This window comes from Haliotis cracherodii, unplaced genomic scaffold (genome assembly GCF_022045235.1).
Source record: "Haliotis cracherodii isolate W230 unplaced genomic scaffold, xgHalCrac1.p SCAF_17, whole genome shotgun sequence".
Classification (NCBI taxonomy): domain Eukaryota; kingdom Metazoa; phylum Mollusca; class Gastropoda; order Lepetellida; family Haliotidae; genus Haliotis; species Haliotis cracherodii.
Window position 1 is genome coordinate 1,154,295 of NW_027266272.1, and position 288,358 is coordinate 1,442,652.

General features: G+C 40.6%; 2 protein-coding genes and 1 pseudogene across 3 annotated transcripts; 2 read left to right on the top strand and 1 right to left on the bottom strand.

The window, feature by feature from the left end:
• Positions 1-26,140: 26,140 nt before the first annotated feature.
• Positions 26,141-26,566, bottom strand: LOC139465098 (uncharacterized). The gene has a single exon (XM_071246791.1). It carries the CDS (start codon positions 26,564-26,566, stop codon positions 26,141-26,143), a length of 426 nt encoding a protein of 141 aa, XP_071102892.1.
• Positions 26,567-62,708: 36,142 nt separating this feature from the next.
• On the top strand, positions 62,709-179,118 carry LOC139464214 (probable G-protein coupled receptor 139). Of its 2 annotated transcripts, XM_071245737.1 has the most exons (3): positions 62,709-62,893; positions 136,732-136,786; positions 177,208-179,118. In XM_071245737.1, exon 3 carries the CDS (start codon positions 177,382-177,384, stop codon positions 178,507-178,509), a length of 1,128 nt encoding a protein of 375 aa, XP_071101838.1. In that variant the 5' UTR covers positions 62,709-62,893; positions 136,732-136,786; positions 177,208-177,381; the 3' UTR covers positions 178,510-179,118. The 2 variants fall into 2 exon arrangements, with proteins under 2 accessions (XP_071101838.1, XP_071101840.1); XM_071245739.1 differs by lacking the exon at positions 136,732-136,786.
• A 63,078-nt stretch (positions 179,119-242,196) lies between these two features.
• On the top strand, positions 242,197-244,426 carry LOC139465099 (uncharacterized; annotated as a pseudogene).
• The last annotated feature ends 43,932 nt before the right edge of the window (positions 244,427-288,358 follow it).

Consider the following 288,358-nt stretch of genomic DNA (forward strand, 5'->3'; position numbering starts at 1 on the left):
ACCCCAAGTCTGCATGTATCAATACTCATACCTGCCACATCCTCAACCACTTAACTTACTCACACAATCATCTGACAACATGTTCCCCAACCCTCGTATCACAACGCATGCACGCATGCACGCACGCACACACACACACACACACACACACACACACACACACACACACACACACACACACACACACACACACACACACACACACACACACACAGACATCACATTCTTCTTTCCCCACCATTATGTCTACGTCAGCCATCATGGATCCATGCGCATGCTTTCATACATAATCCATCCTCCCACCATTCCCCAACATCCATCGAACTATAACTATATCAGCCCTCATGTATCGGTATTCGTGCTTTCATAAATACATACACACCCCTACCATTCCCCTACATCCATCGCAGTATAACTATGACTATACCGCACTTATGTTCACATTGCATTGCATATGCATCGAATTACACGTTTAAAATATCGTAAATATTTTACAACATGTACATATTATATATCAGCAAACAGAGATTATTATAACGCAATAGATTTCATCCGTCAAAACATCACAGAAAGAGGGGCAGCCTGGAATTTTACAATGGCATCTGAATGCACTAAGACGTTCAACTGGTCAGGAGGTGAGAGTTGCGGAAGATTACGGTAAACTTCAGTTACAGATCTCCATTACGAATATCTAAAGTATGAATAAAGATCACAGCTTGCTATGACGTGTACTTCATGCCTGCAGAAATAGCAATGTCCTTAGCTCTAAATTGTATGTCTAAATGCTTATGTAGACAAAGACCAAAATGTATATAGGCATGACCATATTATATTCTACGCAAATATCACCACATTTAAAAACAAAGCTAGATTGAGTCTTTGAAGGGCATTAAGAACTGATACACACAAGGAAAAATATTTATGGATGTCAACGGAGGAACACTGCGTTTCGGAATATATACTTTCTCCTTCATCAGGTGCATATTATTAAATGCTATGAGGCAGAGAACATATATTTGTACCTGTAAGAACAACAAAAGTAAAAAGATAGCAAAGAAGGGAACGCAACAAGGGAAGCCAACAGATAACTGGCATGGCGCTGATTACCCCGCCTCCCGTTTGCCCATTGTCCATTTCCCATTACCAATCATTCATAAGTTAAGTTTTGGCTTTAATTTGTTCATTGATAATCAACCATCAACGTCTATTATCTCCACCCTAAAATATGTAGTTTACTGAGAAAGTGGTATCCAAATATAATGTTTGTTACTGTTGACCACTTTCTTAAAGACATTGTTGGTTCAAAGCTTTCGGTCATAGAAGCCGTGCCATCTTTCTCTTGTCAGAGGAGTACACAAAGTATACGTCATCTGGACTAACATTTTTGGTTCGGTGGCTGGGTTAGATCGCCAACTTTGTGTTCTGGCGATTGGGTGCCTCTCACAGTGTGGGTTCAAATCCCGGACGGGACTCAACCCATAAAGTACGAGAATCTGTACTTAACTCAGAAAGTGTTATCCCAATTATAACATTTGTTGTCAAGAAAACACAATAAATGTATATTCGGCTTTGGATGGGTAATGATATCACAGACATATACGGATATTGATGATGACTTGGAGGAGCTTCGTAACGCACGTCTTCTCAATTCAGGGATTGGTAAATCCAAATATGTGCGTGCGTGCGTGCGTGCGTGCGTGCGTGCGTGCGTGCGTGCGTAAATGTGGGCCTGTTGGGTGTTACATAAAACATTCATCTTGAGCGGGATGGTAGTTCGAGTTGGATTAGCATGTTAACTATATGATCTTCTTTAGGCAGAGAATGCCGCGCATGAATGTATTGATGAAATTCCTATAGCTAGGTACATTGGGCCTTTTCGTCCCCAGGAATACCCACAATGGAGACTTCAATGGGGATAGGGTGTACACAATGTGCTACCTGGTAGATTGTGTGTCATCAGACCGGACAACGTTGGTCTTTGACTGATTGTGGCGTAAAACACACTTATTCATTTACTTATATCGGAAATTGAATGTTCATCTTAATTGTTATTGTTGAACATGTAATATATTTTTAAAGAAATAAAACAGTGACATAATAACTACAACTTTATGTGAGCGCGAGTAGCTTTTTTGGAATGAGATGAATAAGTCTTATAAAGTTGTAAGCTTCTTCACAACCGTGTAACTATGAATTGACTTTATTGGGTAATCAAAAAAGAGATAGGACCTAAAATAGCCAAATTTCATACGATTTCACTTGTCCACCATCTCTTGATGCAAGGCGAAAACATTTCAGCGCGTTTGAAGCCACTGAGAATGCCCCCTGCAGAGTTGAACGAACATTCTGCGGTGGCGCGGCTGAGTTGACCAGAGGCTATCAGCAGTATTTATTTAGGTCAGTTGTTTGTGTGTGTGTGTTTGTGTGTGTGTGTGTGTGTGTGTGTGTGTGTGTGTTTGTGTGTGTGTGTGTGTGTGTGTGTGGTGTGCGTGCGTGCGTGCGTGCGTGTGTGCGTGTTTGCGTGCGTGCGTGCGTGTGGAGGGGGGGGGAGGCGTATTGGGGGAGGGGGGGGGGGGCGTGGGGGGGAGATTGGGGGGATAGATGATAGATTTAGCAACAAGTAAGGTCATCTTGAATGGAGGGTATTCGCAGATGGATTAGCATATGAACTATGATTCTCTTTAGGCAGAAAATGAGGATCCACGATGTTGGACCTGGTAGAAGTGTGTTATCAAACCTCACAGCATTGGTTTTTTGACTGACTGTAGCGTCAAAACAACCTCATTCATTTACTTGAACTGAATGTTCACCTTAATTGTTATGGATAGTCACGGAGCCATGATCCAGAGTACAGGGTGTCATTAGAGAGAAATAAACTCAGTAATAATAGGATTACCAGAAAAACGGGGTTTTACACAGAAGCCAATAAACTTCGCTCATTAACACCAGAGTGAGTCAGTACAAGATTGAAAACTGCCCCATAATTATGTATTACATGCTTGTCGGGTATTGCTACATATCTATGTGAAAACAAAGTTATTAAAATAAAGAGCAAAACTGATGAAAGTTAACAATAAACGTGTATACGTGTTATATCGTCACTGCAAAAATAATGATTGTTTGTCTTTAGTATTAACATTCAAATACGTTATATCTGTATTAGCGATATTGTCTTTGTTCCACCGGTGAGTCAGCGTTAGCCGTACTATCTCGTAGTATAATTGTATTTCTGAAGACATCACGATACAGTTTTTACAATGCATCACGTCTGCACTAGCGCTTGATAACAGCCTTGTGTTTGGGTGTTTCAGTGGTTTAAATCGCTGCTCTTGATAGTGTTGATTAAACTTTGATACTATGAACAATATAATGTTATGTGAGAGGTTGACTTTAGAACGGTAACATACTAATAGTATATAGGATGACATAAACAGAACAATGAGAAGTTCGTCCAGATTAGTGTATAGGCAACATTTAATAATTAAAATAATTGCATTCAACAACTCCCCTTTTAAGTCCATTTTCCTGACTTATAAGTAAATGCAAGAACAATCGGCCGGAATACAATGTAAAGTTCTTCAACAACTCATCTTGGAATCTCCCATATCACTGGGGATCTTCTTCAATTTAAATGGAGTTACTCGTTACGATTCCGAACCTTCACGTGACTGTGTTTATGAACCATTGTCAAATAGTGGTGACATTAAATCTAGGAAACAATACGCGAAATCGCGCATGCACAGAACGGAAAATTTGGTCAAGGCATTAAGTAATCCGCATGCGCAGAACGATTGATTTCAGTACTTCCGCTAAGCGCTTCGAGTGCAGCGTCAAACGCGGGCCTGTAATCTAACACGCGGGGACTGACCAATGAAATCTGAGAAGTAGAAATACCGGTAGACGCTGTTGCTTGATTGACAATGTCAATCAAGAAAGGGAGGAGCTTAACGCTATCGTTCTCTCCCAGTAAATTCCGATGTCAAATAACGACGTTATTTGGACGGAAAAACGATGGTTTGAAAACGTCCAAATAACGTCGTTTTTCCGTCCAATGACCATATACAGAAAAAAACGACGTTTTCGTGTTTGCAGTGTAAGGGGAATGAACTTCTGGGCAGTGGTGTGTGTATTCATTTGAGGACTGATCATCACATATCAAGGTGTAGTTCGTTTGGGATTGCTTGAGACAGAATATTACTTCTGTTACATTAATACAATATTTTCAAGGAAGTCCAATATCAAATTATTAAACTGAAGCCTGCAGAATTATAATCATATTCCAAAAATATCGTGGGCGATGAGTAAAATTAAACTTTGAGTCAAATACTATGTTGATAACTGATATAACTGCCTTATATGTTATGTGTTAAATATATTCATGAATGTACAGGTATAGGAACATAACAAAATAGACGCAGCATAAACCAGTGAAATCCTATAAGAAAACAGCAGATAAAGTTCACGGAGAAGAATATTTTGCTCTAAGGTGTATGCAATCAGGAAACACATTTTACTTCTGCTTAAAGTTGCCTGTACCTGTTTTGCTGGGTTTAACTCAGAAAAACATAGAACAACAAGGTAATAATAAAAAAAAAATCCCTGGTATTAAGAAGAATATTTTCCAACGATAAATCATCAAAAGTCATATTTTAAATATGTGAAATTCATAAGGACCCAAACGTGGTCAAGATTTGTAGCGATTTTTAATTAACCTGTCAATCCAAATATAACTTAAATGATTAAAAAACCTGCACAATGTAATTACCCTGAATGTGCCATGTCTCCATTTACCAGACCCGCCGTAAATGTCATCCAAGATCACGATACAGTCAGCCTAAGAAAATAACGGAAAATAAAAAGGTAATTCGATATCGAGGACATTTCTTTCGAAGTGTTTTCAGGACAAAAAGTTACAATTGACAGTTACCCTTGGGCTTTCCGTGACAGAAAGCATTTCTAAGACGACCAAAATGGTTTTTAGTCACTTAGGCACATCGCAGATACTGAAGAAGGCAATAGGAAGAGGAGACTGCGGTCCACATGCTCTACCCCATGGCGTCGTAATACGATGACATGAATCTGTACTCTGCATTCATTCACAGTTTTGTCTGGTCTGGAGTTGATGTGCTGCGTTAAACAACATTTGATCACTCACGTGACGCTCTCTCTCTCTCCTTATGACCCCATCGCCGCTGTTTCCATCCCTTTATGAATCAGCGGCAGTACCATTAATGACAGAAACGTTTAGGCGAGTTTCTTTGATATTGGTAAGGTTTAAAGCTCCCGGGTTTTCAGAGAACATGCTCTTTCAAGTTTAAACCTGTTTTTTCTTTCAAGTTTAAACCTGTTTTTGTACCAAAAGAAACATAGCCAATTAAATACTGCTAAGGGTACTGATGACTGCGCCCGCTAATCATTACCACCTGAAGAGTAACGACTTCCCGACGGCACCATGAACCAGCAACACCCCGTCAGGGGTTTTATATTAGATTTTATAATATTCTTATTACATTATGTTTTGCATTCAACAGAGTAGCCGAGCATAATGGAGGAGTTGCTCTAAAGTTGGGATCGAAAGGAATTGACAATAGGAAATGGATTGGGACACCAGAAAGAGCTTGAATGGTTCCATGAACCATGATATCATCTCACACTGGGGTTGCTTTGTTCATTGTGGTTGTCATACGGATAATAGTGTGTTATTGTTTCATTGAGGAAATAAACTAGATACGGGCTTTTCTTGTTGTGTACACCCTCCTTTAATTACAGCAACAGTTTGCAGTTAAATCAGAGAACTTTCAACTGGTACGGGTGAGTGGCTGTGCCCCCAAATAAGGAACAAAATAAAAACTGTCGCGAGGTTGATGGCTACTATGAGCATAATATCAATGATATCAAACACATAGTGAGTGAGTTAAAAATTAACGTCGCATCGGCATTATTTCGGCCATGTAGCGACGATCCATAACATGTGTAGAGAGTGTCTGCCAGGTGATCAGTGGTAACATCAAAATAGCCACAATGTCAACCATTCAGCCCCATTTATGCGAGTTCGGTCCAGATTACGAAGATACGTTCAGCTTGATGTGTCGCATTAGATACCTGATAATAACCATATTTAAACCAAACAATCAAACATGCTTCATGGACCGGGGTAACAATGATGCACCAGTAGCATGATATCCAGTATGGAAAAGAGCAATGCAAATGGACTGTGATTAACATTAATTACACTTCGTTTTCAAAGCAGAACCGTTGAACAGAATTTAATGGTCGCGTTTGAGCACAAGAAAAGAAAGTAGATGGATTAACGTCGTAGGTGAATTCAGGAACAAACACGCGTGTGTTGGAGACTACTACACGAGGTGTGACCCATTGAAAGGCCTAAGCTGTTAAATATAACTTACACTGATGAATCGTCGTGTGTGAAACTCAAGATCGCGATTCAAGTCAAGTCAGTGAGTGAGTATGAGTTTACACCGCTTTTAGCAATATTCCAGCAATAACCCGGGGGGTTCAAGTCAAGTCAAGTGTATTCCTTTGGCCATCGACCCAAACACATTGCACACACCAGGACGTATTCCCTGAGAGCATGATGGTCATGAATTACATGACTTGTAGGTACAGAAATACAGTTACGTTGGACAACACACAACAGATCCAACCATGTCACACTTCTCAGTACATGTGTAAGTTAACCAACTTATATACTAAACAAAATGAGATAGGGATCATTAATATTTTGGAGGATATCTTTTTTTCGTGAAAACTGAGCACACAATTTCATGAAACACATCCCTAAAATATTTATGGCTAAATGAAACGTGTATGTGTTATTCTGAACGGGGCCTGTTAAATATTAATTTAGTCAAGATTAATGTGTCTGAACACACTGTGTCTTTAAAGGTATTAATATAATTTCGTACCGCTTAAGGCCGATGTTATTTTCGACGCATTTAGGTGTTGGCGTCTTAATCTATTTGCTTCACAAATATGTTGCAAACGTATCCACAACCACAATATTATCTATTTATGTATCTCCTTATAGTTAATGTTATTAGATTTTAACTGGAACGACACGTTAATATGGCAGCTGTACCCTTAATAGAAACTCCATCGGCAAGTAGTCTTAATGTCTTAATGGAAATCTCAACCGCTGGATATACGTCATAATCTAACAAAACTTGTTTCCAGATCACGAAAAATGTAAGTATGGCATCTGATACACATGTATGTGTTATCAGCTTGTCATTTTGAAGACTGCCTCAACCTTACCTTAAAAGATATTAACCTTTTTTATAAACCCACACATGTAGGAAATGCTGATCACGTATTCTTTCTCAGCTAGTATAATGTGAAATCTGTTTAATTATAAGTAAGCTTGAAAGGAACTTGCTACCATGGGGGTACATCGCGTATTAATAGACGGAAACCCTAACAAAGCTGGGACATGGCGTGTATTACCAAAAAAATATGACGATTAGAAAAAAGAATTAATCCAATTTGGCATTCGTGTTTGCGCAAACACGTTCACGCTTTTCGATTTCTATTCAAAGCTTCTTTGAAAAATGAAAATAGGTTCAGATGTTTCCTTGATGTCCAATTGCAGTTGAAGTTGAAGATTATGGAATTTATACAGCAACGTGCATGCACGTGTGTGTGAGAGTCGGGGGTGGGGGTGGGGTGATGGTGTGGGTGTGGTGTGGGTGTGGGGGTGGAGTGGGGTGTGGGATGGGGGCGGGGGGGGGGGGGGATGTGTAGGGGGCTGCTTGTTCTAGTCCAGACTAGTAAAGGATGGACAACATCGCAAAAACACAACCACGTGAGAGCCTGGCGCCAAACCACACCACCGGGCTTGCACATCACCTGCTATGAAAACGTTGTGTTTTCATTTGCATGACAGCACAATCTTACATCAAGTGAACAGTGAAAACATGCCCTGACTGCCGGAAGCTTTAGCCAGGTATTTCAACGTAGCACCAAACACCGTTACAAGACTGTGGAACCGTTATCAGAGACACGGGACAACACGCGACCATCCCAGATCCGGACAACCACGTGTCACTATGAGAGCACATGACAGATTTACACGGCTACGTCACCTACGTGAAAGAACCACCACGGCCACCTCTACAACTACGTCAATACCAGGATTACGTTGGATATTGGCTCAGACAGTGACAGACCGCCTACGTGGTCTAGTGGTTTAGCGTCTACCAGGAGAGCGGAGAGCGGAAGGTCCGGCTGCGTCATTCTAAAAGACCTTAAATATGGTACTTGTTGTTACCCTGTCTGGCGCTCGGCATTAAGGGGCTAAAATAAGGACTGGTCGGCTTTGAGTCAGTATACTGTGTGGGTATATATACAGAGTGGGGTATTCATGTCAAACTGCGACATGGTATCTCAGTGTGCTGGCACTATAAATCGGCATCAGTCCGGACTAGTACAAGAAGCCACAAACACACACGTGCGTGCACGTTGCCATATATGCGCATTATTCTTGGACGTAACGTTAAACCCTTTTTCACCTCACCTCACCGGACAGTGACCAACCGTTTACTCGCTGAAGGTATTCGCGCTAGACAACCAGTTGGAGGAGATATTTTTGCCGGACCCATTGTACCCATGTTGGGAATCGAACCCGGGTCGTTGACGTGACGAGCGAACGCTTTAACCACTAGGCTACCCGACCTCCCCGTATACAGGAAGTGGACAGATGTGGTGGTGATAGTGTGATGACGAGGACAGCCATCTCCTATACTGGTAGAACAGATTAGCACAAGTTCTGGTGAATTTTACACCGATGAGATTCTTCCCATTATGCAACAAGCGAACGTCATTTTCCAACAAGACACAACCCGACCTCACACGACAAGACTGACAACAGACTTTTTCAGGATTCCCAACATCCAGGTCCTGCCAGGACTCCGATTTCAACCCAATTTAACATTTATGGGATGCACTGGATCAACGGCTGTGAGCGCGTCAGCGACAACCACAGAACTTCCGACAGTTGTCACAAACACTGCAATCATTGTTGGTGAACGCTTCCCTAGGCTACAATTCGGGATCTGATTGCTTCCGTTGGACGACGATGCCAGTCAGTTTTGGATTCTAAAGGTGGTCATGCATACAAGATATTGAGAACAGACCACCTACACCTATAAAATCTACTGTTCCATGTGTGTCAAACAGAACCGGCGTCAATGGCAATGATGTGTGCCAATTGTGAACAATCGATTACCATATGTTGATTATTCATATGATATATAAAATATACATCTCAAAATCTCTTTCGCGTTTCCTTTTTAATATACTATATTTGACTAAAGAATAGAAACAGGGGTTTCGAACATTTCGATCTTGAAAAACACTTAATGCCAGGGCATATGGAGGACGGGGAAGCTATCCCTTGAACGAAGGGGGCGGTCGGGTAGCCTAGTGGTTAAAGCGTTCGCTCGTCACGCCGAAGACCCGGGTTCGATTCCCGACATGGGTACAATCTATGAAGCCCATTTCTGGTGTCCCCCGCCGTGATATTGCTGGAATATTGCTAAAAGCGGCGTAAAACCATACTCACTCACTCACTCACTCACTCACTTGAACGAAGGTAGAGGACTTATTTAAGTATTTTATACTATCGATGCTTGTGCTACATGCTATTCAACTACACTGTGCTAGGACGTGAATGTTCAAATATGCCTACATATACACCAGTACTGCAAGAATGCACTACCTTTACCATTTAATATAATTGGATATTATACGTATCTAAATTTAACTTAAACCAAAGACAAGCCTAAAAATTTGTACTTTAGACATAATCATATGTAAATCATTGAGTTGATTAATTTTCGGTTACTGCTTCATACAGGCATTTCTGAAAGAATATACGAACAATTCACAGTTTTCCATGGCAATCAGTATGTAAAGTGAACAATTCTTTCATTTTGTAAAACCTGAGGCAAATCATTTTTCGAGATTTTTTCGGAAGAATTGGAAAAGATCCAAGTATTTTTCTTTAAGGTGGAAATATAATTGCTATAAACCAGGAATCGGTCTTTTCAGGGATACCACAGTGCTTTCGACGAGTAATTACACGAATTATCTTGGCAGGTTCATCAATGACATTTTTCACTGTGGATTGTGTCAGAGGGTGCATGTCGCCTCCAAATGGCGACGATCGATGTTCATCTGTCAATTACTCGCTTGTCTGGTTCAGACTCGATTATTTACAGAAACTTGCCGAGTACAGCGCTAAGCAACAAACACGTACAAACGGTTTCAGGAGGTGAACAGGCCGTTTGCTGTTACGTGTTATTCGATTATCAAGACCTTGTGAAGCCTCTTGTGACCATGTCTGGTTAGAGACAAGAACACGATTCTACAGCGGTGTAGGCGGGTTAGATGGGGTTTTTGTTTTCATTTTTCCTTGCATGTCCACAACTGTGTAACAAAACAAACCTGCTACAAGAACATTTCTATTTACTTACAAGCAGCAGAATCTCTGCACTTGTACACAACTGGAGTAATATAGAATTAACAGATCGTTTTTAGTTTTATCAACATCAGTAAATGGTCTACTGGATTGTCAAGACTCGATTGTCTACATGCCGCCGATGTACGGCAGGAGTTAGGCTGTGTGGCGTCAGGCTGCACACACTTATATCTATAAGCACATTGTGTCAGTGGCCGGTGCTGTGCGGCATGAGTTCGGCTGTGTGACGCCAGGCTGCACTCACTTATATCTATAGGAACATTGTGTCAGTGGCCGGTGCTGTGCGGCAGGAGTACTGCTGTGTGACGCCAGGCTGCACACACTTATATCTATAGGCACATTGTGTCAGTGGCCGGTGCTGTGCGGCATGAGTTCGGCTGTGTGACGCCAGGCTGCACTCGCTTATATCTATAGGCACATTGTGTCAGTGGCCGGTGCTGTGCGGCAGGAGTACTGCTGTGTGACGCCAGGCTGCACACACTTATATCTATAGGCACATTGTGTCAGTGGCCGGTGCTGTGCGGCAGGAGTACTGCTGTGTGACGCCAGGCTGCACACACTTATATCTATAGGCACATTGTGTCAGTGGCCGGTGCTGTGCGGCAGGAGTACTGCTGTGTGACGCCAGGCTGCACACACTTATATCTATAGGCACATTGCGTCAGTGGCCGGTGCTGTGCGGCAGGAGTTCGGCTGTGCGGCGCCAGGCTGCACACACTTATATCTATAGGCACATTGTGTCAGTGGCCGGTGTTGTGCGGCATGAGTTCGGCTGTGTGACGCCAGGCTGCACACACTTATATCTATAAGCACATTGTGTCAGTGGCCGGTGCTGTGCGGCATGAGTTCGGCTGTGTGACGCCAGGCTGCACACACTTATATCTATAGGAACATTGTGTCAGTGGCCGGTGCTGTGCGGCATGAGTTCGGCTGTGTGACGCCAGGCTGCACACACTTATATCTATAGGCACATTGTGTCAGTGGCCGGTGCTGTGCGGCATGAGTTCGGCTGTGTGACGCCAGGCTGCACACACTTATATCTATAAGCACATTGTGTCAGTGGCCGGTGCTGTGCGGCATGAGTTCGGCTGTGTGACGCCAGGCTGCACACACTTATATCTATAGGCACATTGTGTCAGTGGCCGGTGCTGTGCGGCATGAGTTCGGCTGTGTGACGCCAGGCTGCACACACTTATATCTATAGGCACATTGTGTCAGTGGCCGGTGCTGTGCGGCATGAGTTCGGCTGTGTGACGCCAGGCTGCACACACTTATATCTATAGGCACATTGTGTCAGTGGCCGGTGCTGTGCGGCAGGAGTACTGCTGTGTGACGTCAGGCTGCACACACTTATATCTATAAGCACATTGTGTCAGTGGCCGGTGTTGTGCGGCAGGACACCCTATTTGTCCTACCATCCAGTTATTAGACAGTTATGGGGGATGGGTGGTGGAGGAGGCAAGATCACATCATGCGCTTACCATTAGCCCAGATGTGTGTGCAGCAAAGTTTGTATGTCCCTCGCAGTGCTCGAATATTGCTTAAAGCGAGGTGAAGCCAAACTTACTCCATGTGTGTGGCCTAATCAAATGACACATCTGATCGAATCAGTATCACATATTAATAACCAATAACCCCACGAATTTCAGACATATCAAAGTTTGAATAAGTATTGTGTCAAACCATGATGTCATGCACCAATACTCGTGGAGAGAACACCCACCGTTGACCTTGTAAATATTCCAGATTCTGTCCATTTACATGTTGTGAATTAAAATTTAACGTCGCATCGGCATTATTTCAGCCACATAGCCACGAGAACAATTTGAAATATATACAAGTGACTCATGAATACAAAGTTCTATTCAAAAACAACAGCTAGTATGTTCAACACTTCCTTGGCAAAATAATACTATTTACAACTGTTTAAAACACGGGCCATAGCCACCTTTAACCAAAGCGTGACCACCTCGCTGGGGATCGTGGGGACTTACAGTACCCCTGCTTCCTGCGCGATGCCCCTGCAGGATGTACTTCATCACTTTAGCTTTTGGTGGTTATACACAATACTAGCCTCTGATAAAACATACTCAGCAATGCGTTGACTTCATAGTTACATCGATTATGATAGGAATTACGTGTCACACAGAGGGACATCATTTTACGGTACTTTAACCTCCTGGGCAGAGCCTTCAATAATCTCTGTTGCTAAAAGCATTACACCAAATTTAAAACAAGAAATCAGTCATTACCATACATATTAAAAGCAATCTCTTTCAAGTACATTGTAGCTTATAATCAGATGCCCACTCACACGGGAGAAAAGATCTTTCAGATTTACTGTTTGCTATAATGTGAATCCCTTGCAATTGCAAAGTCCACACAGCCAAGCAAAATATGCTTGAAGGTGAACTTTTTCATCACAAGGGATACACTAACAGTAAGAGGTTCGTCCTCATCAGGGGCGGTCGGGTAGCCTAGTGGTTAAAGCGTTCGCTCGTCACGCCGAAGACCCGGGTTCGATTCACGACATGGGTACAATGTGTGAAGCCCATTTCTGGTGTCCTCCGCCTTGATATTGCTGGAATATTGCTAAAAGCGGCGTAAAATCAAACTCACTCACTCACTCGTCCTCATCTTCTTTACGCAGGTATTCGTGGGAACACTGACTGTGGCCAAGACGACATCTTGACTGACAACCCAATTACTGTAGGTATGACCGATTGTTGGTGTAAATTCCTGACGTTTATTGATTCCTACCTGGGTGTCCCACCTTTTCTGCATTAGATCCCGAGCATAACTCTTGATGGTTGGTTTGCAATAACTTTACGGGATAAGGAGTAGACATAACTGTTTATCAAAAGCTGCATTAGCAACAGCATCGGCTTTTGAGTTACCTGCCTTGCTTATATGAGTATATTGCAAAACTCCAGCAGTATCACGGCGGGGGACACCAGAAATAGGCTTCACATATTGTACCCATGTCGGGAATCGAACCTGGGTCTTCGGCGTGACGATCAAACGCTTTAACCACAAGGCTACCCGACCACGATGTGACATTGACTAGTAGAAAGATCATTCTAAAGTTACAAAAGGACAAGGCTTATAGGGTGATTCGAGGACACACTTGTAAATGCCTAAAGGCCAGACAATGAATCTGATAAGATGATAACATGTTTACAATTGTTTTGTTGTTTGATAATGTCAAAGCTGTGAATATAGCGTTGGCCACAGTAGTAAAGATCTGGGATTCTTGAGGGAACAGTTTTGGATCCAATGATGGTAGCGCTTGCAACTTTGCCACCATATCAGGTCCATCTCAGAGATAACAGAGAGTAATGTTACCGCATAAAGTCAAGCCAATATATAAAGTGAGAGTAATGTTACCGCATATAGTCAAGCCGACATATAAAGTGAGATTAATGTTACCGCATATAGTCAAGCCGACATATAAAGAGAGAGTAATGTTACCGCATATAGTCAAGCCGACATATAAAGTGTGAGTAATGTTACCGCATATAGCCAAGCCGACATATAAAGTGAGAGTAATGTTACCGCTTATAGTCAAGCCGACATATAAAGTGAGGTGAGGTGAAGCGAAATTGGGTCTAAAGTCGCGTTTAAGCTTTTTTGCACTTATATAGCGACGTGAGATACCATGTCGCAGTTTAACATGAATACCCCACTCAGACACAGCGTACTGACACCCAGCCGACCAGTCCTTAATGCCGAGCGCCAGACAGGGCAACAACAAGTACCATCTTTTAACATCTTTTGGTATGACGCGGCCGGGGATTGAACCCCCGACCTTCCGCTCTACGGGCTGACACTCAGAATTCAAAATGGCCAGCAATCTGCCATATGCTATATCTGGCAGAATCATTATCCTTTCACAAATCTCTCTTCAGTTTTACATTACTGGGACATAAAATAGATCACGTCATCTCATCCAGAGCTTGGACTGCTGGTCATTCTGAAGTGGCCCCGCCTTGCCGCGCCTTCATTATAGTAAAGCCATAGTTCTAGCCGTTCTATTAAGATGTTCAAATGCTCTAGACACGCACGAGTATATTGATAACCTCCTTCGACATTGATTGTTTTCATATTCTGACACGTGTGTAAAAAGCGACAAAACCCATTTTCTGCAAGTATAGTGTATGATTCCGACTATATCATACGCATGTTTTGTGTTAATTATCATTTCAACTAGGGATGATACAAGGTAATATTTTACATTGCTATAACAAATTTAGCAACAGTAAATATGAAATTAGGATGAAGTACAAAGTGATGAAAAATCACAGTCAAAATCACAGTCAAGAGAATTCTGTTTCTAGTTTTTGTACCGACCTTCACTGCTACTCGTCCAACTAAACTGTTCGCTATGAATATGCATCTATTCACGGTGATTTCATTCACAGATAAATAAAACTACAACGACAGAGAATAACCAGTCTGGATTATCAACCGACAGAGTTTCGACAGAATTCAAAAGGCAAAGTTGCGCATAAATTTTAATGAATGTATCACTGAAAATAGGCGATGACAGAAATCTTTTGGAAATACAACATGGCTACAAAACAACACTATTCCTTTATGTGCCGAAAGTTAATATATTTCTGGGTCATATTTGTTACTTTTCACCTTTGATGTCTATTTTCAATTTGTGATTAGTGTTGCTGTATTAATAATGCTCATCACTGTGCACGTCAGGCACATCGAACTGAACTGGAGGCGTTGGACTCAAGTGTAAGCAGTACTCTACACCAACACAGACTATACTCAATGCAAAGTATGCATACATACTACCCCATCATACTTCTAGAGAAAGAGAAAAACCTAAATCAACCCAAAATCAAAGGAAATGACGAAATATAGACATCGTTCACTCGTTATTATAGACAGTGGTGACGCTAGGTTTGTGTAAAACTCGATAACACCTTGAGCACTAGTAATGCTACATTCCTTTGACGTAAGTAGTGTTTCACCACAGGCGTTTTACGAACCTATGCATATGGCTATTGTAGTATTGCTTTGTAGTACGCAAACGTGGTTGAGGCGAATGTTTTTTTGTTCGTTTGTTTGTTTGTCGATTAACGCAGCACTCTTGAGGCGAATAAGGACATAAGCTCACAATCACTATTTTCAATGCAATTTGTGCCAAAGGATACATCGTTCAAATGTCAACAAGGAACTTTTTATGAAAATTATTAAAATGATGTTCAAAAATATTATTTTGTATCAAGGCACTTTATTCATATTCTGATAATGGTATGGTTTGATTCTGGCATTGTTGCCGCATCTGCATGGATATTCCACACACCATCACCATAGCTTTCTCTGTTTAGCTTTTAGTGTATGTGTTATAACACTAGTCAAGGAAGACAAAACAGGTGTACCCTACATGAACTGGCCTATCAGTCTCAAAGCATGATTAATGAACTGCTAAAAGATGTTTTTCGAAGGAAGAAAAATAATGTTGTCCTATTTTTCTGTTTCAGATAAATGAGAACTGTCTTATCCCTTCAGAAAAAAATCATCGTTTCTGACAACACCAAACTGTTTTAATTGAGAGGAAAGGGTCGCGGTGAGTGGGCCGGATGTGATGCGGTTTGCCCAAAGAAAGGGTAATGATCATGATATTAAAATCAACTTCTGTCACAGCATGATGGCCATAAGAATGATATTTTTGCAACTGATATATATTTGTTGTAAACAATATATTACTCGTGGCTTTCCAGAATGTGTGCTTTCACCTTGGGATTTCCTCTCACATCAAGCTGACACACCGTGATTTATCTGAACAACTATTCAAAGCGGAGTTCTAAAAACTCTATCTATCACCTGTAGGGCTGTGGTAAAACAATTAGGGTGGGGAAATACACTATAGTGTTAGGTATATTACCTGACTCAGCTGTGATTGAAACCTACTTTGGGGATGAAGATGGAGTAAACTTATTAATAACATTTTCAACTTACTTACGCTTTCAATGCAACGTCTAGGCACATAGGCTTGTACCTTTATGAAGCATGTGAATCAAGAAGGATAATCCATGTCTCAATTTCATTGTCTTCACTGACACAACTTATACAATACAGCTTAAGTGAGTGAGTGAGTATAGTTTCACGCTGCTCTTACTAATATTCCAATATTAATATCACGGGGGGAGACATCAGACATTGTGCTCACAAATTGTATCCATATGGGGAACGAACCCGGGGCTTTGGCGTGACGACCGAACGCTTCAACCACTAGGCTACCCACTATTCCAAATGAGCTTAACGATTACTTAAGATCATAACAACACAGTGTCAATCTTGGGGACACAAACACGGTCCAGTCATGGTGGTTTGAGTTTGACAATTGTACAGGTGTTGAATCCAACCCGTGTCTTCGGCGTGACCAGTTGGGCTGAGCAAAGGGTCTTCATCTTCCGAGGCCGCTACGTACAACTCTGTATTTTCAACATTGACGTATTTCTCGCAGTAATAGGCATAATGTTAATGATAAAACTGTCTGCTCGGATTCCATATTTCATTCAGGGGTTCCCTGCTTCAGGAGTGAAAGAATTATGTCTCAACACCGAGGGAATCAGTCTGACTGAATTCTACAAAGGTCTGTCGATCTTGCCTGTTAAGGGAATTGTATTCCAACGCCAACAAATCCTTTAAAAGCCTTGTTACCGTATTACCGGGGAAAGAGATCTCAGACTGTGAAAACGTAGGCACGGGAATGAGATAAGAAGAACTAGCCGAAACTGTAGTGTACTTCAGGGCCGTCTAATTGCTCTCTTCCGCTGAACAGGTCGAAAGACATCATCAGGTCATTTGCTATGAGGTGAATCACATGCAATCTATTCTTCTTGCGAGAAAACTGCATGAAATGTGAATAAAAGCTACAGGTACAGACATGGCAGGTAGACGGGGCAGTTCTCTCCGAGTCTCAACCATATATAATCTGAGACTGACTCCTGCTGGCTGTTTCGGGAAGATTTGCAGACTAATAAACTAATGTGAGGAATGACCAACATAGAAACCGGGAACGTACAAGCTGTCACATGTTATTTGCAAAACATTTAGTTCGAATTAGCTTTGTCTGGTCTTGATATAACTATCTGCGCTAATTTGTACATTGTCTACAAGGACGGGAGAACCGTCGAACAAATGGAGTGCTGCTGAGAGCGGCGTTTAGCAACAAACCCATTACTTTTTCAATGGAAACTGTGTGCGTGGCGTCACTTATTTACACTGATCCATTCATATAATATTCATTATCATTTTTCTCTTTGGAATATATCGCGGTATATATTTGACACTACTTTTTCTCTGACGTTGACGCTGTGCTTTGAAAATATTATTGCTCGGTTTCTTTTCTGAGACTGTTTGTCCAGTGACGGAAATGCTTCTGACAAATATCACCACTCGGCAATATAGCTGTTGTTTATACAGTTTTCATTCTGGACCAGACAAAACATTGATTGATATCATGAGCAACACCCCGTGCATGTTGTGCAATGGTATGTATGTTATGCAATGGTATGTATGTTATGCAATGGTATGTATGTTATGCAATGGTATGTATGTTGTGCAATGGTATGTATGTTGTGTAATGGTTTGTATGTTGTGCAATGGTATGTATGTTGTGTTATGGTATGTATGTTGTGTAGTGGTATGATTGTTGTGCAATGGTATGTATGTGATGTAATGGTATGTACGTTGTGTAATGGTATGCATGTTAAGCAATGTGATTTGTTAATATTGTGTTGTGTATATAATGGTGTGTGTATTTTTAAATATGTAGTGTATTGCGATGTCATTTGTTTCTCCCCTATCAGGGCTTGATCTTCAATCGCCAGCAGTGGTTTATTTGCAGTGGTTTATTTTTTTTCACCCAATCTGATTGGCTGGCTGAGAGTGGAGAGTTGTGTCATCGTGGTTTGTTTGGTTGGCTAAAATAATTGACGGCACTATTTTCGGATCGGGGATACCCGAGGTCGTTTAGTACAGGAAATCCCCAGCTGGCAAAACATTACCGAAGTGACAATGTTTCCATCTCCGAAAGTTGGTGACCGAGAGAAAGTTTGTGGGGGAAGAAGGGGTGTGATATGTGGAGATATATCAGAGAATTTCGGCTTCCAAATGTAGCAGATTCAGTTGCAGAATGAGAAGACGGTAACCGAAGCGAGATACCCCATCGATATTACGGGACCAGGTGAGCTACTCCGGTACATTCTTTACTGGGCGTTTTTGAAGGTTAATAAGAAAGCTAATGAAACAGTTAATTAATTCATGTAAAAATACCGATGAAATAGTGAAACAAACCATATCGGTTTTTTTTGTTTTTTTTAAAAAAACTATCAACAACGTAAGAAATGTCACGTCATAACGAAGTGTTGATCTAGAGCCGATCGATCAAAAACATATTTCAAAGTTATAATAAAATAATCGAGACTTAAATTCACATTTTAAGAAAATAAACACTCAGATAATTTGGATCTAAAGCAATACTCAATTTTAATGCAGGAAACGACCAATCTTTGCCGGACGGACCGTACATCTCACGACCAAGATGTTTTGCAACCACAGCAGTTGTTTCCCCTTTCAAAGCGTGGAGTTCATCAAGATCAATATAATTAATGTGTTTTGGCCTATAATTATTTGGTGTTTTTTAAACATGAATACTTCAATTATTTTAACATACTATCTCAGGACAATTAAGAAACTCATTATGAAAAAATAACATTACCCCGTTTAAAGTTGAATGTATTTAGTCACACCTAAATCTATAAAAACTCAAGAAAGTAATATATATATTTATATATTCTCTTAACTATTTTGATTTCTTATAGGGAACAGACAAAATGATGAAGATAAAGATGATGGGCACCAATCAACCTTATTAGGTATTTTTTTCAAAAACAATATTCTTTTATTTCAACAATGATGTACATTCATGCATCTTAAAATATATTAATATAGGATGAAATAATCTCAAAATTAATTTCATATTATTAGTTTTAGGTGGCAACTCAATATCACAGTTAATTATTTTCAGAATTAACAGACAATACAGAGTATTAAGACATGTAGAATTAGGTTTGTCTCAAGTATATTCTTTAAACCAAAGATTTATTATTTACCATGTTTACTGAAAAAAACACTTCTTTAATAATGCAATTGTTATATTATCATAGCAGACAAAGAGCCCCAATATGCATAGCTAGCTTAATTTTAATGATAATTATTTAGCATTTCTTGGGATGATAAACTGGACATATGACAAAATAAGAAATGTATTTTTATTTATTATTCTCCCATTACAAGGTTTACAGTGGTTTATTTTTTCACATAATCTAATTGGCTGCCTGGGAGTGGAAAGCTGTGTCGCTATTTTAATCAGAGGCCTCAAATTATTCTAATGTGTAAATTTTTCAGAACATGGTAAGTAAAGAAAAACTCAAATTTATGGGTGATGAAGAAATGACCAACAAGAGGTCCTCTTAAAACATTTTACCATAAACCTCATTTCATTACATTAAGCAATGTCTAATTTTAATTTTAATACTTTTTACAAAAAAATCACATATGAACAGGTCACTAAAATATTTATTTATTATTACGTCTCGTTTTCATGAAGCTAAAAAGAAGAAAATGTTAAATTTAAATCACCTATTATCAGTAAGTCTTAACTTCTAATCTGATCAAATAACAAAAGAATAAAGTTTGGAGGTAACTGTTGCAGTAAAATAACAATGTAAAATTACAAGGGTATTTAAATGCAAATAGTTGTCAGAACTACTGAAACGATAATTTATTGTTTACATATCTCCTATGCATTTATGTGTCACACACAATAAATTATTGTGCTTGTCAAATTCACATTGTTTCTTGTCATTCACAAATATGGGGAAATTAAATGACTGATTTAGTAACATTTTTGGTGTCATGATGTTAAATATTATGTTAAAAAAAAATAGTCCATTGAAAAAGTTTGCTTGTTTTTTTAATAAAAAAACATGTGCTTACCATGTTCAGGAACAAAAAGAAAAAAGAAAAAAGATGACATGAAATAATCATCATTTTGCATATCAAATTATTCACTGTAAAATTAGTTTTAAAGAGGAAAATTCGTCCAAAAATATTACAATCCATTGATGGATTTGAGAAGATTTAATCAGCTGATCAGTTGCCTGAGTTGGTATTTATAGAATCTTGCCTGATCAGTCCTGCTGACAGTTCCTTGGGCCCTTGTTTTTCGTTAACAATAGTTCCCAATATTTAAGACAATTTTTAATTTCCCTTTAATTGGGTTAATAACATTTGTTTCCCGCGAACAAATAAACGAATAATGTATTTACATACACTAAAAAGTTGGGCCTATTTAGTGTTGCGCATTGAGAACGATAGTCACGGCGAGACGAATGCAAATAAAGTTATGGGCCGAGTAATCCAAAACCATCAACAAATATCAAATCACATTACTAATTCTGAAAACGTTACTCCCATCAGCTTTTAATAGTTAACAAACAACATAACATGAATGCTAACCAGTGGCTTGCCTGTCACGGAAAACTCGTGTGAGTTGTCTTCGCTAGAACCTTTTTACCTGTTTATGGTGCAGTTGTCTCACTGAGCATATTCGAAAACGAGGCTGGGGTGAATCCCGAGTGGTTACTAAACACGGGAAATCTTCAACTACAAGCTCGACTTTTTATGGCGTTTTGTAATGGGAGAAACAGGATTAACCACTGTGTCGGGTGTTACCGAAACATCTACACACTCGGCAAAGCCTCGTTCTAATCGTGACAGATTAATCACTCGTGTGTAGATGTTTCGGTAACAACCGAACACAGTGGTTAATCCTCTATATATTGTACAGTGTGTTGTGTTGTGTTGTGTTGTATACTGGGATGCGTATTGTCTTGTCATGTTTGTTGTGTATTGCATTGTATGTTGTATATTTGTTTTAAATAAACGACTCCATTTTATGAACAGGGAAGTTAGGTTAGGTATTCTCACAAACTTCACGTCGATTATCTGCACCTGTTCTCCCAATACTGATTGTCTTATCTCTTCCAATTTTGGGTGCGATCGTTCGGCCATTGCGTTATTCTACGTAGCCCAGCTACATATATGAAGAACGACTCACTCTAGACACATCCCTCTAAAAATAACGTTGTTCAATACACGACGTCATCAAGTTGCGCGCGCATGTTCGAATCGCCAGACACAACGTCATGATACAACACAGTTTCATCGTGAAATAAACCACGCTTCGTTCCTCATTGTTCTTTGCGATTTATCGCGTAGCTATATCTTAAATTGTGCCATAGGCCGTGTGGTGTGTGATGTGCGCCTGTGTTGTGTACTTCCGTGTTGTGTTTTGTGTTGTGTTTTGCACTGGTTTGCCATGACTGTGCTGTGTGTAGTGTGCCGTGTGCGGTGTGGTGTATGCTGTGTGTTGTGTGCCGTGTGCGGTGTGGTGTATGCTGTGTGTTGTGTGCCGTGTGGTGTATGCTGTGTGTTGTGTGCCGTGTGCGGTGTGTTGTATGCTGTGTGTAGTGTGCGGTGTGGTGTATGCTGTGTGTTGTGTGCCGTGTGCGGTGTGGTGTATGCTGTGTGTTGTGTGCCGTGTGCGGTGTGGTGTATGCTGTATGCTGTGTGCCGTGTGCGGTATGGTGTATGCTGTGTGTTGTGTGCCGTGTGCGGTGTGGTGTATGCTGTGTGTTGTGTGCCGTGTGGTGTATGCTGTGTGTTGTGTGCCGTGTGCGGTGTGTTGTATGCTGTGTGTAGTGTGCGGTGTGGTGTATGCTGTGTGTTGTGTGCCGTGTGCGGTGTGTTGTCTGTTGTGTGCCGTGTGCGGTGTGGTGTATGCTGTGTGTTGTGTGCCGTGTGCGGTGTGGTGTATGCTGTGTGTTGTGTGCCGTGTGCGGTGTGGTGTATGCTGTGTGTTGTGTGCCGTGTGCGGTATGGTGTATGCTGTGTGTTGTGTGCCGTGTGCGGTATGGTGTATGCTGTGTGTTGTGTGCCGTGTGCGGTATGGTGTATGCTGTGTGCTGTGTGCCGTGTGCGGTGTGGTGTATGCTGTGTGCTGTGTGCCGTGTGCGGTATGGTGTATGCTGTGTGCTGTGTGCCGTGTGCGGTATGGTGTATGCTGTGTGCTGTGTGCCGTGTGCGGTATGGTGTATGCTGTGTGTTGTTTGCCGTGTGCGGTAAGGTGCATGCTGTGTGTTGTGTGCCGTGTGGTGTGTGTTGTGTCTTGTGTGCCGTGTGCGGTATGGTGTATGCTGTGTGCCGTGTGCGGTATGGTGCATGCTGTGTGTTGTGTGCCGTGTGGTGTGTGTTGTGTCTTGTGTGCCGTGTGCGGTATGGTGTATGCTGTGTGCTGTGTGCCGTGTGCGGTATGGTGTATGCTGTGTGCCGTGTGCCGTGTGCGGTATGGTGCATGCTGTGTGTTGTGTGCCGTGTGCGGTGTGGTGTATGCTGTGTGTTGTGTGCCGTGTGCGGTATGGTGTATGCTGTGTGCTGTGTGCCGTGTGCGGTGTGGTGTATGCTGTGTGTTGTGTGCCGTGTGCGGTATGGTGTATGCTGTGTGTTGTGTTCCGTGTGCGGTGTGGTGTATGCTGTGTGCTGTGTGCCGTGTGCGGTATGGTGTATGCTGTGTGCTGTGTGCCGTGTGCGGTATGGTGTATGCTGTGTGTTGTGTGCCGTGTGCGGTATGGTGTATGCTGTGTGCCGTGTGCCGTGTGCGGTATGGTGCATGCTGTGTGTTGTGTGCCGTGTGCGGTGTGGTGTATGCTGTGTGTTGTGTGCCGTGTGCGGTATGGTGTATGCTGTGTGCTGTGTGCCGTGTGCGGTGTGGTGTATGCTGTGTGTTGTGTGCCGTGTGCGGTATGGTGTATGCTGTGTGTTGTGTGCCGTGTGCGGTGTGGTGTATGCTGTGTGCTGTGTGCCGTGTGCGGTATGGTGTATGCTGTGTGCTGTGTGCCGTGTGCGGTATGGTGTATGCTGTGTGTTGTGTGCCGTGTGCGGTGTGGTGTATGCTGAGCGCCTTGTGAAGAGACCAACACGCCCAATGTGTGAAGACAAGAAATGTTGGTCAGGCTCGCTGACTTGATTGATGCTTGTCATCGTATCCCAATTGTGTGGATCAACGTTCATTGGATTGTTTGGTCAAACCTCAAATATTGACAGACCGCTGTTACATAGCCGGAATATTACTGATTGCGGCGTTAAACAACAACAAACAAAACAATACATGTTTGATACATGCCGTTAGCAGAGAATTATGAAATCGCATCGATGGCATTCATACCTGTCTTCACATCGAAACGCAAGTGACATGTGTCGTCGCTAACAATAGCAACGTACAAAACTGTAATGGTCTTTCTTTGGTAACCTATAACACTGACAAGATAATCGCCAGATGGGGACAACAGGTGCACACATTAACGGTTAATCCACCATGTCATAGCTTTATCTGGATTAACATTCGGATCGTCTCTCAAAGTCACCTTGAGAATCAACGAGAGGATGTGTTTTCCATTGAATATGCTGAAATGTCACTATAGGATATTCGTCAACAATAAATAAAAAGGCAACAGAATAATTTAAACATATATTTGAGTCTTCCTATCCCATGATAATTAAAGGCTTACACAATCTTGAATGTTTAAATAACTGATGCCATGGAAAAGTAATAAACATTGCATTAGATAATTATGGATTTTGGTTTCTGTATTTCAATATGATTGTGTATGTCACCTTGTGTGCCCAGATACATTTCTTATGACTGAACGTAATCAAAGGATAAATTAATAAATGGCTGTTTGATGTGTAAAAAGGCACTTAACACAAGACTGGCTCATTTAGATGGCACTAAATTATCACTGAATCGTTCTTTGAGACTTGGTAATTCATTGACTCTTGCTTCATTTCTTGACATTGGCTTATTATTTGACATTGCCTCATACCTCGACACTAACTTCCACCGTACCTGTCAGTTTCTCAGGATCTGGAATTGTCCCATTACATGACATTGTCCCCTTACTTGGCATTGTCCCCTTACTTGGCATTGTCCCCTTACTTGGCATTGTCTCATTACATGGCATTGTCCCATTACTCGCCACTGTCCCATTACATGGCATTGTCCCATTACTTGGCATTGTCCCCTTACTTGGCATTGTCCCATTACATGGCATTGTCCCATTACTTGGCACTGTCCCATTACAAAGCATTGTCCCATTACTTGGCATTGTCCCATTACTTGGCATTGTCCCATTACATGGCATTGTCCCCTTACTTGGCATTGTCCCATTACATGGCATTGTTCCCTTACTTGGCACTGTCCCATTACAAAGCATTGTCCCATTACTTGGCATTGTCCCATTACTTGGCAATGTCCCATTACTTGGCACTGTCCCATTACATGGCACTGTCCCCTTACTTGCCACTGTCCTATTACTTGGCATTGTCCCATTACTTGACATTCTCCTATTACTTGGCACTGTCCCATTACTTGGCACTGTCCCCTTACTTGGCATTGTCCCATTACCTGGCATTGTCCCCTTACTTGGCATTGTCCCATTACATGGCATTGTCCCATTTCTTGGCACTGTCCCATTACATGGCATTGTCCCATTACTTGGCATTGTCCCATTACTTGGCACTGTCCCATTACATGGCACTGTCCCATTACTTGCCACTGTCCTATTACTTGGCATTGTCTCATTACTTGACATTGTCCTATTACTTGGCACTGTCCCATTACTTTGACCTGTCCCATTACTTGGCACTGTCTCATTACTTGGCATTGTCCCATTACTTGGCACTGTCCCATTACAAAGCATTGTCCCATTACTTGGCATTGTCCAATTACTTGGCAATGTCCCATTACTTGGCACTGTCCCATTACATGGCACTGTCCCCTTACTTGCCACTGTCCTATTACTTGGCATTGTCCCATTACTTGACATTGTCCTATTACTTGGCATTGTCCCATTACTTTGACCTGTCCCATTACTTGGCACTGTCCCCTTACTTGGCATTGTCCCATTACATGGCATTGTCCCCTTACTTGGCACTGTCCCATTACATGGCATTGTCCCCTTACTTGGCATTGTCCCATTACATGGCATTGTCCCATTTCTTGGCACTGTCCCATTACATGGCATTGTCCCATTACTTGGCATTGTCCCCTTACTTGGCATTGTCCCATTACTTGGCACTGTCCCATTACATGGCACTGTCCCATTACTTGCCACTGTCCTATTACTTGGCATTGTCTCATTACTTGACATTGTCCTATTACTTGGCACTGTCCCATAACTTGGACCTGTCCCATTACTTGGCACTGTCTCATTACTTGGCATTGTCCCATTACTTGGCACTGTCCCATTACTAGGCATTGTCCCATTACTTGCCACTGTCCCTTTACTTGGCACTTTCTCATTACTTCAGATGGCTCTGTTACTTGACACTGCCCACCTATTTGGCTTGTTACTTGGCACTGTTCCGCTACTGGCCACTATCTCATTACTTAACACTGGCACCTTACTTGCTTCTCTCTTATTACTTGACATCGTCTCAATACGAGACACAGTCTCATTGTTTGTCACCGTTCCATGACTTGTCACTGTCCCTCTACGTGACTCTCTCATTACTTGACGCCATCGCATTACCTGAGACAGTTTCATTACTTGACGCCATCGCATTACCTGAGACAGTCTCATTACTTGACGCCATCGCATTACCTGAGACAGTCTCATTACTTGACGCCATCGCATTACCTGATACAGTCTCCTTACTTGACGCCATCGCATTACCTGAGACAGTCTCCTGAATTGACGCCATCGCATTACCTGAGACAGTCTGGTTACTTGACGCCATCGCATTACCTGAGACAGTCTCGTTACTTGACGCCATCGCATTACCTGAGACAGTCTGGTTACTTGACGCCATCGCATTACCTGAGACAGTCTCGTTACTTGACGCCATTGCATTACCTGAGACAGTCTCGTTACTTGACGCCATCGCATTACCTGAGACAGTTTCGTTACTTGACGCCATCGCATTACCTGAGACAGTCTCATTACTTGAAACTGTCTAATTTTGTGCCACCGTCAAATTACTTGTCACTCTCATTACTTGCAACTGTATGATTACTTGACCCTGTATCATTACGTTACGCAGCCCCGCTACCTGGAACCATAAACTTACTTGTCAACGGAACTTTCAATCAACGTGATGACTCCATATATCGGGAAGGGAACATTACAACCCCATCAGATCCATATGTTGAGAAGATGCTTAAAAATACATCACACCAAACCAATCCCAGGAATGTGGTATTCACAGACAACTTGTTGTGCAGGCATCAGTAGTGGTGTGAAAACAGCTTTGCTTTGATACATGTTACATCAAATAACACTGTATTGGTTTCCGACGTGGTCTAAATATTTGTCATAATAAATAATGGCTTTCATCGATATGATGGCACACCTCGACAGTAACTATCACTAACTGACCTTTACTTCACAGTATTTTTATGGTAACATGTGTCCTTGTCCTGAGATCACCACTGTCTGGCGGCAAGTCGATCAACAACTAATAGCAGACCAAAGCTGACCTCTTCAACATGTCAAGGGTGTATCAGATATCCGCTCATACTTTAATCTGCATGCAGCATTGATGGTGTAAGAAATGAGTATTGCATGTCAAATAAGACCATTAATGGTTGCGGACGTATTTAAACACCGTTCCAGACGTGGAAGACACATCCTAGAGATATGCCAAACATTTTTTTCTCGATTTCGCGGCTGAACATATTCATGAACAGGAGAACCTTTTAAGTCAAATCTAATCCTATTGCCAGAACTATTGTGTGCCTGTGCCCTTTCTGGAAAGTGCTGTCTCTAGCGTAAACAAATCATCTACGGGTGTTAATCATGACTGGTTGATTAATTAATTATGTTCAGAGGACAGAAGTAATTATGTATGCGTGAAATGTATGCGTGAGTGAGTGAATTAGGCTTTACGCATCTTTGAACAGTGCTTTAGAAAACAACTACGGTGGAAAATTACTGATCTGCGACGGTTTACACACTAATACAGAAAAATACTTGATGAAGAAGAGATAAGAAATTATAGGTTCCATTAATAGGCTTTAAGGAAGCCTTCAACATATTGATTATGCAAAATAAATTATGGTACAGTTTGCAATGTTATGGCTTGGATGAAAATTTGTTATTACCACTGAGAGCCATTTACTTTTCTAATAATTCACTATGATGGAAATGTATAATATTTGATACACATGTATTTACCAATTCTCCTTTGTGGTTCGGAAGTGTGTGGTTACCGGCGGTATGAACAATGAGAACGAGTTCATCTTTTGGCAAGTAAAGGTATTTTAAAGGTGGGGAATAAGACATATCAAAAGCAATGTGGACAAAGACTTTGTTAAGTGCTTTTTCAATTCATTAGTCACATTAGTGCAACCGAAATATGCATGCATATTCATCAAAATCATCTGGGCAGGTTACAGACAGCGTGTGCAAAATCCAGCAGCCAGACTTAATACACATGTCGAATGCGCTGCCACGGAAGTAAAAGCGACAAATTCCTTTCCTTATTCATAAGACATGTCTGCCAAAAGCAGAATCGATTGCACAATTCCACCAAAGCACGAGCACGCGCCAATGAACCACCATCAAATAGTTATGACACCAGGTGTTCGCGAAAAGATGAGAGTATCTTGTCTCAATGGCGGCAGCGGCCACAACCATTTCAAAAGCAAGTCATTTGGTCACCTGAAACAAAAGAAGAGAACATATGGTACAAGTCAAAATAGGGAAGTAAATCGGACATGGTTTTTGTCACTGGTGCGTCAAATTTGGATATGTCCTCCGCATGTCTACCATAAAACGTTTTGAAAGCTTTGCTGAGGCCTTGAATGTTGTAACCTTGATCAAGCAGCCTTTGGGCAAGCATCATATGAAATCTTGGTAGAAAGAGCAGCCCGATTGTATCTCAAAAGTTGTGAATGGAGACACCAAGGCATCCCTCTTGTCATACAGTCTTGTCGAAAGTGTTTTGTTCTCAAATAGCTGCATTGGTTACCAGTGAGACAGAATCGTGTCCAAGCTGCTGGGATTTCTCTACAAATTACTCCAGTATACCTACAATAACTCACCGTAGGTTTTAGCAACCTGACCGTGCTTTACGATCTGAATGCCGAAAAAACAGATGGTGGTGCCACCAGCATGAACAACAACGTATGGAGATACGAGGGCTAGTCCAAAAGTTCAAAGCCTGACAAACTTTCAGTTAACATAGTGAACTAGTCAATGTAGTACATTGTTTGAGTAGGTCTTTGCAAGTGAATTTAGTCTGTTGATGCCGTTTATATATTAATGACAACCAGTTGAACGTGATTGGGATGCAAATTAACACGGAAATGGAAAAGAACGAGTACTGCATGAGCAATCATCAAGTCTTTGACTCTAGAGTAAGACTAGGAGAACAAGCCTTGATGATTACCCTAGGTCTTGAACAAGAAGACAACTATGATGAAGCACCAGATGAATTAGAATTCATTGTTTAACGGCAATATGTATTCATCGCATTATAACAGTGGTGAAATAACTTCCTACGTTAACTGAAGAAGGAGTCATGCCTTTTGCGTTTCAGTTACGAATCAAATCGACCCGATATATGCCACATGTACTCGTTATTTTGACAATACAGTAGGTCATCCAACAAATTTGAATATTATATCCAAAGACGTCCATGTCAGAGGCGATGTTTAAGATCACGGTGATTTGCATGAAACACATGACCGGTTTGGAGAGTTCCTGTAGATTTTTAATTGTAATTTTTGTAATTTTCTGGATAATTATCCTGTTCTATTCTATGTACGTCAATTCCAGTAGATCTGTAGGCGTTATTTATAGGTTGCATTCAGGCAGATCCTGATACAGATGCCTTATCACTTCAAAGGCTTCAGGATAAAGTCATGTGAGATTAAATTTCCTGCGAATATTAATTACGTTATCAGAACCAATGTGGTTCTTCCTCAACGTAATCTTTAAGCTGTCACAGAGAACATGCTTGGATCTGTTGACAACAAATTTCCGAAGACAAGCATAGATGACTTGGTGGTTCATTGTAGCAGTTCTGTACGAAATGTATCTTCTTTCTTATAACAAAATACTTGTGAATTACGTCTCAACATGACTACCCATCTGTTGTGTATATGACATTTACAAACCTAAAACGTGTGACAGAGATCTGTGCACAAAGTTATTTGTGTGTGGGTAAGTGAATCAATGTTCTTTTTGTAGTTGTTTAGAGCTTAGAGCTGCGAGGATTAATGATTTCTGAGCCTCACATAGGAGGCATTGTATAATAAACTACTCAAAAAAAGTTCACCAGGCTCTTTCATATTAAGATAGTTAATGTGTCATGCCTTGACAGGTTACCTGGCGTAATATGAAAGAATCCTTTGAATATAATAGTAAAATATTTTGTTGTGGACATTGAATGATGTCATACAGGTTTGTCCACAAACTTGCGTGACAAGCCAGCGACAAGCCAATATAGTAAGCAGGCGTCTGTTACCTTTGGAAAATGGATAAACTTGAGTGGACTTTGGCAGAGAACAAAAATTTCTATGTCGCCTCAAGAGTTGGGCAGAAGTGTTTGAACGTGGCAGACTTATTCCATGTTCACATAGTTACAAACAGCTTAATGTTATACAGAGGCAACAGAGATCAGTGTTTTGTTTTCTTTGTCATACGCAATAGGGGCTACTTACAATATCCATACGTGAAGTAACACTCTGTAACTAGACCGGAAAATCCAGTGATAGATAATGTGAGCATCGATCCACACCGTCGGGGTAAACTGATACGCAATCAATCAATTAAGTCGCCCTTTTCGACCAGCATATATTTCTGGGAACCTATTTCAACTCGAAATCCACGCGGGGGACAACCCTACTTGATGTCTGTCACGCGGAGGTCAAATCCGAAATTGCACTAGGATGGATTTATTATTCCGTTTGTTGATTTATGATGAGGACAGGATAAATCACGCCGGAAAAATAAAAACAATAGTGAGAGATAATCTAGGCTGGCTGATTTTGTATAATTGTACCAATGACTGCATGGATGTTTGCTCAAAGGCCTGTGTTAACCAAGTCAGCAGCCTCCTGCTGCGTGGTGTTAACCGTATGTCAGTCCCATTTCATTCAAAGCATTTTACAATTCTCCGTGGTTTTAATCGTAGTGTATATGTTGGGTTTAATTGTTTGGCTTAACTGACTAACTGACACTGGCCAGTAGCCTAGTAGTGTAAATCCTGCTGGGGTAACATTTTGGAAGCGGATGTTCCGTCAGTCCCCGTGTTCTCTAGTATGGTGAGCTTACTTTGGTTGCTCGTGATCTATAGCCCATTTTCAAAATGTATTGTTATAAAATCTTAATCTATGTTCACATTCTAATTCAAATCTATATCTGTGAGAGTCTGTTTTTTTTACTGTCCTTTGTCGACAGGTGTCATTGTCTTAATTTATGTAAATCTAACTTGTTTTAGTCACGATATGGCTGAAATACTGTCGATGTGATTATAAATCTTACCTCTCCGTGGCGTGAACTAACAGTCGCTGGCCTCCTGTTTGGTACGAGCTGTTCAGATGCGTCATTCCTCCCGATGAGCCATGCAAGCGTGTCCTCTAGACTACATCCAAGTCTAGTTTCCACCCTTGTAATTAAAATCCTACTTTTCTGTGCTCAAATATGAGTGGACCTGTTTCCAAATCGATAGTCCAACAAGTGAACGTTTTACAAATCGCCATGCGATGGCATGGTCGATGGCACGTGGTCCTGTGCAGAGATGAGTTGTTAAGTTAAGGGGCCTCAGTCGCGGAGAATAGTTGGATTGTTGAGCGCGTTCAGCAGCTTGACTCCTGAGAGTTTCTAGGGCTTCGGTCCTGCCCCACACTGAAGCACATGTAGCACATGTGGCGTCACCTATGGCAAGGAACTTTGTCCACATTATGCCTCTGTTCGTCAAGACATAACATCAGGCAGTTTGGGTTTTATGCTGCCCAGGGAGCTGAGGCATTAACCGGGGTATGAGGTTAGAGGTTTGAGCAGGCTCCTTGTTACGTATTAGTATTAGTATTATTATTTCCAGATTAAAATAATAATAATGCAACAAAGATGGTTTAAGTTATCCTGGCACAGTCAGGCTGGTAAAGCTTATCATCAGCCCAGGGCCCTTGCACCCTCTACACGCAGCCCAGACAGCGAATGGGACTTCTCCCAGGAAGCGCTGCCTTGTCAAACACACCCAGAACTTTTCGGAGAATGTGAAGACTCCCCAACACTGCAGCCTTCTGCATTACCCATATTGTCAGAAGGGCTGTATTCCTGGTAGCAAACCCGAGTACTCTCCTAATGACAGTCATCAGATTGGGAGGTACCAAACCTAAGGCACCGAGAACAATGGGGAGCCGGACAACTTGGTGGTACGTGGGATGCAGGCGTGACATTTCGAAAGCGAGGTCCGCATATTTGCCATTTTTTCCTCAATCTTGTCAATCACATTAGTGTCAAAAGGGAAAGAAAATGCAACAATATAAATAACTTTATTGGATATATCAAAAAGGACAAGATCAGGTTTGTTGACCTGGATACGTGGGAGGCTGTATACGGGCCTATTCCAAAGGATTTTGTATTTAAAATTTTCCATGACGCCCTCTGCATATTCTGGTCGTACCATGGATGGACCCCTGTGTCAAAGTCACAAACATTGCGAAGACGGTAACAAAATGATCGAGACACTCCATCATGTCGCTAAAGATACTGTGTTTATGCCAAAGCTGGGCATCCACTGACAATGTGTTGGGCAGTCTCATTAAATTCATTGCATATTCTACCTTTAATATTTACATTTTGATGCAAGATCACACATTGACGGTTTCGAGTGGGAAGTGACTGGTCCTGAGCAGCAAACAGAAAGCCCTCTGTTTCACTTTTCAGGTCAGCCGACTTTATCCAAGCGAAGGACTCTGCAGGGTTGCTGTATCTCTCAACACACTGCACATAAACTCGATGCAGTGGTCGTTCAGATAGCCTCTCCTTGAAAAACTGAGTCTGGGTCGTTATGATATGATACATCGCTTGGGTGACACTAATTTCTGTACCGTCCAGCAGTACAGAACCATCAACAAAGTCAACACTGACATTGAGAGATTATGTCCCACATCCTTGGCTCGTTTAAGAAAATTGAGAAATGCCTTGTTTTCATCATGAATCTTGATTATTATTATTATTATTATTATTATTATTATTATTATTATAATTGCATTTACCATCGCTGGTCGAATTTGGGCTGATATTAATAGAAAAATTAAGCTAATACAAATATTTTCGAAATGGCTCAAAATTTTAAAATCAACTAGCAGAAGTACTCTTATATAGTTGAGTGCGAACTTCATTGTTCTTTAACTCAAATGACTGAACGCTTATCTCAGAGACTGGGATGCAGTTCTTTTTATTGACGACTCCCGCTGTGCGTTCATGTTCTACCATGTGCAATGCCACTAGTCTGTATGCCCCTGAAGAAGAAACAGGTATAGTTACTATGGTAATCTGTCATTTTGTTTTTCGGGGTGGGATGAATTCTCAAATCTGTTCGTCGTCTGCTGTGGTGGTCATCTTTGTAAGGCCTTTCCAAATAAAAAACAGCAATCTGATCGCTGGATATCGCGTTTTCATTACAAGGGACACGGCTCGTGTTCCCCATGTGGTGGCGCCACGATTGAGCAAAGAAAAGTAGGTTTGAAATGGCGAATATAGAAATTAGGCTTTGATATAGACGAGTGGACACTCTTACCTCGGGAAGATGAGTATGAAATGTCATCCTCAAACAAACACGCTTAAGATGATCGAACTCTTAATGGTAGACATGTCCTGCTTTCTTCTGAAATAATGGTCCATTAACGTATCCACTCTATGCCTGGTGTTTAAATCACGTCATCTACCAGCGCCATTACCAAGCTTAATTTGACGAAAACACGTGCTACACTGTGCAAAAATGAAACGTAACTTTTCTAATTCATGATGGACTTGGAAAAAAGCTGCTTTGCAATCAAGTGTGTCAAAAAGATTATATTCTCAAATTGCTTCTGTTTTCTTGAAAAGCTCAGACATGTGAGCATTTGCATATAGATGAATAGATCGGTCAATAGTTCCTCAACTGTATCTGAAGCAGCTATTGTTTCGGGAATGTGGTAAACATTTGTACCTTTACTTAAAGCTGGTAGATTCATGGAACCAATATATCACATCTTTTCCAAATGTTTGTGATGCTCATGGTAAATCGGCTGTCTCTCGGGGGAAATAATATCAGAAAGGTGATGTTGTATTGTGAATTTCAAGTTCTTTAATTTAAAGGCGTTTTATAGTCATAACTATTTATTGTGACTGTAGCTGCGTTCGCATCACTCATCTCATGGGCACTTCCCTGCTCGTGTATAAGCAGGACCTAATGTTTCGGGTCTCCGAATAGCATAAGATCAAGAAATAGCAACTTTACAGAATATGAATTAATGTGAAAGTGTACAGCTTGTTACATTACGGAGAAGCGTTTGATCTGATTTGTATACACTTAAGACCATTGTAGGTTTAAGGGCACAACATACGTGTGGTAGTTTAGTTCGCGACAGAGTACATGGAATTGGCACACTTCGTGGGAGAAAAGCCGCACATGACGCAACTCTTGTGTGTTTACGTCTTTCTGAAACCCAAACACATTGTTGACATACCCGGGACTAAAATTGAATGCAATCTAGAATTGAAAGCAAATATGCGTCTTAAACTACGGACCTGTGTCTGTTATAAGTTTGCATGTACACGTCAATTAAGGGCTATTTACCTTACTCACGAAATAGTATGGAAATTAAATCGTTAGCATGAGCTTGTACAGGGATATTGGCGTCAGTTTGTACAGGGATAATGGCGTCAGTTTGTACGGGGATATTGACAAAAGTTTGTATAGGGATATCGGCAAAAGTTTGTACAGGAAAGGTGGCATCAGTCTGTACAGGGATATTGGCAACAATTTGTACAGGAATATTGGCGAAAGTTTGTACATGAATACTGGCAAATGTTTGTACAGGAATATTGGCATCAGTTGGTGCAGGGGTATTGACATCAGTTTGTACAGGGATATTGGCATCAGTTTGTACGGGAATATTGGCGAAAGTTTGTACAGGAATATTGGCGAAGGTTTGTACAGGAATATTGACATCCGTTTGTACAGGGATATTGACATCAGTTTGTACAGGGATGTTGACGTCAGTGTGTACAGGTATATTGACATCAGTTTGTACAGGAGTATTGACATCAGTTTGTACAGGGGTATTAACATCAGTTTGTACAGGGATATTGACATCAGTTTGTACAGGAGTATTAACATCAGTTTGTTCAGGGGTATTAACACCAGTTTGTACAGGGATATTGACATCAGTTTGTACAGGGGTATTAACATCAGTTTGTACAGGGATGTTGACTTTAGTTTGTACAGTAGCATTGGCTTCAGTTTGGTACGATTTTTGTTCGGTGAACATATATACGTTACATATACGTTAGAGATATATAAATGTCTCTGTCTTAAAATGACAACCAGCAAGACACATCGATTTCGTGCAGTGAATGTCTTATAAAAAAAGGTTAGTAAAATGTCACTTTTAGCAAGACTCTAGACATTTCCAGGAGGGCTCAAGAAATGGACTTTGTATATATTAGCCACAAAGCGAATGGAGCTTGAGTTCTCGACGTGATGAGTCATTGCATCAACCGCTGTAATATCCGATTGTCATCATAGACAAGGCAATTTATTAGAGTCTTTCCTACGTCAGTTTTCAAATTTCCGCGACTTGCATTCTTTATACATGACTTTAACAGTTTATTGCTTATCCGCGTGAAATGATTTGCAGCAGGATACTTCCTAGTGTCACTCTTTGTATGAGACATAAACTTGGCAGTTTATCCAGATCGACGCACAATGCCTTTGTGACAAAAGTAGTGTCGCTATTCATATTCGGCAGACTGTGAAAATGGCACATACATCGACACGACTATCACGTTTCTGATCATGAGTCAGAGATTCCTAGAAACGACAAATGCTAGCCTATTGGCTTTGTTCATTCGCAGGATCAGAATTACTTATAACACGATCATGCCATCATTTCCAGTTATTGTTATGCGTCATCAATTAATAGTTCTAAGTTTATGGCTCCGTGTTCCTCATCGCTTCACTGACATTTTCCTGCCGAATGATACTACCAAAACATTCACGCTGACCGACTTATTAAAGAACTTCATGATTTCAAAATTCTAAGGAAGAGAATTTATGGATGTCAACTTCTTTATTATGAGGAACACAACGTTTCGGAGTATATGTTTACTCCTTCATCAGGTTTCACCCGAAACGCTGTGTTCCTCATAATAAAGAAGTTGACATCCATAGTTGACATTATCTTCCTTGTCTGTATCACTTCTAAATGCCTTTCAAAGACTTGATTCAAACTGCCAGTTGAAAAAATAACATAATAAATGCAATGTCTTTCTGGAGACGTAAACAAATGCCAAAGTGCATAACTTCAACTCATCGTTTGTTTTAAATACGTAAGGATAAGATATATGGAAGAACAACAATTAGGAACGATGTTTCGGTGTAGGTTCTAACACCGTTATCAAGCAAATGAAACGAACACTTGCTTGAAAACGGTGTTAGAACCTACACCGAAACGTCGCTCCTAATTGTAATAAAGAAGTTGTTCATCCATATATCTTATCCTTAAGTAGTACTCCAACTTCTAAATGCCTCTCAAAGAAGTTTGTTTTATAGTTTATGTTTCATGGTCATTACGTTTCTGGTATTAATAACGCTTCATGATCAAGAGAGAGAAAGATGGCTTGAGTTAAGTTTACAAATGAAATCAGCTGCCACAAGAAGATTGATTTAGGTTTAAGCATACGTTGCTTTGTTTGACAGCTCAATTACTGCTCGTGTCGAGTGTCAGTGAGCCCTGCTTTAATTGTCCGCTTTATTTCCGACACCGCTCACATAATTAGTGACCCATTTATTTTGCTGTCTTGTGATCTAATGGTACACTCTTTCCATGTATTGACTTGATTTGTGTTATCTCGTATGTGTTTGCTTCCTTATTCGTGTGTTTTAAGTGTTTTTGTGACTATGATTTTCAAACATTAGGGGAATGTGTATGTACACTCAGACATTTCTCATGCACTTATGCCACCTTAATAACTGCATATAGCTTGTTGTAAATCTGTAACGATACCGTTGGATAGCTTATGTTCAGCGCTTTATTCTGATTGATTCTTACGTCTTCCGTGTGGATATAGTAGTTAGTTTGCTTTTTGAGTCTTTCCCATGTTAAGAAACACGCTTTGGCTGTCAACGCCCCTGCTCACCGTGCACATGCAGTGCATAAGAGTAGTAGTACATTTATTCTTGCATAAAATATATAAAATGTCACACAACATTAAGTAGGTATTCTATTACATACCATCCATATCCAGGAAATAATGAATAGCATAGATAATTTGAAGAACAATAAATCGCCAGGAATTGACAAAATGCTACCGGAATTAACACTTTGCAGTTATCATAATAACACTTGTTTTTAATCATATTTTACAGAGTGGGAATTTCCCCGAATTATGGACGGTTGGCATAATTGTCCCCATCCATAAACATGGTGATATTAACAATATCAATAACTACCGAGGTATAGCACTTTTAAGCGTTTTTAGTAAATTGTTCATATACATTATAAATAAAAGATTACAAAATTGGGCAGATATAATGGGGAAAATTAGTGAAGCACAAGCTGGTTTTCGACAGGGATATTCTACCATCGTTAATATTTTTATACTACAGAGTCTAATAGAGAAATGTCTTAGTAAAAGAGGTGGAAATTTTTATGTAGGACAAATCTATGGACACTGTTAGAATCGCACGGAACTAGCTTGAAAAGGAGTAATCTTTTGAGAAGTATATACACAAATGTCAAAGCCTGCGTGAGAAATAATAACGAACTGTCAGAGAGTTTTACTTTTGATTTAGGTGTTAGACAAGGCTGTATAATGAGTCCCTTTCTATTTTCCTTTTTCATTAATGAATTAGCTACTCAAATACAAGAAAATTGATCCCATGGTATACAGTTACATCCAGATCTTACGGAATTATTTCTGTTGCTGGTCGCAGATGATGTCACACATTTCTCCACGACAGTGATTGGTTTGCAAAGGTAAATTAATGAACTTGAAAAATCTTGTAAAGAATCAAACTTAGTTGTGAATAGAGAAAAAACAAAAGTTATAGTCTTTAAAAATGGGGGGAAACTAGCATCAACTGAAAAATGGTTTCACGATGGAGAAATTTTGGAAACCACATCTTCCTATAAATATCTTGGTGTTTATTTCCCAAATCAACTTTCATGGCATTTTCACGTCAATCAAGCTGCTATACAAGCTAAAAGGTTTTGGACTGGTATATCTAGACAGTCTCCATTTCTAAGCGACATCTCATTTAGATCATATTTTAATTTTTTTGTTACAAAGATAATTCCAATACTACACTATGGTGCTGAAATCTGGGGTATAAAAATTCATGATAAAATTGAAAATTAAAGTACATTTGCTTGTTTGCAAGAAATATTTAAGAGTTAAAAATAGTACCTCCAGCATAATGGTATATGGAGAAACGGGACGATATCCGCTGTATATTCAATCCTACTTAAAAGTTATTAGATACTGGCTTCGCTTGATAAACATGACTAATGATAGAAACCATGGAAGTGCCATGATATGTTAAAACAGTACTGGAAAACGAAATTGGGTAACAAACGTAAAAGAATTATTATTTATTACGGGTTTTAATTATGTGTGGTATAATCAGTGTGTAAAATCAGAACCACTCTTTTTAATGTCCTTCACCAAGAGACTAAAAGATATGTATTTGCAAAAATGGTTAGAATTAATGTCCAAATCAAATTAATGTTTATATCATAGAATCATGAAAAGTAATATTGAAATTGAGGCGTACCTCTGGAAACTTGAGTTTAAACAATTTAGAATTGCACTAGTACGATTTACTTTTTCCTCTCACAACCTGTATATAGAGACTGGTAGATATAATCACACTGATGGAAGAGACAGAATATGCACAACGGGTAACACAAATTCAATTGAAGATGAGTTTCACTTTCTCCTGTTATGTCAAGCTTACAAGCATTTACGTGATAAATATTTGCCATCGTTCTACTCTGTACACCCGAATGTCCATAAGTTTGTAGATCTCTTAACTTCATCTAATGATACTATCTTATGTAACCTGTCAACATATGTTTATCACGCGATCATATAGAAACGGAATTGTTAGTTAACAACCACGTCACCTACATGTAAATACGCATTTTACTATAGGCCTGCGGCCTTTTAAATACTGAATAAAACTGATTGATTGAACATCCATATCTTATTGTTGTAAACAAACTACATGTTTTACTTAGATTCTTAAATATACATTCTATTGATGAGTACAGTGCATTCAGAGAGAAAGAGGGTTGATTTGACCTTCAAATTCCAATTTTGTTGTCGGACATTGTTTTAATAGTAACGGTAAACATTATATTCATGAAATAGACTATTTACTGATCCGTCAGTCATTATATAGTGAAATACCCAAACAGTCATCCTCGATCGCTACTACAACCTTCTAGTTCAAACAACATCATTCCCCTATTGAACTTGAACTGATGTAATTGCTTGAAAACTCAATACTGAATGCCGTTAAACACGCCACGTTCCTCTTTATTGGTGTTGAGTACTTATCACGATGTATTGGAAGAGGTAATTGGATTTACTGTTGTCTTCAGATGAAATGTGCGGTGTAAGCCTCTGCTTCAGTGTTATATAGTTGTCTTCCCTGGGGATAATGACAGTGATGTGACCAGCATCAGTTCGGAGATTACTCATTGTTTTTCAGAACCGTTCTTTGTGAGTGCGTGAGTGAGTGAGTATGGTGCTACGCTTCTTTTAGCAATATATCAGCAATAACTGCCTTCTAAATCTGCCCCATGTGGTTGTATACTTGGATTGACAGGATGGCAGTGCAGGGGATAAGGTGCCAAAGATGACAGGATGGCACTGCAGGGGATAAGGTGCCAAATATTACAGGGTTGCTGTCATCCGAAAGGTGTTCAGTTCGCATGGGACTTGAAGTACATTGAAAGATCGAAGAAGGGTGTAGAGTAGTTGTATATCGTACTTGAAATTGTATTTGTTGAAAGGTGGTAAAATGATAAACCCAAAACATCTCATATCAACCCTTCTCAAGGGGCATCTAAATGACAGACTGCTTGACTCATATGTTGCCTTTGTCAACAGTACAAGACGAAGTCTTTCAACGCCACGAATCAAGAACAGTACAGGGCAGTGTGGTTACAGCACGATTGCACAAATGTGTCATATGTGCATGCTTTGAATACAGACAAACGCTATACACGTATACAGTTGTTTCCCTTACAAAATACAGATGGATTAGATATATGTTCTACCTTAAGTCACATATACGACTTTCGAAGCATCATTAACCCGTCACCCTATTCCTTGGACAATAGAAACGAGTTGTAAATATGATTTAAAAACAACTCGTTTCTTATAATTACTTTCGATCAAACTGTCTTCGGGAATTAAATTTAATGCTAAAGTGCTTGTAAATTTAAAATAAAGTTTGCCTTTCCCGCCAGGGGAGACTAGATATTAGATTATAGTATAGGCTCGGGCAGAAATATACATATCCATGTGACAATTGTCTCTCCATTTAAACTGTATGGTTATGTGAGTAATGTAGTTATCTAATACATTTTAACACAGACAATGAGTGAGACACACACACACACACACACACACACACACACACACACACACACACACACACACACACACACACACACACACACACACACAAACAAACACACAAACACACACACACACACAAACACACACACATACATAATTTTGACAAAACTATATTTAAGATATACATAAAATCCTACAAAGATAGTTGATTTACCATACGTTATAGATAATCATAGTAATGCATTTCATATTGTTATCAACGTTAACTATGTGGCCACACTAATTATGTCTCTCCATATGTGTAGTTTACACAAGTACACTTATCAACTGTGGTAACGCCACAGCGATGGGGGCAGTGGGGAAGCCTTGTGGTTAAAGCGTTCGTTCGCCAAGCCGAAGACCAGTTCGATTCCCCACATGGGTACAATGTGTGAAGCCCATTTCTGGTGTCCCCCGCCGTGATATTGCTTGATTATTGTTAAACGTGACGTGAAACCATTCTAACTCACTCACAGCGGTGTTTATCAGATTACTATATGAAAGTACATATACTTGTAGATTTGCACAAGACAAGAGACACAATTCCTGTTAAACATACATCAAAAGTCCAAAAGAACATTTACGGACAACAGTATGACACACTATAACATCATATACTACCGAAAATAAGTGATAGAACACCCACAATTATAAGATTATATATTTGCAAAACAATCAACAAGCTTTTGTTTTTTTTATGTTCAAAATATGTTGATGCTGATGATTTTACTTATGTAATTTATACTAAAGTGTATGACTCCTTGGTTCAGCCTATTATGCAACATGGTGCTTCCATCTGGGAGTTGTATGAACATAAAAATTAAACACTCTGCAAAAACAAAACATGTAATTTTTTCCTCGGCCTTAGACATAATGCGTCAAATGTTGCCGCCAGGGGAGACATGGGTTGGAAATTACGTGTCACTAAGCAACGCATAGAAGTATTTCGTTTATTCTTCCGCCTTAACAGTATGAAATTACAAGATTACCCCGTGTCATTCATGCTTGGTCAAGTAAAAGAGGGCGCTCATGGGAAAAGAGGGTTTACAAGCTAGCTAGAAACTTAAACGTCGTCGACTTGATCGATGTCCATTCGATGACACGTGGCCAATTCACTATCATTAAGCAAAAATTATTTCTTTCAAGTGAATGAAACTGCTTGGTTTTCAGAGCTGTGGAATGATGCTAATAACCCTAATGGTAATAAGCTGAGGACCTATAGATTGTTTAAGAAGGATCTAGCGCCTGTGCCATATGTCTTATCAAATTATATCCATAGAAATACCAGAAAATATTTGGCACTTTAACGCAGTGGCAACCTCCCCTTTAACATTGAAAAAATGAGGTACAGTCGTCCCCCTGTCCCCCTTCAGGATATAACTTGCCCTTTTTGTTCTAACTCAGTAAAGACTGAGGTCCACTTTTTAATTGATTGTAACAAATATGATGATTTACGTTATGATGTAATGGATGCTATGCGTGAATGTATGCCAGATTTCTTAAACTTATCTTCAACCGAGAAATGTATTACATTACTCAGATGTGAACACGGGTGTTATACTATTTGTAAGTTAAGTGATGTTCCAAAGGCGCCTGACACTCACTTAATTCTGTGTGCGCTTTTCTACATGTATGTTATTATGCTTGCGAATGGTAGTATACTATTCCAAAAAAAGAAACGCATAGGTGTTTCTGAATTTTAAAAAATTCCTCTGATCAAAGAATATGTCAACTGAATCGATAAAATATGTTATAAATCTGTTTATAGGAGACTTCTATGCACATCTGTTTTTAAAAAAAAACATCAAAACGCAAAACGTTGTGTTTGATAAGACGTTTTACAAATTTCTGAAAACACATCACCAAAACGAAACCAAACTCATTTTGCACGTGCAAATTGGGCCATGAGTTGCATGCTGTATCTGTCTATAAAATGCCATGTCGCATTCGAAATGTGAAATCACTTTTGAAGAGTTTAACGACGGAATCATTATGCCACGTCTAGACGCTGCGACTCGCCATTGGAAGACTAGGGGCTGGTGAGTCGCAATCTTCAGTTGCAAGACGTCTAAATGTAAGCCAGAGTACGATTTCTCGACTCGCAACACGCTACAAAGTTACGAGTACCACAAACGACCGTCCACGCACCGGAAGACCTCGAGTCACCACAGCAGCTCAGGATCGCTACATCCGGGTCCTCCATTTACGTGATCGTACTGTTACAGATGAGTGCACAGCGGCCAGGGTGCCTGGACTTCGAAGGATATCGGGGCAAACAGTACGGAACAGACTGAGAGAGGTTGCACTGAGAGCCCGGAGACCCTACTTCGGGAACATGTTACGACGTCAGCATCGCGTGCAATGTCTCCGCTGGTGCAATAACATGTCGGCCTGGAACTTATGAAACTGGAGGCGCATATGGTTCAGCCTTGAATCTAGGTTTCTTCTACAGAGACGGGATGGACGAAACAGAGTTTACAGACGGGTCCAGGAACGTTATGCTCCTAACTGTGTACGTCAAGTGGACAGATTCGGTGGAGGAAGTGTCATGATGTGGGCGGCGATATCCTACACCAACCGTACTAATCTTATCCATGTCCAAGGAAACCTGACGGCTGTGTGCTGTAGGGACAATATTCTTCAGCAACACCTCCTCCCAGTCATTGACGTCCGACGGGAGTTATTCCAGCAAGACAACGCCAGGCCACATACAGCACGTGTCACCATGGAGTATCTGGCAAATAACATTCATGTGCTCCCCTGGCCATCTCGTTCCCCGGATCTCAACCCCATAGAACATCTTTGGGATTGACGTTATACATTTGCTTTTATGTCTAGTGTCTCGTATGCCATACCTGGTCAGATGTTATATTTTATTGTTCGTGTACGTGTTTTAGTATGAAGTGTATATAACATGTGAAACTATAATAAACATTATTCTCTCTATATATAAATGTGTCGTTCCTGGGCCGACACTAGACAGTAATGTAAACTACACTGTGGATGAGGAATAACAATGGGGATTAACGTCTTATAGGTAAAGGCAATTACGTGTTTCAATGAAAACAAAACTTTTATTAAATACCTTCATAACGAAGTTTCGTCTTGTCCTTCCAACTTCTATCATTCATGTTCTTCCAAATTCCAAATGCCAATCAAAGACACAAGTGATTCTAGACATTACTTATCATGGCAATTTGCCTTTGGTAAACAGTTATGAGGTATGCTCCAGAAACGATCGTCCCTATCCTTATATACATGGAAACGCAATATGAAAAAAACCCGAAAACTCCCTTAACAGTCAAAGGTGCCAGTCCAGTGCATGTCTAATGTGTGTATAAAGTTTAATGAAGATATATTGAATGGTGTATAGGGTAAGTACATGAAAGGTGATGGGCGTACATTGTCCGTTTCTATATCACCTACAGAAATCAGTTTGGGCGGAGTTTATTCCTACATTTTACATTGGATTGCTAAATGTCGATTGCATAGCTTTAGTAGACACATGAAGGAGTGATTTCACAATAGTGAGACAGCGCGCGAGGTGATCTGGACGGCTCTTTTAACAATATTCAAACTACATCCAGCAACTACCATACATGCCAGTTATGGTTATGATAGAATGAAGTCGGTTTCTCTTTTCTATCATATTTGCAATATATAAATAAGGAATGGTCCGATTCTTTCTGCCATGTCCGTTTTGCTGTGTGTGGTTCCATTGTCAACAGTAGGGAGATTCGGCATAACTTTAAATGTACCCGCCAAGTGGGAGCTTAAAACTGCCCGTCTCCCAATCTCCCCGCTCTCTGTGGTTAGCCTTGCTCCAAGGCTGTACTGAAGGAAAGGTCCATGGATGTATAGTAGTTCTATAATTTTAAAAAGCAAGTCTAGATAAGAGCAATCATCAATTCGTGCTTGTTGGGAGTTCTGAAAACTCTGCACTGCGATATTTTATTCCATAATAAAAGTTAGCGAATGTGTCATTGTCGAGTGAACGTGAACTACTTGATGGTTGTGTTTAAAACGTACATTGTTTCTTAATCAATTATTGGATTAATACGGATCGGAATTGGTCCCTAGCAAACTTAAACTAATAGTGCGAGGCAATTCATGTTGAATGCATGTGTTTGTTGGCGTGTCAACGTGCTCTGAAGTAGTGACTCATTGTTCTTATAACGGGAATATTGGTGAATTGCGGCGTTAAACAGCAAACACACACTCAAACTGGAGAGCTGCAGCCATTTCAAATAGAGGCCCTGTACGTATGTCGTTCAAACCAGCTCACTCACTCTGTTTTGAATATTTAGTGCAATATACTAGTATATATTAACCAGCTGTGAGTTGATATATCAGATTTCCACAAGAAATCGAATAAGGAGGATAAAGGACCCCCCACTGGGTAGGTTCTTGTTCACTTAGGAATTTCATTCGCCATGTTAGCTGATATAACCAAAGGCAAGCTGCGATGACGGGTCGTGGCTCCGGTCGATCGAAGGGCCAAAATGGACTTATTGTGATATAAGCGCACTGACTGACGGGAACGTTTTTCCGTGAACACAACAAAACGCTGGCCCACAAGTAAATGATGGCAAATATATATCTTCTCTTGGAATGCCATTAAAACTATATATTTGGTATGAACTTGTATCCATTCTGACTACATGATTCAGTGAATTAAATAACTCATATTTAAATTGCTTTTGAATCAAACATGGATAGACCAACCAGGAAAGATATCGATGGAACCTGTTCAATTCCCTGCACGATAGAATATAGTGTTTGATAATAATTAGTGAGTGATCATGTACATATCCATTGCAGTAATGTATATACAAGTTTTGATTATAATAAATAAACGATAGTGTTAACTATGATATACCCTATTGAATCAAAATTGGATCCCAAAACAATGCTTTGATTTCAGGGCCAAAACTGAGGCAATCTTGACTTGCCAAATCATTCTTGACTTGAGTTGGAGTCCTTTTCATATTTATTCTCTTGGGTCTGGGAGACACACAAAGCTGTGAGTATCGCATGGAGAATTGACCAGTAGAGAGAATCCGTCTGGGTCAAATTGGGCCTTTGTAATCGGTATCCTCCCATTAGTTTCGCGTCCCATTTGTCACACGCCTTAAAAAACATAGGTCATGGCGGAAGGCACTGAGTGGACCACTTCATGTTACCTAAATATAAGAATAGAGTGATCCAAGAAAAGTAGAAAAGTAATCTTGTACTTTATGTATATACATGTATAACACTAAAAAAAAGTAAACTTGTACTTTATTTATGTGTTTATACACACAATGGCATTAACATGTTATACAAAACATTCTTTATTTGCACTGGTAACAGCACTGATTAATTAATTGAATTGATTGTCTCTGAATAGTCTTTGTGTACTCCAACCCTGCATTGAAGCCTGCAGCAAAGTTGGGGAAGAACACGTTCCCTGCACACAAACATAGGCATATTTTGATAAATGAAACATCTTCCTGTGCATAAACTGGATCCCAAATGTCTGCTTCGCTTGCATAAACCGTTCCAGATAACAATACTCTCTGTCAATGCGTTCAACATATACATACATTTCATACATGACATATTGACATGGTCCCAGCTGGCAAACAAGAGTTCTAAGAGCTTACTGTTTCGGCATCACTTCATCTATTCACCTGAGGCAACAGCTTCTTTTTGTAAAGAACTGCGTCATCACTGATTTTCAGTGATCCCTTAATATATTGTTTACCCTTATTGTCAACATTACGGCAAAAGGAAAATCGAACTTACCCTTATTGTCAACATTACGGCAAATGGAAAATCGAACTTGGATAATCTCTAGCATTGATGTTTCACATTTCTATGGTTTTTCAATGAGTATTGGTTGATAACAACATCTGGTGTCACATGACACCAAATAATATGTGTATGCCTGAAGTAAATAATATTATATTCAGGAAACAATAGTTTGAATTAGTTACTCGAACAGACTAAATGTTTATATTTCTTTGTAAAATAACACTTGTTTCAACACACAAGTAATGTTAAACAAACTCACGTTTGTGTTTACCGTTATACTGGCTCATGTAACCGTTGTATACACGTAGAATATATAAATGTTGTGTACAGCCATGTGTGGAACTGAATATTGAAATACGGAACGTGTTCATGAGGCGAGACATTTCAAAACAATATATAATCAAGGGGTTGGAGATCCTCTTTGATTGACTACAAAATACAGTTTTTACACGTGCACATACTTTAGCTACATCATAAATTATATATATTTCATATTATCACATTATTTTGTTATCTTTAAATACCCACATCTAAAATCAATCAACATCCCAGAAATACAATTGTCGTAGTTAAAATTATTAATCTACTCAATGGAATACAAACGGAGCCCAGAACAATGCTTGATTTCAGTACCAGAACGTAGGCGATCTAGACTTGTCAAATTATTCTTTACTTGGAGTCCGTTTAAAATTTATTCTCTGAGATCTGGGGACGGATAGAGTAACACGTAGTCAATGAAACCATTTCTTCAAAATATACATTTTTATTCGAAAGAACCTTTCCCCTTCTGCTGTTTTGGAATCAACTAAACTAGACTTGGTTAGTATGATCTAGACTTGCCTAGGATATTAGTAAAACAGAATACCTGAATAACAGTCATGAAGCAGGACTAGGGGACAGACCACAGTGTGAGTATGCATGGAGAACTGACGGAATCCCGCTAGGGTCAACCTGGGCCAGTGCAATCAGATATGTTGCTAGGTCTCGAGTTTTGACTTTTGGCATAATAGAACAAGCTAGGGCACAGTGGTGTAATAAAAGGGTTATATTTCTTTCGGGATTGTTAATGTAGAGATTAAAGCATTACCAACGCACAATTCGTCTGTTTTAAAAAGAAAATGTGTTATTGTGATTTGATATTCATAATAATGCTACGCTACACAATGGCGACACACAATTGTACCAGCACCATGAATATTACTTGCTTGTACTCGAGGTACATTGATCGCTTTGAAGTTGAAACATGTATCTCAATTATAATTTAGTAGGTTTAGAAATATACACTTCCGACATTTCTCGTTTTAATTTTCTCTGGGAAATAGTGACAGTAGTGACAGTAGTGACTGGCATCTGGTGGGTGCAAACAGCCTTCGAGTCACGGTCTCAGATGGCTCGATTAGCTTAGCCCTAAATATTTAGATGGCAAACAGCCCTTTGCTTGCTAGTCTGTCTCACAGTCCTTCCACACTGCCCTTACTGTAATGGTTTAGTCTTACAGCTTGGGATGGGGGGGGGGGGGGGGGTGTGTGGGCTGGGGGTGGACAAGACCTATCAGTGAGTGAGTGAGTGAGTTGGGTTTAACGCCGCTTTTAACAGTATTCCAGTTATATCGCGGCGTGTCTGCTCGGTGAAACCCACGAGCACAGGTATGGTGCTGACAAACCTGTGGGAAATTAATCTTGCATATTATTTTGCATGTATATATAACTTCAAACTAATAACTTTGGTTGCAGTTTGTGGACCCAGCTGGGTAATTCTATCATAACCGTTACTCGAATGTATGGTAGTTGTTGGATGCAATTGGAATAAATTAATAGAGCATTCCAAATCACCCCACACGCTGTCTCACTATTGCGAAATCACTCCTTCATGTATCTTCTAAAGCTAATGTGACATTTAGCAATCCAATGTAAGATATAGGAATAAACTCCACATGTATAAAATACATTGAAACATAATTCAAACGTTATATGGTGAATCAAACCACAGATCGTTCTTCATTGTTCTTTACGATTTATCGCCCAGCTATCTTATATAAAGGAATGTTTGTTTGGTTTGTGTTTGCCGCACACAGCAATATTCAAGCTATATGACAGCGGCCTGTAAATAATCGAGTCATGACCAGACAATCCAGTGATTGATATCATGAGCATTAATCCACGCAATTGGGATCGATGACATGCATCAACCAAGTCAGCGAACCTGACCAACCGATCCCGTTAGTCGTCTCTTACGACAAGCATAGTCGGCTTTTACGGCAAGCATGGGTTGCTGAAGACCTATTCTATCCCGGATCCGCATGTCGTTCCATAAGTGTCGGGTCGAGGCCTTGATTATTTTTGTTACGTGTGAGGGTGGTGGGGTCGATGGGTGGGGTCTGCGCTCTCACTATGCTATGTTTCGTTTTCAGCTTAGTCACGAGTGTTGTCTTTAGAAGAGCGGCTGATACAATACACTCATTATTCAGTTGGATCTTGACTTCAGAAAAATATGTACATGTATGTTCATTATTATCGTTATGGTTACTCTTCGTCGACAAACATGCCTTCTATGTTGACGTCCTGGGAATGAACCTTATTGGCTGGACACACTGTATATCTTGTTAACATTAGTTGTAACAGCCTGCAAGTGTTAATATATTTCAATTGATCTGTAATATTTCGTTGCGTAGTTATTCATTGCATTTGGAAGATAATGATTTATCATTCACGAGATTGTATGAAATTCCAAATATCTATTTCAAAGTATATGTATTTCTTATTCTTTGACCTTTTCTTAGTCTGAACGTTTTCTAATGATTTTAGCTAAAGTTAATGCAAATGTGGTACACCAGTATCTAATATGTAAGGGAAATATTCAATAATCGAATTTGACATTACGATTTTAACTTTTTTTTTTCTTGACTTGACAATTTACCTTAAAACAGAACTGTGAGGGATAATATGTAGTATTCTGTTTCACTGCCATCTGACTATTTGTCATACAATTTGCCTCCCTGCCTCTATTTGCAAGGAATATCAGACACTAATTATCGGCATATGGTCTCTGGCAATATGTACCAACGGCCACCACCTACAAAGATAAGTCGTGAGAGCCAGCAAGTTATTCGGTTGCAGTTTACAAATATTTGTTGACGTATTCGTTGGTTATATTTGACCACGAAACGGGAAGTACGTGTGGCTGTTCTTCTACAGTCTCTATTCTAATAATTTTACAGGATGCGACAGTTGCGTTGTCGTGGATCAATTGGGTACTGGAAACAGTCCGCGAAGTCGCCTGAGCGTAGAATGGCAAGTTGAAAACAATCTGCGTAGAACTCTACTGGTAGAATTCATTGCTTCCACTAGGAGCCACGTGCACAGCGCCAAACACAGACCCTTTATCTAACACGCGAGACAATGTCAATTAAGCAAAGGGAGGAGCTTAATTAAATCGGTCTCTCGCAGTAAATTCTGATGTCAAATAAAGACAGATTAAAGAGGTAAAACGATTGTTAGAAAGCGTAAACAAAACGTCGTTTGTTTGGTGCAATGTCCATATACGGGAAAAAAGACGCTTGCGTGTTTGCAGTGACTATTTCTTAAAATTCCCGATATGTTGTTAGCTGTTCAGTTTTATTTAAACCCTGAAATGCATGACATTGGTCAGAACATTTACCGCAATGATAAGCGGGAGAGAGTGCCACAGTACCGGTCTTCACAAGCGGCTGGAATAGGTAACTGCACTCATTTACTGTGGAAAGACATTTGTAAGGTAATCGCATAGTGGTAAAAAACTTGGTGTAAGATGTAAAACGAAATGAATTGAAACAAATATAGTTCATATTGTTTTAAACATGCCTGTGTCGTTTAAACATTTTGGGAATATATTATATTGTAAATTAATATTACGAACACAAAGTTTGCCGCCGTATTGATGCATTGCATCGAAGGTTTCTTGTTTTGATATACATGTACTGTACGTGTACGGGGCCTGGTTTTGTGTCTTCCGCAGTCATAGTGCAGATTCGCCCGTCATGCCGAAGTCCCGGGTTCGATTCCCCTATATGGGTACAATGTGTGAAGCCCATTTCTGGTGTCCCCCGCCATGATATTGCTGAAATATTGCTAAAAACGGTGTGAAACTATACTCACTCACATTGCAGAAGCGGCGTAATACCATACACATGAACCCACTGAGTGATATTTTCACCATTTTCACAACCACTGACATAACATTGTTGTGTAACTTATGCTTTTAGAATGTGAACGCCGCTTCCTCTACACACACAAGTGGCATGAAATCTCTTGCTTATGTTCACATTTTATATGGTGTTTGAGGTTCTGGTATTATATATAGTTAAAGCAGCATACTGAGTTCATCCACACAGTTTTCATTTATAACCCGTTCATCATGTCATCATCTCGGGATATAAGTGATACTCAATTTACGGGTAACGACTGTACAGTAATGAAATAGCCGATAGTTTTTAATCTTATCAGAAAATGAGGTTACAAGTGTGAAACTTGCATTGACATTACATCTAAACTACTTCCCGTATATTTTCACGCGACGTCGATATAGAGACGGAGTCCAGCTAAACTGTTTGCCGGTCGTGACGTCACATAAACGAGATGAGCTTTGAAAATGGAGGCCTGTGCGTACCGACTCCCAGCTTGGCGCAAGTTCACGACGCGCATAGAGAGTCGGGAATCAGCTTAGAGAAAAAACAAATCTCTAAACTGGTTCCAGTCTCTGTATGCGCGTTGTCAACTTGAGATATTGTGGTACGAAGAGACGTTGCTCAACGTATTAAGATCTCAAGCTCTCCCTTGTTCCTAAACGTTAAAGTTACACTCTTCAACTTGTTTTCTATTAAGCCACGCATACTTTGACTATTGTAATGACCGCATCTCTGGATTTCGTGATCTGTAATCATCCAAATATATATTAATAAATACCTATTGACAATGACTGCGAAAGAAGCACTTTTCTATAAACATTAGTTTCCACGTTAATACGGCTGTCAAGTCGTCTGTTTCAGTCACATGTGGTTATTGTAATTTGACTAATCAGAATCGAGTAATTTAGACATTCATGATAGAAAGAACATAAACGACCATTTGTGGTATATTCGTACATGTGGTATCTTATATGGCAAAAGATATTATTATTTTATGTTATACCGAGAGAGTTACATACGTGTATGTATTGTTTTGACTGGTGATTCATTCATTATTATTATTTACTGATTAAAATAAACAAAATGCAGCAAAGAGGATTTGGGTGATCCTGGCACAGTCAGGCTGGTTAAGCTCATCATCAGCTCGGGGCCCTTGCCCCCTCTACACGCAGCCCAGACAGCGAATGGGACTTCTCCCAGGAAGCGCTGCCTAGTCAAAATCACCCAGAACCTTTCGGAGAATGTGAAGACTCACCAACACTGCAGCCTTCTGCATTACCCAGATTGTCAGAAGGGCTGTATTCCTGGCAGCAAATACGGGTACTCTCCCAATGACAGTCAACAGATTGGGAGGTACCAAACCTAAGGGACCGAGAACAATGGGGAGTCGGACAACGTGGTTCTTGTGATGCAAGCGTAACATTTCGAAAGCGAGGTCCGCATATTTGCCATGTTTTTCCTCAATCTTGTCAATCATATTAGTGTCAAAGGGGACATAAAATTCAATGATATAAATAATTTCATTGGATTTATCAAAAAGGACAAGATCAGGTTTGTTTGCCTGGATACCTCTGAGGCTGTAAATGGGCCTATTCCAAAGAATTTTGTATTTATCATTTTCCATGACGCCCTCAACATATTCCGGGTCGTACCATGGGTGGACCTCTGTGTCAAAACCACAAGCATGGCGAAGACGGTAATAAAATGATCGAGCTACACCATCATGTCGTTTAAGACACTGTGTTTGTGCCAAAGCTGGGCATCCACTGACAATATATTCGTTACATAATCTACATTTCATATTTACATTTTGATGCAAAATTACACATTAGCGGTTTCGAGTGGAAAGTGACTATTCCGCCGATTGTTGCGACAAAAACAACTTAATTATGAGTAGACCGATGCTGTTCAAATTGTCGGTATGTATGTAGACTGTTGAGCACCAGAAACCACAAAAAACCAAGCTCATAGGCCCAATGACAAAGGGCAGATCATTCAGTAACCATTCACTTTTAAAGACATGTTTTGCCCTGTTGTTCCGCAACTTCTTGTCATGTTTGTTGTTTCCGGTGCTGGACATTTCATGTTATTTGTTTCAAGATTTTACTTAGATTGGGGTACATGTCTTCCAAATCCTACCCCCCTGAACCTGCAAAATCAAATGTTTCCAAACTTTCTGAGAATTGTCTCCATACATAACATATGACTCAAATGAAGTTAAACACCCGTTTTTATTCATGTGAGTATACATGTAGTTAATCTGGCATGGTTAGGTAATTCAAGATCGCGAGAGATTAACTATATTCATATGAACAATTCGTTTTTTCAAAACTTCTTTTGGGTAGTCAATTATTATCATTTTTACTGTTTATGTATTATTCATATCCGGTGTGCAAGCAACAATACATATATACTGAACCGCAAAAGTTACGTCACCGTAAGTAATATTGCATGAAAAGTTGTCAATTAAATATTTGGGTAATTTTTGTCAAAGTTTCTAAAATCTAACATAAACTTGTCCGGAAAAATGTAATTTGACGATAAACAAACAAAACAGGCGACAATAAAACTGATCGCCAAAACGCATCACGGCAACGGCCATGGTAACCCGATGCACGTGAGCTCCGTGCAAATTGAAATGCACAAGCGTTCCTCCATTGCTTGCCCTATAAAAATCCAACCAGATCGGCTGACATTCATGCGTTATTGAATTGCTACCACATGCCAAGATTGACAAGAAATCAGCGGCACCAAGCCCTTGGACGAGCCAGCTTGACAAACCGCCCAGCAAGTAGCCAATGCATTTCAAGTCCACGTAAGGACCATATACAGGCTCCAGTAACGGTACCAGACTACCAACAGTAAAGATGACCGACCACGTAGTGGATAACAAGGGTCACCACCTGACGTCAGGATCGTCAGATTGTGCGACACCATCTTCAAGATCGAGTTGATGCCATTTACTCAGAGACTAGTCTTGTGTTTCACTTTAAGAACATTTGACACTTTCATTTCAACATTGATTTCAGTTTTGCCAAGTTTCAGCCTTTTAATATCTCTCTAAGTATGTTTACAGTGTTTGGACAAATAAGGTTTCTCCTATACATGTATCTAGCCATGGTGACGATTCTTTTGCGGTTCGGTATATTTGCCAATGTTTTACACGATTCGATTCGATTCCTGCGCGAACTGCCTAGCGCCGTTTCACTCAAATCGTCATATGTAACCATTGAACAAAACGCGAGAACGCGAGATTGTGACACTTGACCAATGTCGCGATCTCAAGTTCTCGTGTTTTCGTGCCAATTATCTATACTGTCATGTAGTTGCTCAGTCGTCTGAGGCGTCGCAATTCGCTGTGAAGAGTTGCGTTCCTTGGGCGTGCCAGAAACCTATCATGGTGGGTTTCGTCCCATTTCAAGCTGCCAAGCAATGCCGGTCCCCCAGGCTGGATATTTGGGGTACTTTTCCAGTATAAGCATGCCTAACATGCTTATCATGTGGATGCGGATAATTTAAGGCGGGGTGTTTTGTAGTCAGGTGGGAGAGGATGAAACTCTATTAATTAATTTTGTGTGGCCTAAAGTAGGGGCTGTGGTGTCGTGTAAAAACATCAGACAATCACATTTTAGGCGATTGTACAAATATTTAAAAAAATGGAAAAAAAATTCTGTAATTATTCTGTAAATACTGTTGATGTGGCTTTAAGCAATATTTACTCTCACACTGACAGTGATAGTTTGTTTCCAGCTTCTGGACACTTTAATGTTTTAACTATCACTGGACATTGATGTACACAATTTCTTTTGTTAAATTATATTGAGCATGTTGAGGGTTTTGATTTAAAGTACATAGGAAACTGTACCATTGGGAGAGGACTCTACTCTACATGGGATTTTGTGTACGTAAATTACATAGCATTTTCAAGCTCAAGTCATAATTTTGCTAAATGCTACTTGGAGATTGAAGAGCATGAAAGAAGCATGACCACCGGACTACTAACGTGCGCATGCGCCTTGACCTTATGATATTACGCATGCGCACGGATAGCGTCTAAAAAACGAGAACGCGAGATCGCGAGGAAAAGAAATGTCGCATTCTCGCGTTCTCGCGATTTCGTGTTTTTTGTGGCCTAATTTGACAAGTCGAGATTAGGAGATTGCGAGATTTTTCATCATGTCCAAATGTCGCATTCTTGCGTTGTCGTGCTATGTATCAAAAACACGAGAATGCGAGATCGCGAGAACGCGATACTTTGGCCAAATTTTGGGTTCTCGCGATCTCACTTTCTCGTGTTTTGGGCATATTTAGCTCGTTTCCAAAGGTCGAGATCTCGAGAATGCGAGATCGCTAAAATGTCCCTTACAGTTTTCCATAGAATATGATTAGAAGGGGGAGTTCATCGCCCAAGCTCCATTGCTTTCTCTTAAGGGAAGATGTGAAGCAAGTCACTGATCTATTTTCTCCCACTTCCTGCACTCACCTTCTGCCGTCATGTTTGTTGTCAGATGGTCAGACTTGCTGACTTCGTCGAATCCTTGCCGTTGAACTCTACGGTTTGGGACTTTCTTCATAATATCAAGCACTGGCTTGACAGACCCAGACTCAGGTATTTACAGGTTACCATCATATAGCTTGAATATATCAAGCACTGGCTTGACAGGCCCAGACTCAGGTATTTACAGGTTACCATCATATAGCTTGAATATATTAAGCACTGGCTTGACAGGCCCAGACTCAGGTATTTACAGGTTACCATCATATAGCTTGAATATTTCTGAGCGAGGCGTTAAACAAAAATATTAAATAACATGAAATTATAACACAGTATCTCACTAAAATAAAATTGTATTGTGTTCTAACAAAAGATATGGTATGTCCATGGATCGCGTGGTCTGATTGTGGTGCTGTTGAACTTTTGTTAATTATAATGTACAACTTATTAAAGCATTACCTTTGTTTTGAACACAATGGATAAACGTTTAATATGAATATCAGATGAACCTGTCAACATTTATTACAACAAAATGCAGAATTATTGAATATAACATACTCTGATTGCAAATCTACGTGTAATAATGTGACATCTCTTGCCATAACGTCATGGTCCATTACTGCATCTAAACAAAATTCAGTAATATAGTTTTGCAGACAATTAAACCATCTGCATCTATATCATCGTACGTGTGTAAAACGTGAACTAGCCACTCGAAAAATAGCAAAAAACATTGTAGAACAAAGCGTGGTTAAATTTCACGATAAAACATTATTCTATCATGATGTCATTTCTGGAGATTCAAACATGCGCTCGTAACTTTCATGACGTCGTTTATTGAACGACATTATTTTTTGGAGGGAAGTGTCCAGTAAGTTGTTCATTAGCCGGGCAAGGTAGGGAAACGCAATGGCCGAATGATTGCACCCTAAAGTGTGAGAGATATGACAATCGGCAGGAGGGGAAGAGGTACGGTTAATCGAAGTGAAATGTGAGAAATACCAAACTTAACAACCCTGCGGTCTGACTGTACTCAGAGAGTCAACGCTATTTAAATTCTGGTAAATATTTTTAAAGCTTCTACATGTTATTAAAATCCTTTAAGAGGATATGCATAATCTTCGTTTATTTCTTAATTTACATTATTTCTCTGGAATGATCGATTGTCAGTATCACTTAAACAACTGCAAGGCGTGTACAGATTTCGCGTGAATGTCCCTCACAGTATTCCATATTATTCCGATCTTACAAGATTCCGAAACATAGGAACAATGAAATGAACATGTGATTCAAACTTGCGCGACAGGTCTAGGGTATAATACGAGCCCTTTTTCGTCTACATGATCAGCATGATCTTAATCGTTTTTTGTTTGTTTGTTTGTTGTTTAACAACAACCAATTCAGTGATTGACATCATGTGCATCCACGCAATTGGGATACGATGACATGCATCAACCAAGTCAGCAAGCATGACCACCCGCCTCTTACGACAAGCATAGCCGCCCTTTACGGCAAGTGTGGGTTGCTGAAGACCTTTTCTACCCCGGATCTTCTCTGGTCTCTTAATCATTAATGAGACAAACGCAAATCGTTCGATGAGTTGTTCATGTGAGATATGTTGATTAGGAACCCGAATTGGACTTCTTTGTGTTGTCAACAGCTCATTGTCTGGCCTTGGGTAACATCACTGAAATCAAAGTACAGCAACTTTTTAGAATATATTTTTTAAATAGTTGTTTTATCACTCAAACTCATCAACTTATGAGCGGTAAACATAAAGTAGTATTGTAAAGCTTAATGTGTTGCGTGAAGGATTCGCTAACAGTTAGATTTGATCTTGAAGAAGTCTAGACCTTTTGCACTCTTTCTAGCCTCCTGTATGTTAGAGGCGTGCAAGTAATAGAAATAAATTAGCTGATTGCCTCGTTGATATATTCATGTATACCTGTCCACAACATTACTTGTCCAATGTCTTTACTGGTTGATATGCATGTAAGTATTCACAGACGTGTAAGATGGGAAAGTATGTTGATGCTTACAGGGTTCAGAATAAATAAAAGCAGTGCCTCCACATATTAGTTGTTTAGAGGGGGCACGGATGGTCCTGTCATCTAAGGGCCCGCAATTCGCTGTGAGAACTGTTACAGAATTGCTTCCTTTCGTTGTGCCTCAAGCCCATTAGTCGCCTAAAGTATCTGAATATATTAAAAAACTCACGGAAATGAAAAAAAACTTTTTTTCTCAATTTAAAAATCGACACAAAGTGTTACGTACTTGTAAATACGAAATAACAAAACAACTCGAAAAGTACTAGTCTGGATTTGCTAGTTTGATCTCAGTGAACAATACAAAATGTACTTTACAGGAAGTAATTTGTCGGCACTTTCAACATTCAAAAATAAAACTGTCCAAATTGACATAGCAGAAACAGACTATAGGCATTATGCACCTGTTCTCACCTGTCGTCAAGGTGTCATAGTTCACCTTAATCAACTTACACCTGGTTTTGCCCTGTTTCACAATAGTCTGTTTTATTCACATTTTTACACACTTTTACGTGTAAAAAGTCAAAAAAACATTTGATACGCTGTATTTGTGCCACGGCCCAATAAGTATTAATTTAGTTGTTTGAATATTTACATATTTTGTATATTAACTGCATTTACTTAAGATCTGAGGTCGAAAAAACAGGGTTTTTTTCATTTCCGTGAGTACTTTAGTCCATGTCTTATTATTTCTATCAATAGCTATAATGTCTGTATGCCTGTATATTCCACTTGCCACAAAACCGAACCTTGCAACGTTTCAGTTGTAATCATTATAAAATATGCAACATCCTTTTGGTGCCTTCTACGTACACCATATGCAACAGTTCAATCTATCTATGCTTTAGTTCTACAACAGTGGATGTTAATATTGTCTGTCCTTATTGCACACGTATTACTCTTAACGTTAAGGAAATGTAAGAAGAAATCTTTCACATAAAATATTCTCTTAAAAAATCAAATAATGAAAAGCTCTCTGGGTTACACATAAGTTTATGGTATGGATGCCCTTCTGCGCCCATTGTGAATAGAAAAATATTTGTTTAAAAATTGATAGTTTAGTCACAGTGGTACAAGCATGATTTTAACCAAATGTTTTTGGTTTACATTCAGATATCTTTTTGCTCCAAATCCATAGTAGTGTACATATTTTCGGTATTTTGTCCTATTTTGTATCAAGTTTTTTTAACCTGAGCAATAAAGATTATTGCCAAATCGTCAAAGTTCCTTTCCCGCCATTTCAATTTGAAATTTTGGGATTTTGCTTCCGATAATTGATCCTTTCCGAATGGCTTTAGTTTGTTAACATTCATCATGTTGACACTAGACAAACTGAACGATTTAGAGAGTATATCAATAGGGACATGCCATCTAAACCAGTTTACGTTCAGTTTCATTGAACGGTATTCCTCTATCTAGGTTACTTCTATAGACATTTCAGTATTTCTGCACATGAATAGAATATACTAGTATATGGTCAAAATTGTGTCCATTGTCTACATCTTACATCCAATATTAATACTTATTGTACCAAGTGATACTTATACATGATGCCCCAATCTGTAGCCTTACATTGTAACTCAATCCGTGACCAAATCGAATTTCCACTCTCCACGTTTGCGGGCATATTCCCCGCCAGTGATGTCTAGTCTAGGTGATGACGATGTCTAGTCAGGTGATGACGATGTCTAGTCAGGTAATGAAGATGTCTAGTCAGGTGATAAAGATGATTAGTCAGGTGCTGAAGACTTACTAAACGTAACATTCTGACAATACACATACCAGTAACTTTCCAAGTAAACTCACTGAATACTAATCGGGTCACAAAAAAGGTCTAGCCTATCCAAATTATGTTCCAGAGTAACGAAATTATATAAGGCAATTACCTGGTCACTTAGTATCAGGCACAAGTCCCGAGGACACAACCGGGTCTCACGTTTATCTCTGTGCCGTGTTTTTCAAACAAAACCCCCATTTTTCAACGTTTTCGCTGTCGATAGAATACGTTGCTACTTTAATCGAAAAAGAGGGGCAATGAATGGAAGTGTTCTAAGTGTCCGGAGGGGTTCGTGTCAAACACATATTTAGGTACCTTTTTATCCCTGGACAAATAAACGTCAGGTCGACACGTGCCGTAGTAACTCCTATACATGCCCGTGCATGGTAAATCGTTGCCAGGACAACATACGCCATGGCAAATAGAGGCAACAAAACCATGCCTATGATCAGACGAAATATCTACTAAATTCTTTTGTACGATTCCGACTACTTATATATTACATTTAGTTTATGAATCACTATAAGTAAGTGATGGTACTAAGTTTGGCGAGGAGGTGAGCGGACCCTGCCCCAACGGCGGAACCGTGACACAAACACATGGTAAGGCAAGTCAACTGTTCACCTGTTGTTTTTGTCATTGACGCGTCAAATTTAGAAATGTCCCCCAGATGTCTATCATTACACGTTGGTAAGGCTTTACCAAGGTCTTCAATGTTGTAACCCTGACCAATCAACTTTGAAGTAGGAGTCGTGAGACGCTCTTTGATATATTTGAAGCATGCTCGATTTTACCACTAAAATTGTGTAGAGTAGACATCAAGGGTGGAAGCTGCTGGCATACCGCTCGACAAAAAGGGAAAGTCGACTTTTAGAAACTTGACGTTATGCATTTTCTCACACAGGCTTGTGATTAGTTCCTTTTGTAACTCTTTGGTCATACCTCAAAATATGAAACAGATGAGGCGGTTCGCCTGTATCTTTTTTTCTAGTTCAGGGGCGTAAATTAGTGGAAGAAAACTGGCTATCATAAAACGGTATCAGATCATCGATATGCCTGAAGTTTAAGCTAACCTTCTTGACCAAATGCGCGCATAGAATTGGTGCCCATGAGGATACATACGTCTTGCCTAACTATCCTGTCTCCATCTTCCACACATATGGTATCCATAGGAACGTCCGGCATTTCAGATATTGTTTTCTCAGAAAATTTCAAATGACATTTTCTTTCATTTTTTACAAGTTGCTCTGAAAGTGTGGAGACAGAGACATAGAAGTTATCACGCGAGTGTGTTTGGGGATGGTAAATATCCTGCATTAGGAATAAACATTGTATTTAGCGAGCTTTGGCGAGCTAAATACATAGTCTTTATTCCTAATAAAGTATATTTACCATCCCCAAACACACAAGCGTGATAACCTCTTTATCATATAATGTCATTCTTTAATTTCTGTGCTTCAAAATTGCGTTCCTTCTGTCACAAACATTACCGAAACATTGCGAATTTTCCTGCAGCTGGAATGCGCGCATTAATATTTATTACGTCACAGGGTAAGTGACGTGTCAGTCGGACAGTGACAGTAGCCAATTTAGTTCCAACTGAAATATGTTTCTTATACAGTGGCGAAGCAGAATAAACGCAAAACAACAATCCTTGTTTTTAATTGCCTTTCGCAATACTGTCCTTGTATGTGGCATTGCATGATATGTCACTTCTACCATGGTCTTGATCAAACAATTAATGCAGTAATGCCTACATATAACGGTTATGCTATGTGGCAACACCTTGTCAGTGGGAACAGCCACACGCGCTTCATATAGGACAGTCAGACTCATGGCGACAGCTGGCTGGGACAGAATGGGCATGTTCCAATGCTGTTTCTTCTTTTTCTGTTTGTAGATTCTACCATTGACACATCATGACTTAACTCACTCACAGACATTCAACAGGTTCATCTTCTCTTTTGACTCATCTATTTTTATACGCTTCGACAGTATCCATAATTATTTTGACGTTGTGACCCCAGTTGGTTGCAGACTGTTAACGGTATTTTGGGCCATATTTGAAGGTTGCTATTGTCATTCGCTGTGTTCACAGTGTATCATAAAGCATAATTAATAGTATCTAAGTTTAATATTTTACCTATATTGATAAAACATTAATGAATAAGAAACAACAGAATATATGTTGTTGAATTTCGGTGACAAAAAAGGTAAGTTGTTATAATCAGAAGCGTAATTACAACTGAAGCGCCATAGTTGAAATATCCTACTCACTCATTCCTTTATATGACCCGTGAACATCCGGGGTACAATAGGTCTTCAGCAACCCATGCTTGCCGTAAAAAGCGGCTATGCTTTAGAGGCGACTAACGGGATCGGGTGGTCAGGCTCGCTGACTTGGTTGATGCATGTCATCGTATTCCAATTGCGTAGATCGATGCTCATGATATGAATCACTGGATTGTCTGGTCCAGATTCGATTATTTACAGACAGCCGTCATATAGATGGAATATTGCGGAGTGCGGCGTTAAACAACAAACAAACAAACATTCCTTTATATAAGATAGCTAGGCGATAAATCGCAAAGAACAATGAAAAACGAACTGTGGTTTAATTCATCATATAACATAGCTATATCATGACGACATTTCTGGAGATTCGAACATGCGCTTGCAACTTGGTGGCGTCGTATATTGGCCGAGCTTATTTTTGAGAGGGGAGTGTCTAGTGAATTGTTCCCCGTAGATGTAGCCGGGTAAGGCAGATAAACCGCGATTTGGGAGAAAAGGGTACAGGTAATCGACATGAGGATTGTGATAATATGCGGGAAATACCCACCTGTGCATACAATTGACTGTCTGACATTAGCGATGTCGAATTATAGTGTTGGAGTTATCATTATTTAAATGCGGGTAGATATGTTTCGACCCGTAAAAACCCGTAGAAAAAGTCTTCGGCAACCAATGCTTGGGATAAAAGGCGACTATGCTTGTCGTAAGAGGTGACTGACGGGATCGGGTGGTCAGACTCGCTGACTTGGTGTGATGTAAGTCACCGTATCCCAATGGCATGGATCGATGCTCATGATGTCAATCACGGGTTTGTCTGGCCCAGACTCGATTATTTACAGACCGCCGACATAGGGCTGAAATACTGCTGCGTGCGGCGTTAAACAACAAACAATCTAAATGTTCTTACAGCTTGTACACTCCCTCATCAGTCTTAAAGAGGCTGTACATAATATTGAAATCTCATATAAGAAATAAAGCATCAATGAATATTAAAGGAAGCCATCGATCGGTACAAAGGGCTAGAAGACCTAACGTAACTCGTGACGTCAATACGTTACAATTGAATCCCATTTCTTCACACGACATGGCGGTCGGGTAGCCTAGTGGTTAAAGCGTTCGCTCGTCACGCCGAAGACCCGGGTTCGATTCCCGACATGGGTACAATGTGTGAAGCCCATTTCTGGTGTCCCCCGCCGTGATATTGCTGGAATATTGCTAAAAGCGGCGTAAAACCATACTCACTCACTCACTCACTCTTCACACGACACCAGTGTTAGAACTACTAAATAGGAAATCGTGCAGAAACATCCGTAACACTAAACAACAACACGGTAATGTAAGCCTCGTTTTAGGACAAGCAGCTCTTGGAATGAGTGGTTGATGGTGACCTTTAGCAAGAGTTTCTCGTTGCCTGAATTCCGACTTGACTGCTTACATGTATCTGGCGCTGTGCGGAGTCTGATTGGCCTGATTTGCCGTCGTCACGCCTTCATAACAAGGAAATAAAATACGCAGTTATTTGGGAGTCATTTTCATTCCCCCAATCCCGTTGCAGTGTCACTGCTGTCGTATTGATCGCCTTACTGGATGCCGGATGGTGACTGAGGGAACACCGGCTCACTGCAGTCACTCTTTGCCAGTGTAGTCAGGTGCTAGAAATGCTTCTTCTCTATAGGGAAACGTATCACAGGCTCGGATAAAGCCATTCCACTTTTAATATAGGGACAAGACCCGGGCATCTCAATCTGACAGCATAGTGACTCATATTGCTGTTAGACACGGATATCATGCAACCTAGGATTGACTTCTTCTTCAGTGGGTAACAGGTAAGGGGCTGCATTATTGTCACACATTAAGCATTTAATCCAGACGTAAGGATTTTTGTTCGCTCTATATACGAGGAAAGTGTTCTGTTCGTTTTCTATCCTATGGGCTTGTGGGATGTGATTTAGCCGTGGTGTCAATGACGCTGACGAAGTTGTGGAACTTGAAACAAACTCACTGTCATCCGTGTGACTTCGTTCACACACACACACACACGCATGCACGCACGCACGCACGCACGCACGCAAGCACGCACACACGCACACGCACACCCACGCACGCACGCACACACACAGAGGCGATATTCATATGTTCGTTCAATGTCGGGAACGTGTACACTCTGTGGGTTTATGTGTGAATTCTTGTGCTGTGACTATATATGCATCACACATGAATGTCACAGTTTGGAATTGGTGGCAGGTGTCATCCTTTCCCGTGAATTGCGCCTGTAATACCAGGTGGTCTGAAGCTTCCTAGACCGTTGTTAAATGTTAATATTATTCTTCGCTGCTCAATACAAATGTGGAAGTAACATTGTAAGCTATTGATGCAGTTTTTGCTAATTAGCACTGATACCACATCAATCTTTGAATAATTTATAAATGTAGAGTCATGTATAATACCCAAGATGTCATTTGCCTTATTTTCCTTTCCAAAACAATAGTGTGATGATTGTACATATCTATTTGAGTTGTTACTCAAATAGATCTAATTTGTGTTTACAAATTTATCAAACAAATACTGTACGTTTATGTTAACTCATATTTCACACTATGGTTGCAATATGTGGCAGATATTTTACCTGCGTGGTTGCAATACTTCAAACATGTTAGAGTCGCGTGGTTGCAAACTCCGTCATTTTCATACTTCAACCGTGCACTTACATTTATAGTACTTGTTTGACCGCGTATTACAAAACACTTTACTTGTGAGATTGTTTTCATCTTAGGTTAGAAATTGCACAACCGCGTAAGTTACAGATCCTTCATTTCTGGGGTTAAAGTCCTTTAAACATGTTGTCAAAGACACTGTAATGTTTTTTGTAACAAATATTTTAAACGTCCATTTGCAGCTATTTCACAGTCCGCGCGCTGTTACAAAATACAGCTTGATAAGAGCAGTGTTCAGTTTCTTAGGGCTGTGTCACCTTTGCCTATGAAACATGTTCTGTCAGAGAAGTAAAGTCATGAACAACGTTAGACGCCCCTTATGCCGCTTTTCTCTATTTATCAAGTCACGTGTCGTTAAAACATACATAGCTTAATGCATTTGTTTAAAAGTGTTTTGTGAGTTTCACGAAAATACCATACAGCGATCATATACTGTCGTAACGTTCATTGGAATCGATATGAGGACCATTATACTGGTGGTGAGAGGAAGGTGGTGGGGAGTGTGAATCTCAGCCATACAGCTATTGTGTCTAAGTTTCCGAATCCATAATATGGTGGACTCTTCTGTCATGTTTGCCGGCTCAGATGCAATAATTAACTACATTGCTGCCTTGAGCAGTTATCCATGTACATGTTTTTTGTGTCCCGTGTGATGTCGCAGTGAGCTAATTTTCAGATAAATGACGAAGGTAAATCTTTCACGAATGGACAGTTTGTTGTCAATTAGTCATGCCCACGGTATCTTGAACCCAGGTCCTATTCTGACTTAATTATACAGACGTCAACGTCAAGTGTGGGCACAGCGACACTTACGATGGACTCAGAGGAATTGGAATCAAGTCGTTTTCAGTGATGAATCCCGATTTAATCTTCGATTTGTTGATGGTAGGGCGAGGGTGTGGAGGCGCCGTCATGAACGTTACACCCAGTGTTGCTTACAGGAAGTCGACATATTTGGCACCATTTTGCAGCAACAATGGCGTCGTCTTCCTAATCATGTGTTCACAAGCATCACAAGGTCCATGCGGAGGCGTTGTGTGGCAGTTGTCAACGCACATGGTGGCCATACACGCTACTGAACTTGTGTGCCATCAGATTCTCGTGCTTGGGACATATGATTTAAACTGTTGATGTTATTACCGAATACCGTAGGTGCTTGGAACAACTTATGGTTACCACCGTTAATTAAAATCCTTCTTTGGACATTAATGATTAAAAATTACCTTCTCGGATACATTTGACCGTTGTATATCATATATCATGGGATTATTTTTTAAAATGCGAAGTTTTTAATTTGAGTCAGTATATATACATATATATAGAGAGAGAGAGAGGTTATCACGCTTGTGTGTTTGGGGATGGTAAATATCCTGCATTAGGAATAAACATTGTATTTTGCGAGCCTTGGCGAGCTAAATACATAGTGTTTATTCCTAATACAGGATATTTACCATCCCCAAATATCCAAGCGTGATAACCTCTTTATCAAATAATGTCATTCTTTAATTCTGTGCTTCAATATCACTTTCCCTCTCTCAAAAACAATACCGAAACATTGCGAATTTTCCTGGAATGCGCGCATTTATATTTATTACGTCACAGGGTAAGTGATGTGTCAGTCGGACAGTGACAGTAGCCAATATAGTTCCAAATGAAATATGTTTCTTATACAGTGGCAAAGCAACATATACGCAAAACAACAATTGTTTTTAATTGCCTTTCGGGGCAATCGATCGGTCTGTCTGCTAGAGTAACTGCCCTTTGTCAAAGGGAAGCTACTCTAACCCTAGTCTATGAGACGTCACGGCCACGGTCAGACGTTGTTGACAGTCGGTCTGTCCTGTCATAACGTTAAGAAGTGTAGTCAGATGTACACACAGCGAAAAAAGGAAACAAGGTAACAATTCAAACATATTTCAGCCAAATCTAACTATTTTAATTTGTGGAGAAGGTTTCAAGCCGCAGAGGTCTACAAGCACAGATATGGCTACTGATCCCGCTTGGCTAGGCCTCGTGCCCTCGCAAATTTGTTTCGAAATTTATATCTTCAAAGTTGCCAAAACTTATAAAATGCCTTAGCTACGTCACAGTTAGACACTGATTTTCAGTATATTAGACTGTTCTTTTGATAATGAAAGCAATTATCTCTGTAGTTTATCCATATTCTCGATGGTTAATTCTGACCCGATCGCCGAATGACGAGGGCGACGCCAGGTTTGTTTATAAACAGTGAAAGTAGTCCCTACTTGACCTTTGATATTTGCATCTCTATCCGCATATGACCCCATTGGATATCGTTTTTATCCGTTGGCTTTATCCTGCCGAGAAACCTACCCATTATATGATATATATATATACACACATATATATATATTATAGACATCATTCCACAATTGACATGACGTACATTTAGATAACTATATCGTAACCCTCAAAGGCTACACAAAAAGTGTACATAAAGATAAAACATATTTATACATGATAATGAGCCTTACCTATTTGTGGAATTGAGGCATGAATTATACGTGGTGAGTCACGCTCGATGACCATAGATTGCCATTTAATTCACAAACACCATCATATAACATTGTGACAATGCATTCACCATCACTCGTGGTCTCCACTCAAACAATTCAAACTGAACCATCTTGTATATGTGCACTGAGCCAACTGACAAACGTTGTGCGCTCCTTACGTTCTTCTGCAAGTTCGACTGGTGATATCCAGACTTCATGTCCAACTTAGTGTAAAACTTACTGCCAGCTAGACATCTAAAATTTCCTCTATCCTTGGTAAAGCAAAACTGTCCTTAAGAGTGGAATTGTTTAGTTGTCTGAAGTCCACGACCATTCCGTTTTTCACTCTTCTTCCAACAAAGGTAAATGTTAGAGGCCCAAGGGCTATGTGATCTACGTTTCACTCCACATGCTAGCAACTGTCTAAGATGATCTTTCACCTCTTGAAACATGGCTGGGGGAATACGTCGATACCTTTGTTTAAAAAGAGTTTTATCCATTACTGAATACGGTGTTGCACTGCAGTTGAATGACCAAGATCCAATTCCTCACTTGAAAAGACATCAATGTACTTTGAGATAAGTTTAACACCTTTATCCAAATCTTCCGGGGTAAGTTCTTTTTCATTGACATCAATAAGGCTCCAAATAGACTCCGTATTGGATGACTGATTAAGCTTGAACTTTTCTACAGATACTGGTTGCATTTCACAGAGTACAGCTCTAGGTGGAACAACCACAGTACGAGTGGTAACATTTGACAAGTGTACCTGGATTGGATCCTGCGTCACAAAGAGTGAGTGAGTGAGAGAGTTAAGATTTAACGTCACATCGGCAATATTTCAGCCATAAGAAGTAGCTTCACAAAGAGATAGGTCATTTGTGGCGTGGATGTAGGGTTATCATGGACATAGGACAGGTCGGTGTGAACTTTCCTTTTAATTGTTTTCCGACATTTAAATAATCCGTAAAAGCCTAGAATTCTATTATGTTTTTTTGCATCATGTTAGCTTACCCCTTACGGCGGTTAAAGAAAGGTTATACGATAGGCATATACATGTATGTGACTGTTCGGGGATATATTTTTCATACATATCCCCGTCAGCATGTGTTACAAACAGAGAGGCGATTAATGAAATATTTTGGATGGAATCGAAAAGAACCTCAAAAATAAGGATCACCTGGCGGCCGTGTTTGTCGCACGTGCATCACAGTCGCGAACACATATCTCGTGCAGCAAAACAACAAAGAGTTCTGGTTTAATTTTTGAAACAGTTCCCACAAAAAATAACTTTTTATCAAAGTGTCAAGGTAGGGATGTATCCTATGTTTGCGAAAGTAGGCTGTGTTTAAAGTCGGAGAACATACAGGTAACTTTCGGTCCATGAATAAGATTCTCTATCCTGGACCTTTTGGGAATAATTCCTCACATGGGAACAATGTGTGAAGCTCATTTCTGGTGTACCACGCCTTTAAATTGCTGGAATATTCCTAAACGCTGCGTTTTCTTCACAAGTTTATTCACAAACCATTCAGTTAGTCGTATGTTCTCCTTAAACAGACAATATAGTACTTTTTACTGACGCAATGTTGTAATTATACTTGTATATGCGGTAATGGGGAAATCTATTTTTTTAACGATGAGCGTTAAATCCCAATTTTATGCTGTATCGACAAACGATTTACATTTGGATGGATGAATATATCAACATCAACATCAGATGAGCAACATCTAAGCCACCGATCGCGTTCTCTTTTAGCTCTCTTGTAGTCATCGAGCTCTTATTCAAAACGACGATTAATCAAATTTCTATTCTACGCGTCTTAAATGACAGTTAGTTTTATAATGGTGCCATGCGCAGAATGGGAATTCCATTATGACGTATTTAGGAAGGCGACTATGCTTGTCGTAAGAGGCAACTAATAGGAGCTGGTGGTCAGGCTCGCTGACTTGGTTGATGTGCGTGTCATCGTATCCCAATTAAGTGGATCGAGGCTCATGAAGTCAATCACTGGATTGTCTGGTCCAGACTCAATTATTTACAGACCGCCGTCATATAGCTGGAATATTGCTGAGTGCAGCGTTACACAACAAACCAGCCAGCCAGAAACGTATTTAGGATCAGCAGTCAGGCACCAAGGCGTCGATGTCTTCCTTTAAGAGTAGATAAAGCGTCCAGGTGTCTGCATACATCACCAACGAGACGGAAGAGCATCCGTCTGCTACACTAACACGTATGGAAAGGAATAGGAGACAAATTGACAATTGACAAGATGGACCTATGCCCGTACGTAAAAATAAAGGCGGCACCCATAGCGTGGTAATGCTGAAACATTGTACCTGAAAACAGGTCATTCAGTGCGTGTTAGCATCTCCTTCACTTCACGCTAGCTGAAGATTAATGGCTGATGTTAATAAGAGAACAGCACATAACTTCAGTTAACATTTTACATCCTTAATACAGAATGTGACAACGTGCGATGTAGGCAGACGTTCGTTGAACGTCAACCAAGCTGGAAGAAAGTCTAGTCCCAGGCGAAATTCAGCTGACGTTTATTGTGATGCATGGCAGTTGTCTGAGTTTTTCTGTTCCATTAGTTGACAACATAACACTCTGAATAATTAACAATGCAAAAATAATTCAAAGGCTGAAAGTCTTGTGTCAGATAATAGCAGACCAGAGTGAACCCTTTGCTACAGGCTGCGCGGAGTTTGATTACATTTCCCTGGAGGAGACGTCCATCACGACCTACCTCTTACATTACGCTGAACATGTAATTGTAGAATCCATTCTGAGCGTTTGTTTTGCATGAGTTACGAGTTTCCTTATCTATTTTAGTGTTTTTTAACTATTAGTTTGTGGTACGTTTCGATATTAATGCTAGATTAAACAGTGTTGTCTAAATGTATGCAATAAATAATTCTCCAAAACACGTCCGCAAGAAGTAAGCACTTAACGAAAAAGACACTCCACTCCTACAAATCCCAACACTTTTGACACTACTATCTATTTACATGTATACCCATGCCGTATTACCTTCTACTCGTATGACATTATGATCTATCTAGACGTATTCCACTGCCGTATTATCTTCTACTCGTATGACATTATGATCTGTCTAGACGTATAACACTGCCGTATTACCTTCTACTCGTATGGCATTATGATCTGTCTAGACGTATAACACTGCCGTATTATCTTCTACTTGTATGACATTATGATCTGTCTACACGTATACCCCTGCCGTATTACCTTCTACTCGTATGACATTATGATCTATCTAGACGTATAACACTGCCGGATTACCTTCTATTCGTATGACATTATGATCTATCTAGACGTATAACACTGCCGTATAACCTTCTACTCGTATGACATTATGATCTATCTAGACGTATACCATTTGCGTATTATCTTCTACTCGTATGATATTATGATCTATCTAAACGTATTCCACTTCCATATTATCTTCTACTCGTATGACATTACTATCTATCTACACGTATACCCCTGCCGTATTACCTTCTACTCGTATGACATTATGATCTATCTACACGTATTCCACTGCGGTATTACCTTCTACTCGTATGACATGACGATCTATCTACACGTATACAACTGCGGTATTATCGTCTACATGTATGTATCTACAGGTATACCCCTGGCGTATTACCTTCTACTTGTATGACATTACGATCCTATAATCGTATGATATTACGATATATCTACACGTATGACACTGCGGTATTACCCTCTACACGTATGACATTGCTGTATCACCTACATGTGTACCATTTTCATGCCACCTCCACGTTAGCCATTGCCGTATTATCCATCTACACATATGGCATTGCATTGTCACTTTCCTACACTACACTACACTATGTCGTATTATCTATCTTCACGTAATGACATTGCCGTATTGCCTATACCGACACATGACATTGTCGTATTATCTGTCAACATATATGAGTTGAGATGACATAGTGCTTTATGTCGCGTTCAGGTTTATTGCACTTTTTTAGCGGCGTACATACACGTCTCGGCTCCAGACTTATGCCGGCTTTGTAGTGCTAGCCCACTGATATCTCATGTTGCTTTTTAACTTGGATACCCCACTCCAACACGGTATTAGTTGACTCAAAGCCGTTCTATCCTTGGTTTATTCCCTTCATGCCGAACGCCGTGCAGGGTAACAATGAGTTAATCTTTTAACGTCAGCAAGTGCATCTTTTAGCATTAGACTATGCATGAAACACATAGTTCATTTAACAAAAGACTATATTTGGTACATGTCTGATTTAGTATTACGCTATACAAAATACACATGACTGAATTACCATTAGACTATACATGGAACACACATCAGAATTACCATTACACTATACATGGAACACATTGCAGATTTAGAATCAGACTATACATGGAACTCGTAGCAGATTTAGCATTAGACTATACATGGAACACATTGCAGATTTGAAATCAGACTATACATGGAACTCATAGCAGATTTAGAATCAGACTATACATGGAACTCATAGCAGATTTAGCATTAGACTATACATGCAGCACGTGGCATATTTAGCATTAGACTATTAAAGGAACACATGGCAGATTTACCATCAGACTATTCATGGAAAACGCGGCAGATTTACCATCAGACTATTCATGGAACACGCGGCAGATTTACCATCAGACTATTCATGGAACACACGGCAGATTTAACATGTGACTATTCATGGAACACACGGCAGATTTAGCATTAGACTATACATGGAACACACGGCAGTTTAGCATGTGACTATTCATGGAACACATAGCAGATTTAGCATTAGGCTATTCATGGAACACATGGCAGATTTACCATCAGACTATTCATGGAACACACGGCAGATTTAGCATTAGGCTTTTCATGGAACACAAGGCAGATTTACAATTAGACTATACATGGAACACACGGCAGATTTAGCATGTGACTATTCATGGAACACATAGCAGATTTAGCATTAGGCTATACATGGAACACACGGCAGATTTAGCATTAGGCTATTCATGGAACACACGGCAGATTTAGCATTAGGCTATTCATGGAACACACAGCAGATTTAGCATTAGACTATACATGGAACACATGGCAGATTTAGCATGTGACTATTCATGGAACACGTGGCAGATTTAGCATTAGGCTATTCATGGAACGCGTGGCAGATTTAACATCAGACTATACATGGAACACATAGCAGATTTACCATCAGACTATTCATGGAACACACGGCAGGTTTAGCATTAGACTGTACATGGAACACGCGGCAGATTTACCATCAGACTATTCATGGAACACACGGCAGATTTACCATCAGACTATTTATGGAACACACGGCAGATTTAGCATGTGACTATTCATGGAACACATAGCAGATTTAGCATTACGCTATTCATGGAACACATGGCAAATTTACCATCAGACTATTCATGGAACACACAGCAGATTTAGCATTAGGCTTTTCATGGAACACATGGCAGATTTACAATTAGACTATACATGGAACACACGGCAGATTTAGCATGTGACTATTCATGGAACACGTGGCAGATTTAGCATTAGGCTATACATGGAACACACGGCAGATTCAGCATTAGGCTATTCATGGAACACACGGCAGATTTAGCATTAGGCTATTCATGGAACACACGGCAGATTTACCATCAGACTATTCATGGAACACACGGCAGATTTAGCATGTGACTATTCATGGAACACGCGGCAGATTTACCATCAGACTATTCATGGATCACACGGCAGATTTAGCATTAGACTATACATGGAACACACGGCAGATTAAGCATTAGACTATACATGGAACACACGGCAGATTTAACATGTGACTATTCATGGAACACACGGCAGATTTAGCATTAGACTATACATGGAACACACGGCAGATTTAGCATTAGGCTTTTCATGGAACACATGGCAGATTTACCATCAGACTATTCATGGAACACATAGCAGATTTTACATCAGACTATACGTGATACAAATGATGGATTCACCACTAGACTGTTTATGATACTAGTGATGGATTAACAGAATTTCTGAAGAATAATTACGTTTTTCAAACATTTTCAGGAACAATTGTTTTGACAAATATCGGAGGAAAGCCAGAAGTGATGCAGGTCTCAGATATAGACCACTTTGGTGAAACCTATGACCACGGGCATGGTGCTCATAAGCCTACAAACATAATCAGGGCGAACTGGGATTTGAATCCACAATCTTAGGTTTCTGAACGTGATCAACCGACGTAAGCGATCTTTTAACATCTTTTGGAATGACGTGGCCGTGTATCATAACAGGGACTTCCCGCTCTCCAGGCGGGCGCTCTACCACCAAACCATGGAGGCGGTCCTCACGCTATTTTGTAATTTTAGTATTTCCTTGTTCAGTCAGTGACTGAATCTTCAGTCGATCATACTAGTTTGATATTCAGGCGTACTCGACGATGTCCTGAAACACGTACTCCGGGTTAGAATAGGTTTTTAGCAACCCATGCTTGCCTTAAAAGACCCGGGTTCGATTCGCCACATGGGTAGAATGTACGTAGCCCAATTTCCGGTGTTCCCTTCGTGCTCATACATTTTGCAATATTTTGTAATAAAGTGACATTTCAGGGAAGACCCTCTGCGTTTATTTCCCGTTATTTTACCCAGTCAAGGCTACTCACTCGTTTGAGTGTTGAGTTAATTGACTCAGGTTTCAATTCGTCCTAACCGACTTAATTGGCTGTCTTCGCATCTGGTCGGTAACTTGTCAAAGTTTTGTTTTACCTACTCTCATTTTAATACTGTAATACAGTTGCTCAGCTAAGCTGTTCTGATTTAATTAATCATCAATCTTTGCCAGCGAATATTGGGTTCATTTGATTATTTTCTTGTCATATATTGGTACAATTAGCTGTAATTATTTAACCTGTGAATCTATTACCTCGTTTTCATTATTACTTTATTCTTATATAAGGACACCCCTGACCATTGGAGAAGAGCTTCCGTGACAATCATTAACACAAAGGAGGAGTATGCTGGGGATGAAACCATTACGAAAATTACTATTCTGAGGAACAAAGGGGAGCTCCAGTTGGTGCTTCTTCTCTTTCAGTCCAAACTTCTTCTAATAAGAATATTTATTATGAATTTTCTTAGAGTTGACGCTGTGCTCTCTCAAACGCAGCTCATTCCGTTGCAAGTTGACGATCCTTAAATGTTCACGTACTGTCTGCACAAGTATTTTCTTCTACCAAGGTACATGTATCTGTGTGTTTTTAATGCGAGGATGGTGATTCATAAACTCATGTTTGTGATTTAGTGGGAATCGTACAATCGACTTTGGCAGATATTTCTTATGAATATGGTAAGGGTTTTGTCGTTTTAATTTAGATACGAAAATGGAGACCTCCAACCTAGTACTGGGGATTAGTTGGAAGTTTTACCGCTTGTGGTTCTGTGAACAAGAGATTTCGTTAACAAGAAATGAATTTCGTCCATTATACTCCTGTGACTGGTAATTTGGGTGTTAACAAAACTTTTTATAACATTGAAGCTCACATCTTCTGGCCCACGTGTAGTTCGCATCATGATGTGTCACGGTTTAATAAAACCTGACAGGTGGAAGACAAACGTAAGCAAAAAGTTATCTAGGGTCATTATTGATTGCGTTGGTCCCTTGACACAAAGTCTGATAATCAGTATTTGTGGGTAATCATTTGCTCTTCAAGCAGATTCGCAGAAGCCGTAATGGTCTGCGTTGAGGAACTGTACTGCGCCAGTTATCGTTCACCGTGGTTGGCTTTCCTGACGTAGTTCCACCTGACCAAGGGTCGAATGTCTTGTCAGTGTTGATTCAGGAGGTTATGCATGAATTATGCAGGTGAACGTTTGTGCTTGCCACCATGAGTCTTAAGGTGCAGTTGAGAGATTCCACCAGACTGTTAAAATGTGATTAGAATTTACAGCTTTGAAACTGATAAGGAATGGGACGAAGGACTTAACTTGAATCAGGATTCAGTCCCTTCGAGTTGGCATTTTGTCACACGCTTAGGAGACCACTAAAGCGTTTAAAAGCGCAATAATGTATTGACCAATCAGGTTTGAACATAGTATCATATGTGCATATTTTCCGAAAAAAACGTCTGAGGGCAACTGCAGTTGCCAGGGAAAATGTGAAGTGAGCGCAGGACAAAATGAAAACCTACCATGTCAATAAGTCAAAAGATCACATGTTTAGTCCTGGCAATAGGGCTTTGATGTTTGATGCTGACTGAGGGTATTTCTTGATTTGAAATTAGTTTACCTTTACCCCAGAACAATAGAGACTGTTGTCAGATTTAATTCACGAGTTGGTCCATTTCTTTTTGGGTTTACCTTTTCATACAGGCTTAGTCATAACATAGGTATGGGTGGTGCTTTGACTGACACCACATACCGATGCTGTACTCACTGGTACCTCAAACGGATGAACTCGTTATCTCAAACTGACCAGTTCCCCATGCAAAAAAATGATTACTATATTGACAGAATGTTTGAAGCTAAAGTTGCCCTTTTGAAGAGGTATTTCCGCAAAATTGGGGTGCAAATTGTAAAATTACTAAGGCATATATTGTGTTCTTAGCTAATGAAGTCAGACCAGGTAAAAGTAGAAGCTATTACAAATTTCCCAGTTCCGACAAACTAAATGAGATTTCTGGGTATGGCTGATTTCTTGTCAAAATGTCTTCTATGTTATGGCTCTCACATGATCGTTGACCAAAACGAAAGTTGTTAAAAGTGAATTATGAATTCTCCGTTCTTGAAAGCACTAGATTTGGAGAAAACATTTCGTCTGGCGATTGATATTAGTGCCACTGCTGCAGGTGGTGCGTGAATCATCCTGTTTCTTTATATGAATAGTCAGAACAATAATTCTACAATAGAGAAAACAAACTTGCTCTGATTTTGTCATTGCATCATTTTAGGCGTATTTGGGATCTACAAAGCAGTCCATTATCAATGTGCACAGTCACAACCCGCTATATTTTCTTCATTAGATGAAGAACAAAAATGAGAGACTGATGAAGTATAGTGACTCTTTTCAATAGTTGAAAACAACCGTATCAAGGACAAAGACAATGGGATTGTGGATGTTCTTTCACAAGATTGTTGCTTGGATCAATGCATAAATGCCGTTTCGCTGTATATGCAGGTGGCGTGTATTTGTGTTCTTTTGATTGAGTGTTGTGAGTTAACTTTCTCCTTGACGTTGTGATTGTGTTGTGTATAAGTGATTTCAATGGCGGTAGAAACTGTTGTAAATAAGTTTGTAGTCGTTGTCGTTGGCAATAAATGATCGATTTTTTAGTAAAAGATATCATGTATTGACTTGGCCAGATTTGAACACAAGTTTGAGAATGTTTGTTTTTTCTAGAACGAAAGTTATTTCCCACTGTTCGGTACATGAACAAGACAGGCTTGAGAGGGATGTGCCTATGATATGAGTGACAAGAGGGCTTTTCGGGGTCTTCATCGATCTGATGTGTTTCTAACTAGGAGGCCAAGTGCTGTTCTGATGCCTATTTGGACACACCAACATTCTGCCAGCATCCGACAACATTCTGAACACTTGTGACGCACTAACGTCCATTCTAGGGCATGTTATGTGTTGATGCTGACACTTATTGGACCATCTGCCTTATTTTACACTTAAACCAGCGTGTTCAAACAAACGAACTGATTATTCGTGGATTATGTGTGACCATTTACTGATTCCACAATTTAAATCTGTACGTACCGATTTCTTGTCTAACCTCTGCGTTTCAGTTAGGAAATCACCTCGCAACAATACCTTCAACTCACATTATATGTATAACATTATTTTTTATGAAAAGATTACTGGTAGTTGTACTATCGGGGGTTATCATTCAGCAATGTATGTTTTTCATGTACATTATTGATAGAGCGATCTTTATTCTAGATTTTTGTCAGGCTGCTTTCCTGAAGTTGACATAATTAAAAGTTGAACAGCCCTCATATGAGAGGCATTTTCAGTAATAGGGACACTATAGTGTATCATTTTAGCTTTCAGACTGGTAAGTAACTGACAAGAAAACATATTTGAAGCAATGAATTGAAAACCATCAATATATCAGTACGGATGCGAGTGATTGATATGTGGATTAAATGCCATGAACTATCCGTTCCTGACAACAAAGCTTGGCCAACTTTAAAACCTAAACCCGAGAGGGCGTGATAGAATACAATCGAGGCAAATCCAGAACCTGTACAGTTTCAAGATATGCATGTAATTTGAGATCTTCAAGGCTGAGGGGTGAAACACCTTTGCTGGTGCAAACTGTTGTATCTGTCACAAACTGAAGAAATGGATGTTTGTTTCTATTGTCTTCTGAAAACTGTATTGGAAATGCTCAAAACAGAATTGTGTTCATGCTGTCAAATGAATACTTTTGCAATAACTCAGTCCTTTTGCATCTCATCAATACACTGGTTCTGATGCAGCCTCAGATTTGTGCGTATAGATGTAATTTATCGTAGCAAATACAATCTTCCGATTGCCTTTTGCGAACACCTGGTATCATTAATTTACTATTTGATAGTGATTCATCAACACATGCATATGATATAGTCGGAATCGTACAATCGACTCTGCTTTATGCAGAGATTTCTGTTGGATGTGGAAAGGGTTTTGTTGCTTTATTTATTGACATAGATCATGCACAGTAAACACTATGAAATGTAATGAAATGACAAGCGTTTCTCTCAAACCTATGACGTACTCGTATGTGTATTCGGATAATGATGTCTGTAATATATATAGCGATAGATGGTTTTTCATTTATCTGGTCCGAAGACGTAATTTAATCTACGACTGGGCGATAAATATGTGTTTGGAGTGTGTAATATACAAATGGCACTTCAACAAGTGAGCAAGTTGTTGAGTTGGTAAGATGGAACTATATTGTTATCAATACACGTTGGCACTTTATCAACCTTGAAAATGTTAATACAGAATTACGTGAGAAGATGCCTCTTCTGTAATCATAACTTTTCCTAATCTTGAATGATTCTGTTTGTCACGTTTAGAATCCCAAGATAAAACATAGACTTTTCTCAAAAACTCTTTAAAAACATGTTGAAGTACATGTGACACTGTACATGCGGTTACACCTTTATGTTTGTGCAAAACGAAGAACTAAGTTTTGAGCAAAGGAAAAAGTTGGAGCTAAAAAAAAAATTAATGGTGATTTTATTTGGAGACAAATACCTTTTTCAGCTACACCTGCGAAACCAGATATTTGTTCTTATTTAGACTATGAGCCTTAATACATTTTAAAGAAAACTAATTGCAACTATGGATTTATTGTGTCAGCTAATTTCTTTTTCATTCAGCTGAAGAATAATAAAGAAACATTCAAGCATTTTCAGAGACACTTAGTTTTTTCGAAAACACAGCAATCATCTTAGCGCTGAGATCGTTTTGTGAACGGGGCCCTGAACCTTTGATTGGTAGTTCCAATCTTACATTCGCCATGTTTATTGTTCCAGGTTTGTCAACACCGTACCCGTGAGTTTAACCAAAGTGTTAAACGTCTGAGACCTGCCGGTCGTTAAACTTGCGATTCGTCCAAAAACATCAAGACTATTGCTGCCTTAAGGTATACAGACTGAACAGAATTCAGATGCCCTCTAACGCACAATTCTCATAGTACAATTCTGGCGGCAATACGATAAACACGATAAAAAAATCTTCCTTAAATTTTATATCTTATGTACGTATTTATATGGTTGATAACAAATTACTGGAAACACGTGCACAGTGTTTATATTAGTGTCGGTAACGCTTTGCTTATAAACCCTTAATGCCGAGCGCTAGGTAGGGTAATAAAAAGTACTATCTTCAACGTCTTTTGGTGTGACGCGCCTGGGCATCGAACCACCGACCTTCCGTTCTCTGGGCTGACACTCTACCTACTACATCACGGAGACGGTCAGAAGAAGATTTGCATTAATAATTTACCGAAGATGATAGATGATAGGCAAATACACCATTTATAATACGTTATCTAAATTATGTGAGTATATACAATGAAAGCATGTGATACAGTGCTCATGAATACACAATTTACAATGTACAAATTGGGAGCAGTATGTGTCTAATACATATTCATAAGGTGTTTCTCTAAAATTCCTTATATAGTAGCAAAAGGACGGTATCATGTATTCCCAAGTCGCATAATCACCTTCGTCGGTTAAGTCATCAACACCTCCACCCAGAGACAACAAAAGCATGTCGTCAAACATTTCTAACTTCACATATACATCAACATCAAGTTTATCAATCAGACATGAATAGAAACGATTCCTGACTGACATAAACAAGAGTCGTCAGAAGATGACAAAATCGAAAGAACCAATGATCTGTTTCTATCTGATCTGTCCATCTGTATATAAGAGTAGTTATTGAACTATCAAAACAATACAATGGAATTGGGATTCGGAACTTTGTATTTCTATGTCAGGTACACACCACTATGAACAGAGTTGCTTGTTGCCATGGAAACAGAAAAATAAAATAAAAAATCCCTATTAGCAAAAGGCACCTGTTGGCAACCTGGTCTTTGTGTGTGCAGCTTTAAGCAAGGGTACTTATTAGTTTTAGAGATATGGTCTGCACAAACAAACCACCATAAACAGTCAAAGTCAAATTGGTTGCCATGGTAACGGAAAAAATAATAAAAGTTTTAAAATAACTAAAGGCACAACTTTATCCGCCGATTAATACATCTAACAAGTAAAGATGAAAAATCTTAAATAGTGTTTGAATTTAGCAGCTCCTGAAACATCACCTCCCCCCGTTTCAGCTAAGTCGGACTTGTTTCCGTGGAAACAGGAACAAAATTAAAAAGAAAAGAAAACTTAAATACCAAAAGGCACCACTTCAGCCAATTGTTAATACTTGGAGCAAGTTCGGATAAAATATATTTCACATTCTTCAAGTAATGCTCCGTAAACTTTTCATCTTTGTGTTTGATACAAGCTTATCAAGGACCTTTACATCTTCTAAGGCATTATGTGCTTCACATGATGAGTGCAAAAAGGTCTTGGCTAGATCTTCTTGCTTGTATGAGGATTGTCCAGGAGAGACAGGTAGGCTATCAATAAGACCTGATACACAGTTGAAACATTGTGCTTCACCCCAGATGTTCAGCAACGCAGATGCAAATACAGGACAATCAACTCGTTGTCCATTAGGTGCTACAAGGAATACACTGGGAAACCCACTGATCTATTTACAAAACTTGTCAAGTGCAAACTGAACCGTCATTGTACCACTGTTATCAACTATGATAGCAGTAACCTGTTGAGCTGTTGTTGAGATTGGTACTTGTGGAAGTACATAGGTTGAAACTCCCTTCCCTGTTTCCCTATATGAAGCTGCAATCTGTGTAGTATGTGGCGTATGTCCTCCACGTACTGACAAAAAGTTCAAGTTTTAAAATCCAAGTACATACAATATGAAATATAAGTACATGTATCAGTTAAATATCAGTATTTAGGCGATGCTTTACTTATCACGGATTTATTGGCACAACAAATATATAATGTGTAATCGTTCAAAACTTTGGTTCAAAGATGAATAAGTCAGTTCAAACTTACAAAGGTTTATTGTCTCCAAGTCAAATGTAATAACATTCTTTGCCAGCTGATACAGTCGTGACTTTCCCACGGGATACTGCTTCAGGTAACTATTCAACATCTACTTTAGTTGTGTACCAAATACCTGTGAAATGAAATAAGTACTTTATTAAAACGTAAAATTTCTCACATGGTACTTATTTTTATATATATATATATTTGCAGTCAGGGGAAGTCAGCAAAAATAAAGTTTATCCAAGCGTTTTGTTTGTTTGTTTTGTTTAACGCCTCACTCGGCAATATTCCATGTGTAATGTGATGCAGAAGAAAACCATTCATCACTGAAAATTAAGAAATGTTGCAGTGTGATAATGCTACAATTTGTTCACAATACTTTACAGAATAGTTTTGAGTATATTTTTGTCAATCAATGACGGACTTATGTATCAAAAATAGAATTTGGACACCATGATAATACGAAAAGTAAGAATAATGAAACTTACCCAGCATATTTTACAGAAAATGCGCCGGGAGAAATTCCTGCTGCCATGTTGACCTGAAATAGAAGGATGAGTTGCTGACATAGCCTGAACAAAATAGTATGCTTGTTGTTCTGTTTCTGACAGTCTTTTCCTTAGGAGCCGTTTATGAATTTCCTTTTACAATATAAATGAATAGTTTATAACACATTATTTTCTTTTCATGTATTTCATTGAAAAATACGGAGCAAACTTACAACTCTGGAACTGTAACCCTGCTTAGAAAATCTAAAAATACAAAAATACAGGAAAACCAACAAAACTTCAAAAACATTTAGAATCAACATGATAAGGCATGCATCAAAAGAAAGCAAAAGCAAAATTGAATCACATAATTCTTACCCCGGACCTTCCGCTCTCTCGGCAGATGCTCTTCTACTAGACCACAGATAAGGTCTTGTTAAAGAAACTTCGTGGAGACAACAAAAAAAGTAAAGTTAAAGGATTGTGACATACGCCGGTAAGCTGCTGCAGATCCGCACGTTACGGTAGAGACCGCCTACGTGGTCTAGTGGTAGAGCGTCCGCCTGGAGAGCGGAACGTCGATCCCCGGCCGCGGCATACCAAAATACGTTTAAAGATTGTACTTGTTGTTACCCTGTCTGGCGTTCGGCTTTAAGGGGCTAAAACAAGGACTGATCAGCTCGGAGTCAGTATACCGTGTCTGAGTAGGGTATTCATGTTAACTGGAATACTGTTAAAAGCGGCGTTACTCACTCACTTAAAATAGAATCCAAAACGTAGCTATAAACGGATACAGTTCTGAATTTATGCTGAAACTAAATTGATACCCCTGGATGAAAGGAGACGAGTACAGAATTTTAAACGTTTTCATTTAACGTTCTACGATGAAGTTACTGCGTGTAATATTGTTCCTGCTCATGTTTCGGTGGGTAGCCCTTATAAATTAAGACATTATTCAGAATTGAAATCTATTAAGGCAAGGACATCATCTTATAAAACATCTTCCATTCTGGAACTGTAGAACTTTGGAACTATTTACCAAAAGATACTCAATCAATACATAATTTTGAATCTGATATCATTTTTGGAATTATATGCCGCCAAGTAATACATCCTCGGCTCATATTAGGTTGTAGCGATTTAAATTCACATAAAACTGAATGATTCATTCCACATTTCCCATCCTGCTCTTATTGGCTACTTTTGGAAAAGAACATTCATTGCCCATTCGTGTGTACAAATTACACCATTATCAGATATAATGTGTAGTATATATTACACACATGGATGTGACTTAAAAACAGCTTCATATCGTAATGTTAAGAAAATCTGTACAGGAAAACATAGAAATCATTCAATGAAAACACACATTTATCTGGCAGATTTCAGTTATGAATAAGGTCTTATATTTAACTTATCAACTTATACTCTCATGATTACATGATTGCTTAACTAATAGCATGGTAATTTGTATCTCATATTAGCAGATATTCGTATATAAAATTAATTGTCTATATCTGGTTTGTCATGCAATACGTTTTCATGTATTTGTATTGTAGTGGCATTATGATAAGCCACAGACTTGATTGTCAATCTATTTCATTTTGAAAAAAAATATGAATTTTTTGTCCTGACTATTTGCTGTATATGGTATCATAAAAATGGAATGATATGACGAACACGCTAACAATAAGGGATATAGCGAACTAACTTTGTGGTCCCGCTATGCACTCTGTCAACGGCAAAGTTTATGTTTACGAACTGTTAATCACTGACCAGCTCAATTGTCACCAATCAGCCTATGAGGACATCACCGACCACGGTCGGCTCTTCCAAAGGAGCAATGCACAATTGGAGGCAAGTGATTACCTGCATTAAGGACTGACACCTGTGCTAAATTTACCCGCTCAGTGAACAATAGTAAAACAGTGATTCGGCTTCACCCTGTGAAGGGATATACTGCTTTAAAATAATCATGAGGAAACGTGACTTTATCCAAGCTATCTGGAAGTGGAAATGCTTATAACGAATTACGGTTATAACAATCTAAACTTAGTGGTCCCTTTGAGTTCACGATAACCGTAGTTTACTGTATTTATTAATTATGAATTTATCAGTTAATGATTGCCCACATTACAAGGGGATACTGTATGAGTTTCTGACACTGTATTCTCCCTCCCACTAGACACCCGCATTAAAGAACATAGGACTTCAACAGCAAATGCAGACAGCACATCAGCCCTCTCAGACTACCAGCACAAAATCCCTTGCCATCAAATTCAGTTTGACAAAGTCCAAATCCTCTCAAGCACACATCAGGACTTCCCCAAAAGAAAACTCTAAGAAGCTGTAGAAATCCGCTGTCACAAACCTTTGATCACCAGATATCAATGGCATTAAATCTCGCCTGCTTATTAAGATGTAATCAAGCAACAGACTATTTTATTTGCAGATCCAATCAGCTTGTCTCAGCTGTTTAATCTTTTCAATCCTTATCCTTACTGTAAATCTGGCTCCATTACCTGTGTGCTGTTAGTTATTCTTACTTTACATCTGGCTTCATTACCTGTGTGCTGTTAGTTATTCTTATTGTACATTTGGCTTCATTACCTGTGTGCTGTTAGTAATTCTTACTGTACATCTGGCTTCATTACCTGTGTGCTGTTAGTTATACTTATTGTACATTTGGCTTCATTACCTGTGTGCTGTTAGTTATTCTTACTTTACATCTGGCTTCATCACCTCTGTGCTATTAGTTATTCTTACTGTACATCTGGCTTCATTACCTGTGTCCTGTTAGTTATTCTAACTGTACATCTGGCTTCATTACCTGTGTGCTGTTAGTTATTCTTACTGTGCATCTGGCTTCATTACCTGTGTCCTGTTAGTTATTCTAACTGTACATCTGGCTTCATTACCTGTGTCCTGTTAGTTATTCTAACTGTACATCTGGCTTCATTACCTGTGTGCTGTTAGTTATTCTTACTGTACATCTGGCTTCATTACCTGTGTGCTGTTAGTTATTCTTACTGTACAGCTGGCTTCATCAACTGTGTGCTATTAATTATTCTTACTGTAAATCTGGCTTCATTACCTGTGTGCTGTTAGTTATTCTAACTGTGCATCTGGCTTCATTACCTGTGTGCTGTTAGTTATTCTTACTGTGCATCTGGCTTCATCACCTGTGTGCTGTTAGTTATTCTTACTGTACATCTGGCTTCATTACCTGTGTGCTGTTAGTTATTCTTACTGTACATTTGGCTTCATTACCTGTGTGCTGTTAGTTATTCTTACTGTGCATCTGGCTTCATCACCTGTGTGCTGTTAGTTATTCTAACTGTACATCTGGCTTCATTACCTGTGTGCTGTTAGTTATTCTTACTGTACATTTGGCTTCATTACCTGTGTGCTGTTAGTTATTCTTATTGTACATTTGGCTTCATCACCTGTGTGCTGTTAGTTATTCTTACTGTACATCTGGCTTCATTACCTGTGTGCTGTTAGTTATTCTTACTGTACATCTGGCTTCATCACCTGTGTGCTATTAGTTATTCTTACTGTACATCTGGCTTCATCACCTGTGTGCTGTTAGTTATTCTTACTGTACATCTGGCTTCATCACCTGTGTGCTATTAGTTATTCTTACTGTGCATCTGGCTTCATTACCTGTGTGCTGTTAGTTATTCTTACTGTACATCTGGCTTCATTACCTGTGTGCTGTTAGTTATTCTTACTGTACAGCTGGCTTCATTACCTGTGTGCTGTTAGTTATTCTAACTGTACATCTGGCTTCATTACCTGTGTGCTGTTAGTTATTCATACTGTACATCTGGCTTCATCACCTGTGTGCTATTAATTATTCTTACTGTACATCTGGCTTCATCACCTGTGTGCTATTAGTTATTCATACTGTACATCTGGCTTCATCACCTGTGTGCTATTAGTTATTCTTACTGTACATCTGGCTTCATCACCTGTGTGCTATTAGTTATTCTTACTGTACATCTGGCTTCATCACCTGTGTGCTATTAGTTATTCTTACTGTACATCTGGCTTCATTACCTGTGTGCTGTTAGTTATTCTTACTGTGCATCTGGCTTCATCACCTGTGTGCTATTAGTTATTCTTACTTTACATCTGGCTTATCACCTGTGTGCCATTAGTTATTCCCACTGTTCATTACCTGTTGTTGTCATTCCAGCTTGATAACGTTGTAAGAATCTGCATCGGATTGTCGCTATATGCAACATATAGGGAGTTGTTATCCATAAAGTTGTACGTTTTCTAACTTCTCACATTGTCTTAATTATAACTATCATCTCCATATACCATTGGGGTATATGACATATTTTTAGATTTTAAGTCTCATAATTAACTGTTGGCAGCATATACTGATTGTATCTATATTATTACAAGCAATATAATATTATTCTGAACAACATATGGCACAAACCATGACGCCACAATCAATGCATTGTCAGATCAATTCACACCAAATGAGATTGCCATTCAAAGTCTACTCAACCACCTGTTGCAAAAACAAATGTGAATATGTGCCGAAGTTTGAATGGTTGCAAAACAGGGTTAAATTTGAAGCTCTTATAATAGAGTACAAAAAACAATTCTCACAACAAATGTGACAAACGTAGAATTCAACACGCTAAGCTCATTATATTCATTTTCTATATCGTTTGAATACACGCTGACATATCCCTTTACCTTGTTGTGTATGTCTCTTGGTTCTTCATGCAAGGAACGTGGACCAGGATTAAAAACATCCATCACGTTATATGGCATTGCATTTCACCTTTTTAACATTATCCTAATCATAAAACCACAGTAAGCTGTTACGACCAATAAAGACAAAGAGGTACGGATTTTTTTTCTAAGCGACAAAACCACCGTAATCGTAAGAAATCTCTGCTAAAAGCAGAGTTCGTTGTTCAATTCCGAATATATCAACGTATTGCCAAGGCAAGCGCATGAGGTTGTGAGGGAGTTTGTTTTACGTGTTTTTTCCGATATTTTCAACCGGCTAGCCTCATCAAGTGTGAGCTTAGTGGGCGACATCGTCTCTTATTCAGTTCCTATTAGGCAACTATATGTATGTCGACAAGGACAGTGAACACTTGTGCTTTTATCGACAGCGACTACTATTTCTATGTCGACAGTGACGACAATGTCTATATACTATTGCTCTGTCGACTATGACTATTATTTCTATATCGACGGTAAATACTATTGCTATGTCGACAGTGACGACTACTTCTATTTCGGCGGTAAATACTCCTGCTCTGTCGACAGTGACTACTACTTCTACATCGGCTGTAAATACTCTTGCTCTGTCGACAGTGATGACTACTTCTATTTACTACTTCGATGTCGACAGTGTCTCGTACTTTCATGTCGACAATAAATTCTACTTCTATGCCAACAGTGAATTCTCTTTCTGCATAGATGGTGACTTTTGTTTCACACTAACGATAACATCTCCAACTATACCACTTAAACCAACCACAAGTACCTAACCGATTGTTATGATCCAGTTAGAAAGCCGATAAGGTGATGTGCATATTCCACATGTCTGCATCGTAATTTCACATCATATACAATGACGATCGACACCAGGCGCGTGTATTACGATTTTAACTTTCCTACACCCGCTATGCCATCTGGTCCTATTACAACTATCAGAAAACTTTTGTCATTGTTTTATCAAGTCGAAGGGATTATACCCATTACGACTGTCTGGATGTAGATTAATGTTCATGTCGAAAGGGAAGCGTCATCCTGTTCGTCGCACGAAACAATACATTTGAGAATATCTATCAAAAGTATAGCGACCATGTGGATAACTGTCATTATAAGAACTGCTTGTCTATCCCTCTGGGATCACAACAATCATCTTTCCTTTCCGGAGTATTAATTAAATACTTTCAGAGATGAATTATCGACCCTCGTCACATAGATGGACCACATGATGAGGACGCTGTTCCTGTTTACAAGTCTGGTTTTGCGTTCGCGTTAAAATCGCATGACTTGAAGGATGGATATACATAAGTCCTGCTGTGCGTGATTATCAGGACATGTTACTGGACAGATGCAGGACGCTTGCTCATCAGCAGACGCATAAATAAAACTAGTCAGCAATCTGAATAAGTTGTTATCCATAAAAATTGTGTCTATCTTGTAATCTGAATAAGCATCTCTTCACCTCATTGAGGTCGAAATAACCCGAGCACTGATCCGCCAGGTCACAGACACAAAGCCACTGCAGAACGCAAGGGGAAGAAGACCCAAGACAAACATCCATCTCCATGCCTTCTACTACGGACACTGTGGCACACAACCAACAAATCAGTCTGGCAATGAAATCATCAGCTCATGGTAACCAAATGGCTCAGATCACAAACAAAGTTGTAAAGTGTCAAAGCCAAAGCCAAAGCCAAAGCCAAAGCCTCATGCATCCTAAAACTGGCTTCCAAACTACTGAAATGCGAATACAATGCAACAGTTCCAAAATGGAACGCAAATGGCACGGCACTGAACTAAATGCATTTGCCTAAACACAGGCGATAAAGCCGCATGCCATTCTTATACAGGAGACTAAATTCAGCACTAAACACTACATGAGTACACCAAATCTAGAATAGACAGAAAAAGACTCATGCCTGGCAACAAGGGAGGGGGACTTATCGCCTGTAGGACGTGTAGTTTGAACATATGTTATTCAACAAGGGATTTGTAAACAGGCTAACTGGCTTATGTAATTATCGCTACCTGTTACATACTTACATTTGATATCAAAACGTAAAGGTAGAGAAACAATACAAATTATAAAGTAAGAAGACCACCCATGTTACCAACACTACAGTCATATTTGTGAAAGCTGAACATATATTTTTACTCAACGTACAGACCTACCACTATTTTCCATTAAGGCATGGAGAGACATAAGTATGTTGCGAATTATATCTCTTGTTAAATTCTTGTAACCATACAATGTTGTTTTCAGATCAAAACCCTTTATGTAGCAGTATATAGTGCCTCTAATGTTATGACATGTAGGACAAGTAGAGTGGAAGTGAATCGGAGACTCCAAATAAAAACTTCATCAACATGCTGCAATATTTATTTCAACTTTGTGACTATTGAGACCACTGCATCCAAGTCTCAAAAGAGCACGGACAATCTGACAATATCTGGTACCAGATACACCGGCTGCTAAGTGTTAGATGCCTGACCATTAACTGCTATACTCTGTAACCTATTGGATAAATAGCTTTCGAACAATTTCAATACATTCCCATTGATGTCCATTGCTTTTAATTAAGGTAATAATCCAATCTGCCATACCTCAACTAATACCTGACTTATATCACCCTTGTCCACGAAAGCTGTGCCTCCAAACATATCGAAAGAAACAAAAGTGATCTCCTTAAAACTGGCAAATGGCAATGAATTTCCATAGCCAACGTGCATCACAGGGTTGCCCATGACAAAGGTAGCCCAATAGAGGAACAGCTCAATCATCATGGGACTGTTCAAAAGCTGATTCGGTCAAATTCAAGAACGAATGTACATCATCTCCGCCTAAGTCCGAGCACCAAGGACAAAAGTAAGACACAGCAGAGACCATTATATAGTGAGTGAGTGAGTGAGTTGGGTTTAACGTCGCTTTTAGCAGTATTCCAGTTATATCACGGCGTGTCAGCTTGATGTGGGAGGACAGCCGGAAGTAATGAGGTGTCAGACGTTTAACATTTCGGTGAAACCCACGAGCACGGGTGTGGTGCTGACAAACCTAGAAACATAATCGGGGCGAACCGAACCATTATATAGACATTTATGGCAGACATCTCTCAATGAAAACAAAGTACGCCGAAACAGCATGGAGCAAAAACATGCGATCAGCGGTAAACGCAAACCGACAAATATTCCCAAGTGGCCAACGCCCAGACAGTCAAAGAAAAGGCCAACATTCGAGCTGAAAACTCATCATCTTTTAGCAGCAACAACAAAATACAGCAAAGAATTCAAACAGGAAAAAACTGCTCGTGCCTAAGATATATATGATGCAATAAAACAAAGAAAAGACACTGCAGCTGATCTTGAGACAACCAGATAAGAGATATCAAAAATCTACCTGTTGCATCCAAGGGCTTACTCAACAAGTGTTACAGAACGATATGGTTCAAAAGAGAAGCTCCTGATCTTGAAGTTTTTGGGGTTGGTGGTGAGGGGTCTGACTGACTGATATAAAAGATTTAACGTGCGCTTTCCGACTACAGCGTATTTCGCACACGGGCCTGGCCTGACCATTTAGTGTATTCCGAGAAGGGTGAAAGTGGTGTGTGCAACCCAAGAGGGGGCTTTTAGGGGTTGCTTATATTGATTTTTTGAAATTTTTAAATTTGGAATAAATGCCGAGGTGGGTGGAGGAGGGAACTAAGGGAGCCGGGTGAGGTGCGTGTTTGTATGTTTATTGGATTTTGGATTGGTAGATTAATTAATTTTTAGATGCGCTTAATTAGGTCTGTTTTGATTAGGAATACGCCTAGGGCCTTGAAGTTTTCTAGTTTATTTTGAGGGTTTAGTATTTCATCTAGAGTAGGAACCTTATTTAGATTGAGGGCGGTTTGTAGTGTGGTTCTGTGTGTTTGATAGTGGGTGCAGTGAATGAGTGCGTGTTCTGTGGTTTCGGGTTGTTTGCAGTGGGGGCAGTTGCCTGTGGTGTGTCTTTTAAGTTGTTTTAGGTGGTTATTTAGGTTGGTGTGTCCTGTTTGGAGTTTTGTAATTAATCTGTCAATTTTTTTAGAGGGGTGTAGGATTTTAGGTTTGGCTAGTGGTTTTCTGAGCACTTTTTTTATTTGGCTATTTGAGTTTTGATATTGATTATGCCATTTTTTGGTTATTTTTTGTTTGTTTACACTTTTAATTTCTGATTTTGAGATGGGTAGGTTTAGGCTTATTTCTGGTATTTTGAGAGATAATTTAGCTGCTTTATCGGCGCTTTCATTGCCGTAAATTCCTACGTGGGCGGGGATCCACAAGAAGGTTATTTGTTTGCCTGCTTTTGTTAGGTCGTTGGAGCTTTTAAGTATTTGGTTTATTAATTTAGGTCGTTTTTTGGTATTTTTGTTTTGGAGGGCTTGTAGTCCACTAAGGGAGTCAGTGAGAATTAGGATTTTTTTGTTGTTTTTAGATTGTTGGTTATGCAGGGCTGAGGCCATGCCCATAAGTTCGGCCGTGAATATTGATTGGTTGTTAGGGAGTCGGTAAGTTTGTGTGGATATAACTGGTTGTGTGGTATGGACTCCGAAGCCTGTGTGGTTGGAGATCGGGTCTGAAGATCCGTCAGTGTATATGTGACACCAATTTGGCCAATTTTCGTGTATGTATGCAAGTGTGGTGGTTTTAGCTATGTTTGGGTCGGTTTGTTTATTTATTTGGTTAGCTAGCGTTGTGTCTATTTGGGGTATTTTGAGTTTAGGGGTGAAGATATTTGATTTTTTGCAGTTTTGTTTAAGATTTTGAGTTTGGTGTTCATTGAGGTAGTTAGTTATTCTTTGGGATATTGGGGTGAGTAAGGGGTGTTTGCGAGCTAGAGCTTGGTTTCTTGGGCTAATGTTTTGGTTAATTAGGTTTTGGATGAGAGGGTTTGTTTGGGACGCGGCCCAGAAATTAAGGCTTAGATGTTCCCTGCGTAGATTTAGTGGCATTTCTCCTGTAAGGGCCTGAAGTGAGGTGTAAGAGGTGCCATGTTGGGTGCGTGTAATTAGTTTGAGAGCCTGATATTGTATTGAGTCAAGTTTTTTAGAAAGAGAGTTGTTTAGGGTATTGTATATGGCACAGCCGTAGTCTAGTTTTGATCTAATTAGTGTTGTATATAGTGAGAGGAGGGTATCTTTGGAGGCTCCCCAGTTAGAGCCGGTGAGACATCTTAATGTGTTAAGGTCTTTGCTGCATCTAGTTTTTAGGTTTTGGACGTGAGCCTCCCAGGTGAGGTGTTGATCGAAAATAAGTCCTAAGAATTTTGTTTGTTTTTGGAATTTGATTGTTTGGTTGTTTAGCTGGAGGATTGGGTAGGCAGGTTTCATGTTTTTATGTTTGAATACTATTCCTGTTGTTTTATCTGAGTTAAGGGAGAAGCCCCATTTGTCTGCCCATTGTTGTATTTTATTTAGAGATTTTTGGATTAAGTTTTCTGCCATTTTAATGCTTTTAGTGCGGATCCATAGGGCTCCGTCATCCGCGAATTTTGAAGTGTTTAGTTTAGGGGATAAGCCCTCGAATAGATCATTTATCATTATATTGAAGAGGGTTGGGCTGAGGATGCTGCCCTGGGGAGTGCCATTTTCTAGGGGACACTGGTCCGATAGTGTATGGTCTATACCCACGGTAATTTTGCGATTGTTTAGGAAATCTTGGATGAAGTTTATTATTTGACCTTTTAGTCCTATTTTTTTTAGTTTTTGTATTAGCCCTTGGTGCCATACCATATCGAAAGCTTTAGAGAAGTCGAGGAATATGCCTATGGTGTATTGCTTGTTTAACTGTCCTGTTTTTATATCCTGTTCTAGTCGGGCAAGGTTATCGAGAGTTGATCGGCCAGGAGTGAAGCCGCTTTGGTCAGGGTTTATGATGTTGTTTTGGTCTAGGTAGTGCTGTAGCCTATTTTTAGTCATAAGTTCCATTATTTTGCCGAGATTTGAGGTTAAGGAGATGGGCCTATAGGAGTTTGCCTGATCTGCTGGTTTATTTGGTTTAGGTATTGGGATTACTAGAGCTTCCTTCCATGAGGATGGGACCTGTCCGTTTAGGTAGACTAGGTTGTATAGTTTAAGTAAAGTTTGGAGTAGTTTGGTAGGTAAGTGTTTGATTATTTGGTAAGAGGTGAGGTCTAGGCCAGGGGCTGTTCCTTTTTTTCTATTGTTTAGTACGTGATTTAGTTCTTCTATGGTGTAAGGTTGATTTATTTCTAGGTTGTCTTGTCTGTTTTCTTTGGAGAATTTGGTTTCTTTATTTAGTTTATCTTGGAATTTCTTACTGAAGTTACTGTTGCTGCTAACTTTAGAGAAGTGTTTGGCTAGGTTGTTGGCCTTTTGGGTGGGGTTAGTTGAGTTGTTTATATTGGGGCTTTTTTGTGCCGTTTGATGCCTCGGATGGCGTGAATTTTGCGCCACACCTTCCTAGCGTCGGTGTGGTGATTTAGCTCCTCACAGAATTTTTTCCAGTTTTTGGTTTTAGCAGTTTTAACTAGGTTTTGCACTTGGTGGTTAAGTTCATGAGCTGTTTTGAGATGAGAGGGGTCTCGTTTAGCTCTGTTGAAAGCTGATTTGCGTTTTAGTCTAGTTAGCTCTATTTCCTCATTCCACCAAGGGACAGTGGGTTTTCCTGGGTTGGATGATTTGAAGGGGATTGCGGATTTGGCTGCGTTGATTATGAAGTTAGTTAGGTTTTGACAGAATGTTTCGGGGTCTGTTGTTTCTAAATCGTTTAGATTAGCTTCGTTGCATAATTCTTGGAATTGGTCCCAGTTGGCGTTTTTGTACTGAAATTTAGGTTCCTGTTTAGGGGTTTGATTTGGTATTTTTATATTTCCTAGGGTTATATTTATGGGAAAGTGGTCGCTGCCTAGAGGTACTGGGTGGACGTCCCACATCAGACTTTGTGCTAAGTCTGGCGTACATATTGTTAAGTCGATAGCCGACATGGTGTGGTGGGTTTTGTCGTACCTAGTTGGTTGGTTATTGTTTAATAGTATTAGGTCATTTTTTTCGATCCACTCTGATATTAGTTGTCCATGGTTGTCTAGTTTATCTGCAATGCCCCAGGTAGGATGATGGGCATTGAAGTCTCCTAGGAAGATGGTTGATTTATTTCCTAATTGGTAAAGGACATCTAGGTCTGTATCTTTAATTGGTTTTAGTGTTGAGTGATAGATGTTAATGATTTTTATTTTTTGGTTATTGATGGTGACTTGGATTCCATTAGCTTCTAGATTAGGAGTGTTTACTTTAACTTCCTCGTAGTTAATATCCTCTCTAACGTAGATGATTAGACCTCCTCCTGTTCTGCCTGGCATGGTTTTGGACCTGTCGGTTCTCACTGCGTTATAATTTGGTAGGTTGAATTTAGTTTTATGTGAGAATTTGGTTTCTTGAATACAAGCTACATGGGGACCTTTATCTATTTTGAATTTAGCTTTGAGTTCAGAACCATGGCCGGCGAGGCCATTGGCATTCCATTGAAAAATGTTTAGGCCTTCCATTGGGAAACTGGGTGGATTTATGTTTGGTTTAGGCTTGGTTTAGGTATTTACTTTAGTAGGTTATTAAGGTTGCTGCTGAAACGTTCGAAAGAGGTGGTGACGAGTTTTAGTTTATGTGCTACACCAAAGAAGGCTTTGGAGCTGGCTTCTGGATTAGACTGCTTTAACACGTAAGCTAGTAGGAGGACTAAGTTGTTTAGATTTTTGCTTGCTACGTTTTGGGTGAGTTTTTTTCTATAGCTTTTGGTTTTTGGGGCTGACAAGGTAAGCTCGTTTATTTCCTCTGAGGATGTGTACTGGTCCTCTTCGGTTAAGTTGTCTTTAGTTTGGTCAATCTGTTCGGTGGTGGGTTGCATGCTGGGTTTGGGTGCGAGAGTCTGAGTGGTTTCTGTAGTTTCCCTGTTGACTGGGTGTTCGGGGGTTGCCTGTAGGTTTGGGAGTGTTGTTGCCCTTGTGGCTGTGATGGCTTGTGTTGGTGCTGGTTGTGTGGTGGTCGTTGTGCGTTGGGTTTTGCTTGCGGGTGTAGATGTGGTAATTGTAGGGTGAGAGGCGGGGAGGGTGAGAGTGTGAGTTTGTGGGATGTGTGGGGTGTTTGTTTCATTTGCGGTGTATGCGTCTCGCTGATTTGGGTCCCATACGGAGACTGGGTATACTGTTTTGCGTGCGGGAGTGTTGTTGTTTGAGGGTGGTGTTGGTAGTAGTGGTTTGTATGCTTGCGGTGTGGGTTTTTTGGTTTGGATTTTGGCCGTGTTTATGTCTATATGTCTGTTGGCCTGTTGGGTGAGTGATAGTCTGTGGGGGCATTGGTTCGAGAGTGATGAGTGTTTTATGGATTTGCAGTGGATGCACCAGGGTGTGCATATGCCTGGGCAGTCCGTTTGAGCACAGTTTTTGCATTTAGTTTTTTTGAAAGTACATTGGTTAGCGGTGTGATTATATTGTAGGCAATTAGAACATTGCTTTACTTGCTTGATGTATGGTTTGACCTCTAAGTTATGGTTAGCGCCGAAAGTGATATGTTTGGGGGCTTCAGGGTGTTTAGCTGTTTTTTTTAAGTTTATTATTACAATAGGTGTGGGGGTGGTTTTCCCGTTTCTGTTTGATTTAATCCTGCGGAGGCTAGTTATTTGTGGTTGGGTTTGGATAGTGTTAGCTTCTTTGGCGTATATGTCGAGGTCCTCGTCGGTTTCCCTTGGGTGCACTCGAATAACTCCCCTAGTGTATATTTGCCAGTTAGGTTTAGAGCTATTTACGGTGAATTGGAATATTTGTTTAATTTTAGTTGCTGCTATGTAGGATTCTTGATTTGGGAAGATTATCTGATATCCTTTGAAACTACGTTTGATGTTTAGGTATTTGATTTTTTGTTGCCTTAGCCACATGCCTATTTTATTTATGGTCAGTGTTGGAGCTAGTTGTACTGAGGGGGTGGCCGAAAAAAAGTAGAGGGCCCATGTGGTGATGAGGGCTGCGGGTGAGAGGGTGTGTGAGGTAGGTGATACCGATGCGTCTAGTTTGCGTTTTTTTGAGTTGCATGCTTGGGGAGGTGGGGTGCTGGGTTGAGTTTCCATGTAGGAGGCTTGAGGGTCTTCATCGCCGTAGCCTGCGGGAATGAGTGAGGGTGTTGCCCTGTCGGAGGTGTTGTGCGCCTCCGCAGGTGTAGGGGATGTAATGCCAGATATTTCGCATATCTCGATTTGTCTTTGGTCTGTCATGCTGGGATTGGGTGTATAGGATGTGTGTGTGAGTTTTGGTGTTTGAGGTGAGGGGTTGTGGATGGAGTGTTTTGGAAGGGGTGAGTAGTGTTTGCGGTGTTTTGGTTGTTTTGGGTTTGTGAGTTGTTTAAAGCTTTAAGAGATTAATTGGAGGGCTTGTGTTTTAATTTGAAGTGTTTGAGTTTGTTTAGGTGGGCTTTGTGAGTGTAGTTTTAGGTTTGGGCTTGGGTGTGAGCGTTGATTAGGAGGTGTAGGTTGTTGTGAATGGATGGGTGAGTGGTTATATAATTACCTTTGAAGTTCTCCCTGGGTATACATTGCTTGTATACAGGAAACCAAATTCTCAAAAAAATCGAACTTCACACTACCTAACTACAACTCAGTTAGAACTGACAGAGCTAAACCGAAAACAAGAAGAGCCGCAGGAGGACTAATCATATTTATCAGGGAAGATATAAATTACGAAGAAATAAAAATAGACACGCCAAACCTAGAAGCCAACTGCATTAAAATCACATTAAATAACCGAAACATAAACATCATAAATATTTACCACTGGGCGGAACAAAAAGTCCAACCTGAGGATCTAAACAAACTACTCAAAATAAGCGATAAATCTACTATATTCCTAGGAGACTTTAACGCTCACCATCCTACATGGAGCATAGATGATAAAATAGATACTCATGGCAAATTAATCTCCGAATGGATAGAAACAAACGACCTAGTACTCCTTAATAGCAACCAACCCACGAGGTACGATAAGATAAACCAAAAAATGTCGGCTATCGACCTAACCATATGCACCGCAGATCTAGCCCAAAGCACTCAATGGGAAGTGCACGACGTCCCGCTAGGTAGCGACCACTTCCCCATAAACATAACCATAGGAAATACAAACGTACCAATCCAAACAGAAAACCAAGAACCAAAATTCCATTACAACAAAGCTAACTGGGACCAATTCCAAGATATCTGCAACGAAGCTAACTTAAACGAAATAGAAAATAATGATCCAGAAACCTATTGTAAAAACCTAACAGACTATATAATAAACGCAGCCAAAACCTCCATCCCCTTCAAAGTATCTAAGACAGGCAAACCGACGGTACCATGGTGGAATGAGGAAATAGAACAGACTAGACGAAAACGTAAATCAGCCTTCAATAAAGCAAAACGCGACTACAAATATTTAAACATAGCCCACGAACTAAACCACCAGGTTCAAAAACTAGTCCAAATAGCCAAAAGTAGAGACTGGAAAAAATTCTGCGAAGGTATAAATAACCGTACAGATGCCAGAACGGTCTGGCGCAAAATCCACGCCATTAGAGGCTTAAAACGACATAAAAAAAACCCTAACATTAACAACTCAACCAACCCCGCCCAAAAAGCAAATAATCTCGCCAACCACTTTTCGGCCGTTAGCAGTAACAGCAACTTCAGCCAAAAATTCCAAGATAAACTTAAAACAGAAAACAAACCCACAAAAGAACCAAACAATAACAATCTAGAAATAAATCAACCCTACACAATGGAGGAGCTCCTCTACGTAATCCAAAACAGGAAAAAGGGCACAGCCCCAGGATTAGACCTAACCTCTTACCAAATAATTAAAAAACTCCCCCTAAGACTGCTCCAGGCACTACTCAAACTATACAATCTCATCTACCTAAACGGACAGGTTCCTACACCCTGGAAACAGGCCCTAGTCATACCAATCCCTAAACCTAATAAACCAGCTAATCAAGCTAACTCATATAGACCAATATCCCTAACTTCAAACTTATGTAAAGTAATGGAATCAATGGCTAAAAATAGATTACAACATTACTTAACCCAAAATAACACCATAAACCCAGATCAAAGCGGTTTCACTCCTGGCCGCTCAACCCTAGATAACCTCGCCCGACTAGAACAAGATATTAAGACAGGACAACTAAATAAACAATATACCACAGGCATCTTCTTAGACTTCTCTAAAGCTTTCGACATGGTATGGCACGATGGGCTAATACAAAAACTTAAAAAAATAGGACTCAAAGGTCAGATAATAAACTACATCCAGGACTTCCTAAACAATCGTAAAATAACCGTGTGTATAGACCAAACTCTATCGGACCAATGTCCCCTAGAAAATGGCACTCCACAGGGCAGTATCCTCAGCCCCACCCTCTTCAATATAATGATAAACGATCTATTCGAGGGTCTATCCCCTAAAGTAAACACATCAAAATTCGCGGATGATGGAGCCATCTGGATCCGCACTAAAAGCATGAAAATGGCCACAAATCTACTCCAAAAATCTCTTAATAAAATACAACAATGGGCTGACAAATGGGGCTTCTCCCTTAACTCAGAAAAAACAACAGGAATAGTATTCAAACATAAAAACATGAAACCCGCCTCCCCAATCCTCCAGCTAAACAACCAAACAATCAAATTTCAAAAACAAACCAAATTCTTAGGACTTATTTTCGATGAACATCTAACCTGGGATGCTCACATCCAAAACCTAACAACTAAATGCAGTAAAGACCTAAACACCCTAAGATGCCTAACTGGCTCTAACTGGGGAGCCTCCAAAGATACTCTCCTCTCTCTCTACATATCCCTAATTAGATCAAAACTAGACTACGGCTGCGCCATATACAACACCCTAAACAACTCTCTATCCAAAAAACTTGACTCAATACAATACCAGGCTCTCAAACTCATTACACGCACCCAACATGGCACCTCCTACACCTCACTTCAGGCCTTAACAGGAGAAATGCCACTAAGTCTACGCAGGGAACAGCTAAGCTTAAATTTCTGGGCCGCGTCCCAATCAAACCCTCTCATCCAAAACTTAATAAACCAAAACATCAGCCCTAAAAACCAAGCTCTAGCTCGTAAACACCCCTTACTTACCCCAATATCCCAAAGAATAACAAACTACCTAAATGAACACCAAATTAAAAATCTTAAACAAAACTGCAAACAATCAAATATCTTCACCCCTAAACTTAAAATACCCAAAATAGACACAACACTAGCTAGCCAAATAAATAAACAAACCGACCCAAACATAGCTAAAACTACCACACTAGCATACATACACAAAAATTGGCCAAATTGGTGTCACATTTACACGGACGGATCCTCAGATCCGACCTCCAAACACACGGGTTTCGGAGTCCATACCACACAACCAACTAAAACCACACAATCCTTCCGACTCCCAAATAACCAATCAATATTCACGGCCGAACTAATGGGCATGGCCTCAGCCCTCCACAATCAAGAATCCAAAAACAACCAAAAAATCCTAATACTTACTGACTCCCTAAGTGGACTACAAGCCCTCCAAAACAAAAATACCAAAAACCGACCTAAATTAATAAATCAAATACTTAAAAGCTCCAACGACCTAACAAAAGCAGGCAAACAAATAACCTTCTTGTGGATACCCGCCCACGTAGGAATATACGGTAATGAAAACGCCGATAAAGCAGCTAAACTATCCCTTAAAATCCCAGAAATAAGCTTAAACTTACCCATCTCAAAAACAGAAATTAAAAGTGTAAACAAACAAAAAATCACAAAAAAATGGCATAACCTATATCTAAACTCAAATAGCAAAATCAAAAGAGTGCTCAGCAAACCACTAACCAAACCAAAAATTCTCCATCCATCAAAAAAAATCGACAGAGTAATCACTAAACTCCAAACAGGACACACCAACCTAAATAACCACCTAAAAAAATTTAAAAAACACACTACAGGTAACTGCCCACACTGCAAACAACCAGAAACCCCAGAACACGCACTCATCCACTGCACACACTACCTAACACATCGAACCGCATTACAAACCACCCTCAATCTAAACAAGGCTCTCACTCTAGAAGCAATACTAAACCCACAAAATAAACTAGAAAACTTCAAGGCCTTAGGCGTATTCTTAATAAAAACGGAACTAATAAAACGCATCTAAAACCATAATAACCTACCAAATCAAAATCACATAAACAAACAATCATCCACCATACCCAGCTCCCTTAGTTCTCCTCCCCAACCCCATCAGCATCTATTCCAAATCTCAAAATTCCCAAATTCTATATAAGCAACCCCTAAAGCCCCCTCTTGGGTTGCACAGACCACCCTCGCCCCTTTCGGAAACACATTAAATGGCCTGGCCGGGCCCGTGTGCGAAATACGCATCAGTCGGAAAGCGCACGTTAAATCTCCAAAGTAAGTAAGTAAGTAAGTCTCCCTGGGCTTGCTATCAGCGGTGCTGTGCGTGGGCTTGAGGAGGCTCTGGAGGCTTGGAGAGGTGTTGCTCGCTTGGAGTACAAACTGCAACTGGGTGAGGGGTGTGACTCCTTTGTTTATATCACTGACGTCACCGATGATTGTCATCACTACCATAGTGTGTACATAACAGGCTTCTCTACTCCAGTAAACAATATCTACTCTACTGTATAAACATTGCCTCCTACCTGTATATATACCTGCCAACAACACTCTGTATATCCCAAAGTTGACACTGCTTTAACATCAGAAGTCACTAAAAGAGAAAACCCAACCCTACTACGATCAGTAGCTGTCACTAAAATTCAAACTACCTGGGACAGCTGGGCTCCTATATACACTGGGGGATCCAAGAATCCTATCAACAACAGTGCTGGTTACGGGATCCATATCCACAGCTCCAAACCCCAAGCACATTCAGTTCGCTTGCCTGATGGTCAGTCAGTATTCACGGCTGAATTGGAGGCAATTCATCATGCACTCAAACTCATACCGGAACTCCCGGAAGCAAAGGCAGTCGTCCTATCAGACTCTCTAAGTGCACTTCAGGCCATCAGTGGGAGAAACTCAAACTCCAGGCCAAACACAGTCAACAATATTCTATACGAATATACAAAACTATCGGACCAAGGGCAACAGGTGGAGCTGTGTTGGATCCCCTCTCACATAAATATTCATGGGAATGAAAAAGCAGACTCACTGGCGAAGCCAGCTCTAGAAAAAAGCGGATATACAGCCTATTCCCTTTAGTAAACTAGAGATAAAAAGCAAAATCAAAGCCTCCATAGCAAACAGATGGCAAGCCCAATGGGACGCAAGTAAGATCGGCAGATGGCTATACAAAATTCAACCCAAGGTCCAACAAAAGCCAAACTCATACTCAAATGAAAGGAAAATTGAAACTGCTATCTCACGCCTCAGACTTGGTCACAAAAAGCACTATGACAAGGTTTGCTCATCTTGCAATCAGGCTGAAACCATTGACCACCTGTTACTAGAATGTCAAGACCATGCCCCAGCCCGGGCTAGGTTAAAACAAGAATTGCAGTTAGATCCGCTATCTGTCATAGATCTCCTAAAGCCAAGAGATGCAATAGCGAAGGCCAAACTAACTCTATTTCTGAGAGATGGACAGCTGCTCGAACGTATATAAACAGAGCAGCCAAGGATAAAAATGAAATCATATCAATATAAGAAAATAGAAATCATATCAATGCAAAAACAGAAATTATGTGAACACCGAAATCACAATAGATATGTGAACCCTTCTCACACACAGGAGTCCCAAAGAGGGACAGGTCAGCCGAAATTGCCTAGGCAGAAGGCGACCTCTTAAACACCTAATGCAACAACAACACTCTGTATATCATTTGCTTGATAACGGTGTTAAAACCTACACCGAAACGTCACTCTTAACTGTAATAAAGAAATTGTTCATCCATAAATTCTTATGCCTTATAGTACGTATGCAAATCATGATTTTATGGTATCAGAGCCCATTGAGCGGCCTTTGTACACCACGTCATGTGTATTCATCTCTCTCTCTCTCTCTCTCTCTCTCTCTCTCTCTCTCTCTCTCTCTCTCTCTCTCTCTGTGTGATAATTATAACGTATGTCAAGCGCAGTCAAAAATTACATTATGCAGTTAGAATATATTTTGATTTACCACTGACTTTTTAAAACTAAATCCAAATTCACATGACACAACTGCTGAAGGGTATTTTAGACACCTTATCTTTGAAAATAATATGCTTTTTACGGCACAAATGTGCTGCATTTAAAAAATGGTAGGGGTCACGTGGTTAAAAATTCATTTCTTTCCTAGTTTTCATTGAACAAATCTATTTTCACACAAATTTACCCAGCCACATATTACCTTTTTACAAACTGTTGCAGGAATGAGTGATGGTTAAATATACATAATCAAATTTAGCAACAGTTCTTTCAATTTCAACAATTTCTCGGTATACTTTCTTTTGCCCTAGAGTTTAGATAGGATGCGCTTAAGTCAACGGGGCATAATCGCCAAAATAGATGCTTTAGATGCACACGGGTTTTAACACAATATCCTGACTATTGATACGCACAGTTCTTTGAGGACAAAAGGCCAACAGACCGACCCACGAAGCGCGCAATTCTCCGCCTCTAGGTTTCGCATGTCCACCACGAACTGATGCAACGCTACATGATCCCTTTTTGAATGTAGTTATGTGACATTTAACCCCCGGGTGTCGAAAGTGGCCTTGTCGATGCCACTACCAATATCATTATGTACTGGTGATAAACCCATACATACACAACGCCAATCCTTACGTTATGCTTAAGTTCAGCATTTGCAGAAGATTCACACTGATTTAATAGTATCAAATCAAACATCTGTTGAAATAGTTTATTTTATTCGATTTGATTCTTTTCATTGTTGGTCTGCAAGGACTGCCCCCAAACTCCTTACAATAGCCATCGTCGCAGTCGTGGCCTAAGATCAGATGGTGCACGAGGAAAATACAATACAAAGATTAACCAGTATTCAAGGCATTTGTTATCTAAGTATACTCTCTTTGTTATCAAAGAAACGTTCAAAGTGACCCAGCCAACACGTCAACATCGTCACAGAGTGGGAACTTTACAGCCTTGGTCAGCTCATCAATATAAATTCTTCTGTTTTCGCTTGCCTTTAAATTGTTTGTAGCTGATAAACGGAAACTACGGAGAGCTGTGGGTGTACCAGATTCGGGGAAGAAAACACGACTTGGCCCAGTTGTACGAGGCGGGCGTTGGTGCCTAATGAATTATGTCTGTCATTATGCCTGTGTATCTGTGGAGGTCCGGGTTAGAACAGATCTTCAGCAACCCATGCTTGGCGTAAAAGGCGATTATGCTTGTCGTACGAGGCGACTAACGGGATCGTGTGGTCAGATTCGCAGACTTGCATGTCATCGTGTCCCAGTTGCGTGGATCGATGCCCATGATGTCAATCACTGGATTATTATTTACAGACCGTCGTCATATAGCTGTAATATTGCAGAGTTCGGCGTTAAACAAACAAAGAAACATGCCTGTCACTGCCGACAGGAATTAGTAATCCTTGAAACGATACACAGACCAACATACGGCAGTCATACAACACGACCACTTTTGCTCTTTTATCCGCCACGCTCGTCCCACGGCGACGCCACTTCGCGTCAAGTCATCTCATCAGTCGTACAGTATCCCATAGTCCAACCAACTCGGTAAGCACTCCATGTCATCGTCTGCAGTTTTCCGTAAGAAAACCCCTCAACTCACGAGTAACGACACAGCATATGGGTTAGCTCGATCGCTCAATGCACTTGTGGGATATGTAGAATCACTTGATTAAAGTGAACCAATATAAATCCATATCCTACTTATTGCTGCCTGAGATATTGCATGATCACATACTGTAGGGTGATATAATGTGACATCGTATTGGTGTTTTAGGTTGTGCAGAGGGTGTTTTGTCACTTAATGTAACGGCGCAAGAGAATCAATAGAACAGCCTGTAAGTGAGCCCTGTTCGAGGATTTTCAATTAGCAGCGCCGCTTATTACAGTTGGGATTTCATACACATCTCCTTTAAAACACAAGATCAGTCTTAAATTCGGCAACTCTCGGAAAGTAATGAAGTTTGTTTTCCCCCCACGTCTAGTGTAATACTGTACAGTTCTACTCTGATCTACTCAATGCCACAGAACTCGGGCGCAGACATCCTGGGCATCGTGTGTTAACAATACTTCTCAGCAAACTTTATTTCTTGACTATATGTGTGTTTTGTGATATACCATAGAATCAGCATCAGCTTCCTTACGGAACGGGGAGGTTTTATTTTAATATATTATAAGAGCAAATTTATTAACAAGATAATTTAAACATTCGTGGGTGATCTTCAACCTGAACTAAACATCCTCAGTTCTCTTCTCAGTCAAACGTTTGATTCCGCCAACTTTAACAACTGCAAATCTGTTAAATATGATGAGGTTGCATTCCTTTCCTTTCGCACAGCATATATACGTACGTGTAATGAGTAATGTTTTTATAGGACAACCAATTACATTATTTGCTTTGACGTTGTTAAAAAAGAACTTCTTGTTTACTTCAACTCCTGCAATACAGCAATGATCCACTTTGTCAAGCATCCAGTTCAAATATTTGTTCATCGATGGGGACACATTTTTGCGTTCCTTTTGCATCTCACAGGGTTGAGGAATAGGCACGTGCGATCTGAACTGTACTTAAATACACCCAAACAGGGAAGTAAGCAGCACAAGGGTGTCTATATCCACACGCGGCCAGTCATGTACCTAGGAGGAAATACCCAGGGATGTACACTGGACGAATACACCACCTTTACGGAAACTGACAAGAACATAAGTTAAGACATTATAATATGTAAATTTATGTACAGTTTAAACATACACTAACCTAGACATTTCAACATTTAGACATGAACTGATGTTACAGTATGTTTCGGCTTGTAAATTTCATATTTCGGATACATTTATTTCTAATACGCATTATCTTTTTGGAAATGGTACATCATTCAGTCTGAAATGAAAGTTTATGATTAAAGGTCCTGAAATTCCCAAAATATCGTCAAATAATATCTCTTGGACTAGGCTTTTCCATATTTGAAGTCCATTTTTATGTGATTTCGAGCCATACACATGGGTGATGCGAATGCCTTAATTAAGATGAACCTGCTTGTGGACTTCAAATCGCACTGTTACTTTTCAAGTGAAAACAATTCAATCTTTGGATTTCTGTTTATTTTATTCTGTTTCATGAGTGTTGCATGAGTATTTCATGTCAATTCATGTCATTTCATCTCATTTCATGTCATTTCATGTCATTTCATGTCATTTAATTTCACTTCATTTCACTTCATTTCACTTCATTTCAATTCAGTTCATGTCATTTCATTTCAATTCAATTCATGATTGACTGCAAATAAAGCAAAAATACCATTACTCTAGATTGTAAATACAAATAAACTATACTCAAAAACATTTCTTTGCAAAAGAACATTGATTTTAGGACACATTAGGAAATTTATGGTAATTACAAAATGTTATTTACCAGAAGCACTGTAATTAATTCAAATACATAATATCACAATTATACATCTAAAACTAAAGATATTAGTAAAAATGCTGTTGTATTTACCTAGTTGTTGACCACTTTTATCAACTCATGTGGCTACCTAGCCAGCTGCCATGTGGTTCTGTGCATGCCTTACATGCCTTGATTAAATGCATCTATAAATAGACTAGTGCACAGCGCACCCTATTGGCTTAAGAAAATGAAAATGGTCTACCTTGATACCCAACTGAAGCATCATAAAATGAAAACATCTTTTAAGTGTATGACCATTACACACCGGCCTCTTCATTGGAAGACGAAAGAAAACCAATGACTCAAAATCTAACAAATATGGTCAGACTCAAACAAAATATACTGCTAACAAACTCATGTACAAAACAACATGACTTCATTTCAGCATTGTCCACTTTGTCATATTAACATTCAGGGCTGCTTTCCAACACAAGGCACAATTTATTTACTGGACGGTTGAGAGTGTTAGACTTTGTTTTCAATTTCACAATTCTCACAAGTCCCTTTTTGTCTTTCACAACTTCAAGAACCCTGGCCAGACTCCATGTATTTCGTGGATTACTATCCATCACAAGTACAAGGTCATCAACGGCAATGTTTCTTTTCTGGATATTCCATTTCTGCTTTTGTTGAAGTAAAGGTAGATATTCCTTTACCCATCTTTTCCAAAAAAAATCTGCTAAGTATTGCAGTTGTCTCCATCTTCGTTTGCAGAAGTTGTCTTCCTTGGTAAAAACACCTGACGGACAGTTCTCACCTCCCCGAAATAGAATCAGATGATTGGGTGTGAGAGCGTCAAGGTCATTTGGACTGTTGTTCATTTCAGATATAGGTCGCCCATTCAAGATTGCTTCGATTTCGCAGAATAGAGTATGCAGGCCTTCGTTATCCAGGTGAATAATCTGTGTGTGTAGTAATGAATACATTACTTTCCTGATCAATCGGATAATCCTTTCCCACATACCACCAAAATTTGACGCAGCAGGTGGGTTGAAATCCCAGGTGATTCCACGATTTAGGAGTGAATTCTTCATTTTTTGCGAGTCAAGCTTCGACATTTCTTCTCGCAGCTCTCTTTCTGCTCCAACAAAGTTGGTTCCATTGTCAGATCTAATGTAAGTCACAGGTCCTCTTCGGGCAATGAACCTCCTAATAGCAGAAATACAGGAATCTGTGTCTAGACTCGCTGCGACCTCAAGATGAACTGCTCGTACGGTCATACATGTGAATAGCACGCCCCATCGCTTCACATGTCGTCGTCCTTCTTTGATTTCAAAAGGACCAAAATAGTCAACGCCAACTTTGGAGAAAGGAGCTTCGTTACCAGTCACTCTCTCTGAAGGTAAGCTTGCCATTTTCTGAGTTGTAGGCTTTCCTTGATGTTTCCTGCAGACGACACATTTGGAGATCATCTTTTTAATCAGAGAATTTGCACCGATGATCCAGTAAGTTTGTCTGACATGGGAGAGTATTGCATTCTTTCCTAAGTGTCCCACTTGTTCATGAGCTTTTCTTAGAATCAACAATGATACTGCGGACTCCTTGGGGAGTATGATTTGATGCCTTGCCTCGTATGCAATTGGGGATCTATCCAACCTTCCTCCTATGCGAAGTACACCATCTTTAAAGAAGGGGTCCAGTTTGAAAAGCTTTGATGACCGTGCGATTCCAGCTTCACTTGATTTCCTTTTCAAACTTTCAATTTCAGGTGCAAAATGCTTTTTCTGAACATATCTAATCAGTGCCATCTCAGCATCATTAACACCTTTCACAGAGAGACTTGGATACTGTTGTTCAGCCTGAGAAGTTCTGTCCATTTGTTTCCTTTTTCTTCCACGTGTACGTACTTCCGTTTTAATATCTTCTTCTTTTGTGTTTTCACAATGTCTCTTCTTAACATTCTCCTGGAATGTCGTTACAGCTAACATCAACCATGCCGCTGCTTTTCTCAGTTTGGTCCAGTCAGAAAAGTGATCGATCAGTCTATCCATGGCAGTGTAAGTATCGGCTCCGCATACAGCAACATTCACACGTTTTACCTCAGGGTCTCCATTCAAGTCCGCACTAAGAAAGTCAGCATTACAAGGCCACTTATCTACCGTCTTCGATAGGAAATCTGGACCATTAATCCACTGAGGTGTCTCCAGTAATTTCTTCATACTCATTCCTCTGGAAGCGTAGTCTGCTGGATTCAGTTGAGTGTTGATGTATCTCCACTGCTCAATCTTCGATGATTCATGGATCACAGACAGTCTGTTGGCTACGAAGGTATGGAAGCGGCTGGTTTGGTTTGCAATGTACCTCAATACAGACATACTGTCTGTCCAATAGTAGCTGTTACCTACAGTATAGTCTAGTTCACGGACCAACATGGCATTCATTCTAACAAGAGCAGTTGCAGCCGTCAACTCCATTCGAGGTATAGTGATTCTTTTCAGGGGAGCTACACGTGCCTTGCCAATGACGAAAGAACAATGAATGTTTCCATCCTCATCAATCAGTCGCATGTAAGTAACCAGGCCATAACCAGTTTCGCTGGCGTCTGCAAAGTGGTGTAGCTCACATGATGATACTGCTTTTAACCACTTTACCTTGTAGCATCTGTCCATCTTCAAGCTGTCAAGAAGATACAATTGCGATATCCATTCATTCCATCGGTCAAGTAGTTTTCCACTGATTTCTTCATCCCAGCTTGCTCCATTTTTGCAGAGTTCCTGTAGGATACACTTCGGAATGAGAACATAAGGTGCAGTCAGACCGAACGGATCATAAACTGAGCTCGACAATGAGAGAATTCCTCTTCGAGTGCATGATACACCTCTTTCACCCATCTTGAATCCAAAAGTGTCCGATTCAGTATCCCAGTAGACCCCTAAGGCTCTCTCTGATGGAAGTATATCTTGTTTCAGGTCAATCAACTTCATTTCCTTGGACCGATCTTCAATAGGAATAGACTCCAGGACTGCAGGGCTGTTACTCACCCACTTGGTTAGGTTAAAGCCTCCCATTTTGCACATTGCACTTGTTTCATGAATAAGCGTTATGGCATGATCTTCTGAATCTTTGGATGCAAGATAGTCATCAACATAGAAATTGTTTTTCACACCATGACTTACTTCTGGGTCAAACTTTTCAGTGTTGTCGGTTGCTGTTTGTTGAAGTGCATAGTTGGCGCAGGTTGCCGACGACACTGACCCGAATAAATGGACTTTCATCCGGTAAGTTTTTGGTTCCAAATTTATGTCACCACCAGGCCACCATAGGAATCTGAGATAATCGCAGTCCTCTGCATGAACCCGTACCTGATGATACATGGCTTCGACGTCGCCCATCACAGCTATCTTCTCCTGTCGGAAGCGAAGTAAGACAGCAAGGAGATTATTCGTCATGTCCGGCCCCTGTAGAAGTGCATTGTTCAGGGAAGTTCCAAGGTATGAGGCAGAGCAATCAAAAACTACTCTCAGTTTGTTGGGTTTCCGTGGATGGTAAACCCCATGGTGAGGAAGATACCATATGCGTCCAAGGATACCAGGTAAGTCCTGTTCAGTCACCTTTTCAGCATACTCTTTTTCAAGCAGTTGTTTCATGAAGGCTATATAGTCTTCTCTGAATTTTGGATCCTTCTTCATTTTCCTTTTAAGGTAGTTGAGTCGCTGAATTGCTTGTGATTGGTTGTTGGGCAAGTGAGTCTCTTCTTTCTTGAAAGGTAAGTTCATATAGTAATGGCCTTCTTTCATCTCAATTGAAGATTTAGCTTTATCCTTGAAACGTTTATCTTCCAGGGAATCTTCTTTCCTGTCATCAGTTTGTCTTTCAGGAAATTCAAGATCTATGGAATGTCTTACCATGGTATCCAACTGATGCAGCCTTTCCTTTTCTGTGATGGCCTTGACTTCTGCTCTGTTTATGGAGATAGCATTACTTCCTGAAGTAGTCGTGCTGTCTCTTCTAATCACGTTCCAGACAATCCACCCTAACAGGCTCTTCGTAGCATGAGGCGACCCTCTAGGACCTGTTCTTATTTGTCGAGGTGTATATACGTCTGGAATGTTGTTTCCAATCAGCATTTCTATATCAGAATCTATTTCAGGCAGAGTGACATCATCTAAATGTGGCCAGTGATCAATATCCTTGGATGTAGGAATGTGATCCTTGGAAATAGGCATCTTCTCTTTGGTGTAGATACGAGGTAGATCTATTGTGTTTTCCATATTCAAGTCACAGATCTGAAAATTGTTCACGGCATGTGTCTCAAAAGTTTGTGTCTCACCCATAGTGTCCAAAGTGATATTCATGGGACGTCCCATTGCACCCAGTTTCTGCATCAGACTGTTTGTACAAAAGCTTGCATTACTTCCAGGATCAAGGAAAGCGTATGTACATATGGAGTTGATCCCATCTTTCAGCTTCACCCTCACTGGTATTACTGCCATTGTACAGTCACCCTCACCGGCCTCTGTAAGCTGATCAAGTCTGCTGGCAACACTGCTGTAGGCACTTGTAGTTCTTCCTTTCACTGAGGTCTGGTTAGGATCTGATTCAGCTTTTCTTCTCCAATTATCATCATGAAGAACTGTGGGGTGATGCATACTGCAAATTGAGCATGTTAGTCTTGATCGACAATCTTTACTCATATGTCCACGCTTAAGGCAAGCAAAACATAGCCCCTTCTTTCTCAAGAAGTCAACTTTATCAGAATAGTTCATCTTTGAGAAAGAATTACATGCATCTAGTGTATGAGATGTATTGTAGTCTACACAATACAAGCAACTTGCCTGAGAAGTTGAAGACTTATCAGCCTTTGACATGGTTTCACTGGACTTATTTGACTCTGAGAGGCTACTTGCAAAGCTTACTTTAGGAGAAGATTGCTTCTGTTTCAAGGTAAGTTTCTTTCCAACTGTTGCTTTCTGGTCAAGTGTCTTGAGGGCATCTTTTCCATAGGTTGGATCACATGCTTTCTTGGCCTCCATCTTCACAAAATACACGAAATCACTAAACTGCACAGTTCCAGATGCTTCCTTTATATGCAAAACACGATTTCGCCATTTATCATGATAATTGTAGGGCAGCTTACTGACTAACCTCTTCATGTTTTCAGCATACTGAAGTACTTTTACAGCTTCTAAGCTTGTTAGGGCGTAGTCGCATTCACTCAGGAATATGGAAAATTCATCAAGGGCAGTTGGGTTGTCTTGCCTGATCGCTGGCCAATCCAATGCTTTCTTCACAAAGGCTTCAGCAAGAACATCATCTTGCCCATAGCGTTGATGGAGCTCCTTGAGTGCTGCAGGATAACCAACCTTTGCATCCAGGTAAGAAAAACCATTGACAATCTCATGTGGTTTCTTCTCTGTGAACTGAAGGAGATAATTAAGTCTCTCATCATCATCTTCTGTATTCTGTTCAATTGTAGACCTGAATTGACGAATGAATTTACAGTACTCTATCGGATTACCATCAAACTTTTTCATATCAACCAATGGCTTCCTCAAATGACGCACCACATCAGTTATGAGATCTCTTCCGGTAGAAATGTCTGCTGTTATAGATGGTCTACAATCATATGGAGTGCTAACAGGTATTTTGGAAGGAAGAGATACATGTTGATTATCAACACTAACACCTGTGTTACCATGTTGTTCACCATATGACCTGAACAAACAATAGCCATAACCAACACAATCATCATGACAGTAAACATTGCCATTATGCACAGACTTAGGCACAAACTCATTTGATGATGCGCTAAGTCTGAAGTCATTGTCTCTAGCAATGTGAGAGACATTAGGATACAAACTGACTAAGTTACTATCAGTCTGTACACATTTCACCTCAGTCTGTACATCATCAGATTTACCAGTGTCATTAGAGGGTTGTCTGTCTGGAATTGAGTCTCTCTGTACACACTTGGTCCCTGTATTTACATTACCATGATCACCATGATGCTTGTCACCACCGCGAGACATTCTTGAATCGCTTCTATGTTCAAAGTCATCAAGCACCCTTGATCTGGCATCCACAACATCCATTTCAGTCTTTAATTCAAGTTCCTCTTGCTCAAGTTTCAGCTGGGCCTGGGCAAGTTCAAGTTTCTTCTTCTGTTGAAACGCGTGCATCCTGGCATCCAACTCTGCTTTCTTCTGTTCCGCTTTCAGTCTTGCAGATGACAATGAAGATGACCGTGACACAGCCGCACTAGACATACTGTGATGCCGTGAGACCTGACTGTTACTATGTCTAGAGGAGACAGTTGAGGTGATCCACCCTTCCATCTTCTCCTTGTACATCTTCATTAAACCATATGCATCTTCAAACATATTTTCGCATGAACTATCATGAGCTAGGTCACAGAAGGAGGTATAGGTTTGAAGATAATCTTCATATACAGTTAGCCATGCTTTGTGGTCTTCTACGAGCTCACGACTATCACAAACATCAGTAACTAACTGCTCTATGTGAGTGTACTTAGTCCTTAGCTTCTTAATCAAAGTCTTTAATCTCTTTGACTTCAATTCAATCTCAAATAATCTACCCTTTTCAGTCCTAGGTCTCTCGCGTCTAATCGGTGAGTCTTCACCTGTCTCACTGACAGTTACTAGGTCATCTACAGGTTCATCTGTCACATGATCTTCTATATCTATCTCTCTATTCATAATGGTCAACTAGTCAATGCATGTGGACTTCAAATCGCACTGTTACTTTTCAAGTGAAAACAATTCAATCTTTGGATTTCTGTTTATTTTATTCTGTTTCATGAGTGTTGCATGAGTATTTCATGTCAATTCATGTCATTTCATCTCATTTCATGTCATTTCATGTCATTTCATGTCATTTAATTTCACTTCATTTCACTTCATTTCACTTCATTTCAATTCAGTTCATGTCATTTCATTTCAATTCAATTCATGATTGACTGCAAATAAAGCAAAAATACCATTACTCTAGATTGTAAATACAAATAAACTATACTCAAAAACATTTCTTTGCAAAAGAACATTGATTTTAGGACACATTAGGAAATTTATGGTAATTACAAAATGTTATTTACCAGAAGCACTGTAATTAATTCAAATACATAATATCACAATTATACATCTAAAACTAAAGATATTAGTAAAAATGCTGTTGTATTTACCTAGTTGTTGACCACTTTTATCAACTCATGTGGCTACCTAGCCAGCTGCCATGTGGTTCTGTGCATGCCTTACATGCCTTGATTAAATGCATCTATAAATAGACTAGTGCACAGCGCACCCTATTGGCTTAAGAAAATGAAAATGGTCTACCTTGATACCCAACTGAAGCATCATAAAATGAAAACATCTTTTAAGTGTATGACCATTACACTGCTACTATTCCCATTGTCAGTTGTATTGTAACTATTAGTTTCAATATTCAACATTCACCACTGAACCAATATGTGCTGCATTCATTGTGACAGTTTATTACATACAGACCATAGCAACATCTGATGGATCCACTCGCACCGTCAGACATCGCTTCATTACATCTCGTGCATTTTGAAATATTATCTGGCGACACGGGCAGTAAGGTCATATTAATACTGTGTTTATGATAGCTAGGCGACAAATCACGATAAAACATTGTACTATCATGACGTCATTTCTCGAGATTCGAACATGCGCACGCATCTTGATGACGTCATATATTGAACGACGTTAATTGTGAGCGGGAAGTGTCCAGTGAGCCTTTCCGAATAGATGTAGCTTGGCAACGCAGATAAACGCAACAGGCAAATGTAGAAGAGATGTGACAATCGCGTTGGGGAGAAAATGTTACGATAATCATAAAATAGATTTGTTAGTCATTGCCAAGATCGGATTGTATTGCGGGAGTCATCTTTATTTAAATACGGGTAAGTATTTTTAACATTTTAATGACGACCTTAAAGAGACTGTGGATAATGTTGATGTCTCATCAACTAACAAAGTCCAGTGTTATACGTCTTACGAGACACAAACGTACATAGAATTTTCAAATATTATAAAAATTATTACTCCTGCTGAGGTCAGTTTGTGACAACAAGGACCCGACCCCTTAGGTGGTGGGACAGTACGTGACCACAGGCCCCTCGAAGGGGTCGGGTCCTAGGGTCTTTGTTTCCGCATATTTACTTTGTCAAGAATAAGCTTTCGTTTTGTTATACCGAAATTAACTGTATAGTTTATGAAGTGTCCAGGCCGTCTTTTGTGTCGTAACAGTAACTTAGACGTGAACCGTAAAATGTTTATACCAGACGCGATGTTGTTTTGTAGCAGTTGAGTCAATATTCATCACGTGACAGGTCAATATACCGATCATGTGATGAGTCAGTAATCGAAGTTAGTGTTAGTGGCATCATTTCGGTGTCAACATTGAAAGATATTGTTTCGTCACGTGGTACGGATTAACCAATGGAATTGGAAGATTCTTAATAGAGTGAGTGAGTGAGTATGGTTTTACGCCGCTTTTAGCAACATTCCAGCAATATCACGGCGAGGGACACCAAAAATGGAATTCACACATTGTACCCATGTCGGAAATCGAACATGCGACGAGCGAACGCTTTAACCACTAGGCTACCCGACCGCCTTGATCTAATAGAGGTATCACAATGCTAAGATAATGTGTATCATGTCTACACACAGAATGACTGAACTAAAGAATAAGTTATAACTAACATAAATCAAAGAAGCGTGTGCATTACCTCCTGCGTCATCACCGAGTTGCATCATTACAATCTGTTCTTATTGTCGGAATGGTATTTGGGAGGGAAAAATAAAACATCATACATAATGGATGACCGTTTCCTCATGGTGTCATGCATATTTTGTGAATACGCACTTGCAGTCTGGGATAGAGAATGCTGGTTCCAGATTCCTACAATGACACTTGTCAGTTGGCAAGGGGAAGAGAAAACGACATTTCCCAGCGAGCTGACGTACACATGTCAGAGTAGATGACAGCCTTGACGGAGATAGGGAGAACACGAGATGTGTTCGGATAAAGAGTATGGAAGATGATGGCCTGAGACAGTGTCAAGATGTAAAAGTTAAGAGACTCGTAATGACGAGTATCAATGATTGAGTGAATGCATTGACGTTTAACGAATAATGATGATGATGGGGATACTAATGCTAGACATGATGATGATAATGATAATGATAAAGTTTATCGAATAATGATGATTGTGTTAAGAATGCTGGACGCAATGGCGATGACCATGGTGATGACGACGACGATAATGATGATGGCGGTGCTGCTGCTGATGATGATGATGACGACGATATGTATGGGTACATTAGATACTGGATAACTGAGCTAATACTAGCACTAATTGCATCAATGAGCCAGCGTACTGCGTCAAGCCAATGACAATTACCCTAGGTTCCTGATTCAACGTGACGTAAATGCTACTTCACTACAACACGAACCTCCAACACAACACGCATACTCATAGTAGGATCTTCATAACAAATATTTCACAAAGTTTACCTAGATCAAGTTTTAAGATTGCAACTTGATGTCAGTCAGTTCGCCTGTTCCAAGCGCGACAAGCCTGTTCATAGTCGGATCTCCATAAACCAACAGCCCACTAAAAGTTTGCTTGATAGTTCTTATTGATATATAGCTTTCCACTTTCTCGTGTATTTGTCGAGCAATAAATCAGCTTTGGAATCTTTCTGGAAGCTACATTAGCGTTGTAGTCCTTGCTTAACATTCATATTGAACTGACTGACCTATGGAAGCTGCATACAGCTGATGTCTCTATCGGGAGCAATTAGCTCCTCATCACTACCCAGTGCTATTCCGTGTGTATTTGTGTAACATCAGCCTGAGATTAGGTGGAAACATTACGCGGAGCGTTGTTTTGTACTCATCCATATATCACCCTGTCTTCGAGAACAGCTAGTCGCTGCTTGCTGCAGTCGTGGTACGGCTGACAGACTATTTGTTTGTTTGTTTGTTTATTTGTTGTTTAACGCCGTACTCAGCAATATTCCAGCTATATGACGGCGGTCTGTAAATAATCGAGTCTGAACCAGACAATACAGTGATTGACACTATGATCATCGAACCACGTAATTGGGATACGATGATATGCATCAACCACGTCAGCGAGCCTGACCACCCGATCCCGTCAGTCGCATCTTACTAGTGGCCGTTTATGCCAAGCATGGGATGCTGAAGACCTATTCAACACCGGACCTTCATGGGTGGGTTGAAACGAATGAAAATTATTGGATTTATCACAATCGGGTCCACTTACACAGAACGATACACCAGTGAAATGTGAACTACCAGTATAGGACCATTAACGATGCCCCAATCTTGTACACGACTGACTATCCTCTCACAATGTTTAATGGGACGCATCGCTTAATTGTATTTATCGTTCGCTGAAGAGTTAGGCCATGTCCAGTAATATGACTACTTGAGTGTATTGACTGGGATGACGTGGGGTATCGGGCGAGGTGACACGTACGTGTCTGATCACCCACTGACTCCAGCTGCCAGGTTATAGACATCATCAATCACGTGTTATGCGAATGACAGGTGCATCAGGTACAGATCAATCATTTGGGAGATGTGCAAATAATGTCGCTTGTATTCGTCAGTTAATATTTTATTATCATTTTTTATACAGGGCGAAAGTGATTGTGAGTGGACCACCAGAAGGACTATTGTAACACTTAACGTTATTCATTACGGAGGTTGAACACTGACAGAATGTAATGCAGAACTTCCATCAAAGCAAAAACTATGTAATAGGAACACACGAGTCAGATCGTGTGAAAAGAGTGACACTACAATAAAAAGGTGTTTTTTCTCCGTTTGTTGCAATTAATCACATCTTCAGGGTATATTGTTAATTCCAGTGGATTTTGTCAAATAATCGATTTCTTGGTCAATAGAATCAGAAGTTACAAATCACAGTAATTTCTGATTAAATCTGTGCTTCGCCGCTCTTTAAGCTTTCTGTCAGTTTACTATCTGGTGGCATCAATGGTTTTGTTTTACTTTGCACTGATGTTAATGAGAGGGCCTGGCTTCAGCATTGTATACGGCAGGGGAACCAGGAATGGATTTCACATAAATCTTGTCATCAGGGTGTATATAGCTCTGAAATGTTTATTATATGTTATATATCTATTTATGTAATAGAAACCCACAGATGACTCGAGAGATCTACGTGCTCCTGGGTTACAACAGGACATCGACCAAATACATTTGTGCGTGTCTGACGGAATATCAATTTTGCTGGTCCAGATACATTTATCAAGTACTTTGGTGGAAACACGATGTTTTCAAACCAACTATCAATCATGAGATATTTTGTGAACTGTGTCAGTCTCGAATAAAATGTCAATGTGCGATATACCTCGTTGTCAATATGGAGGACAAAGGAACGAATAGAAAACCTTTGATTATTAGAATAAGCTTGAGACATATTTATCCGCCTTGATTAATAGTACACATGTAGCTATTCATTTTAAATGTCTAATTAATTTCTTGTTGCCTTACAATGGCTATGCCGATTTCATTAAGCCAGTTAGTGTGTTCAAAGTAGGTTTATAGCTTCGAACAATATTTCAAGTGCATCAGGTTATCTTGACATGAGAGCAGAAGCAAACGTGATGCTATTCAACCAGATGAGGCGAAGTAGCGTGATGAAACAAGAAGTTCGACCAATCATGTAATATTCTAGCAAAAGTTCATTTATCGTTTTATATCATAGAATTATAGATTTGCTCAATGCACACAACTATGTGGGTATTTAACAGCGTGACATTCAAGACATAGTCGTGTTACACCACATCTGTGGTATCTCTACAAGAATATGTCACGAAGAATGTGTTAAAACAGACCAGTAAAGACGTTATGGATATGTTAAGCTTTTTCAACGTGTGTGGTTGCTAAGAGTGGGATGGGACTGAATATCATTTATGGCAATTAAAACGAAGTACTGTTGACAATTTCGTAAGATGTACAGACTTACAAAATTACCAAAACACTGAATCCAAATTAAGTTCTATAAGTTTATGGCCAGCCTGAAGCTCCCAATGGTTGCATGAAACAGTGCTTGCAGGGCTAGGCACTCCCTCTGTGATACTAATTGCTGCAGTGTTTCCAACAGCGGCGTGGAACTGAACTCAATCACTCAGGATAAACATTTTGTCATGACTGAAAAATCGGGTAATGAGATTTAAATAACATGTATGGTAATTACTGAAACCAGATAAGACACACCAAGTTTCGGTACACGTCAACAAATGGACCATTAATAATCAGCTAACGGGCCACCATTGATTAAAGGTGCCGCACTTAGTACGTTGCTGAAGCTGTAGTTAATTAAAATAACGGGGTTGATTAAACGCAAGATTTATAGCTGTCTATAACAATTTGGCTACCCCTTCTTAAGTCGGGTATCAAAACCTCTGCTCCGTTTATCAAGTAACTCGCGTTCGATAGCATGGGCATTAAGTTTAAATAAAACTATAGTGACAGACTTTCTCAATATAGCTTTACCGATGCTAGCCATCACAAGGCGATTATCTACAGCCTTGATAATTAAGTCTCCTCAATCTTGTGACGGAACAGATGGTGCGGAGATAATAATCAGACGAAGTTGGAAGTCATAGAGTGAGTGAGTGAGTTGAGTTTAACGCCGCTTTTAACAGTATTCCAGTTAAATCACGGCGTGTCAGCTTAATGCGGGAGGAAAGTACGAGGTGATGCAGGTCTCAGACGTTTACCACTTCGGTGAAACCCACGAGCACGGGTATGGTGCTGACAAACCTAGAAACATAATTGGGGCGAACCGGGATTCGAACCCACAATCATAGGTTTCTGATCATGACATGCCAAAGGGAATCGCGGCACCTCAGATGACTGATCCATCCGTGCCCCGGAAGTCACGGAGCGATACCCAAAGACTGGAAGGCCTAAACTGACGTGACCCAAAAAATCATTCGGCTTCCTTTCCGCACCAATGTTAAAACTACCGGTTTGGATTTTTGTGATGCATAGCATGACAATGTAAGCCTTGTTGTGGAATTAAGCGCTTTGAAGCGTCTCTTTCATAGCAACAATTGCGCCGGAGAGTGGCTTGATGGGTGACCGCGCATGATTCGTGCGAGTTGCTCTGGCTTTTGTCCTGCCCTACACTGAATAACATGTTATTAAAGGTGAAGTTATTTCAACATTTGCTTCTGTTCACTAGCGGCAAGAGATCGATATGTTGATGCCTAAATGTCATCATGTGCTGAATACTCGTCAGGGAGTTTAGAATGTGATTTGAGTGCACACTAATGTGTTATTATATGTCATGTGTCATGTCTTATATAATTTTAGTTTACATTTTTACCCTTGAGGAACCGTGGTAGAATAAGCCTTTAGCAACCAACGCTTGCCGTAAGAGGCGTTACATCTCCGTTACAAGATTTACAAGGTTGTAGATTAAGTAAAAGTATGAAAATGTATGTGCGCTTAGACACATACTAAGCAATATATGTATATTTCACATGTCGTATGTAAATGTACGACCCGTGAAGATTCCGGGGTGGAATAGCTCTTCAGCAAAGGTGACTATGCTTGTCGTAAAAGGCGACTAACGGGATCGGGTGGTCAGGCTCGCTGACTTGGTTGATGCAGTCTTATTGCGTGGATCGATGCTCATGATATTAATCACTGGATTGTCTGGTCCAGACTCGATTATATACAGACCGCCGTCATATAGCTGGAATATTGCTGAGTGCGGCGTAAAACAACAAACCAACCAACCAACTCATGATGTCAGTCACTGGATTGTCTGGTCCAGACTCGATTTAATAACAAACAATTACAGTACATTCACATTTTAATAATTTATCCCCAGATCGCCTTCAAATAGCTGAAACATTGCTTAGTGCAATGTAAGCAATAAACATCACATCACATTTTGGGGCTTCAAACAGTAATTTGTACAATAATTGTTAAGATTTGAAAATATCATATGTAGAAACCAGTCGTAATTAAACAATATCTACATGAGTTAACAAGTAGGAAAATGTATCTCTCCAGTGTAGATCAACTTGACTACGATTTTATACATGGGATTAACCCACATGAATTGAATATTCTCTAACGTCAGGCTAGAGTTGTCTGGCTCGTGTCAAGCTACTGCTTTCATTACAATACGCTGTGATCACGAGGACCAACACCATTCGTCACATATCATATTACTGCCATATTCTAATTGGCAAAACAAGTGTAGTCGTCAAATTATTATTTTATTCCCACCATTTGGGAACGCGTTAATGCAGATGAGCAAAGAAACAAGAGCCTCGAGAACATCAAAAAGACGAACACAACACACGACATTCTCTTTGATGCTTCTTAAACATTTGTCAGAATAGAACGTGATATGGACACATTGAATGCCTCCAGGATGACGCCATGTTGAACGTTCATCTGCAGCCACAAGAATCGAACACGCAATTTCGTCTATTTTCATTTTGCTAGGGACTTTTGAGGACTCCGACTTAGCTTTACAATTTCGTTCGTAATAAGCAGCCATGTGAATCAGCTGGTCAGGCTTGTTTGGTTGTCTTTCATCTTATCCCGACGGAGTGGATCGTTGCTCATAATATGGATCACTGGACTGTCTGATCTGGACTTGATTTTTGGAGATTTGAGAGTTTCAAGAAAAAAGGCGGAGACTGGTACATGTTATTACAGATGAAGCAAATATTGTGCGTTCTGACACGATGCAGCTAACGTCATCATCATTTATGTTACATGGAGAAATAGTTGTTAATCTAAACACGCAATAGACATGCATCTATAATCAAAAGTCAGCCTTTATCGATGCGATGTTGACACGACAATAATATCACGTTACACACGCACCATGGTGGAAATCAATATGTTTCTTTTCATCGCTACCATACGTATCTTATTAGTTTTGATTATTCAGTCTTCTCCATTAATTGATCAATTGTTCCAACAAGCGTCATCAAACAGAACGCGATCACCTAGAAAAGTAAACACAATTACTACAACAGCATCTGCACCATCTCCCGGTGTCCCTGACAGCCTGAGGCGGTTGATGATGTTGAGATAATAAACCCACTTTGTTTTCAATTAAGAGCCATGCTATCTTAATTTGTCGGCGATAAATTGAATTCGGAAGCGAACGCATACTGTGTCTTTGTCACCAAGGACAATGCAACCTCGATTACCCAATGGTCATAAGAATCCGTAGTCTGGATGAAGTGAGGTGAGACTTTATTATCCCGAGGGAAATCTGAATTACATCATTACAAGATCTCAGCTCATTGATAAACACATACACACATATATAAGACTAAAATCACAAATGTAATCAACATTACATAACAGCTATCATTTTATACTTCAGTGTTAAAGACTGAGTATTTTTAGTTGAAAATGTAAAATTTTCATTGCAGTAAATATAAAACTTTGAGGGAAGTACTGTCTTACAAAAGTTACCTCCCCGCAAATTACCTCCCTTCGTCGTAAGAGTCCAGCCCGTACACAAACTGTTGACTCTTGAAATCACAAATGTTATTTACATTAAATAACATAACAGCTATTATTTTATATTTCGGTGTGAAAGAGTTATTTTTTTCAATTGCGAAAAGTGACATTTACATTGCTGTAAAAATAACACTTGATATTTCACTGCAGTGATCATAATACTTAAGGGAACTCGTGTCTTACAAGAGTAACCTCCCTTCAAGTTATCTCCCTTTATCGTAAGTGTCTAGCACGTATACAGATTGTTGGTTAGTTCCACAATGACAAGGCAAAAGATGGTCATTCATGGAGTTCAAATCGCTTCATGCCGTTCGTTTTTCTCTTCAAAGCGTTTCGTTATAAACGTGTCGTTATAAACCGTAAATTTTTCTTTGTACTCGTCAATCGAAACTGTTCATTTCGCAAAGCCACATTTGTGTTACTTGACCATTTCAAAAATACTTTTTGTTAAAGTTGATTTTGTATATAATCAAATCCCAATTGATGGTAAAGAGTTTTATTGACCTCAAATATTTTTTTGTAATTTAATTGTGTACATATGTGACTTAGTTTGTACTGATTATGGGAATAAGCTTCGACACAACTTCATGTTACATGTCTGTATGCGATCGGAAAATACGAACATAAGATACTGTTACATATTCTTCTTTGAAAACACAAAAACATCGTTAAAATGTCAATTTGCACAATATGGAACTTCCGCCATGGCCTGCTGCTCCAGGTGTTACAGGTCACGCCATCAAATGTTGCGACGAGAGAGTTTACTGGCGGTGGTCATGTTATATTCTGTGGTTATGCCTTCATCTGAATTCCCACGTGGTCCCCGACTCTGACGAAATATAGCAATAAGGTAGCAGTTTATGATAGGCGATGCTTTGAACTCCCAGAACTCACACAACTGGCCTCGTCAGAGTATGGTAGATTTAGGTTTAAGTCATATAAGGTTTACTTACAATTCACGATAATTTCCCGATGCCTTTTAGAAAGAGGTCAAATATAACATGTTATATTTGGGATTACACGTTCTTAGGGACGTACAAAATCTAGAAAGTTTTGTGGTCGAGTCCAATCCGTGATTTGAACCCAAGCTCACAAATTAGCAATGTAACCCACTCAGCCACCGCGGATTCCGCAAAAGTGTGGGTTCGAATTTTCAGTATATTAAATGGCGCTTGCTAAAGCACTTGGTTGAATGATATAACGTCTTAAACTTTAATTATTCGAAGAATGTCATTTTTGGTGAAGCGACAATAGCACGTGTGTGCTTCCCTATCGTAGTTGTTAAGTAGAAGAAACAAATACACTGACACACAATGAAACTTTTACCTCGGAGGACATGGCAGTGTTAATAGAGGTAAATATTTAGCCCAATAATGATAACTGTGTGGCACAATGACATTGATGTATATTATATTTGATTATCTCATGTCGCAATACACAGAACAACCTTATTTTAATACATCTACCGTTCGTTAGCCTTGGAGTCAATAAATTCAATACTCATGGTCGACATGCGAGCAATGTGTCGAGTTTCCTTGCCATCAGCATGCTCGTGACGCCAGCCCTGAAGCCAATCCGCACCGACTGTCTGTATTAGTGCTGCATTCATAGGAATTTACTAAACTTGACACGTCGCTTGTCAACATGATGCGCGATATTCTCCCCTGGTGTGACTTTCATATGGAGTTTTCACACCTCATACTCAATTACACATACTGTTTCAATGTACTGTGAGTCGTTCGGGATACAGATAGAGCAAGGCATGCAGCATCTCACGAACACCTGGTGTCATCACTGATTTCAGCCAGCGATTTATTTGATGTTTATCACTTTATTTTGGTCGACATTTTAGGGTGAATATACTCCAGCTAACTATTGTTTATGCCGCTTTAGAATTAAGATCACGAAAATAGATTGTCATGTTGCCGCCTGTTACGGCTGCCATGTATGAGTAAGTCTGACCAATCTAGGTGTTTGTTGCTAGATGCCTACCTATCATTTACGATTGTATGTTGATCATTCACAATGTTTCAAACATATTGCTATTACATATACATCCACGTGGACGTCTTTCTGTTAACCACGTGAGAGGGTATTAAATTTAATGTGTATGCTTTGAGTGTCCTTTACATTAGGTGAGCCAATGGTCACTGACACGTATACTCAGTTGTACGTCTTTCTGTTCATGACATGAGAGGCTGTTAAGTTTTATTTATTTGAGTATTCTTTATATCATTTGAGGCTTTGGCCACTGACATATAAACCCAATTGTACGTCTTTGAAAGGCATTTAGAAGTGATACTCACAATGAGGAGAATTTATGGATGTCAACTTCTTTTTTATTAGGAAACACAACGTTTCGTAGTTAATGCTAACTGCTTCATCAGATGAATGATGCAATGACGCGAGATAACCCGATGAATGAATTAGCATGTACTCCGAAACGTTGTGTTCCTCAAAATAAAGAAGTTGACATCCATACATTCTCTTCCAAATTGTACGGGTTTCTCTTTATCAAGTGAAGGATACATATTATGTTCTGTCAGACAGGAACACTAGTTCTATGTTTTCACCAACAGCCGTTTTTGGATCTTTACATGAACTGAAATCAATCAGCAAATACTCAACACGAACCATCGGAACACATACAGAAGTATGTACGTTAACGAGAGTGAGTGAGTGAGTTGGGCTAACGCCGTCTTTAACAGTATTCCAGTTATATCACGGCGTGTCAGCTTGATGTGGGAGGAAAGTCCGAAGTGATGCAGGTCTCAGACGTTTACCACTTCGGTGAAACCTACGAACACGGGTATGGTGCTGACAAACCTAGAAACATAATCGGGGCAAATCGGGATTCGAACCTACAATCATTAGGTTTCTGGCGCGTCCGAAAGGACTCAACTCTGCACAGCGAATCGCGGCATCCCACCCGTGCCCCCCCCCCCCCCCCCCCCCCCCTCCCCCCAAACACACACACGTAAACAAGAGATGTTTCCAATGTGTAACAGGTAAAAACTAACAGTGTTACCACAGAGAGTAGTTATTCTTATCGCGATATGGTGCATGTGATTATCAAACTTTACCCGCTAATCCTGCACGAGATAAATGGTGCATCTCTCGTCATGGATCTATGACGTCACATGTGATCCGTTCATGAACGTCGGTTCGCGATGTATGTTCCTTTATGCATGGAACCACTCTAATATCTCTTGAAAAAAATTCTTCATGAGTAATTCTTCATACATTAACCAACATGTATGATACTTGCGTTTCTTCTGGCGTTGAGTATATGTTTAAAAAGTATAATGTTATTATACAGAGTACATTTATATATGAGTGCGGCTAAATTACTGACATCTCATCATTAGATTCCTGCTTTCAACAATACGACCATCGCCGCTTTTTATTGCAGATGACGTGACTTAAAAACAACATTTCCGGTACTGTCAAAGGCTATACAATAAATTATACGTTTATAAGCCAACTGGTGCCATCATACATATTTTGGGTTGTTTAACTTTTAACGAGAGGTATACATTAACATATCAAGTCGCTATAATTTATGTCAAACACAAACACAATTGTTGTATATATGTATGTTGGTATATGGTATTTGAAAGTAGTGTTTGAATGTTTTTAGTTAATAATGCTCGTTGATGAAGTTTACTTTTCTCTTCCTGTCACGCCTAACGATCATAAATCAAAAGTGATCCTTTCAACAATACGACCGTCGCCGCTTTTCATTGCAGATGACGTGAATTAAAACATTTCCGGTACTGCCAAAGGCTGTACAATAAATTATACATTTATAAGCCAACTGGTGCCATCATACATATTTTGGCTTGTGTAACTCTTAACGAGAGATATATATTAACATATCAAGTCGCTATAATTTATGTCAAACAGAAGCACAATTGATGTATATATGTATGTTGATATATATAGTATTTGAAAGTAGTTGTTTTTAAAGTTTTCAGTGAATTATGCTCGTTGATGAAGTAGACATCAGAGTTTCGTACCTCAGTCAATTCTACTGATTGTGATCCTCCTGTCAGCAGCATTTTCGTACTCATTGGCCTCACCAAAATACATCACTCTGGGCATATATCCACATTAAACTAATCACGGCGTTAAATCCAACTCTACGTTCACTCTTTAAAGATTCAACAAGAACTGGGCACGCCAACAAGTGAGTGAGTGAGTTAAAGTTTAACGTAACATCGGCAATATTTCAGCCATATCGTGCGAGTGCGCCAACAAGCGTTTCATTACCAACTACAGAATAACATCGCAGTCGCTGCTCAGCCCATCTAAAAAACGTCAAAATTGATTCAGATGTTAATGATGGCTATTTTCTTTATAGAACGTCCGGCGTTTTTTTTCAATGAGCTCGTGCTGGTATCCTACTGGTCAGACCGGAAGTGAATATTGACTGGTGATGCGCATGCGTGTGGGTAGTCGTAGGCCATCATAATTCTACACTGATGCCCATTTTAACCATAATTACAGGTTCCCAGCGTCATGTGGCTCTACAATCAGTGCCATCACAACTGGTGCCATCATTCTTCAGCATCTCTGTATCCGGTGTCATGTGCCAATAATACATACAAGTTTTCCAATGACACGATGTCTTCCTCATCTCAAAACACATTATCAGCTAATTAATCAATAATGTTTACAATAAATTCGTCGAAATCGTGTGTGAAGTGATTGGGAGATCGCACAGCTCACCGTAATTTACAACAACCGTGGTCAGTTTACCGCTGTTGAAACGAATTTTAGTTGCTAGAGAATGGATACACATATCATAGATGCCATACTTTGCATCAAAATGTTTTGGAGTTTTATCATTGCGTACTTTTTAACTGAATCCACGGTAGATGCGGGAGGAAGCGTGTATAAACGTGTATGTGTATTGTGTTTTGTTTTTAGCCAAGATGGCGGACGTTTCCGAGCGAATACGTATATAACGAACCACGTATATAACGAACTGATTGCTCCGGTCCCTTGTAGATCGTTATATCCATGTTCTACTGCATTCTTCTTTGGAGACAGAAGTAAGGCAACAAAAGCAGATCAGCCTGTCAAATCTCGGAACAATGCTAGTTGCTGACATTGTCAAGGGACTTGTATTAGGTTGTACACTTAAAGTTATTCTTGTCGTGAAACACTGGGAATTTTGTTGGGTGAAACGTTCGGTAATCTTGTCATGGCGACTATGAGTCTTATAGTTACGCCGAAGCACGGTCTATGAATTCCTTGAATGCCAAAGCTTAATTAAGTGGTTCGATCATATGAGTTGAATGTCCACACGGTTGATGTGCCTTGATATAGTGACATAAGCGGGACCTGATGCAGTGAACTGACTTGCAATGACCTGATGTATCTATCTGCTGTTAAGAAAAGTTTGCAATGATCTTTCATATGGATGGGAATCCTTGGTCGGACGTCAATACTCACTGCAGTGACCAGACAAGCGCCTTGGTGACCTGTTTTTCGTTTGCTATTTATCGCGACATTCCTGCTATTTGATGGCAGCCTGTACATGGTCGAATCACACAAAGAGTGACTTATATCATGAGTGATGATCTTTCGTCGGAGACAATAACACGCAAACACTGTTGACTTTCTATAGTGACCTAATACTAAGACCTTCTGTAGTGACCGGACTTAATGACCAGATGATATGAATTAATCAGATCTGATATATCGACGATATGATAATGGACCTGATAGACTGACCCACCGTAACCTGTTGGGGAGTTTGTATCTAGTTTAAAACGTTTCGTAACGTACGGACATCGAAGGACGTCAGTCAGTCAGTCAGTCAGTTAATCATTCATGCTATCATTCATGCTATCATCATTCAATAATCATAATTTAATCATTCATTCATTCAATCATTCAATATTTATTCATTAATTCAACTATTCAATAATGATTCATTAAATAATTCAATCTTTCATTCAATCATTCATTTAATCATTCATTCAATCACCAATGTAATCATTCATTCAATCATTCATTTAGTCATTAATTCAATCATTCATTTAACGAGTTACTCACGTCTTATTTTCTGTGTTCTCTATAGGAAGGGAAATAACGGCTTTCGTCGTTCGAATGTATATCACTGTTCTTATTTGAATGACCAAAGAGTAATTCATTCGCCATTCGAATGTAATGTAATCGTGTACGTTGAATAAAAAATATAATTCAATTTTCGTTATACGAATGCAGTTTAATGATGTAAGTTGAAAGATAAATGACAAAAAATATTCGTCATTCGTCATTTAAATGTGTTTTAATGACGAATGGCGAATAACATGCTAACTTCTCAGTAACCTCAGGTGAAAACAGCGTGAGGACAACGTCATTCATGTATTTGTTGGCACACACCTTTGTTATTGTCATGGATCCAATTGTGTCATTTCCAAGTGAGTGGCTCGGTGCCCCAATACCCGTGTGACTATTTCGAGATCGATGGTTAGTTGTATCTCGGTATCTCTGAGGAATAAACGAAACGGAAAACAAACAAATAACTATAATATCAAAATATATAATTTTAATTTCTGACCAATATGTACATACAGTCAAACACCGTTGTGTCGAACTTTGATGTGTTGAATGTACGGTTGTCTCGTAAAGCTTGGTTCCTGCGTATTCCTTCATTCCTCATTTTCAGCTGTGTCAAGACAACGGTGTTTGACTGTATCTCTACGTCATCGCTAACCTGGGGCTACAAGTAAATAGAAGTGAGATGTGTGCTTTGATTCGTTCATGGAAAATTATTCATTAGCAGCCTGAAACTACACATTGTCGCATTTATGTTGATAGAAAAGGGGTTTAGATTTATTTAATGAAGCATGTACACCATGGAAAATTTCCTATAACATTTTCCAGCTCTACTTCTTTCTCGAATGTCAGAATAGTTTCCATATGAAACTATGTCCAAGAAAAGATGGCAGAGTATGTAATGATCCCATTCCATAGTTGAGATGCCAAGATGCGGGAATATTGCTCCCTTCAGATTTATACTTAACGTCGTATTAAGAATAACTTTCCCTGAAATCAATGTTGAGTTCGAGGACACATATAACCTTTGAAGTGCGAGATAATGGAACACCTATACATCACAAGTCCTTGGTAATTTGCTTGTTCTTGGTGAAACAAGAGGAGGTAGTAGCTCTGATAAGGAAGTTGAACATTGATTCTTCCGACGTTGTGTATTCTCTTGAGCCTTCTAAGCTTTCAGATAATGGTTGTCAGTTAACTTTGTAACAGAGACTATTTTGAGTTCAAAATGATGAGTCAGATTCACGGTATGACAGAACCACATCGTGATCGTGTGAACACACAGACAGACAGACAGACACACACACACAGACATACACACACACACACACAAAGACATACACACATGGGCACTCACAGACACACACATTGACACAGACACCCACATGGGCACAAACAAACACACACACACACATGAACACACAGACACACACATGGTAACAAACAGACACACAGACACACACGGGCAATAACACACACATGGTCACACACAGACACACACATAGACACACACATGGTCACACACAGATACACAGGCACACACAGACACAAACACACACATACGGGCTCACACAGACATGGTCGTACACAGACACACAGGCACACACACGGGCACAACACACACAGACACACACACATGGTCAGACACAGACACACATATGGTCACACACAGGCGCACACAGACACACACATGGTCATACACAGATACACAGGCACACACAGACACACACACGTGCACACACACATAGACACACAGGCACACACACGGGCTCACGCAGACACACACACAGAGACACACACACATGGTCACACACAGACACATAAGAAACACACGAGCACACACAAACACACACACATAAACACACACACACACAAGCACACACACAAAAGCACACACGCACATGGCCACATACAGACACAAACACTGACACACACAGATACACACACGTAGACACACATAGACACACACAGACACATACATAGACACACACATAGAACCACAAAGAGACACACACACATAGACACACTTCAAACCACACATATACACACATCACATCACACACACCACACACTACACGCACACATACACACACCACACACAAGACAGGCGCACACAGACACACTACAAACCACACACACACATCACACCATACACACACTAGACACACACACACACACTGCGTGCTGGTACGTGTTGATTGCAATGTTGCAAATATTCTCTATTTAAAAATGTTATGCAAATTCTGTTGCCCAATAATTTTAACTGCAACCAATAACCTGACAATATTGCATGCAATTAAGATGCGTTTTTTTTTTGGTTAATTCAAACATGATCATTACACAACTATTAAATCGTTCTGAAATGCAAGCACTCGAACTTGATTAAATCAAAGTACGTCTAAACATATTTTATCACTTTTAATTACTTCACTTTTTCATTAACTTAACTAAGTTGGAAATGAGTTGTATTCTCTTTAAAAACCTAAAACGTATGTTTGTATGAGCTTAATGAAGGTACCCATCAACCTCCTGTCATGTAAGTATTTATGAATGGATGAGATTCAACTGGTCACTGTCAACAGCCTGTTGACTGAGAGTCGAGAAAGTGTTTAGTGAGAGCCGAGAAAGTGTTTAGTGAGAGCCGAGAAAGTGTTTAGTGAGAGTCGAGAAAGTGTTTAGTGAGAGTCGAGAAAGTGTTTAGTGAGAGTCGAGAAAGTGTTTAGTGAGAGCCGAGAAAGTGTTTAGTGAGAGTCGAGAAAGTGTTTAGTGAGAGCCGAGAAAGTGTTTAGTGAGAGTCGAGAAAGTGTTTAGTGAGAGCCGAGAAAGTGTTTAGTGAGAGCCGAGAAAGTGTTTAGTGAGAGCCGAGAAAGTGTTTAGTGAGAGTCGAGAAAGTGTTTAGTGAGAGTCGAGAAAGTGTTTAGTGAGAGTCGAGAAAGTGTTTCGAGTCTTAGTTTGTTGTTCAGGTCTTGTCGACGTTGATTTCGTTTATGAAAAATATCAGTCTTGAAGTAGACTAAATTCAAAATTTCAGTTACGTTGGGCATTCGTATTAGCACCTAGAGACGGAACCGAGTCTATGTGGAAACGGGATGAATTTGATTAATTCCTATCCCATTTATGTAATAACTGGGCAAAGCGAAACATGTGGTTGGGGACATCAGTCGTGGACAAGAAACATTTCAGTGGCATTGGTCGTGATAGGGTCACGCTACAACTTACGCTGCATTGATCACTGTATATGTGTGCAACAGAATACGCCTTTGCCGATTCACGGTACAAATGGCCCATACAAAATGACGATTGTATCATTCCGACTATATCATGATCAAATGGTTATGAATCACTATCAAATAGTGATGATACCAGGTGTTTGCATGTCCTGCCGCACCGGTGGCACCTATCATAAACACAAGTAAAGACAAGTCTTCAAAACACTTGAAACAAAACACAGGAGGAACATATCGTACAAATGAAAATAGGGAATTGCATCGGACATATTTTTTGTCACCGATGCGTCAAATTTGGAAATGAACTCCACGTGTCTACCATAAAACATCTTGCAAGTTTAAACAATTGATTTGCCTTTGCGTGTGTTTGTGACGGTTGCCACGGGTGGGGCAGGATACCTTCACCTTCTCGCGAACACATTGTATCACTGCTATTTGCTAGTGATTCATAAACGCATACTCATGATACAGTCGGAATCGTACAATCGACTCTGCTTTATGCTTTCTATTGCATATGGAAAGGGTTTTGTCGCTATATTTTTGGGCGGTCGGGTAGCCTAGTGGTTAAAGCGTTCGCTCGTCACGCCGAAGACCCGGGTTCGATTCCCGACATGGATAAAATGTGTGAAGCCCATTTCTGGTGTCCCCCGCCGTGATATTGCTGGAACATTGCTAAAAGCGGCGTAAAACCACACTCACTCACTCACTAACTCACGCTATATTTTAAGGCACTGTCGGAAATGCAAAAGAAATGCTTTTCTGGCTTGAGTTGATAAATACGAGTCAAAGGGCTATGAAAGTAGCAAATATCCAAACAACGCAAATCTACCTCTTCTAGCCTACACGGTGATTAGCCTCAAAAGGTACTGCTGCAGGTGAAAGTTTCAACTTAGAAAATATTCGTTCGTTGTCAGGAATGTATGAAACGGCCTATAAGCTGAGGTAATTACCTAACACCTGACCCGAGGTGATGACCTCACACCGTCCCACGGGTACAATGGTGACATGATTTGGGGGTGGTTTCAAATTATTGCTGTTATTGTACTTTATTGAGATATGCGTTGACGGGGTTTGCCTGGAAGCCCTGACTGTGATAGCCGTGAATGATGCGGAGATAATGGGACCTCATACAGACAAGACAGAATATTTTTCCACGTTTGGTGTATCGAAATCCCATGTGGGGAACACAAATCCATTTAATCCGGGAGAAATTAACTGTGTCTGTAATTACCTCCATAATTCCACTACAAGTCGGGGGCACCTTCTGCTCATAATTCTTGTACACTGTACGCCTAATCAACTACTTGTAATTTTGTAAAATACGCATCTAGAATTGTCTGCAAATGATTTAGTTTGGGTGGATTATAAGTTATATTAAGACTAAGTCACATGCCCTTAAGTCTATAGTCTAATTAATCTGAACCAGCTGTTTACATTCGAATATGTCTCTTGTCGATATAACTCCTTGTGACTGAAATACCTCAAACCACAGGTAGATCGATATTTCAACAGCAACTTTCTGTGAAAACTTCTATCCTTTTCGAACGGGCAAAAGTCAGTTTTCTAGCATTTCCGACTCGAAGGCGTCGAATGGTGGAACCCTGTTCAAACAACGAGCAGGAGTCGTATGACGCACGTTCATGTCGTCGTAGAATGAGCATGGTCGAATGTAACATTACTGGAACATTGCTCGACACAAAGGGAAAGTTGACTATTGAAGCTTGCCACGCTGAGTCTTCACGCACAGATATAAGTATGACGCTGATGAGGCAGTTTAACTAGTCCCTCTAGCAAGAGGAAGTGGACGAGCAGATGAAATGTGATTGTCTAGCAAATGTTTCCGATGAAACAGAAAAATGTTTGTGCCCAACCAGGTTAAAAATCCTTGATCAAACGAATTACATTTTCTTACGAGGACGTCTCTTTAAGTCAGCATAAGTGCATCAGGTAGCTCAGTCCGTGTAAAGGAGTCTAAGGGATCGTTTTAAGTCTGTGTCCGGAATATGTTACTTGCAATAAGATTGTCTGAGTGTGGATGTAATTTGCTTCAAGCAGTAGCATAGCTTTATCAGAATGGGGCGTTGCAAAGGTGGTTCTATCTTTATATCCACAAGATTCGTTTGATACAGCATACCAACTTATTTAGCCAGACAGCTACCTGAAGTAGCTACTTTTGCTGCCATTTAAGAATGTTGGTTGTATGATAAGGTCAGCGATGTCTTAGATTTTGTCATGTCTTGTCTTGAGTGCATGTTTAAATCATAAACAGAGCTCGGTTTCTTTGACAACCTTTTTACGCATTTTCTGCTTTTTTAAATAGTTTTCTTATGAATATGGAAAGGGCTTCGTAGCTTTGTTTGCTTAAGGGGAATGTTATGTTCAAGTGTATCGAGAGTAAGACGTTAAAATGTTTGCTGCACACTGCTTTCTGCTACCACTTCTAAACATGTATACTCAGCCACGCCAAGTTCCGCTAACATTGCGTATCCTTTCACCACGATCCTGGACACTCATACAATTACCATCATTCAAGTGTTCTAGGACAGCACCACTTTGGGCCTTCCTTCCACGTTAGTGTCGAACTAATGCAATAAATCCCAGCCTGTGATATGCGTAAATGAGTTGGATGTCTTTATATATGATCTTGCTCTTTGGAAACGTTCAACCTACGTATCTTGTGAATGTGTAAAGGTTTAGGTTAATTACATTTAACTATAGTCAATCATTAATGTAGTCAAGACATTCAGCTTAAATTTAGCATGTCCATGTAAACTTTCGAACCTGCTTACACACTGTTATGTTTAACCGCCATTGAGAAACAGGTTTAGTTTTGTCTTCGACAAACTGGTAAGTCCACGAAATTCATCGTAGAATGTTTCAAAATCAACAGGACTCTCGACATCTTTCTTGCTCCACTCTCACACTGTGGCCTGATTGTTTGACATACGAGTATTCTGCAACATCATCATGGGTTGTAAACTATAACAAAATGTAACAAAGAGAGTGTACAACATGGATAAACGAATAGTATAGAGTGAGTGAGTTGAATGTAACACCGATTTGAATAATATTCCAGTTATTTCAAAGCGAGTCAGCTTAATGTGGGAGGAACGTACGAACCGATGCAGGTCTTAGGCGTTTACCACTTTGGCGAAACCCATGGGCTTAGTATTATACTGACAAACCTATCATGGCGAATCGGGATTCGGGCCCACGATCATAACTGTCTGATCTGTCCTTAGGACGCAAGTCTGCACAGCCAACTGTGAAGAACAAACTACTACCAGTAACATTAGTTGTTGAGAAAAGTACTTATATTATCTATTATATAACGCATATGAGTCAAGGAAAAATACATTCCCCAAGCATCAGGTTAACCGTATATAGTAATACATGTATTTAGTAATTGTCGTGTGTTGAAATTTGCACGAAATTTGAAATGATGCCAATTCATGAGAACACTAGTCAAGATGGCTTCCATCCCTTGCATGAACAATGATGGTTGTTGTTGACGTGTTTCCACCTTGCAATGAGTGAGTGAGTGAGTGATTGAGTTGGGCAATGACAGTTGGATTTCACCATCAGCAAGTTTAGTCAATTTCTGTTTATATTTCTCAGATTGATCGCTCGGCCAATGAGTATAAGAGATTAACTTTTTTAAGGGGGGCAACATATTTGCTTTATGTCATATCATAATCAGTTGTCTGTAGCGTGAACATCGTTCCTGACGTATATTATTCTCTGACGATATTGACCCGTGCTCATTAGTTTTACAAATCAAGTGACAGGAAATAGATTTGGTATCTTTGTAACGAGCATGGCGCTGTTGGGTCGAAGAAAAGCTGACGATTTGACGAGTATGGCGGGTTAAAAACATTGGTTGAACCACAAAAGTATACTTCCAGTGGTTTCCCAACGCGCTATTTCACCTTTGTGACTATGATTGAATAACTGTATGATTAACAACCTCAATTGTCAATCTGTTGAAATCATTATGTTGAAAGTGTAAAGATTGTTACACGGTGTAAAAATTCTGCATACCCCTGTCTAAGTTACACACGTGTAGGATCAACAACCACTCCGACACAAAGTATTTACATGGATTCCTCATGGCTAATCTCCACATAATGCAGCACCATTGCTGACAGCGGTGTAACGCAAAATTCTCGACTTCTCCATGGGAATAACGCATGTCCAAACGTCAATAACTAATTGTACCAGTTAAGATGTTGGTAGTTAGTATCTGCATAAAAGTGACAAAACCGGTTCAACAATCATGAGGGGGCACAGGTGGCCAACTCGTCTGAGGCGCCGCGATTCGCTGTGCAAGTGGTAAACGTCTGAGACCGGTATCACTTCGGGCTTTCCTCACACATGTGATTGGCACGCCATGATAAAACTGGTATACTGTTAAAAGAGGTATTAAACCCATCTCACTAAATCATTACATTGCTATAATGTGTACAATAACTATACCAAGCAGGTATAGGCACACCAAACCATATGATCGTGGGTTCGAATCCCGGTTCGCCCCGATTATATTTCTAGGTTTGTCTGTGCCATACCCGTGCTCGTGGGTTTCACCAAAGTGGTAAACGTCTGAGACCTGCATCACTTCAGGCTTTCCTCCCACATTAAGCTGACACGCCGTGATATTACTGGAATACTGTTAAAAGCGGCGTTAAGCCCAACTCACTCACTAACTCAATAATCATGAGAAATCTCTGCTAAAAGCAGAGTCGTTTGTACGGGTCCGACTGTCATTGAGCATGTGGTTATTAACCACTAACAAATAGTGATAACATCAGGTGTTAACGAATAGATGAGCCCATCTGGCTCAGCGGCGGCAGCCGTCACAAACACATGCAAAGGCAGGTCAAATCTATACCAACTTGGTCATCCATGTTTCCAATTTGGAAATCCACATGTCTACCAGGAAACCTTTTGAAAACTAAAACATGGCCATTTTATATCATAACATGTGAACCCATCGTCAATTAAATCTAATCCATTGTCATAAGACAAGTAATTCAATACGTCAGGCATCTTACACAGGAGCGAATATGTATGCGTATCGTGCAAATATATAAATAGGATACGAACACCTTTTCGCGAACATCTTGTGTCATCACTATTTGATAGTGATTCATAAATATTTGCTTATGATATAGTCGGAATCGTACGATGGACCTTTAGCAGATATGTCTGATTTTAAAAAGGGTTTTGTCGTTTTTATTTACACGAGTGTCAGATACATGCACGAAACAATCAACGCCAAATCTGTTTTTACCATGGACATGTTTTAGCTGTTTTTATTTATTGAAAACAATTACTTTGTCCTCAGGGTTTGAAAAGTTAATTGTTCGCCGGAGATCATGGATGTTCTGAAATGAAAAGGTTAAATTGTTTGGCTTATACTCTCATTGGAATTAACATTGCTTGTTTTGATGCAGAAACTAAAACGATATCCAGTTTCTAACATATATCCCAAACTTTCCAATAAATATTAAGTGGCTCTTATATGACAAAACCATTTTGTCGAACATGATGCTGTATATATGCATCATCTTGTATGTTTGCATATTGCAATTGATAACAATTCCATGCGTCAAAATATCTTTGGAAAACATTGAATCAATGGCCAATTGCAAAACACAGGCCAGACACCAATATCAAATCTACCGACCTGCGAACTTTCGGCATCAAGCCAGACTTGCTGTTTGGCGGTAATTGGCGTGTAGAGCAGCACCACCCATCTATCAAGATAGACACGATGTGAATCTGAAAGAAAAATATATATTGATAGATTATCAACATGTGTGTTTTCCTTAATCAAAGCCAAATTTGATCAATATGGCCCCTCCAAGCTGCCATACAACTGTATACTGAGCATCATATGGCTCCAGACGCATTCATCAACTGATACTGATAACAAAGACAAAGATCAATGTACTTCAAATGTCATTATCCTCCAATAATATTCTACCATTACATTGCATACTGTTTTATTCTGATTGGCTAAAGCGAGGTATCAATTTTAGGTTTGAAACCTCTATTAAAATAAATCTGCACATTAAAAACGTACGTATGAATACATCGATAACCCATATATCATTCCATAAAAATGCCGATAACCCATCATAACTGTGTATGTTCGATATCGGATTTTTGTGTGACGCTTGTGACGTCCTCATCCATTCACCTCCCTGACTGTTTTGATGATGACATGAAGGCACATCGTTTGTCTACACAGGATAACGTTCATAACACTTTGGATACATGACATAAACAATAATAAACGTAAAATAAACATCAGAAAAGCTCTTTAAACAAACTTTTAACATGACAACATATATCGTTAACAAACCTTTTTGTGATCGATATTCATTGTCATCTGGGTCAACCACCAATGTTAGGATTTGGCAAGAGGGGATTCCTCAAGCGCACTTCTTTCCATATATAGGTCGATGACGTATGGTGCGAGTTTAGCACCAACAATCAGGTGACCCGAAATCATCGCGATGATCTTTAGAATTCAAACGAGACGAAACCAAGTTCATATGCGACTGGTACTGCTGGCTGTCCCATGGCTTCACGAGACTTGTATCTGTCCCAAATGACAACCAGACAACGCTGGTCTCTTCCAAAGGCCGCTACAACACACAAACCAAGCTCTCGACACATGATACATTTGTCCGTTGTATATCATATATGGGATTACTTTTAAAAATGTGAAGTTTTTAATTTGACTCAGTATACAAATGTATTTTATATAGGTTTTCGTCTGGGAATGACATTCTGCCTTTGGAGATTGAATTCTAATTAAAACTGAGATAATAATATACATATACATGTTCTTCAAACGAGTCTGAATTCCATCAAAGAAATCAAAGATCGAACTGGATGTCACATCGTATATGCATTTCATCGCAAAAACTCTGAGTTGGTCTCCAAAGTTATTTGAGACCATCGACATTTTCAAAGTGAGGGATGTTTTTAAGTTAATTTGCCTATTTGAACTTCGGAATTGGGGGACGGAACAAAGTTCTTGAGAGTAGAAAGATGTCGGAAATGCCATGGGCACTCAGCATCTTCTGTATCCAGGCCCAGGGGAGATGGGGATTACTGAAAAAACAAGATTAAAAGTGTTAGGATTTCGTTACCTTTTAAATCTATCCATTAGTGACGATCTTTTTGCAGAACAAAATCCATATATGGCTTGAAGGAAGAGGTGGTCAGCATTGTGATATGCTGGTTTCTGTATGTCGAATATTTATTTAATCTTTTGTGGTATCCACATAGGTTGACTGTAGTCTTGGCCATATGTGGACACCAAGACATTTGGGATATTGTTTGTGTGAGGGAGTACAAACTCGCATGGATACCTGACAATGTTATTGATACCGACAACCGCCCTTTTGAAGTGGCCTCCTTGGCTAAAGTAACAATGTCTTACCAGGCATGCCGTCATGTGTAGTATATTTCACACATGTAAGTTCTTAATTCTTAAAGGGGCGATCGGGTAGCCTAGTGGTTAAGCTTTCGGTCGTTCACGCCGAAGACACGGGTTCGATTTCCGACATGGGTACAATTTGTGAAGCCCATTTCGGGTGTTCCCCGCTGTGATTTTGCTGGAAGTATTGCTAAAACCATACTCACTCACTTAATTCTTAAAAACGTGTTTAATAAGCATGCGGATAATGCATTTGCACGCTCACGTTCCAGCATGTTCCACTCACTATGGTAATTGACTTGTATAGTATAGTATTTTGAAACTGTCAACAAAGGCTGCTTATTCTGTGTTTTGAGGGAAATTGTAGTTTCATCAATCTAAAATTATGTTCTTTGTTAAAATACCCAGAAGCAATACATGTTCGGTATAGTTAGATGCTCCCGGAAGTTGGTGCACGTGATTTAGAGATGTATTTGAAACAGACTCATCGCTTTGGAATTTCCACTGGCATCACTGTGTTTCATAAATTCACAGGAGGAGTTGATTCCACGGAGCGGTGCCATGTCCCAGCCAAGCCGGAGGTGGTAAGGTGAGTATCAACAAATTGGTACAATGTGAGCTAGCTAACAGCAAAAAGGTGCAGAAAACATTTTGTGGACGTAGCATACCGGCATTTTATCCACATTACCTCGTACGTGTAGCATATGGGAATTGTGCGTTTTATTACTACTCGTATGTTGGAACATAGTGATACTCTTCTGATAAATACGTGCGACTGTACATGTGCCTGTGTTATTTTCGATGAATCTGACAATATCACGTTACCAGTGGATTGGTTGGTTGGTTGGTTGGTTGGTTGGTTGTTTAACGCCGCACTCACCAATATTCCAGCTATATGACGGCGGTCTGTAAATAATCGAGTTTGGACCAGACAATCCAGTGATTAATATCATGCGCATCGATCCACACAATTGGGATCGATGACATGCGAGTCAGCGAGTCTGACCATCCGATCCCGTTAGTCGCCTTTTACGACAAGCATAGTCACCTTTTACGGCAAGCATAGGTTGCTGAAGACCCATTATACCCCGGAATCTTCACGGGTCACCAGTGGATTGGAGCTGGTCGTCTTGTTGTCAGTTTAGCAGCAAGATTCATAACATAGTTCATGATATATGAACATAATCATTACCTCTTAATATATTTTGTTTGTTTGTTTGTTTCTTGTATAACGCCGCATGCCGCAATATTCCAGCTATATGACATCGGTCTGTAAATAATCGAGTCTGGACCAGACAATCCAGTGGTTGATTGACATGATGATCATCGATCCACGGAATTCGGACACGATAACATGCATCAACCAAGTCAGAGAGTCTGACCACCCGATCCCGATAGTCGTCTTTTACGACGAGTATGGGTTGCTGAAGACATTATCTAACCCGGTTCTTTACGAGTTTGTTAATATAGGTTGTCATTTAGTCTTTATTTCTTGGCAAAGGCATTATTATTTTATTTGGTAGGGTAATACATGCTTCTATCAAATATCACCTGCATGGTATAGTTATTGTACATATTGTTAAATGCGGGGGTATCATTATTTGTGTCTCCATCACAACAACAAAGGAACTGAATCCGCTCATTGGAATCAACATGTAAATATGCAGCAATCACACACCACGTATAGGCTACTAGTTACTATGCTGTCGGACATTAATTAATAGCATGCGTGTGATGTCATCTTAAATGCTGGTGGAAATAATTGTGGTATACAGATTCATCACCTGTGAGTATGTGTCTGTAAGTAGCGTGTAACCTCCACTCCCATATTAAAATACAAAGTTGTGATAGATTCAGGACTTTTAGAAAAGAAAAAGTAAAGATATGTATGTTTGTCTTGATATTATTGTCAATTTGTTTTCTTGTGAAACGTAGGACAGCTGTAACACCTTGTTTTTTTCTCCAATTCTGTAACAATCTTATTTTCACTCGTGCCACTGACGGCCTTGGAAATGGCAAACAGGTTAAGTTTCATGGGTTGAAGATCTGATGTTTCGATTACAATGAATCAAGCCCAGGAATCTAATTGCACTTCCGTTTCTTCATCAGACAAGCTAGCATCTAAGTGTTTTCTTTTTGAGCCAGAGTGTTTTATAGAGATAATGAACTAAAGTGGTTTTGAACCGGCTGCTCCCCACCCATGATCGAGTGTCAACGAGGACGGTGTCTTATTGCATTGGATATCCAATTCGCAAAACACCAGGGCTACAGGGGTGGTATACTCCAGTAAATAGAACATGAATAGCCAGGCTTGTTCTGCTCATAACAATATTTTAGAGACGTACAATATTCAGCAGTCAACATTACAAGATTGGCCCATGAGCCACCTCCTTCTTGCATAGGACTCCAGGCTGTATATTACATCAATAATTAGGGTTTTCAAAGCAAGCAAAACATTTGTGAAAAACAAAATACAGTTATGTGCAAAAAGTATACCCCGGGCCCCACGGGCCCATACCACAAGACGTTACAGGATGGTACTTATTGTTATCCTGCCAAGCACTCGGAGTTAAGGGGTCGACTGGGCAGCTCGGAGTCAGGTTATTGTGTCTGAGGGGGGTATTTATGTGAAACTTTCGCATGGTATGTCAGTGGGCTAGCAGGGTTGAGGTAAGGTGAAATGGGGTTTAACGTTGCGTCCAAGTTTTCGCTTACGTGCATGTACGTGTGTGTGTCTGCTTGTACTAGTCCCGACTGATGCCGATATATAGTGCTAGCCCACTGACATGCCATGCGACAGTTTAACACGAATACCCCACTCGGACACAATATACTGACTCCAAGCCGAAAAGTCTTTGTTTTAAAAGTACCATCGTTTAATGTCTTTCGGTATGACGCGCCCGGGGATCGAACCACGGACCTTGCGCTCTCCGGGCAAACGCTCTACCATTAGAGCAATAAAAGTGTCAAATTTGCGATAAAACATTACCAAACATGATGATTTACTATTAAAATTGTATTTTCAGTTCTGCTGAGCATTGTGTTATATGCATCGACTGAGATTATCGAGTGTATTTCCTCGTAAACTAAGCCGGAAACAGCAATCAGCTGTACACACGTTTTTTTCCCAATCTACCGGTGATTCAGTTAAACATTACCCAATAATATAACTTCAATATAACTTCAATGGTTGAAATAAATTGTATCTGTTTTTGAGATGAGAATGACATGCATCAGTGAAATTGTGGCATGCTCCTCCTTAGTTCGTTTCAATCTAAATTGCGCTGCTTCAATACAGTTGTTATTTATGACTTCGACATTTGATGTCTTGAAAATTCAATCAGTATGAAACACTAAAAGTAAGCCAGTGCACTTAGAGATTGATTTAGTACAATAAAGTTGTTCTTATTCAATCGTAGTAATGGGGAAAAACACAGAAAGTTCAAAGCAGCAGTGTGTTCATAAATGACAGCCATCCAGAATCAGTTACCGAATACGATCACAATTTCGTTTTTTGACGAAGCGATGCTTTCAGCTTCAGTAGATGACGCATACAGTTTCGTCATGGTTTAATTTTTTTCCTTTTGTCATTGAGGAAACGTATTTCTGAAGACAACGAACAATTGTAAACACCAAGGTGCTCTTTCCTCCAACACAGATGGGCTTTCCTCCCACATCAAGGTGGGCTTTCCTCGCACATCAAGGTGGGTTTTTCCTCCCACAATAAGGTGGGCGTTCCTCCCTCATCAAGGTGGGCTGTCTTCCCACACCAAGGTTGGTTGTCCTCCCACAATAAGGTGGGATTACATCCCACATCAAGGTGGGATTACCTCCCTCATCAAGGTGGACCTTCCTCCCACGTCAAGGTGAACCTTCCTCCCACATCGAGGTAAGCTTTCTTCCCACATCAATGTGGGCTTTCCTCCCACATCAAGGTGGGCGTTCCTCGCTCATCACGGTCGGCTTTCCTCGCTCATCAAGGTGGGCTTTCCTCCCACATCGAGGTGGCCTTTCCTGCCACAATAAGGTGGGCTGTCTTTCCACATCAAGGTGGGCTTTCCTGCCACCATGAGGTTGGGTTTCCTCCCACATCAAGGTGGGCTTTCCTCCCACAATAAGGTGGGCTTTCCTGCCACATCAAGGTGGGCTTTCCTCGCTCATCAAGTGGGCTTTCCTATCACAATAAGGCTGGCTTTCCTCCCACATCAAGGTGGGCTTTCCTCCCTCAATAAGGTTGGCTTTCCTGCCACATTAAGGTGGGCTTTCCTCGCACATCAAGGTGGGTTTTTCCTCCCACAATAAGGTGGGCGTTCCTCCCTCATCAAGGTGGGCTGTCTTCCCACACCAAGGTTGGTTGTCCTCCCACAATAAGGTGGGATTACATCCCACATCAAGGTGGGATTACCTCCCTCATCAAGGTGGACCTTCCTCCCACGTCAAGGTGAACCTTCCTCCCACATCGAGGTAAGCTTTCTTCCCACATCAAGGTGGGATTACTTCCCACATCAAGGTGGACCTTCCTTCCACAATAAGGTGGACTTTCCTTCCACATCAAGGTGGGCTTTCCTCCCCAAATAAGGTGGGCTTTCCTGCCACATTAAGGTGGGCTTTCCTCGCGCATCAAGGTTGGTTTTCCTCCCAAAATAAGGTGGGCGTTCCTCTACTAAAAATAAGGGCTTTCCTGCCACATCAAGGTGGGGTTTCCTCCCACAATAAGGTGGGCGTTCCTCCCACATCAAGGTGAGCTTTCCTCCCCCAATAAGGTGGGCTTTCCTGACACATTTAGGTGGGCTTTCCTCGCACATCAAGGTGGGCTTTCCTCCCCCAATAATGTGGGCTTTCTTCCCACATCAAGGTTTTACTTTCCCCCTCATGTTGGCACTGGTCATACTCACCATGTAGGCATTGGTCATACTCAGTATGTAGGCATTTGCCATACTCATCATGTAGGCATTGGTCATACTCATCATGTAGGCATTTGCCATACTCACTATTTGGGCATTGGCCATACTCATTATGTAGGCATTGGTCATACTTACCATGTAGGCATTGGTCATACTCATCATATAGGCATGTAGGCATTGTTCATACTCAGTATGTAGGCATTGGTCATACTCAGTATGTAGGCATTGACCATACTCATCATGTAGGCATTGGCCATACTCACCATGTAGGCATTGGTCATACTCACCATTTGGGCATTGGCCATACTCACCGTGTAGGCATTGGTCATACTTACCATGTAGGCATTTGCTACAATGACTATGTCGTCTTTAGCCATGCTCCCAAAGTAGGCATTGACCATACTCGCCATGGTGTCATTTTACCAAACAATTTTGGTAAGTTCAATTTCCCCTTACCATGTTGTCCAGTTATTTCATTAACAGTTATTTTTCAAGTCATAAGTTTCTTTCATTTCGTGGAACCGGTGGCTTGATATATATAAAGAAAAAATGGATGTATACTGGTATATGAATTTAACAAGTCAGCTATAAATACTCACACAACGCTCATCGTATGCTTAGGTTTCGCTTTTCATGATCTTAACCATGTAATATCTTCACATTAAGACATTGTTAAGGTGAAAGACTCCAGTCACGTATGTCGTTGGGAAAACCGCGAATATTAATGGCCAAAGAATAGGTAACATAGATATACGGATAAAAAGGATCACAACTATTTGGTATTAATCTTATTCATGAAGAGGTTTGTGCAAGATGACCTTCAAGTGATAAGGGTCATGACAACAGTTACTGCGAGTCAATATCCAGAAGCGTTTAATGTAACCTTTCGCTTATCACCAGAAATACCATTTTCGGATTTCTCATTTGTTTCAAATGAACAACACTGACTGTGTTCCACGATGGTGGTGTTGGCCTACATCAATAAACTAGCAACAGAACAGATGACATGATTGCACCAATGTGCAATGACAACCTTGATGGTCTTTTTACAAGTCATTATTCCACTCATCCCATAGGACGAACATTTGCATCGTCCAATCCAGTTTGGATTGGCTGTCTGTTACGAAGCGGTGCAAAGGTTGTTTGACTGTTAAGATGACTGGCGACAGGATATCATGTGAGCTGTGTCTCTTTATTCTTATATTCTGCAGGGGCGTGCTAAATGTGGCGCTTCTTTGTCGTTATCGCTGTGCATGTTAAACAACACGCTTGAGTTACTGACGAGTTGCGTTGTCACATTTTGAAACAACAAGCGGATGAGATGCTTTTCTCGTCATAACACCACACTAATTACTAAGGGTTCTATTAATGGTGGTTGCTTGTTTTTTTTTGTTTATTTGTTATTTAACGCCGCACTCAGCGATATTCCAGCTTTATCACGGCGGTTTGAAAATAATCGAATCTGGACCAGACAATCTAGTGATTGACATCCTGAGCATCGATCTACGCAGCGAGACTGACGACCCGATACCGTTAGTCGCCTCTTACGACCAGCATGGGTTGCTGAAGACCAATTCTAACCCGGAATCTTCACAGAATGTAATAACATCATATTAAACAGGAGGATATCATCAATATATTTCACGCATACGCCCACTTGAGAATCGAACCCACTGGGGTTTTTCGCCTACCTTTTATTCCCTATCCCACCAACACGAAAACACATATCAACAATTGTCATTCAAGACGTGCAAGACAACATACATTATTTATATTCTTATTATTGCGTAATGATTTTCATAGTTCATAGTAAAGACTGAGATTGTTAGTGGCTGTGTCCTTGAAATGGATTAAAGTAGTATAAAATTATTGTAAAAATAAATTACGTATGTTCCAAATCATTCACAATATATTTTGGCCTACCACTATTTTAATCGTGGAATTTTTGTTGATTTTATTTGCCGGCTACAACTACCAACACTCGGCTGCAGCTAAAGGGATGGTGTATGTCCTGCTGGTAGCAGAAATATTGTTAGGTCCCACTGGTCCCTGGTATGGAGCCTACCCGTTGCTTCCTGGTCATCCGTATCCCGTGTTATATCATGTATTGCTATGTATCGTGCGTTTCTTTTAATCTAGTTTTAGATATAAATCTGTGACAGTATGGTTATTTCCCTGTCCTTTTTTACTGGTTTTATCGTCTAACTTTATGTATTATCAATGTATACGTTGTTGTAGTCATTATGTGGCTGAAATATTGGCTATACTATAACTCTTAGACGAAAGTCTGAGGCTCCGACGGAATTAAAGGTACAAGTGTGTCATTGCGAGAGAATGGCATTGTGCACGCAGGTAGTTAGGTTTAAAAATACTGACTGAAAGCAGGTGTAAATTCTGGATGAACTTTCAAATTGTGTGCTTCTGTTTGCTAAGCATGTTTTATTTTAAAAAAGCTAAGGCCGCCCGACACTGATTCGATTCACTGGCCAAGTCCGTTTTGCAATAATCTCTCAATTTCGAGGAGATAGTCCTGATACAAGATTTACAGATAACCTCAACCAAAACCACTTGAAGCTTAATATATGGTTCAACTTGTGAGGGACACCAGCAGGGTAAATTTGTGAATCGGTTGATAAGGACAATGGAGAAACTATATTACGATGTAGCTGTTCGTGGCGCTTCAGTTCGATGTGCAGAGTTGCGTCCCTTGGGCGTGCCAGAATTTGGTAATCGAGGGTTCGAATTCCGGACCGTTATCATTATAACCCAACCTGGGTTCCACCGAAGTGGTCAACATATACGACAAGCATCATGTCTGCTTTCCTCCCATATCCAGCATGTACGCCATGATATAACGGAAATACATTTCTAAGGGGAGTTAGACCGAATTCACACACGTTTGGACGCGACGTTAAACTCCATTTCATCTCACCTCTCACATTTTACAAGACGACGCATGTTTCAACCCTTGAGATCCGCAATAAAATATTGTGAACCGCAAAAGAAACGTCACCATGGAATATGTGAGAAACCGTATTTGTCCAAACACTGTAAACATACTTTGAGACATATCATCAAGATTGAAATTAAAGTGTCTCTGAGAAAATGGCATCACAAGTCAGTATCTGGTGTGTCCGCCATATGCATTGATGACTGCCGTGCAACGTCGATACATGGATTGGATGAGGCGGTTGATGAAGGCCATAGGGCTTGAGCCCACACTCTGAGGAACGCCTGACGCAGTTCAGCTGCAGTTGTCGGCCTTGTCGGAAATCATTCAGCCGTCTTTGAATCTCTTCCCACAGGTGCTCAATGGGACTTAAATCGGGACTGAGGGCAGGCCACTGCATGGTTCTGATGCCATTCTGCTGTAGGAATTCTCTTGTTGCTTTTTGCAGTGTGAGCAGAGGCGTTATCATGCTGAAACTCGTGGTTGCGGCGACGTGTGAAATGAGGTATGGCGTGTGGTCTCAAGACTTGATAAATGTACCGACCTGCCGAGACGTCATTGCCTCTCCCTGGACCGATGTTCTGGAAGACCACAGGGTCGACCCTCTGTGCAAGACCAATTCCATCCCAAACCATGATGCTCGGACTACCCCACGAGTCTCTCTCAACAACACAAGCATCCGAATAACGTACCCACGGCGTCGCCAGACTCTCTTTCTCTGTCATCTGCTATTGAGATACAGTAACGGCTCTCGTCTTAGAAGAGGACTCCTCTCCACTACTGGTGGCGCCAATTCTGGTGCTGTGTTGCCCACTGAAGACGGTCCCGGCACTAATGTGTCGCTAGTGTGTTCCCGTGGTCTGTCGAGCAGTTTCCCCAGCAGTAACAAAGCGATCTTGAAGATGCTGTCGCACAATCTGCCGATCCTGACGTCAGGTTTTAACCCTTGGTCTTCCACTACGTAGTCGGTCATCTGTAGTGTTGGTGGTCTGGTACTGTTGCTGGAGCCTGTATATGGTCCTTACGTGGACTTGAAATGCATTGGCTACTTGCCGAGCGGTTTGTCAAGCTGGCAATCGTCCAAGGGCTTGGTGTCGCTGATTTCCTGTCAATCTTGGCATGTGGTAGCAATTCAATAACGAATGAATGTTATCCGATCTAGGTGTTTTTTTGTAGGGCAAGAAATGGGGGAACGCATGTGCGTTTCAATTTGCACGGAACTCACGTGCATCGGGTTACCATGGCCGTTGCCGTTATGCGTTTTGGCGATCGGTTTATTGTCATTTGCTTTGTTTTTTATCATCAAATTTTATTTTTCCGGATAAGGTAATATTACATTTTAGAAACTTTGCCTAAAATTACCCAGATATTTAAATGACAACTTTTCATGCAATGTTACTTGGGGTGACGTTTCTTTTGCGGTTCAGTATACTTGCTTCTCCAAAGATATATATGAGACATTACACTACAACTCTTACACTGCAAGCTGTTCACCTGATAATGGGACGATTTCTTGTAGTTCCATGCCACAGACCGCCTCTGTCACAAATTCATCTCGGAATGTGTATGATGTCAATAACCGGATTGTCTGGTCGATTATCTTCAGACCGACTTCATATAGCTGGAATACTAGTGAGTGCGGCGTTAAACAAAAAACAAAACAAAAAAAGACCTGCGCAAAATGTGGGCCTTGCCTCTACGTTATATGGGTTATTTAGGAAGAGGAGTTAACACACCTCACTCGTTCAGTCTTGCAATTGCTTATTATCTTTAGAATGATACAATTGAGTAAGTAATGTAAGATTCACTAATTCATTTGACCGTTTTGGAATAACGCAACATTTGCGTCATGGTGACAGCTGCACATTCGAACATGTATGGACCTATCGGTGTAAGTGTCCATGTATATACGTACAATGTAGGTTCCGCCTATGCTCTGTGCCTCCGTCGTATTATGTTTTATTCTTCCCAGAGAACTTTGTTTGCATGATGTATGGATTTTTATTTGTTAGTTTCCTCAAAGTCTGGGCTAGTGTAAAATAATGCCACAATCATTACTTCGTCCATGATATATATGTCATTGTAGAATCACTATTACTTAATATATATAATTCAAGTTAATTAGTTATCAATCACATGTAAAAGGCCGTAGCGTTTTATTACTACGTGTCAAGAACTTAAAAATGAAATTGCCCAAAGAAAATTGCCCTCTTCAAGATGCAAGCGTCAGATAAAGATATATCTACTTTTTATGTAAGATATTACAAGGAAATGAATTAAAGTGTATATGTCTTATGTCATTGGGACATTATCTGTTTTCATTTTTAAGATTGAGTATATATTGGGTATCTAAGTAAAAACGACAAAACACGCTTTCAATATTCATGATGCAAAAAGCAGAGTCCATTGTAAAGTCCTACCATATCATGAGCATACGCCTGTGAATCACCATCAAATAATGATGGCAACAGTTGTTCGCCAATGGTGAAAATTTGAAAATGCCATCTACATGTCTGCCATAAAAAATGAAACTTTTACTGAATCACACAGTGTTAATCAACAAAAACATACAAAGGTTGTCAGTTTACCAGACGGGATAGTGTAAGGATTGACTGGTATTGAATCGAAAAACCAATGTGCAAACTGTATAATGCTTATAATTAAATTCGACAACATAAAACATGTTTTATCTACAACAGTTTAAGCATAAACAGTTGTATATATCAAAACAGACGAAAATGACGAGATTGATAAACATTCCAGGTGTAGGAATACATACTGTGGCGTGACATGAATCAGGTGATCGTTTAATGTATGCACATAACTTGACAGGCCTACACAGTCAGTAGCCAATCAACGGAGAGCAGGATCAAAACAATGTTCATTGGACCTGTCAATTAAGACATGAGGCGAAAAGAACTGCAACAGTCAGACTGTAACGAACCGGAAGAAATATCTCTAGGAGAAGGCGGCTGTTTCAAATTACATGGTCAGTTACCGCCAGATTCAAACATTACTTCCCTGATTACCGTAAAACACAGTTGTAAAAATGCTAGTTAGAAACGAAACCCGAGAAAATGAAAGTTGAACCGAGGCGAGCAGAAACAAAACAGGCGAGCGAGCCTGTACGTTTGCTGTCTCATTCATTCTCGGCCTTCCGTTTTAAAGGTTTGTTTGGACAATGAATATGCATGAAAGTCGCTAAATGTCCTGTGCATGACGATACACGTGAGCAGAAAGGGAATTCCCTTGACTGTAATATTGGGATTTCCCGACATTCCGAAGTACTAAAAGTAGGGCGCCTCGGAGGGCGTTGCTTAATTTTTTACGTTCATTGGGAAATGGATGCGATAACACGTGACCCATTCAGCTACTAAGAATACAATCAATGAACACAACGAAAATTTAATTATTAGTACAATAAACATGTACATGCACCTTGGCTGAACAGGGAAGACCCAAGGACATGTACCAGTACTGGATAGTGTAGACCATGGAACAAGTACCTTGGCAGGACAGGGAAGACCCAAGGACAGTACTGGATAGTGTAGACCATGGAACATGTACCTTGGCATGACCGGGAAGACTGATGGACATCTACCAGGACGGGATAGTGTAGACCATGAACATGTACCTTGGCTGGACTGGGAAGACTCAAGGACAGTACTGGATAGTGTAGACCATGGAACAAGTACCTTGCCTGGACAGGGAAGACTGAGGGGCATCTACTAGTACTGGATAGTATAGACCATGGAACATGTACCTTGGCTGGACAGGGAAGACCCAAGGACAGTACTGGATAGTGTAGACCATGGAACATGTACCTTGGTAGGACAGGGAAGACTGAGGGGCATCTACTAGTACTGGATAGTGTAGACCATGGAACTTGTAGCTTGGCTGAACAGGGAATACTCCAGGACATAAACCAGTACTGGATAGTGTAGACCATGGAACCTGTACCTTGGCTGGACAGGGAAGACCCAAGGACAGTACTGGATAGTGTAGACCATGGAACATGTACCTTTTGCTGGACAGGGAAGACCCAAGGAGAGTACTGGATAGTGTAGACCATGGAACGTGTACGCGAACCTTGGCTGGACAAGGAAGACTCCAGGACATGTACCAGTACTGGATAGGGTAGACCATGGAATATGTACCTTGGCTGGACAGGGAAGACTGAGGGAAATCTACTAGTAATGGATAGTGTAGACCATGGAACTTGTAGCTTGGCTGAACAGGGAATAATTCAAGACATGTTAGCAGTACTGAATAGGGTAGACCTTGAACATGTAACCTGGCTGAACAGGGAAGTCCCAAGGAAGGTACTGGATAGGGTAGACCTTGAACCTGTACCCTTTCTGAACAGGGAATACTCCAAGACATGTAGCAGTACTGGATCGGGTAGACCTTGAACATGTAACCTGGCTGAACAAGGAATACTCCAAGACATGTACCAGTACTGGATAGGGTGGACCTTGAACATGTAACCTGGCTGAACAGGGAAGACCCAAGGACAGTACTGGATAGGGTAGACCTTGAACATGTACCCTGGCTGAACAGGGAAGACCCAAGGACAGTACTGGATAGGGTAGACCTTGATCATGTACCCTGGCTGAACAGGGAAGACCCAAGGACAGTACTGGATAGGGTAGACCTTGAACATGTACCTTGGCTGAACAGGGAAGACCCAAGGACAGTACTGGATAGTGTGGGCCATGACCATGTACCTTGGCTGAACAGGGAAGACCCAAGGACAGTACTGGATAGTGTGGGCCATGAATATGTACCTTGGCTGAACAGGGAAGACCCAAGGACAGTACTGGATAGTATGGGCCATGAATATGTACCTTGGCTGAACAGGGAAGACCCAAGGACAGTACTGGATAGTGTGGGCCATGAACATGTACCTTGGCTGAACAGGGAAGACCCAAGGACAGTACTGGATAGGGTAGACCTTGAACATGTACCTTGGCTGAACAGGGAAGACCCAAGGACAGTACTGGATAGGGTAGACTTTGAACTATACCTTGGCTGAACAGGGAAGACCCAAGGACAGTACTGGATAGGGTAGACCTTGAACATGTACCTTGGCTGAACAGGGAAGACCCAAGGACAGTACTGGATAGGGTAGACCTTGAACATGTACCTTGGCTGAACAGGGAAGACCCAAGGACAGTACTGGATAGGGTAGACCTTGAACATGTACCTTGGCTGAACAGGGAAGACCCAAGGACAGTACTGGATAGGGTAGACCTTGAACATGTACCTTGGCTGAACAGGGAAGACCCAAGGACAGTACTGGATAGTGTTGGCCATGAACATGTACGTGTGCTTTAATTGGATTTCTATTTTTTTTTCATTGCAAATAATTACACTTTTTCACTATACCTCTCGTTGTCAAATTCCAGATTATACCCGATCATGAGCCTTGGTATGTCAAGACTTTATCCATACACTCGTGGCTTTCACAAAGTGGCAGAAGTCAAAGATTTCACCTTCATTTAGCTGACGATATAACCAAACTAAAGTTAAACCTGCAGATAAACACAAATACACATATTCATAGTCACAAAACAATCAACAATCCCTCATGCCTAACATGCGACTTTACCTTCAGTAAATGAATATTTCACGACTACATCTGATTTTCTCATTCCAAGAAAACATTATCATTACTCAACATCGTTCCAGGCCAACATCGTGAGTTGAGCGGTTGATCTGTGAGGAAATACATGCCGCATGTCTCCAAGTCCCATAAAGTGTAAATGAGCGTAGTCTGTCCCAATCAACACAAAGCCTTCAGCTGTCGCCTTCGGTATGTGCAGCCACGTGGTACACACTGAACAACCACACGCTCATTGCGGGCTACCTTTCTGCGTTGATTATAAAACATTTTTAACAGCTTGTCTGATCGAATTTTTATCCACATGTAGTACGTTTAGTTTTATGCACGGTTTTGATAGTGTAGCATGGATATTCGGCTGGTAAGTATTACATAACTGTTCAAATATTTTGGAGATTAAAAATAACACGTACGTAGGGAATGGATGAGAAAAGAGAGGACATTAGATAATGTAGGCGACAGGAACATGTATGTGCACGTCGTGAGATAGTGTAGATGCAGGGACACGAATGTGTAAGCCGATGGGATGGTTAAGACGAAGAAATACGTCAATGAAAGAGTGCATGCGGAGGGACATGTACGTGTGCGTCCATGAGACAGTGTGGTGGTAGGGACATGTATCATTACGTCCATGAGATAGTGTGGTGGTAGGGATATGTACCAGTACGTCCATGAGATAGTGTGGTGGTAGGGATATGTACCAGTACGTCCATGAGACAGTGTGGTGGTAGGGATATGTACCAGTACGTCCATGAGACAGTGTGGTGGTAGGGACATTATCATTACGTCCACGAGACAGTGTGGTGGTAGGGACATTATCATTACGTCCATGAGACAGTCTGGTGGTAGGGACATGTATCATTACGTCCACGAGACAGTGTGGTGGTAGGGACATGTATCATTACGTCCATAAGACAGTGTGGTGGTAGGGACATGTATCATTACGTCCACGAGACAGTGTGGTGGTAGGGACATGTATCATTACGTCCACGAGACAGTGTGGTGGTAGGGACATGTATCATTACGTCCACGAGACAGTGTGGTGGTAGGGACATGTATCATTACGTCCATGAGACAGTGTGGTGGTAGGGACATGTATCATTACGTCCATGAGACAGTGTGGTGGTAGGGACATGTATCATTACGTCCACGAGACAGTGTGGTGGTAGGGACATGTATCATTACGTCCATGAGACAGTGTGGTGGTAGGGACATGTATCATTACGTCCACGAGACAGTGTGGTGGTAGGGACATGTATCATTACGTCCACGAGACAGTGTGGTGGTAGGGACATGTATCATAACGTCCATGAGACAGTCTGGTGGTAGGGACATGTATCATTACGTCCACGAGACAGTGTGGTGGTAGGGACATGTATCATTACGTCCACGAGACAGTGTGGTGGTAGGGACATGTATCATTACGTCCACGAGACAGTGTGGTGGTAGGGACATGTATCATTACGTCCACGAGACAGTCTGGTGGTAGGGATATGTATCATTACGTCCATGAGACAGTGTGGTGGTAGGGACATGTATCATTACGTCCATGAGACAGTGTGGTGGTAGGGACATGTATCATTACGTCCATAAGACAGTGTGGTGGTAGGGACATGTAGTAGTACGTCGATGAGATAGTGTGGTGGTAGGGACATGTAGGAGTACGTCGATGAGATAGTGTGGTGGCAGGGACATGTAGGAGTACGTCGATGAGATAGTGTGATGGTAGGCACATGTATCAGTACGTCGATGAGATAATGTGGTGGTAGGGACATGTAGGAGTACGTCCATGAGATAGTGTGATGGTAGGGACATGTAGGAGTACGTCGATGAGATAATGTGGTGGTAGGGACATGTAGGAGTACGTCGATGAGATAATGTGGTGGTAGGGACATGTAGGAGTACGTCGATGAGATAGTGTGATGGTAGGGACATGTAGGAGTACGTCGATGAGATAATGTTGTGGTAGGGACATGTAGGAGTACGTCGATGAGATAGTGTGATGGTAGGAACATGTATCAGTACGTCGATGAGATAGTGTGGTGGTAGGGACATGTAGTAGTACGTCGATGAGATAGTGTGATGGTAGGGACATGTAGGAGTACGTCGATGAGATAATGTGGTGGTAGGGACATGTAGGAGTACGTCGATGAGATAGTGTGATGGTAGGGACATGTAGGAGTACGTCGATGAGATAATGTGGTGGTAGGGACATGTAGGAGTACGTCGATGAGATAGTGTGATGGTAGGGACATGTAGGAGTACGTCGATGAGATAATGTGGTGGTAGGGACATGTAGGAGTACGTCGATGAGATAGTGTGATGGTAGGGACATGTAGGAGTACGTCGATGAGATAATGTGGTGGTAGGGACATGTAGGAGTACGTCGATGAGATAGTGTGATGGTAGGAACATGTATCAGTACGTCGATGAGATAGTGTGGTGGTAGGGACATGTAGGAGTACGTCGATAAGATAGTGTGATGGTAGGGACATGTAGGAGTACGTCGATGAGATAGTGTTATGGTAGGGACATGTAGGTGTACGTCGATAAGATAGTGTGATGGTAGGGACATGTAGGTGTACGTCGATGAGATAGTGTCATGGTAGGGACATGTAGGTGTACGTCGATGAGATAGTGTGGTGGTAGGGACATGTAGGAGTACTGCAATGAGATAGTGTGATGGTAGGGACATGTACGAGTACGTCGTGAGATAGCGTGATGGTAGTGGCATGTACGAGTACGTCGTGAGATAGCGTTGTGGTGACATGTATCAGTACTTCGATTGGCGTTGTACCAGTACACCGATGTGATAGTGTAGATACAGGGTCATATACCAATACACCGATGTGATAGTGTAGATACAGGGTCATATACCAATACACCAATGTGATAGTGTAGATACAGGGTCATATACCAATACACCGATATGATAGTGTAGATGCAGGGTCATATACCAATACACCGATGTGATAGTGTAGATGCAGGGTCATATACCAATACACCGATGTGATAGTGTAGATACAGGGTCATGTACCAATACACCGATGTGATAGTGTAGATGCAGGGTCATATACCAATACACCGATGTGATAGTGTAGATACAGGGTCATGTACCAATACACCGATGTGATAGTGTAGATACAGGGTCATGTACCAATACACCGATGTGATAGTGTAGATACAGGGTCATATACCAATACACCGATGTGATAGTGTAGATGCACTACTGCCTGGAAGTTCATTCCCCATACACGCATGGGCAAAGCGTTACGCAACCCGTGTGCACCCCGTTGGTCACTTGTATGGAACCCGTCCGCCACGCGTGTGATACCCGTGTGCAACGCGTTGAACACGGGTGTGCACCCCGTTCGTCACTCGTGTGCAACGCGTGACACACTTATTAGAGGGGGAACAAACTTTTGACCAAAGGAGGACCCGTGTTTAGCTGAACCTGGCGGTGGTAACAAGGAGTTAACCTTTTGATTTCGTGACGAAAAATGTTAATACACATTTTATTATACGTATGTACTTGCTGATGTCTCATTTTTAGATGTGATTTGTTGGAAAATATGAGTTCTGTTGTGGCTTCTATTCCAATGCTTTTTTGTGATTTGACATTAAACGTCCGTAGTATGATTTTCAGTGATCATGTTTATGAGGTTTGGTGGAGCATTGTTTTTATTGGACCCTAATTACTTTATGATGATTGGGTCTCTTCGTCTCAGCTCCATAGCCGTGATGCTGGGAAAGGGCAGCATTTAATTGATGAGAGTATGTCATATCATGGAGGATACACTTGAGGGAGAGAGTTCTACTAATTACCGTACCACAGGAAGAGACCGTAGACGTGAGCGCGGGGTTGTGTGTAAGATGGCCGTCGCATAATGGCCGCCAGGAGTGGTAAACATTGAGCAAAGCAGTGTTGTTTTCACGGGCTTGTTGAATAAATTCCCAGTGCTGCTGTCCATATATCACTACTTGATCCTAGATTCTAGATCATTCTGGCATCTACAATTATATACAATATATATTTTTCAACGTACATTAATGGTTTACTAGTCATATCTTTTAGAGTATTTGACAATTGTGTTGAGCTTACAAGCAATAATTGTAATTTGTGGTGACATATAAATATAAAACGTCTCATTTAAAACATGAAGTAAGTTCGATAGTAAATAATAATTTTCAAATCACATTAAAATACAACGATAACAAGATTCATATGTAACCCTAAAGCCTGTGTTCCACATCCATAGCCAGGAGGAAAGCTGCTGACTAAACAAAAGGTGTTAACTGCTAGTCTTTTTTCTGCACCGTCATTTCTTTCATCTTATGAAAAACTGTTTAAAAAATGGCAACTTATAATCAACCAAGGTAATAATACTTACCCGACCTGCGTTTATTTATCTCTCTGTCATTATTATAGTTAACATGTGTCTACTTTTAAGTGTATATACTTATGCCATACATCGTACTGATTAAGGAATGACACATCATCATGAGATATATGTACTCCATACAGATGCAGCACAACCGTACTTTGATTCTATAGCACAGAAAATCGTTACCCCGAGTTACTGTGTAACGGTTCACCCCTTGTTTTCAGACGTGTCATTCAGACAAATAAGTCAGGTGTGACAGTTATCACAATCTCATCGGTTATAAAGATTTGATACATGCCGACTGACACTCTTGATGGGTCAGTGATTAAGACAACAGATCATACTGAACACACGTTTCCTATTCAGTATGTACGTATGATTACATGTCTGTGTATATGCATGGTATGTATGGCTGTGTGTATGATTAAATGTACGTAAATTATGTATGTGTATTTATGTGTGTGCCTGTGTGTGTAAATGTATGTAAGCCTAGAATACAAAATAAATGCTTCGGTCGTTTGAAGCCAGAAGGCAGAGGTATTCCCGGGAAAGAAACCTACTCTCGCCGTTGGTCACTAGAGCTGAAACTACTCGCGGATTTATTTTTTTTTGAATAAGGCGAATGGAGCAGAGTAAGCTTAGGGATTATCGGCTGTTTTGTGAAAAAAATGCTTCGGAAAGATCGACGTCCTGTCCCTGAACAAACCTACAGATTACAGATTGAACGTCAAAAGTCTTTGCCAGGTTTCTTAATGCTTAAGAACTGTCCTAGCACTTCTAAAGTTCCCAACATTCTTTATATCTAAAGACTAGTATTATATCTAATTATATACCACTTTATTGTCTCATATTGCGGTAGTTAAAGAAAACACAGAGCTCAAAGTGAAGCCGTTTTCACTCTACATTCTCAACATAGTCTCTATCAAAAGTGTTTGGCTTGTGTTGGGTCCGACTTGGTCCGGGCTGTCAAAATCAACTTTACACACTCAGATGTATAATCAAATGTGTTTCCATCTGTAGATTAGTATTTTATCTACCTATATACCACTTTATAATGTCACAGTACATCGTATTTAAAGAAAACAAGGTGCTCAAAGGGAAGCCCTTTTCCCTCTACATTCTCAACTTAGTCTTTATCAGAATTGTTTTGTCTGTGTTGGGCCCGACTTGGCCCGGGCTGTCAAAATCAACTTAAACACCACAGATGTAACATCAAATGTGTTTACATCTTTTGACAAGTATGATGTCTACCTAAATACCACTTTATAGTGTCTCAGATCGCGGTATTTAAAGAAAACAAGGAGCTCAAAGTGAAGCTCCTGTGTGTAATCGGTTTAATTGTACGATATACATTGTAGACAGACAAACAGACAATGATTTATCAATGTCTCACTTCTGTACATACATACAACAGTTTTGTACAAATAAACATTGATAGAATGTACAGAACCATTCAATAGAATTATGAGAGATTATTAATAGAACGTCCCACTGCTAAGTATATGATAAATTGTTGAATTAACATTAGATAAGGTTGAGAATTAAGTGTGTGTTTTTGTCAATACATCTTAGACTGGTAAGTCGTCTGCTCGATGATAACCAGCCTACTCATATTTTTACCCTGTTCCCCATTGTTGGAAAGTGTTTGATAGGCATTACTTAGAAGTTGACGGATGACAAGATAGACACAATTTTTTATGGATAACAACTTCTTTAATACTGTAAAAGGCGACGTTTCGGTATAGATCCTTATACCGTTGTCAAGCAAGACTGAATGAGGGACATAGTGTAGAATATATATAGCAAGTGGATGATAACAGTAGAGGATTAACAGTAACAACAAGGGCATACATGAGTGGGATAACATAGGTAGGTGTGACAACAAAGGGATTATGCTATCACAACACGATGGGCAGAAAACACATAGCTAGAAGCCAATAGGGGCATGAAGCCAATAAACAGGTGATTATTGGTTGATGAGTTCATAGTAGGCGGATGCGATGAAATAGCCTTGATCTCTGTTGATTGATGGCTTGTGGCGGCGAATATGGACTGCTTCTGTTAGTTTTCTTTTGGTGAAGTCATGGAGGTTGTTGGCGAGGATTTGGACGTTGTCCCAGTTGATGATGTGATTGGGACAGTTGATGACATGGTCCGAGATGGCTGATTTGCTGTCGGATTTGGTGGTGGAGGTTTTATGCTCTTTGATTCTGGTGTTGATTGGGCGGGATGTTTCACCTACGTAAGACCTATGTCCCTCATTCAGTCTTGCTTGACAACGGTATAAGGATCTATACCGAAACATCGCCTTTTACAGTATTAAAGAAGTTGTTATCCATAAAAAATTGTGTCTATCTTGTTGGAAAGTGTGTCGTCTGCTACCCCAGGTGGGGCCATCTGGTAACAATTAATCACAAGCTGTCAATATACAATACAGTATAATACATCAAGATGGCAGTTCCCATGTAAAGATTAAGTATTTCTAAGCAACTTAAAGATATGTACAATATCTAGATATAAGTTTCTTTAATTTGCTTAGAAATACTTAATCTTTACATGAAAACTGTCATCTTTATGTATTATTCTGTTTTGTATATTGACAGCTGGTTATTGAGCCGTGATTGCTGCTGCCAAGGGCGGTCACACGAGATACTGACCGGCGCCTTAGACGACTGGGCCACCCGTGCCCACGCTTCTGTGAAGCATGACTTTGTTCAATAAACAACACATGTAAAACAACGGGTTTGATATCAGCTATTTGTAATAAGTTTTCTTCACAATCACATGTATGGTGCTTGCTATGCAGATTTAAGCACAGTTTCAAGTAATTTACTGTATGTAAAATATGATTCATACCGTTTCATACGCCGGTTTATGGTTCTGCATGGTTTATTGTATTGACAGTTGTTTTAACTTCCTGCAGAGTTTATACGCCTGTATAAGATCTTTGCTTCTGGATACATGGGAAATCAATATGTTGGCCCTTAGTTTGCAATTATTCTCCTGAAAAATAATTCGGTTGCATGATATATTCACGATGTTTGGCTTGAACATAGTAACATTCTTCTGAACATACTTCAAATTTAAGCCGGAAGTAATCACAACAAAAACCCAGTTAACCAAACGGAACCGTACACAAAAGTAGTGAGCGAGTGAGTTGGGTTTAACGCCGCATTGAATAGTATAATTCCAATTATATCACGGCGTGTCAGCTTGATGTGGAAAGAAAGCCCGAAGTGATGCAGGTATTAGACATTCACCACTTTGGTGAAAAGTTGCTTTTGACAGCCCAGGTCAAGTCGGAACCAACACTTCTGACAAAGAATTTCTTAAGAACATACAGTAAAAGTGTTTGACTTTAACGGATCAGTTTTCTTTCAATGCGATGCACAGACAGACAGACAATGTTTTTATATAAAGGACAATGAAATAAAACATGGCTTTCATCCTCCACGCATTCATGACAGTTAAAACACACCCGTTCATTCAATGGTATATTATTGTAGCGACCTGTCTCAACACGGAGCGGGGCAACACCACAGCGGAATAGAGCTATAGCACGGCGGTGAGACCGGGGTAGGGGAAACTGTAAATACCGTTCAACTTCAAAACTTGTCTTAAAATGTCGATAAAGTCGGAGCTTGTTCTTTCCTGTTCCATGTCTACTTTCCTCCTGTCTGACTGACTTACTCCATTCCTGTATGAAGTTCTGCTTTATCTTCTCTCCAACCGTACTCGTTAAAAAGTGTATATAAAAAGTGTTTCCAATAGGGATAAAATGGTCTAACTGTAAACTTCGTAGTTTCTTGTGGACACGGAGATTCCAGTTACGTGTACCTAATGACGCCGCTGAGTCTGCCCACTTGAACACTTTAAATATAAATCTGTCCGGATTCACGTCGCATGATCGCTTGTAATACCTTACTACACTTCTCCATAGCCGTACAACCGGTGGCTCCCATCCCATGTCCCCAGATACAGCGCTGTTTGGGGTTGACTTCCTCACTCCCATAAAATACTTCATGGCCCTGTTATGTACGGTGCTGATAGCTGGAATGTGATGAGCTCCCCATATCGCAGCTCCATAGTCTATTGTTGCCCACACCATGGAGTCATACAGCTTGGTAAATGTTTTGTACTCCATCCCTCCTAGAATCTTGCTCTTTGATATGAGAAGTCCCAGAGCACGACTTGCAGCACTTGCCACGGCATTCCCCATCCGAGTGTAGTCCAGATGTTCTGTTAGTAACAAACCGAGGTAACAGTAACTCTCCACTATTTCCAAATTATTGCCGCTACACTGGAATAAACTATCCGTTCTTGTCACTGCCTGGCTCCGAAAATGCACAATCTTCGATTTGTTGGGATTAATTGACATCTTGTTTGTCGTACACCACTGCCCAAGCCCGTTAAGAAGTATATTTAAGTCCTGTTCACTCTCAGCCAGAAGAATGATGTCGTCAGCGTAAGCTAGGACACAAATGCATTCATCGTCAACAGATACACCAACTTCTAAGGCATTCAGCGTAGTTATGAGGTCATTGATGTACAGGTTGAATAACAGTGGAGAAAGTAGGCATCCCTGGCGTAGACCACTCTTGACGTTAAACCAAGACGTAAACGACCCGTTTATCCGCATACAAGCCTGAACATTCCGATACAGTGAGACAATAGCATTAAACATATTCCCCTGGATCCCGATGTCACTCAATTTACTAAATAGAATACCTCGATCAATACAGTCGTAAGCTTTCTTGAAGTCCACGAAAGCAGCAAAAGTTTGCTTCCCCATACTCTTACGAGTCTCTATTATGGATGTCACAGTAGAAATGTGCTCTGTAGTTGATCGTCCTCTGCACTGTGACATTATAAAATGGTGTATAGGTAGATATAATACTAGTCTATAGATGTAAACACATTTGATTATACATCTGTGTGCTTAAAGTTGATTTTGACCACCCCGGAACGAACACTTCTGACAAAGATTGTCTTAAGAAAATACAGTAAAAGTGTTTGACTTTAACTGATCAGTTTTCTTTCAATGCGATGTACTGTGCCATTATAAAGTGGTATATAGGTAGATTTATTACTACTCTATAGATGTAAATACATTTGATGATACATCTGTGTGTTTAAAGTTGATTTTGACAGCCCGGGGCAAGTCGGACCGAACACTTGTGAGACTGTTGAGAGTATGGGGAGATGAGATCTACTTTAACCAACGTGTCTGCCTTAAATGCGATGAACAGTGACATTATTAAATGGTATTTACATAATACATGACATAGGAGTCGGGCCAGGACGCGAATACACACGCACTTGGGACGAGATGAGGTCGTACTGCAAACGAGTTGGTCGAGTTAAGAATTAGTTAGAACTGGCTTGGACGTATTGTGAACGAGGTAAAACGAGGTTGAACTGGTTAAGAACGGGTTCAGAACGGCTACGGACGTCCTCGACCTGCTTCGAAACGCTGTCGAATGAGGCTTTTTTACACGATCTGAACTGGATACGAACGGACTGGCTAAGAACGAGATAGACGTATTGAGGACTGCTAATGAACCAACTAGCATCGTATTTTATGCCAAACTACGCGTTCTATCGCGATCACAGCCCGTTCTAGTATTTTGTTTAGAACGGGATAGAACGGGATATAACTACTTTGGTGTGATGGTAGCATTACCTTTCGGCTCCATAGTCTGTACTGTCTTAAAATTGACTTTAATAGTCTTCGGATGTTACGTCTAGTATACACAAACAGGACCGTTTAGCCTATAGAAGGAATGTAGCAAGCAGTTGGCTAACTTACTGTTGGTAATATCCGTTTTCTTTTAGCAAATAAGATGATGTTTAGTAACAAAAATATACGATATACAACGCATATTTGCACAACTATCACAAAACCATTCGACACTGAAACCGCATCAAACCCCGCGGTAGACTGGACACAGTTATGTGCTCACCGATTAGATAACCCCTACCGACAGAGTGGGGATGGTGGTTCAAAGCGAAACAGACAACCTGTTGTCTAATAAATGCTGGGGGGCGCCTTTGATCTTGCCTCTAACCATGCATGAAGTAGGAGTAAACGATGATCAGGATGGCCTGGAAATAAACAAGATTCTTTCTTGTTGCATATCAAGGTACCAATTCATCGGCCACGGGGTTTTCTTATGTACATGTGTCCAGTGCATCCACAATTAACTAGCCGGAATTTTTCATATCTACAAAAATGTATTTGCGTCAGTGTGGTTTATCAACACATGTATAATGCTTATTCACGCTTGGAGTGCCAGACTGAAATTGAACATTATGATAGCGTCAGAAGCGGATAATAGAGGTCATAAGACGTGGCATATGAAGATCATACCTAAATATGTTTCAGTTACAAAGGCAGCAGGCTAGATTATTTACGGCAATACAGTTCAAATATTGTGTTCAATAAAGGAAAACGTTGATTTTTAACACACTTATTTTCGTATTAATTTTCGCTTATTGTAATAACATCAAGGTAAAAATCATATCTTTCTCTGAAACCGACGGGCATAGTTCCTGTCAAACATAAGAACGTAATCAGGGCGGCCAGCTTTGACTTGTCATGTGCCTTAAAGTGAGTTTAAACATGTCAAAAGCGATTGACCCTACAATATAGGGTCATTTACTCCAACATTCTAACTGTCAATCGTCTTAACAGGACAATAATGTTTGTTATATATCGACGACCTGTCTCTATGTCGTAAGTTGTTTATTGGTAACTGCGATCCAAATTTATCAACTTATTCATCTATTGTTGCAAACTTGACTGATTTGTTTACACAATAAAAATTCTAATTGATCATGCACTACTGAGGCAGTCAAACACCTGAATAAGAAATATAAAAGCAGCCATGTTACATGTAGTCCCAAAAGCTGGCAATTATTTCGCCGCAATATAACTAAAAAAATGCTGATGTGACGTGACATATAAACTTACCCACAGACAATACATTTTTCAAGAGAGTGTAGCCCAAATTTACCCAAGTTTTATTTACAATTTGAAAAACTATAATAATATGAATATTGAAATTCATCATCACTTTTCAAGTTTACTAAAATGTCACCAGTTTGAAAATGTCATAAATAAACAAGGATTCTAACTAAGTTTGATTGTCACAGGTTTATCCCCAATTTGCCAGCACAATGCAGATGATTAACAGTTACTGTGAGTGAGCATGGTTTTACGCCGCTTTTAGCAGTTACTGTGTTTATACAAGCACAGAAGTCATGCCAAAACACTCACAGTAGTTAGTGAGTAAACTCAACTGAGTATCCATCACAACCTTTGAAAGCTAACATGTGAATATACTCCGTTCACTGAAATTTTAAAAATTAAGGCACTTGCAGTGACCAATTAACACGGAATCAGTGAGATAGTATAGAAATTCTGAAAACGCTAAACAACTTCATTGTAAATAGACAAATGCACCTGTGAATGGTCAAAGTTTTAAATGCCGAGTGAAACAAAGACGAGGTGCCAGTCTACACTGGAAATGCTGTATGCTGCATGTCCAGCCTCCATCAACACCACCAGTGATCTTTTCGCGATTCCGAGCCTTGCGCATGACCATTGTCATGACCTGGTTGAGTGATTCCTTCCATCAACGTGAAAGGATTACCCACAGTGAAAGAAAGGATTAAAATCCTAGTGAGTGAGTGAGTGAGTTAATATTTAAAGTCACATCGGCAATATTTCAGCCATATAGTGACTATAACAAATTAGACAATACATCAATTTAGAATATAAACCTGTCGACAAAGGACAGTAAAAGTACTAGATTATCACAGATGTCGGTTTAAAACTAGTGAGTGATCATAAAACTTCACAATTCATATAATACAATACATTACAATACAACGTAAAAGTGGGCTATGGATCACCAGCAACCAAAGGTAGGTCACCATACCGGGGACCATGGGGACTTACAGTACCTTTGCTACCTGCAAGGACCCCGGCAGGATTTACACCATCCCTTCAGTTACTGGTGATTATGGACAAGTTTAGCCAAAATTAAAACTAACAAATATTCTACGATTAAAAACCTGGTATATATAAATTACTTTGAATGAAGAGGGTTTACGCACCCTCTCAGGGGGACAATAATTTTACGCTACTTCAACCCCCATCAAGGGTACAACCACTTACAATCTCAGTTAAGAACTATATACTACAAATTTATAAAATATATAACTGTAGACATCAAAATTTATTAATCAATTCAATTTCCTTTAAAAATCCAAGAATTAAATGAGAGCTTAGGTTAAAAAGATCCTTGAGTGATGAAACTTTGAAATAGTTATCCCTTGTGATGGAAAAATCAACACAGTCAAGCAGGACATGCTTGACTGTGATTCTTTCATCACAAGGGATGCAGAATGGAGGATCTTCACCTTTTAAAATATACTCCTGAGTGTAACGTGAGTGACCAATACGACATGGTCTTAAAATGACCTCTTCAAATCTGGACTGACAGCCCAAGTAGGTGTAACCAATATTAGGTTTAATTTCATGTAATTTATTGATACCTACTTGGGCGTCCCACTTCTGCTGCATTAAATCTCGGATGTAAGATCTAATCATGGGTTTGAAATCAGTGTACGGGATCAGAAGTGGTGTCACAGATTTGTTGAGTGCTGCTTTTGCAGCAGCATCAGCCATTGTGTTACCAGTGATACCAACATGACTTGGTAACCAACAAAAGACGATGTCATATTGGCCAGTCGCAAGATCATTAAATAACTCAAGGATGTTGATTAAAAGTGGATGTTTGCATGATATATTTTTAATCGCCTGAAGGCACGATAGAGAATCTGAAAAAATAATGAATTGTTTATGTTTAGATTGGCTTTTGATATATTGTAGTGCGGTAAAAATGGCGTTTGCTTCTGCTGTAAAGATAGAACTGTTATCTGGTAATGGCGAAGATATTGTCCTGGATACAATGACAGTGGCACTAGCAACAGCATTAAAATCCTAAAGATATCCCATCCAAATGGTATAAGTACTCACAACCAATTTCCTCTAATACTAAACTGTCACCTTTGGTATCCCCAACAATACTCACCATGGTCATTGGGCAAATGTAAAAATCACAAACCCAAACGAGATTCTGTCTACATGGTCACACCCGGTGATTGTGAAGATCTAAAATTCTATCAACAGTGAGACAAAATGGCTGTTCATATTCATTTCCAATATCCTCTTAGAATTAGTGATAAATGTTAAGTCCCACACAAAACTTTCTTTTAATAATTCTACAAAATACCAAACAGAAACTGGGGTGTGGGAAAATGGGACATATGCCTACGTGAAATAATAAGACATAAGCAGTGATGACTGTTCTGTCATAATTGTACAATGTAGTATCTAAAGCATAAATTTGGCGAACAAAAAACGTTATATTTGCAATCACCCTGAATGACTCACGTGGGCAAAACTTAAAATGAATATGTTCGCAATCCACAAACAATGACTTCATTAATGGCGAGCATTTACCAACCCGCGACAATCATGTCAACTCGGGGGTTCCCCTAGCAATAAACTCACTTCTAAACTCACTACTGTTCTACTGTCGGGTAGCCACAATGGCTAGACTGGACCCTTGTGGAATGGTTCATGCCATAAAAGTCAAAAACACTAATTAAGACGGGCCGACCATGTGTTCATGGTCTGGTGAACACAGGTCAATGGCCGCTCATTAACTCAAGATTCACACCTCACTGTTTTGATTTATCTCACCATCCATTTGATATATTTTCCAACCGCAACAGCAACCCGTTGAGCACCCGTGTCCCATGCGTGTTACGCGCGTTCTCAACGCTTGTTAGGGGAATGAACTTTTAGGCAGTAGTGTAGTCCATTAACAACGTTGTCTGGTAAAGCGTCAGTCACATTGTCTATTAACAACATCATCTGGTAGCGGCAATCACATAGTCCATTAACAACATTGTCTGGTATAGCCACAGTCACACTGTCTATTAACAACATTGTCTGGTAGCCTCAGTCACATTGTCTATTAACAACATTGGCTGGTATAGCCTCAGTCACACTGTCCATTAACAACATTGTCTGGTAGCCTCAGTCACATTGTCTATTAACAACATTGTCTGGTATAGCCTTAGTCACACTGTCTATTATCAACATTGTCTGGTATAGCCTCAGTCACATTGTCTATTAACAACATTGTCTGGTATAGCCTCGGTCACACTTTCTATTAACAACATTGTCTGGTATAGCCTCAGTCACATTGTCTATTAACAACATTGTCTGGTATAGCCTCAGTCACGTTGTCTATTAACAGCATTGTCTGGTATAGCCTCAGTCACATTGTCTATTAACAACATTGTCTGGTATAGCCTCAGTCACACTGTCTATTAACAACATTGTCTGGTGTAGCCTCAGTCATATTGTCCATTAACAACATTGTCTGGTATAGCCTCAGTCACACTGTCTATTAACAACATTGTCTGGTATAGCCTCAGTCACATTGTCTATTAACAACATTGTCTGGTATAGACTCAGTCACATGGTCTATTAACAACATTGTCTGGTAGCCTCAGTCACATTGTCTATTGACAACATTGTCTGGTAGCCTCAGTCACACTGTCTATTAACAACATTGTCTGGTAGCGTCAGTCACATTGTCTATTAACAACATTGTCTGGTCGCGTCAGTCACACTGTCTATTAACAACATTGTCTGGTAGCGTCAGTCACACTGTCTATTAACAACATTGTCTGGTAGCCTCAGTCACATTGTCTATTAACAACATTGTCTGGTAGCCTCAGTCACATTGTCTATCAACAACATTGTCTGGTAGCCTCAGTCACATTGTCTAATAACAACATTGTCTGGTATAGCCTCAGTCACACTGTCTATTAATAACATTCTCTGGTAGCCTCAGTCACACTGTCTATTAACAACATTGTCTGGTAGCGTCAGTCACACTGTCTATTAACAACATTGTCTGGTATAGCCTCAGTCACACTGTTTATTAACAACATTGTCTGGTATAGCTTCAGTCACATTGTCTATAAGCAACATTGTCTGGTAGCCTCAGTCACACTGTCTATTAACAACATTGTCTGGTATAGCCTCAGTCACACTGTCTATTAACAACATTGTCTGGTATAGCCTCAGTCACACTGTCCATTAACAACATTGTCTGGTAGCCTCAGTCACATTGTCTATTAACAACATTGTCTGGTCGCGTCAGCCACATTGTCTATTTACAACATTGTCTGGTAGCGTCAGTCACATTGTCTATTAACAACATTGTCTGGTAGCGTCAGTCACATTGTCTATTAACAACATTGTCTGGTAGCGCCAGTCACATTGTCCATTTACAACATTGTCTGGTAGCGTCAGTCACATTGTCTATTAACAACATTGTCTGGTGGCGTCAGTCACATTGTCTATTAACAACATTGTCTGGTGGCGGCAGTCACATTGTCCATTAACAACATTGTCTGATAGCGTCAGTCACATTGTCTATTAACAACATTGTCTGGTGGCCTCAGTCACATTGTCTATTAACAACATTGTCTGGTAGCGTCAGTCACACTGTCTATCAACAACATTGTCTGGTAGCGTCAGTCACATTGTCTATTAACAACATTGTCTGGTGGCCTCAGTCACATTGTCTATTAACAACATTGTCTGGTAGCGTCAGTCACACTGTCTATTAACAACATTGTCTGGTATAGCCTCAGTCACATTGTCTATTTACAACATTGTCTGGTAGCCTCGGTCACATTGTCTATTAACAACATTGTCTGGTAGCGTCAGTCACACTGTCTATCAACAACATTGTCTGGTAGCGTCAGTCACATTGTCTATTAACAACATTGTCTGGTAGCCTCAGTCACATTGTCTATTAACAACATTGTCTGGTAGCGTCAGTCATATTGTCTATTAACAACATTGTTTGGTAGCCTCAGTCACATTGTCTATTAACAACATTGTCTGGTAGCGTCAGTCACACTGTCTATTAACAACATTGTCTGGTGGCTTCAGTCACATTGTCTATTATCAACATTGTCTGGTAGCGTCAGTCACATTGTCTATTAACAACATTGTCTGGTGGCTTCAGTCACATTGTCTATTAACAACATTGTCTGGAAGCGTCAGTCACACTGTCTATTAACAACATTGTCTGGTGGCTTCAGTCACATTGTCTATTATCAACATTGTCTGGTAGCGTCAGTCAGATTGTCTATTAACAACATTGTCTGGTGGCTTCAGTCACATTGTCTATTAACAACATTGTCTGGTAGCGTCAGTCACACTGTCTATTAACAACATTGTCTGGTGGCTTCAGTCACACTGTCTATTAACAACATTGTCTGGGAGCGTCAGTCACACTGTCTATTAACAAAATTGTCTGGTGGCTTCAGTCACATTGTCTATTATCAACATTGTCTGGTGGCTTCAGTCACATTGTCTATTATCAACATTGTCTGGTGGCTTCAGTCACATTGTCTATTATCAACATTGTCTGGTGGCTTCAGTCACATTGTCTATTATCAACATTGTCTGGTAGCGTCAGTCACATTGTCTATTAACAACATTGTCTGGTAGCGTCAGTCACACTGTCTATTAACAACATTGTCTGGTAGTTTCAGTCACATTGTCTATTTACAACATTGTCTGGTAGCCTCAGTCACATTGTCTTAGACTATTTACAACATTGTCTGGTAGAGTCAGTCACACTGTCTATTAACAACATTGTCTGGTGGCTTCAGTCACATTGTCTATTAACAACATTGTCTGGTGGCTTCAGTCACACTGTCTATTAACAACATTGTCTGGTATAGCCTCAGTCACACTGTCTATTAACAACATTGTCTGGTATAGCTTCAGTCACATTGTCTATTATCAACACTGTCTGGTAGCCTCAGTCACACTGTCTATTAACAACATTGTCTGGTATAGCCTCAGTCACACTGTCTATTAACAACATTGTCTGGCATAGCCTCAGTCACACTGTCCATTAACAACATTGTCTGGTAGCCTCAGTCACATTGTCTATTAACAACATTGTCTGGTCGCGTCAGCCACATTGTCTATTTACAACATTGTCTGATAGCCTCAGTCACATTGTCTATTAACAACATTGTCTGGTAGCGTCAGTCACATTGTCTATTAACAACATTGTCTGGTAGCGCCAGTCACATTGTCCATTTACAACATTGTCTGGTAGCGTCAGTCACATTGTCTATTAACAACATTGTCTGGTGGCGTCAGTCACATTGTCTATTAACAACATTGTCTGGTGGCGGCAGTCACATTGTCCATTAACAACATTGTCTGATAGCGTCAGTCACATTGTCTATTAACAACATTGCCTGGTGGCCTCAGTCACATTGTCTATTAACAACATTGTCTGGTAGCGTCAGTCACACTGTCTATCAACAACATTGTCTGGTAGCGTCAGTCACATTGTCTATTAACAACATTGTCTGGTGGCCTCAGTCACATTGTCTATTAACAACATTGTCTGGTAGCGTCAGTCACACTGTCTATGAACAATAGTGTCTGGTATAGCCTCAGTCACATTGTCTATTTACAACATTGTCTGGTAGCCTCGGTCACATTGTCTATTAACAACATTGTCTGGTAGCGTCAGTCACACTGTCTATCAACAACATTGTCTGGTAGCGTCAGTCACATTGTCTATTAACAACATTGTCTGGTAGCCTCAGTCACATTGTCTATTAACAACATTGTCTGGTAGCGTCAGTCATATTGTCTATTAACAACATTGTTTGGTAGCCTCAGTCACATTGTCTATTAACAACATTGTCTGGTAGCGTCAGTCACACTGTCTATTAACAACATTGTCTGGTAGTTTCAGTCACATTGTCTATTAACAACATTGTCTGGTAGCCTCAGTCACATTGTCTATTAACAACATTGTCTGGTCGCGTCAGTCACACTGTCTATTAACAACATTGTCTGGTAGTTTCAGTCACATTGTCTATTAACAACATTGTCTGGTAGCCTCAGTCACATTGTCTATTTACAACATTGTCTGGTAGCCTCAGTCACATTGTCTTAGACTATTTACAACATTGTCTGGTAGAGTCAGTCACACTGTCTATTAACAACATTGTCTGGTGGCTTCAGTCACATTGTCTATTAACAACATTGTCTGGTGGCTTCAGTCACACTGTCTATTAATAACATTGTCTGGTATAGCCTCAGTCACACTGTCTATTAACAACATTGTCTGGTATAGCTTCAGTCACATTGTCTATTATCAACATTGTCTGGTAGCCTCAGTCACACTGTCTATTAACAACATTGTCTCGTATAGCCTCAGTCACACTGTCTATTAACAACATTGTCTGGCATAGCGTCAGTCACACTGTCTATTAACAACATTGTCTGGTGGCTTCAGTCACATTGTCTATTAACAACATTGTCTGGTGGCTTCAGTCACACTGTCTATTAACAACATTGTCTGGTGGCTTCAGTCACACTGTCTATTAACAACATTGTCTGGTAGCGTCAGTCACACTGTCTATTAACAACATTGTCTGGTGGCTTCAGTCACATTGTCTATTATCAACATTGTCTGGTAGCGTCAGTCACATTGTCTATTAACAACATTGTCTGGTGGCTTCAGTCACATTGTCTATTTACAACATTGTCTGGTGGCTTCAGTCACATTGTCTATTAACAACACTGTCTGGTGGCTTCAGTCACATTGTCTATTATCAACATTGTCTGGTGGCTTCAGTCACATTGTCTATTAACAACATTGTCTGGTGGCTTCAGTCACATTGTCTATTATCAACATTGTCTGGTGGCTTCAGTCACATTGTCTATTATCAACATTGTCTGGTGGCTTCAGTCACATTGTCTATTAACAACATTGTCTGGTGGCTTCAGTCACATTGTCTATTATCAACATTGTCTGGTGGCTTCAGTCACATTGTCTATTATCAACATTGTCTGGTGGCTTCAGTCACATTGTCTATTATCAACATTGTCTTGTGGCTTCAGTCACATTGTCTATTATCAACATTGTCTGGTGGCTTCAGTCACATTGTCTATTAACAAGATTGTCTGGTAGCTTCAGTCACATTGTCTATTATCAACATAGTCTGGTGGCTTCAGCCACATTGTCTATTATCAACATTGTCTGGTGGCTTCAGTCACATTGTCTATTAACAACATTGTCTGGTGGCTTCAGTCACATTGTCTATTAACAACATTGTCTGGTGGCTTCAGTCACATTGTCTATTAACAACATTGTCTGGTGGCTTCAGTCACATTGTCTATTATCAACATTGTCTGGTGGCTTCAGTCACATTGTCTATTATCAACATTGTCTGGTGGCTTCAGTCACATTGTCTATTAACAACATTGTCTGGTGGCTTCAGTCACATTGTCTATTAACAACATTGTCTGGTAAAGCGTCAGTCACATTGTCTATAACAAGATTGTCTGGTAGCTTAAGTCACACTGTCTATTAACAACATTGTCTGGTGGCTTCAGTCACATTGTCTATTAACAACATTGTCTGGTAGCGTCAGTCACACTGTCTATTAACAACATTGTCTGGTGGCTTCAGTCACACTGTCTATTAACAACATTGTCTGGGAGCGTAAGTCACACTGTCTATTAACAAAATTGTCTGTTGGCTTCAGTCACATTGTCTATTATCAACATTGTCTGGTGGCTTCAGTCACATTGTCTATTATCAACATTGTCTGGTAGCGTCAGTCACATTGTCTATTAACAACATTGTCTGGTGGCTTCAGTCACATTGGCTATTTACAACATTGTCTGGTGGCTTCAGTCACATTGTCTATTAACAACACTGTCTGGTGGTTTCAGTCACATTGTCTATTATCAACATTGTCTGGTGGCTTCAGTCACATTGTCTATTAACAACATTGTCTGGTGGCTTCAGTCACATTGTCTATTATCAACATTGTCTGGTGGCTTCAGTCACATTGTCTATTATCAACATTGTCTGGTGGCTTCAGTCACATTGTCTATTAACAACATTGTCTGGTGGCTTCAGTCACATTGTCTATTATCAACATTGTCTGGTGGCTTCAGTCACATTGTCTATTATCAACATTGTCTGGTGGCTTCAGTCACATTGTCTATTATCAACATTGTCTTGTGGCTTCAGTCACATTGTCTATTATCAACATTGTCTGGTGGCTTCAGTCACATTGTCTATTAACAAGATTGTCTGGTAGCTTCAGTCACATTGTCTATTATCAACATAGTCTGGTGGCTTCAGCCACATTGTCTATTATCAACATTGTCTGGTGGCTTCAGTCACATTGTCTATTAACAACATTGTCTGGTGGCTTCAGTCACATTGTCTATTAACAACATTGTCTGGTGGCTTCAGTCACATTGTCTATTAACAACATTGTCTGGTGGCTTCAGTCACATTGTCTATTATCAACATTGTCTGGTGGCTTCAGTCACATTGTCTATTATCAACATTGTCTGGTGGCTTCAGTCACATTGTCTATTAACAACATTGTCTGGTGGCTTCAGTCACATTGTCTATTATCAACATAGTCTGGTGGCTTCAGCCACATTGTCTATTATCAACATTGTCTGGTGGCTTCAGTCACACTGTCTATTAACAACATTGTCTGGTGGCTTCAGTCACCTTGTCTATTAACAACATTGTCTGGTGGCTTCAGTCACATTGTCTATTAACAACATTGTCTGGTGGCTTCAGTCACATTGTCTATTAACAACATTGTCTGGTGGCTTCAGTCACATTGTCTATTAACAACATTGTCTGGTGGCTTCAGTCACATTGTCTATTAACAACATTGTCTGGTGGCGTCAGTCACATTGTCTATTAACAACATTGTCTGGTGGCTTCAGTCACATTGTCTATTAACAACATTGTCTGGTGGCTTCAGTCACATTGTCTATTAACAACATTGTCTGGTGGCTTCAGTCACATTGTCTATTAACAACATTGTCTGGTGGCTTCAGTCACATTGTCTATTAACAACATTGTCTGGTGGCTTCAGTCACACTGTCTATTAACAACATTGTCTGGTGGCGTCAGTCACATTGTCTATTAACAACATTGTCTGGTGGCTTCAGTCACATTGTCTATTAACAACATTGTCTGGTAAAGCGTCAGTCACATTGTCTATAACAAGATTGTCTGGTAGCTTAAGTCACACTGTCTATTAACAACATTGTCTGGTGGCTTCAGTCACATTGTCTATTAACAACATTGTCTGGTGGCTTCAGTCACATTGTCTATTAACAACATTGTCTGGTAGCTTCAGTCACACTGTCTATTAACAACATCATTGCTTGCTTGAAAACAGTGTTCTGGCCTCCAGTCCCTGGATCATGCACATAAAAATCATTGATGTTTTTTAAGGCACTACAGCGATGAATCCAAAAACAACCAAAAAATCCTAATACTTACTGACTCCCTAAGTGGACTACAAGCCCTCCAAAACAAAAATACCAAAAACCGACCTAAATTAATAAATCAAATACTTAAAAGCTCCAACGACCTAACAAAAGCAGGCAAACAAATAACCTTCTTGTGGATACCCGCCCACGTAGGAATATACGGTAATGAAAACGCCGATAAAGCAGCTAAACTATCCCTTAAAATCCCAGAAATAAGCTTAAACTTACCCATCTCAAAATCAGAAATTAAAAGTGTAAACAAACAAAAAATCACAAAAAAATGGCATAACCTATATCTAAACTCAAATAGCAAAATCAAAAGAGTGCTCAGCAAACCACTAACCAAACCAAAAATTCTCCATCCATCAAAAAAAATCGACAGAGTAATCACTAAACTCCAAACAGGACACACCAACCTAAATAACCACCTAAAAAAATTTAAAAAACACACTACAGGTAACTGCCCACACTGCAAACAACCAGAAACCCCAGAACACGCACTCATCCACTGCACACACTACCTAACACATCGAACCGCATTACAAACCACCCTCAATCTAAACAAGGCTCTCACTCTAGAAGCAATACTAAACCCACAAAATAAACTAGAAAACTTCAAGGCCTTAGGCGTATTCTTAATAAAAACGGAACTAATAAAACGCATCTAAAACCATAATAACCTACCAAATCAAAATCACATAAACAAACAATCATCCACCATACCCAGCTCCCTTAGTTCTCCTCCCCAACCCCATCAGCATCTATTCCAAATCTCAAAATTCCCAAATTCTATATAAGCAACCCCAAAAGCCCCCTCTTGGGTTGCACAGACCACCCTCGCCCCTTTCGGAAACACATTAAATGGCCTGGCCGGGCCCGTGTGCGAAATACGCATCAGTCGGAAAGCGCACGTTAAATCTCCAAAGTAAGTAAGTAAGTAAGTAATGATGCCTTTCCATCACCTGCCATGCTTGTTGAAACACCCTCCATGTGTATAGGTCACTGTGACCTCAGCTGGGGTGGAAACAGTGCAAGATCAGACGGACGTCAGACGACACAAGTCATTTCGACTTCACAATCTGTCTAACATCAATAATGTGTACATGAATTTTAATTAGTCACAATAACTGATGCATACTCAATATAAACGCATCGATAGTTGTGTTAGCCGTTTGTATAACTAATATCTTAACGCTAACTATATTTTCACCTGGGTCCCTTTGTGCATGCTTATTCTGAGCAAGCGTCTGTGTTCAAGTTTCGTAATTGGCTCACCGATGCTGATAATTGAATCTTTGATGTCATTGTGGCGTACGCCTTGCGCTGATGCTTGCCAATGGTCATTCCGTCCCTTTGGTTTTTAACATGTCGACTTGCAACAACTATAAAGTCTGTTAGGTAACAGCGCTGCTAGCTGTCCTTGCATCTTAAACTCAGCGCACTGTTCTCGGAGACAGCTGAGCAAGAACAGCGGTCATGCCACTAACATTTCTACATAATAAATGTCGAGAGACGGCGACACCCCCTTAATCCCGACAGAAAGTATTCCCCAAAGAAACCGTCTTGATTAAAACATTTCTAAGCTATGGTATTTCTAGATCTCTGTTCCCACCATAAATGTGCTTCACTGGGTTGCGATGCAAAAAGACGCTGCGGATCATTGCCGTGATTAGATATGCTGGTTCTGGGTTCGAATCCTATATTCGCCCTACCTTTGATCTACCCCATCCAACTTCTTCACCAGATCTGAATCATAGCGACTGCCACAGGTGCATGTGTTCAAAATTAGAAAACATATGGGCAATCGTGGTCAAAAATTTAACGAGGACCAGAAATTGGTTGCTGCTGCGGAGGACTGGCAGAAAGAGTTTGATTTGACAATGAAAGGGGACCATTTTGAAAAATAATGAAAGCTCAAGCTATCATTTCAATGTATGCAAGGCTCTAAACGTTTTGACACAGCCTCTTAAATATGTTTTTGTGTTGTATACACTAACATATTGGGACCATTTAATATTTTATTCTTTGACTAAATGATCTTAGTTTAATACCCAGCTTTGTTCAATGATAACTTGTCAGTTGAATTTTTGAGAAAACCCTAAAAGATGTTTGTTTCAGAAATATTCTAGCCATAAGTACATGGCGTCCGCCAGTAAATAGTCGAGTTTGGGCCAGACAATGCAAAGCTTTGATATTGAGAACAACGATTTACGACGTCGAGATATGTTGTTGTTGTGTGTTGTTTAATGCCGCACTCAGCAATGTTCCAGCTATATGACGGCGATCTGTAAATAATCGAGTCTGGATCAGACAATCCAGTGATTGACATCATGAGCATCGATCCACGCAATGGGGATACGATGGCATGTATCAACCAAGTCAGCGAGCCTGACGACCTGATCCCGTTAGTCGCAAGCACAGTCGCCTTTTACGGCAAGCATGGGTTGCTGAAATCCTGTTCTATCCCGGATCTTCACGGATAACGACGTCGAGATAAGATTACAAGCTATCAACCGAGTCATGGAGTCTGACAAATCGATCCACGTGATCGCCGCTTACGACTTGCATAGATTGCGGGTGTCCAACTCTGACCCGGGACCGCCAAGTGGAGGAAGTCGTAGATGATGCAGCTGGTAGTATGTTATTGAAACAAAGGTGTTCGGGGTTATGATGACAAACTGAGAATCACTATCAGTAGGAAACTGACTTGCGGATAGCAGGACCCAGGCACCTTTCAAAGATATCTTCGTTAACTTGAAAACAGAAATCGTTTGAAAAACCATGAATGATCTAAGCAGGGTTCTCCTTGATGTGTTTGAATATCGCTGGCACAACCTGAAGACAATAACGTGTATTCGTCCACACTGTCTCCTCGAACGCAAACCAAACGCCCCAAGAGACATGCGTGTCAATAATTTAGATAACTCATTAGCAACCACTGACCCGAGACATATAATCTTTGAAAGCAATAATCATTTAGTGGTTCGTGAGATGGTCGTCATTTACGATTTTTCTAAACTTGAGTTCATTCCGTGCATTGAAATATTTATTGTGTTTAAATTTGTCTCGCCCTTGTCGTTTATTTTGTATCAATACACACATGAAATGTAACTTATTATCCCCATTGCCCTATCCACCCACCACCGTGTGCCCTTTAGTTCATCTCAATATAAATCAAGTCGTTACATTTTTTCATTTTCGACATTGCGTCTGACAAAACAATGCATACATGTATGTAGTTAACACTTTGCATACACGATCCCAGAGACGCGCGCATTTCTATATTCATATGCATCTTTATGACATTTGATGTGCCCAAGGTTTGCGAAGTAGTATTTCTTTAACTGTTTGATGGGCGTTCTAGAAATCGGTGAGTAAATAAGAAAACATCATGGATAACAACTTCGAGTTTATCGGAAAAAGCGGCATTTCGATGTGATTCTTAGACTGTACATAAACCAGAAGTGCAAGAAACAAGACAATGTTCTCCATAAATTGTACGTTTCTTTGGTATTTCATAACCACCCTTTTCACTTTCAATAACATGTAATTCTACAATGACGATGAAAAGAACCTTTTCCAAATTAAAAATGGAATGGCTATATTTTTATCCAATTACACTATCAGATGCAACCATTGGCAGAACCTTAGCCCCCACTACAATCACACTGGTATGTGCTATATATGAAGCGCAAGTTTAATGAATGAAAATGGCTGAACCACGTTATCACACGAGCGTGATGTAACTGCACACGAACAAGGAGTATTCTCATGGTACTGTGAACCAGAAACGCAACGCACCCAGCATGACGTCATAAGGGAACTATATTCAACGGGAAGAGACTCGGCATGGTTTTTTTCCAGGCACGGGGAAGTCACCGCCATGTTGCGAAGAACATTTGTCCATAGAGGCACTCTTAAGAGCGAGTGCCATCACAAGGGCTTTCTGACAAAATGACGTGCTCACTCCAAAGGGGATTTCTTGGCCCTGGCGTCATCAAGTTTTATGCCTATCACATCAGTTTCCTTGTTGTACCATTGGTTATCATACCGGAAATACCTTATCTTCTGTGGGGACAATATTTACATCTGTATACAGTTAAGACTGAGTGTATGTTGAACACATATAATTATTATTACTGACCTTTTCCCTATCACCAGCGTTGTCATCTGTATACAGTTGTCGTTAAGATTGAGTGTATGTTGAACATATATAATTATTACTGATCATTTCCCTATCACTAGTGTAGTCATTTGTATACATTTGTCGTTAAGATTGATGGCATGTTGAACATATATAATTATTATTACTGACCTTTTCCCTATCACCAGTGTTGTCATCTGTATACATATTTCGTTAAGACTGATGGTATGTTGAACAAATATAATTATTACTACTGACCTTTTCCCTATTAACAGCGTAGTCTCAAACCTACGTGTATTAACCACGAAGATATGTCTGACTTACAGCGACTTTACCATAGAGGCATGCCGTCTGATGTTAGGACCTCGCTGTGATTTCACAATATGAGAGCCTCTTCACAAATTAATTGTCATTTTGCTTTTGCTTTGAACAAATGCCACGAAGGGTCAAGACATTCCCTATCCCTACTTCACTTGAGACGTGGCTAGTCCAACGTACATTTAACCAAACTCATGACCGGGTAAATAAACATCGGCGTTCGAGACAATGCGTTAACTGTATAACGACTTACGAATTTCAACTTAGCAATGGATACGTTGAGTTTACTTTAATTAATGCCTACCACTAACAAAGTTTAAACGCAGGTTTATATCCAACCTTATGACCTAGGCACGACCTTCTTTGCTTAAATTAACTGATATATTAAAAATTCAAGGTATGTTTTTGTTTCTTGTTACTCACGAGTTCCGAATGAATGCAAAGCAACATTGTTTGAGACTATGAAACATTTCTCTGTTTAAATTGTGAGATATATCACTAGTTATGTATCATTATGATAAAATTGAGACTCTTCAAGCTTCGCGCAGCTCTGAATCATAGTGACAGTGTACCCTCAACGGCGTAGATCATGAGGCCAATCACTGGATTGTCTGCCCAAGACTCGATTATTTAGATCGCTATCGTAACGCTGGAATCTTGCAGAGTGCAGCGTTACACGACAAACAGACAAAACAAAAAAAACTAATAGTGCATCCACTTTTATCATCGTGACACTGTATCCTGTATCACAGGGCGCATATGATGTATCCATAAATCTCTGATAATGTGATAAGAATTTCACGGTCTTTACCGTCCTACCTCACAAAATCACCTACAAGGCTTTCGAGCACAAAAAACGTAGTTAAATTTCAAATTCAGCTTATCGTAACTACTAGCGTATCTGTAACCGATTACGAGAATAGGACAATATATTTGATGTTTAGTCCTGAAAGTGTTTCATTAATAGTTGATCGACATCCTTAGAATGTGATCGATCGAAAGCTGATATTAGACGCTAGCGAGTAGGAGTTGACGTGATCGCTTGCTTAGAATCACAAGATAATGTCTTCATATGCGTAAATGGTAATACCTAATTGAATATGAGACGAAGTGGGAAATTGAGTTAAAGACTTTTATGATAAGCTCCAGCCCTAGGCAAGTGATTCGCTGAACTGCAAGCATGATAACAAGCGTGTTCTAATCTCTGTTTTGTGTGTTTTAGTTGGCTGGCGCTGGCGGGTAAGGACGCCAATGGAAGCATGTTGACGCAGCTCACACTAAAAGATGCGATCGATTAGCCAGTCACCAATCTGCACGGAAGTACAATAAGTTGCCAACTCTCCATGGTAGTAATACCAGCAGTCGTCTCCAGCGCGTGACTCGAGATGTAAGAAATATGATATTGAATAGAAGCACTTCGCCAATGGATGAGTTTACCATGTACCCTGAGGGGGACAGTAACGTCACCGCGGTTGTGAACGAAAACCACACGACAAGCCCCTATCCGGACCCACGTTTAATCTATGAGGAATACGATAAATGGGTTGAACTGGCAACAGTCTCCTATTATATTGACCAGCGGTATTTGTGGTTCATATTCGCATTTGGTTTCCCTGGCAACATCGCCACCATCTTCACCATCCTCCGAGTCGGCCATGTAGGAACGCCATCCTTCTATGTGCTGCTGCTGGCCGTCGTGGACAACCTCGCCATCGTTGTCAAACTGCTGTATCACCAACTAGCAATGTACAGTGTTCCCATTGGAGTATCAGGATGCAAGACTTTGAAGTTTCTTGGAAGTTTTCTTGTTGCGTTTGCAAACTGGGTGCTCATCACCCTTGCAGTGGAACGGTTCATAGCAATACATTTCCCGTTCTCTCAAACATCGACCCGGAAGTTTAAGATGAAGAAAGCCGTCCTTGTGGTGTCTGTTGAGGCAGGGATCTTGTTCTGGGTGTTTGCCCCGGTGTTGTGGACCCACTCCTACATCTACGACTCCTACCTGGACGTCATGCGGTGCGGTGAACCAGAGGAGTACCGTTACTTCGTGGAAGAGGTCTGGCACTGGATCGACTCCGTTGTGTATGCCGTCATCCCGTGCATCTCGCTCTTCACGCTCAACGTTCTCATCATCCGCGACACGACGCACTCACTCAAAACACGGACCCTCCTCACCAACAGCATCAACTCCAGAAGAGGCAGTAATTTCAACGTCCAGATCACGGCAATGTTGTTGACGGCGTCGATAGTGTTCGTGCTGCTGACGCTGCCGGTGTGTGTCTACTACGTCGTGAACGTCTACTGGCACGTCTCCCCCTACAGCGTCCAACAGGGATGGAAGAGCATATTCAGGGACATGGCCTACCTTCTGTGTGATCTCAGCCATGCTGTCAACTTCTATCTATATTTCCTAAGTGCCCGGAAATTCAGACGTAACTTTCTGAAGGTCGTCATGTGTTCGCGTCGTGGAGCCGCCTACCCCAACTCCAATACCGCAACGACATGTCCCAATAATTACATATAGCTCCATCTGCGGGACGAAAGCACAACGTTAACATTGCTTATTTATTTTGCGAATTCTTAGCATGTATTCTGAACGGATGATGTATTATTAGCCATCGCTTTGCATACGGGACTTTCTTGCGTCAAGCGTTCACTTTTTGATTTAACAGCCGGATAGTATTGCATGGGAAGCATTTGGTATTTTAACTTCTTATTGCGGTAAAAAGTGAAACTTTTCTTTTTAATAGTTTGGTTGTGGGTAGGTGTAGCTAAGCCTAGAACTGTGTGAGCTAAGTCGGATGACCTGAAGTGTGCCTATAAGGCTTAGTTCAATTCATTTCAAGGTATTGGTTGTGTCTTCTTATCCCCAAATGACTGAGGATGCGGAACTTGACGCGGATCGTCGCGAGGCAAAGTTCTCAATCTGGACGATTCAGACTGCGGCCTGACATTTCCACTGGAAATATTATAAACAGAGATATTTGTACATACAGTGACGTAATGTGACGTTCATTGTAATGGCCCCGATCCAGAGCAGCTAAATACGTTTGCCTTACATCTCTACCAGGAGGAATGTGAGAGGCGGATATCAGTTGTCGCATTCTGTAGGGAGGGATCGACCATGTGATACTCACGGGCCCGGGAGTGGGAGGGGCGAGTGGGAGGGGTGAGTGGGAGGGATGACTGGAAGGGGTTTAGTGGGAGGGGTGAAAGGTAGTGCGAGGGGCGAGTGGGAGGGTGAGTGGAAGGGGTGAGAAGGGAGTGGGAGGTGCGAGAAGGGAGGGGCGAGTGGGAGGGGTGAGTGGGAGGGGTGAGAAGGGAGTAGGAGGGGCGAGAAGGGAGGGGCGAGTGGGAGGGGTGAGTGGGAGGGATGAGTGAAGGGATGAGGAGGAGGGTTGAGAAGGGAGAGCGAGGGGCGAGTGGGAGGGGTGAGTGGAAGGGGTGGGAGGGGCGAGTGGGAGGGATGAGAGAAGTGGTGAGTAGGAGAGGTGAGAAGGGAGTAGGAGGGGTGAGTAGGAGGGGTTAGTGGAAGTGGTGTGTGGGAGGGGTGAGTGGAAGTGGTGAGTAGGAGGGATGAGAAGGGAGTGCAAGGGGCGAGTTGGAAGGGTGAGTGGAAGGGGTGAGAAGGGAGTGGGAGGGGCGAGTGGGAGGGGTGATTGGGAGGGGTGAGTGAGTGGGTTGAGTAGGAGAGGTGAGTGGGAGGGGCGAGTGGAAGGGGTGAGAAGGGGAGGGGGAGGGGTGAGTCGAAGGGGTGAGAAGGGACTTGGAGGGGTGAGTGGGAGGGATGAATGGAAGGGGTGATTGGGAGGGGTGAGATGGGAGTGCGAGGAGTGAATGGGAGGGGTGATTGGGAGGGGTGAGTGGGAGGGATGAATGGAAGGGGTGAGTGGGAGGGGTGAGATGGGAGTGCGAGGAGTGAATGGGAGGGGTGAGAAGGGAGTGGGAGGGGTGAGTGGAAGGAGCGGTAGGGGCGAGTGGATGGGGTGAGAAGGGAGAGGGAGGGGTGAGAGGGAGGGGTGAGTGGGAGGGGTGAGTGGAAGGGGTTGGAGGGGTGAGTGGAAGGAGTGGGAGGGGCGAGAGGGAGGGGTGAGTGGAAGGAGTGGGAGGGGCGAGTGGAAGGGGTGAGACGGGAGGGGTGAGTGGAAGGAGTCGGAGGGGCGTGTTTCGGAGGAGTGGGAGGGGTGAGTGGAAGGAGTGGGAGGGGCGAGTGGAAGGAGTGGGAGGGGTGAGTGGAAGGGGTGAGAAGGGAGATGGAGGGGCGAGTGGGGGGGGGGGGGGGTGAGGGAGAGGGGTGAGAAGGGAGTGGGAGGGGTGAGGGAGAGGGGTGAGAAGGGAGTGGAAGAGGCGAGTGGGAGGGGTTAGTGGGAGGGAGGAGTGGGTGGGGGGAGAAGGGAGGCGTGCTGAGTTTGTTTAATTGAGACAAATCATTATTCTCGACTCCTGAAGACACACGATGTTTCTCTGATGCATAAAACCATTTTTCAAAACATGAACGAATGTATAGTAATAGATTTGTTTTGGCGAAACCTGAGGTCAAAATACTTTTCCAGCATTTATGGGAAGAATGTTATATTTTTCCAAAATAAATATCCTTGCCACCGCCTCCCCCCAGAAATGATTAAATGAGCGGCCACTAGCACAGGACGTGTGAATGCGAGGCATGCTATAGATCAGTTGTGTTACTTGTGTACTTAACATTCACCCCACTCAACGTGACGAGCAGAGCCAAGATGATTGTGATATACGATCTATTGTGATGTGATATACGATCAATGGACCGTTCATTTAATACTGACGGGAGGTACGGTGTGTCCTTTGCTGTCACTGCTTCAAGACATGGATATACAATGGTCGGTCCCCAGTCACATGTATGTATAACATTATTAGATTAGAATTATAGTCAACATTTGACAAAGCTTGACAGTTTATTTTTCGCATTGCACTGAATTCATCCAAGTTATATTTTGGCCTTCTTGGCAGTGTTTTTTATTGTCATTCAGGCATATGATATGGCGGTGTAGGACAATAGCATTTATGATTTGGCATGGCATTTAAACGAAACGAAGACCAGCTGTCTGGGCAGCACAATCGAATGTTGAGTAGCATCCATTCAACGCCTACTCTTTGATAGTCCAACCTGTTGATCTAAATATGTATTACTGAACCTTTCATTGGGAACAGCAGCTTGATGATAAGCGGGGTTTCGCAATATTTTAGAATGGAGATAGATTTGTCGTGATAGAGATCGATTTGAATGAATGAATGGATGAATATTGTTTTACGCCGCATCAGCAATATTCCAGCTATTCACGGCGAGAACTATAAAAATATCAAACATGTACTGATAAAGAACAACCATAAAAGTATGATATCAAAGATCACATAAAATATCAGTTATATATCACAGACAAATGGAAAAAAAACTGACTATTTGGGTTAAAAACTAAATCTTGTCATAAAGATGGATTTCTTTCAAAAATGCTATAATCGTGTGGCAGAGATCGATTTGAAAGAACTATTTAATGTAACAAGGTCATTGAGCCCTCACATCGCATGTCATTTTCTGATGAATAGCTTCCAGATTCATCATTAACATGCAAAGTATCCTGGCTGATTATTAACATGCAAAGTGTCAAGGCTGATTATTAACATGCATAGTGTCAAGGCTGATCTTTAACACACAAAGTGTCAAGGCTGGTCATTAACACGGAAAGTGTCAAGGCTGATCATTAACACACAAAGTGTCAAGGCTGATCTTTAACACACAAAGTGTCAAGGCTGATCTTTAACACACAATGTGTCAAGGCTGATCATTAACATGCATAGTGTCAAGGCTGATCATTAACAGGCATAGTGTCAAAGCTGATCATTAACATGCATAGTGTCAAGGCTGATCATTAACAGGCATAGTGTCAAGGCTGATCATTAACATGCATAGTGTCAAGGCTGATCATTAACAGGCATAGTGTCAAAGCTGATCATTAACATGCATAGTGTCAAGGCTGATCATTAACATGCATAGTGTCAAGGCTGGTCATTAAGACGCATAGTTTCAAGGCTGGTCATTAAGGCGCATAGTGTGAAGGCTGATCATTAACGTGCATAGCATCCTGCCTGATCATTAACATTCATAGTGTCAAGGCTGATCACTATCGTGCATAGTGTCAAGGCTGATCATTAATATGCATAGTGTCAAGGCTGATCATTAACGTTCATAGTGTCAAAGCTGATCATTAACGGGCAAAGTGTCAAGGCTGATCATTAACACGCATTGTGTCAAGGCTGACCATTAACATGCATAGTGTCAAGGCTGATCTTTAACATGCAACATGTAGTTTCCAAAACAATAACTAACAGCCAGGGCAAGTTCAAAAGTGATCTGAAGCGAAATTGTTCTATTAAGATATTATCAATATGTGTGTGACATGTTTCACCGAACATAAGAATCAGTACTTGTGATCATGAAGACGTAATGTTAAGTTCATTACCCGTGTCATCTTCAATTCACTAACCTTTAAAGTAATTAAAACATAGCTACATGCATGTATGTTGTCAAATCCAAATTTCAAGTGTATACTTTCATTTGCCGAACGATCCCTCTAGTTTTAGTCGTCATAATATATTAGTAACATGCGTGATGTGGGTTTTGTGTATACATTTATGTGTATTGTAATGCTTTTCAGCATGTACTCTGCTGCTTCAAAGTCCCATACATGCGTTCCAGTCTCAATGAAAACACATAGAACGAAGCATCTACCATACTTTAACTTAAAGCAGGAACACGAGAGGTAAATGGGATTTATGCGTCCCACGTTAGGTTTTGTACCAGGCGAGGCTGAGGCGAGGGACGTATTAAACACCATGTACCCCGCGTGATCCTGCGACAACGAATGTATCTTACCGGCATGTTTTAGTATGACATTGTAAAATAATTAAAACAAATTCAAAATTAATAGGAAACAGCTGCTCGAGCTGAGCGGAGGTTAGCTTGTGCTATGTGACGTGACTTTCATTGACTTGCTTTTTGCTTCGAAGACGGGCAAAAGGGATGTATTATGCCTCTCCGAATCCACGTGCAGCTTGACTTGCTCGTGGCGGGGTATGAGTGATTTATTTCCCCCCTGAGAAATGTTTTTCCCACCAAGGATGGATACATTGTATTTAATCAAGATCACGTGGTTCAATGAGATCTCATATTCTGACATGGGGGTATGATAACGTATTTTATCAAAATCACGTGGACCAATCAAATTTCGTCATTGTGACCTGGAGGTATGGCAAGTCCCTTTGTATTACATTCCAGTTTCATGACTACACATACTCGACGTGTAATGCAGAAGTGCTTGGTGTCTGCGAGGATATAACATGTTACAGTCGCTTACAGCCTTCAACTTTTGCAACTCAGCCCCTAAAAGAATTTTGCTGACTATATTATTTAATAGCATGATCAAGAAATTTAAACTCAAGTTTTTTAAGCTTCTTTTGCTTAAATCTTTAAATTCCCCGGGATATTCTCGACAATGCTAAGTAATCTGGGATATTTAACAAAGAAATAATTCCCTGGATATATGTATTTCAATTGAGGACAGAAGTCACCGGAAGAAACATAAACCTTTGCTGAATTCTCAAAGGTTGTAAATCATGAATTTACAACTCTTGACAATTTTAAATATGACATTTAGAAGCGTAACATACATTTATATATTAACATCAATTAATGTCAAAATATTCGTAATTTTGTAACGGCCATCTTTGCTTCCAGTGTGTATTGCATTATAGTTAATTTGTATGTTGGATTTAGTATTACGCCGTCTAAGTGGAGTTCGTTACTGTATTTCTGACATGCCTACCGAAGGGTGAGCTACGCAGCTGTATAAGTAGCTATTGGGGCTTGTAAATAGCCTTTGTTCCTACTCCAACCTCATATATACATGCATATACACCTGTGGCCTTACATCAGGAATAACCTTTTCTTCAATACAATACTTGAATAAAATATGTTAATCATAATAATTATGTTTTTTGTTGTGATTTCTTCCTACCCAGGGACAGTGTCAGACCTGTAGGTCTTATTTGTATACCGTGGGCAGTTTGTGATGAGTGTAAACACTGGTGACGAGAGGATGTAAGGAAGGCACTTTCCATGTATGAATCGCTCTGTTTGTTTGTTTGTTTATTGTTTAACGCCGCACTCACCAATATTCCAGCTATATGACGGCGGTCTGTAAATAATCAAGTCTGGACCAGACATACCAGCGATGGACATCATGAGTATCGTACCACGCAATTGGGATATGATGACATGCATCATCCAAGTCAGCGAGCCTCACCACCCGATCCAGTTAGTCGCCTCTTACGACAAGCATAGTCCTTTATTACGGCAAGCATTGGGTGCTGAAGACCTGTTCTACCCCGGATCTTCACGGGTGTTCCATGAATGAAGTGAACTTAAATTCAACTATTCATTTCATTTCATTTCATTTCACATCGGTGAGAAACCGAAGAACACACGTACGATTGTAAAGGGTAGGAGCTCAAAGTGACGTAGATCGTAAACGATGCTACGTTAAAAAGATTCAGCGTATTTTGTTTGGTCCAATAGAAAATATTTGTAAGCATGAATTTCTCCTGGACACTGTCCTATATTGTGCTAAGAATATCGCCAGTATGTTGAAGCAAGGGAGAAACGGACGTGTGAGCTATATGGAGTTGGCTCACATCCACTAAGTCAAGACCTTATTCGTTAGGGTGCAAGATGCTTTTAGTTTAAACATATTCTATCCTCTTGAAAATGATTAGCCACAATTTATCACAACTTGGATTACCCTCTCCCATAGATTTACATGTATGCTCAATTACAATTAATACAATAAATGACAGAAAAGAGATATTTTGATTTTATGCGCAACTAACAGATCTTCTAATCAATCACTGAGTTTCTAAATGCTACAAACGTCATACATTTGAATCACGTAGCAACCGGATAACTAGACAAAGAAAACAGAAAAGGAAATACTTTCGTGGTGTAATGACAACATTTCCTGATATCGTATTCTTTCCTCTTTTCTTTATTATCATTTGAAATCTGACAACTAGAATCATTTCAGTAGAAATTTCGCCTTAATTAGAACATTTCGTTACTCCTCTTGGTCATTTAGTCTGTATTGGCAATGTCATCATTAAATTAAAACGTCGTCATGGTAACACTTGGGCGAGCATTTGATGAGAAACTGAGAGCTATAGTTTTATGATAATATGTTTTTGGAGCATATTGTTTACAAGCTAACTAAATAAGGCATGTGCCAGTGGTATGCATTTGCTCAATATATTATTGAACTGATGTAAACGCATCTAAAATTAATATCGTGTGTTTATTCTTAGTGTTGTTATTTCAGGCGGTGGTTGTTTATTGATGGAGTATTAGAAGTTGCTGGAAACACCGTTAACGGAGAAGTGGCAAACTTGATATATACGTGTGGGTGTCACAGAGCTGTTCTCCAATGTTTAGGGGGGTCATTAAACAAGAAAAAAAGTGGATTATTGGAAACCCTTGTCAATACGTTTAGCTCAATACAACCACAGTAACTCCGTATTAGATTAAACATTCCCCGTAATCACTCACTAAGAAAACCTAAGTTTCGTACGACCACCGTGTAGCAAAGGGTCTGACGGATCCTTGGGGGAAACAATCCAAGATCTAGAAAGAGTATCAGAGAGGTCAATCTACCCTGGATAGCCGGGAATACAACGGTTAGGGGCGCTTAGCCCGAGTTTTTCTAAACATTGGGAAAACACAAATAGCTATATCCACAAAGATGTGAGTACCAAATTAAAGCGCTGAACAAACGCTATCTGACGGAATCATTAAATATTTACAACAAGCCATGTACAATTTTGGAGGAGGCAAATATCGTCACAAATACACGAGAAACATCTGAGTGTACATTTTAATAATCTAATGTTCGGATATTACAGTTACAAACACATTTGCAATACAGGAATAAGGTAGCGAACATATCGGAGATAACAAACATCAAGTAAATACATGGCGAGAGTGTACCGTTAAATCAACAGAGAAGGAAATAGCCGGCTCACTATATTCTCCAACTAGGAATGAAATGACACTGTATAACGCCGACCGCCGAGCGTGATAAGGGTAGCTTCGAGACCTGGTGACAGTGGGTGCCGTTTGCTTGCTGTCAAACGTTAGTTGACTATACTAATTCTTCTTCTTTGATAGTCATTTAGAAGTTGGAGTATCAAGTAAGGATAAGAATTTATGGATGAACAACTTCTTTATTACAATTATTAGCGACGTTTCGATGTAGATTCTAACACCGTTATAAAGCAAGTGTTTCGGTGTAGATTCTAACACCACTAACAAGCAAGTGTTTCGGTGTAGATTCTAACACCGTTACCAAGCAAGTGTTTCGGTGTAGATTCTAACACCGTTATGAAGCAAGTGTTTCGGTGTAGATTCTAACACCATTATCAAGCAAGTGGTAACGGTGTTAGAATCTATATCGAAACGTCGCTCTTAATTGTAATAAGGAAGTTGTTCATCCATAAATTCTTACCCTTACTTATACTAAGATCGGCGTAGAGTTTTGCGCTATTTTTTGTAAAACGGCACGCTTGACCACAGGAGTTTGTAACGCAAACCTTGGTAGATGCGATATATGTGTGGTCACAGCCAGTGCCAGTACTGTACTAGAGGAAAGCGTTGTAACGAGGCCAACTCACCACGTACTTTCAATGTTTACTTTAAACACTCTATTAAAACTATACTCTCATTTCAAGCCAATACCTGAAGCCACATAATGAGACCGTCCTTTGGGAGCTAGAGTCTCCAGGAGATCAAAATAATGTTATTTGTCGATTCCATCGTCGATCTGTCGGGGACACACAAAACTTGATTATATAATTAGTTAACGTACATTTATTCATCTTAATCGGCCCCTTTGACGTGATCCGTGCGCCATAGACGACTTTGGCCTTGACATATTCCACACAGAATGTATGAGATGCTCAGCAGTCGAATCAGACATGACATCGCTGGTTAATAACATAAGGCCAGAATGCGACATCTTGACTCCGTGAGTCAAATAGCCTGCTACCGAAAATAGCACAATAGTTAACGAGACACGGGGTATGCTTTATGTGATAACGTTTATCCCGAGATCAGCAGGTTAATAGGTCTTCGCGTACAGAACGCCCGCGCCCGCTGAATGAATGTACCGGACCAGGAACACCAATCGTTCATCAATGCGGTGTTATTGTCCTGGTGTGGATACCCGCCTGGTGTGCTGTTTGTCCCCACTATGCTCGTACAGTCAAACGTAATGAAAAACGCCACATCTGAATTACAAAACCTAATACGACCCTTCTTTCCAATGAGGAATGTTTTTAACGTGCACGCGATGTTGTTAAGACGATGTATGGAACAACGAGGTTGACGCCCGCTGTAGCTCTCGAAAATCGCCTTTAACAAGATATATTTAACAGAAATCAGGATAAAGCCTTAAACAAATAAAAATTGAAAGTAGCATGCATTAGTTCAGTTGAAGCCTAAACACGAAAGTAGCAAGTGACATCTAGTGGTGATAGATATACAGAGGAGAAAAGACATATTCAAAGTTGTCTGGGAATCATTTATTAACATTGGTAGAGGGGACACTTCAACCACTGGTGTCATTACAGGCCGCCGTAGCCTGGCAGAAATACTGCCGTGCGACGTCAGGCAACACAAAACACTAACTTTGTTATGCAAATTGTGCAAGTGGCAGATGTTATCAGGTAGGCAGGATATGTTTACCCTTTTTGGGATCACCTGGTCAGATCACTGATTTTCGGTGATCCATTCATATCGTTTTCACCGCTGTGTTGCCTTTTGGAATCTGTTTCTTGGATAATCGAGATAAGTTATTGTCCGGCGCTGACGTATATACTAACTCTGTTGAAAAGATTCTATCAATAGAATTCCAAATCTACTAATCTACAGTGCATTAATGTGAAGAAAAATGTTCACTCTGGCCTCGCGGTACACTGGTAAGATTCGCCTGATAATCTTCCTAAACTTGTTAGTATAACACGTATTCTTGGGTTTTACTAAAGTTTAAAAGCTCTTGAGACAAATTACAACACTCCGCGCTTTGCTCACAAATCAATCTGACACGCCGTGATAGAAATGAAATCATGTTAAAAGCGGCGTTAAATCATGTTCACTCACTCGTCGCGACTCAAGGTTCGAATATAACACTTCGTTAAGGCAAAAACCGTTAATTCCAATACCTTTTTAGAAGAATCTCTTTGAATGGCCAAGATAGTGCCCTGATGGGTACCATTATGTTATATCTCTCACGAACTACATTAGTTACGAACTCGAGATAGTTTATGATGCTAAGGACTTCGTTTCGAAGAGATTTAATGACACTGAATTCTGTTCACAGTTGAAAATAAATAACCAGCAGCATACTCTGGCATTGATAGGAAACCCAGCGACACCTCCGAATATACCAATAATATTCTCACAGCACGTAGCAAATAGCACGTTTCGACAACAATTCGTAAAACATGATCTAAACCAAACTATCTATCACGTTGCTCAATGCAGAGTCAGCAAGTTTGCAGATGTTCAATGACAGTAATTCTGTCTTATTTTAATTGTTTTAATTTGGTGTTAGTTTTTTTATACCAGCAGTCTGCCCGCACTCACCACGTCCCAATTACATGGTCCGTCTAGTCAATTAGACGCAGTCTAATCAAATAATGATAGATGCAAATGTTGGTTGCGGGGACGAACCAAAAGTACTGATGTTAAATGATATTTCTTTCAGAAATGTCTGAAGCACAACACCACTAAAGTTTATGATAGACAACGCCAACCGACAGCCACTTGAAGCTGAGTAGGGGGCAAGACATATATTCGTCAAATTAAATGCCAGGGGAGGACGTTGATCCAGATCCTGTCACAAGTGGTGAAAAATCCTGGCCCGGAACCACGTAAAAGATGATGTTACACTATTTGCCAAAATTGTTTTTCTTAATAAGCTAAAGTTTGTTCACCCGTTATGACAAAAAGCATTACAATATTTACTGACATAAAGTCAATAGGATAAAAATATCAAAGGACTTCAAAGTCTTCCTCAGTTGTGAAAACATAATATTAACCTATTTACCGACATGATATCAATACATTATACAGTTACAGCTTCACCTCTTGTTACAAAGAACATGATTACAATATTCACTGACATGATATCAATACATTATACAGTTACAGCTTCACCTCTTGTTACAAAGAACATGATTACAATATTCACTGACATGATATCAATACATTATACAGTTACAGCTTCACCTCTTGTAACAAAGAACATGATTACAATATTCACTGACATGATATCAATACATTATACAGTTACAGCTTCACCTCTTGTTACAGAGAACATGATTACAATATTCACTGACATGATATCAATACATTATACAGTTACAGCTTCACCTCTTGTTAAAAAGAACATGATTACAATATTCACTGACATGATATCAATACATTATACAGTTACAGCTTCATCTCTTGTTAAAAAGAACATGATTACAATATTCACTGACATGATATCAATACATTATACAGTTACAGCTTCACCTCTTGTTACAAAGAACATGATTACAATATTCACTGACATGATATCAATACATTATACAGTTACAGCTTCACCTCTTGTTACAGAGAACATGATTACAATATTCACTGACATGATATCAATACATTATACAGTTACAGCTTCACCTCTTGTTAAAAAGAACATGATTACAATATTCACTGACATGATATCAATACATTATACAGTTACAGCTTCATCTCTTGTTAAAAAGAACATGATTACAATATTCACTGACATGATATCAATACATTATACAGTTACAGCTTCACCTCTTGTTAAAAAGAACATGATTACAATATTCACTGACATGATATCAATACATTATACAGTTACAGCTTCATCTCTTGTTAAAAAGAACATGATTACAATATTCACTGACATGATATCAATACATTATACAGTTACAGCTTCACCTCTTGTTAAAACGAACATGATTACAATATTCACTGACATGATATCAATACATTATACAGTTACAGCTTCACCTCTTGTTAAAACGAACATGATTACAATATTCACTGACATGATATCAATACATTATACAGTTACAGCTTCACCTCTTGTTAAAAAGAACATGATTACAATATTCACTGACATGATATCAATACATTATACAGTTACAGCTTCACCTCTTGTTAAAACGAACATGATTACAATATTCACTGACATGATATCAATACATTATACAGTTACAGCTTCACCTCTTGTTACAAAGAACATGATTACAATATTCACTGACATGATATCAATACATTATACAGTTACAGCTTCACCTCTTGTTACAAAGAACATGATTACAATATTCACTGACATGATATCAATACATTATACAGTTACAGCTTCACCTCTTGTTACAAAGAACATGATTACAATATTCACTGACATGATATCAATACATTATACAGTTACAGCTTCACCTCTTGTTACAAAGAACATGATTACAATATTCACTGACATGATATCAATACATTATACAGTTACAGCTTCACCTCTTGTTACAAAGAACATGATTACAATATTCACTGACATGATATCAATACATTATACAGTTACAGCTTCACCTCTTGTTACAAAGAACATGATTACAATATTCACTGACATGATATCAATACATTATACAGTTACAGCTTCACCTCTTGTTACAAAGAACATGATTACAATATTCACTGACATGATATCAATACATTATACAGTTACAGCTTCACCTCTTGTTACAAAGAACATGATTACAATATTCACTGACATGATATCAATACATTATACAGTTACAGCTTCACCTCTTGTTACAAAGAACATGATTACAATATTCACTGACATGATATCAATACATTATACAGTTACAGCTTCACCTCTTGTTACAAAGAACATGATTACAATATTCACTGACATGATATCAATACATTATACAGTTACAGCTTCACCTCTTGTTACAAAGAACATGATTACAATATTCACTGACATGATATCAATACATTATACAGTTACAGCTTCACCTCTTGTTACAAAGAACATGATTACAATATTCACTGACATGATATCAATACATTATACAGTTACAGCTTCACCTCTTGTTACAAAGAACATGATTACAATATTCACTGACATGATATCAATACATTATACAGTTACAGCTTCACCTCTTGTTACAAAGAACATGATTACAATATTCACTGACATGATATCAATACATTATACAGTTACAGCTTCACCTCTTGTTACAAAGAACATGATTACAATATTCACTGACATGATATCAAAACATTATACAACTACAGCTACAGCTTCACCTGTTTGCCCCTATTATGTTTTTAGGTTTATCAGCACCATACCCGTCCTCGTGGGTTTCACCGAAGTGGTAAAAATATGAGACTTGCATCAGTTCGGGCTTTCCTCCGACATTAAGCTGACACACAGTGATAAAACTGGATTACTGCATATATCGGCGTTTAACCCATCTCACTCACTCACTCACTCACTCACTGTATCACTGATTTTTAATCAATAAATACATGACAAACATCCGATGTCGATGTCATTAACTGAAAGGTGATGGATTGTGTTGGCTGAGCAGAAAGATTGACAATAACTTATTTAGATATCAACATTTCGTTCCAGATGATAGACTGACCGAGTCCGCGCTCAAGTCCGGACAGTGTGAGATATCTGCAAAGACCAAGTCATTATCACCCTACCCTAATGTCTAGCAACGTTAATCACCATTGTTCTGATTCCTTTGATATGTTCAAGGTAAACCGTAAACTAATTACTTCGTTACAGGAACTTGTAATGGGCCATTACCAATTGATCGTGACCTTCCGTCTAACGACGTACTTATCAAGATGCCAGCTCCACAGTGTGGAACCTCCTACCTACTTTGACCAGTCAGTGCTGTACTTACTGGCAGCGTGTAGCCTAGTGGTGAAAGCGTCACGGCTAAGTCCCGGGTTCGATTCCACACATGGGTACAATGTGTGAAGCCCATTTCTGGTGTCCCCCGACGTGAATTCCTGGAATATTGCTAAAAGCGGCGAAAAATAATACGTACTCATTCGTTAATCCGGACGGCACCATTGCCAGTATAAATTTCCGTATTAACAAGTTATCGTTAGTGAGTATTTGTATTTTGTTAATACGCAGCCATTCCTAAATTATTCAAAACGTCAACCACAAAAAATAGTCTGCCTCATTAATCTGAAAACTAATGGTCGTAAAATTAAAAAAATAGTCATGAACATCATATATGATTATATGGTCATGTGATATTGTTTATTTGTTGTTTAACGCGGCACTCAGCGATATTCAAGCTACATGATGGAATGAATCAGTGATAACACCAGGTGTTCGCGAGAAGGTTAGGCATGTTCTGCTCTACCGGTGGCACCAGCCACACAAATTTCATAAATAATAAGTGGTTGTTCCTGACACGGCACCCATTAATATTCCTACCATACGGCGATCTGTAAACAATCGAGTGTGGACCAGACGCTCCGGTGATCAGTATAATAAGCAAAGGCCAACGTTTTTGGGGTACGACGCCAGGCTACCAACCAAGTCACCATGCAAGGTATCCCGATCCATGCAAGTAGGTGCCAGTGGGTAGGGAGGTGTGAAGACTCTCTGTGAAGGCCGCGGTATGAGATAGCATCGCCATGTTGAAAAGCATCGTGTCATAGTTAGTAAATGCCTCAGAACGGCTGCCGTCCGGAGAGCGGGTTTCCGGATAAACGGGGTGAAAACTAACGAGGTTTAACTGTATGCGAATATGATTTTCAGACTCCCTAACGAAACTTTCATAACAATCCTGAGTACACCCTGTTCCGCCCCCATCAACTATATTCGTTTCTCTCCTATCCTTTGAAGAACCGTGCCATGCATTACAATGGATGTAAACATGGACATTAAATTGCCTATCAAACGACACACACGAGGCGCTTTGTTTTCAAGGAGCCATTCTTTCTTGAATGATATTTCATATATGTTATGTTTAATACTGTTTTATGTACAATAAATTGCGACTGTTTTCTTTAATGCGCCTTCCCACCGAAAATAAGACTGGAGTTGCGTGTGGTGCCGTCACATTGACAATATAACAATCACGAAACATGCACTCGGACTTTAATAAAACATGTTGTTGTTTCACAACCATCCCAAACTTCTTTCTTTCTTTACATTCTGGAATATATGGTGGCATATTAAAATGTTCTCATAAAAGACATCAAATGCAGACTGAGTTTTTTACAGTTAATAACAACACTCCTTCGTGTCATTTTTTATATGGAAAGTGCAATCAGTAAGGTGATGTGGGTTGTACCGAAAGGTCACGCATGTGCAGATTATTAGCACAGGTTAGATATTAACATTCAAGCTTTTGTTTTACTACCCAGAATGCCACAGGCATAGCGTACATGTCCAATGCTTGGAGTGTTTGAATTACAACATATCTTTTATAACACATAAATAACACATTGAACACCTTAACATTGTGTATGTTTAAATCAAATAAAAACATGCAGCTTTAAAGCGTTTCAGTTACATTATAATTTTGGTTGATACAAGGATGTTTGGGTATAACATTTCTTTATTGTCTATTGGGAACAAACATGTAAAAAGGGAATTATATATTCAACCTAATTCATATACATATTATAATTTTCGAATTCTCTTTAAACAGTTTTGTGTTTACTAGATTCAATATAAACATCATGTGGTGGACATCTGAAAAGTCCTAATGTAGTCTGAAACTGTCAAAGACCAACATATCGTTAACTATTTATTAGCATGTGATTTATATTAATTATAAGGTGACCCGTGAGGTTTCGGTTGGATTTGGCCTTCAGAGACCAATGCTTCCTGTAAGAGGCTATACTTGTCGTAAGAGGCGTAAGGGTAGTCAGGCTCGATAACCTGGTTGATGCATGTCATCCTATTGCAATCGCGTTGATCGATGCTCATGATGACAATGACTGTATTGTCTGGTCCAGACTCGATTATTTACAGACCGCCGTCATGTAGCTGGAATGTTTCTGAGAGCGCCGTTAAACAACAAATAAAACACACAAACTAAACATTAGGTGAAAATCAGACGAAAACTAAGTAGAATGTGTGTACAATTCTTGGGAATGATGCGTGTTTTAGCTTTTGTTTAAACAATAAGTAACTACTTCTTGGTAATCTACCTATAACTTTTTCCATAACTATTCATATACACTTTCAGATATTCAACCCCCGAAACCTTTTTATTGATTACATTTCCTTTACGTCAACAAAATAACTTTTGTTTTCAAGGGCGTCCAAATTATAGAAAACGTTATATATATGAGTGCGTGTAAGTATGTGTAAATATGTAAATATATATATATATGTATATATTTAATGATCCTTTCCTCCACACATGTTCTCATTCACTCATCCACTTATCCTTTGATCCGCTCCTCTTCTGATCCTCTGATCCCTTCATCCTCTGATCAAGCTCATCCTCTGATCCACTCTTTCTCTCATCAACCAACCCTCTGATCCTCTGATCCACCTAATCCTCTTATCCTCTCATCTTCTGATGCACACATCCTCTGATCCACTCATCCTCTGATCCTCTGATCCACTCATCCTCTGATCCACTCATCCTCTGATCCACTCATCCTCTGATCCACTCATCCTCTGATCCACTCATCCTCTGATCCACTCATCCTCTGATCCTCTCATCTTTTGGTCCACTCATCCTCTGATCCACCTCATCCTGTCATCTTTGATCCACCTCATCCTCTCATCCTCTTATCCTCTTATCCACTCATCTTCTGGTCCACTCATCCTCTGAACCTCTCATCCTCTTATCCACTCATCCTCTGATCCTCTCATCCACTCATCCTCTCATCCACTCATCCTCTGATCACTCATCCTCTGATCCTCTGATTCACTTGTCCTGCCAGGCTTGTTACTAAATCCTAAAAGTTTGACCATATCACACCGATTCTACGGAACCTCCACTGGCTCAAAATCAATGAGAGAATCCAGTATAAAGTGATGCTGGTTGTGTTCAATGCGAGACACAATCAAAAACCAACTTATATCAGCGAGCTCCTTGAAGAGTACGTGCCTGGGAGATCTCTCAGATCCAGCTGCCAGTCCCTACTCTCTGTGCCTAGTGTTAGAACGACGCCTTTTGGAGGTCGGAGTTTCGCCAAAGTTGCCCCTGAGCTATGGAATAGGCTGCCATTGGATTTCAGGAACATTGACAGTCCTACTTTGTTCCGATCAAGACTAAAAACCTATCTTTTCACCAAATCTTTCTTGGAGTACCGAGGCTTTGTGTTTTCCTAGCTGTGTAATGTCTCTTTTTTGTGTAGACTCAAATGTAGCGCTTTTGAGCAGTTCTTCGAACTGGATACCAGCGCTATATACATTTGTAGTTATTATCTTATTATTATTATATTATCCTCTCATGCTCTGATCCACCTCATCCTCTGATCCACCTCATCCTCTGATCCTCTGATCCACTCATCCACTGATCCACTTATCCTCAGATCACTCATCCACTCATCAACTCATCCTCTGATCCATCTCATCCTCTGATCCACCCTATCCTCTCATCCTCTGATCCACCTCATCCTCTCATCGTCTGATCGACGTCATCCTCTGATACAACTTATCCACTCATCCTCTGATCCACTCATCCACTCATCCTCTGATCCACTCATCTTCTGATCCACCCCATCCTCTGATCCACTCATCCACTGATCCACCCCATCCTCTGATCACTCATCCACTGATCCATTTATCCTCAGATCAATCATCCACTCATCAACTCGTTCTCTGATCCATCTCATCCTATGATCAACGTTATCCTCTCATCGCCTGATCGACCTCGTCATCTCATCCACCGACCCACTCATCCTCTGATCCACCTCATCCTTTCATCCTCTGATCAACTCGTCCTCTGGTCTACTCATCCTCTCATCCTCTGATCCACCTCATCCTCTGATCCACTCATCCTCTGATCTACCTCATCCTCTCATCCACTCATCCACTCATCCTCTGATCCACCTCATCCTCTCATCCACTCATCCTCTGATCTACCTCATCCTCTCATCCACTCATCCTCTGATCCTCTCATCCTCTGATCCACCTCATCCTCTGATCCATTTATCCTCTGATCCACTCATCCTCTCATGCACTCATCCTCTGATCCACTCATCCTCTGATCCTCTGATCCACTTATCCACCTCATCCTCTGATCCACACATCCTCTTATCCACTCATCCTCTGATCCTCTGATCCACTGTTTAACTCATCCTCTCATCCACTCATCCCTGATCCTCTCATCCACCCAATCCTCAGATCCCTCATCCACTCATCAACCCATCCCCTGATCCACCTCATCCTCTCATCGTCTGATCCACCTCATCCTCTCATCGTCTGATCCATCTCATCCTCTGATCATCTCTGATCCACCTCATTCTCTCATCCTCTTGTTATCTCATCCACCGATCCATCTGTAGTTATTATTTAATTATTATTATCTTATCCTCTTGTCCACCTCATCCTCTGATCCACTCATCCATTGATCCTCTGATCCACTCATCCACCTCATCCTCTGATCACTCATCCACTGATCCATTTATCCTCAGATCAATCATCCACTCATCAACTCGTTCTCTGATCCATCTCATCCTCTGATCCACTCATCCTCTCATCCTCTCATCCTCTCATCCACCCAATCCTCAGATCCCTCATCCACTGATCAACTCATCCTCTGATCCACCTCATCCCCTCATCCTCTGATCCACTCGTCGTCTGGTCTACTCATCCTCATCCATGCACCTCATTCTCTGATCCACTCATCCTCTGATACACTCATCCTCTGATCCATCTCATCCTCAGGTCCACCTCATCCTCTCATCCCCTGATCCACTCATCCTCTCATGCCCTGTTCCACCTCATCCTCTGATCCACTCATCCTCTGATCCACTCATCCTCTGATCCTCTGATCCACTGTTTAACTCATCCTCTCATCCACTCATCCCTGATCCTCTCATCCACCCAATCCTCAGATCCCTCATCCACTCATCAACCCATCCCCTGATCCACCTCATCCTCTCATCCCCTGATCCACCTCATCCTCTCATCGTCTGATCCACCTCATCCTCTCATCGTCTGATCCACCTCATCTTCTGATCATCTCTGATCCACCTCATTCTCTCATCCTCTTGTTATCTCATCCACCGATCCATCTGTAGTTATTTTTTAATTATTATTATCTTATCCTCTTGTCCACCTCATCCTCTGATCCACTCATCCATTGATCCTCTGATCCACTCATCCACCTCATCCTCTGATCACTCATCCACTGATCCATTTATCCTCAGATCAATCATCCACTCATCAACTCGTTCTCTGATCCATCTCATCCTCTGATCCACTCATCCTCTCATCCTCTCATCCTCTCATCCACCCAATCCTCAGATCCCTCATCCACTGATCAACTCATCCTCTGATCCACCTCATCCCCTCATCCTCTGATCCACTCGTCGTCTGGTCTACTCATCCTCTCATCCTCATCCATGCACCTCATTCTCTGATCCACTCATCCTCTGATACACTCATCCTCTGATCCATCTCATCCTCAGGTCCACCTCATCCTCTCATCCCCTGATCCACTCATCCTCTCATGCCCTGTTCCACCTCATCCTCTGATCCTCTGATCCTACTGATCCACTCATCCACCCCATCCTCTGCTCACTCATCCACTGATCCACTTATCCTCAGATCACTCATCCACTCATCAACTCATCCTCTGATCCATCTCATCCTCTGATCCACCCCATCCTCTCATCCTCTGATCCACCTCATCCTCTCATCGTCTGATCGACGTCATCCTCTGATACAACTTATCCACTCATCCTCTGATCATCTCATCCACCGATCCCCTCATCCTCTGATCCACTCATCCTCTGATCACTCATCCACTGATCCACTTATCCACAGAGTACTCATCAACTCATCAACTACCTCCGATCCACTCACTGTGAGTAGCCTTGACTTTTGTGTCTCTTTGAAGTAACAAATTAATACCGATCAGTTCATTGTGTTAGCAGTAGAAGCCGAACTGTTTACAAACGACCAATACCATAACTTGTTATTTCAACCTATGACGTCCACACACTTCGGACGTATCTTAAACGTAATCAAAATAATGTTTTGCCTGGTTTTATCGACAGTTTTTCCTTGTTTTTCGCATCCTCGTATTTAAATGATGTGTGTGTCTTGTTGGCTTGCAGCTGGGAAGTTTCAACCACTGGAACAATAAAGATCTGATGCTCGGAAGCCGCTCTTGTTTTTAAGCTGTAAAGCCAATAATCTAGAATATGGTGCCAGTATTTGAAAACATAACGTTTTTGGAATGGGGACTAATAATCTGAGAGCATGTTTTAGGTTTCGCACCGCGTGTTTTGTACTTCTTAATCAAATAAAGACTTAAAACATGCAGCGATATTGTACTTGTGTTTATCAGTTAACAGACCCACAGCCTCGGGGCATCATCCTGTTTCATTGGATACTCTCCAAAACGTAGGGATATTCGAAAATAACAGATGATTACAGAAATACAGGAAGATAACGGGTGATGCTGAAGGAAGGACACGGTTTAACATGACAATCAACAGATCAGGTTGGCGGTGTGTTGTAAGGGTGTAAACAACCACGAAAGACGGCAATAATGGGCCATGTCCCCACGATTGGTCTAACATTCGTTTTTACGGCATGAATGACATTTTGAGCTTTTGTCCGCACCTCTTGCACCGGATGACCCTGTTCGGATGACGTAGCGGTGGCCTTTGGCGTCGGTGTACACGGTCATGTTCTGGTAAAGGTCAGGGCGTATGGCTTGCCATTGCATTTTGGTAATGTTCAGCTGCTTGAGGTAGTCAGTTACGATACGTGCACGATTTTTAGCAGGCCGTTACCGTCTTAAAAGACCAAACGGCACAGCTATTGGCGCCAGCATGTTGTCTCGATAGCAGTCATAGAGATCCAGCTGCATAGCATTACAGACCCACCCTATCATTAGCCTCTGGGTATTCGTCGATTTATAAACGATGGGACAACACGCGGTCGTCGTGCATGCAGATTAGCTGCATTCAGGGGATTTCTCATCGCCTGGTCAGTAACTACGGTGGTCTGGCGCAATGTGGTTGACTGTTTGGGCCTTGTTTCTGATTGAGGGATCCTTGACTTGTGTTGTCGAACCAAGGAACCCTGCGCGGGTCCGATCGTTACTATTTTAAGTCAGCATAAATCTGTTCCAAAGTCTGCAACCTACAGACTGTGACACATCGGACATATTGGCTATCTCTCCCTGTGTCCACCAGTCGGATGCATGCCAGTAGCCCTGAGGTTCATCACATTGTAGACGACACACTATCAATCCGATCACAACTGCTGCATAAAAGCAATATTAATAGTAGCCTCTTGTAGAACAGAATTGATAAATACACTTTCAGATTGTACAGATCGTTCATACAAAAGATTTCCAAAACCACAATTGCAAAACGACTTTTTCACATCAGTTATCCTTTTATTCTTTCGATTCGTGTCATATTGCATCATCGTATTGTAACATTTCTTAGGGTAGCTCGATGAATTCAGTTTAAGGAGTTTGAACCAGTACATCATAACCTTTACATGTGAACTTATGCAGAGGCCATAATCCATACACTACTCGTATATGTGTTGATTATTACACCACGAAATCTTTAACATTCATACAAGTGAACCTTTTCAATAACAATGGATTGTTTTATACGTCTGCACCGTAAAGTGAAATTATATTAATTAAAACACAAAACAGTCTTCAAGAATGACTTGTAACTTGTATCTTCAAGTATTTGTATATTCTTCATTTTACCAGATAAGATCTTCTTGTCTTCGATTGATGCTTCTCTTGCACATATAGACCAATTTGAGTGTCACTGAAATGAACACCGAAATATTCAAAGAGCATACATCCAGAGTATCACATATTAAGGACCATGTTTCCTCTTGAGTAGGTTTACAGCTATTTAGTTTTCACTCAACTGGAACACTTTCCATTTATCACAGTAACTTTCTAATGGGTCAATCTGCTTTTACAAGTCACCAACTGTACTTGAGAACATTACAATGTCATCCGCAAATAATCAACGAAAGAGTTGAACAACATCTGGATGTAACTGAATACCGATTGCACAACGGTTACGTATTGTTTATTCGTATTTATTTATGAAAAATGAAAATATAAACGGACTCAATATACACCCTTGGCGCACGATAATGCACCGAGATAGTAATCGTGATCGTTATAGAAATTTGGGAAATCAGAAAGTTTGTGAATGTGAATGAAAGTACCATAGTAATTGTTGTTTGCAATTGTTGCTTTAAACAAAGCGTTTGTAAATGATTTAGTGTTCTTTGCCTGCCTATTGCACTGGTACTGTTTCAGCTGACCAAGCACCATCGGACAGTTTTGATTGGAGGGACTCCTTCTGTCATGTTCTTAATTTGCTAGGAATTGATTTATCCGCCTATATCATTTTAGCGATATATAATGATATATTGTTCATCATTTTCATTTTTGACATTATGTTCTCATGCTAAAATCAACCGATCATATTTCCAATAAACCGGCAAAATAACCCAATTGTTCCAATAACCAATTTCGAAATGGGTTTTTTGATTCAGAGTATTGATACATTGAAATATAAGTGACCTTGTGTTTCCCAGTCGTTACAGCAATGCCACAAGTTGTCTAAGTGCTATACGGGCTCATATTTGTGAATATTAGCTGAATAATGCATGTTTTAGTTATTGATTACCTGATAGCGTCCATACTATAGACAGTAAGAGAGTATGTAATGAAGGTCGATCGGTGTGGCCAGTACGTGCTTGAAATGTCTCGACGAACATAATCACTTCTTACTAGACTCAGCTCTTTGGCCATGGGTCACTGGGTTCACACACAGTCAGAAGGTGTGGCGTTAGACTAAGAACATACCGACAGTGTTTGAAGCACCACTTAACAGAATGTTATGTTTGACTGATTTGGGGTTATTGATTTTCTTGATGTCATGATCATCGATGAGGTGTCTCATAGCAAGGGTTCCAAAAGTCCAGGCATTTGTGTCTTCATTTCACAACTTTTGAGGTACAATCGAACGTCATACGACACATGCTCAAAACTAGTTTGCTCAGAGTTACAGCATTCGAGGTCTAAGCAAAGCTTTCACAATGGTTTGTCTTAATCCCGTTGAGAATATTTCCAAATGTGACGCATCAGTGACCAGACTGAGGTCCTGTACAGTTTCCTAAGTTAGCTTTACCATAATGTATGTCCCTGTTCTTTTGGATCTGTTAGTGAGTGTTCACCTTTTCGCGAAAATCTGTTATTGTCACTATTTGATGGGAATTCATAAACCCATGTTGATATTGTAGTGAGTGAGTGAGTTAAAGCTTAACGTCACATCGGCAATATTTCAGCCATATCGTGACGAAACAAAATTGACAATAGTGAGTGAGTGAGTGAGTGAGTGAGTTTAAGTTTAACGTCACATCGGCAATATTTCAGCCATATCGTGACGAAACAAAATTGACAATAACAATATATATTATTTAGTACAAAATTCTGCCGACGAAGGGCAGTAGAAAAACTAGCATATCACAGATTGTCGTAAAACTAGTTTGAATATGTTAAAAGAGATAACTAACAGAATCATTTGACAACACATTATAAAAACGGGCTATAGATCGCCACCAACTGAAGGTTGATCACCGCGCTGGGGACCATGTGCACTTACAGTACTTTTGCTACCTGCATGGACCCCAGTCGGATTTACATCATCCCTCCAGTTGTTAGCGACGACTGATATAATTTAGCCAAACATTAAAAGAACATATATGCTACGATTAAAAAGTGGAAGATAGAAATATACCTTGAAAGACGTGGTCTTACATACCCTCTCAGGGGGACAATAATTTTACACTACTTTTAACCCCCTTCGAGGATATAGCCACTAACAATCTCAGTTAGTTATTTAATCAACCAATTATAAAATGCATTTATTTATTTACAAAACATAATAATCAAAACTTATGAAGCAATTCAATTTCCTTTAAAAACGCAATAATTAAATGAGAACTAATAGTGTTAAAAAGATCCTTCATAGATTCAACCTTGAAATAGTTATCCCTTGTGATGGAAAAATCAACACAGTCAAGCACAGTCAAGCAGGACATGCTTTAAAATATATTCATGAGTGTAACGTGAATGGCCAATACGACATCGTCTTAAAATGACCTCTTCAAATCTGGACTGACAACCCAAGTAGGTATAACCGATATTTGCTTTTATTGCATGTAATTTATTTATACCCACTTGGGTGTCCCACTTCTTCTGCATTAGATCTTTGATGTAAGTTCTAATGACAGGTTTATAATCACTGTATGGTATCAGAAGTGGTGTCACAGATTTGTTGAGTGCTGCTTTTGCAGCAGCATCAGCCATTGTATTACCAACAATGCCAACATGGCTGGGTAACCAACCAAAAACGATGTCATATTGGCCAGTCGCAAGATCATTATATAACTCAAGAATTTCAATTAAAAATGGATGCTTACATGACATATTTTTAATAGCCTGAAGGCACGAAAGTGAATCTGAAAAAATAATGAAGTCTTTATATTTGGATTGCTTCTTGATATATTTTAGTGCTGATAAAATTGCGTTCGCTTCTGCTGTGAAGATGGAACTATTATCGGGTAATCGTGAAGATACTGTTCTGGATCCAATGATGGTGGCACTAGCAACTGCACCACCATCCTTGGATCCATCTGTAAATATAGATTTATATGTGTCATAAGTGTTTCTTAATTGATTGTATTCTTGTTTATAAATAAGTAGATTTGTATCAGATTTCTTAAGTCTAGTTAACGTGAGGTCTACATTTGGCCTTACCATTTGCCAAGGAGGCGATGAAAAAAGTTGTGTGGGAGCTATATCCTGAAAGTTAATGTTCACAGCAGAAACGACTGATTTAATTCTTATTCCTAGGGGTGGAACAAGAGATGTTTTCTTATAGTAAATATCTTCGTAAAGAGGGTTAAATACGCAATTAAAAGCTGGATTTGACTGATTGGAATATAATTTAGTGATGTATTGTAAAGATAGTTTCAGACGGCGTTGTTTAAGAGAAGGCTCATCCGCCTCAACAGACAGACTTGGAATAGGAGAAGTGCGAAAGGCTCCAAGGCAAAGTCTCAGTCCTTGGTGATGGATAGTATCAAGTTTTTTTTAAAATTACTTTTACAGGCTCCACCATAGACGATGGAGCCATAATCAAGTTTGGAACGGATCAGTGACCTGTATAAGTGTAGGAGGGTAGTCTGATCCCCTCCCCACTTGGAATTAGAAATAACTTTCAACAAATCGAGTGCTTTCAGGCATTTAGCTTTAAGAGATTTAATGTGTGGTAAGAATGTTAAATGGCTATCAAAGATGAGTCCCAAGAATTTGGCCTCTTTTACAACTTTGATAGGGGTACCATTTAAAAATATTTCAGGGTCTTTATGCGGCTTATATTTTCTGCAGAAGTGTATACAGTTAGTTTTAGACATAAAAAAATTGAACCCGTTTTCGAGAGACCACTTATGAATTTTATTGAGACAGATTTGTAACTGCCTCTCTATGGTATGCATATTTGTACCACAACAAGATGCATTAAAATCATCCACGAACAGTGATCCATCCACTGAATCACTTAAAACCTTGGACAGACTATTAATGTTAATACTAAACAAGGTGACAGACAAAATACTGCCTTGTGGGACACCCTGATCCTGATTATAATGGTCAGACAGGGTGGAACCCACTCGGACTTGAAATTGTCTGTCTGTTAAAAATTGTGATATATAATGAGGCAAACGGCCTCTCAAACCAAAATCATGTAAATCCTTTAGAATGCCATGCTTCCAAGTAGTATCGTAGCCTTTCTCAAGATCAAAGAAAATTGATACTACCTGTTGTTTGTTGACAATAGCATTTTTCCCAAAGGATTCAAAACGTACTAAATGGTCGAAAGTACTTCTATTTTTTCGGAAACCACATTAGATATTTGTAATTAGATTATTGGTTTCCAGATACCAAATTAATCTATTATTAACCATTCGTTCCATGGTTTTACATACGCAGCTTGTTAAGGATATAGGTCGATAGTTCGAGGGATCTGTATGATCCCGGCCAGGCTTCGGTATTGGGACTACAATGGCATTATGCCATGAAGTAGGAAAATTCACTGATGTCCATATTTGGTCAAATATATCTAAAAGTGTCTCCAGACAAGATTCTGGTAAATGTTTTAAAAGCTGGTAATGAATGTTATCAGCACCTGTTGCTGTGTCATGAGCTTGCCCAAGGGCGGTATGTAGGTCATGTAATGAGAAGACTTCATTATAGTCTTCACCATTATCAGAAGTGAAATTAACTTTTATCTTTTCCTGTTGTTTCTTAAATTTTTGAAACTCCGGGACATAATTAGATGTTGAAGAATGTTTCGCTAACGTTTCTCCAAGTTTATTTGCAATATCGTTTTTTTTCTGTTAATAACGTGTCACCTTCCTTAAGATGGTGAACAGATGATTTTGAACCTTTGCCTTTTATTCTTTGCACCATATTCCACACCTTGGATATGGGTTTGCGGGAATTTATTTTGGAGACATAGGTCCTCCAAGACTGACGCTTGTTTTGTTTAAAAGCACGTCATGCCTTGGCATTGGTAATTTTGACCTTATCTAGATTATGGACTGTAGGATGGCGGCGGAAATACTTTTCCGCTTTCTTCCTATATTTTCGTGCCTGTTTGCATTCGTTGTTAAACCATGGTTTACGAATATATGGAATTGCAGAGGACTTTGGAATTGCTTCATCAGCAATTTCATTCAGCAAGTCCGAAAACAACTGTATAGGATCTTGAACATGTTGAAAAATGACAGGTGTTAATTTTTCAGTGGATAATAATTCATATAAAGACCAATCAGCCTTAGTAAAATTCCACCGTGTTGTTGGTGGACGATCAGTAGGGTTAACGGTTTTAAGGATGGTAGGGAAATGGTCACTCCCACAATGGTCATCATGAACTGACCATTCAAATTCGTTGTAAAGATCTGAATCTGTGATGGAGAGATCGAGTGCTGAATATGTTCCTGTAGCAGGATGTAAATAAGTGGTGGAATCGTCATTAAATATGCAGAGATTGTTGTCCGAAATAAAGTCTTCGAGCACTTTTCCCTTACTGTTTGTATTTGGACTTCCCCATAGAGGGTTGTGCCCATTTAGATCGCCCATGATGATACAGGGCTTTGGTAACTGATCATAGAGATCAGCCTGCTGAAGAGTATTCGAAGGAGGAATATACAAGGAGCACAAAGTAAGTGCAATTTGCAAGGTAAGTCGGACAGCTACAGCTTGAAGATTAGTATTGAGGGGAACAGTACTATGGATGATGCCTTGCCTGATCAATATAGTAGAATCTCCAGTAGCTTTCTCACCTGGAGGTGAAAATGAATGATAGCAATTGTATTTCCGTAAATCAAATACATCGCTGTGCTTAAGATAAGTCTCTTGTAGACACAGTGCTGATGGTGTAAAGTCCTGAATTAACAACTGTATCTCATTAATTTTTTTCCTGAGTCCTCTGCAATTCCCCTGAATCAAATGAGGCGTGTGGGTCATGGCGGCTCAATAGGTAATCTCACACGCGAGCGTGAAGAACTCCTAGCACTGTCCTGAGAAGACGGAATTACCTCCATATCCAAAGGTCCAAAGGAGTTATGGACAGGCACCTCTGAAGGAGAGGGTGTCCGAAGATGTTGTCTGTTTAGTTTTTTTCTTTCTGTCTTTGACATGTGAACATGTCCTGGTTTTTCAATAACAGGTAAAGATTGTGGATCAGTCTGTGATTCTGAAGATGATGTAGTGGGCTGACAATCTGATTTGTTTGGCTGAATGACAGACGTTGTTCAACTGGTTGAACGGAGTGAACCCATGTCAACTCAGTCTGACACTATATGGATGAAGTGGCAACAGAACGAGATACTGCAGCAGAATAAGTAAATGTTGATGGCAACTGATTTGCTACTTGTTTTTTTGGCTTCCAGATATTGTTTTGATGTTTGAGTTTCAATATCTGGGATTCAGTCTTCCATAGTGGACATGATTTGGACCAGGCTTCATGTTGGCCATTACAGTTGGCACACTTGACGTCTTCCCTACATTCAGTGCTGTCATGTTTACCACCACAACGCTGGCAAACATCGAGGTCGATCACAAGATTTGGAACCATGACCAAACTTTTGGCAAGTATAACACCGGAGTGGATTGGGGACATACACCTCCACTCCGATATTAACATAACCAGCTTTAATTGAACGAGGGATACTTGGTCTATCAAATGTGAAGAGATAGGTATTCAGGGGAGTGATAACACCATTGACCTTTTTGGTGAAACGTTTAACAGCAGTCACTGCCTGATCCTTTAACTCTGTAACAATTTCTTGTTCAGACATGTCCGAAAGGCATCGAGCTCTGTCTCGAACAATGCCTCTACTGGAGTTTAAAGTCTTGTGTGCTGAAACAGCAACCTCAACATTTGCAAATTGACTGATCGACAAGAGATTTAGAGATTGCTGTTTCTTCAGACACTCCACAAGAATAGAACCACTACGGAGACGAGTGACATTTTTCACTTCTCCACAGTGTCCGTTAATAGCTTTTGAAATAGCAAACGGATTCAATTTTAAAGGCAGTTTGTCAGCAGCCTCAATTACCAGGAATCGGGCCCAGGAATCGGGGTTGGGGGGAATGTTCCCAGAATCATCATCTTCAAGACGTCTTTTTTTGTCGTTACGAATTGAACCAGGTTGTTTGGTAGACATGGCGAAAGAAAAGTATTTCAGCATACCTGCTCCCCACCCCCCATGGAGTGTCAACAAGGACAGTGTTGTAGCGCATCGGATTTCCAGCATGCAAACACCAGGAATACAGGGATGTTATACTCCAGCAAATATGACTTGAATACCTATATTTATCTACCAGATGTAGTGCCAGGCAGGTTCAGTCCATGACAAGAAACTGGAGACATACAGAATACAGAGGTCAACATCACCAGATTGGCCCATGAGCCACTGCCTTCTGGCGTAAGACTCTAGGCAATCCATTTCATCCAAAATTGGTAATTCATACAAAGTATGCATGGCCAAGACCAAAATATACATTATAATACAACACAGGAGTGCATATACAATATTACGCACAGGGCCTGGCATGACCAGCCGATTGATAAGACCGGGCCCATCTTACCACCCGTCTAGGCGAAGTAAGGGTCGAAGTAGTGTGTTGGGCAAAGGAACACAGTTCCAGGAACCAGTGCCCTCAACTACCAAACTCCCGTCCTCCGCCGACACAGGGACGCAACCCACGGCAAACAGGTTGCCCATTTTAGTCGCCTCATACGACCAGCAATGGGGTCTGTGGAAATATTCTGCCCCGGTTCCACACGGGGAAAGAGCTATTAGCGCTACCCAGCACTCACCACGAGGAGGTTGCTCTTCACGAGTGCCTGATATAGTAGTGAGTGAGTAGGTTTTAACGCCGCTTCCAGCAATATCACGGCGGGGACACCAGAAATGAGCTTCACACGCAGTACCCATGTGGGGAATAGAACCCGGGTCTTCGACGTGACGACCGAATGCTTTAACCACAAGGCTACCCCACCACCCCTGATGATATAGCAGACACACCTTATGATTAAATATGGAAATGATTATAATTATGGCTCGTTCATTTGCATGGAGTACGATATTGTACGAATTAAATGAAAGAGTAGAAGTGTGTTTTGGTAATAATTGAACATCGAGGGGCGTACACGTTCAGCTCGTAAAACTCCTGTACATCAGGATTGCAAATGATTGACCAATGATTTGATCATTTTACGTATTCGCTGAAATATTTTCACGTACCGAGATATGATCATACCAGTATTGTAATTCAAAATGTGAACAGGGTTAATTATGAGCGAATAACTTGGGTTTAACGACGCTTTGAACAGTATTCCAGTTACATCTCGGCGTGTCAGCTTCATGTGGGGGGAAACGCCCAAAGTGATGCAGGTCTCAGGCGTCCTCACTGGTGAAACCCACGAGCACGGGCATGGTGCTGACACACCTAGGATCGTAGTGCGGGCGAACGGGGATTCGAACCCACAATCATAGGTTCTTGGCATGCCCAAAGGGGAGCAACTCTGCATAGCCAATTGCGGCGCTTGAGACGACTGGGCCATCCGTGTCCCCGTACAATAATGACGTGAAAAGCAGGTGATATCATATGAAACTCTACGACGTCGTGATTTCCTACAGGCTTGTGATGGTTTAATGTGGCGGGGAGGGCCAGTCTTCTTGATAGAGGTCCTTACGAATAAAGAGGAAGATTGGTAGGCCATGTTTGATGTCATGATACTGTACTGCATATTGGAAGACACTACTTGATACTGTACTGAGCTGGGCATATTGGAAGAGACTACTTGATACTGTACTGAGGTGGGGCATATTGGAAGACACTGCTTGATACTGTACTGAGGTGGGGCATATTGGAAGACACTGCTTGATACTGTACTGAGCTGGGGCATATTGGAAGACACTACTTGATACTGTACTGAGGTGGGGCATATTGGAAGACACTGCTTGATACTGTACTGAGCTGGGGCATATTGGAAGAGACTACTTGAGATTCTATTGATGTGAGGCATATTGGAAAAACTACTTGATACTGCACTGAGGTGGGGCAAATTGGAAGACACTACTTCATACTGCACTGAGGTGGGGCATATTGGAAGACACTTCTTGATACTGCACTAAGGTGGGGCATATTGGAAGACACTACTTGAGATTCTATTGATGTGAGGCATATTGGAAAAACTACTTGATACTGCACTGAGGTGGGGCATATTGGAAGACACTGCTTGATACTGTACTGAGCTGGGGCATATTGGAAGACACTACTTGATACTGTACTGAGGTGGGGCATATTGGAAGACACTACTTGATACTGTACTGAGCTGGGGCATATTGGAAGACACTACTTGATACTGTACTGAGCTGGGGCATATTGGAAGAGACTACTTGAGATTCTATTGATGTGAGACATATTGGAAAAACTACTTGATACTGCACTGAGGTGGGGCAAATTGGAAGACACTACTTGATACTGCACTGAGGTGGGGCATATTGGAAGACAATTCTTGAGTGAGTGTGAGTGAGTGAGTTGTATTTAAAGTCACATCGGCAATATTGCAGCCATATCGTGACTATCAAGGTTTTATGTTTATAAATACAATTATACTTATATAAAAACCTGCCAACGAAGGACAGTAAAAAGTACTAGACTTATCACAGAAAAAGATGTTAAAACTAGTATGGGATCATAAAAAAGAATAACACTTATACTTAATAATAACATGATAAAAACGGGCTATAGATCGCCAGCCCCTGAAGGGAGATCACCATACTGGGGACCATGGGGACTTACGGTACCTTAGCTACCTGCATGGGACCCAGCAGGATTTACATTATCCCTTCAAGTGGTGGCGATTATTGGCAGAGTTAGCCGAACATCTTAAAATGACACATATTCTACGATTAAAAACACGGTAGTTCTAAATTTACCTTGAAAGAAGTGGAACTTATGTACCCTCTCAGGAGGACAATAATTTTACAGTACTTTAACCCCCCTCGAGGATACAGCCACTAACATTCTCAGTTGCTGATTTATTCTACCGATCATAAAATATTTATATTTCACAAAACACAATAAAAATTTTGCACACAACTCTATTTCTTTTAAAAAACCAATGATTAAACGAGAATCGATACTGCTAAAAAGATCCTTAAGAGATGACGAATTATAATATTTATCCCTTGTGATGGAAAAATCAATGCAGTCAAGCAGGACATGCTTGACCGTGATTCTTTCATCACAAGGGATACAAAACGGAGGATCCTCACCTTTTAGTAAATATTCATGAGTATATCTGCTGTGGCCAATACGACATCGTCGCATAATGACCTCTTCAAATCTGGACTGACAACCCAAGTAGGTGTAACCGATATTTGGTTTGATTGCATGTAATTTATTGATACCTCCTTGGGTGTCCCACTTCTTCTGCATTAGATTCCGGATGTAAGATCTAATCACGGGTTTATAATCGGTGTACGGGATCAGAAGTGGTGTCACAGATTTGTTGAGTGCCAACTATTCCAACATGGCTGGGCAACCAACAGAAGACAATGTCGTATTGGCCAGTAGCAAGTTCATTATGTAATTCAATGATGTCAAGTAAAACGGGATGCTTACACGAATTATGTTTGATAGCCTGAAGACAGGACAGAGAGTCTGAAAAAATAATGAATTGCATATGTTTAGATCGTTGAATATATTCAAGAGCTGTTAAAATAGCTTTTGATTCTGCTGTAAATATTGAAGAATTACCTGGCAATCTGGTTGATATAGTTTTGGTTCCAACGATGGTGGCGCTGGCGACAGCGCCACCATCCTTGGATCCATCCGTAAAGATTGATTTGTAAGTATTGTAAGAAGCTCGTAATTGATTATATTCTTGTTGGTACTGAAGTTGATTTGTGTCTGCTTTCTTTAGTTTGGACAGTGACAGTTCCACATGTGGCTGCACCAATTGCCAAGGAGGAGAAGACAGGAGTCGGAAAGGAGATATAGTTTTGAGATCAATATCAGCAGCAGAAAGGAAAGGTTGAATTCTTATTCCCAGAGGGGGAATAAGAGATGATTTCTTATGGTACAGTTCCTCATAAAGGGGATTAAAAACGCAGTTATAGGCAGGGTTGGACTCATTAGAATATAACTTTGTAATATACTGTAAAGATAGTTTAATGCGGCGGTGTTGAAGTGATGGCTCATCGGCCTCAACATACAAGCTGTGTATTGGAGAAGTACGGAAAGATCCAAGGCAGAGTCTTAGACCTTGATGATGAATAGCATCTAATAGTTTTAGATTGCTTTTGCAGGCTCCACCATAGATGATGGAGCCATAATCCAGCTTAGAACGGATGAGTGAACGATATAAGTGAAGAAGGGTTGACTGGTCCCCTCCCCACTTGGAATTGGAGATAACTTTGAATAGATCTAGCCCCTTTAGGCATTTTGCTTTTAGGTATTTAATGTGTGGTAGAAAAGTTAGATGGTGATCAAAAATTATACCTAAGAATTTCGCTTCCTTTACAACTTTAATTGGAGTGCCTGCTAGATGTAAGACTGGATCATTATGTGGTTTATATTTCCGACAGAAATGAATGCAATTTGTTTTTGATTTAGAAAATTTAAAGCCATTACGTTCAGACCAATCATTGATTTTATTAAGACAAAGCTGCAACTGTCTCTCTATCGTGTGCATGTTTTTTCCTCAACAGGATACATTAAAATCATCAACAAACAATGACCCATCAACAGAGTCATTTAAAACCTTAGATAAACTATTTATTTTTATACTAAACAAAGTTATGGATAAAATGCTACCCTGTGGGACACCCTGATCTTGATCATAAACATCAGACAAGGTGGATCCTACACGTACCTGGAAACTTCTATCAGTTAAAAACTGTGATATGAAATTAGGCAAACGGCCTCGCAATCCCATGTCATGAAGGTCTTTTAAAATGCCGTGTTTCCAGGTTGTATCATAGGCTTTTTCTAAATCGAAAAATATTGATACAGTGTGTTGTTTATTGATGATAGCATTTTTTACAAATGTCTCCAATCGAACCAAATGGTCAATAGTACTTCTATTTTTTCTAAAACCACATTGAATATTTGTAATAAGATTATTTGTTTCTAAGTACCAAATTAATCTGTTATTGACCAGTCTTTCCATGGTCTTACACACACAGCTCGTAAGAGATATTGGCCTATAGTTAGAAGGATCCGTATGATCCCGGCCAGGTTTAGGTATGGGAATGACGACAGCATTCCGCCAAGATGAAGGGAAGTTACCCGTTGTCCAGATATTGTCAAATATATTTAATAGTGTTTCTAAACACGACGAATCAGGCAGATGTTTGAGAAGTTGATAATGAACATTATCAGGCCCTGTAGCCGTATCATGAGCTTGGTCCAAAGCAGTATGCATTTCATGAAGGGAAAAGATTTCATTGTAATCCTCCCCGTTATTAGAATTAAAATTTATATTAGTTTTTTCCTGGCGTTCTTTAACTTTCTGAAATGTTGGAGTATAATTTAATGAGGAGGAATGTTTAGCTAAAGTTTCACCTAATTTGTTTGCTATATCAGATTTATTTGTAAGTAAGTGAGTACCCTCCTTAAGATGTTTGACAGTTGCTTTAGAGCCTTTTCCTTTAATTTTATTCACCATATTCCAAACCTTCGACATAGGGGTTCGTGAATTAATTTTTGAAACATAATTCTGCCAAGACTGCCGTTTGTTTTGCTTAAAAGTACGACGAGCTTTAGCATTTGATATTTTAAATTGATTTAAATTGTGGACTGTGGGATGGTGGCGGAAATATTTCTCTGCCTTCTTTCGAGCTTTTCTAGCATGTTTACAATTTGTGGTAAACCATGGTTTACGGATATGTGGAGTTGTAGAAGACTTCGGAATACAACAATCAGCAATCTCGATTAATTGATCTGAAAACACTTGAATAGGATCAGTGGCACAGTTCACTAATTCAGGCTTAAGGTTATCTCTACATAATGATTCAAAGATAGACCAGTTTGCCTTGGTGAAATTCCATCTAGATGAAGGTGGAACATCTGATGGATTGACAGTTGAAAGAATAGTGGGAAAATGGTCACTGCCACAGAGGTCATCATGGACCGACCATTCAAATTCATTTAGTAAGTTTGAGTCAGTAAGGGATAAATCGAGTGAAGAATATGTTCCAGTTCCAGGATGCAGATAAGTATGTGAATCATCATTAAATATACATAAATCATTAGTGGAGATGAAATCCTCAAGTATTCTCCCCTTAGCATTTGTGTTATTACCACCCCAAAGAGGATTGTGGCCATTCAAGTCATCTGTGATTATACCTGGCTTGGGGAGTTGATCATAGAGTGCCTGAAGATCTGACTGCTGAAGAGAGTAGGAAGGAGGAATGTAAAGAGAACATAAAGTGAAGGCAAAATGTAAGGTTAGCCTGACTGCAATGGCCTGTAGAGGTGTATCAAGTGTGACAGGGCTGTGAATAACATCCTGCCTCACAACTATTGAAGATCCTCCAGTGGCCCTCTCACCCGGAGGTGAGACATGATGGTATGAACTGTACTGTCTTAAGTCAAATGAATCTGTGGTTTTGAGATAAGTTTCTTGTAAACATAAAGCTGATGGTCTAAAATCTTGAATTAAAAGCTGTAAGTCATTAAAATTATGCCGAAGACCTCTACAATTCCACTGTAATATATTTGAAGAACTCATGGAGGCTCAATGGGAGATCTGGGAGAATTTCCATTCCGCTCGACAAGCGGCGGAGTGACTTCCATCTGCAGAGGATCAAAGGAATTATGAACCTCAACAGGGGTTGTCAAAGATGATGACAGCTCAACACGTTTGAGTGCCCTCGATTCTTTTTTTTTCAATAACTTTTTTTCTTTATTGGTTAATTTTACTGAAGTTTTCTTTGCTTCATGCTGTGGCTCAATTTGCGGTAGTTCGGAATCAGACTCAGGCAGAGGATGGGAGTGTACTTCAGTCTGTGTTTCAGAGGTAGAGGTGGTCATGTCAGGAATAGAAAAGAGAAGTGTCTGCTTGTCATTTACCCAGCATATTGCTGTCTGACATGAAGTGTCTACCTTATGGTTAGAGGAGGAAGCTGCAGCAGAATAGGTTTTTGTGGAAGATGTTGTTGGTGATTGTTCAGCAACAAGTTTCTTTGCAGCAGAAAAAGAGATTCCATTTGTGTATTTGATTTTATTTATCTTTGTTTCTCTATCAAATGCTGGACATTGTTTGGATGAAGACTGATGCTCACCGTTGAAATTTGCACACTTGATTGCATTTGTGCAATCAGTGCTGTCATGTCCGGCACTGCAACGGGAGCAGACTTTAGACTTAGTGCAGCTTTTTGCTCCATGTCCAAATTGTTGGCAGTTGAAGCAACCGAGAGGAGTCGGCACATAAATATCTACTCCAAGGTTGAAGTAACCAGCTTTGATTGAATTTGGGATTTTAGAGAGAGCAAAGGTGAAAAGATAAGTGTTTAGTGGAATTATTGTGTCATTGTCTTTTCTGGTAAAGCGTTTAACAGAAGTGACCCCTTGGGATTTAACTTCTGCCACAATTTCCTCCTCTGTCATGTCAGACAAGCATTTGGCCGGTCTCGGACAATGCCTCTGCATGAATTCGGAGATCTGTGCTAAGAGACAACGATTTCAGTAGTTGCAAAATGGTGTGCATTGAGCAGATTGATGGATTGTTGTTGTCTAGTACACTCCACGAGCAAAGAACCACTACGGAGACGAGTTATATTTTTAACTTCGCCACAAATTCCCTCCACAGCTTTTGAAACAACAAATGGGTTAATTTTAAGCGGCCTGCCATCAACTCCGTCCACGACCAGAATATTTTCTGTTTCTACATGTCTTCTTTTGTTTTTCGAACGAGAACCAGAGTTTTGAGGGGTAGACATGGTTAAAGAAAGGTGATTCGACACCCCTGCTCCTTACCCGCCATCGAGTGTCAACAAGGACGATGTTGTAGTGGAAACCAACTAGATTCATCAAGGTTACAAGGGTGCTATACTCAAGCAAAAAAGACACAGGTAGCTATTTCTGTCAAACAGAATAAAGGTCAGGCTGGTTCGGCCCTAGACAGTTATCTGAAGACAAACAGAACCCGGAGGTCTAAAAAGCCAGATTGGCCCATGAGCCACGGCCTTCTGGCATAGGACTCTAGGCAAAATTTTATTGTACACAATAAAGGTCATCAAACGTCCTGATCAGTGCTTGTGTTATATGATAAATACAAAATTATTAAGTATTCCATGCACAGGGCATGGCGTGACCAGCCGATTGATAGAATCGGGCCAATTCTACATCCCGTCTAGGTGAAGTTAGGGTCGAAGTGGTGTGTTGGGCAAATGGAACACCGGTTCCTGGCTCCAGTGCCCTCAACCACCAGAATCCCGTCCTCCACCGACACAGGGGCGCAACCCACGGCAAACAGGTTGCCCACTTTGGTCGCCTTTTACGACCAGCAATGGGGTGCTGTGGAAATATTCTACCCCGGTTCCACACGGGGGAAGAGCTATTAGCGCTACCCAGCACTCACCACGAGGAGGTTGCTCTTCACGAGTGCCAGACACTTCTTGATACTGCACTAAGGTGGGGCATATTGGAAGACACTACTTGAGATTCTATTGATGTGAGGCATATTGGAAAAACTACTTGATACTGCACTGAGGTGGGGCATATTGGAAGACACTACTTGAGATTCTATTGATGTTAGGCATATTGGAAAACACTACTTGATACTGCACTGAGGCTGGGCATATTGGAAGACACTACTTGAGTTTCTGTTGATGTGAGGCATATTGGAAAAACTACTTGATACTGCACTGAGGTGGGGCATATTGGAAGACACTACTTGATACTGCACTGAGGTGGGGCATATTGGAAGACACTACTTGATACTGCACTGAGGTGGGGCATATTGGAAGACACTACTTGATACTGCACTGAGGTGGGGCATATTGGAAGACACTACTTGATACTGTACTGAGGTGGGGCATATTGGAAGACACTACTTGATACTGCACTGAGGTGGGGCATATTGGAAGACACTACTTCATACTGCACTGAGGTGGGGCAAATTGGAAGACACTACTTGATGCTGCACTGAGGTGGGGCATATTGGAAGACACTATTTGATACTGCACTGAGGTGGGGCATATTGGAAGACGTTACTTGAGATTCTATTGATGTGAGGCATATTGGAAAAACTACTTGATACTGCACTAAGGTGGGGCAAATTGGAAGACACTACTTGATACTGTACTGAGGTGGGGCATATTGGAAGACACTACTTGATACTGTACTGAGCTGGGGCATATTGGAAGACACTACTTGATACTGTACTGAGCTGGGGCATATTGGAAGACACTACTTGATACTGCACTGAGGTGGGGCATATCAGAAGACACAGCTTGATATACTATACTATTATACAGGATACTGGACAACGCCTCACGCAGCAATATCCCATGACGGCGGACTGTAAATATCGCATCTTGAGCAGTGATTGACATAAGGAGCATCGATGAACGCAACTGGGATACGGTGCCATGCATGAACCAAGTCTGCGAGCCTGACCACCCGATCCCGACCACTCGATCCCGTTAGTTGCCTCTTACAGCAAGCATAGTCTTCTCTTACAGCAAGCATTCTGACACAGATCCTCACGGGTCTGTACTGTAAAAGGAAATATTGGATGATAAAGTATAGTTCTGCCATACAATGTAGCTGCGATTTCTCCTTGATTACGCATATGTTTTCTGACTTAACCCGCAAAGTTATGTTGATCCAGAGTACATAGCTGCATCCAAATCACATTTAGAACTCAGATTTGCGCAACACCAACGTAATTACATGATCGCGTTACCTGAAAGAGACGTTACCGTCAGGGATCACTTCGTTATATAATTCAGTCGCTCGGCACGTGATAGTGAGTGAGTGAGTGAGTGAGTGAGTGAGTGAGTTAAGTTTTAAGTCACATCGGCAATACGGCACGTGACAAATAACAAGATTTGCTTCATTGAACTGGCTTCATAAAGACTGCATTCATTGATAAGCAAGTCACGACGAAGTACAACAAGTTTCATTTCCACTCAAATGGCATTGTTGTCTCTTGTACAAGACTGTACCACTCCCGTTTGATTAACTCTCTCAGCAAAGACGACACGAATCTACAGCTGATATTCTCACGATGATGAGCAGCATATATTTCGAAAATCGATTTGACAACTTCTGTTGTTTCCTACGAGTACTACATTAGAAATAACAATATCATGTTATCGCGGAGAAAACATTTCACCAACCCCACCTTTCTTTGGTTTCACTTGATATATATAATCTCATTTTTTCAGTTTGTACTGTGATGAAATAATTTCCTCAACATGTTAGACCTTTCTTCAAGACAAAGTAAGTCCACATGTATGTGTCGATGTTGTTCTGAGGGATCCAAGTATTTATCCGTTGATTCTATCACTGCAAGAATAAATCAATTGCATTTGATTGGATAACAAAGCAAACTGTTTTGCGTTTCCTGATTGGCTGATAATAGAACGGTCGGTGATTGTATTGCATTATTGTTGACTACAGTTTTGTGTGAGTTAGTCATTAAATAGGCAGCTCTATCTACAGTTTGTTTTTAGTTATTATGTCTATATGGACAAAATACATGTTTTCAGCAAAAACGTGTACAGTGCACAATACGAATAAAATATAATAATGTACATAATGTCTGTACAACCGCTATATCAATACACAACATATAACTCTATGGTTCTTTCGGTATGGCAAAATGTATGCATTCATATACATGACATAATGTCACATGATGATGTTTTTAATGTACTGAAAATTGTATGTGACAATCTGAAACACATGTGAATGTAAAACAATATCTGACTTTATTACCCACGTGGTGAAGATACAGGTGGTAAGATACTAAGATACAGGAGTGCGGCGTTAAACAACAAACCAACCAACCAACCAACCAACTGTGCTCAACTATGAGAACACTGTGTGAGGCCCTGCGTGCTGCACGTGAAATATGTTCCCAGAGCTTTTGCACGTGCACCGTGCTCTTTGGTCGGGTCATCAAACGCATTTCCCTGGTCAAGTCAATAATATCCATTTTGGACAAACGTGGGCACATTTATCAATCACCTGATATCACTTGACCATTTTAATGGGGTTAATATAACCAAACATATCCCTGATCAAGATGGGAGTATTATCTGTTCGTTTCTTTGAACGAAATGCTAGCAAAGCACGTACGTACAAACAAGTTATAACATTAAACAAGTCTTGTATTACACTGGCAAACTTAACTAACCTTCCTTCGTCAGTGAATACATGCTGCAATGTCAGTCATAAAAAATAACATTAACAACGTTACAAATCCAAAATATACCCTACACGCGCAGAACTTGCTGCGCAAACCAAAATATTGACAGTAGCGGGTGACCACTACCAAGCTGACTCGTTCATTTCCCGATGAACGTCAGTATGTCACGTGATTACGTTGTCAATCTGGCGGACAGCTGACGACATCGATTCAGGCTATGAATGATGCGGGCTTTGAATCCAGACAGATCATATATGTCGAAAAGCGACCATTCGAAGCTATTACAGTGAATGCTCGACTTAACAAAAGAAATCACTGAGCTCCACACTGTCGTGTATTGCTTCGGTAAATCCAACCTCGCCGCATCAAGCGGTATTCCCCGTCATCAGCAGCCGTAGTATGACTCAAACACACAGCAAAAGTTAAAAGAACGTTAATATCAATCCATTTTCATCATCAACTGGGTCTGGATTTCTTCCAACTTTAACTTTTTCTGGGTGTTCATTTCAAGTGAATGACATTTCCGTAGCCGCCATTTTCTACTGTTTGTAAAACCAAGGGATGTCACTACAAATGGAATGTTTGGGACGGATGATGTCATGATGTCGCGACTCTCCGCGTTGATAAAGTTCGCTTTAAAAAAATGATTAAAGTTTTATGTCAAATGGATAGTTTTGTTATGATTTATGTATCTGTCAGTATAAGGATAGAAGTTGTATTTGTTGACGTTCTACAGCTGATGAAGGCAGTGCCCCACGTGAGCAAATTTACCATGAAACGCTTCATTCCTTAAGTGGAACACGGCACGTACATTTCGCCATTGCCAATTGCACAGTTTTATAAATGTTCCCAATTATCTGAAGGAAGCGATGACTTGAATGATAGCATATCATATTTTACTTCTTTGATACTGTCGTTATGTAGGAGTTCTGAGTTTGGTATTGCAACTAGAGAAATACCTACCCATCTTTTATGAAACTATTGAAATACGAAGAGATATATTCATTAATTTGGCTCTAGATTTAGTGACATAATTGTTATGAAAATTACAATATACGATAATAATATTTCCTTATAACAGAACACGTAACTGTATTATAGGCCATTGGTTGTCACAAGGTCATTATTTAATACGCACATATGTGGGGGAGATGTTCATAAAAGCCTTAATACATACTACACGGATACGTGTTGATGCTACAAGAAAAGATGCCATGACAACCTTTTCAAAACACAGAAAGACGAGCAATGTGACGGATGCATGGAAGGGGGATACAAATAATAAATAATATTTCAAGTAAGCAGTTATCTAACATATATATTACCAGGGTAATAGTTATTATATACAAAGGGAAAACCACTTCCATCTAGAGAGTAAACTATGATTAGATGAACTTGAGTTATCAAAAAGGCCACAGCCATTACCAATGGCTTGCAGACACCTTACATTTTTATCCTTCCCTTGATTGGCGACAAGGTATGTTGTTTCACACTTCTTTCATATCGAGTTGGGTGGGAATGGTGCTTTTAGCTATCGACTCGAAAATCATGTGGTTCACTATCGCAATTAACGATACTTCTGACGTTAAACCTTCGGTGCGTTCTTCGGGTTGTTGAAATGTCGATTCGAATCACACAGTTTAACAAAATTAAAAGGCAATGTTTAAACGTAAAGCAGATTATATTACCCTGTCTTGCCATGTTGTCAAGTCTATTCGGTGACAACAACGATCTTAGATTGTAAGTTTCGATTGTAGCTTACAATGATCTATGCCTACAATCGCTTTTTGCAACTGTGTGGTGCAGGCAGCCGAAGCCTGACATCGGGATCGTAAGGATTTACAATAATTGTAGCGCTAAAATTGTTTTGTACAAGTAGGTCCAGTGCCCATTATCCTGGCGTACGTGTGCTTGACCAAACCGCTTATAATTGATATTTCATATAGAGCCCTGATATTGATGTCAATATCCACTCCTATTATAGGCGAGGAGTACACCATCTTCACTGAGTTTAGCCAAATCAATATCGTTATCTTAGTTACCTGCAGGCAGTATAACGCATATGTATATTTGATAGGCATTCAGGGAGTAAGTGCGTTTTGTGAAACGCCGATTGGAACACTATTTTCGTTCTATCAGGACGTGCCACTTTTATGACGGAGTAAGTGAGTAAGGTTTTACGCCGTTTCAGCAACATCACGGCCAGAACATCAGAATTGGGCTTCACACATTATACCCATGTGGGGAAGCGGGAGCTTTAATCACGAGGCTACCTGACCTCCCATTGATATTGGAAGAATACACGAAGTGATTCATATCTTAGAGGTTTAACACCTTGATGAAACCCACGTGGTACTGCGCGTATAAAGGGCTATAGTCAATCTTTCAGTTTTATGGTAGATACTTGGGGACATTTCCAAATTTGACGCATCAGTGCCAAAAATGATGTCCGATGCAACTCCCGATTTTGACTTCTACATGTACCGTATGTGTTGTTTTTTTCGAGTGAACATTTACCTTGTCTTTGCATGTGTTTGTGACGGGTACCACCGATGGGGCAGGATACGCTCACCTTTTTAGAGAATGCATGGTACTATCACCATTTGATAGTGATTCATAAACATATGCTCACAATATAGTCAGAACCCTACCATGTGTTCTTGTAGCAGAAATTTCTTTTGAAGGGTTTTGGGGGTTGTATTTAGACCCCATGGTTGTCATGGACACCCAGTAGAAGTAAAGGCATGCTTTGGTCCATTTTCCTGGATATCTATAACATTACCCACAAAGGACGATGACGTACGTATTATCTACCCCGCATGCCAATGCAAGTAACTTCAATCAATTCCCTCGAGACACATTATCCGTATTTCCGCGTAGTTCCTAAGTGGTTCTCTAAATCGAGAATGCCCAAGCCCTTCTGGATTGATGTTGGATGTATGGCTCATTCCAGATATTGATTCCCTCTGAAGGCCGATTACTTACATATGATAAACGGAAGAAAGCAAGACTGCTAAAAATAATTTATATATATATATATATAGTATAAGTTAACCTGAAGGTACATAAGTACACACACAATAAATATATATATATATATATATATATATATATATATATATATATATATATATAGTATAAGTTAACCTGAAGGTACATAAGTACACACAAACGTCAGAGGGAAAGGGTTTTTTTGCTAACCGTGCATAATGTGGGTAGTTGTCGTGTAACCAGATACACACATGCGCTGATGCCACGCATAATGTGGGTAGTTGTCGTGTAACCAGATACACACATGCGCTGATGCCACGCATAATGTGGGTAGTTGTCGTGTAACCAGATACACACATGCGCTGATGCCACGCATAATGTGGGTAGTTATCGTGTGACCAGATACACAGATGCGCTGATGCCACGCATAATGTGGGTAGTTGTCGTGTAACCAGATACACACATGAGCTGATGCCAGGCATAATGTGGGTAGTTATCGTGTGACCAGATACACCCATGAGCTGATGCCTGCATGATTTAACAATTTTAACTTTGAAAAGTAACATTACTAAGTATTCCTGATTTTGTCAGAAACATACAAATAAGCACGTTTCCACGGTTAAATGAAACTACAGTTTTCGAGAAAAACAACCTTTTTACTCATTTTGCAACAGTGTCGGTTGCAAAACATGAGTGAAAACATTCTGTGTTCTGAACAAAAGACCACGAAATGTTTATTGACATGAAAATGAAAGTTATTCCGGTGTTGGGACTGTTCTATCCACGGAGAATGGACGGATTATGGTAAGGATGGTTTTGGGTGAGGATAAGTATCATCCATCTCAACGCATCATCAGCCATACATCCGTACCGTTCCTGTAAAATAAGTCAAGAAAGCTAATAATCCACGCCAAGGTGTAATTCACAGTTTGAGAAAGCATCGTTTCAAGTCTTTTTACACTACATATTTCGAAATGCTGTTAAGAAGAACTGCCGAACGTATTTGTGTGGCTAAAGGGAAAAACAAAGTTTAATAAATAACTTATAACAATACAGTTATTGTCGACTCTCCTATATTAAGAAAGCAAGTATTCGTTTTAAATTCTTACACTGAAATATGGCTTAACGTAACGACAACGACATGCGAGAAAACGATGTTTTAAATACATATTACAAATATTATTTTTATCCTCATAGTGAGCCAGACAGGGCAACAACAAGTACCATCTGGTGAAGTATTTGGTATGGCGAGACCAGATGATGGACCCGCCGTACCTTCCGCTATCCTGACACACGCTATATCCGCTGGAGCACAGAGGCCGGCCATCTGAAAAAAGAAGTCATTGATTGAAAGGTACAGCATCGACACACACTCTCTGGCCAGGACTGATCAACTCATGGAACAACACGGTGTTCTTTTAGGGTGTTCTGCCATAATACTAATGCTACATGAACACAGTTTGCAAAGTCGTCATCGCACTCAACGACAGCCCCCCGATTAATATATTTCCGGATTAACGAACTATTCGATCCCCTAGGAAATAACTAATTGTTCAAGATTTACTTGACCTCAGTGAGGTGAGGTGAGGTAAAATGGGGTTTAACGTCGCGTCCAAGATTATTGCACTTATACAGCGACGTGCATGTATGTGTGTGTGTTTGTGTGGCTGCTTGTACTAGTCCGGACTGGTGCCGATTTATAGTGCTAGCTCACTGAGATACCATGCCGCGGTTTAACATGAATACCCCACTCAGACACAGTAATCTGACTCAGAGCCGACCAGTCCTTGTTAGCCCCTTAATGCCGAGCGCCAGACAGGGTAACAACAAGTACCATCGTTTAACGTCTTTTGGTATGACGCGGTCGGGGATCGAACCCCGGTCCTTCCGCTCTCCGGGCGGACGCTCTACCAATAGACCATGGAGGCGGTCTAATGAATATTTGAGATAGCATTTCAAACATGGATTTTATGTTGAAGCGAAATGCATTAGTTAACTGTGTAAGTTTGTTTGTTGTTTAACAAACAAACTCAGCAATTATCCAGCTATATGACGGCGGTCTGCATATAGTCGAGTCTGGACCAGACAATCCAGTGATTGACATCATGAGCATCGATCTAAGCAATTGGGATACGATGACATGCATCAACCAAATTAGCCTCTGTGGCCACCCGATCCCGTTAGTCGCCTCATACGACAAGCATGGGTTGCTGAAGACCAATTCTCACCCGGATCCTCACGGGATTAACTGTGTCAGGAACATACTTTTGGTTACCCCACCCCACTCAGACTCCGAGCCGACAAGTCCTTGTTTTAGCCCCTTAATGCCGAGCGCCAGACAGGATAACAAGTACCATTCTTTCACGTCTTTTGGTATGACGCGGCCGGGGATCGAAACCCGGACCTTCCGCTCTCCGGGCGGACTCTCTACCACTAGACCACGGAGGCGGTCCTACTTGACCCCAATACTACGCTGTGGCGTGAGAAAAACCCCCACTGTACAAACTGACATATTATTACAATAAAAGCTGTGGTTTCAAAAATTATTTGTATGTTAACATTATCAACGTTGTTATGACCACAATGATTGTAAGCTGGACTACCATTTCAACTTCGCCATCTTGCTAGGTGTAAACACTGACACGTTTAAACAAAGCTGCAGTTTGAATCATTTTTAATGAGTGTGTGTTTGGGATGAGTATGTCGTGCCATAGACGTTATTTTGAACCTTAACCATTTCAATTCCGCAATGACAATTTAGTCATGCAGATGACCATGCTTTTCTCAGACACGGATATACGACGTGCATAACTCCCTGGTTATAAAGCCACCCTGGTTGTGATGCCAATGCCAATGTTTTCATAACAAATGTTCCAATTCCCTGGTTATAATACCATATTTTTGTTTTAATTTTGACAACAAATTGGTTGGTTGGTTGGTTTGTTGTTTAACGCCAGCTATATGACGGCGGTCTGTAAATAATCTAGTCTGGATCGATGACATGCATCAACCAAGTCAGCGAGCCTGACCACCCGATCCCGTTAGTCGCCTTTCATGGCAAGCATGGGTTACTGAAGACCTATTCTATCCCGGAATCTTCACGGGTCGACAACAAATTGGCATTGTGGTTATCTTTTGGAAACGTTCTCTCTTCTAAATCAACAAGGCATTGATCTCTATTGTTTTCACAGATAATAGTTACGCCGAGAAGCATTCAAACTTTCTTTAAATATCACACAAGTTTTATATCAATGAAAATATCGTTTTCTATAAGATTAAATATTTTCTTCAACAAAAGAAACGCAATACGGATATTTTTGGCCATAAAAGCAAAATTAGAGGACCAAGAGGTGCAAAATGAATAGGTTTAATGTGTTATGTTGTCAGTGACAAATACACCGGATCAAAATGATCACAACAAGGACGTGCAAACCATTAGTCGAGAAACACGTACTATTCGGAAAAAGCACCCAGTGCATTAACAATAGGGTCGTGGAGCTGCACGTACTGCACGTGCAGCAGCACCATGAACGGTATCAAAGCGCAAGGTGTTTGATTGCCTGGCAACTGCGTCAATCGAACAGTGAAAGTGCCAAGATTAACAGAAGTACATAGGCCGCTTGCAGGAAGGGGAATCCCGATCAGCTGTAGCCAGGGTTTTCAATGTTGCGCCCAGCACCATCACAAGGCAATGGGATCGATTTCAACAGCATGGGTCAACACGTGATCGGCCAATGTCGGGACGACCAAGATTACCCCCCACCCCTCGCCCAAGGTCGCAACATCCGATTGCGCCACCTCCGAGAAAGGATGAGTGAGTGAGTATGGTTTTACGCCGCTTTTAGCAATATTCCAGCAATATCACGGCGGAGGACACCAGTAATGGGCTTCACATGTTGTACCCATGTCGGGTTTTCAGCGTGACGACCGAACGCTTTAACCACTAGGCTCCCCGACCGCCCCCACGTGAAAGGATGACCGCAGCCAGCTCAACCGTCCAAATACCCGGACTGCGCAGAAACTCCGACCAGACCGTACCGTTTAAGAGCAGCAGGTCCACGAGCAAGACGTCCTGTTCGACGCATCATATTGAGTCAACAACATCGTCAACAACGACTGCATTGGTGTCGTTAACACAGTGTATGGCCTCAACTGTGATGGAGAGATGTCTTGTTCAGCGACGAATCAAGATTTCTCCTCCGTCAAGAGGATGGAAGAGCACGGGTCTACAGACGTCGGGGAGAACGTCACGCCAGAAACTGCGTTCAGGAAGTGGACAGGTTTGGTGGGGGTAGCGTTTTGATATGGGCGGCATTCTCTCATCATGGCAGGACAGGTTTGGTCCATATCCAGGGCAATCTTACGGCTCAACCATAAATCAACGAAATTCTCCTAACACACGTCCTCCCAATTGCAGCAAACGGCAAAGGTGTATTCCAGCAGGACAACGCTCGACGGCATACAACACGAATCACAAGAGCCTGTCTACACAACAACAACGTCGATGTTCTCCCCTGGCCCTCCAGATCCCCGGATTTGAACCCGATAGGGCACCTGTGGGATGAATTGGATAGACGGCTACGCCGACGTCAACCACAACCCCAGACGTTGCAGCAGGTGGCTTTTGCGTTGCAGGCCGAGTGGGATACCATTCCCCAGGATGTGATTCGCATACTCGTCTCTTCCATGGGCAGGAGATGTCAGGCCGCTATCGATTACACGGGGACATAATCGTTATTGATGGTAGCTGACCTTCACCTAGGAGTTTTCCTATGTACCGATAACTGAGATGACTACAATCACCAAATGTTCTCTCCACCACATTTTTGTATTTTCTCACCTCACACAAATCTGGCTTTGCGTTTCATTTTTTGAAGAGTATATATTGGCATTTCCCATTTCCATATATCATGTCAGTAAGGTCTGTTTTTTACCTCCCTGATTATTAAAGCCATACTTTCCCCTGGACGAAACGTGGCATTATAACCAGGGCAGCCTGTATACATCTGTTTGGGTCTTATTGGCCTTCTCTAGTTTCATGTTTAATAAATATAGTGTGTGTGTAATAAACGTTAAAGTTTTAAAAATCTGTCCCTACTTTTCTCATTTATGTCATGAGTACGTTAGTCACGGTTCAAGAAATCTTGATTTAGTTAAAAGGCATGGGAGTAAAATAAGGATAACGCTTGCTTCGTGGATTGCTAAACGTCGATCAGCGTCCTGGAGCGATGCCCCTTAAGTGACGTGTACGGTATCACAGTGTGGAGCTGTCGTGGACAATGCTGATGTTCTGATGCACTGTCTCACGGAAGTACTTTCAGGATAGGACAATAGACATATAAACCGAAATAACATCTCGGGACCAGTCGCAGTGAAACCGACATTGGCGGTCTTTGACACTTTTGTAAGTGTGTTTTTAACGCCGCATTTGCAATATTCCAGATAATATGACAACGGATGGTAAATAGCAACTAAGTCTGGAGAAACCAGTGGTTGATATCATGAGTAATAACCTACATGTCCGTCGTCGGGATGCGGTGGCACACAGTTAACTACACCCGAGTCTGACAACCCTCATCCCTTTCGTCCTCTCCTACGAGCAGCGTTACGTTCCTGGTGCGTACTACGAGTGAGTGAGTGAGTGAGTTAAAGTTTAACGTCACATCGGCAATATTTCGGCCATATAGTGACGAAACAAAATTTGACATCAACAATATATTTTAAACTGTAAAAAATTCAGCCTACGAAGGGCAGTATAATAACTAGAAAATCACAGATTTACATAAAACTAGTTAGAGGACATGTAAAAATATATTATCATTTTGCAACACAATATAAAAACAGGCTATAGATCGCCAACAACTGTAGGTAGATCATCACGCTAGAGTCCATGGGGACTTACATAACTTTTGCTGCCTGCATGGACCCCGTACGCACAACGAAACTGACTGACTTTGTTTTTCGTTGGAGACTTAGCTAAGTTTCGGACTTGGCATCTTTATGCATATCTACTTAAGTCTTCGACTTAGCTAAGTCAGATTTCAAAAACGTAAGTTTAGACTTAAGAAAAATCTTCTTTTTTTTATGAATACCGCCCCTGGTCATAATCATCATTGTCATCATCATAGGTAGTAGTAGTCGCAACAGCAGTAGTAGTAGTGGGTGAGGTGAGGTGCTATGTGTGTGTGTGTGTGTGTGTGCGCGCGCTCTTGAACTATTCCGGACTAATGCCGATTTTATAGAGCTAGCACATTGAGATAAAATGTCACACTTAAACATGAATACCCCACTCACACACAGTATAGCAGATTACTCCGAGCCGACTAGTACTTGTTTTGGCCCTTTAATGCCGAACGTCAGGCAGTGTAACAAGTATCGTCTTTCAACGTCTTTTGGTATGGCGCAGCCATGGGCTCAAAACCGCCACCTCATTCGTCACCACTCGCGTCTTTCCGTAACCTGCAGCTTGTCCCGGAATAACACGAGTTGGTCACGAATGCCGGGCGGAGGACCACTAGACCACGGATGTGCTCAGTAGTAGTAGTAGTAGTAGTAGTAGTAGTAGTAGTGGTGTAGCAGCGTTCGAGTCTGTCGCTTCAGACTATGTTTGATTTAACTTTGTTTACCAGAACTTTGTTTGAAGAATGCATCTTACAGTTGGAAGATAACGCATATCGTAGATGTGTAAATTCATAAATAATATATATATAAACACAGTGTACATTCATAATGTTTTTTTAAAGGTGGGACGTACATGAATTTAACTATGCGATGTACTTGTCCAACAAAATGTTTCAAATCACCCTGTGAGTGCTTTAAGACTTAAACAACAGTGGACATAGTCGACAAAGGTCGATCGGTTTTATTAGCATCAAGTTACTAATTCATTCGATAGCTGAAACGTAAATAACCCATGACCACCTGTCAATCAAACAGCATGAACATCAAACAGAAGGAGATACAGAATCTAAACTCCGGCAACATGTCAGATTTAGCGCGATGCGAAACGGGATTTGTTTTTAATATTGTGTTTATGTGCAGCTTAATTATCCATCAAATATAGATGTAAACAAATCGCACAATATCAAAACATGAATAAAATCACAAATTAACTGAATATTTTTAAAATAGTTGGGCAAAATAAACTGACGTCCAAAAGATACTTTACCAACTGAAAATATAAATTTCAGACAAAGTATGAGTTTTTTTCCGATGAAGTCTATCTAAAACACATAACCTAAATACAACAATAGTGTACGCAGAAAATGTTAAACGTCTGTTACATGTTTGCGAGATAACACGCGAAAAAGTGAAAAACACGTGCACCACGGACAACTGCAAATGCACGTGCGGGTAAGGGTACAAAACGATTGCAACTGCAAGTCAGACATCCACAGTGATAAAAAAAACACAAAAGAAATGCCACGACTCACAGTCGAACAACGTGAACGAGCCTTGGGTATGGTACAGATGGGAGCCACCCACGCCCATATTGCACGAACCTTCGATTGCTCCCGTGTTGCCGTTACCAACTTTATGCAACGTTACAGACAGACAGCGCGGACCACTGACAGGCCAAGAACAGTCAGGCCCAGGGTGACCACGCCCCATGATGACCGGTACTTGCGTACCTTGCACCTCCGAAATCGTTTCCTGACAGTGACGTCATCGGCGACAAATGCCTTAGCTCACAGGGTAAGTCGACAGACAGTGGCCAGGGACTCAGGGCTCATGGAATCAGGGCTTTTAGATCATACAGAGGACAGTTATTGACAGCGCAACATTGTCGTCTGCGATTGAGATGGGCCCGGACTGTACGACTTTGGCAACGACGTGACTGGCAGAGGGTTGTCTTCACTGACAAAAGTCGATTCTATATGTTTAGGGCTGATGGAAGACAACGTGTTTACCGCCGAAGGGGTGAACGAACGGAAGCGTGTTGCGTGCTGGAGGTCGTACCATATGGTGGAGGGAGTGTCATGGTGTGGGGAGGGATATGTGGGCAGGAGAGGACACCGCTGGTCATCGTTGACGGAAACTTGACAGCTCAGCGTTACATGGATAACATTCTTCGTCCAGTTGTCCTACCATTTCTCCAACAGCAGCCACGTGGTGTCATTTATCAGCATGACAACGCTAGAGCCCATACAGCCAGAATTGTCACTAACTTCCTCGCAGCCAACAACGTCAACGTCCTGCCGTGGCCTGCACGCTCGTCCAACATGTCCCCCATAGAAGAATGGCGTCAAATCCCACGTGACCTCATCAGACGACTGACTTTTTCCTTGTATTGAGGCATTAGGTGATCACACACGCTACTAATGACTTGTTATTAAACGCGAGCGAGTGTTTATGTACTCTGCTTATTGTCCATAATTCTGAAAGCTCGAGTTGTGTACCACACCCAACTTTGGGGGCCTCTGACGTCATTCTCGGTTGCGGTATTATTGTCATTTTCAGTGTTGAATATGTTGATATATTGATCTTCTCATACACTTTACTTCATGCATGTATGTTTTGTTGTTTTTGAGCAAGAGTGATTTCAAACTCTGGTAAAGTTTCTTTTGGACGTCAGTTTATTTGGCATAGCCACTAATGACATGTTTTTATCAGTGAACAGATTTACTCTGCTCTTCACTTGGCGTAAGACAGTTTCATTAATCGATTCCTGCAATTATGTCTGACACTTAGTTATATGTGTGATGGAAGAGGTACTCTTATACCTTGAAATGTCAGTCATTTTGCTGTCTTGCTTAATTCCCAAGACAGCTACAAAAACGTTTTAAATCACAAAACCAGTTATGTTAATTTCCATAGAAATTAAAGTGTCAGAAAGAAGTCTTAATACCGTAATTTTAAGAGAGGTTTACAGATTTACTTTGTACGCATGGTGTGTCACGATAGTCCTCGTGCATGTCATAGGTAGGGTCACCTTACTTCAAGGGCACACTTCTCTGAGAGAGAGACCCCGTGGGAACTTTTGCTGTTAGAGATCCCAGCGTTCATTGTTTGCACTGCTTGCGTTCAGAGGCGTGTAAATTGGCTCGGTGGTGAGGCTATCTCGATAGTGTGGATCGCTGCTCATGATTTCGGCCACGGGTTGTGTATACCCGCCATAATATGTTCAGGGACTGGATTCGAACCTCGGACCTTCGAATGCCGTGGTCGAACGCCTTCTCCACGAAATAAAAGGGGTAATTTCTGGAGCCAGCTGAAAAGGTAGTGGTGAAATCTCTAGGATGACCTCACGCTGGGATGACCAACAGCTGGAATATTGCTGACTGCGGCGTTTAACAACATTCACTCACTCGTACACACGCCGAGAATACACTGATGAGAGGAGTACCTCACTACGTACATGAACGTTATGCCACTAACCAGTTCCTTCAAAGTACCAAGCAATACTGTGACCGTGATGGTTCAAAGCATTTCATTTCGATTACGTAATAATGGTTTTTTTACCACTTTAAACCGTAATTAACAAAATGGTACTGCGTGTTAGCTTAATTAGACAAAACCAAAAGGGAATCAGTCGTACAACTTTCCTTTCTGTGAAACCCACGCTAAAAAGAAGAGTCCCTACAGGCCAATGTCGGAATGAACCTTCGGTATGAACTAAGGACAAGCATGTCTTGAAAAGGCCAAAGGACACAATATTTCTTCTAATTAGAACCTTAGACAAAACGTGACGCGACACCTGCCATTTTCACCATTAGGTTTCAGACCTGTGGGCTGGCCCAATATCTAAATATGTAATATTTCCTGAAAGGGCACTTTTTCAATAATCATGACATTTGGAAAGTGGAATTCTAAATATTGATGGACATTTCATTGTGTTTATTATTGACAAGCTTGGTTATGTATGTGTATACTTGACTTGTGTATGCCCGAGATAGTCGTGGCTGGTAAGCTGACGAGCTTCCTTTAACGAGGTTGTCAATAGCCTGTATAGCCTCAAAGTGCCCGGATGACCGACTCAAACCATCATCCTCATGACTCGAGTGAGTTCTAATGCGTCAGTGGTGGCATCTATGTTGGTTTGTTTAACGCAGCAATAGTTCAGCTAAATGACGGCGGTCTGGACCAGACAATCCAGTGATTGATATCATGAGCATCGATATACGCAATTGGGGTACCATGACTTTTATCAACCAAGTCAGCGAGCCTGAATTCCCAATCCCGTTAGTCTCTTACGACAAACATAGTCGTCTCTTACCGCGGGTCTGTTACCCAGAGGGTGGTTATCAAAATGTGGAACAACGATCGGATCCAGGATCTGACACCTGTACCTGTCATCTGTCAGAGTCCCCTGCACACTGCCCACGTTCTGCATGAAATCATGGGATAGGCAGTAACACATTACGACCGATTCTTTACCAAAAGGAACTGTGTGACGTATGTTCCGGGACGTGTATCTGCCGTGTATCTTTCTCACCAGATCCAAATACGCTTGTCTGTGACACGCAGCAGGAACCACCTATCATCCTCCATGTCCCCAGCTTCCTCCATGTTCCTCCATGTTCCTCCAGGTCTTCAGGTTCCTCCATGTCCCCAGCTTCCTCCATGTTCCTCCAGGTCTTCAGGTTCCTCCATGTCCCCAGCTTCCTCCATGTTCCTCCAGGTCTTCAGGTTCCTCCATGTCCCCAGCTTCCTCCATGTTCCTCCATGTCCCCAGCTTCCTCCATGTCCCTCAATGTCCCCAGCTTCCTCCATGTTCCTCCATGTCCCCAGCTTCCTCCATGTTCCTCCAGGTATTCAGGTTTCTCCATGTCCCCAGCTTCCTCCATGTTCCTCTATGTCCCCAGCTTCCTCCATGTTCCTCCAGGTCTTCAGGTTTTTCCAAGTCCCCAGCTTCCTCCAGGTTGCCAGCTTCCTCGAGGTTCCTCCAGGTCCTCAGCTTCCCAGCTTCCTCCTTGTCCCTCCATGACCTCATGCTCCTCCATTATCCTCCATGTCCTTCCATGACCTCATATTCCTCCATGTTCATCAGGATCCTCAATGTCCTCAGATTCCTCGATGTTCCTCCATGTCCTCAGGATCATCCATGTTCCTCCATGTCATCAGGTTCCTCCATGTTCCTCTTTGTCCTTATGTCCCTCCATGACCTCATGTCCCTCCATGACCTCATGTTCCTCCATGTCCACAGGTTCCTCCATGTCCTCAGGTTCCTCCATGGTCCCCCATGTCCTCAGGTTCCTCAGTTTCCTCCATGTCCTCAGGTTCCTCCATGTCCTCAGTTTCCTCCATGTTCCTCCATGTCCTCATGGTCCCCCATGTCCTCAGGTTCCTCCATGGTCCCCCATGTCCTCATGTCCCTCCATGTCCTCATGGTCCCCCATGTCCTCATGTTCCTCCATGTCCTCAGGTTCTTCCATGTTCTCAGGTTCCTCCATGTTCCTCCATGTCCTCAGGTTCCTCCATGGTCCCCATGTTCCTCATGTTCCTCCATGTCCTCATGTTCCTCCATGTCCTCATGTTCCCCCATGTCCTTCCATGGTAACAGCTTCCCCCATGCTCCTCCATGTCCCTCCATGTTCCCAGCTTCCTCCATGTCTGTGACAATCTGCTTATAACGGCATGATAGTGACCCTGCTGACGACCAACAGCCCCCATGGACATTCCTGCATTCCTGCCTATTTGTCGCCACCTTTCGCTGTCAGATAATCTCTTACGAGGCATGTTGACCAACAATAATTAAGACGATAGTTCAAAATAATTACACATTGTGAATGGACTTAAAGCTTTTAGCAAGTGGCGTGTTGCACGTGCAAATGCATGTGCTTTGCGACTTAGACCCGCAAGCAACAATCTCAACTCAGCTGTTCGTGTCATCGCCAAAATGATTTTACCAATTACAATCTCGGTCGCGCGACAGTGATTAACTTCTTCAGGGGGTGTTGCGCAGTTGAACTAAATACCTTTTGAGCGTGGTTTAACTTAAATAATGGCTTATCTAAATTTGAATGACTAACCAGTTTAAATAACAAGGAACTTAACGTGATAACCTATTAAATAAACTACGGTTGGTTGGTTTGTTGTTTAACGACATGTACAAACAGGCTCCCTTACAAGAATGCCTCCAAATTGCAAAAGCTGCTGGAGTACCTTCAACCCAGAGATTTCATCTCCATTGTTTTTCGGGATCCTTCAAAGAAGTGGCACTGTGGACCAAGCACTTCCCCGAGACGTGGTTTGGATACACCGGGATGGTGGCCAGCTTTGACGACCAACAGCTATCAGCATTACGATTCCTGAATGCCAAGCGCTTCATTTTGGAGACCAATGCCCCATATCTGTGGCCTCGCCCAGGTCGCCGCGGAGTCAATAGCCCAAGACTACTGTGTTGGCTTGTTTAACGCCGAACTCAGCAATATTCCAGCTATATGACGGCGGTCTGTAAATAATCGAGTCTGGACCAGACAATCCAGTGATTAATATCATGAGCATCGATCCACGCAATTTGGATTGATGACATGCATCAACCAAGTCAGCGAGCCTGACCACCCGATCCCGTTAGTCGCCTTTTACGACAAGCATAGTCGCGTTTTACGGCAAGCAGGGGTTGCTGAAGACCTATTCTACCCCGGATCTTCACGGGTCAAATAAACTATGGAAGATCTGAAAGGAACTAATTGTTATTCTCCTAGATATGTGACAAAATGATGACTTAACTTGAAATGAAAGAAACTAAATATATACTGAACCGGAAAAGAAACGTCACCATGATAGACATATGAGAAACCTTTGTTCAAACACTGTTAACATACTTTGAGACATATTAAAAAAGATTAAACTTGGCAAAACTGATCATCAAGGTAGAAATTAAGGTGTCAAATGTTCTTAAAGTGAAACACAAAACTAGTTTCTGAGAAAATGGCATCACAAATGAGTATCTCGTGTGTCCGCCATGTGCATTGATAACTGCCGTGCAACGTCGATGCATGGAATGGATGATGCGGTTGATAAAGGCCATAGGGCTTGAGCCCACTCTCTGAGGAACGTCTGACGCAGTTCAACTGCAGTGGTCGGCCTTGGTCGGACGTCATTCAGACGTCTTTGAATCTCGTCCCACAGGTGCTCATTGGGATTTAATTCGGGACTGAGGGCAGGCCACTGCATGGTTCTGTTGCCATTCTGCTGGAGGAAGTCTCGTGTTGCTCTCGCAGAGTGGGCACGGGCGTTATCATGCCGAAACTCGTGGTTGCGGCGACGTGCAAAATGAGGTAAAGCGTGTGGTCTCAAGGCATGATCAATGTACCGAGCTGCTGTGACACCATTGCTTCTCCCTGGACCGATGTTCTTGAAGATCATAGGGCCGACCCTCTGTGCAAGACCAAATCCACCCGACGCCATGATGCTCGGACCACCCCACGAGTCTCAACAACACAAGCATCCGAATAACATTTTTACCAACGGCGTCGCCAGACTCTCTCTCTCTCTGCCATCTACTGTTGAGATACAGTAACGGCTCTCGTCTGAGAAGAGGACTCTTCTTCACGGCTGGTGGCGCCAATGCTGGTGCTGTGTTGTCCACTGAGTGAGTGAGTGAGTTGGGTTTAACGCCGCTTTTAACAGTATTCCAGTTATATCACGGCGTGTCAGCTTAATGTGGGGGGAAATCCCGAGGTGATGCAGGTCTCAGACGTTTACCACTTCGGTGAAACCCACGAGCACGGGTATGGTGCTGACAAACCTAGAAACATAATCGGGGCGAACCGGGATTCGACCGCTTGGTCACCCTTGCCCCCTGTTGTCCATTGAAGACGGTCCCGGCGATGACGTGGTGTCAGAATGGATCCTCGGTGTGGCCTGTGACAGTGGAGGTGTCTGCTCATCAATCGTCGACGCACGGTGTCCGCACTAATTTGTCGCTGGTGTGTCCCCGTGGTTTGTCGAGCAGTTTCCGCAGCAGTAACAAAGCAATCTTGAAGATGCTGTCGCACAATCTGACGATCGTGACGTCGGGTGGTTACCCTTGGTCTTCCACCGCGTGGTCGGTCATCTTTAGTGTTGGTGGTCTGGTACCGTTGCTGGAGCCTGTATATGGTCCTTACGTGGACTTGAAATGCACTGGCTACTTGTCGAGGGGTTTGTCCAGCTTGCAATCGTCCAAGGGCTTGGTGTCGCTGATTTCTTGTCAATCTTGGCATGTGGTAGCAATTCAGCAACGAATGAATGTTATCCGATCTGGTTGGATTTTTATAGGGGGGAACGCATGTGCATTTCAATTTGCACGTGTTACCATGGCCGTTGCCGTGATTCTTTTTGGCTATCGGTTTTTTCTTGTCATCTGCTTTGTTTTTTTATCATCAAATTTCATTTTTCCGGACAAGGTAAAGTTAAATTTTAGAAACCTTGACAAACATTACCCAGATATTTAAATATTTAACTTTTCATGCAATGTTATTTTGGGTGACGTTTCTTTTGCGGTTCAGTACATATACCAATACTAATATAATTGTAGTGATTGGTGCTTCCACACTCGTACATTGGGTAACATCGGATTGGTCACCCGATGTTACTCGTATGTTTCCGGGTGTGATCGAGGCACGTGATCAACTTACCCGCCAAATCTGACAGGTGACAATTGACAGATCGACAGATCGACAGATCTCCCCATCATCACGCTTACGCTGTAAGGTAAGGACCTTTTCCATATCACTAGGCTTTCACAACAATGGCGCTATGAACAGGATTTAGGCTATTTGTGATATTTATGACAAAAGTAAAATATGTCACACGACAATGGCAAAGGACTGATGAATGGATCACGTGATGTCCTTATATAGAGCAAAACTCGTAGTATGGAGAGGTTTGAGCTTTTTCATTGGCTATTAGAGTAATACCCCAATGCTCTTTAGTTTTTATATTTGTCACTTTTCGGCCATAAAAAGCATACACGTAATGTTAAATGCACATATCAAAGGGTGTTTATGTATCCACTATCCATGTGTTTTGATCACGTCAACCGCTGAAAGCTGCATGCATACTTTTCACCCGGCGTATTACGTGTAAGTTTCATGGTGTTGATTGCAGTGTTGCTTGTAGACCGGCAGCCCAGAGCACTTTGGTCAAACGAACAAGGTACCAATATCCGAACACAGGAACATTTACTGTGTAACCCAACATATTCATATATGGATGTCTGCCGGGGAGCCCCTGCTGCGTCTGGCCCCTGGCCCCCCAAAAGAAGGGGCCATTTAAGGGCTGGATCAAACATTGGAGGTACCACATGAAAGTAAGTGTAAATAAACTGGTACATCTCAAAGAGTACATAATGGGCCACGCCAGACAAATCTTCCTCTGCAAAAGCCCTGCCAGACACCCCCAAAGAGGGTCCCCAAATTTGGGCTGGGTTAAACATTGGAGGTACCACATGAAATCAACATAAAATGAACTATTTCACTCTACTAAGAATAAAAAACCCATTGCCAGACAAATCGTCTGCTGCAAAAGGCCCGCCAGACACCCCCAAATGTTGACCCTTAATGGACTCAGTGAACACTCTGGTAAAATTTGACTAGAGTATACATTCAAAGTACCAGATGGAAGTAAGTTTAGATGAACAGGTACATGTTACTGAGTACAACACGGCCCATACCTGACAAATTTTCCTCTGCATAAGGTCCGCCAGACCCCCCAGAGAGGGTCCCAAAATTTCGGCTGGGTTAAACATTGGAGGTACCACATGAAACCAACATAAAATGAACAATTGCACTCTACTTATTGCACAATACCCATTGCCAGACAAATCATCTTCTGCATAAGGCCCGCCAGACACCCACAAAAAGTTGACCCTTCAGGTATACACGGGTAAAATTGGTTTGGAATATATATCGATTGTACCACATTAAGGTACGTTTGAATGAACAGGTTCATATCACAGAGTACAGAATGGGCCACACCAGACAAATCTTCCTCTGCATAAGGCTTAAACATTGGAGGTATCACATGGAACCAACATAAAATGAACTATTACACTCTACTTATTACAAAATACCCATTGCCAGACAAATCCTCTTCTGCATAAAGACCGCTAGACACACCCTCACCCCACCCAACACAGTTGACCCTCTGTAATCCCAGTGTGCATAATGAAACATTGGACATCAGCTCTGAGAGTCAACAGATGGTCAAATTTATGTTTTGTTCTTAAAGATGAAAGGATTTTATTGAGATTAAAATCACGTATTTATAATATCAGGTCTTTGAATACTAGTATTGATATCATAGATTAGGCCTATCGTTGAAATGTAATGAAAATGGCATGAATCTGAATCTTGTGAATATATATCTGATCAGCTATGAAGTCCTCAAAGCCTGCTACAGCCTGATAGCTTGGCTATGGATTCCTACAAGCCAGATAGGCATATGATGCTATGTGCCATGATTTTTATATACTGGACAACAAAAGTTCCTGTGACATTGAATAAGATTTAATGCAAAGTTATGTTTTTACCAAATCTGAAACAATTTCGGCTTGCAACAGATAAAAGACTCCTGTAAGTGTTCAAATGGTTTTAATTTGTCATACTGACTTTGCAAAATGCGTGATTTCATTAAAAAAAACATGAACATGCCAAAATGTCACTTTACAAATCAATAGCGAGTGTGTCCGCCTCTGGCTGCGATGCAAGCAACACATCTTCGTCTCATGGAATGGACCAGGCGTCGCACAAAGTTCTGTGGGATATCTGTCCATATCTGCTGGAGCATGTTTCGAAGTTCCAGGAGTGTCTGTGGAACACGTGGTTGACGTCGAAGGCCCCGATCCATCCCATCCCACATGTGCTTGATTGCTGATAGATCAGGGGAGAGAGCCGGCCAGGGGATGACATTCACGTTGTTTTTGTTGAAGAGATCCTGAACAAGTCGAGCAATATGATGCCGGGCGTTGTCATGTTGAAAGGTAATACCTGGGCCATGACGACTCCAAAACGGTAGAACAACAGGTCCGATGATCTCGTCGCGGTAGCACTGTCCATTGAGCACGGGTCCTCTGTCTTGCTGTAATCTGACCCGATACCAAAACGCTGCCGCCCCAGAACCGATCTTCTTCCATGACACAATGAAGACAATCCCTGCACATCTGAGGCGGAGACGTACGGTTTGTGAAGATAATCGTCGAAGGCCAGGGATGCTTCTTGCAGTAACTGTTGCTGGATAGAATCGATTTTGTAGGTGTGCTCTTCGAATCCAGTTGTCTTGTCGATTATTGGTTATGCGTGGCCTGCCACTCCGAGGATGGTCTCTGACTGCATTCGTCTGTTGCCAACGTTGCCATAAACACCAAATGGTGTTTCTGTGGACGTTAAATTGTCTTGCAACATCACGTTGACTCAATCCTTCTTCAAGCACACCAATGGCTCGCAGACGCTCGTTTTCGGACAAGCGTGGCATTTCATAATGTTGAATAATTGCATAATTTTATTGTTTTTCTGAATGGTTGTTGTCAGCACGATGCTAAACAATGCATATGGAATCCCGTCAACGCACACGAAATGCATGGGGCTTGCATAAAAGTCAACATTTGCATGGAATGCATGCTTTTCTGTAGCATTTGCGTTTTTGTGACTTGATTCCATACATGTACTACAATAATGAAAACCAAACTTTACTTGTTTGAAAAATACACTATACACTTTTGTTGTTGAGTGTTGCTGAATGGATAATGATAGCCCCTAATGCCACTTGGAAATGTTTTAGGATGATAATCTGGAAATTCGGGGTGATAATTGTGTTTAATAACCTATGATCTCCATTTATTTAGCAAGTTTTATCATCTAAAAATCTGAATTCAGGCCAAATATATCTCCATATTTATCAATTTTACATTCAGCTTTTTAGATGATAAAACTTGCTAAATAAACGGAGATCATAGGTTTTTAAACACAATTATCACCGAAAGATTTCCAAATGGTATCAGGGACTGTCATTTACAATTCTTATAGCAGGCTTTGAGGACTACCTAAGCATGTTTGGGTTTGTAGGAATCCATAGCCAAGCTATCAGGCTGTAGCAGGCTTTGAGGACTTCATAGCTGATCAGATATATATTCACAAGATTCAGATTCATGCCATTTTCATTACATTTCAACGATAGGCCTAATCTATGATATCAATACTAGTATTCAAAGACCTGATATTATAAATACGTGATTTTAATCTCAATAAAATCCTTTCATCTTTAAGAACAAAACATAAATTTGACCATCTGTTGACTCTCAGAGCTGATGTCCAATGTTTCATTATGCACACTGGGATTACAGAGGGTCAACTGTGTTGGGTGGGGTGAGGGTGTGTCTAGCGGTCTTTATGCAGAAGAGGATTTGTCTGGCAATGGGTATTTTGTAATAAGTAGAGTGTAATAGTTCATTTTATGTTGGTTCCATGTGATACCTCCAATGTTTAAGCCTTATGCAGAGGAAGATTTGTCTGGTGTGGCCCATTCTGTACTCTGTGATATGAACCTGTTCATTCAAACGTACCTTAATGTGGTACAATCGATATATATTCCAAACCAATTTTACCCGTGTATACCTGAAGGGTCAACTTTTTGTGGGTGTCTGGCGGGCCTTATGCAGAAGATGATTTGTCTGGCAATGGGTATTGTGCAATAAGTAGAGTGCAATTGTTCATTTTATGTTGGTTTCATGTGGTACCTCCAATGTTTAACCCAGCCGAAATTTTGGGACCCTCTCTGGGGGGTCTGGCGGACCTTATGCAGAGGAAAATTTGTCAGGTATGGGCCGTGTTGTACTCAGTAACATGTACCTGTTCATCTAAACTTACTTCCATCTGGTACTTTGAATGTATACTCTAGTCAAATTTTACCAGAGTGTTCACTGAGTCCATTAAGGGTCAACATTTGGGGGTGTCTGGCGGGCCTTTTGCAGCAGACGATTTGTCTGGCAATGGGTTTTTTATTCTTAGTAGAGTGAAATAGTTCATTTTATGTTGATTTCATGTGGTACCTCCAATGTTTAACCCAGCCCAAATTTGGGGACCCTCTTTGGGGGTGTCTGGCAGGGCTTTTGCAGAGGAAGATTTGTCTGGCGTGGCCCATTATGTACTCTGTGAGATGTACCAGTTTATTTACACTTACTTTCATGTGGTACCTCCAATGTTTGATCCAGCCCTTAAATGGCCCCTTCTTTTGGGGGGCCAGGGGCCAGACGCAGCAGGGGCTCCCCGGCAGACATCCATATATGAATATGTTGGGTTACACAGTAAATGTTCCTGTGTTCGGATATTGGTACCTTGTTCGTTTGACCAAAGTGCTCTGGGCTGCTGGTCTATTGTACCTAGCTGTCAATCACTGGGTGCTTGGTGACACTATAACAACTCCCATGGCTTTGCGTGTTTTGTTTTTAATATAAATTCTGTCAGCATATTTGTATATGTGTAGTGTTATCATTTATCCCTTTATACCTTATTACTAAATGTATATATATTATGTATTCACATTAATGCACATTAAATAGTGGGTAAGTATTCTGCAGGTCTTTCAATTAATGCAGGGGTTTACAGGTATGTATTCACTGTGCATTCTTGTTTATACAAGGTTTTAGGTTGACACTTCTGCACTCAGTCATTCGCATGACTGACTGCGGTCAACTGTCACCTATAGCTAGACCTGGTGTTATATTAATGTCTATTAGGTTTTTCAGTTATTTATACAAGGTGTTAGGTTGACACTTCTGTGCTCACTCACTCTTGATAAGACTGACTGACAGCGGTCAACTGTCACCTAGACCTGGTGTGTTTATTGCATATGCCTTTTGATAGCTTGGGATTTTTTAAAAAGTTATTTTTCGAGTTTCCATGGCAACAACTTTGATTTAGACTGAAAATGGCAGTAGTCCTCGTTTCCGGAGCAGATCTTGAAAACCGTACCATATTTCTTCGTCATACTTGGCACATAGATAGGTCTAGTGGTGAACTGGTGCCTTTTGATAGATTGGGATTTAATAAAAAAAATATTTGTTGAATTTAGGCTGAAAATGGAGGTAGTCCTGTTTCCGGAGCTGATCTTGAAAAACGTACTATATTTCATTACAAAAAGGCCCAGTGAACATAGTTCACAGGAGCTAATGCATTGCACACACCCGACATGTCATATTGGCGTGGGATGTGAGTATTTCATGCTTGTTATTCATATCCATTTGGTAAGTGTGGTAGCCTTAGCAATTGTTGAGAATATTTCTTTATTTGTCATTTGTATGGTCATGTTTATGCCATGCATGACATTTGATTGCGTTATATTAGCATAGGTCAAACGTTAGATGGTGCAAGTATTTCACCCAAGTATGGCCAGGTTTCATTTCAGTTTGTGACACCCGCTGACCGTACAGATTATTTTGGGGTACGCCATCTGCTTTGTTCACTGCTGGTACGGTTCTGTTATCTTGCTTGCAGTGCTGTGTGTTCATCTGTAAGTCTGGTAGTGTTAGTTAGGTAAGGGTAGCTAATGCTTAGCAGCTGAGAAGTCGGTCCTCTGGGGGACGTTATCGTTCACTTGGTTCTGGTTTGTAAGTCCGGTTGCTGACAATATGCGTCCACTTGTATGCTCTGTCCTTCATACGAACGACATCATTCTACTGGTCCTCAGTATATTCAGCAACGTGGAGCAAGAGGATCTCAACTTGGAGTGGCTCTTCAAGAATCAAACGAATAATTGTATCTGTAATAAACCCGATGATGGACGATTAATGATAGGCTGTGACCGATGTGACCAATGCTTTCATGGAGCCTGTGTTGGAAACACCAAGAGAATAGCAAACAATCTGGATGAATACATCTGTCCTCACTGCACCACAGGAAAGGACAGAGTATCCTGGAGGAAAAACTCTAATGTTTCAGAAAAATGGTATTCCAACGACGAGGACGCTCCAGCGAACGCCATGGAGCTAGGAGCAGGGACGCTTCCACTTCCTACTGGGCTTGGGGCTCATCATCCACGTCTTCGGGCTCCCAGACCAGCCTAGGAGCTCCATCTCCAGGAAGAAGGTCCCCTGTCTCTCAACATGAAGGATCTATGACTGATCGACCCGGGACATGTCTCAGGAAGTCACCTATCCCAGACATCCAAGGATAGTGGATACCAGCTCCAGGCCTCACACTCCAGGAAAAGAAGCCCTGATGATCATTTCAAGCCTTCAAGGAAGCGAGCCTGTCAGAGCCCGGATCGACGACAACCGGGAGCAAAGGGTCCAACAACACCCGTCCTGCAGGGGACTGGTCGAAACCCAGAACCGACGATCACCCTGGCGATCACCCCGGCGCCAGGTGTCTGTCTATAACAACACCTCAAGGCACAGGCAGTACTCCTCCCCCGTAAGACAAGCCTCTCCAAGACGGGAACGGCGCCCTTCACCCCGGAGACAATTCCCAAGACGGGAATTTCCAAGGCAGGAGCGACATGTCTCCCCAAGACGGGATCGACGCCCCATGCCAAGGAGGCAAGCCCCAGAGCCACGGCACCAGGCTTCTAAAGTAACTTCTCCCTCACGACAGCTCAGTTCCAGAGTAATCATCCTCAAGGAATGGGATCAAGTTGTCCAATATGGACGTGCTGAAAACGAACAAGGACACTATGCCAACATGCCTACGGAGCTCACCTTCCAACATGTTTGCGTGACTCTGTACCAGCGTCGGAAAAAGTGGCAGCTCACATGATATCTGCCATAGAAGACCTAGCCCAGCAGATCTTGGGAGCAGGAGCTACCTGGACGGAATTACATTAATTCGTCCTAAGGAATAGCCTTGTTCCCAAAGACATACCCTAAGAGGAAGCTGCTTCGGGCACATTAAAGACCTGTGCCACATCAAAGGATGGCCGTTATCACTAGATTCCACCAACCTGTCGCTGGATAGCCCTGCCTGTCTTATACATTGGAGGATCCTGGTCGCCCTTCTGGACTTCACATCGGATGGAGTCTGAAATCATTTCAGGAACTTCGGGAACCTTCTGCCACTGCCAGGACCATCGCCATCTGTGCAAGCCACTCAAACTGCAGAGTTTCCCGGAACGTCCACTCGACCAACTCCATCCTCAGAGCCGCCGAAACCAGAGAGACTTCCCAGGGATTTTGATACCCACTTCCATTCAGACAGGATGCGCAGCAGGCTCCATCTGGACGCTGCCACACCCCTGGAAGAGGTCCTGGACAAGGCTGGCCAATCACTAGAGGTAGACATCATCCTTCAGAGGGCATTACAGATCTTTTGCGATCCACAAACCTTGCCCCAAGAACCAACCTTCCATCAGTGTTGGAAGATAGCCATAGGATTCCACCAAAGAATGTGCAGGCCGTGGACCCCGACCAACTCGACAAGTAATGGCATTTGCTATTGTCCAAGGATGTAATCGCCTCTGGGGAAATTGGCCTGGATTTTACTGTGGGGAACTGGGAACGTCAAGGGCAAGTACTAGGGCAGCTCTTCAAGCTCGCACCATCAACCAAGCGAATTATCCTCCACCTCAAGGGTACTTCAGCCGACATGTACAAACAGGCTCCCTTACAAGAATGCCTCCAAATTGCAAAAGCTGCTGGAGTACCTTCAACCCAGAGATTTCATCTCCATTGTTTTTCGGGATCCTTCAAAGAAGTGGCACTGTGGACCAAGCACTTCCCCGAGACGTGGTTTGGATACACCGGGATGGTGGCCAGCTTTGACGACCAACAGCTATCAGCATTACGATTCCTGAATGCCAAGCGCTTCATTTTGGAGACCAATGCCCCATATCTGTGGCCTCGCCCAGGTCGCCGCGGAGTCAATAGCCCAAGACTACTGTGTTGGCTTGTTTAACGCCGCACTCAGCAATATTCCAGCTATATGACGGCGGTCTGTAAATAATGGACCAGACAATCCAGTGATTGACATCATGAGCATCAATTCACGCAATTGGGATCGATGACCGTGCATCAACCAAGTCAGCGAGCCTGACCACCCGATCCCGTTAGTCGCCTTTTACGGCAAGCATGGGTTGCTGAAGACCAAGAATACTGGGTGAAGGTGCAGCTATCGTGGCCGCTGCCCGGCAGAGTACCACAGATCTTAGCGCTAAGATGATCGTAACTCCGATACTTTAACATAGGCTTACAATAGTCGTAGTGCTAAGATGGCTTTGTGCAAGTGGGCCCAGGTCTAGATTCTAGGATTCTCATAGCAGCTTTGTCGTCTATTCAAGTTACGTGAACCAACTCGGTTGCCAATCTGGTCGGGGATTTTCTTATTTAAGACGTATGACTAATCTTAACCATGAGTTACGCGAACTGTCTCGGTTGATAGCACGAAACTGTTGCCCAACCCTAGGCCTGCAGGGATTTTCTCATGTTTTGGTGAGGTCACCTGTTAGATCCTCCTGATACCACAAGGGGGGGGGGGGCGGCAAGTCCAGAAAAGGAATGTAGTGATTGGTGCTTCCACACTCGTACATTGGGTTACATCGGATTGGCCACCCGATGTTACCCGTATGTTTCCGGGTGTGATCGAGACACATGGTCAACTTACCCGCCAAATCTGACAGGTGACAAGTGACAGATTGAGGCGAGACAGCAAAGACAACGGACGAAACCAACCGAAGCCAACGATCTTGATCTCCCCCATCATCACGCTTACGCTGTAAGATAGGCACCTTTTCCATCTCACTAGGCTTTCACAACCTCAATCTAACCAGCTGAGAATATGATTTCGTCACCCCCTACGGGAGTCTAACATTAATTAACGCTCAAACTATCTCTCTAACTAACTAACTGACTGACTGATGCTCGCAGTCGCCTTTATCTGTGCACAACCCTCACATTTCACGTGCAGTCACAGCCATACGTTGGTGTGTTCATGCGATGCGATCTTTATGGGTGCGTTTTTGAGAAAACTTCTATAATTAACCAACATGTCTTCAGAGGTGAGGTGAAATGGGGTTAAACGTCGCGTCCAAGATTTTTGCGCTTATATAGCAACGTGCATGTACGTGTATGTGTTTGTGTGGCTGCTTGTACTAGTCCGATTTATTGTGCTAGTTCACTGAGATACCATGCCGCAGTGTAACATGAATATCCCACTCAGGCACAGTATACGGACACTGAGCCGACCAGTCCTTGTTTTAGCCCTTAATGCCGAGCGCCAGACAGGGTAACAACAAGTACCATCTTTTAACTTGTTTTGGTATGACGCGGGATCGAACTCCGGACCTTCCGCTCTCCGGGCGGATGCTCTACCACTAGACCACGGAGGCGGTCTACATGTCTTCAGAACAGTTCATGACTGCACGTGAAACACGATCTATAGGCTCTGGGTGCGTTTTGGAGAACATTTCTAATTAAACAACATGTCTTCAGGACAGGGGGCGCTTAATTCGTTGGTTTGTTGTTTAACGCCGCACTCAGCAATATTTCAGCTATATGACGGCAGTCTGTAAATAATCGAGTCTGGACCAGACAACCCAGTGATCAATATCATGAGCATCGATCCACGCAATTGGGATCGATGACATGCATCAACCAAGTCAGCGAGCCTGACCACCCGATCCATAAGTCACCTTTCACGACAAGCAGAGTCACCTTTTACGGAAAGTAAATTGTTGTAGACGTCGCATATTATAAACGCTTTCAGCACCATACAGATAGAACGAAGCACCATTACAGCCGTACACGTGTGAGTAAGTAATAAGTCTTAAACAGCCATGACTAGAAGTTAGGTGAAATAAAATTTGGTTTAACGCCGCGTTCAAGATAATTATTGCATAGGCCTGTATGTGTCTATATGGCTGCCTCCATTAGTCCGGGCAACTGCCGGTGTTATACTGCTAACCCAGTGAGACACCATGCATGCCGCACTCAGGGTATTGGGATACGATTGCATACATCATCCAAGTCAGCGAGTCTGACCGCCTCCTGCGACAAGCATGGGATGCTGACAACTAGTTATAACCCGGATATTGACGGGGGTCCACGTTCATAACATCCCCAGTTTGGCATGATTACATGACCTCGATCTACACGATTTCAAAATGAATGACATACTGTGAATTCAGAGAAAACACTCACACTGACTGATGAAGGGAATTTGAAAACACTGAAAAAACTGATTTCAGCATATTTAGTCTTGTGGAGAGCGTTTCTGGCCGGAGATGCCCGGAGCGTGTCGATCTCCGGTCGCGTCACATCAAAAACAGATTTTCTCTCTCTCTCTCTCTCTCTCTCTCTCTCTCTCTCTCTCTCTCTCTCTCTCTCTCTCTCTCTCTCTCTCTGTCTCTCTCTCTCACTCTCTCTGTCTCTCTCTGTCTCTCTCTCTCCTTCTCTCTCTCTCTCTCTCTCTCTCTCTCTCTCTCTCTCTCTCTCTCTCTCTTTCGCGCTCTACATCTCGACATGTCGTATTTTGCCATAAACTGCAATGGCTAATAAATCGAACAGCACAATGCTGGCGCGCATTACAATGTTTTGACGCTGCAACGATAGTTTGATTTAAAACAGTTGTGACGTTCGGTCCGTGTGGATAGCCATGTTATTCGTTGTACATTTCTATGAACTATATAAAGCAACTGTATAAGATTATTGTGTACATTATGCACATCGTCCTGCTTGTTCTTTTCTTTCGCGTTTTGTGAGTGAATATTGTTTAACTGTTAACACCATTTCATTAATAACAGGCGTGGTACCTCAAAAAGGGACTGCACACAAAACAGACATTGTGAGTTTGGCCGTTCAGAGTAACAGATAACAATAATATTCTCTATGAAGTTTGTGGTCATGTCACGCTATTTGTTGCTTTTTGTTAAGTTTCCGCAATCAGCAATATGTCACCTATTTGTCAGCCAGGACAGGACACGCGATCATCCAAGCCACCGAGTCTGACCAGAATACGCCGATTCCCCACATGGATACAATGTGTGAAGCCCAATCTGGTGTCCCCCGCCGTGATATTGCTAGACTATTAATAAAAGCAGCGTAAAATCATACTCACTCACTCAATGACCAGAATACGCATGGAGTCGCTTTTAACGACCAGCATAGATTAGTGGTACTTTCATAACTTTCCCATGGGATTACATGATGTCATCGCATTTATGCAGTAAGACAGTAAAAAGGCCCAAGTAGGCAGGCATGTATGTATTTCTCTATTTCCAAATATTGTAAGAATTATCCACTTATTGTCTTAGACAACCACGGCCCGATGAATAAAATCACTGGCTGATGTTTCAACTGTGTGATATATCCTCCTTGAACCAATAATTGGTACTTATCTCGACAAATACCAACAAGCCATGGAACACATGAATTTCCCCGTGGAATTGGTTTTTCAATTACCATAGCTTATCTGTAGAACACGCTTCGTGTCACGCAACCACTTCACGACAGATACTGATGTTGAACAGGCTCCTCCAGTGATTGAAGACTTCTCGATGACACGTTTGACTCCTTTAGAATGATTGGAGATCATTGAAGGTCGTTCATGCTGGAGGCGTCAGGGGTTTGGGAAGGGATGTGTTTAACGCCAATCAGCAGTATCTTTTGCAAGACATTGGGGCGGACACGTGTCTACCATTCATTAATACACAACACACATAACAGTTGTATATCCATCACGCTGACACGTGGACTCTGTGTTAGGAAGAAGATTTCTTTTGAGAATGAAAAGGGTTAAGTTGCTTTGTTTTGGACAATCTGTGAATCTAGACCACGTTCGATTAGAATATATAAGTTTGATAAAATCTAACATTCCAGGATTGAGACCAGATTAGTTTAATAATAGTTAACAACACAGGATTGAGAATAGATTAGTAAGATTGAGACTAGATTAGTGAGATTGAGACTAGATTAAGTCTTTGAAAGGCATTTAGAAGTGATACTCATCAAGCAGAATGTATGGAGGTCATCTTCAAACTTTTGATATAGACTAGTTTAATAATAGATAGCAATTCAGGATTGAGAATAATTTAGTTAGTTCAATGAGAGTTAACAGCCTACTCTAACGATAGATAACAATCCAGTCTTTTGTGGCAATGGTGCTATGTACATAACTGTTTGACTGAGAATAAAGTCTAGTTTCCGGAAATGGCTTCAAAATGACTAACGCCTACTAGCATGTCATCAGCTTGTTTATGTGAAACTGTGCTTCCAACAATGCACTGAGGGTGGAGGAAGTACACTACTGCCTAGAAGTTCATTCCCCTTACACGCATGGGCAACGCGTTACGCAACCAGTGTGCATCGGGTTGGTCACGCGTGTGATACCCGTGTGCAACGCGTTGCACACGGGTGTGCACCCCGTCCGCCACTCGTGTGCAACGCGTGACACACTCATTAGAGGGGGAACAAACTTTTGACCAAAGGAGGACCCGTCTTAAGCTGAACCTGGAGGTGGTAACAAGGAGAGAAAAATTTGTTCTCCTGACGAAAAATGATAATACACATGAATTTGCTAATGTCTCCTTTCTTTATGTGATTTTGTGGGAATAACATGAATACTGTTGTGTTTAAATAGATCTGTCTTGTTTTATACGACCATTGCTTCTAAATCCGATTGTGTTAAGAGAATACATGGTCCTGGAACATGTTATTGCAATTGAAATGATTTTATTGTGATTTGACATTAACCGTCTGTAGTACGACTTTCAGTGATAATATGTATGAGGTTTGGCGGCGCATTGTTTTTATTGGACCCTAATTACTTTATGATAACTTGGACTCTTTATCTCAGCTCCATAGCCGTGAGGCTGGAAAAGAGAAGCAGGTAATTAATGAGGGTGGGTGATATAATTGAGGATACACTTGAGGGAGAGAATACTAATTACCGTACTACAGGAAGAGACCTGTAGACGTAAGCGCGGGGTTGTGTTTTAGCTGGCCGTTCGATAATGGCCGCCAGGAGAAGTGAGCTTTGACTGCGTCATCTAAAATAAATAATAAGATACAGCAGTGTTATTTTCACGGGCCTGTTGAATAAACTCCCAGCGCTGCGGTCAATGTATCTTCTACTTGATCCTTGATACATCATTTTGGCATTCACAATATATAGTATTTCAACGTACAAAAGAGCACTGTTCTAAAGCAATTCCGCGGGAGTAGTTGTTACCTGTGCATTACTGTATTTTCCCAGTGAGCACCCGGATGATAGAGCAGAAATCTAGACTTGTTCGCGACCTGTGCTCGCCATTCGTAAGCGCATTTTTATTGAAAGTAGAAGGACGTATGGTCACATTGATCAACAAAAATGAAATACAGTTTTGGAAATGTAGGTATATTTGTGGGGAGCATCGGTAATAGTGATGCAGTTTTTGTAAGTCACTTGCATGGTAATTGTGCGATCTTTGTGTACACTATTTTGACTTGCAACACAAAGTAAATATTTCATCTGAACATTGCTTATTTTACCGTGTGTATATGTTTACATTCAAAATGTAAACAGATTTCACTAAGGAAATTTATTAAACGCCTAAATATTCAGTTCATTTTACAAATTAACTGAAAAATATGTCCATCTTTATTAATATGATAACGAATTCCAAATATTTGTTTATGTTTAATATCATCACCAAGTACAGTTCTGTATTGTTTGGCTTCTTTTCTTAGCATAATTAATATATTGTGATATGTATAAGCTCTTTTTGCTTGTCTTTATCATTTTTAGTCAGTCGGTTAAATAAATGAATGGACTATTCAGTCAATTTGTAAAATGACTGAAATATTTAGATATTTAATAAATTGCCTGAGTGAATCATATTTTACACATTGACTGTAACATATACACGCTTACAAAAGAAAACACTTGCGAAAACAACGTCTATCGCGCATCGAAAAACTTCCCAACCAAACGGAAAGGAACAAGAATGATTCTGTTCAAAGCTGCAGCGAATGAATGAAAACAAAATGCAAATATCATTATTACAACCTAACAAAGTTATAATGTATCCGGGAATATCAACATAAAGGAACAATATCCATTGCGTCTGCAGCTGTACAAAAATACTTATTCGATGTCAAATGTCTATGTGAGAATCAAATACTTTAATAATAATTATTTGGAAACAATATTTGGAATATATATGAAATATATTAAAATATTTAAATATATCGTTTTTAAACGTTATTTAAATGTATCGAATATTATAACCCGTGTTTGTTTCTTAACTGATCACCTAGTTTGTTTCAATTGTTTCACATAGGTGCCAAGTTAGCTGAGAAAGCCCACGTGACAACTATTTTTATAATGTCCACGGTTCTTTAAAACATACATTGAGTTAGATAACAATGAACAACCAGTCAGTGTATTATCGGTTACCCTTTGAACAAAGTATGTTGTTTTTACATCTGTACTTCACGTCATGATATGAGTGTATTGCCTAGGTTTAGTAAACCTACCTTCACATGTAAACACTTACTTTTGACATATCCACTCTGCAAGATAACAGTAATTAATCAATCAACGTATTTCCTGCTGATCCTTTGATGTCTGGGAATGATCAGTTGATTTACAAAAAAAGTAAAGCAACTGACCATACATCTCTTGCTGGGCTGCCGCGTGCATATCACATAACTCACATTCCACCTCACTTCAAACCTGGATTTAGATTGAATAATTACCCCAGGTACAAGAAAGACCAAATTTGAACCTTTATAATCTGAGTGGTGCTACAACTAAGTATACATGTTATAAATTCATTAACTGAGCAGCAAGTAAATTACGACAAATACACAAGTGTAGGGTTATACCAGAAAATGTGGATGACAACAAGGGAGTAGTAATTATATCATCCACGCAATCCGAAATCCGCAAATGCTTTCACTCATGGATACTTTTTTATTATTAAACTGTAACCATCAGGGGTATTTCAAAATAACGACACCCGATGAGCTTTCGCCGTTATTTGTCTGTTTGTTTAGGCTGAAGAAATTAATTACCATGCGCCCTTTGTTGAAATCTTCATAGATCATGGGTAACCAATCAGTTTTCAAAAATGCTTAAGCTTATTTAGCTGTCCTTGCAGACTGGTAGCCCAGTCCCTTGTCACGCTCGGTTGCGTTAACGAGCAAATTGACTCACGGCAGCTAGAAAGCCCAAGCGGAAATCCAAAGGTCGTATTACCTGAAGAATCAACCTTCATTTGCGAAATATCTACTGCTCTCAAAATTAAAGTCATAACTTTCTAACCAATGATTACCAGTTGAAACAGGTCGGTGCCTGAACATTCCCAGGGAAGACAGCCAGTGTCCACTCTGTGAATCTATCGCTGTGGGAGATGAATTGCATTATTTATTTCAATGTGAAGTTTTCACCAATGGCGATATGAACATCTTAAATAAGCAATATCTTAAGTTTCCAAACATTTAAGAAAATTATGACCACTAACAGTGTAAGAAATCTAAAAGGCCTATCTAAATTCCTTAACAATGGGTACAATACAATTGGTAAATTGTATTAGTATCCACGTATCCTATTTTTTTATTTTTGTTAAATTGTACATAATAAAAATTGTAGATAATTGTATGTCATGTTATTCTAAGAATAAATGAGTTTGAGTTTGAGTCCGACACCCGAGAAGAAGCCAGAGATTAGTGCCCCTTTGTGAATAGTTTACAATCATGTGTTTTAGGGTTAGCCGTGTTGCCTTAAACGTATTTTTATTTCAAAAGAAATCTGGATCGGTAAACAAGCAAAACTTGCTTATGTAATACCTCTCCAGGTAACAACTTAACAACAGCTGGATATATATAAGTGAGTGATGAACATAAACATACAAAATGCACAAATGAAATACACGAAGCCAATACACTGAAGCAAGTGGTGTCTGTGAAATAAGGTAATGCAGTTTTCCTTTACTATATGCATAACATTAAGCTACTCAAACCTTTTGCTTTTGACAATGATGTCGTGAACTGATTTAAGAAGAGTCATGTTTGTAGAACTGATTAACTACTGCCACGTAATATCATTTTTAGACCATACCCATGTGTGTAGAAATACACAGTGTTTCTGATATTATCGTATTTTTTGACAGTTATAGAAAAAGTGAATTGCATCTTCAAGGTGATATCCATGAGTGCAGTCTGGTATGTCTGATACATGTCGTCTAAACTTATCAGCGTTTAAGTCACTGCATCCGAGCCTAAGGCGACAGTGGACAATTTGGAATGATCTATGAAAATATTTGAAGTCAAAATTTTTATTAGTAATTGCATCAGAACGATTAATTAATGATTTGATTTCTTTTAATGAGCGAGCATTAGTTACTTTATCGGATAGAGGGTTCCGCAGGTTGATCATATCCAGAAGAAATTATTATTAAGCATAGGTCTGTGTTCTACATTTGATTGTTGGTATGTTGAATCTATTTCTAAGGTTATATTTGCTGTTATCAGAGAATTGAATATACACTTTTCAAATATTTTGGCTAAGCAACTTGTGAGTGCTACAGGTCTATAATTTGAGCATTCATGTTCATCGCTGACACTGACACCGCATCAGCCCGGCAGTGGACTTGACACAGTTATTTGCGCACCGATTATATAACTCCTACAGACAGGGTGGGGTGGTTGTTTAAAGCGAAACGGACGACCCCGTCTGTTATCTAACAAATGCTGTGCGGCGCCTTTGATCTTGCCTCAAAACATACACCTTATAGTAGTAAACGACGATCAGGATGGCCTGGAAATAAACACAATTCTGTCTGCCCAGTGTATCCACAATTAACTAGAATGCTTCATATCCACAAATATATATATAGAAAATAGATATTTGCCCACAGCAAATATTCATTTGCTTAATTGCATCAGTGTGGTTTATCAGAACATGTACAATGCTTACGCTTGGTGAGGCAGACTGAAATTGAACATTAGGATAACGTCAGCAGGGATAAAAGAGGTCATACCAAAGAACTTTAATTACTAGTGGAAAAGTCAGACATTCCGATCAACCACTACAAGGCCCGGCCGGATCTCAAGGTTGACCAGATCAACACCCCAAAGGAACATCTCTACGTCAAACAAGGAGTCCCTCTCGTCATGGTGCACAAGAAGGGGGGACAGGACATCGAGTACGACATCACAAACTACACAGACTTGAACCACTTCTTCCAGAGTAGTGGCGTACCGACCTCAAACCACTTCGTCGCCAATACCGCCGCCCTCCTTGCCAAGAGTCTCTACCAGAATCCCAACCCCCAGGATGAGAAGCTGACCAAGAGACTACTAAGACTACTAGAAGGATACCGCCGTTAGACTTCTAGCCACACATGCTCGCCAGCCGACGCCGTGCCTTCCCACGCTTGCCCCACCCCCCGCCCAAACTTTACCTTTACCATATTATTGAATATTCTTTTATCACCCACTCCCACCCAGCCAAACCCCAACCCCCTTAACTTTAATGGAATAGGCTGCAAACTTATATTTTTTTTTTTTTGGGGGGGGGGGGGGGGGGGGGGTGCATTTAATCATTACGTTTTTTTACCCTAATAGTATAAGTGCTTCCCCGTGTGCGAGATAGGCTTAAGTCGGAAAGCGCACGTTAAATCTGCGAGGTACTTATCTACCAGAACTTTATTTGTTGTTCTGGTCATACATAAATATATGTAAGTTACGTACATGGGGAGGCTAGATTATTTACAGCTAACAGCAATATAGTGCAAATATTATGTTCAATAAAAGAAAACGTTGATAGATCTATAACACACTTTTTGTACTATTAAGCAAACTGTGGACTTTTAAGACATTTTCGCTTATTGTAATAACATCTAGCTAACAAATCATGTCTATCTCTGAAATCCACAAGCATAGTTGCTGTCAAACCTATAAAACATATTCAGGGAGGTCAGTTTTGACATTGGGCAAATGTAAAAATCACAAACCCTAACGAGATTATGTCTACATGGTGACACCCGGTGATTGTGAAGATCTCAAATTCTATCAACAGTCAGACAGCATGGCTGTTCATATTCATTTACAACATCCTCTTATAATTAGTATAAAAGTGTCCCACACAAAACCTTCTTTTATTTATTCTTTCAAAATACAAAACAGAAAGTGGGGTGTGGGGAAATGGGACATATTCCTACGTGAAATAATGAGACATTAGTAGTGGTGACGGCTATATCATAATTGTACTGTCTAAAGCATAAATTTGGCGAACGAAAAACGTTATATTTGCAATCAAATGAAATGACTCGTGTGGGCAAATGAATATGTTCGTAATCCACAAACAATCATTTTAGTAATGGCGAACATTTACCAACCCGCGACAATCGTGTCAACGCGGTGGTTCCCCTAGGAATAAACTCGCATCTAAATTCACTACTGTTCTACTGTCGGCTAGCCACAATGACGGGACCCTAGTGGAATGGTTCATGCCATAAAAGTCTAACAACCGAACACTAATTAAGACGGGCCGACCTTGTATTTACGGTCTGGTGAACACAGCTCAATGGCCGCTCATTAACTCAAATTTCACATCTCACTGTTTTGTTTTATCTCACTATTCATTTGATAATTTTGTCAACTTCAACTGGAACCCGGTCCCGTGTTACACGCGTGGTACACGCGTGTGCAACGGGTTGCACACGCGTTGCACACCCGTTGCACACCCGTGTGCAACGGGTGCTCACCCCGTGTGCAACCCGTTGAGCACCCGTGTCACATGCGTGTTACACGCGTTCTCAACGCGTGTTAGGGGAATGAACTTTTAGGCAGTAGTGTATAATGAATAATTCATCACAAATGGAGATGTTGTTCCCATTTTGACATACACCCATCCCAGTAGAAGGTAAATGCGGTAAGAATTTCCATGTTAAACACTGCATACGTGTCAGACGCATTCACAACTGCCTGTGTTGTTGCGACGTTTTACTTGAATCTATGTATTTCGGGTGATGTAGTGCTTCGTCTAAGGGAATTTAGAGCAGGATTCAGCAAGTCATCCTGACGTTATTTATTGCTGTCTTAGGAGCATACAGTGTTCCGATGTCACATGTAGCACGGCGTTTTGATATATCTTTTTTCTTCTGCCTGGAGTCCAAGGCTAATCTGCTATAATATTAACAGACGTCCAAACCTTGCAACGTTTGCAATATTTTCCTAATTTGCCGAACTAAAAGCATTTACCACAAGTGTCACATTTGTCAAGCTTGTCACATTTTGCACGTGAAGAGCACGTAGTCTGACGTTTCAAATTATTAAAACTATAAGTTAACTTTGATATTTTAAAGTTTCAACATAAGTAAATAAATGTCCACGGTTAAATGAGTAAACTAAGTTACAACTAAGATACAGGGTTCTAACCCAGCCAGCTGCCTAAACCTTTGCAGTTTATAAACTGACGTCCAAAAGAAACTTTACCAACTGAAAATATAAATTTCAGACAAAGTATACATTTTTTTCAGATGAACTCTATCTAAAACACATAACCTAAATACAACAATAGTGTATGCAGAAAATGTTAATCGTCTGTTACATGTTTGCAAGATAACACGCGAAAAAGTGAAAAACACGTGCATCACGGAAAACTGCAAATGCACGTGCGGGTAAGGGTATAAAACGATTGCAACGGCAAGTCAGACATCCACAGTGATAAAAAAACACAAAAGAAATGCCACGACTTACAGTCGAACAACGTGAACGAGTCTGGGGTATGGCACAGATGGGAGCCACCCACGCCTATATTGCACGAACCTTCGGTTGCTCCCGTGTTGCCGTTACCAACTTGATGCAACGTTACAGACAGACAGGGCGGGCCGCTGACAGGCCAAGAACAGTCAGACCCAGTGACTACGCCCCATGATGACCGGTACTTGCGTACCTTGCGCCTCCGAAATCGCTTCCTGACAGTGACGTCATCGGCGACAAATGCCTTAAGCCACAGGGTTAGTCGACAGACAGTGGCCAGGAGACTCAGGGCTCATGGAATCAGGGCTTTTAGACCATACAGAGGACAGCTATTGACAGCGCAACATCGTCGTCTGCGATTGAGATGGGCCCGGACTGTACGACGTTGGCAACGACGTGACTGGCAGAGGGTTGTCTTCACTGACGAAAGTCGATTCTGTATGTTTTAGGGCTCATGGAAGACAACGTGTTTAACGCCGAAGGGGTGAACGAACGGCGGCGTGTTGCGTGCTGGAGGTCGTACCATATGGTGGAGGGAGTGTCATGGTGTGGGGAGGGATCGGTGGGCAGGAGAGGACACCGCTGGTCATTGTTGACGGAAACATAACAGCTCAGCGTAATATGAATATCATTCTTTGTCCAGTTGTCCTACCATTTCTCCAACAGCAGCCACGTGGTGTCATTTATCAGCATGACAACGCTAGAGCCCATACAGCCAGAATTGTCACTAACTTCCTCGCAGCCAACAACGTCAACGTCCTGCCGTGGCTTGCACGCTCACCCGACATGTCCCCCATAGAACACCTATGGGACTTGATGGATCGTCGCGTTCGACAACGACCACACTCTCCAGCCAACCGACAAGAACTGATCTTGGCCCTCCAAGAAGAATGGCGTCAAATCCCACGTGACCTCATCAGACGACTGACTTTTTCTGTGCGTCGAAGAGTTTTTGCGTGTATTGAGGCATTTGGTGGTCACACACGCTACTAATGACTTGTTATTGAACGTGAGCGATTGTTTATGTACTCTGCCTATTGTCCATGATTCTGAAAGCTCGAGTTTTGTACCACACTCAACTTTGGGGGGCTCTGGCGTCTTTCTCGGTCGCGGTATGATTGTCATCTTCAGTGTTGATTATGTCGATATATTGCTCTTCTCAGTACACTTTACTTCATGCATGTATGTTTTGTTGCTTTTGAGCAAGAGTGATTTCAAATTCTGGTAAGGTTTCTTTTGGACTTCAGTTTATATTAAATCTACATCCTGGCTCCTGATCACATGATCACTAGCTAATGTTGTAGGTAGGGCAGAGTGCCTCCATGTTTGCCAGTGGGTTCTCGGGTCGTTTATGGCAGAACACAGATGTGAACACAGATGTGATGTTGTTGCCTTGCCTTTATATTGTCTTTATGTACAAATGATCTAAACAGACACATTTGATTTTAGTAATTATGATGCAACTTCGAATTGAAATATTTGTATACTTTGAATGGTTCAGGTTTGTGTTAAAAACTTAGCAAGTGTTTTCCTTTTCTTTTTAGTTCATCACCTACGTATGTATTTGATAACGCTAACGGTAACGCTGCAACGATGTGAATAGGAAAGCGTGAATAAACCTTTTGGTGAAAAGTTTCATACTTTGTTTCTTGCCGCTACACACTTGATACGCCAGTTACAATCAGCCAAATTTGCTGCATATTTCAAGCTCTTACTTCACATTCACATTTATCATGCTTGCCGCATGTCGAGCACTTGTATCAGAAACCACACACTTGCCACGTGTCTGGGACCCATTTAATTTTCACTCTTGTTTCGCTTAAACTACATAAACTACTTAAACTACATACTTGTAACGTTTCAGCGATGAATTTACCTTTAACATTTGTCATGCCTGCCGCATGTCGAGCACGTGCATCAGCTTGCCGCACTTTATTTAAACTGACATTACTTACACACACTTTTCTCCTGTTTTGTACTTGTCGCACTTAGTAAAAAAACACCTGTCATTTTTCACGTACGAAATTCACTTACACACCTGCCGTATATACCGTACTAATGACATGTACTCATGGCATTTTCTGCACCAACTGCAGTAACGACGTCGACATGTGCACTAGCTGCGCTCAACCAAAACCGCAATATCATTAAGTTAGATAATATTCTAGGCGTGGACGTTCTTTGAGGACCCCAAGGGCCGACCGTGTCGTGACCCTCAACTGACCATGCCGTCAGGGCGTGACGTGTTACCTTCTTTCGCGAACACCTGGTGTCATTAGTGTACTCCTACAGTGTTCAATTATTAGGATAAGTAGTTTCCATTTTGTTTTAAGTACTTTTCTTGTTGTGTTAATCTACTTGTAAATAGGTACACGTATCATTAAGCGTGAGGCTTTGACGTTTTAATGAACTGAGACAAACGAATGAGCGACTTTCACTATCGTATAACACAGCATCCTCCTGAGGTCAGCGTGTCCACGTTCCTATACCAGGTCTCGTGTATACCTTTGACACATCAAGCCCACTTTTCTTAGCTCGATCGTGGCGCCGCCTGGCGTAGATCACGAGTTGTGCCCCTTGTAATGAATACGCGCTATCTAATCAGATCGCTGTTCGTGGCTCGTGTGGCTTCACAAAGATGGCGACTGCCCGGGTGTTGGTTTTATGTAACATTCTCTGATTGGACTATTGATATGTGCGTTAGTCATATTTAACACAGGAAACTGGACTTGATGTGTCAAGGGAAGATGCTATCTTACAGTGTCCGTACATTTTGTATTAGCAATAGAGTGGCCCGACGATTTCATTCTCTTGTAATCTAATGGCACTCTCAAACCATGTATTGACTTGATGTATGTTATCTCTTATATGTTCGCTACCTTATTCTTGTATTGAAAATGTTTTGTTTTTTGTTGTTTTGTTTTTTTGTAATTATGATATGCAAACATTAGGGGAAGGTATATGTACATTTGGATATTTATTATGTATTTATGGTAATGTTTGCCTCACCTGTAATTGTACATAGCTTTTTGTGTATCCTTGATGACACCGTGTGATAGCTTATGTTCAGAGCTTTATTTTGATACGTACACCTTCAGTGCAAACATAGTGTTAGCTTGCTATTCGTGTTTTCCCCGTGTGTATAAACACACGTTGGTTAGGAGACCCAGTCGTGGAGAGATTGTCTCCTCTGACGTCCGCGTGCTGTGTATTTAAAGTCTTTCAAGATTCTGTTACGTCACCTATCCCGCAACACCGGAAGCGCTCGTTAAATCTCCAACATCAACATCATCATCATCATCATCATCATCATCATCATCAACCCTCCAGGTTCCGTTAAATAGTTCACGAAGGTCCCGCTACTGGAGTGGTCACGTTGAAAACTCAAGTTTCGTCAGTAAGTGGGTTTCGGGACATTAATCCCCGTTAAATTACCCAGCCGAGGTTACTCACTCATAAGAGTGTAGAGTTGTTGTTTTTTTATAAATTTTTATTCAGTCATATACACAGGATACATATGCACTCGGAAAGCAATACAGCTTTATGAATACAGGTACTTCTCAAAAGGATATGGTACAGAGGAGGCCTAAGGCATAATCCACATCATGGTACAGATGAAGGCATAATCCACATCATGGTACAGATGAAGGCATAATCCACATCATGGTACAGATGAAGGCATAATCCACATCATGGTACAGATGAAGGCATATTTATGTATACAATTCAGAAGATGCGGTATTTATGGTACATCAAATTATGTTGCAAACATCAAGTGAATAAGTTATTTTACAGTTTGAGTAAACAAAGCCCATTTTCTATTAAAGGCAGAGAAGTCGTTACTTCTACGTGCAATATGATATTCAACGTCATAGATACTTCTTATTGTGTTCTTAAAAGCAACAAAGTCAACCTTTTCATTCTTAATACACTGGACAAAGATAAATCTTTTAGCAGCTACAATCAAATGGTTAATTAGTACATCAGAGGTACCAAAGAGGAGCTCGTTGTCAGTTATAAGGATTTTTCTATGCAAGATATGAGTCCAGTAAATACAGAAATCTGACCAGAAATTCTTACCAACATGAAATTCAATATGAACATGATAAACATTTTCATCGTTATCAATAAGTTTCATTCTTAATAACTCACGTTTAGTAAATATTACTTTATGAATAAATCTAAACTGGAAATCCCTGAGTTTTGTGTCCCTTAACCCATGGCAATATACACTGAATATTTGATTCCATGGAAAAGAACATCCCAGCTGATTTTCCCATTTCAAACAAGATTTAGGGAGAGGGAGGGAATTCCCTATCAGTTTATTATAAAACACTTTTGTTTCTTTAATAGAACGTGTAAGATCATAAATCCAAGGAGATACTGTGAGATTAGAAGAGGAATGTAGATTTGTATCAATATTTTGTCTCCAATTTCTTGGAATATTAAAAAACATACGGTTATAGTCGAGAAAAGTTCCTTTAAGATCATAAAGTTGTTGTAAACGTGGGAAAGGGATCCATCCGTTTTCATCATACAAGTATTTTATTGTAACTATACCTTATTTAAACCAGTCATTAAAAATTAATACTGGTTCTCTAAAATAATGGTTTAACCATATGGGTTGGGAAGCAATTTCGGCTTTTTCTAAGTCTTCAAAGTCATATGAATGCATAAAGTCAATCCAGGCTATAAGGGTATCTTTCCAGAAAGGATTTACAATTTCCCAATTCTTGTGCAATCTGGCCCCTAAAGTGTAGATATGAGCCAGCTAAAAACTAGCAAGGTCATAATTAATGTTTTTTTTCGCAATATCTTTTTAAACATGAATTTTTTAAAGATGATATAAATTTGGGTAAATCAGTCATTTTCAATCCACCTTGACTGTAATTCCTTTTCAAATAATCCTTCTTAATCTTATCTCTTTTGCCACTCCAAATAAAGTTAAAAAGAATTCTATTCAATTGATCAATAAAAGCTTTTGATGGATTTGGGAGAGCGGAAAAAATATGTACAAGGGTAGACAGAATTAAAAACTTAACAACTGTTATTTTACCCATCAAAGTCAAATTACGTTTTTTTCCATTTGCTTATAATACCATAGATATTATCAAGGCGTTTTTTAGTGTTGATTACCCAAAGGTCTTTTAAGTCAACATTAAAACATATGCCCCAAACTTCAAAGTTGCCATCATGCCAATATAGCTTTAAGTTAGGACAAAATCGGACTTTACTACCAGCCATACTGCCTATCCATATTGCTTTGGTTTTTTCAAAGTTCATTTTTTAATCCTGAGATTTTGTAAAAAGTTTCAAGTGTATCCATGGCTGATTTTAATGATTTTTCCGAGCCATCTAAAAAAAGTTGGGTGTCGTCAGCATATTGGCCCAATGTGTGTTCAATATCGTGTAGAAGTATACCTTTTATATCTTCATTATTACGAATCATGATACCGAGAATTTCAGCTACGAAAAGAAACAAATAGGGGGAAATTGGGTCATCCTGTCTACAACCTCTTTCATTCATGAAAAATTTAGCGAGGTAGCCATTTTGGACAATACAAGAAGAGGCATTAGATATGAGTATATGTATCCATTTGATCATATTTGGCCCAAAGCCAAATTTTTCCAGAACGAGGAAAATCAAATCTTTATTCACGGTGTCGAACGCTTTCTCAAAATCAATGAGTATCAACGTACCTTTTTTGTCAAGTCTCTTAGTTTCAAATATGATATCGTAAAGTAATCTAATATTTTCACTTAATCATCTCCCAAGGATAAATCCTGATTGATTACAATGAATTAATTTGTTTCAAGATTGCTTGATTCTATTAGTAATACAAGAGCTTAAAATCTTATATACAGCATTTAATAAAGTAATGGGACGCCAATTTTTTAATCTTTTTCTATCTTTATTTGCTTTTGGAATGCAAGTAATCACGCCCCAGTTCATAGCAGAAGTCAAAGAATTAGAATGGTAAGCGTGATTAAAGTATCTCCATATCCAGACTCTTAAATCTTTCCAGAAAAATTTAAAGAAGTTAATTGGGAAGCCATCAAGACCTGGGCTCTTATTATTTTTCATTGCAAGTGTAGCTTTACCTATTTCGTTTAAGGATAACGGCTGTTCAAAGGCCTGTTGCATATCATTCTCTAGTTTTAGAATTGGAATATTGTTTAACATCAGGCTTGGGTTAGTATCTACTGAACTATTTTTTTGGTACAAGTTTCTATTAAATGATTCTTGTTCTTTCATGATGAGAGTTGTATCATTCAGTTCCTCACCTTCACTATTAATCAAAGAGGAGATGATATTATTTGTAAAAATTCTATTTTCAAGACAATAAAAGTATTTAGTCGGTTTCTCTCCCTCCTCATACCATTGTAATCTCTTATTAAAAGCATTTATCTTGCTTTCTTCTTCTTTAATTTTTTCATAATCCTTTTTTGATTCAGATAATTTACTTAAAGCTTCTTCAGAAATATTTTGAAAATCCTCTCTAATTTTATTTTCATATTGGTTTATTTCTTTTTCTAAATCGCCCAATTTCTTCCCTCTTTTCTTTTCAAATATGAGGAAAAAGAATTGTTTTACCTCGCAAATTCATTAAAAAGGTTTCCAAGAATAGGGAATCAGGTATATTCAGTTTTAAATCCAAATCATCAAAAGGAGCAGAATGGTCTGATATATAAGATGGATGCACATATTGTTGTTTTGTTTCATCTAAAACAGTCGTAACCATATCCACATATTGTTTATTTCTTAAAAGGGAAGTGTTAAATTTAAAATATCCACGGCCCCTATTATTTATCAGAGAATCATTTAGGCATAAAGAAAAAGCCGAATGGTCAGATTTATAACCTGGGAGAATGTCAGCAGCAGAGGATAGGTTTAAAATATCTTCACTAACCAGAAAAAAGTCTCGCCTAGCTTGCTGTCTGGGTTTATGTTTCCACCATGTAAATTTTCTAACAGCTGCATTCTGTTCACGCCAAACATCATATAGGTTAAACTGAGATAAATAGTCTAGAACCGCTTTTCTAGCATTTGGGTTGTTAAATTTTTTATAGTTTTCCAGATCTAGAGATTGATCAAGAATGAGGTTCCAATCCCCACAAATTATAATCGATTCATTATCAAGTCCACCAATGGCATTAAAGATATCATGATAAAATTTTGGGAGATCAGAATTAGGCCCATATATAGTAGCTAAGGTCAATCTTATTCCTTTAATGGTTATATCAGCAATTATAAAATTTCCACCATAATCTATCATAACCTTATGAATAGACATTTCGATGGAATTAAAGAGAATAGCCACCCCGCGGGCATTAGACTTTGAAAGGAGCGAAAATACACTCAAGGCCCCAGTCATTCCTAAAAATGTTCACTTGATTTTTATCTATATGAATATCTTTAAGGCAGATGACATCAAAATTTCGTTTGCGCCAAATATTAAAAACCTCTTTTCTTTTTAGCTTATCAGCTAAGCATCTGCAGTTTGCAGATAGCAAGGATAGTTTAGATTGTATAGACATTGCATGTTGGAATTAGAGTTTTGACAACAGAATATACAAGGGATACATATCTTGTCTGTGTAATGACTGATTTCTTTGGTTTTAGAAAAGGAAAGAATAAAAACAAAGAAAGACCGATGTTTGCGGCTCAAGCATTTTGGAAATTCCTATATTTCCCCGCATAGTTTGGTAACAAGGCCATAATATTATTGATTTATATCACTAAGTAAACATATAAGGTCATATAAGCATTCATGTAAATAGCATCTCAATTGCCGACATACAAAGAAAACTAAAGTAACTTACACTCATATGGGTTAATCCATGAATAATCCAGCTGATAAACACAGTCGTAAGAGTGTAGAGTTAATTAGCTCAGGTGTTAATTGGTCGCAGCCTACTTAATTGGCATTCTATGCATCTGGTCGGTATCTTGTCAAAGTGTTTTTAGTTACTCCCATTTTATTACTGTAACACAGTTGCTTAATTACGCCGCTGGAATATCTGCGCTGATGTAATTAATCAGCGATCCTTCTTGGCGCTGACTGAGTTTATATGATCTTTTATTGTCAACTAGTACAGTTAGCTGTTCTTAATAAACCCTTTACCACTTTTTCATTATCAACATATTCTTTGTTTATGACACCCAAGATCATTGGAGCACAGACAATCTTGACAATTGCACAGCACGTTTTAAACCAGAAGAAGACAATCACCTTCCGTATCAATAGCTGCATCATTGTACCATCATTATCCGTGTTGTTAAAATTTCAACTACACTAGACAAATATAGCTAACGATTGTGACAATTTTGGGGAATATGTTTTAGAAGTGAAGACTCAGCACACAAATATATTCATACAAATATCCCCAAAAGGTGATCCCTTACTTCTTTCGTTCCGTATATTTATTGTCAAACGTACTTCTTAAATGCCCGTATGTTAGTGTGCTCATATATTGGACAAACTGGAGCACAATACTGTCCATTCAGCATGTCCTTGCTTCAGTGATGTTCTGTTTGTTTCAGAAATAACGACGAGTGGGACTTATCTTATCCTTCAATAAAACACTGCAAGGAGAATAAAGCAGGAGATATCAAAATGGTGTATTACCTTGTTATATCCAGGTTCGCCCCGATTATGTTTTTGGGTTTGTCAGCACCATACCCGTGCTCGCTGGTTTCACAGAAGTGGTAAACGTCTGAGACCTGCATCACTTCGGGATTTCCTCCCACATTAAGCTGACACGCCGCGATATAACTGGAATACTGTTAAAAGCGGCGTTAAACCAAACTCACTCACTCACTCACTCACTCACAATCCCAACGTCGATTGATACGGGTCTTCCTACGTGTCCAGCACCTATGGTTATAGACATAAAATCACCCAAGCGTGGTGGTTGGTAAGACAATGGGGGATGAGTGGGCATCTCACAAAATTAGTGAAGCACAATCAGACAGCTAACTAGTATGTAGGAAGTGTGTGAACGTTCACAATCTAATTGGTGAACAACTTTCACATAAGAAGTGTATAAAAGGTATCACAGACAAGGAACTACATTTCAATATGGCAAATGCACAAGCTGATATACAATTTATTCTAAATTCTAAAGGTGGGCGGCACTTGGTCTTTGCCGGACACAAATTCATGATTAAGACAAGAAGTCAAACTTCGATTCAGTAGAAATGTTCGCAACGAGAATGTCCTGCCACTATAAATACCAAAGATGTCTAAGTGTCTCGTCTGCTTTGACTGTAAATGAATGTGTACATGTATGTAGTGAAATATTGTATGCAATATATTTACAATGAAAAGGTGAACAAATGGTTTGTGTACAATCAGTACAAATGGTTTGTGTACAATCAGTACAAATGGTTTGTGTACAATCAGTACAAATGGTTTGTGTACAATCAGTACAAATGATTTGTGTACAATCAGTACAAATGGTTTGTGTACTATCAGTACAAATGGTTTGTATACAATCAGTACAAATGGTTTGTGTACAATCAGTACAAATGGTTTGTATACAATCAGTACAAATGGTTTGTGTACAATCAGTACAAATGGTTTGTATACAATCAGTACAAATGGTTTGTGTACAATCAGTACAAATGGTGTGTGTACAATCAGTACAAATGGTACACGGTGTATACAATGTACTGACATGCTTTAGGTATGAATGTGCATAACGCGGAAGTTGTGTCTCCAATTTCTGTTACAAGCCCCCACGGGATCGACCCCACTAATCCCAAACACGCTGTGAGATGGCCCCACCACTGAAACAAACACGCTGGGGATTAACTGTTGACCAGCTGCTGGATAAGAAGGAACGCACCATTAATACCTTTGCCTTATCTCCCAACACCGAACATCAATACCTCTGCCTTATCTCCCAACACCGAACATTAATACCTCTGCCTTATCTCCCAACACCGATGGTCATATCGCTCCCACATTTAGATGCGACCGTTCGGCCATCGCTTTATCTGCGTAGCCGAGCAACATCTTTGGAGAACAACTCACTAGACACTCCCCCCGGTAGTGACGTCATCAAGTTGCGAGCGCATGTTTGAATCTCCAGAAATGACACGATAGAACAATGTTTTATTTAAGAATTGACCTTCACTTGTGAGTATGAACCTTCATACAGCGAGGGCCAAACTGTATGAACGTCGAACGCCAATTTCGCGGTCATGTGACCGACCTCTCGTCCACTGGAAAAAACATATATCGTGTAAACGTCAAATTATGAAATTATCATGAAATAAAACACGCTTCGTTCTTCAATGTTCTTTGCGATTTATCGCGTAGCTTTCATTTATAACATGACGATGACATCACCCAGTGAATTTCCAGGGCCATGAAGTTATTAGTTACCTGCCATTCAGGTTACACGTAAGCAATAATATAAATAATGGTCCCTCTGTTTAATGGGAATTAGGACATGTTTGTTTGGCTTTCATTGACGCGTTTTGACGAAGAATGATTTCTGGCTTCACCGATTCAAATGGGCGGTAGACTGATTTAAGATATGTCGTTAGAACATTCTCGGATACCCAGACATTCTTGACATAGATTGTACGTTTCCTACACTCGAGAACATCGGCTTCTAATGAAGCAAATATCTGTCATTACACGACATTCGCTGCATCACTGTCAGTTATAATAGCAAAGATGAAAGGGATGTGTAAAAAAATAAATGACCTTTCTGTTTGACGTCAGGCTTTCGTCGAGTGCCAGTACTACCTATCACGTTTACATTCGGATGGTTTTGCAATTGTCACTGTAAGCTTAGTGATGGATGTATTTGAATAATGTGTTTCTCAGTTATCATTGTGATATTCTCTGTTGCACTCACATTAATACTGAAATAGTGCTTACCTGAAATAACATTTTACCCAACACTCTCTGGTAGACACGTTTTGCCCCAAACATGGTCGCAATATTTTATATCTTTCCAGGTTTCTTATGTCTATTCTGATATCACGTGAGCGTCAACTTGCCTGTGATATACATGTAGAGAGTGACAAGGGTAAAAATTGTCGCCGCCAATGGTGGTCATTTACTTGATATCTAATTAGGGTTAATAACTCGTTCGAAATCCATTCGTCTTGCGTTAATATCGACTTCTTGAAAGCGAACAAGGGATAGAATTCTATTGATATACAACTCCTTTATCACAATGAGGATCGGTGGGGAATCCTGGTGGTTAAAGCGTTCGCTCGTCAACGATCGCAAAAAATTGAAATAATCAGTTTTATAAAAATTGGAGATCGTCGAGAGAAGTTCAAAAGGGTATTATCATAAATATTTAAAGGTATGCCGTCATTTGAAAACTTTCTTCTCCTATCTAAACAAATTTATTATCCTACTCTTAAACATAGAACCTGTAACTATAATCTACCTGTCGAAGTTGGCCGTTAGCTTGGTATAGATAGAGAATTTAGGACATACAAACAGCTGTAGCCGATGAATTCCACAATCTGTTCACATGTGAATCTAGAAAAAATATGCGCAAATTCCGCAAATATAATAACATACAAACAAAGTGTTGAGTACCAGAAATGTAAAAGAAATGAAGAACCTTGCAAAAGTCATAGGTATAATAGAGAAGTACCTTTGAGTGTAACTGTGTATATGTGTGTTTGTTTATGTAAGTGTTTCTGTTTAAATGTTCGTACAAATCTTCAAGCAAAATGTTTATCGACAAATATTTGTACAGTATAACCGACATCTTGTTAGATATTAGTTATTAAAATTATCATGTTAAGAAACCTTTTCTCCTGTACCACTGTGTTTGGTTCTTTTCTCTCTTTTTTGAGAAATAAATGATTATTGATTGATAGGTACAATGTGTGAAGCCCATTTCTGCCCAAGGGACGCAACCCTGCACAGCGAACTGCGGCGGTGCCTTAGACGACAGGGCCACCCGGCCCGTGCCCCACCAGAATAAGATTTGTTTTGTTTGTTTGTTGTTTAACGCCGCACTCAGCAATATTCCAGCTGTATGACGGTGGTCTGTAAATAATCGAGTCTGGACCATACAATCCAGTGATTGACATCATGAACATCGATCCACGCAATTAGGATCCAGAATAAGAATAGAGGGGTTAAGATATATAGGCAAATACGCTTTCTTCTATATAACTTACTTTGCAAAGCAAAAATATATATATATATGGCAATGAAAATGAGATTAAGATTCTTTAGTGAATAACTCCTTGTAGGCCTTTGATATGTAATAACCTTTATCTGTGTCGATGGCTGGTTGGAGTGTATTGGTGTGGATGGCGTGTCTGACTTTACTGATTGAGTAGTTGGCATGGTTCCTAGTGAGTAGGTTGTTGACTTTCCGTTGGATGTTGTGGTCTTGATGGGCTTGGCTGTGGTCAAACATGGCGGATTTGGAAACGTTCGTCTGCACTGATGTTTCATGTTCCCTGATGACTCCAAATCCGCCATCGGGACCACACCATCCATGTGAGTATCTGCATCGAGACGTCGCAGTGGTCATTATAATGAAGAAGTTGTATACCCATAGAACTTTATCCCTTGTTGATCATACCAACTTCTAAAAGCCACTTAAAGACGTTCCGGAACGTGTTTGCTTTGTATTAACGTGGGTGGCAAAATTGACGGGTTCGTAACGCAGAGAGTGGTTGATAATGAACGATTTCAGAGCCATTGCGAATGTGTAAGGCAACCGTTGCATGGAACTGTACTAATAGCACTTGAACCCCGGGACGAGAATCACAGCAGAGTCCAACCAGATAACAAGAAACCACAGTACGTCGTTATTAGTGACAAATGGAAACACCGGAGAGTAAGGGTTGACAATGTGGAAACTCATAGGAACCTCTGACGGTAACACCGTCGTGATAGAACTAAGGGTAACACCGTCGTGGGAGAACTAAGGGTAACACCGTCCTGAGAGCTTAACGATAACACCGTCGTGGGAGAACTAAGGGTAACACCGTCGTGGGAGAACTAACGGTAACACCGTCCTGAGAGCTTAACGATAACACCGTCGTGGGAGAACTAACGGTAACACCGTCCTGAGAGCTTAACGATAACACCGTCGTGGGAGAACTAAGGGTAACACTGTCGTGAGAGAATACCAATGTCACTCTGCAGATGGTTCTACACATGCTCAGGAAATTGCCATATATCAAGTAATGATACCTAGGATAAATATTTCCATATCGCCAATTTTTAGATTGGATCTGCTCAAAGGCGCTTTTGCATGAATCTGGTAGTCAAACAGAGAGTTTGGGGAGAGTTGTAGGTGGTTAGGAACAAATAGATTATCCCTTATTTTGTTTGATGTATTTGGCACTTTTGATGTTGACGGGCATGTTGTTCCAAAGCGATGGACCGGCTTTTACAGCCAACGATCACCAAGTGGCAGAGTTCTGGCACAAACAGGAACTGACTGTTGCCAGAACTGTGTAATCTTACTGGTTGATACTGTCAGTTGACTCTATCAATTCACTGATTGCAGGTGGACCGATGTCATGATGTACAAGTATTTTGAGTTCGATTTGCTTTGCGATCGGGAGCCAGTGCAGTTGTAAGATGACGACAAGTGTGGCAAGTTGGCAGGTGTATATTTGGTCCGAGGATGATGAAAAGAAGTTGTAGTGTGAGATAGATAATGCCAGTGGCACACCGATGAAGGCATTGTCTAGATGATCTCGGCACAAGTCCGGAAGAACACGCTTGTGCCACACCGGGTGCCTCCGTACATTCAACCCTGGGGTAATTATATGTAATTAGACAAAGCGAGTCCCTCTGTGCATCAGCATGGTCCAGATATATATTAGGTTCATCACAGAATTCGATGGGCAGATATTTTGTACCACATGAGGATTGAGTCAGTGTGTTGGGGTCAACGTCACTTTAACAGCTTCAGTTATGTGAAGGTCATTTACCAGCTGGTGTCTGGTGCGATGACTGAAACTATAGATCATTAACTGGCCCAATCTGGAATTCTGCGAATGGAGAACAAAAACACGTTAAATCAGATTCTACGTTCTACATTTCCAGTAGCACAAAATGAGTTGTGAATTTATAGGCAGGAAAATGCAGTTCGCTGCTGTCGGGACAGAACATGCATCATTCACCGACAGCGATTATGCTCTGACCACGTTTAAGACAAACCATACCAATTTTAACAAGTTTACTAAGTAGATACAATGAAACCTCGCTAACCAAGTTCATTCACGGTGTATCTGTTCGGATGAACGAGTCATATACGCAGTGACGCCCCACCAACCGCAGCTACGGAAACAATGAAATAGTTCCGATAATGATCGCATTCAATGATGCCCACCGGGAATTATTCATGATTGAATGTTACCTGTAAAAGCGACAAAACCCTTTTCCATATTCATAAGAAACAGCTGCTGAACACACAGTCGATGCGAGGAATATACATTCAGAAACCAACGGTGAAACATCTGTGACATAATTCTACTGTTTAAACTATCCACTATTTGTTCACGAATGACCAGTTGGTAATAAATCTTTTTATGGCTTTGTTACGAACGTTCACTTGGAATTAACGGAACTTACGTTTTGAATCTCCAATGACTGATCTGTCATATTTTCGGAAAACGCCTGCCGGGTTCTACCTTGTATCATGATCATATCATTTGACGACTTGTTATAGTCGACCTCGACTACGGCGACACATTACATTGTGAAATTAACAATTACATATTATCAAATATTAATGTTAATCATAAGGGGCGGTCGGGTAGCCTAGTGGTGAAAGCGTTCGCTCGTCACGCCGAAGACCCGGGTTCGATTTCCGACATGGGTACAATGATTGTGTGAAGCCCATTTCTGGTGTCCCCCGCCGTGATATTGCTGGAATATTGCTAAAAGCGGCGTAAAACCATTCTCACTCAGTCAGTCAGTGTTAATCATAAAAACGCAAAGACAATATCATATAATGTTGGGCAGCACAACATACATGACACCTATTACGGTGTCCGTGATCAATGGTAGCCACAAAATTATTTCCATATTCATAAGAAAACAGAGTCGATTGCACAATTTGGGTGTACGTTTGTAAAGTAAGTACGTATGTAATTGTTAGCACGGTTGTAAAGTAAGTACGTTTGTGAAGTAATTATGATTGTTAAGATAGTACGTTTGTGAAGTAAGTACGTTTGTAAGGTTAGCATGGTTGTAAAGTAAGTACGTTTGTAAAGTAAGTATGATTGTAAAGATTGTACATTTGTGAAGTAAGTACGTTTGCAAAGTAAGTACGTTTGTAATGTAAGTACGTTTGTAAAGTTAGTACGTTTGTTAAGTAAGTGTGATTGTAAAGATAGTTCGTTTGTGAAGTAAGTACGTTTGTAAAGTAAGTACGTTTGTAAAGTAAGTACGTGTGTAAAGTTAGTACGTTAGGGCTCTACATTCCAGGAATCGCCATGTTTTCAACAAATGCATGCGATTGATAAAACACTGAATTTGTTTGAATTGAAATGTAGCATGAATAATGTATTTGTATCATAAAATGGCAGAATTAAGTTCAGATTTGATAACGCTATCACACTGTGGTCAGTACGTCAAGTTTATAATCATATTTAGACACCTCAACGAGATGAAATATTAAAGACAATGCTAAACATGTTTCGGCCTCTAAACGCCTAGATCTTGGGGATGTTTTGGGAATTTAGTGAGATCAGATCTAGTCTTTAATACCTAAACAGTGTGTATCTGTGTATATAACTTCTATTCTATTATTTCGTCATAGCTGAAGCAAGCAAGTGGTATACGTGTATTATACGTCAATGTCATATGTGTAGATAGATACATGTTTGTTTGTTTGTTGTTTAACGCCGCACTTAGCAATATTCCAGCTATATGACGGCGGTCTGTAAATAATTGAGTCTGGACAAGACAATCTAGTGATTGACATCATGAACATCGATATACGCAATTGGGATGCGATGAAATGCATCAACCGAGTCAGCGAGCCTGATCCCGTTAATCGCCTCTTACGACAAGCATAGTCGCCTGTTACGACAAGCATGGGTTTCTGAAGACCTAACCTACTCCGGGTCTTCACGGGTCAGTAACAAGGTATTACTGCAGCAATATAAATGGTGATAACATTTAAGTAAAACGTCTGTAAATGGGTAATGTAAAATGTTAACTTTTTGTACAAAGATGAAGAAAGCGAAACCTGATACCAGTAAAACAAGGATAAGTACGTATTTGTCAACCTTTGTTGTACGCTAAGAGCATACCAATGATGTCTGAAGCCATTATTCAAGCTGTCTGATTAACTTTCGACATCTCCCGTCTGGACAAATGCAGGAAGTAGATGGTTCTCAGATCAATGGTGGAGGTATGTGCTCCCGTGTTGCATGCTGTACTGGTGTTGCTTTGGTTCCCCGACTCATCTCAGTGAAATGCACGGCCAATATCTCTCTAAATGACAGCTGGTGTTTTTTATAAAGCTCGTTTCCTTTTAAATGCATGGCTGTGTGTAAAGTGATTCCCCTAATTACAAGATACACTGACATTAAACTGTTACTTGGAGAGGAATTATATTGACAAAATTCAGCGAAACGCTCAATATATTTTCACTAATGGTACACTAATGTGGTAGTTACATGTAGGTATCTTTAAATTACAGAAATTATGCCATAACTAGGTCACCCCGTGACCTCCGGGTTAGAATAGGTTTTTAGCAACCCACGCTTGCCGTAAAAAGCGACTATCCTTGTCGTGAGAGGCGAGTAACGGGATCGGGTGGTCAGGCTCGCTGACTTGGTTGATGCACGTCATCGTATTCCAATTGTGTGAAGCGATGCTCATGATGTCAATCACTTGATTGTCTGGTCCAGACACGATTATTTATAGAGACCGCCGTCATAACGCTGGAATATTACTGTATGGGACGTTAAACAACCAGCAGACATATTAACAGGTCAACTATTCAATAATCATACCAGACCGGACCCCATTCCATAAAGCGATCACAGACGATGCAACTCCCATACTTTAACATGGACATACGCCAGTCGTAGTGCTGCGATCACAGACGATGCAACTCCCATACTTAAACATGGACATACGCCAGTCGTAGTGCTGCGATCACAGACGATGCAACTCCCATACTTCAACATGGACATACGCCAGTCGTAGTGCTACGATCACAGACGATGCAACTCCCATACTTTAACATGGACATACGCCAGTCGTAGTGCTGCGATCACAGACGATGCAACTCCCATACTTTAACATGGACATACGCCAGTCGTAGTGCTGCGATCACAGACGATGCAACTCCCATACTTTAACATGGACATACGCCAGTCGTAGTGCTGCGATCACAGACGATGCAACTCCCATACTTTAACATGGACATACGCCAGTCGTAGTGCTACGATCACCACGAGGAACGGGGCCCTACCACTGTGACAATTAAACCCATATGTTATGCTATGATGATTGTTAGAGGTATCATATGTTTTTTATCTTACCTTACACATAAATGGCGATTTCCGATTGGTTGAGACCCAGTCCATTATTTTCAATGTACCCCTAAAGTGTAAATTAAATATACATGTTCCCACGTTCCCAGCTCGAATTGCCGAACTGTTGGCGTTTCAGTTGCAACATACCAACCACAGTTTTGTATTTCGTATAAGTTTAAGGCTCCATTCTACGGATGTTTACGAGATTTTCCGAATGAAATAGATCTCCGTGGAACACCTCTTAAGTTTTTTTGTGTGATATGAATGTCTAGCGGTGGTATTCCTATGGATTAGGACCAAATCATACACGTTGTAGCCATACTCGCATCATGATTAGGTGTGGAGGAAGATGCATTAGTTGCCCCACGGATGACATGAGTTCACAGAGGGAGGATCAACCCATGTCCCACTGGAGTCGGACAACCTGCAGTACTCAGCTAATTCAAGCAGAAATCACTTCGTCACATGAGTGCCTTGGTTCGTTGATAATTGTACTTGATGACCTTTTTTGCACCTACGTAGACAGCAACCATACTTATACCACCTCGTGATACATTCGAATCTACTTATATATCGTGGATATGTTGGCATCTTTAGCTAGATATGATTATGTGGAAGTCGTATTTCTTTCACGTATATACGCTGTCAGAAAGCAACATCTTTACAATTTTCAGAATATGAAACTAGATATACATTTTTTTTAAAGCATTTACAGTAAAGGTCATATTTACAGCATTTAAGTTTTGTAATATCAGAAATAAACAAGTTGCCTAGCCTATTAAAGATGATATTTGCAAGCATTTACATGTTGGTAACAATAAGCATTTCTTCCAGTGACGCCCACGTCTGCCTGCATTGACGTCACAAAAAGGGCCATATGACAACTGAAGTAAGTTGTACTGCATTTGCTACAGATTGTATGTTCCATGTGTCCATTACTACATTGAGGTGACATTCAGGTAGGTATCCCCCGAAAGTAGGTGACACAATACCCTAAACTCTTATTTACATGATCTGTCATTGACCACAAAGGAAATTAACTGTATTCACTCACACTGTATTCTTCGAGTACATTGTAATCAATAATCTCTCAAAGGCACCATCCTTGTCGTCTCCCCGGCAAAATCAAGTAATAATAACAATAACAACAACAACAACAACAATAACAATAATAATGATATACTAATATACTCATGATTATAAGTAGTGCCACCCCTCAATATTTGCATCTAAGTATAGGGGTGGCAACGCGTATTAATGCATACAATTTATATTGCACCGATTTAATGGCATAAAGTATGATCAAAGAAATATCACCAGTGGTCGGTGGATCAAATTACATGGACTATGCAGCATTAACAGTTCTTTAGGCGTTAGGAGGGTCTGCATGCGCATTAACACATCCACCCGGGTACCCATCCGCTGCTGGGTGGCCCCATCTAGCTGTAAGGGATTATGTCCAACATATTCATTTGCCTAGTCATGTTTCAGAACCTGTAATTCAATGTTGGGGAGAACCGAATCCTAGAAACTATCTGCAAAGCGTGCGTATACATCGCATTCATCTATCCAGCTATTTTGTCTAGATAAATCAAAGCTGATAAATCATAAATCAAGCTGTCCATGCCAAAATCAAACTGTGTGGTTTCAGTATTACAAAAGTGAGCTGCAGTAAAACACACATATCGTACGAATACAGATTCTGAAACAAGAATCACGACACTGTCTGAAAGTCAACAGTTCATGACAACCGTTGATGGATGCACACTCCATTGACAGTGACGCCAGCTGGAGTCCGTCTTCTTAAGGAAAACGCCGGGTGACATCTTTGGTTATTCGTCCCCACTCATCACGTAGAGCCTGTTTCAGCTGCTGGGCGTTGTGCGGCTGTTATGGTAGACGTCTGAGTTGTCTTCGCAGATGTTCCAAGGGATGTACAATTTGGGATAAGTCACGAGGGTCTGCTGGCCACGGTGATGATGGTTAGAGAAGTCCATGGAGATTCTGGCGGATGTGATCTGGCGATGTCCTGATGCAAAATTACGCTGTTGCTGTAAGAAATGGATTCCACCCCTGTACCTCCGGCTGTCGGAATCCCCCGGAAGGATGACCAAAGGTGTGTTCCTTGTTAATGGTTCCTGAACCATGATACAACAGGGATGACGTGCAATGCAGAATATCATGCATTCCACAACACTTACAAAAAAAGCAGGAAAAAAATCTTTGTGGTGTTCTGGCGACAAAATACGATGGTTGCGCTTAATTCGTCACTTTGACATAGATTTCCAAAATACGTATGTACATATTTTCTTCTTCAGTTTCCTTGATTTGGAAAATCATGATACATCATTTCATATTTCTCTCGTACTTTGGTGATCCCACTCCAAACCCTAACCGCCCTAACCCCGAAATGGCCGGGCCCTTATACACTACTCGGTAATATCATTGTTTGTTCGTGTACAGGCTAATAACCCTTAAGAGCGTCGTAGTAAATGGTTATCAGGTGCCATGATTCTCCTGTGTGAGTAATTAGCGCCAGATAATGATGTGCTTCATCCCGGTCTGTCACATTACGGGATCACAGGGCTGAGATGGGTCAGCTGTGCGCGGTCTATGGCGCCCGATGATACAGGGCTCAGTTTCCGTTGTCGTACAGCTGCTATAGGTGTCAGATCAGTAAACAGTCAGTAATCACCTGTGCGATATAACTGAGCTGCAGCTTCAGGATCTCAGGATAATCATGAATGTGAAGGTGAATATACCTTTGGGAGCAGTGAGCCAATGGCCCATGTTATTGAAACGGCGTGGACCAACATCACTGGTATTCATTAAAAGGCGATTGGTTTGGATAAGTTCCTATTCTGAAACGATGGATGAGTTGCACCAAATATCGACCTGTTCTGTGGGACAGTTTTGGTCAAAGAACAGATATGGTCTAGACGTAAATAATATGAATGAGTAGGTAAATGAGTTCTCATGAGTTTTTGTCTGAGGCATCGTCGTCCGCGATCTATATATGAAGAGTCTGTAAGAGTTCGGATGACAACGCTACCTATTGATTGGCACAAAAATAAGTCTGTCCGAGACGTTTTTGTCTTTGACGTACACTATTGTTTGATTGTGAAATAATAATGTGAATCAATTACGTTTAAACATACTAATCATTTAGCAGTCACATACCACACAGAGATTGCAGCTGCCACGTGCCAAGTTAATTGTGGGGGTATATAATAGTCATATCAGCCTCAATGTGCTTTGACTGCTCAGGAACAAGAACCTGATATTCGACGGACGTTGGGAGGTGGAGGGGAGGGGGTTGGTGTGCGTGTGGGAGGATGGCCTGAAATAAACTAGACTGATTTATTCTCAGGTTTATTCTCAGGTTCTCCGCAGAGTGAGTGAGTGAGTTGGGTTAACGCCGCTTTTAACAGTATTCCAGTTATATCACGGCGTGTCAGCTTCATGTTTGAGGAAAACCCGAAATGATGCATGTCTCAGACGTTTACCCCTTCGGCGAAACACACGAGCACGGGTATGGTGCTGACGAACCTAGAAATATGATCGGGGCGAACCGGGATTCGAAACCACAATCATAGGATTCTGGCGTGGCTAAGGGACACAATTCTGCACAGCGGATCGCGGCGCCTCAGACGACTGTGCCATCCGTGCCCCAGGTTCTTCGTAGAACAGGCACTCATGAAGAGCAACCTTCCCGTGGTGAGTGCTGGGTAGCGCTAATAGCTCTTCCCCCGTGTGGAACCGGGGTAGAATATTTCCACAGCACCCCATTGCTGGTCGTAAGAGGCGACCAAAGTGGGCAGCCCGTTTGCCGTGGGTTGCGTCCCTGTGTCGGCGGAGGACGGGAGTCTGGTAGTTGAGGGCACTGGTTCCTGGAACTGTGTTACTTTGCCCAACACACTACTTCGACCCTTACTTCGCCTAGACGGGTGGTAAGATGGGCCCGGTCTTATCAATCGGCTGGTCACGCCAAGCCCTGTGCATAAAATTGTGTATGCACACACGTGATTTTTATAAATGTATTCTTCTGACTTGGTTGTGTATAACATGCGTGAATTCTCAAACTATTAATGTAACAATTTGCCTAGAGTCTTATGCCTGAAGGCGGTGGCTCATGGGCCAATCTGGTGATATTGACCCCCAAATTCGGTATGTGTCCAATTTCTTGTCATGGGCCGAGCCAGCCTGGCATTTAATTTGGTATACAAATATTGCTATTTGCGTCATATTTGCTGGAGTATAACATCCCTGTATCCCTGGTGTTTGCATCTTGGATATCCGTTGCACCAAAACACCGTTCTTTGTAACACTCCGTGGTGGGTGGGGAGCAGGGGTGCTGAATTACTTTATTTCATCATGTCTCACCAATACCCTGGTTCAAACCGATCAAAACGTAGACATGTGGATCTAGATGACACTGATCAAAATTATCTCGTGGACTGGACTCCTGGGCACGATTTATTGTGATCGAGGCAGCTGATAAAGAACCCTTGAAGCTTAATCCTTTCGCTATTTCAAAAGCTGTTTCAGGAATATGCGGAGAGGTTAAAAATGTGACACGGCTTCGTAGTGGCGCTCTACTTGTTGAGTGTTCACGTAGACAGCAATCTCTGAATCTGCTATCTTTAACTACGTTTGCTAATACTGAGGTTGCTGTCTCCGTGCACAAAACCTTGAATTCTTGCCGAGGCATTGTTCGAGACAGAGCTCGTTGCCTGTCGGACATGTCGGAGCAAGACATTACAGATGAATTGACAAGTCAAGGGGTAACTGCAGTTAAGCGCTTTACAATGAAATCTAGAGACGGTGGCACCATCCCGTCTAACACCTATATGCTAACTTTTGCACTGTCCACCTTACCTACATCTATTAAAGCTGGTTATCTTAACATCGGAGTGGAGGTGTATGTCCCCAATCCACTCCGATGTTTCAAGTGCCAAAAGTTTGGACACGGATCAAAATCTTGTGTTCACTCTGTCGTCTGTCAACGCGGTGGTGACGGCCACGACAACACCGACTGTACAGCTGACATAAAATGCGTAAACTGCAAAGGTCAACATCTGACTTCATCAAGATTATGTCCTGAATGGCAAAAGCAATCAAAAATCCTGAAACTCAAACATGAGAACAATATCTCGTTTTACGAAGCTAAGAAGCTTATTGAAAATCAATCTCCTCCAACTCCACTGACCAGAACCTATTCTGCTGCTACAGCTATCTCTACTCACTCAACTCCTCCCACAGTATCAATTTCTATCCAGACTGATTTGACATGGATTACGTCAGATCAACCTGTTAAGATATCTGCTGTCATAACCTCCAATAGTTCTTCGACTCAAACAATAAGCTCATCTGAACCGTTGACTGATGAATCTGATGTTGAGTCTGGTCCTAAAGAGCCAGAGGCTGCAGAACCAGCTACTACCAAATCTGCCGTTACTACTCTAACAAGAAAAGAAAGAAAAAAAATCAACAGAAAACAGACTACCATAAACTCCTCGTCTTCAGAGGTTCTTCTCCAAAACTCCTTTGGTGCTCTGGACATGGATGTAACCCCATCGTCCCAGAGCAATAGTAGGAGTCCTTCTTCCTCACGTGCCCGTGAGAGATCCCCCATAGAACCACCATGACACATTGTCCTAAATTAATTCAGTGGAATTGCAGAGGACTTAGGAATAATTTTAATGAAGTTCAATTATTAGCACAAGACTATAAACCATCAGCTTTTAGTTTACAAGAGACCTATCTTAAGCATACTGATAAATTTGAATTGCGTCAGTACAATTCTTATCATTCTTTTTCACCTCCAGGTGATAAAGCCACTTGCGGTGCTTCCATTTTGGTGAAGCAGGGCATCATCCACAGTCCTGTTCATCTCAAATGTAACCTTCAGGCTGTTGCTGTCCGTCTTACTCTACAAGTAACTTTAACACTTTGTTCCCTATATATTTCTCCATCCTCAAATTTGCAGCAGTCTGACCTTCAGGATTTATTTGACCAACTCCCTAAGCCCTGTATCATCATGGGTGATCTTAATGGGCATAACTCTCTATGGGGAAGTTCCTCTTCAAATAATAAAGGGAAAATCCTTGAGGATTTTATTGCTAACAATAATCTATGCATCTTCAACGACGGCTAGAACACATATTTACATCCTGCAACAGGTACGTACACTGCATTAGATCTGTCATTCACAGATTCTAACTTATATAATGATTTTGAGTGGTCAGTCCATGATGACCTTTGTGGAAGTGATCATTTTCCGACAGTGCTTACAGCTATAAACCCAACTGATGATCCACCTATATCAAGATGGAATTTTTCTAAGGCAAATTGGCCGTTATTTCAGTACATATGTACTGACAAATTGCAACATGAACTTTTTATGGATGTACCTGACCCGATTCAGTTGTTTTCCGATCAACTGAAAGGTATAGCTGATGAAACTATTCCTAAGTCCTCTGTGAACCCACATATTCGTAAACCATGGTTTACTTATGAATGCAAACAAGCTAGGAAGCGTAGGAAGAAGGCCGAGAAATACTTTCGACGCCATCCTACTGTTCATAATTTGAATACTGTAAAAATTACTTATGCCAAGGCTCGACGAACTTTTAAACTCAATAAACGACAGACCTAGAAGGATTATGTTTCCAAAATAAATTCTCGCACGCCTATGTCAAAGGTGTGGAACATGATGCAAAAAATCAAAGGCAAAGGTTCCAAATCAAGTATTCATCATCTCAAAGATGACAATAATTTATTGACAGAAAAATCAGATATTGCAAACAAACTGGCCAATCATTCTTCTTCGTCAAACTATAATCCAAAGTTTCAGAAGTATCAACAACAACAAGAAAGGAAAAAAGTCAATTTTATTTCTGACAATGGCGAAGATTATAACGAAGTATTTTCACTACATGAGCTACACACTGCTTTAGCTCAAGCTCATGATACTGCAACTGGTGCTGATGATATCCATTATCAGCTTCTAAAACACTTGCCTGAATCTTGTCTTACAACACTACTGAATATTTTTGATGATATTTGGACAACGGGACATTTTCCTCCTTCGTGGAGAAATGCCATCGTTGTACCCATACCAAAGCCTGGCAGGGATCATACAGATCCATCCAATTACCGACCTATTTCTTTAACTAGCTGTGTTTGTAAAACCATGGAGCGCATGGTGAATAATCGCTTAGTTTGTTTTTTAGAAACCAACAATTTAATCAGTAGATATCCAATGCGGTTTTCGTAAAAACCGAAGTACAATCGATCATTTGGTTCGTTTGAAACATTCATTAAAAATGCTTTTATAAACAAACAACATGCTGTATCTATCTTTTTCGATCTTGAAAAAGCTTACGTATACGATACCACTTGGAATGGTATTTTAAAAGATTTACATGACTTTGGTTTAAGAGGCCCCTTGCCTCAATTTGTATCACAGTTTTTAACTGACAGACAATTTCAAGTTCGTGTTGGATCAACCCTGTCTGATCATTATAATCAGGATCAGGGAGTTCCACAAGGCAGTATTTTGTCTGTTACCTTGTTTAGCATAAAAATAAATAGTTTATCTAAAGTATTACATGACTCAATCGATGGGTCATTGTTTGGGGATGATTTTAATATTTCATGTCGTGGTAAAAATATGCGTACAATTGTAAGACAGTTACAGTTGTGTCTTAATAAAATTCAAAAATGGTGTCTTGAGAATGGCTTTAAGTTCTCACAGACAAAGACAAATTGTACACATTTCTGTCGGAAATATAAAACCCATAACGACCCAGAGCTCTCTTTAGATGGTACTCCAATTAAGGTTGTAAAAGAGGCCAAATATCTGGGATTGATTTTCGACCACTATTTGACGTTTTTTCCACATATTAAATATTTAAAGTCTAAATGCCTGAAGGCCCTAGATTTGTTGAAAGTCGTCTCGAATTCTAAGTGGGGAGGGGATCAGACAACCCTCCTTCACTTATATAGATCATTAATCCGCTCTAAATTAGACTATGGCTCCATTGTGTATGCTGGAGCTTGCAAGAGTAATTTAAAACAGCTTGATTCAGTCCACCATCAAGGACTTAGACTGTGCCTTGGTGCTTTTAGAACTTCTCCTGTTGACAGTCTCTATGTCGAGGCTGATGAACCCTCTTTGAAACTATGCCGTATTAAATTATCTCTTCAATATATCACAAAATTGCACTCTAACCCTTCTAATCCTGCATATGACTCCGTTTTTCATCCTCAATATGAAGAACTGTTTCTGAAGAAACCAAAGCTGGTTCCCCCACTTGGAATTCGGATTAAATCAAATGTTATTGCTGCCCATATAGATTTAGATCTCATCTCTCCTTACCGCCTTTTGTCTTCTCCTCCCTGGCAGTTGGTGAGGCCAGAAGTAGACATTTCCCTCACACGTTTTATAAAATCTGAGACCAATCCACTCGCATATCAACAAGCATATTTACAGTTAAGAACTAAATACGACACTCACCGTTCAATCTTTACTGATGAATCCAAGGATGATGGCAAAGTAGCATCTGCCACCGTCATTGGATCAAAACATTTATCCTCCAAAATACCAGATAATAGCTCTATATTCACTGCTGAGGCCAATGCTATCCTTACAGCCTTGGGATACATTCAGAAACAGTCTGCATATAAACAATTTATTATCTTTTCTGATTCTCTATATTGCCGTCAGGCACTGAAAAACGTCTCTTCCAATCATCCAATTATTTTAAACGTTTTAGAACTTTATAATGATCTTTCAACTGGCCAATACGACATCGTCTTTTGTTGGTTGCCCAGTCATGTGGGCATAAAAGGCAACACAATGGCTGATGCTGCAGCTAAAGCAGCACTCAACAAATCTGTGACACCACTTCTAATTCCATACAGTGATTACAAACCTGTGATCAGATGTTACATCCGAGATCTTATGCAAAAGAAGTGGGACACCCAAGTAGGTATCAATAAATTACATCAAATTAAGCCCAATATCGGTTACACCTACTTGGGGTGTCCGTCCAGATTTGAAGAGGTCATTTTACGACGATGTCGTATTGGCCATTCAAGGTATACCCACGAATATCTTTTAAAAGGTGAGGATCCTCCGTTTTGTATCCCTTGTGATGAGAATATCACAGTCAAGCATGTCCTGCTTGACTGTATTGATTTTTCCATTACAAGGGATAAGTATTTCATAGTTTCGCCCATCAAGGATCTTTTTAGTATCAGTGCTCATTTACTCATCGGTTTTTTAAAAGAAATAGAATTAATAGATAAATTTTGATTATAATATGTATAGCATATAGAAAGTGATTTTAATTTGGTAAATTGAATTCATAACTTAGATTGTTAGTGGCTGTAATCTTCACAGGGGGTTGAAGTATCGTAAAACAATTGTCCCCCTGGGAAGGTACGTAAGTCCGGTATCATTCAAAGTATCTTTTCATTTTGCTGTGATTTTAATCGTAGCATTTTTGTTGCCTTTAACTGTTTGGCTAATCTTTCTGATCATCGCCAGTAGTCCGAGGGATGGTGTCAATCCTGCTGGGGACCATGTAGGTAGCAGTGGTACCGTAAGTCCCCATGGTCCCTAGTATGGTGGCCGAACTTTGGTTGCTGGCGATCTACAGCCCGTTTTAATACTGTGTCGTCTGATATAATTTGATCATTTTATTGCTCTAAAATTAGTTTTTGAAATTATAATCTGTGATATATTGCTAATTGTTTTACTGTCCTTCGGCGACAGGTGTTTCTATATAATTTAAATGTTTAACTTGATCAAGTCACGATATGGCTGAAATAGTGCCGATGTGACTTTAAATATTAACTCACTCACTCACTCACTTCGTAGAACATTAAGGGGATGTAACAAGGACGGGTCACACACACACACACACACGCGCGCGCGCGCGCGCGCGTGCGCACATGCTTGCCGTAAAAGGTGACTATGCTTGTCGTAAGACGCGACTAACGGGATCGGGTGGTCAGGCTCGCTGACTTGGTTTATGTATGTCATCGATCCCAATTGCGTGGATCGATGCTCATGATATTAATCACTGGAGTGTCTGGTCCAGAATCGATTATTTACAGACCGCCGTCATAAAGCTGGAATATTGCTGAGTGTGGCGTTAAACAAAAAACCAACCAACCAACCAACACACACACACACACACACACACACACACACATACTGGAGTGTCTGGTCCAGAATCGATTATCTACAGACCGCCGTCATAAAGCTGGAATATTGCTGAGTGCGGCGTTAAACAACAAACCAATGCAACCAACCAACCAACACACACACACACACACACACACACACACACACACACACACACACACCAGATACATGCTAATTTAAAAAGTAATTAAAAATAAAAATACTCTCCATGGAAACATGGAATATTTTTTAAATTGTTAAGGTTTCATTTCAAAACCTTCTGAATTAATGAATACTTTTTTTTTGTTTGAGGTGTGTCAAATTTTAAACAACAAAGATGGCGCCGAACGAAAGTGTAAGGCCTTAACGTTTAGCAATACATTTGATGCATTTCTGTTAAAATGGGTAGATTTTCAAACATTTAACACATAAGAAGAATATACCCGGGTTAGAATACTTCTCCAGCAATCTCTGCTGACGTGGTTGATGCTCATAATGTCAATCACTGGATTGCCTGTTCCAGACTCGATTATTGCCAGATTTTTTAAAATGGCTGGAAAGTCAATGAGTGCGGCGTTAAACAACTAACAACAGAAAATGAATGTAACAATCATGACATTTCCTCCAACGAATCTCTCGACGTTTTGTATGCAGCGTCTGGTTGCAGCGTCCAGCTATCCTTGAGGTAAAATCGCAACAACGTACTGTCTTCTTGCTCGGAACCCTGTAAGCTCGTAAACAATTAACGACAGTCTGTGCAGATATTGAACGTCCATAAAGCGACAAAACCCTTCCCACATCCAATAGAAATCTAAGTATAAAGCAGAGTCGATAGTAAGATTCCGACTTTAGCACGAACATGTGTTTATGAATAACTAGCAAATGGTGATGATACCAAGTGTTCGCGAAAAGGTGAGCCCGTCACAAACAAATGCAAACCCAAGTCAATTGTTCACATGTGGTACAAGTCCAAATAGGGACATGAAGGGATAGTTGACTTGAAATAAACCAGGAATTTGTATATTTTGCATGTACATCTTGTAACCAGCCATTCTCCTTTTTGGACAGTATTTATTAACCTTTTGCTCATGATAGTTGACGATTTACTCTGCAAAAAAAGAGAAACGCAAAGTAGAATGTTGCCGACATCTCAAAAAAAAATATAAAAAAGTGAATTGGTCATTTCTGCATGGATTAGGGTTGATGTATGTGGAAAAAATGAGGTGCTGCAAAATTCGGTGACAAGGTGGAACAATCACAAAAACAGAACCACGTGGGAGCCTGGCGCCAAAACACCCCAACATGAATGCACGTGCATCATCACCTGTGGGCTATAACAACATTGGGTTTTCATTTGCATGCAATCACAATCTTACAGCAATAGAACAGCGAAAATATGCCACGACAGGCGGAAGCCCAACTCAACAACGTCATCTGCCGACTGCAAACGGGAGAATCAACTTCAGCTGTAGCCAGGTTTTTCCATGTTGCACCAAGCACCATTGCAAGGCTGTGGAACCGTTACCAGACACACGGGGCAACACGTAACCACGTATCACCACTAGAGAACAGGACAGACACATCACTTACTTCAGAGAACCACCACCACCACCTCTACAACTATGCTAATACCAGGACAGGTTTGGTGGAGGTAGTGTGATGATGTGGGCAGCCATCTCCTACACTGGTAAACCAGACTTGGGGCAAGTTCTTGGGAATTTAACGGCTCAACGTTATAATGGTGGCCATACAAGATATTGAGAAGAGATGGTTTTCACCTATAAAATCTACTGTTCCGTGTGTGTCATATGAAACTCGGGTCACAAACAATTATGTGTGCCAATTTTGAACAATCTGTTGATTATTTATATGATATACAAAATATACATCTAAAAATACTTTTGGGTTTCCTTTAATATAAAAGTTTATTGGCACTTTGTGGCTGCATATGTCAGTTATTTATGTTTCTTTCTTTGTTGTTTAACGCCGGCGGTCTGTAAATATTCGTGTCTGAACCAGACAATCCAGTGATTGACATCATGAGCATCTGTCGCAATTTTGGATACGATGACATGCATCGATCAACTTAGCAAGCCTGACCACCCGATCACGTTAGTCGTCTATTACGACAAGCATGGGTCAGCTTTGTATTAAGTGTCCGTTTTCGTATTTATAGCAATGCAGGTTTATCCCAGCATTGGTCATCAGTGTAACCGATATCACTAGTAGTGCTGGAATGCCAATCGCTTTCTAGTCCAATTCTGATATGAATCGCTGAACTCTTTACATAAAATTACCTCTTAGTCGATTGCATTTTTTTTTAATTATACGTTTTCGAATAAACATAACTGTTAATAGGAACGTCGGGTCTTCAAATATCGTACTAATACGACTGATGTGTGCAGCGTGTCGTATACAACACGACCAAAACGTGTAGATATATCAGTACAAGTTGATATTTCCCTCCCCTACCACACCTCTATGCGCGATTCCACCACTAGGAATAAGAATTAAATCAGTCGTTTCTGCTGCGAACATTAACTTTCAGCATATAGCTCCCACACAACTTTTTTCATCGCCTCCTTGGCAAATGGTAAGGCCAGAGGTAGACCTTACATTAACTAGTCTGAAGAAATCTGAAACGAATCCACTAATTTATAAACAAGAATACAATCAATTACGAAACACTTATGACACATATAAATCTATATTTACAGATGGATCCAAGGATGGTGGCGCAGTTGCTAGTGCCACCATCATTGCATCCAGAACAGTATCTTCACGATTACCCGATAATAGTTCCATCTTCACAGCAGAAGCGCACGCAATTTTAACAGCACTAAAATATATCAAGAAGAAATCCAAATATAAAGACTTCATTATTTTTTCAGATTCACTTTCGTGCCTTCAGGCTATTAAAAATATGTCATGTAAGCATCTATTTTAAAATTGAAATTCTTGAGTTATTTAATGATCTTGCGACTGGCCAATATGACATCGTTTTTTGTTGGTTACCAAGCCATGTTGGAATTGTTGGTAATACAATGGCTGATGCTGCTGCAAAAGCAGCACTCAACAAATCTGTGACACCACTTCTGATACCATACAGTGATTATAAACCTGTCATTAGATCTTACATCAAAGATCTAATGCAGAAGAAGTGGGACACCCAAGTGGGTATAAATAAAAGCAAATATCGGTTATACCTACTTGGGTTGTCAGTCCAGATTTGAAGAGGTCATTTTAAGACGATGTCGTATTGGCCATTCACGTTACACTCATGAATATATTTTAAAAGGTGAAGATCCTCCATTTTGCATCCCTTGTGATGAAAGAATCACGGTCAAGCATGTCCTGCTTGACTGTATTGATTTTTTCCATCACAAGGGATAACTATTTCAAGGTTAAATCTATGACGGATCTTTTTAACACTATTAGTTCTCATTTAATTATTGCGTTTTTAAAGGAAATTGAATTGCTTCATAAGTTTTGATTATTATGTTTTGTAAATAAATAAATGCATTTTTATAATTGGTTGAATAAATCAAAAACTGAGATTGTTAGTGGCTATATCCTCGAAGGGGGTTAAAGTAGTGTAAAATTATTGTCCCCCTGAGAGGGTATGTAAGACCACGTCTTTCAAGGTATATTTACTTCTTCCACGTTTTTAATAGTAGTATATGTGTAATTTTACTGTTTGGCTAAATTTGTCAGTCATCGCCAACAACTGAAGGGATGATGTAAATCCGACTGGGGTCCATGCAGGTAGCAAAAGTACTGTAAGGTCCCCATGGTCCCCAGCGCGGTGATCAACCTTCATTTGGTGGCGATCTATAGCCTGTTTTTATAATGTGTTGTTAAATGATTAGTTAGTTATCTATTTTTACTTGTTCTCAAACTAGTTTTACGAATGTCTGTGATTTTCTAGTTATTATACTGCTCTTTGTCAGCAGAATTTTAAACAGTTTAATTTATATTGTTTATATCAAATTTTGTTTCGTCACGATATGGCTGAAATATTGCCGATGTGACGTTAAACTTTAACTCACTCACTCACTCACTCACTCTATGCGCGAAGATCAATGCTCGCGTCATATGACCTTTCTAATCAGGCAAACATCATCGATACCTATAATTCTAGTAAACGAATCATTCAGGCAAGCATATCTAATTTCTGTATTACGGAAAGTTAAACATCTAGAGAATCAAAAGTTTGTATGTAAAACTAGGATGTACCCGTAAAGAAAAGCTATTCATAACAAAACGTTATAAACACGGGTTATAGATCACCAGCAATTAAAGTTCGGCCAACATACGAGGGATGGAGACTTATGGTACACGTGCTTCGGTTCCCCAGATGACTTTACACCATCCCTTCAGTCACTGGTGAATTTTGACAAGGATTAGCCGAATATTAAAACAAAAACATATTCTGGGATTAAAACAATGGTAGACATGAAAATACACTTACATTACAATTAATGCTACTTCATTTAAAAAACCGATGTTTTAATGATAACTTATCTGATTAAAAAAGATGATTCATGGATGAAACTATGAAATATTGATCCCTTGTGATGGGAAAATGAACACAGTCAAGCAATACATGCTTGACAGTATCAAAAGGGATACAGAATGGAGGATCCTCACCTTTCAATAATTTTTTTATATGTATATCTACTGTGGCCAATACGACAACGTGTCACACTCTTCAAAT

Excerpts from the sequence above, each read along its gene's own strand:
- LOC139464214 (XM_071245737.1), top strand. The coding sequence starts at position 177,382 with ATGATATTGAATAGAAGCACTTCGCCAATGGATGAGTTTACCATGTAC.
- LOC139465098 (XM_071246791.1), bottom strand. The coding sequence starts at position 26,566 with ATGGCGTCAAGTAACGAAACTGTCTCAGGTAATGCGATGGCGTCAAGT.